Genomic DNA, 288,358 nt, shown 5'->3' on the forward strand with positions numbered 1-288,358 from the left:
ATTTTCTTTTCCATAGGTTTACATGGTTCTGTAAACTCAGGGAAAACTGCTGCGAATCTGCAGCGGCCAATCCGCTGTGGATTCGCTGCAAAATCCGCAGCGGGTGCACATACCCAAAGGCCATGTGCACACGTTGCGGATCCGCAGCGTTTTTTCCACGCAGAAACGCTGCAGATCCGCAAGCGATTTATAGTACAATGTAAATCAATGGCAAAAAAAAAATGCTGTGCTAATGGTGCGGAAAAATCCGCACAGAAAACGCTGCAGATTCAAAGAAGGAGCATGCCATTTGTTTTGGCGGATCTGCAGCGTTTCTGCACCTATTCCATAATAGAAATCTGCAGGGGTGAAAACGCATAAAATCCGCAGTAAATCCGTAACAAAAACACAGAATATTCGCAAAAAAAGAGCAGATTTTGACCTACGTTTTCTGGCAAGAGATGCAGAATCCGCACAGAAAATTCCAAATCCGCAACGTGTGCACATACCCAAAAATTGGTTTGCATGAATAAGTCTTGAAGATAAGTGCACATGGCGCTTTTTCCACCTGTAGACTGAAGCACTGAAAAATTGCTTAAAAAAAAAAGGCAAAATAAATAACATGCTCAGCGATATCAAAATGACTGGCTGTGCAGCGCGCATGTTCCGTCTTTTGTAACTTCTTTTAACAGCTTCAAAAGTTGCACAGAAGTGACCAGAGCATTTTGGCATCGTTTTCCTGAAGAGTCTTCTGCTTCAAAAACTAGGCAAAAACTAGCCATGCTCTATGGATTTCAAAAAACAGGGAAAACGCCATTTCAATAAAAAAAAAAAACTGTACAAAATAATCACTTGGGAAACTAAATGAAAAAAACGCAACTTTAAAATGCTCCGGGATTCCAAAACGCCAGAGAAAATGTTTCATGGGTCTACTATGTGAAATATGCATGTTTTTCGCTGCCGTAAATGTGAACATACCTTAAAGCCTTTTTAAAAACTGCTACAGAAAAACTCCTCAAAAAAGGGATATTTCCAGGAATGGTTTCCACTGGAAAGACCTCATCAATTTTGAATGCATCAACAAAGTCTGCGTGCATCATAGAAAAATTAGTTGGCGCACCACAATGATATCAAATAAATAAATATATATTGGGGGTGCAAAACAATGGCTAATACACAGAGCAGGTAATAAACAAGAAAAGAAAAGCCACTATAATGTATGCACACCACCAAAAGATATAATAAGTCACACAAGCTTTATTGGTAACAAAGTCTGCGTGAACATAACCTAAGAGTGTGTTCATACCGTGTCTTTTTTTAACATGGAAAACTGCAGAAAATTAAAAACAAAAATGTTTATAAAAGTGAAAATTTTAATTTTTTGTAAAAACAACTTACTTTTCATATTATATTATATGTTCAGGTTTTTGAGCTTCTTTTTAGTGCTTCAGTCTTTCAAAAGACATCAGGAATTTTAAAGAAGTATTGTATTTTTTTCTGATGTCTGTGAAGACACTTAATACGTATAATCTAAAGGTATCTTCACACATATCGATATCGTTAACGATATCTTTGCAACGTCACGCTTTTTGTGACGTAGCAACGATCCCGCTAACGATATCTTTATGTGTGACAGCGACCAACGATCAGGCCCCTGCTGGGAGATCGTTGGTTGCTGGAAATGATCAGGACCTTTTTTTGGTCGCTGATCACCCGCTGTCATTGCTGGATCGACGTGTGTGACGCCGATCCAGCGATGTGTTCACTTGTAACCAGGGTAAATATCGGGTTACTAAGCGCAGGGCCGCGCTTAGTAACCCGATATTTACCCTGGTTACCATTGTAAAAGTAAAAAACAAAAAACACTACATACTTACATTCCGATGTCTGTCACGTCCCCCACCGTCAGCTTCCCTGCACTGACTGTCAGCGCCGCCGGCCGTAAAGCAGAGCACAGCGGTGACGTCACCGCTGTGCTCTGGCTCTGCTTTACGGCCGGTGCCGCTGACAGTCAGTGCAGGGAAGCTGACGGTGGGGGACGTGACAGACATCGGAATGTAAGTATGTAGTGTTTTTTTTTTAACGTTTACAATGGTAACCAGGGTAAATATCGGGTTACTAAGCACGGCCCTGCACTTAGTAACCCGATGTTTACCCTGGTCACCCGGGGACGTCGGAATCGTTGAAGACAGTTTCAACGATGCCGAAGTCTTTCCCCTGATCGTTGGTCGCTGGAGAGCTGTCTGTGTGACAGCTCCCCAGCGACCACACAACGACTTACCAACGATCACGGCCAGGTCATATCGCTGCTCGTGATCGTTGGTAAGTCGTTTAGTGTAACGGTACCTTAAGTTAACCCCTTGGCTGGAATTGAGATCGTACGCCATGTCGCGTTTGGAGAGCCCCTGATGTGCCTAAACAGTAGAAACCCCCACAACTGACACCATTTTGGAATCTAGACCCCTTAAGGAACTTATCTAGATGTGTGGTGAGCACTTTAAATCCCCAGGTGCTTCACAGAAGTTTATAACATAGAGCCGTGAAAATAAAAAAAATTGCATTTTTTCTACAAAAATGATCTTTTTTCCCCAAAATTTTTATTTTCACAAGGGTAACAGGAGAAATTAGACCACGAAAGTTGTTGAGAAATTTGTCCTGAGTACGCTGATACCCAATATGTGGGGGTAAACCACTGTTAGGGCGCACCGCAGAGCTTGTAAGAGGAGTTCCGTTTGACTTTTTCAATGCAGAATTGGCTGGAATTGAGATCGGACACCATGTCGCATTTGGAGAGCCCCTGATGTGCCTAAACAGTGGAAACCCCCCACAAGTGACACCATTCTGGAAACTAGACCCCCTATGGAACTTATCTAGATGTGTGGTGAGCACTTTGAATCTCCAAGTGCTACACAGATTTTTATAATGTAGAGCCGTGAAAATAAAAAATCTTTTTTTTTCCTCAAAAATGATATTTTAGCCTGCAATTTTTTATTTTCTCAAGGGTAAAAGGAGAAATTAGATCCCCAAATTTGTTGACAAGTTTGTCCTGAGTATGCTGATACCCCATATGCGGGGGTAAACCACTGTTTGGGCACACATCGGGGCTCGGAAGGGAAGGAGCGCCGTTTGGAATGCAGACTTTGATGGGATGGTCTGCGGGCGTCATGGTGCATTTGCAGAGCTCCTTATGTACCTAAACAGTAGAAACCCCCCACAAGTGACCCCATTTTGGAAACTAGACTTCCCAAAGAGCTTATCTAGATGTGTGGTGAGCACTATGAACCCCCAACTGCTTCACAGAAGTTTATAATGTAGAGCCATGAAAATAAAAAAATCATATTTTTTCCACAAAAATGATCTTTTCACCCCTAAAATTTTACTTTCACAAAGGTAACAGGAGAAATTGGACCCCAAAATTTATTGTGCAATTTATCCTGAGTATGCTGGTACCCCATATGTGGGGGGGACCACTGTTTGGGCTCATGGCAGAGCTTGGAAGGGAAGAAGCGCCGTTTTGGAATGCAGACTTTGATGGAATGGTCTGCGGGGGTTATGTTGCGTTTGCAGAGCCGCTGATATACCTAAACAGTAGAAACCTCCCACAAGTGACCCCATTTTGGAAACTAGATCCCCAAAGGAACTTATCTAGATGTGTGGTGAGAACTTTGAATGCCCAAGTGCTTCACAGAAGTTTATAATGCAGAGTCTTGAAAATAAAAAAAAAATTTTTTCCACAAAAAGGATTTTTAGCCCCCAAGTTTTTATTTTCACAAGGGTAACAGGAGAAATTGTACCCCAAAAGTTATTGTCCAATTTGTCCTGAGTACATTGATACCCCATGTGTGGGGGGACCACTGTTTGGGCGCACGGCAGAGCTCGGAATGGAATGAGTACCGTTTTGGAATGCAGACTTTGATAGAATGGTCTGCGGGCGTTATGTTGCATTTGCAGAGCCCCTGATGTACCTAAACAGTAGAAACCCACACATGTGAGCCCATTTTGGAAACTAGACCCCCCCAAGGAACTTATCTAGATGTGTGGTGAGAACTGTGAATGCCCAAGTGCTTCACAGAAGTTTACAATATAGAGTAGTGAAAATAAAAAATATATTTTTTTCCACAAAAAAGATTTTTTAGCCCCCAAGTTTTTATTTTCATAAGGGTATCAGGAGAAATTGGACCCCAAAAGTTGTTGTCCAATTTGTCCGGAGTATGTTGATGACCCTTATGTAAACCACTATTTGGGCGCATGGCAGAGCTCAGAAGGGAGGGAGCACCATTTGACTTTTTGAGCACAAAATTGTCTGTCGCGTTTGGAGACCCTCTGATGTACTTAAACAGTGGAAACCCCCCAATTCTAACTCCAACTCTAACCCCAACACACCCCTAACCCTAATCCCAACCCGATCCATAATCCTAATCAAAACCCTAAGCCTAACACACCCCTAATCCTAATCTCAACCCTAACCTCAAGCCTAACCCTAATTCCAATACACTCCTAACCCTAATCCCAACCCTAACCTTAACCCTAATCCCAAACGTAACCCTAATGCAACCCTAACCCTAATACCAACCCTAATCCAAACCCTCGTCGTTAAGGGGTTAAAGGGAAAACTAAAAAAAAAAAAAGAAATTCTAGTGTATTTATTGTGTATTTTTACGGAAATCAAAACCTTGTCTGGATGACAGAGAGAAAACAATACACAGGAAAAAACAACCATAAGCTGCTAAAAAAGACGCTTCAGGTTTACAAAACTCCAGAAAAATAACGAGTGAAGCGTCTTCTGTAGGGTTGAGCGAAACGGGTCGGCCAGATTCAGAAGTCGCCGACTTTTGGCAAAGTCGGGTTTCATGAAACCCGACCCGACCCCTGTGTGGGGTCGGCCATGAGGTCGGCGATCTTCTGAATCTGGAATCGGAATTCCGATACCGATTCCCGATATGTTTAAGATATCGGGAATCGGTATCGGAATTCAGATTTAAGTGTAAAATAAAGAATAAAAATAAAAAATATTGCTATACTCACCCTCGGACGCGCCCTGGTTGTAACCGGGAGCCTTCCTTCCTAAGAATCAGCGCTTGAAGGACCTTTCGATGATGTCGCGGCTTGTGATTGGTCGCGTGACGCCCATGTGACCGCTCACGCGACCAATCACAAGCCGCGACGTCATCGAAAGGTCCTTCAAGCGCTGATTCTTAGGAAGGAAGGTTCCCGGTTACAACCAGGGCGCGTCCGAGGGTGAGTATATCAATATTTTTATTTTTATTCTTTATTTTACACAATAATATGGATCGCAGGGCCTGAAGGAGAGTTTCCTCTCCTTCAGACCCTGGGAACCATTAGAAACCCAATGCACTGCATTGGGTTTCATGTTTCGGTTGACCCCGACCCTGACTTTTCTATAGGATCGGCCGATTTCACTCGACCCAACTTTTGAAAAAGTCGGGATTCGTGAAATCCGACCCGATCCTATAAAAACAAAAGTCGCTCAACCCTAGTCTTCTGCTTGGAAGTCAGATATTTTTTTAATGGCAAAAAAAGCAGCAATGTGAGAACGGCCATAGGCTTCATTCATAAACCCCTTCATCACCGGAGGTATTTTCAGTTTTGCGTTTTTGTTTTTCGCTCCCCTCCTTCCCAGAGCCATAACTTTTTTATTTTTTCATCAACATGGCCATGTGAGGGCTTGTTTTTTGCGGGACAAGTTGTACTTTTGAATGACATCATTGGTTTTACCATGTCGTGTACTGGAAAATCGGAAAAAAATTCCAAGTGAGGTGAAATTGAAAAAAAAAGAGCAATCCACAGTTGTTTTTTGTTTTGCTTTTTTAATAGGTTCACTAAATGCTAAAACTGATTATGATTCTCCAGGTCATTACGAGTTCATAGACACCAAACATGTATAGGTTATTTTTCATCTAAGTGGTGAAAAAAAATTCCAAACTTTGTTAAAAAAAAAAAAATTGCGTCACTTTCCAATACCTGTGGCTTCTCCATTTTTCGTGATCTGGGGTTGGGTGAGGGCTTATTTTTAGCGTGCCGAGCTGGCGTTTTTAATCATACCATTTTGGTGCAGATACGATCTTTTTAATGCAATGTCGCGGAGACCAGAAAACGTAATTCTGGCGTTTTGACTTTTTTTCTCGCTATGCTCTTTAGCGATCAGTTTAATCCTTTTATTGTAGATAGATTGGACAATTCTGAACATAGCGATACCAAATATGTGTATATTTAATTTTTTTAAATTATTTTATTTTGAATAGGACGAAAGGAGGGTAATTTGAACTTCTATATATTTTTTACATTTTTAAAAACATTTTTTTTAACTTTTGGCATGCTTCAAAAAGAAGCTGCCATAACCTGATCAGCTCTGCTACATACAGGCGATGATCAGGTCGCCTGTATGTAGCAGAGTTCACTAGCTATGAGCGCCGGCCACCGGGTGGCGCTCATAGCAATCCGGCAGTGACAACCATGGAGGTCTCCAGGAGACCTCTGGTTGTCATGCCAACTCATCGGTGACCAGCGATCACATGATGGGGGTCACCGATGGCCAGGTTTCCTGCGAGATTGCCGGAAGTGCATGTTAAATGCCGCTGTCAGCATTTGACAGTGGCATTTAACGGGTTAATAGCTGTGAGTGGATCACGATTCCACCCACGGCTGTTCCAGCCATGTGTCAGCTGTTGAAAACATCAAAGAGAGGGTGTCCGACATCGGTGTACAATCACGTGCATGAAAAAATGGCACTAATGTCATCAATCTTTTGGATCAGTGTGTCATCAACTTATGGCCCATGTGTCCATTTCCACCATCAGTGTGTAATCCGTGTGTCCTTTTTTGCTGTCACTGTGTCGTCAGTGTTTGGATCAGTGAGTCACCCTTGTTTCCATTTTTACCATCCGTGTGTCATCAGTGTTTTAGATCAGTGTGTCATGCTTGTTTCCATTTTTATGGTCTGTGTGTAGACAGTGTTTGGATCAATGTGTCTTCCGTGTGTCCTTTTTACCATCAGTCTGTTAACAGTGTTTTGGATCAGTGTGTCATCTGTGTTTCCATTTTACCGTCCGTGTATCACCTGTGTTTTGGATCAGTGACTTATCCGTGTTTCCTTTTTTACTGTCAGTGTGTCATCCGTGTTTCCTTTTTAAGCGTCAATGCGTCATCAGTGTTTTGGATCAGTGTTTCCTTTTTTTTACCATCCTTGTGTCATCACTGTGTTGGATCAGTGTGTCACCCGTGTTTCCTTTTTTACCGTCAGTGTGTCATCAGTGTTTTGGATCAGTTTTTCCTTTTCTACTATCCGTGTCTGATCCATGTATCCTTTTTTACCGTCAGTGTGTAGTCAGTGTTTTAGATCAGTGTTTCCTTTTTTACCGTCCTTGTGTCATCAGTGTGCCGCCCCTGTGCCAACTGAGGACCACACGGACCGTGCAGGAGACAGCGGTGCTGAAGCCGGTATTCATCCCTTCTTCCCAGCAGCGTTTGCTGGAAAGAAGGAATGAATAATCTTTTTTTTTATTTATTTTTGTTTTTAAAATAAAGTTGCCGGTAATCTGCCCCCTCCCACCCCCATCATCCCCCCCCCTCCCCCCGCTGGCATTAAAATACTTACCCAGCTCCCTTGGTGCTTACATCCTCTCAGCGTCACTGCTTGTCCTGTATGAGCGGTCACGTGGTGCCGCTTATTACAGTAATGAATATGCGGCTCCACCCCTATGGGAGGTGGAGCCGCATATTCATCACTGTAATGGGGGGCACCATGTGACCGCTCATACAGGACAAGGAGTGACGCTGAAAGGATGCAAGCGCCGAGGGAGCTGGGTAAGTATTTTAATGCCAGCGGGGGGGGGGGGGGGGGCACAAAAAAAGACATTTGTCCATCCAGTTCAGCCTATATTCCATCATAATAAATCCCCAGATCTACGTCCTTCTACAGAACCTAATTGTATGATACAATATTGTTCTGCTCCAGGAAGACATCCAGGCCTCTCTTGAACCCCTCGACTGAGTTCGCCATCACCACCTCCTCAGGCAAGCAATTCCAGATTCTCACTGCCCTAACAGTAAAGAATCCTCTTCTATGTTGGTGGAAAAACCTTCTCTCCTCCAGACGCAAAGAATGCCCCCTTGTGCCCGTCACCTTCCTTGGTATAAACAGATCCTCAGCGAGATATTTGTATTGTCCCCTTATATACTTATACATGGTTATTAGATCGCCCTTCAGTCGTCTTTTTTCTAGACTAAATAATCCTAATTTCGCTAATCTATCTGGGTATTGTAGTTCTCCCATCCCCTTTATTAATTTTGTTGCCCTCCTTTGTACTCTCTCTAGTTCCATTATATCCTTCCTGAGCATCGGTGCCCAAAACTGGACACAGTACTCCATGTGCGGTCTAACTAGGGATTTGTACAGAGGCAGTATAATGCTCTCATCATGTGTATCCAGACCTCTTTTAATGCTCCCCATGATCCTGTTTGCCTTGGCAGCTGCTGCCTGGCACTGGCTGCTCCAGGTAAGTTTATCATTAACTAGGATCCCCAAGTCCTTCTCCCTGTCAGATTTACCCAGTGGTTTCCCGTTCAGTGTGTAATGGTGATATTGATTCCTTCTTCCCATGTGTATAACCTTACATTTATCATTGTTAAACCTCATCTGCCACCTTTCAGCCCAAGTTTCCAACTTATCCAGATCCATCTGTAGCAGAATACTATCTTCTCTTGTATTAACTGCTTTACATAGTTTTTCCTTTTTTACCGTCCTTGTGTCATCAGTGTTCTGGATCAGTGTGTCATCTGTGTTTCCTTTTTTACTGCCAGTGTGTCCTCAGTGTTTTGGATCAGTGTTTCCTATTTTACCATCCGTATGTCGTTCATGTTTCCTTCTTTCACCATCAGTGTGTCCTCAGTGTTTCGGATCAGTGAGTCATCCATGTTTCCTTTTTTACCGTCCTTGTGTCATCAGTGTTTTGGATCAGTGTGTCATCTGTGTTTCCTTTTTTGGCGGTCAGTGTGTCATCAGCTTTTTCATGGGTGGATAAATAAAGCTTCTTCTATCCTGTGCAATGTTCAGTACGAACAGGACACTGCTGCCATCCATGTGCTGTACGTATTTTTCACGGACCCATAGACTTATATTGGCCCTTTTTATACGTGACATTGGAGAAAACGAACATGTCTCCATCTGTGAAAAACAGGGATATGTGAACAGCGCTTTAGATTACAATGGGTACGTGTTCTATCTGTGAAAAAAAAATGGATGCAACACGGACGACAGAATGAGACCCTACGGTCATGACCAATGTCAACCTGATAAAGCAGCCAAAGCATAGCTGTAGAATAGTAATGCCCAAGTTGCACAAATGTTTTTGGTCATACCTAGCCTTAGCATGTCTTCACACAAAATGTGCATGTCCCTTTTAGTTCAGACTAAGGACTCATCTAGACGTACAAGTGCTATCTATGCTTTTCACGGATAGCTGTCGTACCTGTGATAGTCTATGTTGTCATTCACATGTCCGTGTTTTTCGATCTCTTGGTCCACGGAAAATCGTCGAGACAAGTCCGATTTTCATCCGAGGGTCGGAGCAAAATCGGCAATACAAATCTATGGGTCTGTGAAAAAATTGGACCAGATTGGTTGGAATCAGTTTTTACAATCCTTGTTTCATCCATCCTTCATATGTGAGGAAAAAAATCTTTGTTTCTCCTACTTAAACAGCAAAAAACAGACATCATGCGGTGAAATCTGTGCGCTAAGTGTTTTTTTTCCCCACGGGACCATTGACTTACATTGTTGAGTTTAATTCACAAAATGGAACAAAGGTTTTAGTTTTTTTTTTAATATTGTCTAATTTCATTTATTTCATTTTTTTAGGATGATTGGGCACATTCCTTGTAATGGGTCTGCAAAATTTCCTTAAAAATAATGGATAGCACGCGTGCCAAATAACCTCCTAATGTGTAAGGCCGGCGTCACACTAGCGAGTTTTATGGACGTATGAGCGCATAAAATACGTCCGTAAAACTCGCCTAACAAACGTCCCAATTATTCTCTATACCCCTGCTCCTATCTGCCGCATTTTACTAATCAGTATTATACGGCTTTCTACGGCCGTAGAAAATCGCAGCATGCTGCGTTTGTCACCGTATTGCGCAAAAAAAAGCCAATGAAAGTCTATGGAAGCCCCAAAAATACGGATTACACACGGACCAGCAGTGTGACTTGCGAGAAATACGCAGCGGTGTTAGAGAGAAAAGCCGGTAATTCAGTGCGGTGTACAGTAAAATCACACTGACAGCTTACAGTAGAATAAATGTGTACACATAGAATAGGTATATATATATATATATATATATATATATATATATATATATATATATATGTCATTGAGACACATATATGTATATATATTATTACTTCATACAGCGCTATACAGCTTTAAAGCCGGTAATTCAATTACCGGCTTTTGCTATCTCCTTCCTAAACCCGACATATATGAGACATGGTTTACATACAGTAAACCATCTCATATCCCCATTTTTTTTGCATATTCCACACTACTAATGTTAGTAGTGTGTATATGCAAAATTTGGCCGTTCTAGCTATTAAATTAAAGGGTTAAATGGCGGAAAAAATTGGCATGGGCTCCCGCGCAATTTTCTCCGCCAGAGTAGTAAAGCCAGTGACTGAGGGCAGATATTAATAGCCTGGAGAGGGTCCATGGTTATTGCCCCCCCCCCCTGGCTAAAAACATCTGCCCCCAGCCACCCCAGAAAAGTCACATCTGGAAGATGCGCCTATTCTGACACTTGGCCACTCTCTTCCCATTCCCATGTAGCGGTGGGATATGGGGTAATGAAGGGTTAATGTCACCTTGCTATTGTAAGGTGACATTAAGCCAGATTAATAATGGAGAGACGTCAGTTATGACACCTATCCATTATTAATCCAATACTAGTAAAGGGTTAAAAAAAACACACACACATTAATAAAAATTATTTTAATGAAATAAAAACAAAGGTTGTTGTAATAATTTATTCTACGCTCAATCCTTCTGAAGACCCTCGCTCTGTAACAAAGTAAAAATAATAAACCAACAATATACATACCTTCCGAAGATCTGTAACGTCCCACGATGTAAATCCATCTGAAGGGGTTAAAATATTTTGCAGCCAGGAGCTCTGCTAATGCAGCTGCTCCTGGCTGCAAAACCCCGGGGAATGAAGGTAATGTAGGTCAATGACCTATATTTACCTTCATTTGCGGTGAGGCGCCATCTGCTGGCTGTTCCTGGAGCGTGGGAACTTTCCTAGAAAGCTCCCAGGCTCGAGTTCATATGAGGACAACCAGCAGAGTGCGCTACGGACCACTATTTTGGGGACTTGTCAGCGTATTACGGCCGTAATATACGGACCGTATTGTCTTACGCTGAGTGTGACTCCAGCCTAAGGCTGTGTACACACGAAGCAGATTTTGTGCAGATCCGCAGCGTTTTTTTCCTTTCAGAAATGCTGCAGATCCACATAGTAATTTACAGTACAATGTAAATCAATAGGAAAAAAAAATGCTGTGCTAATGGTGCGGAAAATTCCGCATGAAAAACGCTGCGGATCAAAAGAAGTAGCATGTCACTTCTTTTGTGCGGATCTGCAGTGTTTCTGAATCATTTCATTATAGAAATCCACAGGGGTAAAAAAACGCATTAAATCCGCATCAAAAACGCACAAAATCTGCATAAAAAATGCGTCAAATCTGCACCTGCGTTTTCTGCCAGGAGATGCGGATTTTGTGCAGAAAATTCTGTACCCCAATCTGCAACGTGTGCACATAGCCTAAAACCGGTCTCGTATGGAGAAGGTTCCACGGTGCATTTAATTTTGGTAGTTTCAGTGTTACAGATTGTTTGGACGTCTATCATATGAAAATAATAGATGCAAAAAAAATATTTACTGAATGACCTCAAACATGTGGCTGGTAAATAGAAGCCGACCAAGAGGCGGAATATTTGACAACCATTTCCTGATATGTAAATGCTGGAAAGTTTAGGATTCTCTGCCGTCGTTTTGTAAGTGATAACCGTTTGCCGTACACCTCCTCTCTGCATTGGGAAGGACTACACCCCTCATTGGCGGTCATGCTAATTACATAAACTAGGCCGCTGTGATATGTCGAGTGAAGGGTCTAAAAGAGTAAAAACTCATTAATGATTTATAGAACAATAAACACTTATAGGGACAAAAGTCCAGTTTGTGCCATGTAGCAAGTATACATGTATTATAGATTTGGGCGTTTGTCATTTACAGTACTATGAAATAGTTTTGAGGAGGTATGGAGAAAAAAGTAAGTATGCTGCAAAGTAAGAAGTTTACACACATAGAAGTGTTCATAGTTTATTTTTCTCTATTAACAAAATCTGAAGGAATGAAAGAGAAATCTAAATCAAAGCAATAACTCAGCAGTTAGGTGGGTCCAAACATCTTGGAGAACTGGCCCCAGATCTTCTGTTGAAGTCGCTTGCACGAATCTCTCTGTCTCTTTATGTAATTACAGACAGGTCCGATCTTCAAGCAGAACAATGAGTCCTGGAAATCGTCATATGACTAGTGATGGACGAGCACTAACATGCTCGGGTGCTCGTTGCTCGGGTCGAGCAAATTGGAATACTCGGGTACTCGACACGAGCAACGAGCCCAATGCAAGTCTATGGGGAAACTTGAGCATTTTTGCTCCGGCCCCCCAGGCGGTTTGCAGAGGAACTAGAAATTGCAGAAATCGATGGGAACAGTGCTCAAATGACACGGGAACAGCATGGGGAAGACCCCTGGAAGCATTCTGACTCCTAGGTCACTGCTGTGAACAATGTTGTCAGAGTTATAGGCCACGTTTACAGACTCACAATAAAACATACAAAATCAAAATCAAAATGGATTTTGCTGGGAAATATGTTAAGGAACATCTTATCCAGGGTAATGACTTGTATATGAGGCAAAATTAAAAACCCAAAGCAAAAATGCTCCTCCACACCTTGGGCTATGTTCAGACGCAGCGTTTTTGATGCTTTGCTTTCAACCAAGATAAATGCATTCACTGGGAAATGTCATTTTAACATTTTACAACCTTATCTGGCCATGTGGTGTATTTTTATAGAGCCATCAGGCGGCCTTTACTATTCTTAAAGGGCCAGCAGTCAGCCCTCACTATTCTTAGAGAGCCATCAGCCGGCTATGCTTTGTTGTTCCCGTTATTAAACAGTTGGTCTCCTATACTGTTACTGCGTATGCAGTGAGTGGCAGGGCTGCCCAAAATTTGGACGCACCCCAATACCCCTTTGAACAGACGTACAGGAGGGCCTTCTGAAAACAATGCTCCAATTATTAGGAAGTGGGTCTCCCATACTGTTTGTCTATGCAGTGAATGCAAGGGCTGCCAAAAATTGTGGACTTACTCCAATGCCCCATTGGAAGAGACGTAGAGGAGGGTCTCATGAAAAAAATGTTCCTATTATTAGGAGGTGGGTCTCCCATAGTGTTTGCCTATGCAGTGAATGCAAGTGCTGCCAAAAATAATGTGTTTGGAGGGGGGCTGCATTATACTGTGTGTGGGAGAGATGCACTATACTGTGTGTGGGGGCTACAGTATACTCTGAGGGGGGCTGCAGTATACTGTGTGTATGTGGGGCCTCAGTATACTCTTAAGGGGGGCTGCATTATACTCCATCAAGGACTATGAAGAGTGCATTATACTGTATCGAGAATTATCTGTCCCAATCATTCTTCCTCAGCCAGTGTAAAGAAACTCTAACAACTTCAATGCCAACGATCACGCTTGTTTAACGGCCTGAACTCTGCACCTGTAAATACATCTGAAATGTTTGTGTGATGTGGAATATGTGAGCATTTGGGGCCCCACTTTAAACTTTTGCTCAGAGCCCCACTTTCTCTAATACCGACCCTGTGTATAGGCTGACAAACATTTAACCCCGGAGGGTATACATGAACATAGTGTATAACATTTTTTTACGGGAATCATAAACACCCTTTAAAAAAATTATGTGGGTGTTGCATCACAGAACACGGTCATCCTGGTGATATGGTGGTGGAGGATAAGGATGAGGAGAAGGAGGAGGACAGCTGCAAATAGCCAAAATCAAGAAGCGTATTTGTGGTGCGCTTTAGGGTCCAGTCGCCACAGAGGTACTGCACCTCAGCCAGAGGTGTGGTATCTAGACTGCTCCAGGCTAGGGGGGAGGGGCCCCAGCTCTGGTGAGAGGAGTGGTGTGAAAGTTGGAGGGAAAGTAGTTAGTAGAAGGAGTCAGGAAGATTCTGGAAGTGAGTGAGTGGGGAGGAGTTGATGAGAGCAGAGGTGGAGAGAGAAGCTCCAGAGAGAAGGAAGGAAGGGGTCCTAGAGGCCAGGGAAGTGAGGAATCCACCTGTTGTGCCTGAATCCAAGCCGGCCGTAGTCGGGTGGAAGGACCAGGTCACAGTGGGGGGACAGGCCCCCAGACTAGTGGAGGAACTATAAGACTCAGCTAGCAGGCCGGAGGCTGTGGTATCTGTATGTGCCACAGCCACATCAACAGACATTAGCTAAAAAGGCAGCCATATAGGATCAAGGGGACCAGGAGGATGTCGCCCAACGGGATCTGAGGCTGCTGGCTTGGGACAGTGTGTGAAGCGCAGGGCTGGAGGGCGAGAGCCAGCACAGAGAGACGGCCAGGGAAGGAACATAAGAAAGGGAGTCTCGGAAATTGCACCCAAATTACCTGAGAGCTGGCTGGACCATAAACCCGGAGGACACAGTGCCCGGCTGGTGATTGTACCAACAGACTATGAGTAAAACTGTGAAAACTGCACCCTGCTGTGTCCTCAGAATGATTACGGCATCACGTGCCCTGCACTGCAACATTCAACATCATTGACTTTAACACCTTACACCTGGGGCCTAGCTCTACCCGTGGAGAGCAATAACATTTCTGCTGCGTCACCAACTGCCCCGATGGACCTGAACAACAGCGTCGGCCATTTTCTTATTGCCGAACACCATGGGTGGTGTCACGAACTAATCCCCTATAAACTTTATTTCCCCCTTCATATCCATCTTATTGGCCGCCTAGGGCCACGAACTGGGTCACTGCTGCCGTGACAACCCCTGAAGAACCGACGGACCCAGCCCGAGTACCCCACGGCCCTAGCGGGCGCTCCATATACCCATGTGTGGGTGTGAACAGGTGCATGGGAATAGACCTCCCAAAAAAGACACTGGATTTGAGTTTGTTATTCTGCTATCATTTGGTGGTGTTAAGAAGTCTGGCCCAATCTAAACCTTGCTCATTTTTGCAAGAGTCAGCCTGTCAGCATTTTCTGTTGACAGGCGGATGGTCTTATCAGTTATAATTCCACCAGGGGCACTAAAAACCCACTCTGACAAAGCGCTAGCAGCAGGGCATGCCAGGACCTCAAAAGCGTAGAGAGCCAGTTCATGCCACGTGTCCAGCTTGGATACCCAATAATTATAAGACACAGAGGAATCACAGAGGATATTGGTACGGTCAGCATGGTACTATCTTAGCATCTTCCCAAACTTTGCACTTCTTGTGAGAGTACTCCGCGCCTCAGGGCCTGTGCGATGGGAGGGTCTGAGAAAACTCTCCCAGAACTTTGCCAGTGTTCCCCTGCCTCTGCTAAATTGGAGTTGTATCTCTCTCGCCTGTACTCCTTGGTTGTCCAACGACCAGTCACCTCTGGCGCCAGCGCTTTCAGAGGGAATTATTTTAATAATTCCACAAAAGGACCTTCTGGTACTGTTCCCTTTTAGTATACCTGTCCGCATTGTGAATAAGAGATAGAAAGTTCTCCTTGTAGCGTGGTCTAGAAGTGTCACCAACTAGTAATGACTGTCAGCCAAAATTTCGAGAACGCGATGGTCACGGGAAAGGCAGCGTAACATCAACTCAGCCATGCATGCCAGACTGCTAACAGGCAAGACTTCCGAGTCCTCACCAAGAGGACGACTGACCATGCTCTCCTCCTCCTCCTCCCTGTCCTCAGGCCATCCACGCTGAACAGACGGTATGACAGTTGTGCAGGTAGTACCATCTATAAAGCATGAAACTAGCTCCTGTTCTTCCTCTTCCTCCTCTTCCTCGTCACCCAATCCACATTGGGATGAGATGAGGCTGGACTGTGTGTAATCACCCTGTATAGTTCCTTGCTCCATCTCATCGTGCAAATTATATACACTGCACTGTACCACTTCTCCTGTCATCTGTGTATATATACAATTCTGGCAAAAATGAAGAGACCACTGGAAAATGTTCAGTTTGTCTGATTTTTCTCTTTATAGGTATATTTTTGAGTAAAATATAAATTGTAAAAATAAAGATTATTATTATTATTATATTATTAATTGTTCTTTTATTCTATAAACTTCTGACAACATGCAATAAATTTTTGTTTTTATTTTCTGACAAAGAAAAATGGTCAAAATAAATTTAAAAAAAACCCCAGTGCTTTCAGACCTCAAATAGTGCAAATAAAAAGAGTTCATAATCATTTAGAAACAAAAATACTAATGTTTTAACTCAGGAAGAGTTCAGAAATCAATATTTTGTGGAATAACCATGATTTTTAATCACAGTTTTCATGCGTCTTGGCAGCTTTCCACCAGTCTTTCACACTGCTTCTGGCGCAAACATTTAAGCAGTTCTTCTTTGTTTGATGGCTTGTGACGATCCATCATCCTCTTGATTACATTCCAGAGGTTTTCAGTGGGGTTCAGGTCTGGAGATTGGGCTGCCCATGACAAGGTTTTGATGTGGTGGTCTCTTAATTTTGGCCAGAGCTGTATATACTGCACAATACCACTTTTCCTGCCCTGTTCTGGCATTGGACTTTATAAAGCGCAAAGGCAGCATTGATGGGGTTTTGTTATTTTCAATGTCTACAATCCTATGGGCAAATAAAACTAAATCTTGAAACATCCGTTTAAATGGGTTATCCCAAGTTTGGAAGTTATCCCCTATAGTCTGGATATAGGATAACTTTTCTTTCATTGGGGATCCTACTGCTGGGACCATCCACGATCCAGAGAACTGGAGCTATGAGCACCGTGTAAATGGAGCTGTGGTTGATCATGCGCACCGCTGTGCCATGCACAATTGGCTCTTTAAATAACTCCTTGACCAAGTAAAGTAAAATTCACTAATTGTGGGTGTTATAGTATGTGGGCTAGGGAGAGTTTGTGAGCCAGAGATGATTTTTTCCCCAGTCCAGCCCCATTGATCTGTCTGGGATTAGAGGAGACACAAGAATTTGTACAAGTTTACATTTGCAGAGGATCTGTGGTTAGTTCTCCAAGATGTTTGGAACAACCTATACGCATGATTAGGTAAAAGTCGTTTACAACGTAATTACTCTTTTTTTTTTAAGAAACTTTCCTGAAAATTATTTATGGGGAGTGTGTATAAGGAAGGGAATATCCTGTCCTGTCTAAGGCCATTAATCTTCTATTTCCGGCATAATTATTACAAGCACTTAAGTGAAATCTTAAGATCCAGGTTTCGAGCACAACGTAGCTTCTTGTGTGTTTCGGGTGTTTCCCAAACACAACCACGAGATCAGCTTGGATAAATCCATTAAAACTTGGTTGAGGCGAGATAAAAGCACAGTGCACACATCGTGCCCGAGAGCCTGCCAGGTGTGACAGCACAATATAATAGCTACCCGAGCATACAGGCAGGGAGGTGCAATGGGTGTGGGGCCTTCTGTAATGATCGCCTCTGTTCTGTGGGAATATACTCTGTACAACCTGATTTGCTCATATGCACATATTATACAGTCATGGCCAAAAGTATTGACACCCCTGCAATTCTGTCAGATAATACTCACTTTCTTCCTGAAAATGATTGCAAACACAAATTCTTTGGTATTATTATCTTCATTTAATTTGTCTTAAATGAAAAAACACAAAAAGAATTGTCCTAAAGCCAAATTGGATATAATTCCACACCAAACATAAAAAAGGGGGTGGACAAAAGTATTGGCACTGTTCGAAAAATCATGTGATGCTTCTCTAATTTGTGTAATTAACAGCACCTGTAACTTACCTGTGGCATCTAACAGGTGTTGGCAATAACTAAATCACACTTGCAGCCAGTTGACATGGATTAAAGTTGACTCAACCTCTGTCCTGTGCCCTTGTGTGTACCACATTGAGCAAGGAGAAAAGAAAGAAGACCAAAGAACTGTCTGAGGACTTGAGAAACCAAATTGTGAGGAAGCATGAGCAATCTCAAGGCTACAAGTCCATCTCCAAAGACCTGAATGTTCCTGTGTCTACCGTGCACAGTGTCATCAAGAAGTTTAAAGCCCATGGCACTGTGGCTAACCTCCCTAGATGTGGACGGAAAAGAAAAATTGACAAGAGATTTCAAAGCAAGATTGTGTGGATGTTGGATAAAGAACCTCGACTAAGGCTGCTTTCACACATCAGGTTTTTGGTTTCAGGCACAATGCGGCAAATTTGCTAAAAAACGGATCCAGTGTAAATAGTGAAAAAACGTATGCAAACTGATGCACCGGATCCGTTTTTTAGCTGGATGGAGAGAGAGAGAGAGAGAGAGAGAGACCAGAATCAAAAACAATCTGGGCATGCTCAGTGTGTTAAAAACGGATTCGGTCGCCGGAAATGTTCTTTCACACATCAGTTCCATGCGTTTATTGCTGGAAACGTCCCTTCAGGCTTTTTCGCCGGACACAAAAAACGTTGCAGGAGACGTTTTTTGTATCCGGCAAAAAAGCCTGAAGGGACGGATCCGGCACAAAACGGATGAAACGCAAGTCCTTCAGGCAAAATCCGGCAGTAATACAACTCTATGGGGGAAAAAACGGATCAGGCATCAGAAAAAAACTGATCCAGATTGTGCCTGAAACTGCCGGATTGTGCCTGAAACCAAAAACCTGATGTGTGAAAGCAGCCTAACATCCAAACAAGTTCAAGCTGCCCTGCAGTCCGAGGGTACAACAGTGTCAACCCGTACTATCAGTCGGCGTCTGAATGAAAAGGGACTGTATGGTAGGAGACCCAGGAAGACCCCACTTCTTACCCCGAGACATAAAAAAGCCAGGCTGGAGTTTGCCAAAACTTACTCGAAAAAGCCTAAAATGTTTTGGAAGAATGTTCTCTGGTCAGATGAGACAAAAGTAGAGCTTTTTGGGCAAAGCATCAACATAGAGTTTACAGGAGAAAAAAAAGAGGCATTCAAAGAAAAGAACACGGTCCCTACAGTCAAACATGGCGGAGGTTCCCTGATGTTTTGGGGTTGCTTTGCTGCCTCTGGCACTGGACTGCTTGACCGTGTGCATGGCATTATCAAGTCTGAAGACTACCAACAAATTTTGCAGCATAATATAGGGCCCAGTGTGAGAAAGCTGGGTCTCCCTCAGAGGTCATGGGTCTTCTAGCAGGACAATGACCCAAAACACACTTTAAAAAGCACTAGAAAATGGTTTGAGAGAAAGCACTGGAGACTTCTAAGGTGGCCAGCAATGAGTCCAGACCTGAATCCCATAGAACACCTGTGGAGAAATCTAAAAATGGCAGTTTGGAGAAGGCAGCCTTCAAATATCAGGGACCTGGAGCAGTTTGCCAAAGAAGAATGGTCTAAAATTCCAACAGAGCATTGTAAGAAACTCATTGATGGTTACCGGAAGCGGTTGGTCGCAGTTATTTTGGCTAAGGCTATGAGCACACGTTCAGGATTTCTCACAGAAAATTCCTGAGAAAAAACGGACATTTTCTGCAAGAAATCCGCAAGAAATCTGCATGCGGTTTTGCCACGGTTTTGCCGCGGTTTTTCCGGACATTTCCCAATGCATTTTGTAGTGGGAAATCCGCAAAAAACCCGCAAAATTAATGAACATGCTGCGGTTTTTACCGCGATGCGTATTTTTTGCGGAAAAAAACGCATCATGTGCACAAAACATGCGGAATTCATTCTAAATGATGGGATGCTTATTGTATGCATTTTTTTGCGGTTTTATAGCGTTTTTATCAGGAAAAAACGTGAAAAAAACGCAACGTGTGCACACAGCCTAAGGCCTCTTTCACACGTCCAGATAATTCCGGTACCGGAGAAATCGGTACCGGAATTATCCGTGTTCTTGTGTCCGTGTGCTCACGTAGCACATCAGTGTGGCACACGTGCGGCAGCCGTGTGCCGCCCGTGTGCCGACTGAGGACCACACGGACCATGCAGGAGACAGCGCTACAGTTAAGCGCTGTCCCCTGCGTGTGGTGCTGAAGCCGGTATTCATCCCTCCTTCCCAGCAGCGTTCACTGGAAAGAAGGAATGAAAAATCTTTTTTTTTTCTTTTCCCTTAAAAATAAAGTTTGCGCTTCCCCTCCCACCTCCCATCCCCTGTGCGCTCCCCCGCTTGCCAGGAAATACTCACCGACACCCAGCTCCAGCGATGTCTCCTCTCAGCGACACCCACCTCGTACACACATGGCTTCGCTCCATCTCCATACACCTCATACACACACGGCTCCTGCCCAAACCCTTCATAAACACACGGCTCTACTCCGTACACCTCATACACACGGCTCCGCTCCGTACACCTCGTACACATTCGGCTCCGCTCCGTACACCTCGCACACGGCTCTGCTCCGTACACCTCATACACATTCAGCTCCGCTCCACACACCTCGTACACACACATGGCTCTGCTCCATACACCTTGTACACATTCAGCTCCGCTCCATACACCTCATACACACACAGCTCCCCTCCATACACCTCATACACACACGGCTCCGCTCCATACACCTCGTAGACACACAGCTCCGCTCCGTACACCTCGTACACACACGGCTCCGCTCCATACACCTCATACACATTCAGCTCCGCTCCATACACCTCGTACACACACGGCTCTGCTCCGTACACCTCGTACACACACGGCTCTGCTCCGTACACCTCGTACACATTCAGCTACGCTTCATACACCTCGTACAAACACGGCTCCGCTCCATACACCTCGTACACACACGGCTCCGCTCCATACACCTCGTACACACACGGCTCCGCTCCATACACCTCGTACACACGGCTCCGCTCCATCTCCATACACCTCATACACACACGGCTCCGCTCCATACACCTCATACACACACGGCTCCGCTCCATACACCTCATACACACATGGCTCCACTCCGTACACCTCATACACACACGGCTCCGCTCCATACACCTCATACACACATGGCTCCGCTCCATACACCTCATACACACATGGCTCCGCTCCATACACCTCATACACACATGGCTCCGCTCCGTACACCTCATACACATGGCTCCGCTCCGTACACCTCGTACACATTCAGCTCCGCTCCATACACCTCGCACACACGGCTCTGCTCCGTACACCTCGTACACATTCAGCTCCGCTCCACACCTCGTACACACACGGCTCCGCTCCGTACACCTCATACACATGGCTCCGTTCCGTACACCTCATACACATTCAGCTCCGCTCCATACACCTCGTACACACACGGCTCTGCTCCGTACACCTCGTACACATTCAGCTACGCTTCATACACCTCGTACAAACACGGCTCCGCTCCATACACCTCGTACACACACGGCTCCGCTCCATACACCTCGTACACACACGGCTCCGCTCCATACACCTCGTACACACGGCTCCGCTCCATCTCCATACACCTCATACACACACGGCTCCGCTCCATACACCTCATACACACACGGCTCCGCTCCATACACCTCATACACACATGGCTCCACTCCGTACACCTCATACACACATGGCTCCGCTCCATACACCTCATACACACATGGCTCCGCTCCGTACACCTCGTACACATTCAGCTCCGCTCCATACACCTCGCACACACGGCTCTGCTCCGTACACCTCGTACACATTCAGCTCCGCTCCACACCTCGTACACACACGGCTCCGCTCCGTACACCTCATACACATGGCTCCGTTCCGTACACCTCATACACATTCAGCTCTGCTCCACACACCTCGCACACACACACACTTACCATTACAACCAGCACAGCAGAGTCCTGCAATCCATGGAGGTCCCGATCACGTGACCCGTGACTCCTCCCATCCTGTGACCTCATCACAGGGCCTGTTTGCACAGAGCAGCCAATATGTGGTGTGCTGCTCTGCGGGTGCAGGGATGACAGGCTGATCTTGCACACCGTGGGATGTGAGCAGGGGCGCGTGCACCGCACTAGTGACAGCAAATGTCAGGGATTATGGAGAGTCAGCACCAGGTGCTCTGACTGCCTATCTGCCGCCCCCTGTCTTTCAGTGACGACTGCCGCCTGAAGCAAAGGGCTCAACTTGCCCCATGATAGCGGTGCTCTTGCATGGAGGCGATCAGTCTGTGGCACTGCTGAGGTGTTATTGAAGCCCAGGTTGCTTTGATAGCAGCCTTCAGCTCATCTGCATTGTTAGATCTGGTGTCTCTCATCTTCCTCTTGACAATACCCTATAGATTCTCTATGGGGTTATGGTCAGGCGAGTTTGCTGCCAATCAATCACAGTGATACTGTTGTTTGTAAACCAGGTATTGGTACTTTTGGCAGTGTGGACAGGTGCCAAGTCCTGCTGGAGAATGAAATTTCCATCTCCAAAAAGCTTGTTGGCAGAGGAGAGCATGAAGTGCTCTAAAATTTCATGGTAGATGGCTGCGCTCACTCTGGTCTTGATAAAACACAGTGGACCTACACCAGCAGATGACATGGCTCCCCAAACCATCACTGATTGTGGAAACTTCACACTAGACCTCCAGCAGCTTGGATTGTGGCCTCTCCATTCTTCCTCCACACTCTGGGACTTTGATTTCCAAATGAAAGGCAAAATTTACTTTGCTTGTGGAGTGTATCAATGACTGCCTTCTGGGCATCTGTCAAGTCAGCAGTCTTCCCCATGATTGTGGAGCTACTGAAACAGACTAAGGGACCTTTTTAAACACTAAGGAAGCCTTTGCAGGCGTGTTTTTGTTAATTTTTCTAATTTACTGAGATAAAGACTTTTGGGTTTTCATTGGCTGTAAGCCATAATCATCAACATTAATAGAAATAACCACTTAAAATAGATCACTCTGTTTGTAATGACTATATAATACAGTATATGAGTTTCACTTTTTGTATTGAACTGAAATAAATTAACTTTTTGATGATATTCTAATTTTGTGAGAAGCACCTGTACATGGATCGAAGCAAGAAAAAAATTGGACTTAAAGCTGGACAAGCAGCTTTTGTCATGTGATCCTCAGCTATAAGGCACCTTGGTAGGATGACCACTGTTTTGGGTTGTGTCTCACATTACCAGACCCCGCAGGCATTAGATACCAGTCTTGTCTTGAGTGATCTTGAAGGGGTTGTCTGCTTACCTCGGACATTTATAATAAAATTGCAAAGCGGAGGCAGAATTTTACATTTCCTGATTGTTGTTAATACTGTAAATAAATAAAAAAGATCAGATCCCTGAATCCCTCCAGGCTTCACTCACCGGAAATGTAACCAAGTGTCCTCAGAAAACACTTCATAAAATGTGTACATAAATGTAAAAACTAGTCCGTCCTTGTGATAAATTATTAACAACTGACATTTTCTTTCTAATTTAAACTGGATGGGGCAGATATTATTATGATGTACACCCGATGCTTTCTTTTATACATTAATACATACAATATATCTTATTTATATCAATTATGTGTTGTATCAGGATTTGTGATAGAAAGTGTCAAATGGCAATACTATATCCCCTCTCTACAATCTGCAGTTTTATTGAACCTATCCAATTTTACACTATAGTGATTTAAGTTCACTTCATTTTGACCTTGGGGAAATGAAAGCTTGTATCTGTGGAATCTCCTGACTATATAAAATTGCCATACTGTACATAGATATGAATATAACTACTAAAACACTACCATAAATGTAGGTGGGCATATTTACCATAATACTGGTCCTATGTACAAGAATAAAACTACCATAATACTGCCCCTATGTACAAGAAGATACATAACTACTATAATACTGCCCCTATATACAAGAATATAACTACTATAATACTGCTCCTATGTACAAGAATATAACTACTATAATACTGCCAATATGTACAAGAATATAACTACTATAATACTGCCCTATGTACAAGAATATAACTACTATAATACTGCTCCTATGTACAAGAATATAACTACTATAATACTGCTCCTATATACAAGAATATAACTGCTATAATACTGCTCCTATATACAAGAATATAACTACTATAATACTGCCCCTATATACAAGAATATAACTACTATAATACTGCTCCTATATACAAGAATATAACTGCTATAATACTGCTCCTATATACAAGAATATAACTACTATAATACTGCCCCTATGTACAAGATTATAACTACTATAATACTGCTCCTATGTACAAGAATATAACTACTATAATACTGCTCCTATGTACAAGAATATAACTACTATAATACTGCCCTTATGTACAAGAATATAACTACTATAATACTGCTCCTATGTAGAAGAATATAACTACTATAATACTGCCCTGATGTACAAGAGTATAACTACTCTAATACTGCTCCCTATGTACAAGAATATAACTGCTATAATACTGCTCCTATGTACAAGAATATAACTACTATAATACTGCTCCTATGTACAAGAATATAACTACTATAATACTGCTCCTATGTACAAGAATATAACTACTATAATACTGCTTGTATGTACAAGAATATAACTACTATAATACTGCCCCTATGTACAAGAATATAACTACTATAATACTGCTTGTATGTACAAGAATATAAATACTATAATACTGCCCCTATCTACAAGAATATAACTACTATAATACTGCCCCTATGTACAAGAATATAACTACTATAATACTGCTTGTATGTACAAGAATATAACTACTATAATACTGCCCCTATGTACAAGAATATAACTACTATAATACTGCCCCTGTGTTCAAGAATATAACTATTATAATACTGCCCCTATGTAGAAGAATATAACTACTATAATACTGCTCCTATGTACAAGAATATAACTACTATAATACTGCTCATATGCACAAGAATATAACTACTGTAATACTGATTCGATGTACAAGAATATAACTACTATAATACTGCTCATATGTACAAGAATATAACTACTATAATACTGCTCCCATGTACAAAAATATAACTACTATAATACTGCCTCCTATGTACAAGAATATAACTACTATAATACTGCCTCCTATGTACAAGAATATAACTACTATAATACTGCTCATATGCACAAGAATATAACTACTGTAATACTGATTCGATGTACAAGAATATAACTACTATAATACTGCTCCTATGTACAAGAATATAACTACTATAATACTGCTCCCATGTACAAAAATATAACTACTATAATACTGCCTCCTATGTACAAGAATATAACTACTATAATACTGCCTCCTATGTACAAGAATATAACTACTATAATACTGCTCCTATGTACAAGAATATAACTACTATAATACTGCCTCCTATGTACAAAATATAACTAACTGTAATTTAGCCTTTTGTACAGAAATGTTGTTAGTATTATAAGTCGCTCTGCCATGGCCGTGGGGTACTCGGTACCGGGTCCGATGGTTCACAGGGGGATGTCACGGTGGCGACCCGGTCCGTGACCCTGGGGGTTGCTCATGTGAAAAAGGGGGAAAGGTCTTTAAAGGGATAAAGTCTATTGTTCATGACGCCACCTGTGGTATTCGGTCAGGGTGACTGACGCTGCTTTAAGGGGTCCTCTGGGGTGATGTTATGGCAGCTAGATGGTATACCTTCCCACAGGTGAAGTAGATCCCCAGGGCTTCCCAGTGTGAAGATGGTAGAATGGTGAGAGGTGCAGCAAGGAATGAGGACACAGGTTTGCAGTCTCTTTACTTCGTTTACTGAAGACTTCAGCAGCCACAGTCCAGGGCACTGGATAACAGTGCAGGTAGGGTCTGGCTGGTTTGGAGGCAAGTCCAGAGTCCCCTTAGTCCCCAGAGGCTCTGAAGGGTGTCACCGTGCCTCCTGGGTGTTGGGTCGGACAGGGAGCTTGAAGTTCAGCTGTCCTGCCGATCTCTGATGTAAGGCGTGGAGGTCCTTACAACCTCGGTGTTCCGGCTACCGGATTTCTGCGCCTCAGAAGGAGGCAGCCAGCTCGGGGCTGGTCTCCCTCTGGTATCCTCTCCTGTGCTTCCTCTCCTGCATGCTCACTGCAATCAATTCTGCTTTCTAAATGTCTCTTTCCGGGAGCTGTAGCACTGTGGCCTACACAGCTCCGTAAACCCTCTGTCCTCCTCAGACTGCTGTCTGGAACTCACTAACTTTCCCTACAGACTACCAGTTATATATATATGGGGAGTCACCTAATAAGTAGGATCAAAAGCTCTCCCTGGTGGCCTGGAGTGTGAAATGTGTTGCATGTTTGTGGTACCTGGTTACAGTTATCCTTTCTTGCCGCCAAACGTAGCATCACTCTGGGGCGCCACAATTAAACACCTCCATTTTCTAAAATTCGCTTTGATATGGAGACCTGTGGATCTCGTTCTCAATCACTTTGGCAAGCACCTTCAGGGTAGGCATTGGAAAAAAACAGATAGGTTGATTCTCTGCAGACAGTATGAAGAAGAATGACAGATGCCAATCTAAATAATGTGGTGATACGCTACCTGAGTGTGTTGGGGGACACTCGCTTGACATAGGATTCAAGCACTCGGGCACTGTACCTCACACAAATCTGGTCAAATCTGGTTTATTAAACGTCATAAACCACATGACATACAGTCTATTTCATTATGTCCGTGAACTTATTAGGACCACCAGTCTGTTCATGCAGCAGATAAACTTCTCTGCCACATATTATAATCCCCTTGTCCAGGGTTACCTTTGAGGAGTTCCACTCCTCATGCTGACTTCATGCAGCCTCAACACAGACCGTCCAGGTCTACGGTCTCTAGGTGCTTGCAGGACGACTCCACTTCCAGAAGCCTCCAACACTGACCGTCCAGGTCTACGGTCTCTAGGTGCTTCCAGGACGACTCCACTCCCAGGAGCCTCCAACATTGACCATACAGGACCTACAGCACACAGGCCACTCTGCAGTGTCCAGCCAGGACACATGGAAGTGTGTCCACCCTGACAGACTCCCAAAACACTCACCCCATGTGCTACACACACCTCCTTTACATAGGTGTAACCACCCCCAGGTACCTGTCACATGGCCAGTCATGTGGGCGTGACATCACCACCGGTCCTTAAACACAAAACCATCTTAGGTGTTCAGACACGCCTCTTTGGGTGGGTTTGTAGGTGACTGGACCCACCCATCTCTAGAAATCACCTGGAAGCCTTCCCAATGTAAATAAAACCCTCAGCAGTAGCTATGCTGAGCAAAACATACCCAGGCTTCCATCACAGGGCCACCCACCTCTGCGATACATACCGGCCATTCACAACACTGCCAGTCACTGTTTCATCACAATTATGCTTCCAAGTGCATCTTGAAGTGCACAGACATCGCCCCCTGGCTATAACATTGGTCACTGCACCACAATAGTAAGTGGTTTATTCGTCAACACATCTCGGAGCATACAGCTCCTTCATCAGGACAACCACGTGGTTGATGAACCCATCTGTTTTGTACATTGCCTATGCTTTTTTTCCTAGTAGGTCTGCAAGAACTTCAAGCGCTTTAGAGGTTGTGTGAACACAAGCCAAACCAGGCGAGCACAATTGTGCTATTTCCCTCCATAACTATTTTCCCAGATAAGACCTTGTATGCAATTTGCCTCCATCTAGTCTCTCTCTGAGCACTTTCAGGGGGCACTTTGAGTAGCACTTTTTAACAAACACTGTTTTATTGCACTATGGCTGCTACTTTCAGAGTGTGTTCACACTGCTTGTTTTTGCTGACTTTTCGGAGCAAAAGTTCTCCAACTTGTCCAAGCTGATCGTTTTCGGAGAGTTTATGCTCTGACATGTCAGCAAAAACCCCTCCTTAACTGTTAGGTGGGGCACTGTCAGATGTTTTTCTGGGATCATCGTGACTGGAACCTTTATGGGGGTTCTGGTAGGAAGCCATTGGCCGTCACTTTGATTGTGCCTCTGACCACATCTGAGGTTTGTATGTGTGGCTATATAAAAGTTGTGACATCCCCGGTAGTGACGATAACTGCAAGGTTTTATTGGCTTTACGTGTGTATGATATTACAATGGTGGCATTAAGCGGCATCCACGTGCAGATAAGGCCATTCCCGGAGAATACGATAGTTATTTGGCCTTTTTTATAAACTCACAGACAAAGTAAATGGTCAGGTTACATTCTACGTCATTCCAGGCGCCGCAGCTTAGCATCTCCACACAGTCCTCATACCCTGAGCCATCATTGGGCTCCCCGGTTTTCCAGCTGCTGTAGTTCTGCACCGCCGTGCCATCCACATACATGAACTGCTTCTCTCTGTCAATGTCATTGATTCCAATGAAGACCCTTAATAATCCCAGGCTGGAGATGTAATCGGCAATCAACGCATTGGTGTTTTGGTCTTTGGGCATCGCCAGCGTGCCACCTCGGATCCGGCACTGCGTCAGTGCATCCCTATAACTGCTTTCTTCTTTCACAATGTAGTAGAACTTCTCTTCTGTCTCCCGGATGCCAGCAATGACTATTAGACACAGAGGAAAATCATTATCAACCTGCAGCCGTGTGTAAAACGCAACAAGCTATTACTTTGTGGCATAAGAAAAATACAACTCAATCCAATCCCAATGCATTAATTCTAAGATTCAGCACATGAAGAAGACGAGCAATTTTAAAGGACTATTTTTGCCAAGAGCATTTATGGAACATCCATAGTGAGTGCAATGAATATCATATAGCAGGGACCAGTATCAATCACGAGAGTAGGGCTGTGCTGTGCAGCCGCATAAGTGGGGAGGTGACTGTGAATGAGTAGCTCTCTTTGGACCACCATTACAATTGAACATGCGTGACCTCCTTTTTATTATGGACATGGGGAGACAAGGCCCCATTCTTAAAATACAAGTAGATTCAGGTCACACAGGTCCAACTTTACATACAAGGTCCTTCAAAACTGCAATCACAAGAGTCCAAAAGGTGCTCCCTTGTGAAATGTCTTGGGCGATCTGCTTAAAATGCTCTCCAGATTGATGGCTCTGGTGATCATCCAGGACTCTGGTAGAATTGTCACTCAAAAGCAGTGAGGAGGGGTTGAAGAACCATCAGAGTGGAGACTGCCCAAAACTTCACAAGATGGCACCGCCCACAGGACATCTGTGATCACAGCTCAAGTAGTATTACAATGTCTTTCCTTCATTTAACTATGACCATATCCAAAGGTATCAGCAGCTTCACCCTCACCTATCTAACACTGATTGTATTTTTAAAAGATGAAACCTCTGGTGGCTTCTCCCTGCCCACTGCTTGGGAGTGACAGGTCTCGTCCTGCTTGGGTGTATTGGGAGAAACATGTCAATCACAGCCAGTGTTCAGAGAGAAGCTGCGGGAGACCCCCTATCCTGAGAATCTGTTAGTGATCTGGTTCTCACAGAAGAGTTTGTAACTGATTTATCTGTCTTTTTCTGAGCTTCTTTTGCCAGATCACAAAGTAAAAGTTGTCGTCCACTACTTGGAAACCCATTTTTAATTTTTTTTTAATTGCTACATTTCCATTTGTAAAATAACAACAGCCTGTACTATCCTCTGGTGCTGACACCATACATGAGAGATCGCCTCTTGCTCTCCCAGGATTAACCTGACATCATTATGTGACGTGAGCCCTGCAGACAATCAGCGGCTGCTTCACTCTCTCTTGCTTGAGATGTAACTAACTTTTAAAAAGGTTTGAATTTGCGGGAAATCACAATTTAAGAAAGTCAACTCAAAAATTGATCTTCCACAGAACAATCCGCTCATCTCCAGTCTTAGAAATATTCCTATTTTTGGTATTACTCACCATTTTTCACAAATTGTAAAGAGGATTTCAGCTGAGTGACTTTTACATCCAGCTGCCCGACGGCTCTACGATAACGTCCACAGTCACAGAAGGTGCCTAGGAGAATTGACATGTAAAATACATGTGTCACAGGGTTTCTGCAACAGAGAGGAGCCAGAAGACGTCTGATTGCTCCTACTCCTGCACTGAGAAGAAGCACTTCTCCTTCATTTTAATGGTGTTTATTCCTTTTGGCGGAACAGGGGTTAATCGGCCATGTTGGAAAATCCTGAGCTCTCAGCTGAGCTCAGTTAGCCACTCCCGTTGCCTTTATAATTTGACTCCTGATTCGAATCTATTTCAGAGATAGCATTTGCTGCATGGCTTAGGAGGAGAGGAGTTCATAAGAGAAGGAGTTCTGGAGGAGTCATCTGTGACTGTTGAGTGGTTTGTAAGTGTGGTAATTCCCTTCCCTCCTCTACTTTGGTTTATTCCCCTTCCTCCACTCCCCAAGCGCATTCCTATGTTATATGTGAGTGAATATTTTGTATGCCTGGTGTTTTATGTTAAACTTCGCTTGTGTTGCCTTGTTTGTCGGGTTGGTGTACTGCGGTGCACGGTAGTGCCCCTCTTCCCTGGGTGGTGGAAGAGACCAGACGGAGGGCTAGCTCAGGAGATAAGGCAAAGGTGTCAGCCCCGGCATCTTTACCTTCAGAAGTAATAGGGCGAGCTTGGGCCCCCTGTGCAAGAAATGTGTCTGGGCCCCCCTCCTTTTATGGTAACAAAGCTACATATATATATATGGGCACAAACATGTATATATATATATAGTACATAGTCTCCTTTATTACATATAAAATATACCCTCTACACCACCCCAATCACTGCCCTCTCCATCATTGCCTTCTCCCCCCACCTGAATCATCGCCATCATTGCCCTATCCACCACCCCAATCATTGTTCTCCCCCACCACCCCATCAATGCCCTCTCCACCACCCCAATCATTGTTCTCCCCCACCACTCACATCATTGCCCTCTCCCCACCTCCATAATTACCATCTCCACAACCTCCATCATGACCTTCTCCACCACCTTCATCATTGCCCTCTCCCACCATCTCCATCTTTGCCCTCTCCCTCACCACCTCCATCATTGCCCTCCTCTACCACCTCCATCATTGTTCTCCCCCCTCCACCTCCATCATTGACTTTCTACCACCCCATCATTGCCCTCTCCCCACTTCCATAATTACCCTCTCCACCACCCCAATCATTGTTCTCTCCACCACCCCAATCATTGGGGTGGTGGAGAGAACACATGATGAGAGCATTATACTGCCTCTGTACAAATCCCTAGTTAGACCGCACATGGAGTACTGTGTCCAGTTTTGGGCACCGGTGCTCAGGAAGGATATAATCGAACTAGAGAGAGTACAAAGGAGGGCAACAAAATTAATAAAGGGGATGGGAGAACTACAATGCCCAGATAGATTAGCGAAATTAGGATTATTTAGTCTAGAAAAAAGACGACTGAGGGGCGATCTAATAACCATGTATAAGTATATAAGGGGACAATACAAATATCTCGCTGAGGATCTGTTTATACCAAGGAAGGTGACGGGCACAAGGGGGCATTCTTTGCGTCTGGAGGAGAGAAGGTTTTTCCACCAACATAGAAGAGGATTCTTTACTGTTAGGGCAGTGAGAATCTGGAATTGCTTGCCTGAGGAGGTGGTGATGGCGAACTCAGTCGAGGGGTTCAAGAGAGACCTGGATGTCTTCCTGGAGCAGAACAATATTGTATCATACAATTATTAGGTTCTGTAAAAGGACATAAATCTGGGGATTTATTATGATGGAATATAGGCTGAACTGGATGGACAAATGTCTTTTTTCGGCCTTACTAACTATGTATATTGCCATCCCCATCACCTCCATCATTGCCCTCTCCACCACCCCAATTATTGTTCTCCCCCACCACCTACATTATTTCCCTCACACACACCACCATTCACCTCTCCACACGTTCACACACACGTTCACACACACAAACACCACCATGTCCTATGAGGAAGGGTTACAGGATTTGGGAATGTTTAGCTTGCAAAAAAGAAGACTGAGAGGAGACTTAAAAGCTGTGTACAAATATCTCAAGGGCTGTCACATTGTAGAAGGATCATCTCTATTCTCATTTGCACAAGGAAAGGCTAGAAGCAATGGGATGAAACTGAATGGGAGGAGAAACAGATTAGTTATTGGAAAAAACTTTTTGACCGAGGGTGATCAATGAGTGGAACAGGCTGCCACGAGAGGTGGTGAGTTCTCCTTCCATGGAAGTTTTCAAACAGAGGCTGGACACACATCTGTCTGGGATGATTTAGTGAATCCTGCTCTGAGCAGGGAGCTGGATCAGATGACCCAGGAGGTCCTTTCCAACTCTACCATTCTATGATTCTAGGAAGCACGGGCAGGAAGTGGAGAACGGATTCCTGCAGCTCAGCTCCACTGCCATTTTCTCCTGTAGGTAGTGGAGCTGAAGGGATCGCTCCCTGCCCACCACACATGAGGACAATCTGGCCAGGGGCTCCCCAGAGCCTCAGAGACAGAGAAACAGGCCAGACTGCCCTCAGTGTTAGCCACCCTGCAGGGGCTCCCCTCCACCTCCGGGCCCCAGTGCAGCCGCACCGGCTGCACATGCGGTATGTCTGCCCGTGATGTGTACATATGTGAGATGCGCTCTGAGCCACATCTGTGATTCATCGTGACTTTTGTGGCTGTTTTTGTCTAGATTTGCGTCACTAGTGATGATCGAACGTGCTCAGATAAGGCATTATCTGAGCATGCTTGGGTGCTAACCAAGTGTTTTCGGCAAGTTAAGAAAATATGTTTGAGTTCCCGCGGCGTCATGTCTCGCTGCTGTTGGGCAGCTGCAACACATGCAGGAATTGTCTAACAGAAAATCCTTGCATGTGTTGCACCTGTCAAACAGCCACAAGACATGCATCTGTGGGGTCATGGGGTTACCGCGACAGTGTGAAGTGAGAAGACTGCAGCATCTGATTGCTGCTACTCCGGCACTGAGAAGAAGCACTTCTCCATCATATTTAATGCATTTATTTCTTCTGGCAGAACAGGGGTTAATTGGCCATGCTGGAAATCCCTGTGCTCACAGCTGAGCTCGGTTAGCCACTCCTTTTCCCTTTATAATCTGGGCTCTGTTACTAATCCTTGTCAGAGCTAGCTTTATTGCTGCATAGCTGACGGAGGGAAAGGAGTTGATATGAGAAAGAGACTTGGAGGAGTTATTAGTGACTGTTGCTTGGAAAAAACAATCAGTTGTAAAGTTGAAGCAAACAAATCCCTTTTAAAGCAGGTAAATTTGTGTGTTTTTTAATTCATTTATAAGTTGGATCTGTTTGTTTTTTGTTGCTTGTTTATTTTTAAGATGAAAGTGCAAACTTAACCCCTTAAGGACCAGGCCACTTTGCAGCTTAACGTCCAGGTCTTAGTTTTGAAATCTGACCACTGTCACTTTATGAGGTCATAACCCTGGAACGCTGTAACGGATCCCGCTGATTCTCAGATTGTTTTTTGAGACATATTGTAATTCATGTTAGTGGTAACATTTCTTCGATATAACTTGCGTTTATTTATGAAAAAAAATGGAAAGATGGCAAAAATTTCTAATATTTTGCAGTTTTCAAACTTTTAATTTTTATGCCCTTAAACCAGAGAGATATGTCACACAAAATAGTTAATAAATGACATTTCCCACATGTCTACTTTACATCAGCACAATTTTGGAAACAACCTTTTTTTTTGTTAGGAAGTTATAAGGGTTAAAAGTTGACCAGCGATTTCCAAGTGCTTCACAGAAGTTTATAACGCAGAAAATAAAAAAATCATATTTTTTTTCCACAAAAATGATCTTTTTGCCCCCAAATTTTTATTTCCCAAGGGTAACAGGAGAAATAGGACCCCAAAAGTTGTTGAGCAATTTGTCCTGAGTACGCCGATACCCCATATGTGGGGGGAAACCACTGTGACCATCTTACTGCAATCTTTGGGAGGCAGAATGAACAAATCCACAAAAGGTGAAGAATTGGTTTTATTTTTTACGCCGTTCCTCATGCGGTATTAGTGATTAGGAAACTTTATTCTTCGGGTCAGTGCAATTACAGCAATACCAGATTTATATAATTTTTTATGTTTAGCCTTTTTTTGTAAGAAGTTTTTGCATCGCCACATTTTGAAAGCTATAATTTTTCCATGTTTCGTCCGACAGTCATGTGACAGGTTATTTTTTGCGGGATGAGTTGACGTTTTTATTGGTACCATTTTCGGGCACATGATTTTTTGGATCGCTTTCTATTTGGATTTTTGTGGAGGCAGAATGAACAAAAAACAGCAATTCAGATTTTATTTTTCTCTGTTCCGCGTTTGGTAAAATTAATAAGGCAGTTTTATTCTTCGGGTCAGTACGATTACAGCGATACCTCATTTATATAATTTTTTTATGTTTTGGCGCTTTTACACAATAAAAACTTTTCTAGAAAAAAATAATTATTTTAGAATTGCTTTATTCTGAGAGCTATAACTTTTTTTTTTCCCACTGATGGAGCTGTATGGCGGCTTGTTTTTTGTGGGACAAGATGGCGCTTTCAGTGATACTATCTTTATTACCATTCTTTTTTTATTGTGTTTTATTCCACTTTTTCAAAGCAGTATGATGATACCGTTTGGAAAAAATATAATTTGCTACTTTTTTGTGTGTTCTTTTTTTTTTTTACGGCATTCACTGAAGAGGTTAACTAGTGTGACACTTTTATAGATGGGATTTTTATTGACGCGGCAATACCAAACATTTGCATTTTTTTTGTAAATTATTTTTTTTACATAAAAATGTGTATTTATTAGTGGATTTTTAAAATTATTATTATTTTTTTTACTTTTTTTTTTTTTTTTTTTTAAATGTTTCCTTTTTTACCTATTTCCTTTATGGGACTTTCGCTTTTTTCACTTTGGTTGCAGGAATAATGCATTGCAATGCACTAGCATTGCAGAGCATTATTTCTACGGTGAAAGCTTCTGAGACCATGCTGTGAGCATGGTCTCAGAGGCTTTCCGTAGCTTGATGACCTGGGGGTCGTAATGACGACTCCGGGTCATCATGGCAGAGATTGGGCCCCGCAATGACGTCGCTGGGACGCTGATCTGAAGGCAGAGGGAGTTCCCGTCCTTCTGTCTCCCCCCCTGAAGGCTGCGATCGCGCTCGATCGCAGTAATTAGGGGGTTAACAGTCAGGGGTGGCACGGATGCCACACCTGGCTGCTGGTGAAAAAGCTCGGCCACTGGCAGAGCTGAGCTCCTGCACTGATTGGGCAGGAAATGCTGAAATTTCAGCATCTACGTGATCATGCTGTGATTGGTCAGTCAGATTGACTGACCAATCACAGCGTTCTGGGTTCGGGGACTGACTGCATCGGTCCCTGCACCCATTGCCATGCCTCTCTCTCGGCACTGAACTACCACTGCGTGTTTACACAGACATAGACCGCCTTGATGCGGGAACTCACAGAAGGCCATGACGGACTGTGTCCGTCAATGGACGTTAAGGGGTTAAAGGCCTAACTTAAAGTTGAAAAAAAACTTCTACTTTTGTGGGTTTGTTGCGACGTATATTTCTCCTTACATTGTCATTCCAGAGCCGATATGTCACTCTCCGCAAAGGACAAACGTTACCCCCTTGACCTCAGTTCAGAGCCTCTCACCTAACCAAATCAGATCACACACTTTACACTGATGAGGGGCCACACCCTGAAACACTGCAAATTGAGTGTCACGGGTTTACTGCAACAGGGAGGAGCCAGAAGACCGCAGCGTCTGATTTCTCCTACTCCTGCACTGATTAGAAGCACTTCACCTTCATATTAAATAGTGTAAATTTCTTTTGGCAGAGCAGGGGTTAGTCTGCTCAGTTGAGAGCTCCTGGAAGCTTTCCTGCATTAAGGCTCTCAGCTGTGCACTGTGCACTCCCATCTCTTATATAATTTGGGCCCTGGCTAGCACTCAGTGTCAGAGTTAGCTTATGCTGCATGACTGGAGGTCGTTGTTGTTGGTGGTGGTTGTTGTAGGAGAAGGTGTTTGGTGGATTTATCTGTGACTGTTGCTAGGTTTTGAGACTGTGATATTTCCTTTTCTTCTCCTACTGTGGTTTAATCCCATCCTCCACTCCTTAGTGCATTCCTATGTTATATGTGTAACTATATTTGAATGTTTGTACCCCTGTTCGTATTACCTTGTTAGTTTGGTTGGTGTATTATGGAGCACTACTACTCCCCTCTTCCCTGGGTGTGGGAATTGTACAGACTAAGGGCAAATTCAGGAGCTAAGGCAAGGTACATGGCCCGGTGTCTTCACCATCAGAAGTAATCTGGGGAGCAGGATGAGCTAGGGCGCCCCTAGTGGTGGTGACATGAAAGGAGCCCCTTGTCTCGGGACACCCGACAAGAGTCAATAGTGACTTTTAGGATCGATGTTTCAAGCAGGTGGCGCCATAGAGTTATATTCCTCTTCCTGTCAGACGAGGCAATTTCCAAACGTGAAACTTTTGATTGAAAATCTCCCTCCCTCCATTGCCTATAATCCATACCAGGTAGCCTGAAGAAGGGCCTTGCAGACTGGCACTGTGCTCTAAATTCTGCTCCATCTGCACTGTATATAAAATATGGTTACCATACCTGGTTTCCCCTTTCCTCCCGGTAGTCCAGGTAAACCTTTATATCCCTTGTCACCTGAAATACAAAACATTATTAATTAATAGTTCATTTAATTATTAAAAAAGTGTAATAATATGGCGGACTAGGAGGTGACAATCGCTTGTGGGTGGTGGGAATTGGGGGTGATGAAATGAGCCGACTCTGTTCCTATTCTACTAAATGCTGTGGCCACGATTGACAGCGGCGCCTAATTGGCTAACTCGCCCCCTGCCCCCCAAAAACAAAAAAAAAATTAACGCTGGTCACTACGCACCTTCATATAAGAGGTCACTGAATAGAGACCATGTATTCCTCTGCCATCTAGTGGTACGTTTTTAAAATTACAATAATAGTATTTGGTTATTATATGTACAGGGGCCCCTTCACTCCACGGCCATTTTTTCTTTTCTTTTTTTTTGCTTTTTTTCCTTCTCTTTTTTTCTAAAGTCAATACTTTTTTTTTTATTTTTCAGTTGGCATAGGTTTAAGAGTTTGCTTTTTTCTTTGCCTGGCGAGCGGGCATTTTTATTGATGCCATTTTGGGATACACATGAAGTGTCGATGCATGCAGCAAGAGGGTCCATTCCATTAATGTCTGCTGCTGCCTATTACAGATATTGGCCGTATATACATAGCCCAGGAATCATTTGTTTTGCATCTCAGTCCTGATTATTATTCCAAAGCAATCCAGAGCACACTTTTTTTCCTCCATTTGCTTGTTGGCACTGCAGAATACAGCCAGATCCTTTCCATAACACAGTGTTAAAATACAGCTATTTTACACAGGGGTTTGGCCATCACGGCGATCACATCTGCCATTTTTGTGGTACTGTAAAAAAAATTTTTGGAGTGTCTTATACAAGTTCTTGACATCAGTTGGCTTTAAAAAAAAATCTTTACCTAAAGGGCAGATATTTTACACTGTGTTTTGTCCGCCACACAGATTGCCTATAATTGTGCTGAAAATTGTGCCATTTCAGGGCTCCATTGAATATTTCTTGCTGTGTCTTAGGCTACTTTCACACTGACGTTTTTTTGAATACGTCGCAATGCGTCGTTTAGGGGAAAAAACGCAAAGTTGTTTGCAGGATGCGTTTTTGCCCCATAGAGTAACATTACCGACGCATTGCGACGTATTGACACGCGTCACAACCGTCGTGCGACGGTTGCGCCGTGTTGTGGCGGACCGCCGGGAGCAAAAAACGTTAAATGTAATGTTTTTTGCTGCCGACGGACCGCTTTTTCCGACCGCGCATGCGCGGCCGGAACTCCGCCCCCACCTCCCCGCACCTCACAATGGGGCAGCGGATGCGCCAGAGAAATGCATCCGCTGCACCCATTGTGCGGCGCATCAAACGCTAGCGTCGGAATCTCGGCCCGACGCAATGCGACGGGCCGAATCTGACGCTACTGTTAAAGTAGCCTCAGCCTACTTATTGACACAATTTTGCTGTAAAAAAAAAAAATACAGGCCAGATAATTTAAAGTCTAGTATCTCCGTCACAGGCCTCACCTATCTGTGGGCTAAAAACTGGGGAATTTTTTGGGCTCAATTGAACTGCTTTTGCTGTGTCTTAGGCCGGGATCATACACAGCGATACGTCCGAGTCTCGCAGGTTAAATCCAAGCTCTGGCACCGGCACTCTGGAGTGGAGCGTGCGGCCGCATAGCAATACATGGAGCCGCACGCTCCACTCTGTAGTCCCGGTGCCAATCCTTGTTTTTAACCTGCGAGACTCGGACGTACCTCGCTGTAGTGTGACTCCGGCCTTTGTCTAGTTATTGACACCAGTTTGCTTACAAAAAAAGGTGCTACCTACAGGCCAGATATTGGTTTTCCCACACACGGATTGCATATAAGTTTGCTCCAAAGTCAGTCATTTTTAGTGAACGTGCAAAATATTGTAGTCCATTTAAAATTACCAAGGCGCGTGCCAAGGGACGGTGAAGTAGATGCGATGGTGATGGTGCATGCAGAGAGCGAGGCCGAGGGCAAACTGAAATTGGACCACAACAAACACCCACAACTTCTCGCTCGACCTTCCTGTCACAATCACTAGGGGACCGCAGCAGCACACCACTATTGATCCCAGAGCAGTGTCGAAAGGTTGTTGTTGGATAGCGGATAATGCTTCCAGTCACTTTGCCGCCACCACCATTAAGTCTCAGTAGCCATGAGTCTGGACCGCATATTCCCCACCCTGATTCTCCTTCCTCCCACCATGCATAGCGCCCGGAGACAACTGATCCCACACTTGGACACTCCGAAGAGCTGTTCACTTTTCCATTTAGAGATTCGGGCCTCTCTCCCGGTGCACTTGAAGCGGGGCAAGAGGATATCGCATGTAGCGATTTCCAAATATTTGAGCAGCCACGTTGACATGAAGGTGACATTGGGAATGTGTCACAATAGGTGGACGATGATGAGACACAATTGCCAGAAAGTCAGGATTAGCAGCAGGGTGCAGATGTGGAAGAGGAAGTGGTGGATGATATAGTAACTGACCCAACCTGGCAGGAGGACATGCATAGTGAGGGCAGTAGCACATAGGGTGAGGGAGGTGTAGCACCCCAACAGGCAGGAAGAAGCAATTTGCTGGCCACAGACAGAAGATGGGCAACCATTATCAGTAACACCAACATGATGGAAGTTGCCAGTACAAGTGTTAGGTCTTCCCAAGTCTGGTTGTTTTTTACAGACTCTGCCAATAACTCCAAACAGGCCATTTGCACCACCTGCCATGCCCGCATCAGCAGGGATAGCAAAACTATCAGCCTGACCACCACCAGCATGATCAGGCACATGGCAGCAAAGCATCCAACTTTGTGGGCCGAACCCCAGGCTCCATGAACACTGTCTGCGAGTGACACCACTGCTTCTTCTGCTGTTGTGCGTGGAAGCCAATCCCCTCTCCATGGTGACTGCGAAGATGCCTCCTGCCCTGCACCTGTTGTTGCACACACTCAAGTAGCACCATCAGCAAGCACGTCTACGTCCTTGTCCCAGCGCAGCATTCAGTTGTCCATACCCCAGTCTTTGGAACGCAAGCGGAAATATGCTGCCAACGCCCCACAAGCCACAGTACTAAATTCACACATTCCTTGTCTGCTTGCGCTCAAAATGTTGCCTTTTAGACTCGTGGAGACGGAAGCTTTCTGTAACCTGATGGCGGTGGCTGTCCCAAGGTACTCGGTCCTCAGCTGCCCTATTTTTCCCGGTGTGCTGTCCCCGCATTACACAAATACGTATCCCACAAAATTAGTCGTGCCCTCAACAACGCTGTTACTGTAAATGTCCACCTAACCCCAGACAGGTGGACAAGTGCTTGTGGGCAGGGACGCTACATCTTGCTGACGGCACACTGGGTAAACATAGTGGAAGTCGGGACCTGGTTGGACCTTGGGATGGAACACGTCCTCCTGACGCCGAGGATTGCAGGCCCTACATCAATCAAGGTTGGCCCCACAGTCTACAGCTCCTGCACCTCCTCCTCTCCTTCAGCCTCTATCTCCAAAATGACCACATCAGTCATAAGCTGGAAGCACTGCAGCACTGCCTCAGCCAAGCGGCAACAGGCTGTGCTGAAGCTAATCTGCATAGGTGACAAACCGCACAATGCTGAAGAGTTGTGGACAGCTCTGAAAAAGCAGGCAGATCTGTGGCTGACACCGCTGAACCTACAGCCAGGCATGGTCATGTGTGACTATGGTCAGAACCTGGTGGCGGCTCTGATGCGAGGAGAGCGCACCTTGCCTGTCCCATTTGCTTAACCTCGTTTTTCAACGGTTTCTCAAAAGATACCCGGAGCAGCCAGATCTGATTGTGAAAGTACGCCGACTGAGTGCCCATTTTAGAAAGTCAGCTACAGCTTCCACCACCCTTGCCGTGCTTCAGCAGCAGTTGCAGCTTCCGGCTCACCGACTGGTGTGTGATGTCCCCACACGTTGGAACTCTACACTGCAGAAGAGAGCAGTTGTTGACTACCAGCATCAACAAGGCCATCGGTATTCAGATCAGACTCCACACATAAGATCTCAGGAGTGGACATGGATGTCAGATGTATGTACCATCCTCAAAAACTTTGAGGAGTCCACCAAGATGATTCTATCATCTATATCAGCAGCAGCTGCCAAGGCAAACAGGATCATGGGGTGCATTAAAAGAGGTCTGGATACACATGATGAGAGCATTATACTGCCTCTGTACAAATCCCTAGTTAGACCGCACATGGAGTACTGTGTCCAGTTTTGGGCACCGGTGCTCAGGAAGGATATAATGGAACTAGAGAGAGTACAAAGGAGGGCAACAAAATTAATAAAGGGGATGGGAGAACTACAATACCCAGATAGATTAGCGAAATTAGGATTATTTAGTCTAGAAAAAAGACGACTGAGGGGCGATCTAATAACCATGTATAAGTATATAAGGGGACAATACAAATATCTCGCTGAGGATCTGTTTATACCAAGGAAGGTGACGGGCACAAGGGGGCATTCTTTGCGTCTGGAGGAGAAAAGGTTTTTCCACCAACATAGAAGAGGATTCTTTACTGTTAGGGCAGTGAGAATCTGGAATTGCTTGCCTGAGGAGGTGGTGATGGCGAACTCAGTCGAGGGGTTCAAGAGAGGCCTGGATGTCTTCCTGGAGCAGAACAATATTGTATCATACAATTATTAGGTTCTGTAGAAGGACGTAGATCTGGGTATTTATTATGATGGAATATAGGCTGAACTGGATGGACAAATGTCTTTTTTCGGCCTTACTAACTATGTTACTATGTTACTATGTTACAGTATTATCTATCATCTGCTGTTTCTATTATCTATCTATCTCATATCTGTTTATTATCTATGTATCATCTATCTACTGTATCTAGCATTCTCATATATACAGTATCTATCAATCATTAGGTTTACAGTTGGCCCCTGAGTGTGTGCAGTTATCTAGAAAACACATCCAGATGATCTTTTTACAATGCTCAGGTCCACTTTTGTTATTACATTTTCCAGGAAGGATCGGCCGTGTTGGTAAAATATGGAAAACAAAAACTCCTTTCATATCTCTGCACAGATTTAGGCAGGAGGAACACAGGCGCCACGTACTGGAGCCATGTAATATGTTATTAGTAATAACACTAGAAACCCAGTGGTGTATACTGGCTACAGGGATAGATAGATAGATAGATATAATTTAGATAGATGGTAGATAGATAGATGATAGATAGATAGATGATAGATAATTGTGCTGTTCAGTTTATTCTGATAGACTTTCAGTCATACATGGACATTTATGTAATGCTAATATACCTAGTTCTATCATTTGTTGTATTTGTTGTGCTTTGCTGCCATCTACTGGCCGTTGCTGTATAACACTGTAATATTGTGTTATGGTACTTCCCACAACACCTTTCTGTCTTTAGCTCCTCCTATCTTTTTCCTTCTCTTCCTGTTTTGTACTCCGTGCCATCTTGGAATACACATGTGCTGCAGAGCTGGAGAAAGGATTCTCTTGTTACCTCTAACCTGAAGCTTCTATTATCTCTATCTGGTGATTCTGTAACAGCTCTAACCTACAGTCCTCACTCTCACCAAGGTACTGTAAATAAAACCTGTTGAATGTATCACTGCATCATCCTTCCGGATCACCACGCGCGGCTGATAGAGACTGGTGGCACAGGTTGGCGAGTAACGCTGTCTGCCATTGTTTATATAGCGATTTGTGATCACATCCCTCAGACACATCTCATCCACATATATCGGTGGCAGAATAGTAACAAGAGACCTAAGTCTACAGTGTCTGCGTGCATATGCATTGTCTGCTAGCAAGTCTTAACCGTTCGCCATCTTAGCTAAAATATGTCCACAAAGGGCACCGTGGACCCATCTGCAAGTGAAGCACATCAGGTTCCCGACACCATAGATGCTGCAGGAGCAGAGTCCACACTTACTGCAGAGCAGGACGTACGACCCAAACGTGTAACCAAGCCGACACAAAAGGCCAGAGAGAACTTTGAGACTACTAGAGACGAGTTCCATGATAACCTAGAACATTTATGGGGCAGAGTTGATCACTATTTAGCAGCTCTTCCACGCTATCACAGTGACGCTGCAGGTTTAACCGCCACATTGAAGAGTTTATCTGCCGCTTATGATCGCTACCAGAGACTGTCTGCAAAGTACATCACATTTCTGAGTAACTGTGACATGGAAGATGCCCCAGCAGAAGTAACTGAAAGGGAAACTCATCTCCAAGAAAAGACCTCATTAGTACGAGATGCCCAGGATAAAGCAGAACTCCGCATCGCTCACCTCCAAGAGGTTAGGTCACATCGCACAACATCGACCAAAATCACAGCTCGGTCTTCCAGATCATCTCACTCCAGGAAGTCAACATTGTCCGACAAGCTACTGGAGATCCGTGCAGCTGCAGAGGAAGCTAGGGTAAAAAGCTCCTTTGCTAAAAGGGAGGCTGAAGTGGAAGTGGAAGCTCAAAGAAACAAAGTGGAAGCTCAAAGAAATGAGATGGAAGCTCAAAGGAAATTAAAAATACTCCAAGCAGAAAGGGAAGAAGCAACAGCCCTTGCTAAACTGAAGGTCCTTGAACAAGCATTGGGACAAGAAGACAACTCGGACTGTCTTATTCCAGAAGAAATGGAGGACTCAGCTGATCGCACCTCTGACTACGTGCTAAGACATCTAACATCTGCACCAGCACCACCTCCAGTTTCTAACACGGATGCGCCCGCAAGTCAAGAAATGTCGCCACCTACTGCCGACAAGGTAACTTCCAGCACTAACTCACAATTTAGGCCACAGCCAGCGGACCCTATAGAGACTAAACCGCAGTTTAACCCTTATGCCACATCATTTTGTCCTGATTTGTCGCAGTCATATAAGCCAGAGAACTTACATTCCCTACGGATACCACAAGTTCATCCTGCAACAATGACCGGGAGATCAGACATGTCTGACTTTGCCAGATACATGAGTCGCCGGGAGTTAATAAACATTAGTCTCTCAAAGTTTGATGATCGTGCTGAGAATTATAGAGCCTGGAAATCCGCCTTTCAAGCCGTGATCCAAGACCTTAATCTCACCGGCAAGGAACAACTGGATTTGCTTGTTAACTGGTTAGGCCCTGAATCAGCAGAGCGCATAAAGACAATAAGGGCAGTTCATGTGGACTATTCAGATGCAGGTCTTATTGCAGCCTGGGAGAGACTGGAACAAACCTAAGGCAGCTCAGAAGCTATAGAATGTGCCTTATTTAAAAGACTGCAAACCTTCCCAAAGATAACTAACAAGGACAATAGAAAACTTCAAGATCTGAGCGACCTGCTAAAGGAAATAGAATTGGCAAAATTAGACCCACGTCTCTCAGGACTGAGCTACCTAGATACTGCTCATGGCGTTAATCCAATAGTGTCCAAGTTGCCACACGGCATGCAGGATAAATGGGCAGACCATGGCTCACAGTATAAAAGGCAGCATGATGTGTCCTTTCCCCCCTTTTCATATTTTTCCAGGTTCATCAGTGACCAAGCTCGGAAGAAGAATGATCCCAGCTTCGACTTCACTGAGCCTACTCCACCAGCATCATCATCTACAAGGTATGATAACATTGCCAAACGTAGAGATTCAAGGAACACAGTATCTGTGAGAAAGACTGATGTTCCACTTACTACACCTGCCTTCACTAAGACAAATAATGTTGCTCCTAAAGTCATGGACAGTAACCGTATGTGCCCTATCCACAAAAGGCCTCACCCACTTAAAGAATGCCGTTGATTCAGAGCAAGGAATTTGCAGGAGCGTAAAGATACCCTCAAGGAGCTTGGGATATTGTTGTGATTTGGTAATTCAGTACCACAATGGACATAGAAGTCAGAGCACATACAGTGACCTGACAAAACCCAAAAACATAGAACGAGCTCTGAGACGTGGGAACTCTGCTGACCGCAATCCCTAATCCTCTCCAACCACACTAGAGGCAGCCGTGGATTGCGCCTAACGCTCCCTATGCAACTCGGCACAGCCTGAGAAACTAGCTAGCCTGAAGATAGAAAATAAGCCTACCTTGCCTCAGAGAAATACCCCAAAGGATAAGGCAGCCCCCACATATAATGACTGTGAGTTAAGATGAAAAGACAAACGTAGAGATGAAATAGATTTAGCAAAGTGAGGCCCGACTTTCTGAACAGAGCGAGGATAGAAAGGTAACTTTGCGGTCAACACAAAACCCTAGAAACAACCACGCAAAGGGGGCAAAAAGACCCTCCGTACCGACTAACGGCACGGAGGTACACCCTCTGCGTCCCAGAGCTTCCAGCAGGCAAGAAAAACCAAAAAAGCAAGCTGGACAGAAAAAACAGATAACAAAAAAAACACAAGCGAAACTTAGCTATGCAGAGCAGCAGGCCACAGGAACGATCCAGGAGGAAGCAAGTCCAATACTAGAACATTGACTGGAGGCCAGGATCAAAGCACTAGGTGGAGTTAAATAGAGCAGCACCTAACGACTTCACCACATCACCTGAGGAAGGAAACTCAGAAGCCGCAGTACCACTTTCCTCCACCAACGGAAGCTCATAGAGAGAATCAGCCGAAGTACCACTTGTGACCACAAGAGGGAGCTCTGCCACAGAATTCACAACAGGATATGTTATAAGTGTTGCACCTCCTCAGACCACCTCGCTAAGGACTGTAAGGCCGCCATTAAGTGCACTGAATGCAGCAGTGATAAACACGTCACAGCCATGCATCCCACGCCAGCTCCACACAACTCACAACCTTCGGCAGCATCTAATCCTGCTCAAAAGCATGGCGGGGAGCCACAGGTCCCCGACCCAACTGCAACCGCTGTTTCCTCCTCATGTACTGAGGTATGTGGAGAAGGGACTGATCCTAAATGCTGTGCCAAGGTATGTCTGATTAAGGTCTATCCAGAAGGACAACCCGACAAGGCCTCCAAAATGTATGCCATAATGGATGAGCAAAGTAACCGATCTCTAGCAAGGCCCAAATTCTTTGAGATCTTCAACATAAAGGGACAAACGACTCCATACACCCTTAACACCTGCTCTGGTCGTATTGAGACTTCTGGCAGGAGAGCCTCTGGGTACATAGTCTCTTCAATCAAGGGAAACGTGCATATACCCTTGCCAACCCTAATTGAATGTGACCAGATACCTGATAACAGGGAGGAGATTCCCACTCCAGAAGCCGCACTTCATCATCGCCACTTGAGGCACCTGACTAATGAAATTCCTCCTCTGGACATGAATGCTGATATTCTAATCCTACTCGGAAGGGAGATTCTGAAGGTCCACAAGGTACGCCAACAATGCAACGGCTCAGATGATGCTCCATACGCCCAAAGACTCGACCTAGGCTGGGTAATCGTGGGCGATGTATGTCTGGATAGGAGTCACAAGGCATCCGAAGTCAACGCCTGTAAAACGTATGTGCTCCAAAATGGTCGCGCAACTCACTTTAAGCCATGCCTTCATCACTACAAAGTGAAAGAGAGGTTCTCTGATTGCATCCAGGAGCCTGACATCATTCCCACTCCCTACGGTGATGACTTAGGGAGAACAGTGTTTCACACAACAAAAGATGACAACAAAGTCGCCTTATCCATAGAAGACAAGGAGTTTCTTAAAATTATGGACAGTGGATTCTTCAAAAATGAATCGGACCGCTGGGTTGCTCCCTTACCCTTCAAGGCTTCAAGGACCAGGCTTCCTAACAACAGAGAACAGGCCTTATCTAGATTCATCTCACTGCAGAGAACATTAAGGAACAAGCCTGACATGAAGGAACATTTCATAGCCTTTATGGACAAGATATTTCGCAATGACCATGCAGAGCCAGCTCCACCATTGCAAGCTGACGAAGAATGCTGGTATCTCCCTGCCTTTGGAGTGTATCATCCAAGAAAGCCGAAACAAATCAGAGTGGTGTTCGATTCAAGCGCTAAACATGACGGCGTATCTCTGAATGACGTTCTCCTCACTGGTCCGAACCTGACTAACAACCTGGTGGGAGTGCTCATGAGATTCAGAAAGGAACCGGTCGCCATTACCGCCGACATCGAACAAATGTTCCATTGTTTCATCGTGCAACAAGATCACAGAAATTATCTCCGTTTTCTATGGCACCGAGACAACGACACCAACAAGGAAATGATCGAGTACCGCATGAAGGTGCACGTTTTCGGAAACAGTCCTTCTCCTGCAGTCGCTACATACGGCCTACGTAGGACCGCCTCCGATGGTGCTGCGGAGTTCGGGAAGGATGCCCAACAGTTCGTTGAAAAGGACTTCTACGTGGACGACGGTCTTAAATCCCTTCCTATAGTGGAGGAAGCCATAGATCTGTTCCAACGGACACAAGGTATGCTTTCTAAAGCTCATTTAACCCCTTAGCGACCGCCGATACGCCTTTTAACGGCGGCCGCTAAGGGTACTTAAACCACAGCGCCGTTAATTAACGGCACTGTGGAAAAAGTGAATAGCGCCCCCCAGAGTCGGATTTTCTCCGGGGTCTCGGCTGCCGGGGGTAGCCGAGACCCCAGAGAACATGATTCGGGGTGGTTTTTACCCACCCCGCATTTGCGATCGCCGGTAATTAACCGTTTACCGGCGATCGCAAAAAAAAAAAAAAAAAAAGCGATCTTTTTTAATTTCTCTGTCCTCCGATGTGATCGCACATCGGAGGACAGAGAAAAGGGGTCCCAGGTGGCCCCCCAATACTCACCTGTCTCCCCCGATGCTCCTCGTGGCTCCCGGTGGGCGCCGCCATCTTCAAAATGGCAGGTGCATGCGCAGTGCGCCCGCCGGCCGGCCCCGCGAGAATCTTTGGGGTCTCGGCTGCCGGGGGTAGCCGAGACCCCAAAGAGCATGATCGGGGTCGGTTTTACCAACCCCCGTTTTGCGATCGCCGGTAATTAACTGTTTACCGGCGATCGCAAAAAAAAAAAGTAAAGTGTAATTCTCTGTCCTCTGATGTGATCGCACATCAGAGGACAGAGAAATAGGGGGATTCGGGGACCCTATCATACTCACCTGTGTCCCTGGATCCTCCTGCTGCTCCTCCTGGCCGCCGGCAAAAGAAAATGGCGGGCGCATGCGCAGTGCGCCCGCCATCTGTCTCCATCTGCTGGCCGGCAGGAGAACAGCAGTTGGGGCTAAAATTAGGGTTAGGGGTAGGGGTAGGGTTAGGGCTAGGGTTAGGGCTAGGGTTAGGGCTAGGGTTAGGGTTGGGGCTAAATTTAGGGTTAGGGTTGGGGCTAAATTTAGGGTTAGGCTTCTTTCACACTTACGTCGGTACGGGGCCGTCGCAATGCGTCGGCCCGACATACCGACGCACGTTATGAAAATTGTGCACAACGTGAGCAGCGGCTGTAGTTTTTCAACGCATCCGCTGCCCAATCTATGTCCTGGGGAGGAGGGGGCGGAGTTACGGCCACGCATACGCGGTCAGAAATGGCGGATGCGACGTACAAAAAAACGTTTCATTGAACGTTTTTTTGTGCCGACGGTCCGCCAAAACACAACTGATCCAGTGCACGACGGACGCGACGTGTGGCCATCCGTCACGATCCGTCGGCAATACAAGTCTATGGGCAAAAAACGCATCCTGCGGGCACATTTGGAGAATCCGTTTTTTGTCCAAAACAACGGATTGCGACGGATGCCAAACGATGCAAGTGTGAAAGTAGCCTTAGGGTTGGGGCTGAAGTTGGGGCTAGGGTTGGGGCTAAAGTTAGGGTTAGAGTTGGGATTAGGGTTAGGGTTTGGATTAGGGTTGGTATTAGGGTTAGGGTTGGCATTAGGGTTAAGCTTGGGATTAGGGTTAGGTTTGGGATTAGGGTTAAGGTTAGGGTTGGGGCTGAAGTTGGGGCTAGGGTTGGGGCTAAAGTTAGGGTTAGAGTTGGGATTAGGGTTAGGGTTTGGATTAGGGTTGGTATTAGGGTTAGGGTTGGCATTAGGGTTAAGCTTGGGATTAGGGTTAGGTTTGGGATTAGGGTTAAGGTTAGGGTTGTGATTAGGGGTGTATTGGGATTAGGGTTAGGTTTGAGGTTAGGGTTGAGATTAGGATTAGGGGTGTGTTGGATTTAGGGTTTTGATTAGGGTTATGGTTAGGGTTGACATTAGGGTTGTTTTGGGGTAAGGGTTGTGATTATGGTTAGGGTTAGTGATTAGGATTATGGATCAGGTTGGGATTAGGGTTAGGGGTGTGTTGGGGTTAGGGTTGGAGCTAGAATTGGGGGGTTTCCACTGTTTAGGTACATCAGGGGGTCTCCAAACACGACAGCCAATTTTGTGCTCAAAAAGTCAAATGGTGCTCCCTCCCTTCTGAGCTCTGCCGTGCGCCCAAACAGTGGGTTACTCCCACATATGGGGCATCAGCGTACTCGGGATAAATTGGACAACAACTTCTGGTGTCCAATTTCTCTTGTTACCTTTGTGAAAATAAAAACTTGGGGGCTACAAAATCTTTTTTGTGGAAAAATATATATATTTTTTTTATGACTCTGCATTATAAACTTCTGTGAAGCACTTGGGCATTCAAAGTTCTCACCACACATCTATATAAGTTCCTTGGGGGTCTAGTTTCCAAAATGGGGTCACTTGTGGGGGGTTACTACTGTTTAGGTACATCAGGGGCTCTGCAATCGCAACATAATGCCCACAGACCATTCTATCAAAGTCTGCATTCCAAAACGGCGCTCCTTCCCTTCCGAGCTCTGCTGTGCGCCCAAACAGTGGTTTACCCCCACATATGGGGTACCAGCATACTCAGGACAAATTGGACAACAACTTTTGGGGTCCAATTTCTCTTGTTACCCTTGTGAAAATACAAACTTAGGGGCTAAAAAATCATTTTTGTGGAAAAAAAAATGTTTTATTTTCACGACTCTGCATTATAAACTTCTGTGAAGCACTTGGGCATTCAAAGTTCTCACCACACATCTAGATAAGTTCCTTGGGGGGTCTAGTTTCCAAAATGGGGTCACTTGTGGGGGGTTTCAATGTTTAGGCACATCAGGGGCTCTCCAAACGCGACATGGCGTCCGATCTCAATTCCAGCCAATTCTACATTGAAAAAGTAAAACGGCACTCCTTCTCTTCCAAGCTCTGCGGTGCGCCCTAACAGTGGTTTACCCCCACATATTGGGTATCAGCGTACTCAGGAGAAATTGCACAACAACTTTTGTGGTCTAATTTCTCCTGTTACCCTTGTGAAAATAAAAATTTGTGGGCAAAAAGATCATTTTTGTGTAAACAAAAGCGATTTTTTTATTTTGACGGCTCTACTTTATAAACTTGTGTGAAGCACTTGGGGGTTCAAAATGCTCACCACACATCTAGATAAATTCCTTAAGGGGTCTAGTTTCCAAAATGGTGTCACTTTTGGGGGGTTTCCACTGTTTAGATACATCAGGGGCTCTCTAAACGTGACATGGCGTCCGATCTCAATTCCAGCCAATTCTGCATTGAAAAAGTCGAACGGCGCTCCTTCACTTCTAAGTTCTGCGGTGCGCCCAAAAAGTGGTTTACCCCCGCATATGGGGTATTGGCGTATTCAGGAGAAATTGCATAACAAAATTTATGGTTACATTTCTGTTTTTACACTTGTGAAAATAAAAAAAATGGTTCTGAATTAAGATGTTTGCAAAAAAAAGTTAAATGTTCATTTTTTCCTTCCACATTGTTTCAGTTCCTGTGAAGCCCGTAAAGGGTTAATAAACTTCTTGAATGTGGTTTTGAGCACCTTGAGGGGTGCAGTTTTTAGAATGGTGTCACACTTCATTATTTTCTATCATACAGACCCCTCAAAATGACTTCAAATGTAATGTGGTCCCTAAAAAAAAAAATGGTGTTGTAAAAATGAGAAATTGCTGGTCAACTTTTAACCCTTATAACTCCCTAACAAAAAAAATTTTGTTTCCAAAATTGTGCTGATGTAAAGTAGACATGTGGGAAATGTTATTTATTAACTATTTTTCGGGACATATCTCTCTGATTTAAGGGCATAAAAATACAAAGTTTGAAAATTGCAAAATTTTAAAAATTTTCGCCATACTTCCGTTTTTTTTTCATAAATAACTGCAAGTAATATCGAAGAAATGTTACCACTAACATGAAGTACAATATGTCACGAAAAAACAATCTCAGAATCAGCGGGATCCGTTGAAGCGTTCCAGAGTTATAACCTCATAAAGTGACAGTGGTCAGAAATGCAAAAATTGGCTCTGTCATTAAGTACCAAATTGGCTCTGTCACTAAGGGGTTAAGATTGCATAAAATTGCCTCCAATAGTGCTGTTGTCATGAAGGCCTTTCACCCTAATGATCATGCCGCAGAATTTAGGGACTTGAACCTAGGCTCAGACAATCCACCAGTACAGAGAAGTCTAGCCCTGAGGTGGAACTTGCTAAATGACTCCTTCAGCTTTCAGGTTAGTGGTGCAGAAAAACCATTTACTAAGCGTGGGGTTCTGTCAGTGGTGAAGAGTCTATATGATCCACTTGGGTTTGTCGCACCCCTGACTATACAAGGCAAGCTCCTGCTGAGACAACTCTCAGAGTACATTAAGGACGGCAATATACCACTCCCTGCAGACAAACAACTAAAGTGGAAGTCATGGAGAGAATCTCTTTGCGCCTTGGATAAGATCCACATACCACGTTGTTACACTCCGGCATCCCTAACTACAAGTCAAAGGAAGCGGATTCATGTATTCGCTGATGCCTCCACTGAAGCTATTGCCGCTGTCGCTTACTTGAAGGTTGTAGACTCTAATAATGAAGCCCATGTTGGATTTCTGTTTGGAAAGGCTAAACTGGCTCCTAAACCCGAGCACACCATACCCAGACTCGAGCTCTGTGGGGCAATACTAGCCATAGAGATTGCAGACTTCATATAGAGCGAACTAGCTATTCACGTGGATGACACAAAATTCTACACAGACAGTAAGGTAGTTCTGGGCTACATATACAACCAGACGAAACGCTTCTATGTCTACGTCAGTAACCGAGTGGAAAGGATCAGGAAATCCTCCAAACCCCAGCAATGGCAGCACGTCCCATCCCATCTTAACCCTGCGGACCTTGCTACTAGACCAGTGTCTATTGGTGCCTTCGCAAGCTCTTCTTGGTTGACAGGACCGGAGTTCCTTCACGAACAGTGCAAAGAGACTGCCGTTGAAGACAGCTTCAGCCTTGAGGATCCAGATGTCGACCCAGAGATCCGTCCTGATGTCAGCACCTTCATCACCAAATTCAAGGAGAAGGTTGGCTTAGACTGTCAGCGTTTTGATCGCTTCTCAAGATGGACGAGGCTGGTTCGTGCCATTGCAAGGTTAGTACACATTGTACAATGCTATCGCAATAAGGACAGTAACACTGATTGTCACGGTTGGCATATCTGCCATAAGCCTCTCTCTGCAGAAGACATTGCTCTGAGTGAACTCATTGTGATATGCAATGTGCAGCAGAATGTTTTTCACAAGGAACTGGAATCTATGCTGATGGACTCAAATCTTTCAAGACTCACTCACGAGACCTTGACCACTTTCTTAGCAGAAGTCTCTGCTATAGTAAACTCAAGACCACTTGTACCCATATCTACGGATCCAGAATCTCCTACAATTCTCACTCCGGCAACTCTCCTCACCCAGAAACTTGGAACTGTTCCTAACCCGCCTGAACACTCTGTGTCCAGTAACAAATATCAGAGACGGTGGAAATATGTGCAACATCTGGCTAATTGTTTCTGGAATAGATGGAAGAGGGAGTACCTGACACTTCTCCAAAAACGAAGAAAATGGCAACAAGTAAAGCCAAATTTACAAGTAGGAGATATTATCCTCATGAAAGACCAGAAGGAGGAAAGAAGCACATGGCCTATGGGACTTATATCTAAAACCTTTCCAAGTAACGATGGCAAGGTACGCAAGGTAGAAGTGACAGTTACTAAGCAAGGTGACCCCAAATCTTTCATTAGGCCTATATCAGAGATTATTTTACTCATACCGGTTGAGGATTGATTATCCATCCAATCAGTAGGAACTCTTTCAAGGAACTTCAACCTTTGGATTACAAATGGGTTGGAGACAGTTTGGCCTAGCGCGGCTTCTCCAATCCGAAGATGGGTTATCCGTTGGATTACTTCAGGAACTCGTTCTAGACATTCGTCTATCTTGTTATTCAATATGTTATTGTTGCATTGCATGCATTGTTTTTATCTTACAGGTTGAGGTATCCCTCCATGTATTTCCGGTAAACACTTCCAATTCGAGACTTATGGTATAGTGAAATCCAAGGATTTCAGACGGGGAGTGTGCTGTTCAGTTTATTCTTATAGACTTTCAGTCATACATGGACATTTATGTAATGCTAGTATACCTAGTTCTATCATTTATTGTATTTGTTATACTTTGCTGCCATCTACTGGCCGTTGCTATATCACACTGTAATATTTGTTATGGCATTTTCCCACAACACCTTTCTGTCTTTAGCTCCTCCTATCTTTTTCCTTCTTTTCCTGTTTGTACTCCGTGCCATCTTGGAATGCACATGTGCTGGAGAAAGGATTCTCTTGTTATCTCTAACCTGAAGCTTCTATTATCTCTATCTGGTGATTCTGTAACAGCTCTAACCTACAGTCCTCACTCTCACCAAGGTACTGTAAATAAAACCTGTTGAATGTATCACTGCATCATCCTTCCGGATCACCATGCGCGGCTGATAGAGACTGGTGGCACGGGTTGGCGAGTAACGCTACCTGCCATTGTTTATATAGCGATTTGTGATCACATCCCTCAGACACATCTCATCCACGTATATCGGTGGCAGAATAATAATAGATAGATAATAGATAGATAGATGATAGATGGATAATAGATAGATGATAGATAATAGATACAGTTATATGAAAAAGTTTGGGCACCCCTATTAATCTTAAGCTTAATGTTTTATAAAAATTGCTTTTTTTTGCAACAGCTATCTCAGTTTCATATATCTAATAACTGTTGGACACAGTAATGTTTCTGCCTTGAAATGAGGTTTATTGTACTAACAGAAAATGTGCAATCTGCATTCAACCAAAATTTGACAGGTGCATAAGCATGGGCACCCCACCAGAAAAGTGACATTAATATTTAGTAGATCCTCCTTTTGCAAAAATAACAGCCTCTAGTCGCTTCCTGTAGCTTTTAATGAGTTCCTGGATCCTGGATGAAGGTATTTTTGACCATTCCTCTTTACAAAACAATTCCAGTTAAGTTTGATGGTCGCCGAGCATGGACAGCCCTCTTCAAATGATCCCACAGATGTTCAATGATATTCAGGTCTGGGGACTGGGATGGCCATTCCAGAACAGTGTAATTGTTCCTCTGCATGAATGCCTGAGCAGATTTGGAGTGGTGTTTTGGATCATTGTCTTGCTGAAAGATCCATCCCCTGCGTAACTTCAACTTTGTAACTGATTCATGAACATTATTGTCAAGAAACTGCTGATACTGAGAGGAATCCATGCGTCCCTCAACTTTAACAAGATTCCCGGTGCCGGCATTGGCCACACAGCCCCAAAGCATGATGGAACCTCCAGCAAATTTTACTGTGGGTAGCATTCTTGGAATGCTGTGTTTTTTGGCCGCCATGCATAACGCCTTTTTGTATGACCAAACAACTCAATCTTGGTTTCATCACTCCACAGATTCTTCCAAAAAGAAATTGGCTTCTCCAAATGTGCTTTTGCATACCTCAGCCGACTCTGTTTGTGGCGTGCTTGCAGAAACGGCTTCTTTCGCATCACTCTCCCATACAGCTTCTCCTTGTGCAAAGTGCGTTGTATAGTTGATCGATGCACAGTGACACCATCTGCAGCAAGTTGATGCTGCAGCTCTCCGGAGGTGGTCTGAGGATTGTCCTTGACTGATCTCACCATTCTTCTTCTCTGCCTTTCTGATGTTTTTCTTGGCCTGCCACTTCTGGCCTTAACAAGAACTGTACCTGTGTTCTTCCATTTCCTTACTATGTTCCTCACAGTGGAAATTGACAGGTTAAATCTCTGAGACCGCTATTTGTATCCTTCCTCTGAACAACTATGTTGAATAATGTTTGTTTTCAGATCATTAGACAGTTGTTTTGAGGAGCCCATGATGCCACTCTTCAGAGGAGATTCAAACAGGAGAACAACTTGCAAGTGGCCACTTTATGTAGCTTTTCTCATGATTGCATACACCTGGCTATGAAGTTCAAAGCCCAATGAGGTTAGAAAACCAAAAAAAAGTGCTTTAGTAAGTCAGTAAAAAGTAGGTAGGAGTATTTAAAACAAGAAAATGATAAGGGTGCCCATACTTATGCACCTGTCAAATTTTGTTTGAATGCAGATTGCACATTTTCTGTTAGTACAATAAACCTCATTTCAAGGCAGAAACATTACTGTGTCCAACAGTTATTAGATATATGAAACTGAAATAGCTGTTGCCAAAAAAACAATTTTTTTTATCAACATTAAGCTTAAGATTAGTAGGGGTGCCCAAACTTTTTCATATAACTGTAGATGATCGGTAATAAATGATAAATAATAGATAGATGATAGATAGATACTAGATGATAGATAGATGATAGATATATGATAGATAGATAGATAGATAATAGACAGATAAGAGATAGATAATAGATAGATAGAGATATAATAGATGATAGATATATATAGATAATAGATAGATAGATGATAGATAATAGATAATAGACAGATAAGAGATAGATAATAGATAGATAGAGATATAATAGATGATAGATATATATAGATAATAGATAGATAATAGATATATAGATATATAATAGATAGATAGGTGGATAATAAATAGATAGACAGATTGACGTTCCTGAAAACATGAGAAATGCCATGAATAGCCACTAGGTGGAGCCACAGAACCAATATTAGGATTACAAGTTTATTACAATTTGTTGTTCTCGGTCTTTGTATTTTTGGAGAATTTATGTAAAATGTGGAGGATATCTGGCTCCGCTTACTTCCACATCAGAATGAGAGGTTCCATATCACCTGTGCAGTGATCAGCGGGTGTCCTGCTCATGTCTCACCAGTTGAGTCTTGGGTTTGTACAATGATGAGGAGCAGCAGAGTAGAATATGGTTAGGTTCACACTGGCAATTTGGAGTATTGATAAAGGAAATCCAAAGAGGAACTCTGCAAGAAACACATCCATCCCAATGATGCCCAACTATACACTATATATTGACTATACTTTCGCAGGCTACAATTGTTTTCTTGCTGTTTCTAGTGGCGGTGCAGCTCTGGGACTGCAGTCATTATCAGATGATAACCATGAGCGCCGTCACTAGGACAGGAGGGTTCATATATTCACATTTCAATCATTTTCTGTTATCATCTGGTTTACTATTAGTTTTAGAGAAAACAGTCACCGACATACCGTACCTTTGCTTCCAATCGGACCAATTTTACCGATAAAGCCGTGATCACCCTCATTCCCGATTATTCCCTTACCACCTGAAAGGAAAGCAAACAAGATGAATCCGCACGATTACATGAACAGTCTCGCGGAGGAGCATTTATGCTGCAGTGTCCCTGTGAACGACAGTAATGAGGGAAGGATTCTTTACAGTTCAGCTTTGTAACTATGGAGTGTAGTAAAATTCCGCCAAGCGCTTGGTCGGCCCTCTGAGTCTTCGTAGGTAAGCTGAGTAATGTCCCTGCCCCAGCGCCACGGCCGTCCTGTCGTATCTAGTGTGAGTGATTAACAGCAGATCTTTAAATCCTGCAAATTGATAAGTGCGGGCTCCATGGATGGGAATTATTTTCCTGAGGACACTGCAAAAATGAATTCTTTGGGTGCTGTCGCTCAGTGCTCCCTGGGCATGACCTGATCCCCTACATGTTTTCCAGTTATCTCTCTCCCCTTTTAATTGATTGACAGCCCTGGCTGCAAACGAGGCAGTGTGCTTGTTCGAATGTCACCATATTGGCTAATGTGTTAATCTGTCTTCCTCCTGGTGATAACCTATTTCCTGTTTTCTGCACAGCGCTAGAACTCTGATGATCAGCACATGTGAAAAATGTCAGCAGAATCATTGCTGCCTCCTGTGAAGTCAGTGCTGTCAATCAATAAAGAGGAGGCATGGAAATAGCTGAAATTCAGTTGTTTTTTTTAGCAAGGTGCATGCCAAATGCTTTGCCACACCCAGGGAGCACTGAGCACCTTGTTAGCATATTTGGATATAGAAATATTTCTTGAAACTAAACTAATGGATTGTAACCGTAAAGGTAAGATTATTCTTAGCACACAAGCCCGCACAATATATTGTCCTTACATAGTTTGAACTCTGGTTATGCAGTGACAGGCCACCTTTAAACACATGAAGAAATTGTTTTCTCCTGCGGGCACCACTAGAGGGAGCTCCTTACATATGGAACTTAAAAGCAGTTGTAGGAATCTGAAAAAAATAAGCTCCCCCTAGTGGTGGTGAGGTGGTGATTCAGGCACACGGGCAGCACACTGAGAGGCTGAACTGGATCTGAACTGGAAACACTGGTCTCTGTTCCAACCATCAGCCGCATAAATCTCATGAAGGTTGGAATATAATCTCTAATATGAATTAAATAGCTTCAGTGTACTGGGGACTCTTTCCAACCATTTACATAAGTCTGGAGGATGAATGAATTGCTTCATTCATAAAGTAGGGATCAAACACAGGATTCAGTCCAACAGAATCCTAAAATGATTTTCCAGAGAGGAAATGTTTTTGTCTACTTTATGATGGCGAGTACGTGCCTCGTTTCACCATCTATGTGCTTGACACATGCATTCCTAACTAATTCATACTAACATATGAATTTTGGTCACTGTCTCCTAAAAAAATCAACACAATCCTCCCCTGCTGCTGACATAATTGAACTCTCACAATATCTTGTGATAATGTCCCTGTGACATGTATCCAATGTCTACATTAAAAATGAACAAGAATAGACAAGTCTCTGCCTCCCACAAAATCAGTACACTCATCTTATGCTGCTGCCATTATTTCCATTATCTGATAAGCTACTGGGTATTCTGTCCCTCTTACTTCATGACATTGCCCTTTTTTTCAGACAGTTATATACGGAATTTATAGTCTACAACTTTATACTGGAATAGACATGTCACTGCCTTCCTCAAGACCAGAACACTCCTCCCCTGCTGCTAACACACTTCTACCATTCCTTAAGTCTATATTGTGGTTTACCAGTCTCTCCCACATGACAATATTCTTATGATATGTAATCACTCTCTACATTAATAAATATACAAATATAGGTCACTGGATCCAACATGGCCAGAACACTCCTCCCTCGCTGCTATTACAATCAAACATACTTGCCTGGCTATATCGTTTTCTATCACCATTTTCCGATGAGACGATATCCTTGTCACATGTAACCAATATCTATATTAACATATTTGCAAAAATAAGTCACTGCCTATCACAAGACCAGCACACTTCTCTCCTGCTGCTGAAATAATTATACCTATCCTTTAGTCTATATGGTAGTCTCAGTCTCTCCCATGGGATAACATTCTTGTGACATGTAATCCCTCTCTACAGTAACAAATTTACAAATATAGGTCACTGTCTCGAACAAGGTATGTACACTCATCCTCTGCTGCTTCTCTAATCAAATGTACCAGCCATTTTCTATCACCATTTTCTTATGTGACAATATCCTTGTCATATGTTACCAATATCTTTCAGAACAAATTTACAAAAATAGGTCACTGGCTCCCAGAAAATCAACACTCTCCTCCCCTGCTGCTGACATAGTTGAATTCTCTCTGCTACATTACATGGTATTCTATAGTTATATCACATGTTACAACCTTCTTGTTAAAGATAATCGATGTCTATATTAACAAATTGACAAGACCAGAAAGGTCACTGCCTTCCACAAGTTCAGTACACTCCTATGCTGCTGTCATCATTCGTATTATCTATTTAGCTACTTGATGTCTTATAATTCACTCTCTTTTGACACATGCTCTCCTAATATGTCAATTAACATAATCACAGGAATGGACAGATACTTTTGTAGATGGTTGTCCGAACTGATCAACTATGGTCTCATGAGATTTACACATGCGAATTTATGTGATTGCACATGTGCACTACTTTTGACAGTCACGGACAGCTGTGTTGTGTATGACAAAGTTCTAAGGCAATAGCGAGAGAATTAAGAGTAGCGATCGCTATACATAACAGACAAATAAAGAAGCACTCTGTAGGGCTATAGCATGAAAACATGAAGTATTTGAAATATGAATTGCATTATTGTTCTAGAAAATAGGAAGAAACGATAATACTTTGCCCATAAATTGGCCAATTGATGTGTACCCAGCAGCCTCAATAAGGCGATTCTCTTTGCTGGGAACCTGCCAAATGTGAATCCTCTCCTTGGCTGAAGCCAGCATTTATAGGTAGGTAGGATCCTGCTATGATTAAACCTGTGTCATACCGGCCTCCTCTGACGCTGCGGCCGCTTCTCCTATCAGTCCCGCTCTCTCCATTTCTCCTCGCCGCTCTCAGTGTCACGCCGGTTCCCCGTGTCCTCTTCCTGCTGCTCGGGGATTTCGGCGTGGGGTGCGCGCCCCTCTTCCCTCCCGTCCTGTACCTGCTCCACACATGCGCCTTAGGACGCAGGTGTGCACTTCTTCCTCCAGTTAACCATTTCTGACCCTCCCTGCTCCTGTCTCCTCCAATCAGGTACCTCTTTGGGCTATATCAGGCCTCGCCTCCATAATGGAGGTGCCTGATTGTTGTGTGCAGTTTGTACCTTCGTTTGGCCCTGTCTGGTTCAGATCCTTTTCTGCTCCAGTCTGGTCCGTTTTCTCAGGCTCATTCTCCTCCTGTCTTCCCTCCGTTTTCCCAGCCTGTCTCCCTTGGTTCGTCCCTTCCTCCCCTCTCCCTTTTACTTTCATTCCCAGGATTTCTCCTCTACTTCCGTCCTTCCCTTCTGTCCTTTCCAGAGCCGTCCCTCTTGGTGCCAGCTGTTGCGGTATTGTTCCCCTCGGGCCTGCTCCCCAACTATCCCTGTATAGGGGTTGTCATCGCGGGTTCGCTCGCCCCTGGGTGTATCAGTACCGTGACCCAGAGGGTCCACTCTCTGTCCGGTTCTTCCGTCCTCACGGTCACTATTGGACTGCGCTCAGATTTCATCTGAGTGCAGTCAGATTGTCACAGTCTTCCGTCCTCACGGTCACTATAGGACTGCGCTCAGATTTCATCAGAGTGCGGTCAGATTGTCTCAGTCTTCCGTTCTCACGGTCACTATTGGACTGCGCTTAGATTACATCAGAGTGCAGTCAGATCGTCACAACCTGCCAGAGAATGAAGGGTGGTTTGCTCGGTCAGAGAGCCTATATATAAAGATCAAACACTGACCATCACTTCCAAACAGAAACAGGTGTGTACAGGTGCAAACTAAGAGTAGCCATCTCTCTGCACAACCAATCAATAAAGTTGCTCTCTGTAGTTCTGCAGTATGATAACCTGATATATATGATATATGCATTGCGTTACTGCTCTAGAAACTAGGGAGAAAGAAGAATACTTAGCGCATACATTTGACAATTGATGTATGCCCAGCAGCCATGATAAGGCGTTTCTCTCTGCTGGGAACCTTTATGTTTTCCTTTTTTCCGTTTGGTCAGTGTTTTGTTATTTGTCTACATAGGCTCTCTGACTGAGCACTCAACCCCTCAACCTCTGGGGGTTTTAATCACAGCAGGATCCTATCTACCGATACAAATGTAGGCTTCAGCCCAGGAGAGGAATTACATTAGGTTAGGTTCTCAGCAAAGAGAATCACCTTATCATGGCTGTTGGGCACACAAGAATTGGCGAATTGATGAGCTAAGTATTCTCATTTCTTCCTATTTTCTAGAGTATTAATGCAATTCAAATGTCATATATTTCATGTTCTCCTGTTATAGCGCTAAAGAGTGCAGCTTTATTTGTTTGTTAAATAAGGAAATCTTGACCTTCAAGAATATGCTTGGCAAGGAGGAACATTGACATTTCTTGTTACTTTTGTTATATCTGGACCATGGGAGGGAGGTGCATGAGGAGGCAGGATTTTTTGGGATATGCACTTGGGAGCTATGCAGGTAGGTTTCCAGTCCTTCCTCAATGATTCTAGGATGAACAATAAAGAAATGATAGGGTAGATAAGGTATACCAGAGAAAATAGGTCACTGCCTTTCTCAAAACCAACACTCTTGTCCTCTGTTAATGTATCAGTCACTTTCTCTGATCAATCAGCACAAATATTTATTGTAGGAATAAGACAACAAAATAGTTACCAGAAATATATAAAATTTATACAATAGAATAAACCAGCTACTTACCCTTCAAACCCTTGGGACCTTCCTTTCCTAGTTTTCCAGTTACACCTGTGTCACCTTTTTGACCAATGTCACCTGTAATATGGAGAGACAAGTTGTAAAGTTTTTATTTTGGGACCCAAGATCTTTAAAATCTTTGTACACCTTTTGCGCAGACTCTTTTTTCAATTCTTTGTTTCCTAAATGGAAAGCTACAGGGTGTCTGTCACAAAAAAACTCCATTTACACCATTCTTAGCCCGCCCTTATAACAATCATTTACTAATTTAGTTTAGGTAAAAACCCATTTTATTAGATACATAAATAACTGATCTTTCATGCACTTTTGTCTTAGCCAATGACTTTTTTTTAATTTTTACAATTTGGTTTCATTAAAACCTATTGCACTCTTCAGCTTCTACTCTCTTTTTGCCCTGCACATTCCACGTTGATGTTTTTTGCACCCATAAATCAGCTTAGAAGGAGCTCGGGAAAACAAAAAATAAAAACAGATAAAATAGTTAAAAACTCTCCCATTGGACTATCAGAGTAAACTCACTGACAGATTCTCAGTGAACCCATTTTTGCAGCCAGCAACAGAAAATGCAACACAGAGGTTATAGAAAGCAAACAGTGCAAAATTTTTAAAGGGAATCTGTCAGCGGGTTCGTTCTACCCCTTTTGAGAGCAGCATGATATAGGGATACATACACTTATTTCAGTGATGTATCACTGATTTTACTGGGTGATGAAGGCTAGCGATGAAACGCGCGTCGGGGCTGGAGCCATCCCAGCAGGAGGATCATATGGGTGAATATCATTAGTTTATTCTCTTTTTATGCTGCTCTTTTACTAATCTTGCCTAGCTATATTCCATTACAACTTGGGCTGGCATGTGACCCTCTTAGTAAAATTCTTTTTCCACTATGTATTCATTCATGTTCGTTGGATATATGAGCCCTTGTAGCATTCCAGATTCTGTAAAGACACATTGTGTTCACCCTCTCATGTAACAATGTCCCACATCCGGTAATAATGTCCCCAATCCTGGCTCCTTCCTGTAATATTAATGTCCTCCATCCAGGCCCTTTCCTGTTCTAATTTCCTCCATCCTGCGCCCCTTTCAGGTATAATGTCCTCCATCCTGTGCCCCTCCCTGATATAATGTCTCTCTTTTCTGGTATAATGTCCTTCAATCTGGGACCTTTCCTGGTATAATGTCTCCTTTTCTTGGTATAATGTTCTCCATGCTAGTCCCCTCCTGGTATCATGTCTCCTTTTTCTGCTATAATGTCCTTCAATCTGGGTCCCTTCCTGGAATAATGTTTCATTTTCCTGGTATAATGTCTTCCATCCTAGGCCCCTTCCTGGTATAATGTCCTCCATGATAGGCCCATTTCTGGTATCATCTCTCCCTTTTCTGGTATAATGTCCTTCAACCAGGGTCCCTTCCTGATATAATTTCTACCTTTCCTGGTATAATGTCTTCCATCCTAGGCCCCTTCCTGGTATAATGTCCTCCCATTACGGGATACTTCCTGGTATAATCCTCCCCATCCTGGGCTTCTTCTGGTAATAATGTCCTTGTTCTGCTGCTCTTGTCCAACAAATGTAAAAAAATTAGACAATTTTACTCACCTTCCTCTGCTCCCAAAACATGCAGGGTCCTATTTTAAAGCTGGTGCAGAAGTGACTTGAACGCTAATGTGCCAGCGACTTGACCGCCGAAGTATACTGCCAGGCTATGATTGGCCAGCATCATGTATTGCTGTGCGGGTGAAAGAGGATGATCCGGACTTTGGATGCCTCTTTGGCACCAATGCCGGAACTATCAGGACTGTTACCATTGTTGCACGGGGGAATGCTTTCTAGACCGGACCGACCTTTGCACTTGTCAGGGGGCAGGTCAGGTATAAAAGGGGCTGCGAGAGGGACAGAGTCAGTAATTTCGGCGGGAAGACTGAGTGCACAGCAGGGTGAGGTGCAGGCCTGGAGAGCGCAGTATCTCGTGAGCAAATGCCCACCTACAGACTTCCCAGGAATCACGTCCTCTGTACCCAGATGACAGACTACTACCTGCCAGACGTTCCCCGTGCCGGGAAGTGAATCATACGTGAGACCCGTTACTGCTGCGTGTGCGCGCCTTAGTTCAGCACCGGTGACTGAGTCAGATCTTACCGACCCCTTACCCAACTTGTGCAACACAGACGCTCTGCCCTCATTGAAGAACTGGACCCCCATCTACCCAGGACCACTCCGAGACATCACGTGCCGCTGTTGTCGGTGCCAACGTTGGAGACCGAGGAGCTGCAATCAAGAAGCCAACAGACCGATAGATCTGAAAACACAGTAGTTTGCCAATAAATGGCTTCACCCAATCACTAACCACGAGTGGAAAAAAATTTGGGTGTTATCGTTCATATTCTCTGAAAAAAGGCAAAGAAAGCAAAAATTCTGCCGGGGTATGTAAACTTTTGAGCGCAACTGTATGTCTATGCAAGGGATGTGGAGCTATAAAGATGACTGCCATAAAGATATGTTCAGAAATACAACATTGTAAAGCTGTTTAGATAAAAGGGTGCGCATTGCCTTTAAGGCTGGAGTAGCACCTTGTGCCTTTAGATGTCCAACGCTGGAATCTCTGACGGTCCGTAGGCTAGACACAATGCTACACTGTGAATCATCGCGTTCTCCTTTGTGACATAAACACTGACTTCTATAAGAGATGTTGTTATTTTAGAAGGAAAGCACCTGAAATGTTCTATTTTTACGATAGGCTCATGGGTGAAGTAATCTAAACATTTGGGGATTTTTTTTTTTTACGAACTCTTTATTCACAAGATAGAACACAATGGTTTTCCTGATTATGGAAAAAAAAAAAAAAAACAAATATAAAAGAAAAAAGTTTAAGTAAATTTGATAGAAATTTGAAGAACGTGTTTCTGGTAAATATGTTATTCCAGGAGGTAATTTCTTGTATTGTGCATCCACCATATCCTGAGAAGACGGAATGATTCATCATAAATACCACAAAGCCGAATTCTGGAAAGCAAGGGCAATGGTAATCTGCACAGGCACTAGATAATGGCCCTGGCCGAGTTAGTGTAAGGGGGTACGGAGGCTAGTTCATGCCTCACACTCCTTGATTATGTCCCTAAGAAGCTGGTATATTTAATATGTCTTATAATGTTGTCATGTTGGGTCATGTATTGTATAAATATATATATTCTTGCATTAAACAGACATAGGGAAAGTGCAGGATTTAGATTTAGCCCACTAGGGGAGGGCATAATAAAGTAAGATAGGAGTAGGTTAGACCAATAGGATTTAATGAGTTAGGAGGGGCCAACTGGGATAGTTGGGGGGCTTCCTGGAGTTAGTCAGTAAGGGCTGGGAGCCAGGACAGGAGAGTTGTGTCCCGTAACGTTTAAGCAGGGGAGCCCAGCCATCCAGGGCCTGGGGCTTAAGGCCCCTTCACATTTAGCGACGCTGCAGCGATACCGACAACGATGTCGATCGCTGCAGCGTCGCTGTTTGGTCGCTGGAGAGCTGTCACACAGACCGCTCTCCAGCGACCAACGATGCCGGTAACCAGGGTAAACATCGGGTAACTAAGCGCAGGGCCGCGCTTAGTAACCCGATGTTTACCCTGGTTACCTTCCTAAAAGTAAAAAAAACAAACAGTACATACTTACCTAACGCTGTCTGTCCTCCAGCGCTGCGCTCTGCACTCCTCCTGTACTGGCTGTGTGAGCACAGCGGCCGGAAAGCAGAGCGGTGACGTCACCGCTCTGCTTTCCGGCTGACCGACGCTCACACAGCCAGTACAGGAGGAGTGCAGAGCGCAGCGCTGGAGGACAGACAGCGGTAGGTAAGTATGTAGTGTTTGTTTTTTTTTACTTTTAGGAAGGTAACCAGGGTAAACATCGGGTTACTAAGCGCGGCCCTGCGCTTAGTTACCCGATGTTTACCCTGGTTACCAGTGAAGACATCGCTGGATCGGTGTCACACACGCCGATCCAGCGATGTCCACGGGAGATCCAGCGACGAAATAAAGTTCTGGACTTTCTTCAGCGACCAACGATCTCCCAGCAGGGGCCTGATCGTTGGTCGCTGTCACACAACGATTTTATTAACGATATCGTTGCTACGTCACAAAAAGCAACGATATCGTTAACAATATCGTTATGTGTGAAGGTACCTTTACAGTCACACAGCAGTGGAGGAATACAGGGCAGCATCAAGATGGTAGCAGCTATTTTTGTGGGAACAACCCTAAATGTCCAGGGTCCACAACCTAGCAAGGAATGGAGGAGCCATACTTCTACTTCACCTCTATAGAGGGGAGCTGGCGGGGGACCCCTGAAGCTGGTTAGTCTGACCAGTCAGGAAGCTGCGGTACTGAAGGCGACAGTACGGCCCTGCAAAATTCCTGGAGGAGTAAGGGACAGCACAGAGAACGGAATGGTGATATTCTGCGACGAATCTTGTGCCAGTTCTAAAACTAAACTGGACGAGCTGAGTAAAATTGTTTTGCTGAAGATGAATTTTGACTCTGACTGTCATTGCGTGGTATTAAAGGAAAAGGACTCCCGGCAGTGGGAAATGGACCCTGACTTGCAAGTGAGTGAATTACCAAGTGTTAATAGAGCGGAGGGCCAGTGTGTGCCAGCGCTGCCACTCTCAACCACGACTACCCCCCCCTGGCCTCCGCTTCATTGGTATGACTGATGCTGTAATTACAACTCCAATTCCCCCCAAAAAGTTGAGATGCTGTACATAATGGAAAGAAAACAAGAATGCAATGACCTGGAAATCTCCATATTTTATTCACAGCAGAACACAGAGCACAGATCAGAAGGTGAACGTTGGCCATTTTTCTATTTTCCTTGTCAATGTGAAAAAAAAATTAACTTGATAGCAGCAACACATCTCAAAAAAGTTGTGGTTCAGGAGAGTTCATTGAAACATCAACAGTGTCAGAGTTATTACAACCAGACTTGGAAGAGGATCCCTGAAAAGATCTTACTGTGTCAGAAAGGTCTCTTTGCAGGTGGTTATGAGACATGGCCAAGGCCCTATGTTCCACAGACAGATCCTGCCTCATTTGTGTCAAACTAGCTATTTGACCACCAAGGTATGGAGCGGATCCATAGAAAGCAGAGAAAAAAAAACCTGTCTGTTTTTGGTCAGTTATAATGTCATGCTGCTGCAATGCAGGTAGGTGCAGGCTTGACTAGATGGCAGTAGAGAGGAAGCAGGACTGCACCTAAACAGAGCTGATCTGCAGTGCAGCAGTGAGGCTACCACAGGTGGCAGCAGAATAGTCAAACAAACCGGGTCAAATACTAGACTGTAGCGCAGTACCAAAGGAATAAGCAAACTCACGGTCAGAGACAAGCCAGTGGGTCCGTAACGGTCAGGTGAAGATAAGCCAAAAGACAAAGGACAGAAACAGGTCAGAATACAAGCCAAGTCAAAACCAGGAGGTCTGCACACTAAAGGGAAACACTGAATCAAGATAGGAACAGGGGAAAACAGAGGCATGAATTCAGGCAGCAAACGCAGCAGGATCAATCAGAGCAATCAGAGTCAGCTACAGCAGGACTAGGCAAAAACTATAACTGAAAAGATCTGCCGAACACAATGGGGATAAATAGCAAACCTGAGACCAGACTGAGACTGAGAAAAGTTAACCCCTGACATGATCAGACCGGGATAAGTGATCATGTCAAAACCCGGTCTGAATCATTACAGCGATTGTTTTTTTTTAAGTTTTTGAGCTTTCGTTTTTACCTCTCCTTCCAAGAGCCACAATTTTTTTTAGCTTTTGTGTCGACATAGCAGTATGAAGTCTTATTTTCTGTGGAATGAGTTGCAGTAAAGAATGACACCATTCACCTTCCCATTCAATGGAATGAAAAATGATAAAACAATTCCAAGTGAGGTAAAATATAGAGATGAACAGATCTTATGAAATTCAAATTTTCCAACTTTGTCGTATTTCCCCAAAAATTCAATTTATGGCAAAAAAAAATTGTACAAATCACAATACATCACTAATCATAAGAGCTTACACTGTACAGGAGAGAGAGGACCGCACTGACCATTAGAGCTTACACTCTACAGGAGAGAGGACACCATTGCCCATAAGAGCTTACACTCTACAGGAGAGGGAGGAACCCACTGACCATAAGAGCTTACACTCTACAGGAGAGAGAGGACCCCACTGACCATAAGAGCTTACACTCTACAGGATAGAGAGGACCCTGCTGACCATAAGAGCTTACACTCTACAGGAGAGAGAGGACCCCACTGACCATAAGAGCTTACACTCTACAGGAGAGAGAGAGAGGACCCCGCTGACCATAAGAGCTTACACTCTACAGGAGAGAGAGGACCCCGCTGACCATAAGAGCTTACACTCTACAGGATAGAGAGGACCCCACTGACCATAAGAGCTTACACTCTACAGGAGAGGGAGGATCCCACTGACCATAAGAGCTTACACTCTACAGGAGAGAGAGAGAGGACCCCATTGACCATAAGAGCTTGCACTCTACAGGAGAGAGAGGACCCCACTGACCATAAGAGCTTACAATCTACAGGAGAGAGAGGACCCCACTGACCATAAGAGCTTACACTGTACAGGAGAGAGAGGACCCCACTGACCATAAGAGCTTACACTCTACAGGAAAGAGAGAGGACCCCGCTGACCATAAGAGCTTACACTCTACAGGAGAGAGAGGATCCCGCTGACCATAAGAGCTTACAATCTACAGGAGAGAGAGGACCCCACTGACCATAAGAGCTTATACTCTACAGTAGAGAGAGGACCCCACTGACCATAAGAGCTTACAATCTACAGGAGAGAGAGGACCCCACTGACCATAAGAGCTTATACTCTACAGTAGAGAGATGACCCCACTGACCATAAGAGCTTACAATCTACAGGAGAGAGAGGACCCCACTGACCATAAGAGCCTACATTGTACAGGAGAGAGAGAGGACCCCACTGACCATAAGAGCTTACACTGTACAGGAGAGAGAGGACCCTGCTGACCATAAGAGCTTACACTCTACAGTAGAGAGAGAGGACCCTGCTGACCATAAGAGCTTATACTCTACAGTAGAGAGAGGACCCCACTGACCATAAGAGCTTACACTCTACAGGAGAGAGAGTGGACCCCGCTGACCATAAGAGCTTACACTCTACAGGAGAGAGAGGACCCCATTGACCATAAGAGCTTACACTCTACAGGAGAGAGAGAGGACCCCACTGACTATAAGAGCTTACACTATACAGGAGAGAGAGGACCTCGCTGACCATAATAGTTTACACTCTACAGGAGAGAGAGGACCCCGCTGACCATAAGAGCTTACACTCTACAGGAGAGCGAGGACCCTGCTGACCATAAGAGCTTACACTCTACAGGAGAGAGAGGACCCCATTGACCATAAGAGCTTACACTCTACAGGAGAGAGAGGACCCCACTGACCATAAAAGTTTACACTCTACAGGAGAGAGAGGACCCCGCTGACCATAAGAGCTTACACTCTACAGGAGAGCGAGGACCCTGCTGACCATAAGAGCTTACACTCTACAGGAGAGAGAGGACCCCATTGACCATAAGAGCTTACACTCTACAGGAGAGAGAGGACCCCACTGACCATAAAAGTTTACACTCTACAGGAGAGAGAGGACCCCACTGACCATAAAAGTTTACACTCTACAGGAGAGAGAGGACCCCGCTGACCATAAGAGCTTACACTCTACAGGAGAGCGAGGACCCTGCTGACCATAAGAGCTTACACTCTACAGGAGAGAGAGGACCCCATTGACCATAAGAGCTTACACTCTACAGGAGAGAGAGGACCCCACTGACCATAAAAGTTTACACTCTACAGGAGAGAGAGGACCCCATTGACCATAAGAGCTCATATTCTACAGGAGAGAGAGGACCCCACTGACAATAAGAGCTTACACTCTACAGGAGAGAGAGGACCCTGCTGACCATAAAAGCTTACACTCTACAGGAGAGACTTACCCAGTGACAATGGAGATGGAAAATGACTCTGGCATACAAACTGTGCTCCACTGGCAACTGCTGAGCTGTGATGGCCCAGGTACTGACTACCACTGTTCGAGGTGTGATAATCCGCTAAATGTCATAGCTGCAGGGCATTATGGGAAAGCCTGCGAGGCTATGAAAAATGACATTAGCCCATTTTATGACTCTTAAGCAGTTTGGGTAATGGTTCTGGTCGAGTTATCAATTTTTGGGGGGGTAATCGCAAATCAAATCTCAAAATGTACTTACTAGCTACGCTCGCTGCTGTTAAAGGCAGGTGCTGGTACCTGCCCTGTATGGAGCTAGCTCCAATCAGTGCTGTTTATCCCTTTAGATTCTGCTACCTTTATTTAGGCTGTTAGATGGGGATGGTCACCCATCGATCCTTTCCCAAATCCCAATGGTGAGGACATGGCAGCTTTAGACCTACTGTAGGGTCCCAACATGCCACAATGAAATCATGAATTTTATATTATACTGCTAAACTAATATTGCAAGTTGAAGTTCCCCAAAAAGGAAAAAAGATAAATGTAAACAGTATATATATATATATATATATATATATATATATATATATATATATATATATATATATATATATATATAATATAGTGTGTGTGTATATATACAGGTCCTTCTCAAAAAATTAGCATATAGTGTTAAATTTCATTATTTACCATAATGTAATGATTACAATTAAACTTTCATATATTATAGATTCATTATCCACCAACTGAAATTTGTCAGGTCTTTTATTGTTTTAATACTGATGATTTTGGCATACAACTCCTGATAACCCAAAAAACCTGTCTCAATAAATTAGCATATCAAGAAAAGGTTCTCTAAACGACCTATTACCCTAATCTTCTGAATCAACTAATTAACTCTAAACACATGCAAAAGATACCTGAGGCTTTTATAAACTCCCTGCCTGGTTCATTACTCAAAACCCCCATCATGGGTAAGACTAGCGACCTGACAGATGTCAAGAAGGCCATCATTGACACCCTCAAGCAAGAGGGTAAGACCCAGAAAGAAATTTCTCAACAAATAGGCTGTTCCCAGAGTGCTGTATCAAGGCACCTCAATGGTAAGTCTGTTGGAAGGAAACAATGTGGCAGAAAACGCTGTACAACAAGAAGAGGAGACCGGACCCTGAGGAAGATTGTGGAGAAGGACCGATTCCAGACCTTGGGGAACCTGAGGAAGCAGTGGACTGAGTCTGGTGTGGAAACATCCAGAGCCACCGTGCACAGGCGTGTGCAGGAAATGGGCTACAGGTGCCGCATTCCCCAGGTAAAGCCACTTTTGAACCATAAACAGCGGCAGAGGCGCCTGACCTGGGCTACAGAGAAGCAGCACTGGACTGTTGCTAAGTGGTCCCAAGTACTTTTTTCTGATGAAAGCAAATTTTGCATGTCATTCGGAAATCAAGGTGCCAGAGTCTGGAGGAAGACTGGGGAGAAGGAAATGCCAAAATGCCTGAAGTCCAGTGTCAAGTACCGACAGTCAGTGATGGTGTGGGGTGCCATGTCAGCTGCTGGTGTTGGTCCACTGTGTTTCATCAAGGGCAGGGTCAATGCAGCTAGCTATCAGGAGATTTTGGAGCACTTCATGCTTCCATCGGCTGAAATGCTTTATGGAGATGAAGATTTCATTTTTCAGCACGACCTGGCACCTGCTCACAGTGCCAAAACCACTGGTAAATGGTTTACTAACCATGGTATTACTGTGCTCAATTGGCCTGCCAACTCTCCTGACCTGAACCCCATAGAGAATCTGTGGGATATTGTGAAGAGAAAGTTGAGAGACGCAAGACCCAACACTCTGGATGAGCTTAAGGCCGCTATTGAAGCATCCTGGGCCTCCATAACATCTCAGCAGTGTCACAGGCTGATTGCCTCTATGCCACGCCGCATTGAAGCAGTCATTTCTGCCAAAGGATTCCCGACCAAGTATTGAGTGCATAACTGAACATTATTATTTGTTGGTTTTTTTGTTTGTTATTAAAAAACACTTTTATTTGATTGGATGGGTGAAATATGCTAATTTATTGAGACAGGTTTTTTGGGTTACCAGGAGTTGTATGCCAAAATCATCAGTATTAAAACAATAAAAGACGTGACAAATTTCAGTTGGTGGATAATGAATCTATAATATATGAAAGTTTAATTGTAATCATTACATTATGGTAAATAATGAAATTTAACACTATATGCTAATTTTTTGAGAAGGACCTGTATATATACATATATATATATATATATATATATATAATCCAAAATTTTAAATCTTTCCACTTTTCCAATTTGATAGAAAGAAAAAAGAAATAAGAAACAAAACATATTTGGCATCCCCATGTGTTGGGTGTCGAGTTCCTGCTGCTGCACAGGGGGAATCTCGAACCATCTCCGCTGCGGTCTCCTATTCTCCTCCAGCCGCAGTGGAGCCTGCTCAGCAGAGACATGGGTCCCAGCGTCTGGCTCAAGCTGATACTGTGCGCTTGGCTACTGCTGCCTTTCCAGGCTCTGTCTTTGTAGCCAGCACTGATAAGCAGTGAGCAGGCATTTCAAGGACTAAGTCCTGCTTTTCCCATACTGAGCATGCCCACGGGACGACCTCCCATTGGAGGTCGGGGGTTACATGCTCAAGTCCTGTTGCGGCTGCTATTGGACCATCAGGAAGGTCCCAGAGCGCTACCACTATAAAAGGTTTGCATGGCCGCTCGGCCATGCGATAGTGTAAACTTGTGTGTGTGGATGAATGCCTGTCGATGGATGAAAGCTCCTAATCATTCCCGTCCCTAGAGTTGTTGTCTGCTCGCGAATGATATAGCTACCTAGCGCCTGATAGTGCCATCCTGCACATTAGCACAAGATACTTAATCTAGTTAGCAGCGACTGCCAGAGCGGCATCGTGCGCAGATAGTGCGCTTTCCTGGCCCTAGTTAGGGTGGTTAGTGGCGTCCGCCAGAGCGGCGCTGCACGCACTCTTGTGTGGTAAATGTTTAGTTTAGTTGATTCCCTGGCACCGCAGTAGCGGTGTCGAGCGCAGGAGATCTAGAGGGACTCTTACCCTGAGTCTAATGGGCAGAGTTCTGTGTCGCCTTGCTTGCGCTCTCTGTGCGGTAACAGGGTTCGTTTCCTTCATACCGGGTGAAGCTAACCCGTGTGTGTTCTCATTATACCGCCATATAGTTTACCATTACCAAGCAGCAGGTGTCTTAGCCGCACGGTGGACCCCAGACTACGAATGCACCTTATATCATCTCTAATTATTATTTGGTGCGTTCCGCCAGTCCTTACACCTTGTTCATGAAGGTCTAATCTTTCAGAATGTACAATTATTTAACCCATGTGATAAACTGATTAAGAAAAATTCCTCTCAATAAAAATTGGAAAAATGCGATCAAAAAGTCATAAGCCCTTTAAATAATAATAATTACAGCTCGTACCACCAAAATTCAAATTCAAAATCCTACAGTTCCATGAACCGAAATGATTAAAAAAAAATGCGGGTCTCACTAAATGGCAATACAGACCAACTTACGATATTCTATTTCCCTCGGTACATCCATGACTCTAACTTTGCTTAACTGCAGCATTTGTTATACTTTTTCACGCAACTAAAAATATGCGTGACGTCAGATAACCACTGACCAACTTTAAACATTTTTTTTTTTAAATTGCAATTTTTGTGATAATCTGTCAGGAGATATTTCTGTTATATGTGTCTTTAGGTGATGTGAATTGCAGTCTGTCAAAGGTTTTGCTAACAGGCCACAATAATGTGTTGTATCGTGACAGTCACATCGTATCTGATCTCTGATATCGGACACAACTGTAATGATCTGTAGAACCACTGTGTGTGGTTGACTAATTGCTCTAACAGCTCCTAGGAATACGACTCCATCAGAGCCCCAAGACTTGACTCCATAACTGACGGAACCATAAACCCAATGATTCTCGCATCACTAATTTATCAGCTCCAAGGACCCCTTTAATTCCATTGTCACCAAAACATAATTACAGCAAAAAAAAGGTGTGCCACCTCCGGTCACTAGAAAATGCAGTTGCTATAACGAAAGAAAGAGGTTGAAGGCTTCTCCTAACTTCCTTTCTTACCAATAATGGATAGGTTCTCACCCTTTTTTTACCATTCACACTGATCTTTTCCAACCTACAATACTGCCTCCCATGCTACAGTCATCACACTTCATCTTACCAACTCCAGTCATGAGGGCATACCGACTTTTTAGTTTATTCTGGCCCTTTATTTTAAATAGTCAAAGGGGTTGTCCCAACTGGGCCACCTCGGTCCATATTCCTAATTATCTCATGTCAGTCATAGAGAAAAATTAGAATTCATACAGATATCTCCAGGGAAGGGACATGTTCCCCTCACATTTAACACAAACAGAGAAACTAATTAAAACAAGGGAAATGCGAGTGAGAGATTACATGTCTATCTCCATAGAAGTAGGGGCCCCGGGACCAGGTAACTCCCCCAAGGAAATTTGCTGGGAAAGTGACACAAAGTGTAAGATTTGTATATTCTAGAGCAGTGGTCCCCAACCTTTCTGACCTTGAGAGCCACATTCAGCTTAGAGAGAGGGTCGCGAGCCACATTCAGCACTGAGAGAGGGTTGCGAGCCACATCCAGCTCCCACCCCCTTCAAAAGTAGTGTCAACCAAAGCCCCCATTACAGGTATAATGATAACCAAAGCTTTTCCACAGAAATCACTCCAGAGCCATACACTGAGATCCAGGGGTTCCCACAATACCTCCATTCAGTATTCTCCCAACACACTGTCACATCCAGCTTTGAGCACCTCCTCTAACAGGTAGTACAAACCTCCAGCGTACCATACCTAAAACATCTCAAAACCCCTAAGACCAGTAAATGTGCATCCATATCCATATGTGGTCTTCATACCTATTTGCTAGACCTGGACCTAATGCATCAAGCTGGCAGACAGTCGCGAGCCACATTTCATGGGACCGCGAGCCACAGGTGGCTCTCGAGCTACTGGTTGGGGAGCCCTGTTCTAGAGGCAAAAATAAAGTAAAATAAATCTTTATCTGTTAAAAGAAAAACTGGACGATTGTGGTTAGACAGTCTGTCTCAGGTGTCCAGATATGAATATTGGAGTTTTGGGCATTGATCCGATATTTATGGGCGGTATATATTATAAAGCATTTACTCACACCACTGTAAGGCCATTCTAACCCCTCCAACTTAATAACAGTCCGATGGATGATGCTATGCAGGACAAGATACATCTCCAAACAAAGATAAAATTGCGATAATAAACATGATGACAATATCAATTGACTGAGATCTCCAGGGGCAACAATATCCTGTCACTTAGGGATCAAATAAAATTCTGAAAGATCTAATACATCCCACAATCAGCCTACACATCATCAAGGGGAGGTATGTGGGCGTAGCACTGAGCTAAAAATGAAATTTTGGGTCTCTGTTTCTGCTCATTCTGAAAGACATAGTTCGCTGTGAGTTTGGCCCATTTTCCCGGAGTGGAATCGCTGACAAACTGGTGATAGCGTTGGGATCTACATGATCTCTCTGGTCTCATCTGTGACAAAGTGGTAGCAATAGTGGTATCCGCGTGACCCCCCAACTGTTATCATCGACATGGCCTATGGATGTCACCTAGATGGGTCAATGTCTGCATCCGATTCTAGTAAAATCACTTAAAGGGCGAAGGGGGTGAAGGGCCGTATAATTATTTAAAGGGAAAATGCCATTAATAATTGTATTATAACTTATTAATGTCTTTTAATGTACCTTACACTCACCATTTGCAAGACCTCCGTTGTCATTGCAGGCAGGTGAAATATTTGGCTGATCTGCTGTTAGTACTGATTTTAGGATTGCCTTTAATTTTCCAGATTAATACATACATATTTTTTTAAGGATTTTAAAATGCACAAGAAACAGAGCTGAGTTTGTTGTTTGGCAAGAAGTTAGAAGTATGATTGGAAATAGACATATGTCTGTCCATCAATTGCAAGCAGAAAGGGGAAGGAAAGGGCGTAAAATTATCGCATCATTATTCTATGTATTCCGAAATCGTTACTTTATTTTTATAGTCTTTTTTTCTATTGTGGATGGTGTAATCTCCAACCATTATATCTCCAACATTACTGTCCCAAAAACTGATATCAAAAGGTTTACTGAAAATATTACAAAGTAAGACAAGCGAGGAGTTAATTGGCGGACACGTTGATTCTGGACATTCAAAAAACAAAATTCAATAAATTATAGGTTTTCCTCAGATGAAAGAATAAAAGAGGACACAGAACAGGAAGGTTGGCTGACAATTCTGCGGGATGTGGGAATCAGAATCACATATTGTCCAGGAAGTGTGGGCTCGCTGGCACGTTCCGCCTCTCACAGTATGGGATGTTGGCACACTGCGTCCTGGCGGCTGAGGAGTGATAATGTGGTGTTTAAAGAAGAACAGGACATGATTCCAGGCAGGGTGGACCAATGTTCCTCACGCCTGGTCAAAATAGAACCGCTCCCATTCTCAAATAAATTTCAAACATAAAGTTATTGACTGATTTATCAATTATGTAATTGACGAAGACGACTGAAAAACATTGGCTTCAATGTAGGTAGAAGAACGAGACATGGGTCTTTGATGCAATATCTTTACTCTTCTTCTGAACACAAGCCATATTGTCCTATTTATGGTACTGATACCAACCTATGTGGTACAAGCACTGGTATAACTCCAAACCTAGCACTAATCATAAGCCTAACCCTAGTCATAACCCTAACCCAATCCCTAGTCATAACCCTAACCCGATCCCTAGTCATAACCCTAGCCCTAGCCCTAGTCATAACCCTAACCCTAGCCCTAGTCATAACCCTAGCCCTAGCCCTAGTCATAACCCTAACCCGATCCCTAGTCATAACCCTAACCCGATCCCTAGTCATAACCCTAACCCTAGCCCTAGTCATAACCCTAACCCGATCCCTAGTCATAACCCTAACCCTAGCCCTAGTCATAACCCTAGCCCTAGCCCTAGTCATAACCCTAACCCTAGCCCTAGTCATAACCCTAACCCTAGCCCTAGTCATAACCCTAACCCTAGCCCTAGTCATAACCCTAACCCTAGCCCTAGTCATAACCCTAGCCCTAGTCATAACCCTAACCCGATCCCTAGTCATAACCCTAACCCTAGCCCTAGTCATAACCCTAGCCCTAGTCATAACCCTAACCCTAGCCCTAGTCATAACCCTAACCCTAGCCCTAGTCATAACCCTAACCCTAGCCCTAGTCATAACCCTAGCCCTAGTCATAACCCTAACCCGATCCCTAGTCATAACCCTAACCCTAGCCCTAGTCATAACCCTAACCCTAGCAATAGTCATAACCCTAGCCCTAGTCATAACCCTAGCCCTAGACATAACCATAACCCTATCCCCAGTCATAACCCTAGCCCTAGTAATAACCCTAACCTTAGCCCTAGTTAGTGCTAAAAAAGTATGCAAATACTTAAAGGAAATGTGTCACCATGGAGAATGCTATTGTAGATATTGGGCTAATCAGCAGGTAAATAACATTAGAATGCTGCCTTATTGAAAGCATGGCTAATGTGAGAAAATTAACTCATTTTGTCCTGTGAGCCAAACATTTTCAATCCTGGGGTTTGCACAGAGCATTTACCTGTTCTGTCTGGCGCCAATCTCTGTAGGCACATAGCAGTTATAAACCATTGATGGCTGCAATTCTTTTGCTTCCGTTGATGTTGCATAGATAGAGCGGCTTTTTTTCTTCTGCTCTCCTCTGTCGACAGATGACAGATGTCACTCATGACAGATTGACAACTGTTACCCTATTGTCTAACTGCAGGAAGCTGGCTCTCAATCAGTGGTAATATTAGTAATATTTTTATAGTGTTATTGTTCAGAACAGTATGTACTTATTATCTAGTCCTGGTATAGCAGCAACTGTGTTGTATAATAAAATAAAATTATATACTGTGTATATATTATATGTATAATGTGAGATAGCGCTTACTGACTGTATTGGGGGACACTCACTTGGCTGCGAGATTTAAGGCACACAGGGACACTTTCCACTTTAAACAGTCTATTTGGTTTATTTTCCACTCATAAACTACCTGAGGCCATGTTATATATCACAGGCTTATCACATACTCCACAGCACTTTATAGTATGCGGCATTAACTCACGGTTCAGACACTACACCCGCCAGTCCTCCCCTGAGTAGTTCCCAGTGTTGTCCGTGCGCTGTATTAATGTCTCTATTCACACAGCATTAGATGACATGAGATTGCAGTTGATTAATGTCCATGGAACACAACAGGCACCAACACACAACATTAGGTTGCAGGCACTACACATGCTGGACCTTACTCCCTCCAATTACCATGGGTGACCACACAGTTCATTAACTGACCCCCTGTCAGTGCACACGGTTCCCCATACTCTGGGTTACCTTCCAGGAGCTCCTGCTCCACATGCTGACTCCTGTCAGTACTCTCTCTACCAGGGAAGCTGCCAAACTGGGATCACCTTCCCCGAACAATGCCTTGCTCACCAGGCCACCTGACAGTCCAGATCCTCAGACGGGCTGTAGCTTCCCCAATGCAGTGCCATCACAGACTCTGCATTCAAGCCTTCCCATGTGCTCTTCCAGATAGTCCTACTCCCAGGACTTCCAACACAGGCCTTCAGATCCAAGTAATCTCAGTGCACGATTCAGGGATCTGATCTTACTCCCAGGATCTCCCAACACACAAGCCTTCAGGACCTTCACACTCTCTCCATCATGTGACCACCATGGTCACATTATATATCTGCAACACTTCCCTTGGGTGGGAGGTGTGTGTGGTTAGTCAGACCAGCCCAGCTCTGCAACGAACCCTGCAAGCCTCCCTTTACAAACTACACAAATACTTGTGGGACTAGAGGTCTCAGAACAACAACATCACTGGCTTACAGCGCAGACTCCCTCTGCGACACATACTGGCCATTTAGAATCATGCCGGACATGATCACCATTACAGTTACGCCTCCATGCATATCCTGAGGAGCACATACAGCGCCCCCTAGCTGTAACATGGGTCTCTGCATCACAATATCTATCTATCTAAAACCTGTTACCTCCAGAAATGCAGGGAGCAGTTACAGTGAGCGTAGCTGTAATCACTCCCCAACACTTTGAATGACATCTTGCTTTGCACACACGCTGTATACACTCTGCAGAGCAGACTGTCAATCAAAGTTCAAGGGAGTGATAACAGCATCGCTAACTGTGTAGTAAGTGGTGACTATAACCACTTCCTGCACCACCATGATACTGGAAGCGAGCAGCTGCAGGGACGATATAACTTAATTTTCACACTGTAGCTGCTGCTCCAGTAAGCCAGCTACACAAGATATAAATGCTATTTACCTGCACATTATCACTTTTCATGCAGGTAAATAGTGTTTCAGGGGTTGACAGGTGCCCTCTAAGTGGCGAGAGGAGGTATAGGAAGACATCCCTTGGGCTTGGGATTTCTCAGCAACAACACATCTGATATGAGACACACAGGGAGGACTTTTATCTACATTCTATAACGTGTTGGTCCATATTAATAGTTTAGTTAGGTCAAATGTGGTGACAGATTCCCTTTAAGTTCACATAAATCATCAAAAAACTCTGTCTGAAAATGTTATCAATAATTTTGCACATTTTTTGTGTTACCCAATGGTCAGTCCAAGACAGATTCAACAATTATTATATCTGCATTATCAATAGCACCATGTTTATACTTGTCAACATTGTGTTAAAGTCCTGCCTAGGAATGTCCCATTTTACCATATACCCATTTTTAGGCTAAATGATAAATCAGCTTTGATCCATCCGTATGTCTTTGACATCCACCAAATTCTGATAATCTTCACATGGAGGAACATGTTACCAGACCTGCTTCTCGGCCTCCTCCAATTGAAAAACACTGAAAATAGGTAAGTTATTATTCTGTTGGAGGAGGCTGAAGGACAGGTCTGATTAATAATTTTGAGAAGGAGAAGGAGAACTAGTGATGAGTAAGGATTGGTGGACCAGTGTATTTTCGGGTTCTGGTCTATGACCCAAACTTTTTAGAAAGTTTGGTTTGGGTAGCAGAACAGTAGAAAAGTAAACAAAATTGTCTCTATCACTGTCATACCGGCCTCCTCTGACGCTGCGGCCGCTTCTCCTATCAGTCCCGCTCTCTCCATTTCTCCTCGCCGCTCTCAGTGTCGCGCCGGTTCCCCGTTTCCTCTTCCTGCTGCTCGGGGATTTCGGCGTGGGGTGCGCGCCCCTCTTCCCTCCCGTCCTGTACCTGCTCCACACATGCGCCTTAGGACGCGGGCGTGCACTTCTTCCTCCAGTTAACCATTTCGAACCCTCCCTGCTTTTGTCTCCTCCAATCAGGTACTTCTTTGGGCTATATCAGGCCTCGCCTCCATAATGGAGGTGCCTGATTGTTGTGTGCAGTTTGTACCTTCGTTTGGCCCTGTCTGGTTCAGATCCTTTTCTGCTCCAGTCTGGTCCGTTTTCTCAGGCTCATTCTCCTCCTGTCTTCCCTCCGTTTTCCCAGCCTGTCTCCCTTGGTTCATCCCTTCCTCCCCTCTCCCTGTTACTTTCATTCCCAGGATTTCTCCTCCACTTCTGTCCTTCCCTTCTGTCCTTTCCAGAGCCGTCCCTCTTGGTGCCAGCTGTTGCGGTATTGTTCCCCTCGGGCCTGCTCCCCAACTATCCCTGTATAGGGGTTGTCATCTCTGGTTCGCTCGCCCCTGGGTGTATCAGTACCGTGACCCAGAGGGTCCACTCTCTGTCCGGTTCTTCCGTCCTCACGGTCACTATAGGACTGCGCTCAGATTTCATCAGAGTGCAGTCAGATTGTCTCAGTCTTCCGTCCTCACGGTCACTATAGGACTGCGCTCAGATTACATCAGAGTGCAGTCAGATTGTCACAGTACAATCAGGCCATGGACCCCGCTGGTGCCTCCGCAGCAACCCAGAAGGAGTTGTTGTTCTTACGGGAGAATCAGACCCGTATTATGTCTGTTATGAAGTCTATGGACTCTCGTTTAACCGCCCTACAGACTTCGGATCCTGGTGACGCCCCTCTGCTGGTGGGACTCCAGCAGGAGCTCGCACAGCAGCGAGATACCCAGTCCCATATTCTTACTTACATGGCATCGGTCGACGACCGCCTTCACTCTCTTCAGTCTGCCGCCACTGCTTCTGCCTCTCATCGAGATCCTCCTCCTCGTTTGGGAAAACCCCCTCGATACAGCGGCGATCCCAAATTGTGTCGGGGTTTTTTGAACCAGTGCCGTCTACACTTCGAGCTCCTACCTCAGCAATATCCCTCTGATCGTGCTAAGGTGGCCTTTATTGTGTCCCATCTCGAGGGAGAGGCTCTGTCCTGGGTTAAGCCCTTATGGGAGCGGGATGACCCGGTAGTTGCCAGTATACAGATTTTTCTGGACACATTTCGTAAGGTCTTTGATGAGCCAGGTCGGGTGGCATCTACCACTGAATCCCTCTTTAATCTTCAACAGGGGAACCTTACTGTTGGACAACACGCCATCCGCTTCCGGACACTTTCTCCTGAGCTTGGGTGGAATAACGAGGCACTGGTAGGGATTTTTTGGAGAGGGCTCTCGTCCAAGATTAAGGATGAGCTCGCAGGTCAGGATACCCCTACTATCCTGGAGGACCTTATATCCCTGGCCACACATATTGATTTACGTTTCCAGGAGCGCTCTCGAGAATTAGTCAGGGAGAGGAGATCCTTTAGGACTAATTGGGTGCCTGGTTCCTCCTCGGTCAAGTCCTCTGCTTCTTCCGCTCCTGAACCTATGCAGGTGGATCAAGTTAGGTTGTCGGAGCAGCGTCGCAGGGAGAGGTTGGCGCAGGGCTTGTGTCTTTATTGCGGAGGGGTAAATCATTTCCTGCGTTCCTGTCCAGAGAGGCCGGGAAACTCCTCCACCTAGGCCAGGTAAGAGAGGCCTTCCTAGGTGATTCAAATTCCTCTCTACCCCTAACTATTTCAGCTTTGATTTCTGTAGGTCTTGAGCGTAGGTCTGTGGAGGCGTATGTGGACTCGGGTGCCGCTGGTAATTTCATTCGGCAGGAGGAGGTGAACAAATTTTGGATACCTGTGGTTACTCTTAAGACTCCGCGTTTTATTTCTGCAGTGGATGGCAGACCCCTATCTGTTTCCATCAAGATGGTCACTCTCGAGTTGGACATGCAGATTGGAGCTCTACACCAGGAGAGGATAGCATTTTATGTTCTGCCTAATCTTTCTCACGCTCTGCTCTTGGGTCTACCCTGGCTCAGGTCGCACAAGCCAGTTCTTGATTGGCGCTCTGGAGAGATACTCCGCTGGGGTCATGGTTGTCATGAACGTTGTCTGCTGTCCGTCTCCCGTCCAGGTCTTCCCCAAGCACCCGTCAATCTTCCTAGTCTTCCCTCTGCCTATCTCTCGTTTGCCGATGTCTTTGATAAAAAGGAGGCGGAGTCTCTTCCTCCACACCGAGCCTATGACTGCCCTATCAAGTTAATTCCTGGATCTACCCTTCCCAAGGGAAGAACCTATCCGTTATCTCCGGCAGAGACCTTAGCCATGTCAGAATACATCCGAGAGAATTTAGCCAAGGGTTTCATCCGGAAGTCCTCTTCTCCAGCTGGAGCCGGTTTTTTCTTCGTTCGGAAGAAAGATGGATCCCTTCGGCCATGTATAGACTACCGAGGTCTGAATGCCATCACAGTCAAGAATAGGTATCCCCTACCGCTGATTCCTGAACTCTTCGACCGACTGAGAGGAGCCCGAATTTTCTCCAAACTAGATTTACACGGAGCCTATAATTTGATCCGAATTCGCGCTGGAGACGAGTGGAAGACTGCCTTCAACACCCGGGATGGCCACTATGAATACCTGGTCATGCCCTTTGGTCTCTGTAACGCTCCAGCGGTCTTCCAGGAATTTGTGAATGAGATCTTCCGTGATCTACTGTATTCTTGTGTGGTGGTGTATCTTGACGACATCCTTATTTTTTCACCCGACTTGTCCTCTCACAGAAGTGTTCGTCTGGTTCTACAGCGTCTTCGGGAGAATCGCCTCTACGCAAAGATCGAGAAGTGTTTGTTTGAACAGACTTCTTTGCCTTTCTCGGGATATATTATTTCTGACATGGGGTTGGAGATAGATCCTGAGAAACTATCTGCTGTACTTAAGTGGCCTCGTCCTATTGGAGTGAAGGCCATCCAACGATTTTTGGGCTTCGCTAACTACTATAGACAATTCATTCCGCATTTCTCTTCTGTGACCAAGCCTCTCGCCGCTCTTACCCGGAAAGGAGCGGTTCACAATGTTTGGCCTCCGGAGGCAGAAGACGCCTTTCTCTCCCTAAAAAGGGCCTTCACATCTGCTCCTGTTCTTCATCGGCCTGTGGCCAGCAGGCCTTTCATCCTTGAAGTAACATAGTAACATAGTAACATAGTTAGTAAGGCCGAAAAAAGACATTTGTCCATCCAGTTCAGCCTATATTCCATCATAATAAATCCCCAGATCTACGTCTTTCTACAGAACCTAATAATTGTATGATACAATATTGTTCTGCTCCAGGAAGACATCCAGGCCTCTCTTGAACCCCTCAACTGAGTTCGCCATCACCACCTCCTCAGGCAAGCAATTCCAGATTCTCACTGCCCTAACAGTAAAGAATCCTCTTCTATGTTGGTGGAAAAACCTTCTCTCCTCCAGACGCAAAGAATGCCCCCTTGTGCCCGTCACCTTCCTTGGTATAAACAGATCCTCAGCGAGATATTTGTATTGTCCCCTTATATACTTATACATGGTTATTAGATCGCCCCTCAGTCGTCTTTTTTCTAGACTAAATAATCCTAATTTCGCTAATCTATCTGGGTATTGTAGTTCTCCCATCCCCTTTATTAATTTTGTTGCCCTCCTTTGTACTCTCTCTAGTTCCATTATATCCTTCCTGAGCACCGGTGCCCAAAACTGGACACAGTACTCCATGTGCGGTCTAACTAGGGATTTGTACAGAGGCAGTATAATGCTCTCATCATGTGTATCCAGAACTCTTTTAATGCACCCCATGATCCTGTTTGCCTTGGCAGCTGCTGCCTGGCACTGGCTGCTCCAGGTAAGTTTATCATTAACTAGGATCCCCAAGTCCTTCTCCCTGTCAGATTTACCCAGTGGTTTCCCATTCAGTGTGTAATGGTGATATTGATTCCTTCTTCCCATGTGTATAACCTTACATTTATCATTGTTAAACCTCATCTGCCACCTTTCAGCCCAAGTTTCCAACTTATCCAGATCCATCTGTAGCAGAATACTATCTTCTCTTGTATTAACTGCTTTACATAGTTTTGTATCATCTGCAAATATCGATATTTTACTGTGTAAACCTTCTACCAGATCATTAATGAATATGTTGAAGAGAACAGGTCCCAATACTGACCCCTGCGGTACCCCACTGGTCACAGCGACCCAGTTAGAGACTATACCATTTATAACCACCCTCTGCTTTCTATCACTAAGCCAGTTACTAACCCATTTACACACAATTTCCCCCAGACCAAGCATTCTCATTTTGTGTACCAACCTCTTGTGCGGCACGGTATCAAACGCTTTGGAAAAATCGAGATATACCACGTCCAATGACTCACCGTGGTCCAGTCTATAGCTTACCTCTTCATAAAAACTGATTAAATTGGTTTGACAGGAGCGATTTCTCATAAACCCATGCTGATATGGAGTTAAACAGTTATTCTCATTGAGATAATCCAGAATAACATCCTTCAGAAACCCTTCAAATATTTTACCAACAATAGAGGTTAGACTTACTGGCCTATAATTTCCAGGTTCACTTTTAGAGCCCTTTTTGAATATTGGCACCACATTTGCTATGCGCCAGTCCTGCGGAACAGACCCTGTCGCTATAGAGTCCCTAAAAATAAGAAATAATGGTTTATCTATTACATTACTTAGTTCTCGTGGGTGTATGCCATCCGGACCCGGAGATTTATCTATTTTAATCTTATTTAGCCGGTTTCGCACCTCTTCTTGGGTTAGATTGGTGACCCTTAATATAGGGTTTTCATTGTTTCTTGGGATGTCACCAAGCATTTCATTTTCCACCGTGAATACCGTGGAGAAGAAGGTGTTTAATATGTTTGCTTTTTCCTCGTCATCTACAACCATTCTTTCCTCACTATTTTTTAAGGGGCCTACATTTTCAGTTTTTATTCTTTTACTATTGATATAGTTGAAGAACAGTTTGGGATTAGTTTTACTCTCCTTAGCAATGTGCTTCTCTGTTTCCTTTTTGGCAGCTTTAATTAGTTTTTTAGATAAAGTATTTTTCTCCCTATAGTTTTTTAGAGCTTCAATGGTGCCATCCTGCTTTAGTAGTGCAAATGCTTTCTTTTTACTGTTAGTTGCCTGTCTTACTTCTTTGTTTAGCCACCTTGGGTTTTTCCTATTTCTAGTCCTTTTATTCCCACAAGGTATAAACCGCTTACACTGCCTATTTAGGATGTTCTTAAACATTTCGCATTTATTCTCTGTATTCTTATTTCTGAGGATATTGTCCCAGTCTACCAGATTAAGGGCATCTCTAAGCTGGTCAAACTTTGCCTTCCTAAAGTTCAGTGTTTTTGTGACTCCCTGACAAGTCCCCCTAGTGAAAGACAGGTGAAACTGTACAATATTGTGGTCGCTATTTCCTAGATGCCCAACCACCTGCAGATTTGTTATTCTGTCAGGTCTATTAGATAGTATTAGGTCTAAAAGTGCTGCTCCTCTGGTTGGATTCTGCACCAATTGTGAAAGATAATTTTTCTTGGTTATTAGCAGAAACCTGTTGCCTTTATGGGTTTCACAGGTTTCTGTTTCCCAGTTAATATCCGGGTAGTTAAAGTCCCCCATAACCAGGACCTTATTATGGTTTGCAGCTTCATCTATCTGCTTTAGAAGTAGACTTTCCATGGTTTCTGTTATATTTGGGGGTTTGTAACAGACCCCAATGAGAATTTTGTTACCATTTTTCCCTCCATGAATTTCGACCCATATGGACTCGACATCCTCATTTCCTTCGCTAATATCCTCCCTTAAAGTGGACTTTAGACAAGACTTTACATAGAGACAAACCCCTCCTCCTCTCCGATTTTTACGACCCTTTCTAAACAGACTGTAACCCTGTAAGTTAACTGCCCAGTCATAGCTTTCATCTAACCATGTCTCGGTTATTCCCACTATGTCAAAGTTACCTGTAGATATTTCTGCTTCTAGTTCTTCCATCTTGTTTGTCAGGCTTCTGGCGTTTGCGAGCATGCAGTTTAGAGGATTTTGTTTTGTTCCAATCTCCTCGCTGTGGATTGTTTTAGAAATGTTCTTACCTCCCTTCTGAGTATGTTTTCCTGTGTCTTCTTTGTTCAAGTCTAATGTTTTTCTTCCCGTCCCCTCTTCTTCTAGTTTAACGCCCTCCTGATGAGTGTAGCGAGTCTTCTGGCGAATGTGTGTTTCCCAGGTTTGTTGAGGTGTAGTCCGTCTCTGGCGAGGAGTCCATCGTACCAGTAATTCACACCGTGGTCCAGGAATCCGAATCCTTGTTGTCTGCACCATCGTCTTAGCCAGTTGTTTGCATCAAGGATCCTGTTCCATCTCCTGGTGCCATGCCCGTCTACTGGAAGGATAGAAGAAAAAACTACCTGTGCATCCAGTTCCTTTACTTTCTTCCCCAACTCTTCAAAGTCTTTGCAGATTGTCGGTAGGTCCTTCCTTGCCGTGTCATTGGTGCCAACATGTATCAGAAGAAATGGGTGGACGTCCTTGGAGCTGAAGAGCTTTGGTATCCTATCGGTCACATCCTTGATCATCGCACCTGGAAGGCAGCATACTTCTCTTGCAGTTATGTCCGGTCTGCAGATGGCTGCTTCTGTGCCTCTCAGTAGTGAGTCTCCCACCACCACCACTCTTCGTTGCTTCTTGGCTGTACTTTTTGCTGTCACTTGTTGCTGTGTGCCCTTTTCTTTTTTGCTTGCTGGTATTGTTTCATCCTTAGGTGTGCCATCTTCATCCTCTACAAAGATTTGATATCGGTTCTTCAGTTGTGTGGTTGGTGATTTCTCCATCCATCATCCAAGTGGATGCCTCCTCTTCGGGTGCTGGGGCAACTCTCTCCCAAAGATCTCTCTCCGGTCGTCTGGTTCCTTGTGGGTTCTTCTCGAAGTCATTTTCGCCCGCGGAATGCAATTATTCAATTGGAGATCGAGAATTACTAGCTATAAAGATGGCTCTACAGGAGTGGCGTTATCTCTTGGAAAGGGGCCATTCATCCCTTTAAAATTTTCACAGACCACAAAAACTTGGCTTACATTCAATCCGCCCAAAGACTTAATTCCAGACAGGCCAGATGGTCTTTGTTCTTTTCTCGTTTTGATTTTAAGCTTCATTTTCGACCCCGGAGATAAGAATTCTAAAGGGAATGCACTTTCCCGATCCTTGCAATCTCCCGAGACAGAAGAAGGTCCTTCACATATTATTGATCCTGCCAAAATCATCATGGTGGCTCCCTCTAACCTCCTCTCTGTTCCCCCTGGCAGAACTTTTGTCCCGTGTGACAAGAGAACAGAGGTATTGCATTGGGGACATTCTTCCAAAGTTGCTGGACATGTTGGCACCAAGAAGACTCTCGCTCTTCTCTCCCGGTACTATTGGTGGCCGTCTCTCCGACAAGATACTTCGGATTTTGTGGCCTCCTGCACGACTTGTGCTAAAAACAAAGTACCTAGAGAGCTACCTTATGGTCTCCTGCATCCGTTACCCATCCCCGAGGCCCCTTGGCAACAAATAGCTATGGATTTCGTTACAGATTTGCCTCGTTCCTCTGGATGCACAACCATCCTGGTGGTGGTGGATCGGTTCTCCAAGATGGCCCATTTCGTAACATTGCCTGGATTACCCTCGGCTCCAGAATTGGCAAGAATTTTCATCCATCAGATCTTCAGATTACATGGACTTCCTCAGCGAATTGTGTCGGATCGAGGGGTCCAATTTACCTCCAAGTTCTGGAGAGCACTTTGTAAGCTCTTGGGCATTTCGCTGGATTTCTCCTCCGCCTATTATCCTCAGACCAACGGGCAAGTGGAACGGATAAATCAAATCTTGACCTCCTACCTCCGCAATTTTACCAACGCTCATCATGATGACTGGGTAACTCTTCTTCCTTGGGCTGAGTTTGCCCATAATAATCATCCTAGTGGGGCAACTTCTAAATCTCCATTCTTTGTGGTTTCTGGTCTGAACCCGGGAATACCTCTTCCTATGTCTTCCCCTTCTGGAGTGCCTGCAGCAGACGCTTTTTCTTCTGAATTTTCCCAAATTTGGAGAGAGACCAAGGAGGCTCTCGTTCGGACTGCAGCCCAGATGAAGAGACACGCCGACAAAAGGAGGAGGGATCTTCCACCGTATCATCCTGGTGACAAGGTCTGGCTTTCAACTAAACACATTCGCTTGAAGATTCCTTCCTACAAGTTGGGTCCTCGATACATCGGTCCCTTCGAGATTTTGGGACGTATTAACAACGTGGCCTATAGATTGAGATTGCCGGCTTCTCTCCGAGTCCCTAACGTCTTCCATGTCTCGCTCTTGAAACCTCTCATTCTTAATCGATTCTCTCCTGCACCCATGGACTCCCCTCAGCCCTTTAGCATTGACAATGATTTTGAAGTAAAGGATATTCTGGCCATGAAGAGGGTTAGAGGAAGGGTCTTCTATCTTATTGATTGGAAGGGGTTTGGTCCTGAGAGGTCGTGGGAGCCTAGGGAGAACGTTAATGCTCCACGGATTCTGAGAAGATTCACAGCCAGTCTCGGAGGGGGGAGTCTTAGGAGGGGGGGTACTGTCATACCGGCCTCCTCTGACGCTGCGGCCGCTTCTCCTATCAGTCCCGCTCTCTCCATTTCTCCTCGCCGCTCTCAGTGTCACGCCGGTTCCCCGCGTCCTCTTCCTGCTGCTCGGGGATTTCGGCGTGGGGTGCGCGCCCCTCTTCCCTCCCGTCCTGTACCTGCTCCACACATGCGCCTTAGGACGCGGGCGTGCACTTCTTCCTCCAGTTAACCATTTCGGACCCTCCCTGCTCCTGTCTCCTCCAATCAGGTACTTCTTTGGGCTATATCAGGCCTCGCCTCCATAATGGAGGTGCCTGATTGTTGTGTGCAGTTTGTACCTTCGTTTGGCCCTGTCTGGTTCAGATCCTTTTCTGCTCCAGTCTAGTCCGTTTTCTCAGGCTCATTCTCCTCCTGTCTTCCCTACGTTTTCCCAGCCTGTCTCCCTTGGTTCGTCCCTTCCTCCCCTCTCCCTGTTACTTTCATTCCCAGGATTTCTCTTCCACTTCCATCCTTCCCTTCTGTCCTTTCCAGAGCCGTCCCTCTTGGTGCCAGCTGTTGCGGTATTGTTCCCCTCGGGCCTACTCCCCAACTATCCCTGTATAGGGGTTGTCATCTCTGGTTCGCTCGCCCCTGGGTGTATCAGTACCGTGACCCAGAGGGTCCACTCTCTGTCCGGTTCTTCCGTCCTCACGGTCACTATAGGACTGCGCTCAGATTTCATCAGAGTGCAGTCAGATTGTCACAGTCTTCCGTCCTCACGGTCACTATAGGACTGCGCTCAGATTTCATCAGAGTGCAGTCAGATTGTCTCAGTCTTCCGTCCTCACGGTCACTATAGGACTGCGCTCAGATTACATCAGAGTGCAGTCAGATTGTCACAATCACTCTCTCTATCATGCTCTCCTTCTTTACCCAGAACACTGCACCGGACTTCAGCAGAAAGTCTGTGTTTGGTGTTCAAAACCGAACACTGACTGTCCGGTCTGAATACAATTGGCCAGGAAATTTGATTTGCATTGCACCAAATGTACATTATTCTTCTCTCAGGTCTGGTCACTGATGAAATCTTCACTGTGCCATCTTTGAGATCTTCTGTGAGCCAGCATTTTTTATGTTTCCAGATGAGAGAGTGTTCTCATCACTACTCGTTACTCGCTCGAGCATCAGTGTACCCGGGATGCTCGTTATTCGGCAAGTATTTTTTGAATGTTCGAGCATAAACATGAGTCCCCGCCTCACATGTTTGACAGCCAATGAACATGTGGGGATTGTCTGTTAAAATCCTTTCTATATTCTACAATAATACTGCTTTTATCTGAAATTCGTGTAGGGTGAGATGTGGCAGTAGTTTGTTGTGAATTCTGCTTTTGGGCTCCCTCCGGTGGTTGTAGGTGGTAATGCAGTTGTCCCTGGGCTGCAGTCCTGGACAGGTGTATCTGCTGATTGCAATTCTGACTGGGGTATTTAGGTTTGCAGGACTCATTAGTCCTTGCCAGTTGTCAATGTTTCTTGGGAAGTGTTGGATCTCTGTCTGGCTTCTCCTGCTTAGCTGCCAATTCAGCAAATATAAGTGTCTGTTTCTTTTTCTATGGCACACAGCGCTTGTTTTTGATTGTATTCCTGCTCTGAGTGTAGGAGTCTCTGGAGTTGCAGATATACGTTCCACGTCTTTAGTTAGATGGAGGAATTTTTTGTATAATCTGCTGTGGATATTTTTGGAAGGGTTTTAATACTGACCGCACAGTACTCTGTCCTATCCTTTCCTATTTTAGCTAAAGTGGCCTCTTGTGCTAAATCCTGTTTTCTGCCTGTGTGTGTGTCCTTCCTCTCCTACTCACAGCCAATATTTGTGGGGGGCTGCCTATCCTTTGGGGTTCTGCTCTGAGGCAAGGTAGAATTACTATTTCCATCTATAGGGGTATTTAGTCCTCCGGCTGTGTCGAGGTGTCTAGGTTTTGTTAGGCACACCCCACGGCTACTTCTAGTTGCGATGTTAAGATCAAGATTTGCGGTCAGTATAGTTACCACCTACTCCAGTGAAAGTTTTCATGCTGCTCCAAGGTCACCGGATCATAACAGTAGGTATCCACTACATAATTGTCTAAGGGTCACTTCCGTCTGTCTGTCTTTCTGTCTGTCTTTCTGTCACAGATATTCATTGGTCACGGCCTCTGTCTGTCATGGAAATCCAAGTCGCTTATTGGTCGTGGCAAAACACCCACGACCATTGCCACGACCAATCAGCCACGGGCGCAGTCCGGCGGCAACATTCTCTCACCCTCACATATTCTCACCCTCCGACGTGTCGTCCTGTGCTCGGCAGTGCAAGCGGCAGGTTCCAGTGCTAAGGATGCTATGCGAGAAGAACCTGCCATGACGTCACTGTCATGTGACCGCGATGTCATCACAGGTCCTGTGCTCATACCAAACCTGGGACCGGAAGCTGCTGCGTGCACCGCACACAGACGACAGGACTACAAGGGCTCTTCAGAAGGTGAGTATGTTTATTTTTTAACCTGTTACATATGTGGCTGGGCAATATACTACGTGACTGGCCAATATACTATGTGTCTGTGCTGTATACTACGTGGCTCTGTGCTGTATACTACGTGGCTCTGTGCTGTATACTACATGGCTGGGCAATATACTACGTGGCTGGGCAATATACTACATCACTGGGCAATATACTATGTGACTGGGCAATATACTATGTGACTGGGCAATATACTATGTGACTGGGCAATATACTACGTGGCTGGGCAATATATTATGTGGCTCTGTGCTGTATACTACGTAGCTGGGCAATATACTACGTGGCTGGGCAATATACTACGTGACTGGGCAATATACTACGTGGCTGGGTAATATACTACGTGGCTGGGCAATATACTACGTCACTGGCCAATATACTATGTCACTGGCCAATGTACTACGTAGCTGGGCAATATACTACGTGGCTGGGCAATATACTACGTGGCTGGGCAATATACTACGTGACTGGGCAATATACTACGTGGCTGGGTAATATACTATGTGGCTGGGCAATATACTACGTCACTGGCCAATATACTACGTAGCTGGGCAATATACTACGTGGCTGGGCAATATACTACGTGACTGGGCAATATACTACGTGGCTGGGTAATATACTATGTGGCTGGGCAATATACTACGTCACTGGCCAATATACTACGTATCTGGGCAATATACTACGTGGCTGGGCAATATACTACGTGGCTGGGCAATATACTATGTGGCTGGGCAATATACTACTTCACTGGCCAATATACTACGTAGCTGGGCAATATACTACGTGGCTGGGCAATATATTACGTGACTGGGCAATATACTACATGGCTGGGTAATATACTATGTGGCTGGGCAATATACTACATCACTGGCCAATATACTACGTAGCTGGGCAATATACTACGTGGCTGGGCAATATACTACGTGGCTGGGCAATATACTGCGTGGACATGCATATTCTAGAATACCCGATGCGTTAGAATCGGGCCACCATCTAGTAGTGTATAATAGGCATCTAGTCAGGGATTATTTTCTTATAAATTCTAAGCCTTGTTGCTGGTTCTTTCCATGTGCTCATTGACTGATTCATGCCGATTTTTACTGTGATCTGCACTTAGAAATTCATCAAAGCTGGCAGTGTTACTTTTGTTACTACAGAGTTTGTTGATGCCAAGTACAAAAAAAAAAATTTCAGGGCCGATTCATATCCCTTCTATATTTCACAATAATACCGCTTTTATCTGCAATTCATCTATGGTAAGATGTGGCAGAAGGAATAGCGTATGACAGGCATCTAAGCCTTGCTGCTGTTTCTTTCCATGCGCTCATTGACTGGTTCATGTTTTTTACGGTGTTCTCTACACAGAAATTCATCAAAGTAGGTAAAATTAACTGATTTAATGTGTCCTTTCACAGCTTCTCTCTAGTATCTGTATGCAAGAGGTAGTCGGAGACTTTACGCTACTGCAGCTGGAATGATCACTTTTGAACTCTCCAGTGCTTTTTTCCATCTACTTCTGGGTGGTTCTTGAAGTGTGAGTGGGATCATTGTCCTGCTGGAACACCCATGATCTATGATGCAAACCCAGCTTTCTGACCCCAGGAACTGCATTGCGACCCAAAATCGTTTGGGAATCTTCACATTTCTTGATGCCTTGCACACAGCCAAGGCACCCAGGGCCATAGGCAGCAAGACAACCTCAAAGTATCTTTGAACCTCCACCATATTTGACTGTAACTACTGTGTTCTTTTATTTGTAGGCCTCATTCCATTTACAGTAAATAGTAGAATTATGTGCTTTACCAAAAAACTGTATCTTGGTTTCATCTGTCCACAAGACACCTGTTGGCCCTCTAGCAATAGAAAGGGCCACCTGGTGGCCCTCTACAAATAGTGATGGCCCTGAAAAAAAAATGTGAGATTCAATGTGTCTGATCATGTCTCACACACCGCATACCCAGATAAGGTATTAAAATGATACAATTACATTCACTGTTGAACATTTTTTTTCATCATTGAAAGAAATGCAATGTGCAAAAACGCAGCAAAAACACAGCGTGTGAGCATAGCCCAAGGTATGGAGGAGCATTTTTTTTCTTTTATTTATTTTGCCTTATATGCAAGTCATTATCCTGGCAAAATGTTTATTTATTTATTTTCCACTCAAATCCATTTTTAGTGTGGTTTTGTAGGTTTAAATGTCAGTCCATAAAAGTGGCGTAATTCTTTTACAACATCGTTCTCAGCACCAACCTGGGATTCAGAGATGCTTCCAGGGATCTTCACCGTGCTGTTACCATGCCATTTCAGTGCTGTTTCCATATTTTTCAGCAATTTTTAGACCCCCCCCCCTCCAGACCTCCAGGAGGAGGGGGGCACCTGAAAAATGGTTGAGTTTCCCATTGACTTCCATTAAACTCATCTCGAGCACCCAAGCAGTCCGATTTGCTCAACTTGAGCAACGAGCACCCAAATATTTTAGTGCTCGCTTATCACCAATCTCCAGTGTAGACTAGAACAGCACATCATTTAGTTACAAGATGACCGATGTTACATGGTGTATGCCAAGCTACTTTATGACATTAATTCCTAGTCACTGCAGGATATGTCTTAGATGCTAGGCACCAGAAGATGATAAGATGGTCGGTGAAGACTCCATCGGTGATTAGAACAAAGAAGTCAACCGGTACGAAACTGGGCAGCGCAAAGGGGCACGTTTGGGCTGGGGATGTATATTGTTTTACTCCCTCCCTAGATCTTTATAATCCAGTAAAATGTCCACTGACATTCAGAAGTGGATAAAAAAATATGCTCTGACAAGAATGATTTTTTTGTGTAAAATCTGGAGCAAATTTGATTTGCTTTGAACTGAATCATCTGGGTTTAATACTTATATATTGCTAAGAACATCAAAATCATTTTCTCATCACATCTGTTAAAGATAAAAAGTTCAACCCCCTTTAATTTTAATATATGTTTTCTTTTAAGAATCTATAAGGCCACTATTATAAATGTTACAGAGGATTTCTAGAGAGAGAAACTATTGATGTGGGGCATTAATTACTACAAGAATAGGGTTATCTTCAAGAAAAGTAACTTGGGAACATCATTACATCTTGTTTTGGAAAACTAATTTTCGTATTACCTTATTGTTTGTCTATGGAGATGTTTTAAAGAGCCACCCATGAGAACCATGGGTGGCTCTCTAGAACATGAGAAACATTAAGATGCATTTCAGTTTTACTATTGATCACCGCACAACCAAAAGTCACCATGGAGGCCAAGGTGAAATGGTGATTTTTTTTAAGTTCAGTACATTTTAGTGTTATTTTACTGTAAACTTCTATTTTTACTACCATTTTGTTTTTCGTAAAGTTGGAAACATTATATAAGGTCAGGGGATATATTGGTCTGGACTCCCATTATGAAAATACGGGATAAGTTCTGAGGTATTGTTCTTCCTCGGAAATTAAATACTGAGTGCCAGTCCAACCACTTACAAAACAACATGGGAAACCTAAAACCTAAAATAACAAAGCAATGCCCTCATTATAAAACTAAGAAAACAATCCAGACACCCAGGGAACCTGCCTTTCTCGATATGCAATTGGTCCTGAGGAAGTCCTGTAGGGCATTGACTCGTATGTGAGTGGGAGCAAATGGCACTAGTATATTCACAGTTATGTGCTGGGTCCATTTGTTTAAAAAACATGTCATTTATTTCCATAAATCTCTTCACAACTTTATTTCCCAGCGTAAAAGTATTGGTGGCTCAATGTATTATGGTCTCCACAGGGGATGTCATCATTCCAGAGGCAAGGAATGCATTGTAGCTGTCTTGCAGAACAAAAGAAAACTTGTAAGTGCCACCTAGTAGAGGTACATACCCCTTAAGCCAATTTCTAACCGTTTGACAAGTTTTGCAACCTGACCAGAGATATTAGCCAAGCCAAGAACTCAACTACAGACATCGGTTTCTGTTGTGAATTCTGTGGCAGAGCTCCCTCCTGTGGTCACAAGTGGTACTTCGGCTGATTCTCTCTATGAGCTTCCGTTGGTGGAGGAGAGTGGTACTGCGGCTTCTGAGTTTCCTTCCTCAGGTTTTGAGGTTAAGTCGTTAGGTGCTGCTCTATTTAACTCCACCTAGTGCTTTGATCCTGGCCTCCAGTCAATGTTCTAGTATTGGACTTGCTTCCTCCTGGATCGTTCCTGTGGCCTGCTGCTCTGCATAGCTAAGTTGCTCTTGTGTTATTTTTGTTTGCTGTTTTTTCTGTCCAGCTTGCTTATTTGGTTTTTCTTGCTTGCTGGAAGCTCTGGGACGCAGAGGGTGTACCTCCGTGCCGTTAGTCGGTACGGAGGGTCTTTTTGCCCCCTTTGCGTGGTTGTTTGTAGGGTTTTGTGTTGACCGCAAAGTTACCTTTCCTATCCTCGCTCTGTTCAGAAAGTCGGGCCTCACTTTGCTAAATCTATTTCATCTCTACGTTTGTCTTTTCATCATAACTCACAGTCATTATATGTGGGGGGCTGCCTTTTCCTTTGGGGTATTTCTCTGAGGCAAGGTAGGCTTATTTTCTATCTTCAGGCTAGCTAGTTTCTCAGGCTGTGTCGAGTTGCATAGGGAGCGTTAGGCGCAATCCACGGCTGCCTCTAGTGTGGTTGGAGAGGATTAGGGATTGCGGTCAGCAGAGTTCCCACGTCTCAGAGCTCGTTCTATGTTTTTGGGTTATTGTCAGGTCACTGTATGTGCTCTGACTTCTATGTCCATTGTGGTACTGAATTACCTAATCATAACAGTACTGGAGGCCAAAAGTACTAATGATTCTCAATAGAGGGAAAAAAGAAGTTCTGAGACCATTTTTTTTCTTTGCACTGTGTTTTGCCTTTTTTTTCCCCTAGACATTTGGGTGGTTCAGGACACAGGTGTAGCGATGGACATTAAAGGTCTGTCTTCATGTGTGGATCAGCTCACGGCAAGAGTACAAAATATTCAAGACTTTGTGGTTCAGAATTCTATGTTAGAACCAAGAATTCCTATTCCTGATTTGTTTTTTGGAGATAGAACTAAATTTCTGAGTTTCAAAAATAATTGTAAACTATTTCTGACTTTGAAACCTCGCTTCTCTGGTGACCCAGTTCAACAAGTTAGGATCATTATTTCTTTTTTACGTGGCGACCCTCAGGATTGGGCATTTTCTCTTGCGCCAGGAGATCCTGCATTATGTAATATTGATGCGTTTTTCCAGGCGCTCGGATTGCTGTACGATGAACCTAATTCGGTGGATCAGGCAGAGAAAAATTTGCTGGCTCTGTGTCAGGGTCAGGATGAGATAGAGGTATATTGTCAGAAATTTAGAAAGTAGTCCGTACTCACTCAGTGGAATGAAAGTGCGCTCGCAGCTATTTTCAGAAAGGGTCTCTCTGAAGCCCTTAAGGATGTCATGGTGGGATTTCCTATGCCTGCTGGTCTGAATGAGTCTGTCTTTGGCCATTCAGATCGGTCGACGCTTGCGTGAGCGTAAATCTGTGCACCATTTGGCGGTATTATCTGAGCATAAACCTGAGCCTATGCAGTGCGATAGGACTTTGACCAGAGTTGAACGGCAAGAACACAGACGTCAGAATGGGCTGTGTTTCTACTGTGGTGATTCCACTCATGCTATCTCTGATTGTCCTAAGCGCACTAAGTGGTTCGCTAGGTCTGCCACCATTGGTACGGTACAGTCAAAATTTCTTTTGTCCGTTACCTTGATCTGCTCTTTGTCTTCTTATTCTGTCATGGCATTTGTGGATTCAGGCACTGCCCTGAATTTGATGGACTTGGAGTATGCTAGGTGTTGTGGGTTTTTCTTGGAGCCCTTGCAGTGTCCTATTCCATTGAGAGGAATTGATGCTACGCCTTTGGCCAAGAATAAGCCTCAGTACTGGACCCAGCTGACCATGTGCATGGCTCCTGCACATCAGGAGGTTATTCGCTTTCTGGTGTTGCATAATCTGCATGATGTGGTCGTGTTGGGGTTGCCATGGCTACAAGTCCATAATCCAGTATTAGATTGGAAATCCATGTCTGTGTCCAGCTGGGGTTGTCAGGGGGTACATGGTGATGTCCCATTTCTGTCTATTTCGTCATCCACCCCTTCTGAGGTCCCAGAGTTCTTGTCTGATTACCGGGATGTATTTGATGAGCCCAAGTCCGATACCCTACCTCCGCATAGGGATTGTGATTGTGCTATCGATTTGATTCCTGGTAGTAAATTCCCAAAAGGTCGACTGTTTAATTTATCTGTGCCTGAGCACGCCGCTATGCGGAGTTACGTGAAGGAGTCCTTGGAGAAGGGGCATATTCGCCCGTCATCGTCGCCATTGGGAGCGGGGTTCTTTTTTGTGGCCAAGAAGGATGGTTCGCTGAGACCTTGTATAGATTACCGCCTTCTAAATAAGATCACGGCTAAATTTCAGTACCCCTTGCCGCTATTATCTGATTTGTTTGCTCGGATTAAGGGGGCTAGTTGGTTCACCAAGATAGATCTTCGTGGTGCGTATAATCTTGTGCGTATTAAGCGAGGCGATGAATGGAAAACTGCATTTAATATGCCCGAGGGCCATTTTGAGTACCTAGTAATGCCATTCGGACTTGCCAATGCTCCATCAGTGTTTCAGTCCTTTATGCATGACATCTTCCGAGAGTACCTGGATAAATTCCTGATTGTATACTTGGATGATATTTTGGTCTTCTCGGATGATTGGGAGTCTCATGTGAAGCAGGTCAGAACTGTGTTTCAGGTCCTGCGTGCTAATTCTTTGTTTGTGAAGGGATCAAAGTGTCTCTTTGGTGTTCAGAAGGTTTCATTTTTGGGGTTCATTTTTTCCCCTTCTACTATCGAGATGGACCCTGTTAAGGTCCAGGCCATCCATGATTGGACTCAGCCGACATCTCTGAAAAGTCTGCAAAAGTTCCTGGGCTTTGCTAATTTTTATCGTCGCTTCATCTGCAATTTTTCTAGTATTGCTAAACCATTGACCGATTTGACCAAGAAGGGTGCTGATGTGGTCAATTGGTCTTCTGCTGCTGTGGAAGCTTTTCAAGAGTTGAAGCGTCGTTTTTCTTCTGCCCCTGTGTTGTGTCAACCAGATGTTTCGCTTCCGTTCCAGGTCGAGGTTGATGCTTCTGAAATTGGAGCGGGGGCTGTTTTGTCGCAGAGAAGTTCTGATTGCTCGGTGATGAAACCATGCGCCTTCTTTTCCAGGAAGTTTTCGCCTGCTGAGCGAAATTATGATGTTGGCAATCGAGAGTTGCTGGCTATGAAGTGGGCATTCGAGGAGTGGCGTCATTGGCTTGAAGGATCTAAGCATCGCGTGGTGGTCTTGACTGATCATAAGAACTTGACTTATCTCGAGTCTGCCAAGCGGTTGAATCCTAGACAGGCTCGTTGGTCGCTGTTTTTCGCCCGTTTTGACTTTGTGGTTTCGTACCTTTCGGGCTCTAAAAATGTGAAGGCGGATGCCCTGTCTAGGAGTTTTGTGCCCGACTCTCCGGGTTTATCTGAGCCGGCGGGTATTCTCAAAGAGGGAGTAATTGTGTCTGCCATCTCCCCTGATTTGCGGCGGGTGCTGCAAAAATTTCAGGCTAATAAACCTGATTGTTGCCCAGCGGAGAAACTGTTTGTCCCTGATAGGTGGACCAATAAAGTTATCTCTGAGGTTCATTGTTCGGTGTTGGCTGGTCATCCTGGAATCTTTGGTACCAGAGAGTTAGTGGTTAGATCCTTTTGGTGGCCATCTTTGTCGCGGGATGTGCGTTCTTTTGTGCAGTCCTGTGGGATTTGTGCTCGTGCTAAGCCCTGCTGTTCTCGTGCCAGTGGGTTGCTTTTGCCCTTGCCGGTCCCGAAGAGGCCTTGGACACATATCTCTATATATTTTATTTCAGATCTTCCCGTCTCTCAAAAAATGTCAGTCATTTGGGTGGTTTGTGATCGCTTCTCTAAGATGGTCCATTTGGTACCCTTGTCTAAATTACCTTCCTCCTCTGATTTGGTGCCATTGTTCTTCCAGCATGTGGTTCGTTTACATGGCATTCCAGAGAAAATCGTTTCTGACAGAGGTTCCCAGTTTGTTTCAAGGTTTTGGCGAGCTTTTTGTGCTAGGATGGGCATTGACTTGTCTTTTTCTTCGGCTTTCCATCCTCAGACTAATGGCCAGACCGAACGAACCAATCAGACCTTGGAAACATATCTGAGATGCTTTGTTTCTGCTGATCAGGATGACTGGGTGTCCTTTTTGCCTTTGGCTGAGTTCGCCCTTAATAATCGGGCCAGCTCGGCTACCTTGGTTTCGCCGTTTTTCTGCAACTCTGGGTTCCATCCTCGTTTCTCTTCAGGGCAGGTTGAGTCTTCGGACTGTCCTGGTGTGGATACTGTGGTGGACAGGTTGCAGCAGATTTGGACTCATGTAGTGGACAATTTGACCTTGTCCCAGGAGAAGGCTCAACGTTTCGCTAATCGCAGACGCTGTGTGAGTCCCCGACTTCGTGTTGGGGATTTGGTTTGGTTGTCTTCTTGTCATATTCCTATGAAGCTTTCCTCTCCTAAGTTTAAACCTCGTTCCATTGGTCCGTATAGTATTTCTGAGGTTCTTAATCCTGTGTCTTTTCGTCTGACCCTTCCAGACTCTTTCTCCATCCATAATGTATTCCATAGGTCATTGTTGCGGAGATACGTGGCACCTATGGTTCCATCTGCTGATCCTCCTGCCCCGGTTTTGGTGAAGGGGGAGTTGGAGTTTATTGTGGAGAAGATTTTGGATTCTCGTGTTTCGAGACGGAAACTCCAGTATCTGGTTAAGTGGAAGGGTTATGCTCAGGAAGATAATTCCTGGGTCTTTGCCTCTGATGTCCATGCTACCGATCTTGTTCGTGCCTTTCATATGGCTCATCCTGGTCGTCCTGGGGGCTCTGGTGAGGGTTCGGTGACCCCTCCTCAAGGGGGGGGTACTGTTGTGAATTCTGTGGCAGAGCTCCCTCCTGTGGTCACAAGTGGTACTTCGGCTGATTCTCTCTATGAGCTTCCGTTGGTGTAGGAGAGTGGTACTGCGGCTTCTGAGTTTCCTTCCTCAGGTGTTGATGTTAAGTCGTTAGGTGCTGCTCTATTTAACTCCACCTAGTGCTTTGATCCTGGCCTCCAGTTAATGTTCTAGTATTGGACTTGCTTCCTACTGGATCATTCCTGTGGCCTGCTGCTCTGCATAGCTAAGTTGCTCTTGTGTTATTTTTGTTTGCTGTTTTTTCTGTCCAGCTTGCTTATTTGGTTTTTCTTGCTTGCTGGAAGCTCTGAGACGCAGAGGGTGTACCTCCGTGCCGTTAGTCGGTACGGAGGGTCTTTTTGCCCCCTTTGCGTGGTTGTTTGTAGGGTTTTGTGTTGACCGCAAAGTTACCTTTCCTATCCTCGCTCTGTTCAGAAAGTCGGGCCTCACTTTGCTAAATCTATTTCATCTCTACGTTTTTCTTTTCATCTTAACTCACAGTCATTATATGTGGGGGGCTGCCTTTTCCTTTGGGGTATTTCTCTGAGGCAAGGTAGGCTTATTTTCTATCTTCAGGCTAGTTAGTTTCTCAGGCTGTGCCAAGTTGCATAGGGAGCGTTAGGCGCAATCCACGGCTGCCTCTAGTGTGGTTGGAGAGGATTAGGGATTGTGGTCAGCAGAGTTCCCACGTCTCAGAGCTCGTTCTATGTTTTTGGGTTATTGTCAGGTCACTGTATGTGCTCTGACTTCTATGTTCATTGTGGTACTGAATTACCTAATCATAACAGGTTTCATTCTGGTTGCCCCTCATCAATGCAGAGCAGTTTTTAGTTGACTGATTGAGGCACCCTTTTTTAACAGCTGATAGCCAATTCAGACCATCATCCACAGACACCTGTTTGGGGGAACTTACCCCTCATCAGTGAAGAGCAGAATTTGTCTGTCTGAGTGGCAATGCTCAATGGGACAAAAGTATGCAAAATTAAAGAAAAACTAAAACCTTGTAAATGACACATAGTGAAGGTAGCTGCTTAAAAAAAATGTCCAACCCATCAAAAACCTTTAGAACATGACTAGGGATAGCTAATAGCCAATGAAGACATCTGTCTACAGACAACTGTTTGGGGGGTTTTGCCCCTCATCAATGTAGAGCAGAATATGGCTGTCTAAATGGGATAACATTTAGAAAAAAAACTAAAGAAGAGAAAACCTTTTAAGTGCCACAAAGTAGAAGTAGCTACCCCGTAAATCAAAGTCTGTCCCATTAAGAATACTTTGAACTTTACCAAGGATAGGTGATAGCCAAGCCAGAGAGCCAATTACAGATAGCTGTTTCAGGGTACATGCCCCTCATCAGGGTTTGACTGTCTAATTGGCATTGCTATGTTGAATAAATGAATGCAGAAAGAAAGAAAAGTGCCACCTAGTAGCGATAGCTACACTATAAGTCAATGCCCAAGCCCATCCACAAGCAACTGTTTCAGAGTGATTGCTTTTAGCAGTGTAAAGCAGAGTTTGGCTAGCTGAGGGAAATGCCCTTAATAGAGATAAAGAATAAAAAAGACTTTCTGGAGACTCAGCTCTCGAAACTCCAGATTCTGTAGTTAAAGAGACATGTCATGAAGATGTGTCCAAAAAATGGCTTCAGCGAGGACAGGTAGTCATGAGCTGCGATCAGAGTCATAGCTCAGTTCTTCTACCCCAGGGCATAGACCCAATCTTGAATCTTATCCCTATATCAATCATGTGATTACACCAAATGACAAACTCAGATCTATTGTATACAAGGTATGCTAGGAGTATAAAAAGAATACAATAAAGTATTTTATACATATTCTATATATCATCAATTTTGAGTATGGGCAGCACGGTACTCCGAATTCCTCCCAGATTCCAAAAACATACCGATAGGGAATTTAGATTGTGAGCCCCAACGATGATAATGTGTGTAAACTGTAAAGCGCTGCGGAATATGTTAGCGCTATATAAAAATAAAGATTATTATTATTAATTTCCATAAGACAAGATGATCTGGTAACCCTGGCCTTAGGTACAGTGCAACTTTCCTTATAAAGGAAATCTCTCAGCTACCTGACAGTATAAATAGTTTGGGTTGTGAAATCAATGCAACGGATCACATATACAGTACGCATCAGTCAAACATAAAAGTCATTATCTCACCTTTGGGTCCAGGCAGAATTGTGTGCGTTGAACAAACATCTGAAGCTGATCGGTTCTCGGACTCAGAAGGGCAGATGTCCTCCAGGAGGAACGCAAGCAATGTAACAACGCATAGAGTCACTCGACACAACATGTTTGAGACACTTCTGAGTTGTGGACTTTTGGAATGGCTGTTTGTAAGGAAGACAAGTAATTAGTGTAACCAATTATGGCTGACACATTATCTTCTAGCAGTCTGCTCAATGTCAAGAGGCATTATCTCAGCCTGACAAATGTTTATATTCATTCATCTCTGTACATGATGGAGCATTCCATGCTAAGGACACAAAGATGTGGGAAAGTTTGCTAATTACCATTCTCTGAAAGTCTTTCTTTTATTAAAAAAATTATAAATATAAATAGTAATTTGGACATGAAGTAATATGTTTTAGCCTTGGGCAGAATTAGATAAATAAATCGTTTGTGTTTCGAAGAGACTACAGTTGTTTAATGGAAGCTAACCAAAACCAACATAAAATGTCAAATCGACTGTAAACTATAAGCTGTGTGTAGGAGACGAGCTCTGCCCCACAGGTTTAGTGATAAATTCTATATTGATGTGGTATATACAAATTGCCTCCTCTGAGAAAAAGAGGACTTAAACTCTATAGTGCCACCTGTTGGAAGTAGTGATCCTACAAGTCACAATCAACCCTTTAACGAGTCGTGCAATATGACTTAGGATAAAAGCCAAATCAATATCTCATCAATATATTGATGTGGGACACCATTGATCATCAGAACGATCGCTTCTCAATTCAATTTCCATTGGAGAGGAGTCGTACTAAGCTTTCTCCCCATAGGGAATGAATAGAGCGTTGGTCGAGCACGTGCAAAAAACGAAGCAGTACTCCTGCGCATCTAGCAAGTGACCGCTGCAGTCAATGTCTTCAGCAGTCACTGTACTGCTGACATTTTAGCTCCCATTTTTGGAAGTAGTCAGTTTCTAAGTATATAAGATTGCAAAATTCTGGTGCGGTGCATGAAAAAAGCGTAGAGACGTATCCTGAATATGAAGTTGATAGGAAAGGTTTCCAGCATCAAAATCTTTAAAATCGACTCCATTAAAATCGATATAACAGATAAAATTTGTACAGAAACACATGGCCAATGATCACACTACCAAAGGGTTCGAATCACTCCTGCACCAGCCACAGACAACAAACATTCTAAAATGTGCCTGCAAGGTAAAGCACCTGCACATGATGGTGCAGCTGCAGGAATGGGAGCCGACAGTCAGACACAGCCAGACTCCACCTGCAGAGCCACGTGTTCTGACAGGACCGGTGTGATGTCACAATCATGTGGTCAGTCATGTGATATAGAAGTAACATGGTCTGGCGCTTAAGTACTTGGCTTCCAAAGGCTGCAGTGTTCAGCGTGTGCCTGGAGAGGAAGCACTCCAGGAAAGTGTATGCTAAAACCTGAGCCGTGTGTGTTCTGCTAGCCCTGAGCGGGAGGAACGCTGCTCCTAGAAGGACTGTGTTTTCTGCCACCATTTTGTTTTGTTTTCCTGTTTTGCTCAGAGGGCTGTATTTGCTTTGCTACACCTTGGTTTATGCTGCCTATAAAAAAACAAAAGAAGTTCTTAAAGCCGAAGTGTAGCCGTGACTACCTCCGCATGCAGCCAAGTGAGCCAATCTACCACAGGTGGTGGAGAATGCGGGCAGCATTCCCAGCAAATACGTGGGATGGCTACAAGCCAGCTTATATGTCAAGCAATATGGATGACCTGCTTAAACATCTGTTACAAGCACAGCAGCAGCAGCAACTACAACACCAGCAGCAATTACAGCAGCAACAGACGGGGCAACAAGAGACCAGTAATCCGCTTATACAACAAATGCAGCAACAGCAACACCAGCAGCAGATTAAGTTGTTGGCAGAGGCAGTTTGTGGAAGGTTGGCAGCCCCTCCCCCAAGTCCAGGTGACAACACATACATCTGGAATCCGGTAAGATGTGCTATGCAAAAAATGAACCTGGTGATGATGTGGAGGCATTTTTGACTGTGTTTGAGTGGGTGGCGGAGCATGAGAAGCTACCACGAGAGCAGTGGGCAGAGGTGCTGGTCCCCTATTTGGCTGGTGAGACCCTAAAGCCTCTTATGATTTGGCATAACAGGATGTGCAGGAGTAACCCAAGGTAAAACCTGAAATTTTGTCACGTGCAGGAGTGACTACGTCAGCGAGAGAACAAAGGGTTCACCACTGGGCATATTATGAGGATAAACCGCCTCAGTTCCAAATGCTTGATATGCTGCATCTTGGGCAAAAGTGGTTGCAACTGGAATCCTCCACTCCAGCTCAGATGGTTGACCGGGTTGTCATGGCCAGATTAGTGCACTCCCTTCCTAGGCTGGTGCAAACCTGGGTTGCTTGGGGAGATCCCTGAAATTGGTCGGCCTAGTAGAACGGTACTAGGTGACGAAACTGCGGGGGCAGTGAAACGCGCGTCGAGGCGCGCTACGGGACCACCATCCAGGGTTATATCATGGCCACAGGTAACCTATGAGCTGCGTATTATGTGTGCCACTACTATACTATCTTACCTTTGTATGTGCACTACGGAGCTCTGGTACGTGATCATCTATGGGGATATAATCTGAATCAGGCACCCTACAGGGATACTAGCATTTTTGTGGTTAGCCTCACTTTGTATGTTTCACATCTATACTTGATGGTACATGGCTTTTATCTTTGGGTAAATGGCTTACTATATTTAACAACCACATGCAACTGACTGTCTGTACCATGATAGTATTTGATCATGTATAGTCCTATATGGGCCTTATGGCACACTGTTTATAATAAGGTGTAATCCTGGATATAGCGGTATATACCCTAAGGATTGTGGTCCCCCTTTCTTTGGTTTTTTCGCTAATTTATAGCCTGCCTTACTCTCCCCCTATCTTTTAGGGTATTGTCACATAATTGTATGTATATTCTTATACCTTTTGCCATTTAGTGCTGGTATAGACTGTAATATGTATGTTTAATAAATTTATACCTTTTTACATATTGGCACCTTCCTTATTCTCTATTGGGTCTATGTTGGTAGTGGAAGGGATCACTTGGTGATCATATGTTTGGCTGTGTCGCCGTAGTGGTTAGAGTTTATTATAAACCCAAAGAAGTGTGCCCTTGGGAAAGAAGAGGCAAAGCACTTGGGCTACATCGTTGGAAGAGGCAAGATAAAACCGCAAATAGACAAAGTGGAGGCAATCCAAAAGTGGCTGCAGCCGGGCTCCAAAAAGCAGGTTAGAGCGTTTCTGGGAATTGTGGGATATTATCGGCGATTTATCCCGAATTTTGCCATGATAGCCACATCCCTGATGGATCTGCTCAAGGGCACAAGGATGTCGATGGTCAAGTGGTCCTCTGAAGCAGAGATGGCATTCCAGGAGATGACGCTCACCCTGTGCAGACAGTTTGTGCTCCAGACGGACACCTCTGACGTCGCGGTGGGAGCCGTGTTGTCCTAGGTGATAGATGTGGAGCACAGGCCAGGGAAGCTGCATAGAAAAGCAGAAGCCCTTTCCAGAGTCCCCTGCTTAGCCAGTGAAGGTGCCAAAACCCCTGGCTTTGGGCAGGGGGGGTAAATATGTGACAATGTCACTGGTAACATATGGGAGGGGAGATATACTATGTGTTACGGAACTGCAACACAGAACTAGAGTAGAAAGGGAAAACTGATCCTGCACTATGCCTAGGCTGATACCCTACGATGGAGCGGGCAACCCATTCCTTGCGAATAGACCCACCGACGATCCTAGGATAATCTCAAGCGAAGACCTATAGATAGGGGGAAGGGGGTCCCTAAAAGATCTAAAGACTGGGAACGAAAACGGGTAACCTCCTAATAGAAAACACATAGAAGGCTGTAGAAACCAACTGAAAACGGAAACTAAGACTAGCAGAGCCAGTTGTCACAATACTGCACAAATTACATACACAGAAGACAAAGCAAAGCACCAAGCCAGAACTAAAGCTGATTAACACTGTTGTCCAGCAAGGACTGGGAGGCAGGTGCTGGTTAATAAAGAGTGATACAATCACATGACCCAAGACAAACTCAGCACCAGAGGCAAAAGACCAGCAGCCATAACACCACAAGAAAATGGCGGATGGTCACAAGCTAAACAGATTCTAACAGTACCTCCCCCTTTACCGAGGATCCCCCAGATCTTCTAGGCCGGGCCTTATTCGGAAAACTCCTGTGAAAAGCCTTAATTAACCTTGAGGCTGAGACATCCACAGATTTCACCCAGGAATTGTCCTCGGGACCGAAACCCTTCCAGGACACAAGATACTGTAACCCTCATCTGTGCCACCTGGAATCAAGACTGCGTGAAATCTCAAACTCGCAGTCCTCATCAATTGGAGGAGCAGACGGCATAGTCACCTTATCTGGCGTGTCAATTTTCTTCAGCAAAGATACATGAAAAACTGAATTAATTTTCCAGGACGAAGGGATGTCTAATCTCACCGCTGCAGAGTTGACAATCTGAACCACTTTGAAGGGTCCTACTAACTTAGGCCCCAACGTTTTAGAAGGGATCTTCAAACGCAGATTTCTAGAAGACAACCATGTCCCCAACAACAAACCTCGCCTCCCTTCTTCTCTTGTCAAAATATTTCTTAGACCTCCTATTAGCCTGTTTCAGATTATAGTGCACACTGGTCCAAACCTTTTCCAAATTTCCAGAAAAACCTCAGGCACCGCCGCCCCAATCCTAGAAAAAGGACAGAAAGATAGATGCTTCCCAGCACAACAAAAGAAAGGAGAACACCTAGCCAAAGAAGACGTATGATTATTGAGAGCAAACTCAGCTAATGGTAGATATTCCGACCACATCTCAAAACCTGCTCAACGTTCTGGTTCTTCCTCTCGGTCTGTCCAAATGATAACCCGACGAAAATGACAAATGAACTTTAATTCTGTCACAAAAGCATGCCAAAAGCGAGCCACAAACTGTGGTCCCCTATCAGAGACAATGTCCGTGGGAACACCATGGGGCCTGACAACCTCTTTCACAAATGTGCAGGGTAATTTATTGAACGGGACCAGATGACACATCTTACTAAATCAGTCCACAACAACCCAGATGACAGAAAAACCCTCAGAGACCGACAGGTCAGTGAATAAATCCATTGCAAGATGCGTCCATGGAGAACTAGGAACCTCTAATGGGCAAAGCAACCCTACCACCGGAGCATGAGAAGCCTTAGACCTAGCGCACACGGTACACTGACGCACCCACTTCACAATTTCTCTTAGCCACCCCGGCCCCCAGAAACTCCGACCAATCGAATTTCTTGTTTCGGCAATCCCTGGATGACCTGCCAAACGAGACTCATGACATTCCATAAACAAAGCTCTTCTCAGGGCTTTAGGCACAAGTAATTTCCCATACGGAGTGTTAGTTGGTGCCGCATCCTGGGCTTAAAGAATGCTATTTTCCAACTCAGAACCTTATGCTGCCACCACCACCCCTCTCTGCAGAATAGATTCCTCCTTTTCAGTATTAAACGCTGGGGAGAGACTACGACACAAAGCATCAGCTTTAACATTCTTTGTCCCAGAGATATATGTCACAAAGAAATGGAACTGGGCAAAAAACAATGCCCACCTAGCTTGACGGGCATTCAAATGTTTAGCAGCATCCGGGTAGATCATATTCTTATGATGAGTAAAGACTTGTATAGGATGTCTGGCGCCCTCCAAAAAATGTCACCAATGCTCGAACGCAAGCTTAATAGTCAGCAATTCTCGGTTCCCAACATCGTAGTTGAGCTCCGCGTCCGAAAATTTCTTAGAAAAGAAAGCACAGGGATGCACCCCATCCTCTCTTTCCTGTGACAGAACAGCCCCCACTCTTTCTGATGAGGCATCCACCTCTACCAGAAAGTGCTTAGTCTCATCTGTCTGGATCAAAACAGGAGCAGAGCTAAACCTCTCCTTGAGATGCTCAAAAGCCTTGACAGCCTCAGGGGACCATTTAGTCCGGTTCACTATGTATTGATTTAGGCCTTCGCCGGATTTTTTTGGAGAGTCTGAAAACTATACATTTTTGGAAAGGTTATAGTATAAGCAATACGAAAAACAATGTTTCCATTTGCCCCGAGTCCCACGTGACCGCCATATTGGATTTGACAAAATGGCTGACGTAAAACCAATTTTCGTTAATATCTCAGCTTATAAATAACATAAAAATAAAATTTGACAGCTAAACATACATTTTAGGGCTAAGAAATGCAATATTACTAGTTGCAGATGTGTTTTAGATATTTACTACAGCAGTTTTTTATAATTAATTAGTATTGACATAATAATACATAATGACAGGAATCACATGTTTTTTTTTTCTTTTATTACAGGAGTTGAACATGACAGACAAACCACAAGCTACTGAAGTCACTTGTGAAGGTGAGGCACCTATCAACTGGAAGCTATGTATGCTCTGTCAGTCTTCCAATGGCAATGAGAAGTTGGTGCAAAATCCTCGGATACAGTCTTACCAGCGCGTTTTGGACATAGTAGCAGAGAGGGCAAGTTTACAAGATGGCAACTATGTTGATATCCATCGACGGATTAGCAACAGGAAAGACACAATCGCTACACATCAGGCAGTCTACCATCGAAGTTGTTACACAAATGCAATTAACAACGACCAAATACAACGAGCCCGGGACCGTTATGCACATGCATTAGCTACTGGTAGCCACATTACCAAGAAACGAGGATTAAAAAGAGGACGTGCTGAAATGGACGAATCAGGTTCATTAACATCTGACTCTTCATCACCATTCACGAGGTCACATACATGGCCACTGGATAAGGAAAAATGTTTCTTTTGTCAGAACGATGAGAATGAGAAGCTTTATAATGTGAGGACAGTCAACGCAGGGAAATCGTTGAAACAAGCTATTGAAACATCAGATAATTTAACACTGAAAACAAGACTGAACACATGCATTGCACCAGGGGATGCACATTCTATTGACGTCCGGTACCACAAAAGCTGTTGGACAAAGCATGTTTTTCATGGACAACGAGAACGTAGTACCAACAGAACAGACCACAAAGAACCCTTATTACAACGTGCAAGTCTGCTAGAGTTGATAAACCTAGTGGATATTCAAACACAGAACCAATCATATCTATCTATACAAGATATCGAAACCACTTATTTGAATATGCTTGGTATAGAAGGCGTGGAAAATCACAAACCTACATTCACTAGAAAGTGGCTCAAAGAAATTATAATGAATGCCTTGCCACATCTGAAATCCTGTCTTTCAAAAAACAGAAGGGAATCAGCAGTTCTTTATTCACCAGAAGCCTGTGAGGAAATCATGGTTAATTCTGCAATGGAATGTCGTAGTGATGATGCAGACAACATGCAGACAATCTACAAAGCAGCACAGTTAATTAGGAAAAGCATTGCTAATTTTACAACGGAAGTCAATGATAAAAACACCATAACGGTCACTAGTGACATAAACGACGTTCCAGCAGAATTATATTCCGCTATCCGTTGGATCATAACAGGGCCGATTGACAGCCTTGAAACTCAAAGAAGGACCAAAATTGTTGACCGAGCAGCACTCACTATGAGTCAGAACATCATGTATGAATTCAAATCAAAACGCCAGGTCAACTACAAGCCAAAAACCAAATCATCAGTATTCAGACAACCCAACGCACGAGAAAACCCACAGGTCCTGGGGCTAGCTCTGACTGTTCATCACACAACTCGCGATAAGAAATTAATGAATCTTCTTAGTTCACATGGGTTTTGTGTTCCCTATGGCCGTACCCTACGAATGGAAACTGCTTTGGCTAATGCTGTTGTAGAAAACACCCGAGAGTTAAAAGGTCTTTACGTGCCACCATTCTTGAAGAAGGGTACCTTTGTGTTCTTTGCAGTTGATAACACAGACTTTGCAGAGGATACCCCTGATGGGAAAGGAACCACACATGGAACTATTACTGCTGTATATCAGCAAGTAGATGCTGTTGGAGAACCAGTTGCACCACCCTTGAAGATAACAGATGCCCACACTTTATCTGTCACTCCATACCATGTACATATGTTGCACTGTGACAAGCCAAAAGTACAACATACCCAAAGATCAGAACACTTTGTCACAAACAAGGAAATATCAGGTTCTTCCCAACTTTCACAATTTGGATGGATTGTTGCTACTGCTGTATCCAGAATGCAGCAACTAGAGAAAGCATCGAGCAAAATTCCTGGATGGTCAGGATACAACTCACTGTTGTCCGAAAGCAAGCGATTTACCAACGTTGGAGCCTTACCACTGCTACCAGAGCTAGCACACGAGTGGTCAACCTTGCTGACTGTGATCATGCAAGCAAGTGAACTGAGGAAGTTGACTGTTGGTGAAGATCATCCCACTGTTATTTCATTTGATATGGCTCTGTATGAGAAGGTTGTCCAACTTCTAGATGCAAGACCTGATCTGAAACGCACCGTTGTTCCACGACTGGGAGAGCTACATGTTGTAATGGCTGCCCTGCGCGCTCTGGGTACCTCTACGGAGAACTCGGGTATTGATGATGCATGGATAGAAGGTGATGTGTATGGGTCTGCAACAACAAGGCAAATACTGAAATGTACCCATTACAAGCGTGCTCTTCGTGCTCACACATATACATATGTTGCTCTGTATGAACTGTTGCTGGACGAGTTCTTCATTGATAATCCAGAACTAAAACAGGTGTGTTTGATGGCAACAGAGGGAATTGAAGCTGCCTGTTCTGAGGAAAACAAGAACACAAAAAGTAAGTCAGTGAAACAAGCAAGCACTACCCTACTAGAGGCCTTGACCACTGCTGACATAATCACAGTCTTTCAAACATGGGTGAAACAGAGATCCAAAAATGCAATGTTCAAGTCAATGATGAACTACCTACAGCGAGTGGAAACAATCCTTTTATTTGTTGCTGCAACCAGGAATGCAGACCTTGAGCTTCATCTTCAAGCCGGAGAGCAGCTCAGCAAGCTCTTCTTTGCATTTGACCGGATGAAATACAAGCGATTGTGGCCAAGGTATATCACGGACATGCATGACCTTAAAATAAATCACCCTCAAACATGGGAAGAAATGAAAGCGGGTAACATTTCAGTCACGAAAAGTGCTATCCCATTTGTATCCATTGGGGCGGACCATGCATGCGAGCATCTGAACAAGCTGATGAAAATCCATGCTGGCATAGTCGGCATCTCGAACAATGCCAATGCTCGTCAGAGATTCTTCATGGCCACACCTGAACTCTCCCGAGTTGTCAAAGAATATACCAGACAGTTTGATTTAGAACGTGACAAAACCAGAGAGCATCACGATCTTGGGCCAAGTGCAGTCAAGAAGTGTCATCATGTTATTGACAAGATTAAGGAAGCAATTTTGAAACATGGCAACCCATTTGCTCTTGTAGGTGACAAGTTGCACAATGTAATCACCCATGCCTACATCCCTGATGAGTATGTAAAAATGATCCTGAATGCAGATGAGACAGGTCAAAAGCTGTATGAAGACTATGTGTTGGCGCGAATCAATGGGGATGTTAGCCTATGGGCACCAGTAAAGAAGGAGAACAACAGGATGTTCATGTCGGCAAACAAGAAAACCACAGTAAAACTCCGAGACAAGACTGTTGATCTTAAGGAGACCAAGGACTTGTATGGAAGAATGATGGTTTTGGCAAGGTCCAACAGAGACATAAACCAAAAAGTGGCCATTGGGAACTACGAATTCACTCTGACCCCAAGAGCCTTTTTTGCTCCAGATGGTACAATGTTACCATGCCATGACAAATCGAAACTGATCAGTCTCCTTAACAAGTTGGTTATAGTAGAAACTCCACAGAAAGATCTGCAGCCAGAAGATAGGATGGACACAAGATCAGATGATCCAAGTCGCAAGATAGCCCTGGTAGATGGAATGGTTCTTCTGCAAAAGATGGCCAAGAAACCGGCAACACTAGTGACAGTCAAAGATCTCAGTTACTGCTTCAATGACAGGCTTATGTCTCTCACAGAAAATTACGATGAAATAATCCTTGTGTTTGATACGTATAGGGAAAATTCTCTCAAGGATGCTACCAGGGATAAAAGAAGAAAAGGAAAGGCACCAATTCAGTACCAGGTCAGAGATGAAACAAACATTAATCATATTCCAATGAACAGGTTCCTTTCACATGACAAGACAAAGGCTGACCTGACCAACTATCTTGCTGCAAAGACTCTAGAGTTCAACAGTTCATCACAAAAACTGGTCATCACTTGTTCTTCAGGGTGTACCAGGAGCAACAAAAACTTAGTTTTCGACGACAACAATCACGAAGAAGCAGACACACTGTTGATCTACCAAGCTGTCTTGGCAACACAACGAAACCCACCGGATGCAAGGATGGTTTTCTTCTCCCCTGATACCGATGTACTGGTGTTGGTCATAGCTAACTATGACCTCATGCTGAAGAATACATCGATTTCAATGGTCTCTGGGATGATCGAGATAGAGCCAATAAGGAGAGTCATAGGGGCAGACAGAGCAAAGGCTTTGACAGCCTTCCATGCATTCACTGGTGCTGACACAACTGGAAGGTTCTCTCGAATTGGCAAAGCAATCTGGCTGCAAGCTTACATGAACGCAACACCAGATGTAATCAGTTCTCTGCAGATGCTTTCGACTGAAAAAGAAGTGAGCAAAACTATGTTGTCAACTCTTGCTACCTTCGTATGTTTTGCTTACTCTCCAAAAGGCATTTTTATTAAGAATATTCCCGAACTGCGATGGCATCTATTTTGCAAGCATATGGCAGAAAGTGACAGGTTACCTCCTACACTCGGAGCTCTAAAACAACATGTCCTCAGAGTCCATATCCAAGCCAGAGTGTGGGGACAAGCTAACATTGCTTTGCAGGATTCTCAGCTGGATCCCGAGAAGAATGGCTATCACAAAGGGTTGGATGGACAGTTGAAACCAACCATGACAGATGTTCTTCCAGCTCCAAAAGCAATAATCGAGATGATTAGTTGTCAATGCAAACATGACTGTTCTTCTTCAAGGTGTTCGTGCCGAAAAAATAACTTATCCTGTACCGATCTTTGTCAGTGTGACAGCGAGTGTATGAATGACGAGGACACTCAGACCAAATATGAAACTGATGATGACAGTGATGGTGGCGATATGTAAAGACACTCTGGTTGTTCAAAAGTTAAAAACATTAACTCTCTGCTTTTCGAGTTCGAAAATTTGTTCAAATATAAACCGATACAATTTGTAGTCGTATATAGAGTATTTATTTGGATACCACTGCATTTCTTAGTACTCAAAATGTATGTTTAGCTGTCAAAATTTAAGTTTTACGTTACTTACAAGCTGAGATATTAACAAAAATCGATGTAAATCAGCCATTTTGTAAAATCCAAGATGGCGGCCACTTAGGACTCGGGGCAAATGGAAACATTGTTTTTCTTATTGCTTATACCATAGCCTTTCCAAAAATGTACATATTTGAAACTCTCCAGAAAATTCCGGCGAAATTACATAGTGAACCGGGCTAATTGGACAGTATTGGAACCCTTCTTAGTCGAATCAGAAAGAGGTTTTGCAATAACACAAAAATTCTTTATGAATTTTCTATAATAATTTAAAACCCCAAGAATCTCTGAATCGACTTCAAGCATTCAGGTCTAGGCCACTCCAATACCGCCAGAACCTTCATCGGGGTCCATCTCAAAACCATCACTGGATATAAAGTACCCCAAAAAACAAATTTTCTGTACCGCAAACTCGCATTTAGCAAAGAATGTGTTTTCTCTCAGAATCTGCAGAACCTTGCGGACTGTTTGCCAATGCGACTCCAGATCGGGTGAGTAGATTAAAATATCATCCAAATAAACAATAACACTCCTACCAATCAACGGCCTCAGAATGTCGTTAATTAATTTTTGAAAGAACGCTGGAGCATTTGTAAGGCCAAAAGGCATTACTAGACACTTAAAATGACCTTCCGGGGTATTAAAGGCTGTCTTCCATTCATCGCCTTCTTTTACCCACAGCAAATTATATGCCCCACAGAGATTGATCTTAGAGAACCACCTGGCTCCAACTAATTGGTTAAACAAATCCGGAATTAGCGGCAAGGGGTAAGGATTGCGTACAGTGATCTTATTAATCTCTCTTAAATCCAGACATGGCCTAAGAGCCCCAACTTTTTTTTTATTACAAAAAAGAATCCCACAGCCACAGGGGATTTAGAGGGTCTTATATGACCTGCAGCAAGACTAGTCTGCAGGTATTCCTTTAAGGCCTCCCTCTTGGGAATTGTCAGATTACATAAAAGACTCTTAAGGCCCCGTCACACATAGCGATACTTGAGCGATTCCGACAACGATACGACCTGTCAGGGATCGTTGCTGCGTCGCTATGTGGTCGCTGGTGAGATGTCAAACAGTGAGATCTCACCAACGACGCAGCAGCGATGCGGCGACCTGTAGTGACCTGTACAACGATCCTATTTCATGACGATTCAATGGGACGTCCTGTCAGCGAGGTCGTTGGTAAGGTGTCAAACACAGCGATGTGTGCTACCCAGCGGGACCTCAACGATCAAAAAATGGCCCAGGCCATTCCGACACGACCAGCGATCTCACAGCAGGGGCCTGGTCGCTGCTACGTGTCACACATAGCAAGATCGCTACTGAGATCGCTGTTGCATCACAAAACTTGTGACTCAGCAGCGATCTCGCTAGCGATCTCGCTGTGTGTGACGGGGGCTTTAGGGAGAGTAGCACCTGAGACGGACTCAAGAGCGCAATCGTAATCTCTATGAGGTGGTAGAGCTGGTGACTCCACCTCTGAAAATGCTTTCCACAATTCCTGAATGGCTTCAGGTAGATCACTTTTCACAACAGCAGCAATGTGTATATCACAATATTTCCCATAACACTCCTGACCCCAGGATCTTATCAAACCTGATGACCAGTCCAGTACAGAATTGTGCATCTTTAACCAGGGTAACCCCAGAACAAATGGAAAAGGCAATTTATCAAGTACAAACAAATCTAAAGATTCTTGGTGTTCCATATTCACAGTGAGTGGAAACCCGGTGACCTTTCGAGAAACGCACCCATGCTCTAGAGGAGTGTTGTCAATCGCCACTACAGGAAAAGGGCATGTTAAAGGTTCAGAATCAATCTTATACTTGTCTAGAAATTGTTGATGAATCAAATTAAGTGCAAAACCACAGTCCACCATCACTTGAAAATCAATTGAATGACCACGACAGGTAGAACTGCCAGAAAAAGAAACTCCTGCGGACCGTAAAAATGCAATGCGAATGGGAGGGATACTCTGACCTTTTTTTCTCTCTTTTCCTTCCTTATGCGTCCTTCACATTGGTTAATAAAATTGTCCGCCTTACCACAATAAAAGCATAGTCATTCAGAGAACCTTCTCTAACTTTCCTGGGAATGAGAGAACATTGCCCCAAATTGCATCATTTCCCCACAGTCAACGGGGCTCTCCTGAGAGACTGGATCCAGCAAAATTGAAACCTTCTCCTCATTCTGTCTATCTCTCAATCTTCTATCCACCCGGGTAGCTAACTGCATAGCAGCCTAAAGCGTAGCAGGTGCAGGATACGCAATGAGTAAATCTTTAACCTTGTCATTCAAACCTGCTAAAAACTGACTCCTGAGTGCTGGATCATCCCCGCTGACTTCTGCAGACCATCATCTGAACTGGGTACACTATCTCTCAGCGTCGCCAGAACCCTCTTTCAGCCGTCTGAGTTCTGCCTCGGCTGTAGTGACTCAATCAGGATCATCATATAATACCCCCATAACAAAAAACTTCTACTGACATCAAACAAGGGTAATCCGGACGTAACGAAAATGCCCAAACTTGCAGCTCACCTCGCAATAACGACATAATAATCCCCACATGCTGCAATTCAGCCCCTGAAGACCTGGGTCTAAGCCAAAAATAAAGTAAACATGCATTTTTAAACGAAAAAAATTTCTGCCGTATGCCAGAAAAACATTCAGGCGAACCCACCTTAGATTCTTCAGAGCGGATTCCAGGGCAGTTACTCACGTGCTGTTGTAAGGTGGCAACTTTCAACGCTAACCCTTGCAGACGCTGAGCAAGATCTTGAACGCTGTTTATATTGCAGAAATCTGGGAGGGTTTTTTTTTAAACTTTTTTTCTGGCTCGACAAACTGATATGGAGTTTGTGCTCCAGACGGACACCTCTGACGTCGCGGTGGGAGCCGTGTTGTCCTAGGTGATAGATGTGGAGCACAGGCCAGAGAAGCTGCATAGAAAAGCAGAAGCCCTTTCCAGAGTCCCCTGCTTAGCCAGTGAAGGTGCCAAAACCCCTGGCTTTGGGCAGGGGGGGGGTAAATATGTGAAAATGTCACTGGTAACGTATGGGAGGGGAGATATACTATGTGTTACAGAACTGCAACACAAAACTAGAGTAGAAAGGGAAAACTGACCCTGCACTATGCCTAGGCAGATACCCTACGATGGATTGGGTGACCCATTCAAAAGCTATAGATAGGGGGAATGGGGTCCCCAAGATATCTAAGGACTGGGTATAAAAACGGGTCACCTCCTAATAGAAAACACAGAGTAGGCTGCAGAAACCAACTGAAAACGGAAACTAAGACTAGCAGATCCAGTGGTCACAGTACTGCACAAATTACACACACAGAAGACAAAGCAAAGCACCAAGCCAGTGTAACGCTCGCACCGAGACTGGTTGGCGCGGGCGCCTGGGGGTGTGGCCCCACTGGACCACAGACCGAACTTCCCTGGAAGGGGCGTAACTAAGTAGCTTCCTAGGTGTTCGCTGGAGCCTCTGATGGTGAGGTCAGACTTGTGCAATAGGAAGCTACCAGGTACCACTCCAGGGTGGAGTCGGACTGTGGATGCTGATCCCACCGGGGACAAGACACGGGCAGGCAGGCACGGCTGTGACACTGGCTGACAGACGGGTATGGCAGAGGCCCTGACGGGCGGACTGGCTTGACGGAGATACAGGCAGGCAGACGGGCGCGGCTGGCACTCAGGCAGACAGGCGGGCACGGCTGGCACTGGCAGACAGGACTGATACTCTGGTAGGAACTGGGATTCAGATGGATGTGTGGAAACAGGTAAGAACCTGTTCAGACTGGAGAATATGAAGCAACAGGTAGAGACCTGTATGGAAAGTTGCAGAATAAAGATAGAGCAAGAGTGGAAGCAAAGCTGAATCGCAGGAGGCTGAGTACGAGTAGAAGGCGGAGCTAAGAGAAGAGTAGGAGAAGGCAGAGCTATGAGCAGAGAAGGAGAAGGCAGAGTAGAGAAGGAGAAGGCAGAGCAGAGAGTAGAGAAGGAGAAGGCAGAGCCAAGGACGGAGCTGCAGGAGGCGGAGCCAAGAGCAGAGACGCTGGAGGCAGAGCCAAGAGCGGAGACGCTGGAGGCAGAGCCAAGAGCGGAGACGCTGGAGGCGGAGCCAAGAGCGGAGACGCTGGAGGCGGAGCCAAGAGCGGAGACGCTGGAGGCGGAGCCAAAAGCGGAGACGTTGGAGGCGGAGCCAAGAGCGGAGATGCTGGAGGCGGAGCCAAGAGCGGAGACGCTGGAGGCGGAGCCAAGAGCGGAACCGCAGGAGGTAACCCCAAGAGCTAAAGACGTAGAACCGCAAGCAGTGGTGCCAGGTGGAACCGCAAGGAGCGGAGCCGCAGAGCAAAGCCACAGAGTGCGGAGCAAGGTCAGAGAGCAGAGCTGAGAGAAAAGCTGAGAGACACAGAACCACAGGTTGTGGTAGAACTGAGCAGAGAGAAGAGCCACAGACAGTGGCGAACAGAGCAGAAAGATAAGGCAGAGGTACACACAGCAGAGTGGGAAATGACTAATGACAAAGAAGGAGCAGGGACGGACATAGACCAGAGTACAGACAGGAACGGACACGGATACACAAACAGAACACAGATGAAGGCCTGCAATAGTGCAGCCCTCTGAGACAGGAAACACACGACCTGGCAGCTCAGTAGCAAATGCTAACTGAGGGGAATGGTTTGCTCAGGCATCCTCCAATGGGTGAGGATGCCTTAAGTATCAGAGGCCTCAAGGCTATTGGCCAGAAGCACCTTAGGGAGGTGCACACAGTCTCAATAAGAATCCGGAGTGGCTGGCGCCGCCCCCCTATGCACACAGCCAGGAATTGTATACAGAGCAGGCCGCCATGAAGCACATGGCATGGAACCAGCAGCAGACAGATCTCACAGCATGGCACTGGGTGTGTGAGTAGATGTAACAGGCAGGTGGGGAATGGAAGGCCATGCAGTGATGCCGGCAGGGTTGTTACAGCCAGAACTAAAGATGATTAACACTGTTGTCCAGCAAGGACTGGGAGGCAGGTGCTGGTTAATAAAGAGTGATACAATCACCTGTCCCAAGACAAACCCAGCAGCAGAGGGAAAAGACCAGCAGCAACAACACCACAAGAAAATGGCGGATGGTTACAAACTAAACAGATTCTAACAGTACGCTCAATGACGTTAGTGATTTAAAGCCAGAGTATTTTCCTCTAGCACACTAAAGTGTCCACCTTATCAGAGCCAGCCACCGTGTCCTGACAGGACAGGTGTGATGTCACAATCATGTGATCAGTCACATGATGAAGGAGTCACATGATCTGGGGCTTAAGTTCATGGCTTCCAAAGGCCACAGTGTTTAGTGTGTGCCTGGTGAGGAAGCACTCCAGGAAAGTGTTCATGCGTGTTTTGGTTGCTAAAACCTGAACCTTGTTTGTTCTGCTTGCGGTGAAAGGGAGGAACTCTGCTCTCAGAAGGACTGATTTTTCTGCCACCATTGTTTCGTTTTCCTGTTTTTGCCCAGAGGGCTGTATTTGCTTTACTGCACCTTGACTTATTCTGTCTATCATAAGCCAAAGGAAGCTCTTAAAGCTGCAGTGTACCCTTGTCTACCTTTGTGTGCAGCCAAGTGAGCTGGTAGACCACAATATATATACCGTATATACTCGAGTATAAGCCGAGATTTTCAGCCCATTTTTTTGGGCTGAAAGTCCCCCTCTCGGCTTATACTCGAGTCATATACCCGGGTGTCAGCAGGGGAGGGGGAGCGGGGGCTGTGTAATCATACTTACCTGCTGCGGCGCGGTCCCTGCAGTCCCTGGCTTCTCCGGCGCTGCAGATTCTTCCTGCACTGAGCGGTCACATGGCACCGCTCATTACAGAAATGAATAGGCAGCTCCACCCCCATAGGGGAGGAGCCGCATATTCATTGCTGTAAATGATCGGTGCCATGTGACCGCTCAATTACAGGAAGAAGCTGCAGCGCCGGAGAAGCCAGGGACTGCAGGGACCGCGACGCAGCAGGTAAGGGGAGCGCAGCGCTATAATTACCTGCTCCTCGCTCCGGCTCCGTCTGCAGCGTCCTCTAGCAATGACGCTCAGGTTAGAGGGCGCTGTGACGTAGTCAGTGCGCGCCCTCTGCTGAGCGTCAGTGCTGGAGACGGAGCCGCAGAGGAGCAGGTAATTATTGAAAGTGCCGGCGTCCTGAGAAGAGAGGTGAGTATGTGATTTTTTTTTTTTTTTATGGCAGCACCAGCAGCATTCTAAGGAGCACCTATGGGCCATAAAGGTGCAGAGCATATATGGGGCACAGCATTATAAGGAGCACCTATGGGGCCATAAAGGTGCAGAGCATATATGGGGCACAGCATTATAAGGAGCACCTATGGGGCCATAAAGGTGCAGAGCATATATGGGGCACAGCATTATAAGGAGCACCTATGGGGCCATAAAGGTGAGAGCATATATGGGGCACAGCATTATAAGGAGCACCTATGGGGCCATAAAGGTGCAGAGCATAAATGGGGCACAGCATTATAAGGAGCACCTATGGGGCCATAATCAAAGGTGCAGAGCATATATGGGGCACAGCATTATAAGGAGCACCTATGGGGCCATAATCAAAGGTGCAGAGCATATATGGGGCACAGCATTATAAGGAGCATCTATGGGGCCATAATCAACGGTGCAGAGCATCTATTTTTATTTTTGAAATTCACCGGTAAATGCTGCATTTTCTACCCTAGGCTTATACTCGAGTCAATAAGTTTTCCCAGTTTTTTGTGGCAAAATTAGGGGGGTCGGCTTATACTCGGGTCGGCTTATACTCGAGTATATACGGTATATATATATATATATATATATATATATTTATGTATCATAACTTGCACTGATTACGGGCAATACCACGAAACACTGCATCTGTCAATTGAGATTCTGGTTTGGATTTTATACTAAGTCATATAGCAAGGCTCGTTAAAGAATCAATAGTGACTTTTAGGATAGCTAAGTCCAATAGATGGTGCTAGAGTTCTAATCCTCTTTCTCATTGAGATAATGCAGAATAACATCCCTCAGAAACCCTTCAAATATTTTGCCAACAACAGAGGTTAGACTTACTGGCCTATAATTTCCAGGTTCACTTTTAGAGCCCTTTTTGAATATTGATACCCCATGTTTATATAGGGTTTTATTTATCTCTTGGCATTTCACCTAGCATTTTATTTTCCACCGTGAATACCGTGAAGAAGGAAGTGTTTAACCCCTTCATGACCGGGGGATTTTTCGTTTTTCCGTGTTCGTTTTTCGCTCCCCTCCTTCCCAGAGCCATAACTTTTTTATTTTTCCGTCAATTTGGCCATGTGAGGGCTTATTTTTTGCGGGACGAGTTGTACTTTTGAACAACATCATTGGTTTTAGCATGTCGCGTACTAGGAAACGGGAAAAAAATTCCAAGTGCGGTGAAATTGCAAAAAAAGTGCAATCCCACATTGGTTTTTTGTTTGGCTTTTTTGCTAGGTTAACTAAATGCTAAAAATGACCTGCCATTATGATTCTCCAGGTCATTACGAGTTCATAGACACCAAACATGACTAGGTTATTTTTTATCTAAGTGGTGAAAAAAAATTCCAAACTTTGCTAAAAAAAAAAAAAAAAAAAAAGTTGCGCCATTTTCCGATACTCGTAGCGTCTCAATTTTTCATCATCTGGGGTCGGTTGAGGGCTTATTTTTTGCGTGCCGAGATGACGTTTTTAATTATAGCATTTCGGTGCAGATACGTTCTTTTGATCGCCCGTTATTGCATTTTAATGCAATGTCGCGGCGACCAAAAAAACGTAATTCTGGCGTTTCGAATTATTTTCCCGCTACGCTGTTTAGCGATCAGGTTAATACTTTTTTTAATTGATAGATCGGGCGATTCTGAGCACGGCGATACCAAATATGCGTAGATTTGATATTTTGTTTATTGATTTATTTTGATTGGGGCGAAAGGGGGGTGATTTAAACTTTTATGTTTTTTTTATTTTTTTCACATTTTTTTAAACTTTTTTTTTAAACTTTTGCCATGCTTCAATAGCCTCCATGAGAGGCTAGAAGCAGGCATAGCACGATCGGCTCTGCTACATAGCAGCGATCTGCTGATCGCTGCTATGTAGCAGAATTGCAGGTGTGCTGTGAGCGCCGACCACAGGGTGGCGCTCACAGCGACGGGCAATCAGTAACCATAGAGGTCTCAAGGACCTCTATGGTTACCATTCACAAGCATTGCCGACCCCCGATCATGTGACGGGGGTCGGCGATGACGTCATTTCCGGCCGCCCGGCCGGAAGCGGTAGTTAAATGCCGCTGTCTGCGTTTGACAGCGGCATTTAACTAGTTAATAGGTGCGGGCAGATCGCGATTCTGCCCTCGCCTATTACGGGCACATGTCAGCTGTTCAAAACAGCTGACATGTCCCGGCTTTGGTGCGAGCTCACCGCGGAGCCCTGCATCAAAGCAGGGGAGCCGGCATCGGACGGTATAGTACGTCCGATGCCGGTAAGGGGTTAATATACAGCTCTGGCAAAAGTTGAGAGACCACCACATCAAAACCCTGTCATGGGCAGCCCAATCTCCAGACCTGAACCCCATTGAAAACCTCTGGAATGTAATCAAGAGGATGATGGTCACAAGCCATCAAAGAACTGCTTAAATTTTTGTGCCAGAAGCAGTGTGGAAGACTGGTGGAAAGCATGCCAAGACGCATGAAAGCTGTGATTAACAATCATGGTTATTCCACAAAATATTGATTTCTGAACTCTTCCTGACATAAAACATTAGTATTGTTCTTTCTAAATGATTATGAACTTGTTTCCTCTGCATTATTTGAGGTCTGAAAGCAGTGGTTTCTTTTAATTTTGACCATTTCTCCTTTTCAGAAAAAAAATATAAAATTTATTGCTTGTAAATTTGGAGACATGTTGTCGGAAGTTTATAGAATAAAAGAACAATTTACATTTTACTCAAAAATATACCTATAAAGAGAAAAATCAGACAAACTGAACATTTTGCAGCAGTCTCTTAATTTTTGCCAGAGCTGTATTAGCTTTTTCCTCGTCATCTACAACCATTCTTTCCTCACTATTTTTTAAGGTTCTACACTTTCACTTATGATTCTTTTACTATTGATATAGTTGAAGAACAGTTTGGGATTAGTTTTACTCTCCTTAGCAATGTGCTTCTCTGTTTCCTTTTTGGCAGCTTTAATTAGTTTTTTAGATAAAGTATTTTTCTCCCTATAGTTTTTTAGAGCTTCAATGGTGCCATCCTGCTTTAGTAGTGCAAATGCTTTCTTTTTACTGTTAATTGCCTGTCTTACTTCTTTGTTTAGCCACATTGGGTTTTTCCTATTTCTAGTCCTTTTATTCCCACAAGGTATAAACCGCTTACACTGCCTATTTAGGATGTTCTTAAACATTTCCCATTTATTATCTGTATTCTCATTTCTGAGGATATTGTCCCAGTCTACCAGATTAAGGGCATCTCTAAGCTGGTCAAACTTTGCCTTCCTAAAGTTCAATGTTTTTGTGACTCCCTGACAAGTCCCCCTAGTGAAAGACAGGTGAAACTGCACAATATTGTGGTCGCTATTTCCTAAATGCCCGACCACCTGCAGATTTGTTATTCTGTCAGGTCTATTAGATAGTATTAGGTCTAAAAGTGCTGCTCCTCTGGTTGGATTCTGCACCAATTGTGAAAGATAATTTTTCTTGGTTATTAGTAGAAACCTGTTGCCTTTATGGGTTTCACAGGTTTCTGTTTCCCAGTTAATATCCGGGTAGTTAAAGTCCCCCATAACCAGGACCTCATTATGGGTTGCAGCTTCATCTATCTGCTTTAGAAGTAGACTTTCCATGGTTTCTGTTATATTTGAGGGTTTGTAACTGAAGTTTGTTATTGTTATTGTAAGTTGTTCAATAAAAGGAAGTTTTAGGCTGTGTGCACACGTTCAGGATTTTTTGTGTTTTTTTCGCTATAAAAACGCGATAAAAGCGCTAAAAAAACGCTTACATTAAGCATCCTCATATTAGAATGTATTCCGCCTGTTTTGTGCACATGCTGCGTTTTTTTCCGCGGCGGAATCACATTCCGGAAAAAAACAAAGCATGTTCATTCTTTGTGCGGAATCGCGGGGATTTACGTTTGTGCAATCCTTCCACAAATTACTACTTTTATCTATGGCTTCTGCTGTATTTATTGTCTTGTAAGTACCAACAAGTCCTTTATCTTAATCACATCCAGAATGCACTATGGAGTTTCAGTTGCCATGTTGCAAATATTCACGGTAGTCAAGCTATGAAACAATGGCAGAAGTGAAAGTTCCAGCTCCTATAGTGCTGGCTGAATACTGATAAAGAGGAAGTGGATGACAAGCTCCTGAGCATGAGAATCCAGGCTGTTCTTGGACAAGTATGTGCTGTTTTAACTAATTGTGGTAATTGAGAGACATAAAATAACGCATTAACAATAGGTTAATAAGTTTGTTTGTCATCTTTTGAGTATGGAACACGATTCTCGGACCGAGGGAGCATCTTCTGATCCAAAATCAACAGCCTTATATTCATATATAAGGCTGTAAAGTTCAGGCTAGGAAAATTCATGGTCGGTCATACAAGCAAAATTAAATATGGCCTTACTCTGGGTTTTTTTGTGAAAAGACAGGTACCCTTTCGGTTACATTCATACATCTATTTTTCTCGTTCATGTGCTGCTGACCAATGAAGTTTAAGGGAATCATACAACATCTGTTTTTTGTTGTTTTTTTTAATGGATCCATGTGTCCATTTTGTCAAACAACAAGGTGCAAGTCCTATTGTCATCCGTATGTCCAGATCAGAGATGACAATAGGAAAAAAATGATACATTACTTAGTGTAAATGGAAATGCAAAAAATTCAAGACACTTTACAGAAGAGAAAAGAATGGATGTAAAAGGAATGCAAGTGGGAAAAATGTGATCCATGATAAACAGCTAAATATAAAATAGTATGATAAAAAATTGTGGCCAAAAATATTTTTAGATGCATTTTTTTAACATCTATCCAAAGTTGACACCCATGACTTGTTTTCATATCCTTCAATGCATTTGATATAAAATATCCTGCAATTCGCACATTAGCTTTTCAGTTTGTACAGTAAGAACTCCGGTCGCTCAGCACAGATCCGGCACATGTTTTCATTTCAGAACACGAATACATTCCTTTGCCGTGGCTGTTTACATTACTTATCTCAGAAATGTTGTTGTTTGTTTTCCTCTTCTTGTGAAGGCTTAAATTATTCCATAATAATGAATAATCCCAACTAGCGGTTTCACAATAAAAAGTAATTAAAAAATGTTCTTGCAATACTTTAAAGAAGTACATGTCCAAGAAACAACACTTTGCTTAGTTAATCCCAGAGCAGATGGAAACAGAAACCAAAATTAAAATTAACAAATTATAAATATAGATTTGCAGATACGTGTTTCGGAGTGTTGCCCCTTCTCAGTGTAACTAAGGAGAAAGGCGTGCACTCTGGAGGTGTAAAGCTGGTGCAGGCTGAACCTGGACTTGATCCAGGAGGCTCATGTATAGGAAGAAACAACCGCACTCAGAGGATGAATTTAGATTGCGTCATATACGTGAAATTTTATTGATGAACACCACAGTGACTAGTAACAGTGTTGAGGTAATGTTTCGACCCCTTGATGGGTCTTTATCAAACCTCACTTGAAGATGAAAGTAATAGGGGAAGAGGAGGATGCCGTCCTGAAGACGGACACAAGTATTCCACAGAATGATAGAGTGCGAGGGTCCGGAATGGCACGGACAGGGAGCAAAATTCCAAAAGCGACTGTGGGTCCGGAGATGGGGAGGTCTGTGGTGGTGTGTCTGTGGAATACTTGTGTCCATCTCCAGGACGGCGTCCTCCTCTTCCCCTATTACTTTCATCTTCAAGTGAGGTTTGATAAAGACCCATCAAGGGGTCGAAACGTTACCTCAACACTGTTACTAGTCACTGTGGTGTTCATCAATAAAATTTCACGTATATGACGCAGTCTAAATTCATTCTCTGAGTGCGGTTGTTTCTACCTTCTCAGTGTAAAGCAGGACATCTCATTCCAGTATGGCACTATGCACAAGGAGAAATGTTCCCCCTTAGACCTCCAGTCCGAGGCCTCTCACTTTGTCAGCTCTCCTTCTTTGCACTGATGAGAGGCAAACACCCCAAAACACATGTATGCAAATGGAGTTTCTGGTTTGGCTTCTTACCTTAACTCAGATGTCTAGGCTCGTTAAAGCGAACTTGTCAGCAGGATTTTGCTAAGTAAACTACATACACTGCCAGGTTGCCGCTGTTATTCTGATTAAAATGATACTTGGGGTGAAGAAATCAGTCTTGTGGTTCTTGTGTAATCAGTGTTAGAAGTTTTCAGCTAATGATATGCCCGTGCTCCGGAGAAGGACTGTAGGCAGAGTCTAATCTTGGTGTTCTGAGCCAGAGAAACCAAGGAAAGACTTATCCACACATCGCCCCGAAACACAAACATGTTCCTCACCATAGAAACAGACTGTTTGTGCTTTGGGGCGGTCTGTAGGCAGATCGTCCCTTGGTTTTTCTGGCTTAGAGCAGGAAGATAATACTCTGCCTACAGTTCCGACCCAGAGCACGGGCATATCATTAACTGAAAACTTCTAATAGCGGCAACCTGACAATACCTGTAGATTACTTAGCAAAATCCTGCTGACAAGTTCACTTTAAAGGGTCTATAATGACTTTTCGGCTTCTTTGCAGGTAACCTAGATGATCCTGCAGCCAATCCTAGAAATTACTGTTCTGCTCCATTTCACTCTTAGCTATAGGTCGTAGGTTCGAAATAAACATATGGATGAATGACCTCAGGGAGATCAAAACATCCAACACCGCGAAGACACCATCACGTATTTCTCAACGCAGTGATTCAGAACACGTGATCACGGCTTTTCTACGTGCATTTGCATATTTCCCATAAGGGATGGGGGCAGTGTTCTGGATCACTGCATTGAGAAACACGTGATGGTGTCCCTGCAGTGTTGGATGTTTTGATCTCCCCGAGGTCATTCATCCTTATGTTTATAGTCCTTTTACTAGGCACTGCTCCTAATAGCCAGTTTCCTACTCCACACTGATGAGGGGCAAATACCCCGAAACAGCTGTCTGTGGATGGATACCATGTTTTGGCATAGATGGTTTTCCTTTTTGGATGCTGCCCTTCCCATGGTTGTTCCTTCCCGGTGAAAGACCTGGCTATTTATTGCTTGCGTTGAGAAACACGTGATGGTGTCTCCGCGGCTTTTCTACATGTAGGTCCGAAATAAAGCATGAATCAAGCAAAAGCCTGATACTAATACTTATTTGAGCTGTGTTGGTGACGCCAATGTACTGTGCCATTCAACATCAAAAGAACAAATAAGACATTGTGGCTGCTTGTCTTAGATAAAGGAAACTGTGCTCCGAAGCACCCTTTGTTCAGAGCACACGAAGAGATGGGAGATTCAATTTGCAGGACTCCGGTCCATCTGCCAGGACAGTAATCTGTGACTGTCCAGCAGAGTAGAAGGAACAGCGCTCCAAACGGGTGTTTATCCAAAAGAAGCAAACTTTATTTCAGCCATGGTAGAATAGCGAAATGGCTGAAATAAAGTTTGTTTCTTTTGGATAAACACCCTTTTGGAGCGCTGTTCCTTCTACTCTGCTGGACTTGTACTTTTCCGGGTGGGTTCCCTGGACTTGGAGCGTGCGCCCTTGGTAGTGAGTGCTGCTGGTCATCTGCAAATTGGACAAGTAATCTGTGACTGCTGAATAGGAGGCCTGCAAATATGCATATCTCTTGGCATTCTAGGCTCCTCTTTTAATTAGCCGAGTTGGCGCTACATCATGTCATGTTGCAGTGATGACTTCACGCCAACCTAGCTAATCAAAAGAAGAGCTGGGAATGTTTAGTGTTAAGGAACCAGGCCCCAAATGCAAAATCAACAACAACAGGGCTCCCAACTATCACTGACCTTTATTAGTTTTGGTCTTCCCTTACAAGCTAAATGGACTCTTTGAAGACTAAATAATTATTTAAAAAAAGTTTGGTTCAGGTGCCAGGACAGTACTTGAACTCGAACCCAAAACCAGACCTCATTCAAATGAAAGGGAGGCCCGAGCATTCGGTGTTTCCCATGCTGTCATCTCTGTGACAGCGTGAGAAACACCCGCTCTGATCGGCGATAGCCTATCAAGTTACCGCTGGTCACAGTGCTGCAATTCCCACACTGTCATACATATGACAGCATGTGAGCCAGCAGCTGTGACTGGTGGAAAGAAGATTACTGTCAGTCACAGGTGTCGGCTGATGAGAGTACTACTCACATCATCAGACGCCTGGTCTTACTGGGCAATAAATATATTTAAAAAAAATAGCATGTGAACCCATCAGCTTATTCTGGCTGTGTCTTTATTACAATAAGACTATGAGGTTAGTAATGGGGGTGTCTTAAAGACACCTCTCCATTACTAACATGTGAGCTTGATGTCAGCTGACATTACAAAGCTTACATCAACCCAACAAATATTACCCCTCTTGCCACCACACAAAGGAAAGTAAGAAGAGTGGAGGCTAAGCGCCAGAATTGGTGCATCTTATGGATGTGCCATTTCTAGGGCGGCTTAGAGCTCATGATCTTAGGCTGGTTTCACATTTGCGTTTTTTTTTTTTTTGCGTTTTTGCGCAAAAAAAACATGCGTTTTTTTCCCTATACTTAACATTAAAAACGCATGCGTTTTTTTTCCCTATACTTAACATTAAAAATGCATGCGTTTTTTTGCATGCGTTTTGACGCGTTTTGACAACGCATGCGTTTTTTCTCTGCATGCGTTGCGTTGCAGAATTGCAACATGTAGTAATTTTAGCGGCTTTTTTTGGGTTAGGGTTAGAGTTTGCGTTTTAGGGTTAGGGTTAGAGTTTGTGTTAGGGTTAGAGGTAGAGTTTGTGAGTTTGTGTTAGAGTTTGTGTTAGGGTTAGGGTTAGAGTTTGGGTTAGGTTTAGGGTTAGAGTTTGTGTTAGAGTTTGTGTTAGAGTTTATGTTGGGGTTAGGGTTTGGGTTAGGGTCCCTAGGGTTAGGGTTAGGATCCCTTGGGTTAGAGTTAGGGTTAGAGTTTGTGTTAGGGTTAGGGTTAGAGTTTGGGTTAGAGTTTGTGTTAGGGTTAGAGTTAGGGTTAGGGTTTGGGCTAGGGTTTGGGTTAGGGTCCCTAGGGTTAGGGTTAGCGTTAGGATCCCTAGGGTTAGGGTTAGGGTTAGAGTTTGTGTTTTAGGGTTAGGGTTAGAGTTTATGTTAGGGTTAGGGTTAGGGATAGAGATTGGGTTAGGGTTAGAGTTTGGGTTAGGGTTAGGGTTAGAGTTTGTGTTTTAGGGTTAGGGTTAGAATTTGTGTTTTAGGGTTAGGGTTAGGATCCCTAGGGTTACTAGGGATCCTAACCCTAACCCTAACCCTAGGTATTTCTGTTTGTAGTGGGTTTTCTAGTTGATTTTGATGATTGGCAGCTGTCAGACACTTCTCATCATGCGTTTCAAAAACGCAAACGCAGGAAAAAACGCATGTAAACACGTCAAAACGCCGCGTTTGTGTTAAAACATGCAAAAACGCATGCACCTAAAAAACGCAGCGTTTAAACGCGTTGAAACGCGTTTTTTCACCAAATGTGTTTGCATTTAAAACGCTGCGTTTTTAAACGCAAATGTGAAACCAGCCTTAGTCTGGGAGGGGGTCAATATCCATGGACCTTTCTTAGGTTATTAACCCCTTTCTGACCATGGATGGGATAGTACGTCCGAGGTCAGAACCCCTGCTTTGATGCAGTGCTCCGGTGGTGAGCCCGCATCAAAGCCAGGACATGTCAGCTGTTTTGAACAGCTGACATGTGCCCGCAATAGCAGACACAAATTTAGATACTGATTTGGCTTTTATCCTAAGTCATATTGCACGACTCGTTTAAAGAGTTGATTGTGACTTGTAGGATCGCTACTTCCAATCGGTGGCGCTATAGAGTTTAAGTCCTCTTTTTCTCAGAAGAGGCAATTTGCATATTATATTTCCCAGAGGAGCATTGCACGGCGACTAAGCCTCCTTACCTTGACAAGCCAGAGATGGTATGTCACTCTCCATAAGGAGAAACGATACCGCTATATCCTTACTGGGAACCACAATGGTTCCTTTGTTAGCAACACTGTGAGCAGAGCACTGCAGGTGTGCAAGTTACCTGCTAGTGAGTGTCCAGCCTAGGGAAAATTTGTCAAAGACCCCAAATGTGATCCTGAGAAAGTTCGAAGTTGTAACACAATTGGTTTAGCCAGAGGTATAACATAGAGAGTGGGACCCAATTTATCATGGGTCTTTAATAGTTTTGGTCTTATCAATTAAATTACAGAACCCTTTTGGACTTAGTTTCCAGGACCCCGCTTAACTGCAAACTCTATACCTAATAGGCAGGAGAGCAAAGCCCGATGATGACTCTACAGAGTGGAAGTCTAGCAGGTGGGAAAGATAGGCTCCTCACTTGGTGCCTGAGGAGGCTAAGCTGAGTACTGATGAAGTCCCTTTGGTTAGATCCCCATCAATTTTAGAGCCAACTAAAGTCTTGTGAAATAATGGCCTTACAAGTGTTTGCTATATAAGGTCTTAGTCACTTGTTAGCATGACGTGAAGCATGTCCTGAATAATTTAACAGATCCTAAATAACTTTCACTTTACGCCTTTCCAGTCTCTCAAACTAGAAAGCATTTAATTCACAAGAAACAAGATCAAAGTCTTGGTAACTCCCACTCATTGCGTGATCTTCATCCAAGTCCATCATGACTCACGCTCCAACATCTAAATACGGAGTTCTCTGCAGACACCGAGAGCCATATGATTTATGTTAGTGAGCGTATGGTGCATCAAACAGGTAGCGAGGATCGTTTTAAGAAGTTGATGATTCACAGTAGTTCCCAAAATTCTATTTATTCAAGAAAAGTCTTGTTTTATGTTCTCTATGAAAATCAAAATAAAAGCTCCTCATAAGAAGACAACCGCGATGTGTCCACAGATCCACTGCTAATATATACTTCTCTAACAATTAGCTATAAATGTTCGGTTAGTCATCTTTACGTAACTGCCAGGATGTATGTGGGTTGGAACACAAAATATATGTGAGTCTAGGGTTAAAATAAATGATCACCGCGAAGAGAAAACTATTGGGTGGTATTGTGGTGAGAAGAGGGCCCTAACAAAATATTAATTGCCCAGTTCTGTAAGGGTAAAATTGTTTTAGAAGTAAGAGGTGATTTTTATATACTTTCGGTTGCTGAACTCAGTAAAAATATTGAAAAAATTCCATCGCGCACATATTTTTTCACAAACACTGACTCTGTGGTGGTGTATATAGTAACCAATCAGAGCACAGCTTCATCAGCCGTGTAAGACCTGAATGCTGATTGACAATGATTATATACATTAGATAGGACTGCTCTATTATGGGTATACCTTGGCGATTGGTGGAGCAGCTTAACATACTTTTTTTTTTGCAAAAAAAACTTATTAACTAAATACCCTGTATTTTTTCATTTTTTGACTTGCCCTTGCTTATTTACTGTGACTTTTTTACAACAGAGTATTTTTTTACCTCTCTGTGCGCTTTTGTGTTTTCAATATGTCTTGGCTACCTGAAGCTATGAAAATAGGCCAGATATGTCATACGAAGGACCACAACATTGCATGATGGACCCTAGTGCTATTTTCAAAGCTATTTCTATGTGTTTCTGTCACTGTTTTTGCTATGGTTGCTTTTGTTGCTTTCAAATGTGATGGAACCTCCAACAGTGGTGTGAACATTGCCTAATAGAAATGAAATCCAATTGGTTAGCAGTCAAAATCTTGTCTATTGCTACAGCAAACAACCTAAAATTGTACCTTTGCGTATCATTGTAATACCCCTGTAAGATATTTGATTCTCTTTTTTTCTTGTTAGAAAAGTGCAACCATAGAATCAGGATTATTGGGGCCCGCGGATATTTGGATTCTGTTATTCCACACCTGACCTTCTTATGGAAAGCGATTCCTTGTATGTTCCCTTTTTAAATTAATTAAATTAATACATTACATTAACAAAAGTATTGGAATCCATGTCTTAATTATTGAATTCAGGTTTTTCTTTCAGCTCCATTGCCCCCCATGTATAACATCCGTGCTACTTACCTCCGGTATATAACATTCGACCTCTTTCCCTGTGGGTATAACATCCGGCCCCACGCCCCAAATGTATAACACACAACACCATCGCCATACTGTCTGCCCTTAGTAATGTGTGACAGAACGGCTGGTTGTGCAAAGCTCATTGATACCAGCACAGTCCTGTAATAGAAGTTACCAGTGTAACAAGTCCATAACAAGCCCACTGTAACAAACCCATGACATTCTTCCTCGTAAATCTTCCCCTATTACCTGAGAGTGATATTATTGAGAATTGAAAAAAATAGCAGCAATTCAGGTATGAAGTGGAGACCCTGTAATGTTACAGAGCGGGTCATCGAGGGCTGAGGAGCAGAAGGCAAAAGTCATCATCGCGACGCTCTGTTAACTCCATAACTGCAGAGTCCAGACCTCCACTGGTATTAACATCAACACAAACCCTGCACCCCCGCCAGGAGCTTCATGGCCAAGCAGCTGCATGCAGACTTACATCACCGAGCATAATGCTGAGCGTCAGCTGGAGTGGTGTAAAACCGCCACCACTGGACTCTGTAGGAAACGTGTTCTGTGCACTGACAGGTCACACTTCTCTATCCGCACCTGATGGATGAGTCTGGGTTTGGTGAATGCCAGGAGAGCGTTTCCTGCCTTACTGCATTGTGCCCTCGATACGGTTTGGTGGAGGAGGATAATAATATGGGCTTGTTTTTCAGGGGTCGGCCTAGGCCCCTTAGTTCTAATGAAAATAAATCTTAATTGTTGAGCACCAGACATTGTGGACAATTGTGGCAACAGTTTGAGGAAGATCTATTTCTGTTCCCCAAGCCTGTTTTCAGTGCAAAAAGTCAGTAAAAACTTGATTGGGGGAATTTGGTAGAGGAACATGACTGACCACACAGATCCAGGACCTTAACCCCATCCAACACCAAACAAAAGATTATAATGGAGATTGTAAGCTTTCTTCCAAAATCAGTGCCTGATCTTATAATTGACCTTCTGGACAAATGGGCAAAAATGTACACAGACACCTCTAAAATCTTGTATAAAAGAGGTCGTTGCTCTTGCTGCAAAATGGCTTCCAACTCCATATTATTACCAAAAATCTAGAATGAGATGTCCTAAAATCTATAAAATCTTTTGTAGGTGTAATGTGTAGGTGTCCCTATACTTTTCTCCATATAGTGTGTTGACCATATAAATCCGCACCTGTTTTGCACTGTGCAAACATTTGCCTTTCATGAACCAGGACCCCTACGTGAGCCTCTGAAGGTGGATTTCTCACAAATCGACGCTGCGGTTTGGTGACTAAATACTGTAGCTGTAGTTTCATTATTACAGACACGAAAGCCTTCACCTCAGTAGGAAAAAGATGATGTGATGCACAATAAGAAATAGAAGTGTTTTTCATGTGGGCACATGCAGAAAAGAAGTCTTTGTACTTTTTATAAAGTCGTTCGTTTAATGCTTAGTTAAAGTTGGATGCTTTCTTTTAGTTACAAGCTTTTGTAATAATTCTGGCTTGTGAGTCTTGGCTGCGTGACACCAAAACAATTTGCTGGTGACCACCGGAGGGAACTCCCTGCAGGCCTTACTAAATAAAGATGAAAGTGCAGGGTGTTCACTCAAGTGTTTACCATTCCCAGACTTTAAGCACAATTCTTACCATGTGGGAAATATATCCAAAACCAAGTATTTGTTTCCTAGCAGCTGCAATCGCTCAAAACGACTAAGGAGAATTATGGGGAATGTATGATAAATTCTTTGTAAATTTTTCCCTGAAGTATCGGCCCTATAATGACTGCCTTCATTAATAGATACAGGAAAGATATATATCTTGGTACCATGTTAGCCAGTGGATAGAAAAATATTTAGAATTGAGAGTCCTCAGTGGTTGATACCTTTTAATGGCTAACTGAAAAGATGGTAACAAATTGCAAGCTTTCGAGACTACTTGGGTCTATGCCTAATGATTAAGAGACCACTGAGGACTCTCAATTCTAAATATTTTTCATTAATAGAAATATCATTGTGGCCCCATTAATGGCGCCATCAGTAACAACTCTGAAAGTGCACTCCATAAAGTTAGAAAGCATTGTCCTCATAACCAGTGCCAGAGAAGTGCCCCCATATATATTGAAAATAGACTACACCTAGTTAATAACAGTGCCATAAAGTCCCGCCAAAAACAGAAATATCAAAGCGCGTCCCATAAAAAGTCCCAGTAGAGTGCCTTTCGTCAACTGATTATCCCCAATTGAATGCAGTGCCATGAGAGTTATTATGGCACATAAAAAATGTCAGAAGAGAAGAAGAGGGTCCCCCATGTAAAGTGCTCTCCAAATTAATCCATAGATAGTGCCAGAGGAGCATCCCTCATAAACATGGCCAGCAGATTACATGTAGCAGTGGTATCGGAAAGGCCTAATGAGTTATTTGAGCGAACTACACAAAAGTGTTCACCTATAACAGTGCTCGAGTGATGATCAGGCACAGTTGTTAATAGATCGAGTATCGCTGGTGCTCACATGCCATACTCGAGTCCCACCCCACATGTTGGGCACCTGTTAGATAGCCAATGAACATGTGGAAATTGCTCGCCATGCGCGGTAATGCCGTAGCCATGCTGGTTACTAGCATTACTGTGATTTTCTGACCGCAGCGCGTCATGGGGTCGTCTAGAAGACCCGGTAATACTATGCTCAGCACGCTGCCCTTTGCAAGCAGTTCAGGAAGAGTTGTTATTGGAGGCAGAGCACAGTTTAGAGCAAGTACCGTATATAGATAGGGTTTAATAATATTGCTATAGGAGTACTTGTATATAGCTCCTTCAGCATGAAAACAACAGTCATTTTCAGGGCTAAATATTTTCTTTCTGTAGTAAAACTGCTATTAGCTGCATTCAGTGGATGGAAAGTTTAGGATTAGAGGCATCTAGGCAGGGTTTAATATTAATATTGCAGTACTTGTATACTACCGCTTCTGCACCGTTGATACATTAGGGCTTGTCAAGGCTAAATATTTATTTTTCCCTCTTAACCCCTACATGACCTTAGCGTTTTTCGGTTTTGCGTTTTCGTTTTTCGCTCCCCTCTTTCCCAGAGCCATAATTTTTCTATTTTTTCGTCAATATGGCCATGTGAGAGCTTATTTTTTGGAGGACAAGTTATACTTTTCAACGATATCATTGGTTTTAGCATGTCGTGTACTAGAAAACGGGAAAAAAATTCCAAGTGCGGTGAAATTGCAAAAAAAGTGCAGTCCCACACTTGTTTTTTTTTTTGGCTTTGAAAACTAAACCTGTGCCTACTGAGGAAGCACAACAAACACGCTCATCCACGAGGCCTAGCTAATCTTGAAGCCAGAACAGTGCAAGCAGGTGGTTGCTTGGATGTCAGATAATAATTAGTGATGAGCGAGTGTACTCGTTGTTTGGCTTTTCCCGAGCACGCTCGGGTGGTCTCCGAGTATTTGTGACTGCATGGAGATTTAGTTTTCATCGACACAGCTGAATAATTTACAGCTACTAGGCAGCTTGATTACATGTGGGGATTCCCTAGCAACCAGGCAACCCCCACATGTACTCAGCCTGGCTAGTAGCTGTAAATCATTCAGCTGGGGTGATGAAAACTAAATCGCTGAGCAGTTACAAATACTCGGAGACCACCCGAGCGTGCTTGGGAAAACCCAAGCAACGAGTACACTCACTCATCACTAATAATAATGCTTCCATCATTTTCTCAACACCACCCTGTTTTCCACACAGTCCAGTGACACTAACCAAGAGTCTGAACCACATAAGACTCACCCTGAGTCTCTACGGCGAGTCCCAGGAGCCAAGTGATTCCGCACTGACACTCTGGAAAATTCTTTACATTTCTATTGATTGATTCTTGCCTCTTGCCTTGCACATTTCAAGAGGAACAAGGGGATCTCATGTGTAGTGATGTTCAAATATTTGAGGAGCCATGGCCAGTTGAAGATGAGAGTGGGGAATGGCAATTAGCGTCTCAACTTACATTGCTGCTGCTGCTAATGTTTTTGCGTTGAGGACTCGATGTTCCAGGGGTTGGAAGTCTATAACTGCGATGCACACTGTGTGCCTCACTGCTGTCTTGGGTAGAACCACTCTTAAGGTTGCCTACAAGCATGTTTTGATACACCACCATGCGTGCATTCCTTTCCAGGGGGGAAGCATCTGGCAAAATTTACTCTTGTGCCGTGGATGTAATAGAGTGGCAACCTGTAGTCAGCACTATTTCTAACCCTAAGAATATGGGCATCATGTTGCCGATAGTGTAGCAAGAATGTTGCTTATGTGTCGGGCGCTTCCATGAGGTCCAAGTCCATGGTGTGTTGGTAGCTGGGTTACACTCAAGCTTCCATCCTCCTTCTCCTCCTACCAACCATGGGCAACAGAGAGGGGATAATTATCCTCTTCATCTCCTGATTACTACACACCCATCACCTGAACCTTCATTAACAATTTATCTGGTATCATGAGCCCCCCTTGATCTCTGTAATCCACCCTCCCGTGGCACCTGCCTGTGCAGCGATAGTCCGAAACTTAGAGTGATTGTTATCCTTTCCGCATCCTCCTCTGCTTCCCCCCTTTCCTCTGGGACTACCATCTTCTCCCACAGACAATTCAAAGTGTGCTTCAGCATATAGCTAACCAGAATAGTGATGCTGATGATGGCATTGTCAATGCTAACCATCTTAGTTGCCATTTCAAAACTATGGAGAAGGGTTCAGAGGTCCTTCATCTGTGCCCACTCTACAAGCAGGATTTGCACCACATCCATACTGCGTCGGCCCAGGCTATGCAAAAGGACATACTGCAAAAGATCTCACCGTTTCTTGACAGTCGCTGCAACATGTGCAAAGTGTAATTCCACCATTTCGGCACATCGCCTGTCAAATGGTTAACCGTTAGGCAGAAAGACCTCTGTAGCAAGTCGATAACCTGTGGGGTGAGAACAGTGGATGCAAGCACTCAGCGACCGTGCTTTGTGCAGCAGCGCATCCAGGCCGGGATAATGGTAGAGAAATTGTTATGCCACCAGGTTGAAAATGTGAGCCAGGCCTTCCATGACTCCAGGTTCAGTAAAGACAGCCATTGCTCAAACTTGACCTGGATAGCTGTCTACAACTGTTGAGCTGAGTAACTATGATCGCCAAGGCACATTAATTTAAACACTGCCTGATTGCGGTGAGCTCTGGCTGTACAGTGTGGAGGTGAGGGGATTGTCTCTGCACTGCTGGAATGCGTGTCTCATTAAGGGAGAGGTTGAGGTCGTAGGTGGAGGCCTGCCCACCTGCCCGCAAAGCCACTAGAGTCATCCAGTGCCCAGTGAGCGAGATGTAATGCCTTTGCCCTTGTTTGCTCGTCCAAGTGTCAGTGGTGAAATGCATCCTGGCATTCAATGATTTTTTCGGGGAACAGGTGGTGTTGTCTGTGACATGCTGGTCTAGCGTTGGCACATCTGTGAGGGGCAGAGCCAGGACCGTAGTTGTGGCTGAGTATATCTGGTTAAACATGCCCTAGCCTCCCGACACATATAAACAATGTCCCTTTTCTTGCATACCTTCTGCTGCACCCTCTGCACCATCATGGTCCCATCGGGGCTGCTGAAGCTCGGCTGCTGATGTTGAAGAGCACTAAGAGACAGAGTCCATTTCAAACTTTAAACGAGGAACTTTACTTTCCAAAGTTTCCAAACGCAGCACATCCACATTATTTACAGCATCAACACAGAGTACGACTTCGTTCCCATCCTTTCTTGTGTCTTCACTTATTCCTCCCAGGGGTTTCCCTGGGATGTACCGACCCATTCGGTACTGCAGCGTCCTCCTTGCTCAGCATGACTTCTCTTAGGATTCCCTTGTCTGTTTCACAACAGACAGAAGAGTTTCTGCCCACATAGAAAGCTGCCACATTTTGGAGCGACCTGCATCTTTATCCTGCTGCAGTTCCTAGGCTGTAACTCTCTGACCCGCTGGCACAGGACAGCAGGACCCTTTCAAATGTTGCGGTGCTGCTGCACTGTCCTGGGCTCTTAAGCCCTTTGGGGTGTCTGGGCTCCCTGGCTCCTCTGAGCTGTACCAGCTCCCAATCTTCACTAAACTAGAATCAGGAAATGTTCCTGTCTTACCCACAGCTAGCTCCTCCTATAGCTAACTATGTACACTATAATGCCCCTTCTAGTGTCCCATCTGAGGTACTGCACTTTCCCTATAATACAGTAGTATGCATTGTAAGCAGCACACAAAATGGCGTAGTAAATCTGGCAACATAGCAGCAAAAAGGTACACAACAATTATAATCATATATAGCATCCCTATTCTACAATGAGAACCAGGTCGGTTCTTAAAGGGGTAGGGGCGAGTACCGGTCTTTAGAGCCCCTTACACAGCTTTTTTTGACAAGTGATGGCAACTGGTACTGGGGATTGCAACGACCATCAGCTTTGGGAGAACGTGTCTAACAGGCGGAAAAGGCAGCATTTCCGTGGCCAACAGATTGAAGATGGTGGAGATCAAGCTCTTAGCTTTGGCATGTGTAGGAAGAAACATTCTTTTACATGACAACAACTGCAGGATCGAGGGCTGGCTGCTGTGCTGAGAGAGGGTGAAGTAGGCAGAACATGACAAACTGCTGGACTTCAGCTAACGGGCTCTCACTCACCCCGACTGTAAGGGGTAAAGAAGAGGAGGTTCTGCGGCCAGAAACCTTTGAGAACACTTGCCATGGTGACAGAGAAGGAAGAATCAGCAGATGCAGTTGATGGGACGGCCAGTGGTTAACAAGGCCAGTGGTTGGCAAGGCCCGTTAGTCTGCATTTTAGCGCAGTAAGGTTCCCAGACTAAGGCTTGTTGATCATGCATGTGCCAGTTCATGCATGTAGTAGTCAAATGATTGCAATTTTTGCCTCTACTTTGCAAAGTTGGCAGATAATTTTAGTTGAGTCATCCTTTGCAGTCTCAAAAAAGACACAGGCGAGGAAACCCTTGTAGCCCCTGTGAACTGCAGACTTGAGACCGCTGCTGACCACAGCCAGAGTTATGGCTGTGGATGCAGTTCTTGTAGTGGTTACACCACTCCATGTCTGTGTGGCAAGCCGAAACATAACCTCCTTGTCTTCCTCCTTCTCCACCTCCTCTATTGAGCTACTCAGCTGTGTGCCTCTGGCTTCACACCAAATGGAATCTACAACCTCATCATCATCCTCTCTGCTATCCCACTCCTAGTGCCTGTTACACAGCCAATAAAGGAGGTGAACCTGGCTGGGGGTACCTGTACCGAGCCGGGTCCGGAACTGTTGAGACTGTCTCCCATGTTGCCTGGGGGAAGAGATGAGAGACCGGAATAACCTCATGACCCGGGTAGGAGGGGTGTTCTGACCTGGTGGTTAGGACAATAATGGACCTGATGATCAAGAGCACCCGGAAAGATCTGATAGCTACAAAAACACGGGACAAGCTCTGGGAAGTGGAAACTCTGCTGACCGCAATCCCTAATCCTATCACACACACTAGAAATAGCCGTGGATTGTTCCTAACGCTTCCTATGCAACTCGTCACAGCCTCAGAACTAGCTAGCCCTAAGAAAGGAAAAATAAAGCCTACCTTGCCTCAGAGAAATTCCCCAAAGGAAAAGGCAGCCCCCCACATATAATGACTGTGAGTTAAGATGAAATCACAAACATAGAGATGAAATAGATTTAGCAAAGAGAGGCCCGACTTACTGGACAGACAGAGGATAGAAAAGGTCACTTTGCGGTCAGCACAAAAACCTACAAAAAGCCACGCAGAGAGTGCAGGGACAAAAACCTTCCGCACCGACTCACGGTGCGGAGGCGCCCCTCTGCGTCCCAGAGCTTCCAGCAAGCAAGGCAATATTCACAATAGCAAGCTGGACAGAAAAAATAGCAAACAGGAAAATAGCAAAGAGGAACTTAGCTTCTGCTGGAGTAAACAGGTAACAGAACGATCCAGGAGTGAACTAGACCAATAGTACAACATTGACAGCTGGCATGGGGCAAAGATCTAAGTGGAGTTAAATAGAGCAGCCCACTAACGACTTAGCCTCGTCACCTGTGGAAGGAAACTCAGAAACACCCACAGCCACCAGAGAAAGTCCATGGACAGGACCAGCCGAAGTACCATTCACGACCACAGGAGGGAGCCCGACAACAGAATTCACAACAGTATCCCCCCTTGAGGAGGGGTCACCAAACCCTCACTAGAGCCCCCAGGCCGACCAGGATGAGCCAAATGAACGGCACGAACTAGATCGGCAGCATGAACATCAGAGGCAAAAACCCAGGAATTATCTTCCTGACCATAACCCTTCCACTTGACCAGGTACTGGATACGCAATAACGACCTATGGAACACATTATGGATGGCAAAAGAAGCTGGAAGGGCCAAACGAAATGAGATAGGATTGATAACCTCAGAAATCTTATACGGACCAATGAAACGAGGCTTAAACTTAGGAGAGGAAACCTTCATAGGAACATAACGAGACGACAACCAAACCAAATCCCCAACACGAAGTCGGGGACCCACACAGCGCCGGCGGTTAGCGAAACGTTGAGCCTTCTCCTGGGACAATGTCAAATTGTCCACCACATGAGTCCAAATCTGCTGCAACCTATCCACCACAGTATCTACACCAGGACAGTCCGAAGACTCAACCTGCCCTGAAGAGAAACGAGGATGGAAACCAAAATTGCAGAAAAACGGTGAAACCAAAGTAGCCGAGCTGGCCCGATTATTAAGGGCGAACTCAGCCAATGGCAAAAAGGACACCCAATCATCCTGATCAGCAGAAACAAAGCATCTCAGATATGTTTCCAAAGTCTGATTAGTGCGTTCGGTTTGGCCATTTGTCTGAGGATGGAAAGCCGAGGAAAAAGACAAATCAATGCCCATCCTAGCACAAAAGGATCGCCAAAACCTCGAAACAAACTGGGAACCTCTGTCCGAAACGATGTTCTCCGGGATACCATGTAAACGAACCACATGCTGGAAAAACAATGGCACCAAATCAGAGGAGGAAGGCAATTTAGACAAGGGTACCAAATGGACCATCTTAGAAAAGCGATCACAAACCACCCAAATGACCGACATCTTTTGAGAGACGGGGAGATCCGAAATAAAATCCATAGAAATATGCGTCCAGGGCCTCTTCGGGACCGGCAAGGGCAAAAGCAACCCACTGGCACGAGAACAGCAGGGCTTAGCCCGAGCACAAGTCCCACAGGACTGCACAAAAGAACGCACATCCCGTGACAAAGACGGCCACCAAAAGGATCTAGCCACCAAATCTCTGGTACCAAAGATTCCAGGATGCCCAGCCAACACTGAACAATGAATCTCAGAGATAACTCTACTAGTCCATCTATCAGGGACAAACAGTCTCTCCGCTGGGCAACGGTCAGGTCTATCAGCCTGAAATTTTTGCAGCACCCGCCGCAAATCAGGGGAGATGGCAGACAAAATTACCCCCTCTTTGAGAATACCCGCCGGCTCAGGAAAACCCGGAGAGTCAGGCACAAAACTCCTTGACAGGGCATCAGCCTTCACATTCTTAGAGCCCGGAAGGTACGAAACCACAAAATCAAAACGGGAGAAAAATAACGACCATCGAGCCTGTCTCGGATTCAACCGTTTGGCAGACTCAAGATAAGTCAAATTCTTGTGATCTGTCAAGACCACCACGCGATGCTTGGCTCCTTCAAGCCAATGACGCCACTCCTCGAATGCCCACTTCATGGCCAACAACTCTCGATTACCAACATCATAATTGCGCTCAGCAGGCGAAAACTTTCTAGAAAAGAAAGCACATGGCTTCATCACCGAGCCATCAGAACTTCTTTGCGACAAAACAGCCCCTGCTCCAATCTCAGAAGCATCAACCTCAACCTGAAACGGGAGCGAAACATCTGGCTGGCACAACACAGGGGCAGAAGAAAAACGACACTTCAACTCCTGAAAAGCCTCTACAGCTGCAGAAGACCAATTGACCACATCAGCACCCTTCTTGGTCAAATCAGTCAACTGTTTAGCAACACTAGAAAAATTAGCGATGAAGCGCCGATAAAAATTAGCAAAGCCCAGGAACTTTTGCAGGCTCTTCACAGATGTCGGCTGAGTCCAATCGTAAATGGCCTGGACTTTAACAGGGTCCATCTCGATAGTAGAAGGGGAAAAATGAACCCCAAAAATGAAACCTTCTGAACTCCAAAGAGACACTTTGACCCCTTCACAAACAAGGAATTCGCACGAAGGACCTGGAACACCATTCTGACCTGCTTCACATGAGACTCCCAATCATCCGAAAAGACCAAAATATCATCCAAATACACAATCAGGAATTTATCCAGGTACTCTCGGAAGATGTCATGCATAAAGGACTGAAATACTGATGGAGCATTGGAAAACCCGAATGGCATAACCAGGTACTCAAAATGGCCCTCGGGCGTATTAAATGCTGTTTTCCATTCATCGCCTTGTTTAATACGCACAAGATTATACGCCCCTCGAAGATCTATCTTGGTGAACCAACTAGCCCCTTTAATACGAGCAAACAAATCAGACAGCAACGGCAAAGGATACTGAAATTTGACTGTAATTTTATTAAGAAGGCGGTGATCAATACAAGGTCTCAAAGAACCATCCTTCTTGGCCACAAAAAAGAAACCTGCTCCTAACGGTGATGACGACGGGCGAATATGGCCTTTCTCCAAGGATTCCTTTATATAACTCCGCATAGCGGCGTGTTCTGGCACAGATAAATTGAACAATCGGCCCTTAGGAAACTTACTACCAGGAATCAAATTAATTGCACAATCGCAATCCCTATGAGGAGGTAGGGCACTGGCTTTGGGCTCATCAAATACATCCCGATAATCCGACAAAAACTCTGGAACTTCAGAAGGAGTGAAAGACGAAATTGACAAAAATGGAACATCACCATGTACCCCCTGGCAACCCCAGCTGGACACAGACATAGATTTCCAGTCCAATACTGGATTATGAACCTGTAGCCATGGCAACCCCAAAACGACCACATCATGCAGATTATGCAACACCAAAAAGCGGATATCCTCCTGATGTGCAGGAGCCATGCACATGGTCAATAGGGTCCAGTACTGAGGCTTATTCTTGGCCAAAGGCGTAGCATCAATTCCTCTCAATGGAATAGGATACTGCAAGGGCTCCAAGAAAAAACCACAGCGCCTAGCATACTCCAAGTCCATCAAATTCAGTGCAGCGCCTGAATCCACAAATGCCATAACAGAATAGGATGACAAAGAGCAAATCAGAGTAACGGACAATAGAAATTTAGACTGTACCGTACCAATGGTGGCAGACCTAGCGAATTGCTTATTGCGCTTAGGACAATCAGAGATAGCATGAGTGGAATCACCACAGTAAAAACATAGCCCATTCGAACGTCTGTGTTCTTGCCGTTCAGCTCTGGTCAAAGTTCTATCACATTGCATAGGCTCAGGCCCATGCTCAGATAGTACCGCCAAATGGTGCACAGCTTTACGCTCACGCAAGCGTCGATCGATCTGAATGGCCAAAGACATAGACTCATTCAGACCAGCAGGCATGGGAAATCCCACCATGACATCCTTAAGGGCTTCAGAGAGACCCTTTCTGAAGATTGCTGCCAGGGCACATTCATTCCACTGAGTGAGCACAGACCACTTTCTAAACTTCTGACAATATATCTCCGCTTCATCCTGACCCTGACACAGAGCCAGCAAGATTTTCTCTGCCTGATCCACTGAATTAGGTTCGTCATAAAGCAATCCAAGCGCCAGGAAAAACGCATCAACATCACGCAATGCCGGATCTCCAGGCGCAAGGGAAAATGCCCAGTCTTGAGGGTCACCATGCAACAAAGAAATAATGATCTTTACTTGTTGAACAGGGTCACCTGAGGAGCGAGGTTTCAAGGCAAGAAACAATTTACAATTATTTTTGAAATTCAAGAACTTAGATCTATCACCAAAAAACAAATCAGGAATAGGAATCCTAGGCTCTGACATCGGATTCTGAACCACAAAATCTTGAATGTTTTGTACCCTTGTAGTGAGATTATCCATCCAAGAGGACAGACCTTGAATGTCCATGTTTACACCTGTGTCCTGAACCACCCAGAGGTAAAGGGGAAAAGAGAGACAAAACACACTGCAAAGAAAAAAAAATGGTCTCAGAACTTCTCTTATCCCTCTATTGAGATGCATTAATACTTTTGGCCAGCTGTACTGTTATGACCTGGTGGTTAGGACAATAATGGACCTGATGATCAAGAGCACCCGGAAAGATCTGATAGCTACAAAAACACGGGACAAGCTCTGAGACGTGGGAACTCTGCTGACCGCAATCCCTAATCCTATCACACACACTAGAAATAGCCGTGGATTGCTCCTAACGCTCCCTATGCAACTCGTCATAGCCTCAGAACTAGCTAGCCCTAAGAAAGGAAAAATAAAGCCTACCTTGCCTCAGAGAAATTCCCCAAAGGAAAAGGCAGCCCCCCACATATAATGACTGTGAGTTAAGATGAAATCACAAACATAGAGATGAAATAGATTTAGCAAAGAGAGGCCCGACTTACTGGACAGACAGAGGATAGAAAAGGTCACTTTGCGGTCAGCACAAAAACCTACAAAAAGCCACGCAGAGAGTGCAGGGAAAAAAACCTTCCACACCGACTCACGGTGCGGAGGCGCCCCTCTGTGTCCCAGAGCTTCCAGCAAGCAAGGCAATATTCACAATAGCAAGCTGGACAGAAAAAATAGCAAACAGGAAAATAGCAAAGAGGAACTTAGCTTCTGCTGGAGTAAACAGGTAACAGAACGATCCAGGAGCGAACTAGACCAATAGTACAACATTGACAGCTGGCATGGGGCAAAGATCTAAGTGGAGTTAAATAGAGCAGCCCACTAACGACTTAGCCTCGTCACCTGTGGAAGGAAACTCAGAAACACCCACAGCCACCAGAGGAAGTCCATGGACAGAACCAGCCGAAGTACCATTCACGACCACAGGAGGGAGCCCGACAACAGAATTCACAACAGAGGCGCCAGATAAAAGCAAATGCACGCATGGCTGCTGTGAGCTTGGCGCGATCTAGCAGCGTGTCGCAGGGTAGAAGTGTGCTCCGTCCTCTGAGCAATGGCGCTGCAACCAGTCTTGCCTGCTGGCTCCTGCCGTCTTTAGCAGGGTCATTGGCGAGAGAGGCTCCGTGACCGAGACTACCGCGCATGTGTGGAAGGGAGAAAGCCGTGTGCCAGTCAAGCACCCGCGGGCCTGCCTCGCCAGTTGCTGTACTTCAGCCCACGATTGTGCCTGGAAGGACTGCAGCCCTCTTTACTTTGGTCGCACAAGTTTATGGACTGGGGGCTCAGCGGAAGGGGCTGAAGACAGACCACTGCCGCCAGAAGACGGACCGTCGTTTAAATGACCCCATCTGTGGACAAGTCCACGGCCGTTGCCGGCGCTACAACCCCTGCGGCCTCAGCTGAGGAGGATTCTCAAGAGCACGATAAGTTTTGACAATTGGACTGCACCCGCCGGGTGTCGTCTTGTACGCCGGGTCCAGACCAATGTGTATATGGTGGGTGGGGGGGAGTGGTTCCGATGACGAAGAGGGGGCATCTCACAGGAAAGTGTGAGTGGAGTATCACCCTATTACCTCATTGTAGCTGCAGCGTGGGGTCTCTGTGCTAGGGAGCGGCGGCGGCTGCTCTTCTTTGTGCTGCCATAACAGTTTGGATCAGATTTATCCGAGTTCTACGCTGAGCACTTACTCTGGAGTTTCCGCCTAAATCTTCTAGTAGTGACATGACAGATGAAATCCACGATGGATCCATTCACTATAATGAGGCAGCAGAGTTACTCTGGACTCCATCTGGCCTCTGTTCAGCGGTGTCCTTTTCAGAAGTGCAAAAAACTGTGGTTGACCGCACTTTTATGCACTCCTAAAAAGACGCCACCATATCACAGGCCAGATGGCATCAATAGTGACTCCATCTGCCTCAGTATAGGGAATCTGGGGTTCCATCTTAATCATGTATTTCATAGATTTACACGGAAACTCCAGTGTAAGCGCTCAGCGCAGAGCACAGGATAAATGTGAGTCGAGCAGGCGAAGAATTGGTTTTATTTATTTTTTACGCCGTTCCATGTGCCCTATAATTGATTAGACAATAGCTTTTTGTGTTTGGCTGCTGTCACACACTAAAAGGCACTTTTTACTGTGTATCACCATATTTTGAGAGGTTGAATTTTCCTAAATTTTTGCTGACACATCATGTTAGGACTTGTTTTTTTGCAGGACAAATTGATGTTTTTATTGGTACCATTCTTGGGCACATAACTTTTTTTGATCATGTGTGGTAAAATTGATAAAGCAGCTTTATTCTTCAGGTCAGTACGATTATAGTGATTCCACATTTATATCAGTTTTTTATATTTTGGCGCTTTTACAAAATAAAAGCTATTTTGTATAAAAAGTCATTATTTTTGCATCTCTTTATTCTGAAAGCTATAACTGTATTTTTCCACTGACAGCTGTATGGCAGCTTGTTTTTTTTTGTAGGACAAGATGGCGTTTTCAGCTATACCATTTGTATTTATTTATTTTTTTTTATTCTGTTTTATTCTACTTTTTGTTCACGCCGTATGATGAAAAAGCATGCTCTTTTTCCAGGTTTTTAATTATTTTTTTTCTTACATTGTTCACTAAAGGGATTAACTAGTGTGACAGATTTATGGGGCGGTTCATTCCAGAGGCTGCTATACCAAATATGTGTACTCTTTTTGTTCATTTATTCTTTACATAAAACACAAATTTATGGGTATAATATATTTTTATTTTTTATATATTTTCTGATTTTTTTTTTTTAAATATTTGTACAATTTTTTTTCTTACTTAGTGCCTCTGTGGGACTTTGACTTTTACCAGAATGCGCGAGCATTGAAATGCTTTAAAACTGTCAGTTGTGTACTGACATACAAGCTTATAAGACCATGCTCTGAGCATGGTCTAGCAAGCTTGCTAGCCTGGTGAACAGGGGGTCGTCATGATGGGGGCGCCTCTTCCTGCCTTCTTAATGCAGCGATCAATATCGATTGCAGCTTTTAGGGGGCTAAACTGTTGGAAGCGGTGCAGGCATCATTCCTGGCAGTGAGATCCAGGTGTCAGCTCACACAGCTTCTGCTCTGTGCATGCAAAATCGCCATGTCGTACAAGTAGGTCCAAGGTCGGGAAGGGGTTAAAGGAAATAGAGTTGACACCTTCAAGGCAATTTTTTTTCCCTTACTGCGTGTGAGTCGCCCGCCTGGGCAGTGAGTACTCGGTACCGGGTCCGGTGCTTAAAGGGGATGTCACGGTGGCTGCGACCCGGTCTGTGGCCCTGGGCGCCCAATTAAAGGGGAAAGGTCTTTAAGGGGATTTGTGAATAAAGTCTATTGTTCGTGACACCACCTGTGGTGTTCAGTCAGTGGGGACCGATGCTGCTTAAAGGGGTCCTCTGGGGTGATGTTGTTGCAGCAAGATGGAGACGCTTCCCACAGGTGAAGCGGGGTCCCCATGGCTTCCCAAGTGTAGAGCACCGATGGTGTGGTGGATGGTATAGCAAAGAACGAGGACACAGGTTTACCGTCTTTACCTGGTTTACTGATGGTAGTAGTAGTCCTCAGTCGAGGGTACCAAGTGCAATGATAGCTGTGGTCTGGCCGGCTTGGAAGCAATAGAGGATCCCTCTGCCAGGTGAGGTCCGTAAGCCTTTCCTACTTGCACTATTTAGTTGATTAGGTCCCTGCCGCTTGAAGCTTATTGCAAGTCCCCTCTCTCCTATCCTAAGACATATGTCTGTACGACAGACAGTTCGAGCCTGTTTATAGGATCTCTTTCATGACCCGGGCTCTAAGGTCACTGCTTCACCTCAGACTTGATGCAGGCAATTGACATACAGTCCTACACCCTCCGGTTCTGTCGTGCGTCCTGGAGAACAACATGACCTCGGGCTCCCGGTACCCTGACTCTGCGCTCTGACTCCAAGAGTGTCCTTGCGCTGTTCCCCTCCTGAGCCCCTTCCTCCTCTGTGCTTCTTCCCTCTAAGCTCCTCCACTATTCAACTCTCCTTCAGATTCTCGCTCTTTCCAGGGGTAGCAGCTCCCTCGTGGCTGCTCGGCCCCTACATCTGCTCCAGACATCTTTCTCCTCTCCTCACTCTTCTACAACTCTCCAAGACTGACTGGCTCCTCCTCCAGACCAGGATACATAAAGTCTAAGAAAGCTCCCCTCTATCTGGGTCCTGAGCTCCCCCTCCTGGCCTAGATTCAGATGAGTTGAATGTGAGTGCCTTACAGAGAATCTCCCTTGCCTCCAAGCATGACATCACCCTCCCCGACAACACCGGTTACCTGGGGTGTTGCACGTATATATTTGGCTAGAGATCATTTTGGAATTTGGTTTCATTAAAAAAAATTGCACCATTGACATTTTTTTTGCATCTCTGTTGCTCTGCCTATTGCTGGCAGTTAACTGAAAATCTATCAGTGAGTTCTTTTTGATGGGAGAGTTTAACTTTTTGCAAGAGGAGCTCAGATACAAATGACATATTAGCAATTAGCTAATTATTCACTTTTTTTTTTTAAAGGGAATTTTCCTACCACATCTGTGCCGCTGCTCCCAGTGTCTGTAATTGTCTGTAAAGCTGAAGTTACGTTAACAGCGCAGCGCAGTTGCAGCCAATAACTGAGCTAATCTGCTGTGCCTGAGCAAACATTACAAGCAGCTGAGTTTACTGACTGGCTGCAGCGCTGTCAGTGTGAGGCCGGAGTCGCACTCAACTTTTTAAAAAATCGGTCCGATACTCTCGGCCGATAATCGCACCAATGTTCTCTGTATGGTCATCCGTATGTAATCCGTATGCAATGGTGGTGCCAGCTTGGGGTTGGGGGGTCGGATGACTACCTTCTCACATAGGTGGATTATCTGATGGATAAAGGAGCTTTTACAATTCCTACAATTCTCACCTAAAATAATATATTTACTATCCCCTCCCTCCTGACAGCCTGCAATCTCAGTTGGGTTTTATTCTGCAATTTTCTATTATTATTATTATTATTATTTTTGAGGGGCAGGGCCGGACTGGCCATTGGGCAATTCTGGCAAATGCCAGAAGGGCCTGTCTGGTCATGGGCTGCCTTGTCTGCTACGTTGTTAGCAGAATCAGTGTTCTCAAGACTCCCGTACTGTTAACAGTTGTGATGGAGCACAAAGTCACTGACTCCGTCATTTACCCCAGCAGGCCACGGGTATCATTATAAATATTGGTCTTGTAGTAAATCTTGCTTTCCTCCATCCACGGTAATGTTAATAATATATCCCCATCTGTTGCTTGGAAATGGGACAACATGGGCCTGTGTGATTGCAAATGCCAGGGCTGAATTTTAGTCCCAGTCCGTATCTGTTGAGGGGTATTTATAGCATCTGAGTCTTTGGCATACAGCAGCTCCTATATATCACAGGTGATACAATACTTACATATATCCTGCAACAATCCGAAAGTGGGAGAAGTTCTGCAAGACTTACATTAAGACGTGCGCTGTCAGCTCCGGCAGTGAAGTTCAGCCTGTTACTCCCTGCAATGTTGACATCTTTCTCCTTTGCCAGACGTCGGAGAAGAGCTCCTTTCATTTCTCGGAACAGTCATTTGTTAAACAAACAGAAATTGTCTGGCAGCGATGTATTCTGCTTGGGGAAAAAAAATGTTTAGCCATTTTACTCAAATTTTAGCACCTTTATGTGTAAGGCTTTATTTCCAAGAAATAGCAAAGCAGACATTTATATATTAAGGGAGACGGTCATCAGATTCATGCCGCACGAAGCACGTGTAGCATGAGCAAGTCTCAGGCGGCTGTCCGAACCATAGGCAGCATGAGTCAGACGCTACCAGAGTTAGTTCAACCATATGTGCTTTAACTCTGAAGAACAGCAGCATCTCAGAGAAAACAAGCTTTATTAAGCCGGCAAGGGGTTAGTTGTCTTGTATGACTAGTCCGAAGCAGGACCCCCATGCTGCTTACACCTGCCCCAATCCCTAGAGTAACAGATCTATCTCATATACATACATAAGGAGAGACTTGTCAATCTAAAAGAGCGGAGCTTTGAAAAGATGGGCCCCAGACTAGTCATACAAGACACATGATGAGGGGCCATTGATCAAAACCATTCTCTTGCCGGTCTAGATTACAAGGGGGGGGGGGGGGGGTCAGAGCAAATGCTCCTGATTCATAATTCATTTTTTTAAGCTATTGAAGCCTGAAACTTTTAAGAGAAGCTAGGAAAGATTTTTGGCATTTTTTTGTGCTTTTTTACTCTCTTACAATCTTTAACGATCTTACATGAGGCACCACGCTTGATGGTTTCAACAATCTTCCAGAAGGCAAAGAGCATAATTATCGCACAATAATACATGAGGCATCAAGCGTTATGGTTTATACAGTCTTACAAAAGACAGTGAGCTTCATGGTTATTAATATTCTAATTTATTTTTAGAGCACCATTGATTCCTTGGTGCCGTACATGTGAAAAGGGTTTGCAGACAAAATACAAGTGTAAATTGCAATTAACAAAATAAGACCGAAGAGGAGAGTGCCCTGCCCTACAGTCTACAGTGTAATGGAGAAGGAGAAAGTAGTTTAGGAGTGGTTACAAAGTCTTAGATGAGGCATCAAGCTTGATGGTTTCAATAGTCTTACAGAAGGCAGTGAGCTTGATGGTTACACAATCTCACCTCAGGAACGACATACCTGCATCATTTTTTAAGTAGAACACACCGGCGGTGTTTTACCTGGAGAATCTTTTCTGATGTTTTTTTCGGACATCTTTTGCCACCATTTGTTCATAACATAGTGACAGCTTCTAGGCAAAACCCACAAGAAGAATGAACCAGTCACAGCAGTCTTTCGACCACTTTACGGTTTTCGAAACCTGATTTGGTTAAAAGAAGATACAGGGGATCAAATGTGATAGCAAATCATTCTTTTTTTTTTTTTTACATCTTTTTTACTCTCTCTTGATTAAACAATTATTTATGTGGATGTAAAAAAGGCACCTACAAAAATTACACCTCTTATTATTAAAAAGAAGACCTTAAATAGCTACATCTAAATGCAAATAAGTCATGGCTATGCAGTATTTACATGATGGCATATTATTATTATTATTATTATTATTATTATTATTATTGTTGTTGCAAAATGACAGGGAAATAAAATTATATTATGTTTAATTAAAAAGCGCAGACAATTTTTTTTAAATTTTTTACAACATTCAATGCCAAATTATTTCAATGCAATGCCCACAATATTGCTTTTCAATGCTCAAATAATGCTGCCATTTAGTGCCGAAACATTACAATTTCCAATATAGTGCATGAACATTGCTATAATTACATACCCAAATATAAGAATGGCATCCTAAATAGTGAACTAAATTGTAGTGCCAAGGGCTAAAGGGGTGTCTTTATGATACAGAAAATCATCAATATAAGATCAGTGGGAGTCCGACACCTGATTTCCCCACCAATCGGCTGATAACACCTGTGGATGGCGGTCAGATGTAATACAGTGTGGAAAACCACAGCGCCACTCACTGTTTAGTGGCTACTGCTGGGTACTGCAACTCAGCATCTACTGAATAGATATCATATGAACATGATAGCACAAAAAATACTCAAATAGTAACTAGAAAAATACACAACAAAGTAGTAGTAGAAGTATTTTATAAAAATAGCAATCAAGATCTTGACAAGTCAAGGAGACTTATTAAGGAACAATGATGATAGATCACTTTTACCATTAACAAAGAGTGATTTAGTGGCAGAAAAGAGGAAAATAAGATCCGAGAGGTATTAGTCATTCCTATATGCTTTCTAGTAAGGAATTTAGTGGTCAAGCTTGAAACCGTCTCATGATATAAGTCATGCTGTAATTTGTTACACATACTTTTCGTGAAAGAACAATATGAAAAAAATAAATTCCAATGTGACGGATGTTTTGGCCGGAAAGAAATTTGGACCCTAGAAAAATATCAGCACCATAATGGATTTACGAGGCATCATAATCCACACAATTTGTTTCTATCAAGCAAAATACACGCAATTTGTTTTTATCAACCTATTTGGCAGGCTTTGTAATTGATTTTCTTCCTATTCAAGTGACGAAATAAGTAACCTCAATTTATTTATTTTTTTAAATTACCTAAAAAGCAATTTAGCAAGGAAATTTCTCAAGGTTTTCTAAAATATTTATAAAGAGATTCTATTTTAAAGGGGAATTTCGGACCTTCAGGTGTAAGAAGATTTGCAAACATAGTAACATAGTTAGTAAGGCCGAAAAAAGACATTTGTCCATCCAGTTCAGCCTATATTCCATTATAATAAATACCCAGATCTACGTCCTTCTACAGAACCTAATAATTGTATGATACAATATTGTTCTGCTCCAGGAAGACATCCAGGCCTCTCTTGAACCCCTCGACTGAGTTCGCCATCACCACCTCCTCAGGCAAGCAATTCCAGATTCTCACTGCCCTAACAGTAAAGAATCCTCTTCTATGTTGGTGGAAAAACCTTCTCTCCTCCAGACGCAAAGAATGCCCCCTTGTGCCCGTCACCTTCCTTGGTATAAACAGATCCTCAGCGAGATATTTGTATTGTCCCCTTATATACTTATACATGGTTATTAGATCGCCCCTCAGTCGTCTTTTTTCTAGACTAAATAATCCTAATTTCGCTAATCTATCTGGGTATTGTAGTTCTCCCATCCCCTTTATTAATTTTGTTGCCCTCCTTTGTACTCTCTCTAGTTCCATTATATCCTTCCTGAGCACCGGTGCCCAAAACTGGACACAGTACTCCATGTGCGGTCTAACTAGGGATTTGTACAGAGGCAGTATAATGCTCTCATCATGTGTATCCAGACCTCTTTTAATGCACCCCATGATCCTGTTTGCCTTGGCAGCTGCTGCCTGGCACTGGCTGCTCCAGGTAAGTTTATCATTAACTAGGATCCCCAAGTCCTTCTCCCTGTCAGATTTACCCAGTGGTTTCCCGTTCAGTGTGTAATGGTGATATTGATTCCCTCTTCCCATGTGTATAACCTTACATTTATCATTGTTAAACCTCTTGGGCTGTCATCTGTTTTCCATCTCTTCTCTTCAAAGAGGGTGGTCACATCTCACTTTCACTCAAGTAAGAGTGTTGAACTGTACTATAGCCTTCCTACCCCTGAAAACACCAATCACATCAATATTATGTAATGTGAATAGTGTCACTCATCTCTATGCATGTAGTGTGTAATGTGAGATAGTGTACAGTATAAGGATAGGACATAAGATAAGGACAATAGGCTTAGTATAGGATAGTAGCTGTAGTTAGCTGAAGGTACAGGGTAAAAAACAGTTAATGTTTGGGATGAGCCTACAGAGGGAGGGGATAGTGCTAGTGAAAAGCAGGCACTTCTTGCCTAGTGACTCAGATAGGCAAGTACAGCAACAAGGTTAGGATCAAGTGCAGTGGGCTGCTAGGGCCAGCATGTTCCTATCATTCAAAGCAGTAGGAGGCCATCCTAGAATCCCATGTGGACATTCCGGCAACGTCAGGAGCTCAAGGCCCAGCATAGGGGCTAAGGGTACCTCATGTCCACAGGGAAAGAGGGATGTAGAACCATCTGAAGAGAAGATAATGGATCCCGGGTGCACTGTGGAACTGGTAGGAAATCCCTGGGGTTGATGGGGCCAGTGGGCATAGTGATAGTCCGAGAGGAATGGATCGCAGGAATGGAGATCTGTTGTGTTAAGGAAAAGAGGTATTGTGCCCTATCCTACATGTTACAGTCTGATTAAATTTAACTGTCCAGTAAACTTCCGCTTGTTGAAATGAACTTGGTTTCCCCCGAGTTATGTGCGGCTGCTTACAAGTGAGTGTGAAGCACCCCACTCGTGATAGCACATTGGGACATGGACACGATTTTCCTGCAAAGTGCTGGGTGATGTAAAGCAACAGATCGGTCATGGCCACCTCCTGCGGTCACTTTACATTAACATCATGGGAACATGGGTAAATGTAACTGTACAGTACTGTGCAAAATATAGACTCAGTCTAAAAGTGGCTCACCTTTACCTCCTGCGTAGTAGTCAGTCCATGAGATCAACACAATTTCTATTACGATAAACACTGAGGTTCTGTCTAATTAGCAACATTTAAAAAAAATTGAGCCAATTTTTCAAATGTAATTGAAACTAAACAAACCCCAATGACCAGTAAATATTTTGCAAATGCATCCCATATTGTAAAATCCATGGACCACTATTTGCCATTGGAGTAATGTTTATACATGAAGTCCAACTAACGTTCTACATGAGGTCTATTCATGATCATTTGTCTGTTTGGCACACAGATGCAGTCTTTTTGAACCCCTTAATGACCGTCGATACACCTTTTAACGGCGGTAGTTAAGGGTACTTAAACCACAGCGCCCTTAATTAACAGCAATGTGTAAAAAGTGTTTAGCACCCCCTAGAGTCAGATTTTCTCTGGGGTTTCAGCTGCCGGGGGTAGCCGAAAGCCCAGAGAACATGATTCGTTTTTTTACCAACCCCAGGGTTGCGATCGTCGGTATTAATCGTTTACCGGTGACTGCAAAAAAAGGCCAAAGTGCCATTTCATTTCTCTCTTCTCAGCCCTCCTGCTTCCTCCCATGGGCACCGCCATCTTCTCCAGGGAAGAAAATGGCGGGCGCATGCGCAGTGCGCCCACCGAGATCTGCCGGTCGGCACCGGGCAAGTCTCAGGGTCTCGGCTGCCAGGGGTAGCCGAGACCCCAGAGAAAATGATTCGGTCGCTTTCTACCAACCCCCAGGTTGCAATCGCCGGTATTAACCATTTACCGGCGACAGCAAAAGAAAAAATGCCAGCCAGCACCCGGCAACAATAGGAGGATTTTTCCTATTGGTTCATTTTGGTCACTGTGATAGACCCTATCACAGTGATCAAAATAAAAAAATAGTAAATAAACCCCCCTTTATCACCCCGTTAGTTAGGGAAAAATAATAAAATAAAGAAAATGTATTTCCATTTTCCCATTATGGTTAGAGTTGGGCTAAAGTTAGGGTTAGGGTTAAAATTAGGGTTATGGTTAGGGTTGGGATTAGGGTTAGGGTTGGGATTAGGGTTAGGTTTGGGAGTAGGGTGGAGTTTGGGATTAGTGTTATGGTTAGGGTTGGGATTAGGGGTGTGCTGGAATTAGGGTTCGGATTAGGGTTAGGCTTGTGGTTATGGTTTGAGATATGGGTGTGTTGGGGTTAGGGTTGGGATTAGGGTTGGGATTAGGGGTTTGTTGGGGTCAGGGTTGTGATTAGGGTTATGGTTGGGATTAGGGGTGTTTTGGGGTTAGGGTTGTGATTAGGGTTATGGTTGAGATTAGGGTTAGGGGTGTGTTGGGGTTAAGGTTGGAGTTAGAATTGGGGGGGTTTCCACTGATTAGGTACATCATGGGGTCTCCAAATGTGACATGGCTCCACTAGGGTTGAGCGAAACGGGTCGAACATTTTCAAAAGTCGCCGACTTTTGGCTAAGTCGGGGTTTCATGAAACCCGATCCGACCCCTGTGCGGGGTCGGCCATGCGGTACGCGACTTTCGCGCCAAAGTCGCGTTTCAATGACGCGAAAAGCGCCATTTCTCAGCCAATGAAGGTAAACGCAGAGTGTGGGCAGCGTGATGACATAGGTCCTGGTCCCCACCATCTTTGAGAAGGGCATTGCAGTGATTGGCTTGCTGTCTGCGACGTCACAGGGGCTATAAAGAGGCGTTCCCGCCGACCGCCATCTTACTGCTGCTGATCTGAGCTTAGGGAGAGGTTGCTGCCGCTTTGTCAGAAGCAGGGATAGCGTTAGGCAGGGTCCATTAACCACAAAACCGCTTGTGCTGCAGCGATTTGCACTGTCCAACACCACCCTCGGTGTGCAGGGACAGTGGAAGTTTTTTTTTTTTTTTTCCCCCTCAGCGCTGTAGCTCATTGGGCTGCCCTAGAAGGCTCCCTGATAGCTGCATTGCTGTGTGTACGCCGCTGTGCAAACCAACTGCTTTTTTCAAAGCACAAATCCTCTTGTTCCTTCCTTTCTGCACAGCTATCTTTTTTGTTTGTCCACACTTTTTATTTGATTTGTGCATCAGTCCACTCCTTATTGCTGCCTGCCATACCTGGCTGAGATTACTGCAGGCAGGGAGATAGTAATTGTAGGACATTCCCTGTTTTTTTTTTTTTTTGGTGGGAGATTAAGATTGGCAATTTGGCATTTCTGCTAGAGTGCCATCCCTGTGTGTGCCATCTCTCTCACATAGTGGGCCATAGAAAGCCTTTTAATTTTTCTGTATTTTTTTTTGTGGGGTGTATAAATTCTCCCTGATAAAAATACAGTGGGAGATTAATATTAGCCTTTGGGCTTGTGTGCCAGTCCTGAGTGTGCCATCTCTCTCACAAATAGTGGGCCATAGAAAGCCTATTTTATTTTTTTTTGGGTTTTATAAATTCTCCCTGAAAAAAAGGGAGATTAATATTGGCCTCTGGGCTTGTGTGCCAGTCCTGAGCGTGCCATCTGTGCCAGCCCTGAGCGTGCCATCTCTCTCACAAATAGTGGGCCATAGAAAGCCTATTTAATTTTTTTTTTGGTTTTATAAATTCTCCCTGAAAAAAAGGGAGATTAATATTGGCCTCTGGGCTTGTGTGCCAGTTGTGAGCGTGCCATCTGTGCCAGTCCTGAGCGTGCCATCTCTCTCACAAATAGTGGGCCATAGAAAGCCTATTTAATTTTTTTTTTGGTTTTATAAATTTTCCCTGAAAAAAGGGAGATTAATATTGGCCTCTGGGCTTGTGTGCCAGTTGTGAGCGTGCCATCTGTGCCAGTCCTGAGCGTGCCATCTCTCTCACAAATAGTGGGCCATAGAAAGCCTATTTAATTTTTTTTTTGGTTTTATAAATTCTCCCTGAAAAAAAGGGAGATTAATATTGGCCTCTGGGCTTGTGTGCCAGTTGTGAGCGTGCCATCTGTGCCAGTCCTGAGCGTGCCATCTCTCTCACAAATAGTGGGCCATAGAAAGCCTATTTAAATATTTTTTTGGTTTTATAAATTCTCCCAGAAAAAAAGGGAGATTAATATTGGCCTCTGGGCTTCTGTGCCAGTCCTGAGCGTGCCATCTGTGCCAGTCCTGAGCGTCCCATCTCTCTCACAAATAGTGGGCCATAGAAAGCCTATTTTTTTTTTTTTTGGGGTTTTAGAAATTCTCCCTGAAAAAAAAAGGGAGATTAATATTGCCCTTTGGGCTTGTGTGCCAGTACTAAGCGTGCCATCTCTCTCTCTCTCTCTCTCAGTCAGTGGGCCATAGAACGCCTATTTTTGGTTTTATTTGTTTTCTAAATTCTCCCTGAAAAAATCATTTTATTTTATTTGGTTTCTAAATTCTTCCTGATAAAATCATATTTTTTTTATTATTTTTTTTTCTAAAGTCTCCCTGAAAAAAACAAAACAAAAAAACAAACAAACAAAAAAAACAGTGGGGGATTAATATTGGCCTTTCTGCTTGTGTGCCAGTCTTGACTCCTGTGTGCGTCATCTCTCACTCAGTGGGCCATAGAACGCCTATTTTTTGTTTTATTAGTTTTATAAATTCTCCCTGAAAAAATCATTTTATTTTATTTGGTTTCTAAATTCTTCCTGATAAAATCATATTTTTTTTATTATTTTTTTTTCTAAAGTCTCCCTGAAAAAAAAAAAAAAAAAAACAGTGGGAGATTAATATTGGCCTTTCTGCTTGTGTGCCAGTCTTGACTCCTGTGTGCGTCATCTCTCAGTCAGTGGGCCATAGAACGCCTATTTTTGGTTTTATTTGTTTTATAAATTCTTCCTGAAAAAATCATTTTATTTTATTTGGTTTCTAAATTCTTCCTGATAAAATCATATTTTTTTTATTATTTTTTTTTCTAAAGTCTCCCTGAAAAAAAAAACAACCAAAAAAAACAGTGGGAGATTAATATTGGCCTTTCTGCTTGTGTGCCAGTCTTGACTCCTGGGTGTGCCATCTCTCTCTCTCTCTCTCTCTCTCTCCAATTGTGGTCCATAGAAAGCCTATATTTTTTTTCCTTGATTTGGGTTCCAAAATCTACCAGAGAAAATAACTACATCAATCATTGGTAGAAAAATATTGGCCTCTGGGCTTGTGTGCCACTCCTGACTCCTGTGTGCGTCATCTCTCAGTCAGTGGGCCATAGAACGCCTATTTTTGTTTTTATTTGTTTTATAAATTCTCCCTGAAAAAATCATTTTATTTTATTTGGTTTCTAAATTCTTCCTGATAAAATCATATTTTTTTTATTATTATTTTTTCTAAAGTCTCCCTGAAAAAAAACAAAAAAAAAAAAACAAACCCCCCCAAAAAATGGGAGATTAATATTGGCCTTTCTGCTTGTGTGCCAGTCTTGACTCCTGGGTGTGCCATCTCTCTCTCTCTCTCTCTCTCTCTCTCTCTCTCTCTCTCTCCAATTGTGGTCCATAGAAAGCCTATATTTTTTTTCCTTGATTTGGGTTCCAAAATCTACCAGAGAAAATAACTCCATCAATCATTGGTAGAAAAATATTGGCCTCTGGGCTTGTGTGCCACTCCTGATTCCTGTGTGCGTCATCTCTCACTCAGTGGCCCATAGAAAGCATATAGTTTGTTACATTTGTTTTCTAAATTCTCCCTGCAAAAATCTATTTTTTTTTTTTTTGGGGGTTTCTAAAGTGTTCCTGAAAAAAATAAAAATAAAAAAAAAATAATAGTGTGACATTAATATTAACATTTGTGCTTCAGTGACAGTCCTGCGTGTGGGGCATCTCTCTAATTTGCAGCCACCAAAAACAGAGTGTGTAACATTGGGCCTGATTTTCGCTGTGGTCTCACCAACCTGTAAAGGGGTAGCTAAATCATACTGAAGTTATAGCTCACCGTGTAAGTTGTGTGACTGCAACAAATAACGTTAGTTTGGTTACGTTTTTAAAACAATGAGGAAGTCTAGTGGAAGAGATCGTGGCCGGGGGCGTTCATTGTCAGCTGGTAATGAGGGTAGTGGTAGTGGTGGAGCATCAGGTGGTCGTGGGGAAAAAAATATTGCACCTAAGTCTGGAGCTGTGGAGCCAGGTTCGTCGTCCGGCTACACAAGGCCTCGAACGCTCCCTTTTCTGGGATTAGGAAAACCGCTTTTAAAGCCGGAGCAGCAAGAGCAAGTTTTGGCTTATCTTGCTGACTCAGCCTCTAGCTCTTTTGCCTCCTCTCGTGAAACTGGTAAAAGTAAAAGCAGCGCGTCGTTAGTGGATGTTCACGGTCAGGGACAAGTCACTTCCTTGTCCTCTTCAGCAAAAACAACAACAGAGAAGAATGCAGCAGGCGACACAACGGGTTACTCCATGGAGCTCTTTACACATACCGTCCCTGGCTTAGAAAGTGAAGCAGTTAACAGTCCATGCCCATTACAAGTTGAATCTGACATGGAGTGCACTGACGCACAGCCACAGCCAGACTACTATGCTGGTCCTTTGACTCAGACCACAACATTGCCCTCGCAGGGTGCTGATCAAGAATCAGACCCTGATGAGACTATGTTGCCCCATCACGAACGCTATACCACCAAACGACACGGTGACACAGACGAAGTTGCGCAGGAGGTACAAGAAGAGTTATTAGATGACCCAGTTCTTGACCCCGATTGGCAGCCATTGGGGGAACAGGGTGCAGGCGGCAGCAGTTCTGAAGCAGAGGAGGAGGAGGGGCCGCAGCAGGCATCAACATCGCCACAGGTTCCATCTGCCGGGCCCGTATCTTGCCCAAAACGCGTGGCAAAGCCAAAACCTGGTGGAGGACAGCGTGGCCATCCGGTTAAAGCTCAGTCTGCAATGCCTGAAAAGGTATCCGATGCTAGAAAGAGTGCAGTCTGGCATTTTTTTAAACAACATCCAATTGATCAGCGCAAAGTCATCTGTCAAAAATGTTCTACTTCCTTAAGCAGAGGTCAGAATCTGAAAAGTCTCAATACTAGTTGCATGCATAGACATTTAACCACCATGCATTTGAAAGCTTGGACTAACTACCAAACGTCCCTTAAGGTTGTTGCACCCTCGGCCAATGAAGCTAGTCATCAACGCAACATCCCTTCCGGCAGTGTAGGACCACCATTTAGCGCACCACCTGCTGTATCTGTGCAGGTATCTTTGCCAGGCCAAAGCAGTCAGGGTCAGGGAATCACCAGTTTCGTAGTAGGAAACACTGCATCTAGGGCACCGGCGGCAACAATACCATCTCCCACCGTCTCTCAGTCTGCCATGTCCACCGGCACCCCCGCTAGTTCCACGATCTCCAGCTCTCCAGTCCAGCTCACCCTACATGAGACTATGGTTAGAAAAAGGAAATACTTAGCCTCGCATCCGCGTACACAGGGTTTGAACGCCCACATAGCTAGACTAATCTCGTTAGAGATGATGCCCTACCGGTTAGTTGAAAGCGAAGCTTTCAAAGACCTGATGGACTACGCTGTACCACGCTACGAGCTACCCAGTCGACACTTTTTTTCCAGAAAAGCCATCCCAGCCCTCCACCAGCATGTTAAAGAGCGCATCGTCCATGCACTCAGGCAATCTGTGAGCACAAAGGTGCACCTGACAACAGATGCATGGACCAGTAGGCATGGCCAGGGACGTTACGTGTCCATCACGGCACACTGGGTAAATGTGGTGGATTCAGGGTCCACAGGGGACAGCAAGTTTGGGACAGTTCTGCCTAGCCCACGGTCTAGTAAACAGTTGTCTGTAGCCGTTCGCACCCCCTCCTCCTCCTCCTCCTCCTCGTCCTCCTGCAGAAGCAAGAGCTCGTCCACAGACCGCAGTCGCACAAACACTCCATCCGCACCTGCCACTGTTGCACACCAGGTCTCCCATTATGGGGCAGCTACTGGCAAACGTCAGCAGGCTGTATTGGCTATGAAGTGTTTGGGCGACAATAGACACACCGCGGAAGTTCTGTCCGAGTTCTTGCAGCAAGAAACGCAGTCGTGGCTGGGCACTGTAGATCTTGAGGCAGGCAAGGTAGTGAGTGATAACGGAAGGAATTTCATGGCTGCCATCTCCCTTTCCCAACTGAAACACATTCCTTGCCTGGCTCACACCTTAAACCTGGTGGTGCAGTGCTTCCTGAAAAGTTATCCGGGGTTATCCGACCTGCTCCTCAAAGTGCGTGGACTTTGCGCACATATCCGCCGTTCGCCTGTACACTCCAGCCGTATGCAGACCTATCAGCGTTCTTTGAACCTTCCCCAGCATCGCCTAATCATAGACGTTGCAACAAGGTGGAACTCAACACTGCACATGCTTCAGAGACTGTGCGAACAGAGGCGGGCTGTTATGTTTTTGTGGGAGGATACACATACACGGGCAGGCAGTAGGATGGCAGACATGGAGTTGTCAGGTGCGCAGTGGTCGAAGATTCAAGACATGTGTCAAGTCCTTCAGTGTTTTGAGGAATGCACACGGCTGGTTAGTGCAGACAACGCCATAATAAGCATGAGCATCCCCCTAATGCGTCTGCTGATGCAAAGTTTGACGCACATAAAGGATCAGGCGTCTGCACCAGAGGAAGAGGAAAGCCTTGATGACAGTCAGCGATTGTCTGGTCAGGGCAGTGTACATGACGAGGTACCGGGCGAAGAGGAGGTGGAGGATGATGGGGATGAGTATATTTTTAATGAGGAAGCTTTCCCGGGGGCACGGGAAATTGGTGGCGTGGCAAGGCCGGGTTCTGGTTTTTTGAGGGACACAAGTGACGTAGATTTGCCTGCAACTGCCCCTCAACCAAGCACAACCGCAGATTTGACAACGGGAACTTTGGCCCACATGGCGGATTATGCCTTGCGTATCCTCAAAAGGGACACACGCATTACAAAAATGATGAACGATGACGATTACTGGTTGGCCTGCCTCCTTGATCCTCGCTATAAAGGCAAATTGCAAAATATTATGCCACATGAGAACTTGGAACTAATATTAGCAACAAAACAATCAACTCTTGTTGACCGTTTGCTTCTGGCATTCCCTGCACACAGCGCCCGTGATCGTTCTCACACGAGCTCCAGGGGCCAGCAGACCAGAGGTGTTAGAGGGGCAGAAATCAGAAGTGGCGTTGGCCAGAGGGGTTTTCTGACCAGGTTGTGGAGTGATTTTTCTATGACCGCAGACAGGACAGGTACTGCAGCATCAATTCAAAGTGACAGGAGACAACATTTGTCCAGTATGGTTACAAACTATTTTTCATCCCTTATCGACGTTCTCCCTCAACCGTCATTCCCATTTGATTACTGGGCATCCAAATTAGACACCTGGCCAGAATTGGCAGAATATGCATTGCAGGAGCTTGCTTGCCCGGCAGCTAGTGTCCTATCAGAAAGAGTATTCAGTGCTGCAGGTTCAATACTAACAGAAAAAAGGACTCGTCTGGCTACCCAAAATGTAGATGATCTAACCTTCATTAAAATGAACCACAACTGGATTTCAAAATCTTTTGCCCCACCCTGCCCGGCTGACACCTAGCTTTCCTATGAAAAGGTCTTGCCTGTGGACTATTCTGAATGACTTTTCCAATCTCGTAATTTTCTTCACCTGATTGTCCAGCATACGACATGTTTCCACCTCACGAAATGGCCAAACTCCCCACACGGGGCCGTGCTATCGCCACTTTGCGCTTGGACCCTTGAGAGTGCTGTTTGTCTGAAGAGGTGGGTGTGGCCGCTTTTGGTCGACGGCACTGCCACTGGGTCCCTCATAGTACAATAAAGTGTCTCTGGCGGTGGTGGTGCGCACCCAACGTCAGACACACCGTTGTAATATGAGGGGCCCTGTGCCTGTACCGCCGGCCACAAGACAGTTCCCCCCCCCAGCTCAAACAGTGCTCTACCACTAGCAAAATTATCTCTCACAGCTTCACCAATGTGTAGTCTAGGCGCTGACATCCTTCAATGCCTGGCACTGACAATACCATTGTTTTGACATTTTTGTTATGTTAGGCCTTCGAAGCCTGTCTGCGGTCCCTTCTTTCTACAACTACTACACTGACCAGGCCACTGCTGGCCGTGTTACCCTGGAACCAATTTAAAAGTGCCTACAGTCAGCCCAATTTTGTTATGTTAGGCCTTCGAAGACTGTCTGCCGTCACTCCTTCCACTAGACTTCCACTGACCATACACTGCTGCCCATGTACCCCTGGAACCAATTTAAAAGTGCCTACAGCCAGCCCAATTTTGTTATGTTAGGCCTTCGAAGCCTGTCTGCGGTCACTCCTTCCACTAGACTTCCACTGACCAGACCACTGCTGCCCGTGTACCCCTGCAACCAATTTAAAAGTGCCTACAGCCAGCCCAAGTTTGTTATGTTAGGCCTTCGAAACCTGTCTGCGGTCACTCCTTCCACTAGACTTCCACTGACCAGACCACTGCTGCCCGTGTACCCCTGGAACCAATTTAAAAGTGCCTACAGCCAGCCCAAGTTTGTTATGTTAGGCCTTGGAAGCCTGTCTGCGGTCACTCCTTCCACTAGACTTCCACAGACCAGACCACTGCTGCCCGTGTACCCCTGGAACCAATTTAAAAGTGCCTACAGCCAGCCCAAGTTTGTTATGTTAGGCCTTGGAAGCCTGTCTGCAGTCACTCCTTCCACTAAACTTCCACTGACCAGACCACTGCTGCCCGTGTACCCCTGGAACCAATTTAAAAGTGCCTACAGCCAGCCCAAGTTTGTTATGTTAGGCCTTCGAAGCCTGTCTGCGGTCACTCCTTCCACTAGACTTCCACAGACCAGACCACTGCTGCCCGTGTACCCCTGGAACCAATTTAAAAGTGCCTACAGCCAGCCCAAGTTTGTTATGTTAGGCCTTGGAAGCCTGTCTGCGGTCACTCCTTCCACTAGACTTCCACTGACCAGACCACTGCTGCCCGTGTACCCCTGGAACCAATTTAAAAGTGCCTACAGCCAGCCCAAGTTTGTTATGTTAGGCCTTGGAAGCCTGTCTGCGGTCACTCCTTCCACTAGACTTCCACTGACCAGACCACTGCTGCCCGTGTACCCCTGGAACCAATTTAAAAGTGCCTACAGCCAGCCCAAGTTTGTTATGTTAGGCCTTCGAAGCCTGTCTGCGGTCACTCCTTCCACTAGACTTCCACAGACCAGACCACTGCTGCCCGTGTACCCCTGGAACCAATTTAAAAGTGCCTACAGCCAACCCAAGTTTGTTATGTTAGGCCTTGGAAGCCTGTCTGCGGTCACTCCTTCCACTAGACTTCCACTGACCAGACCACTGCTGCCCGTGTACCCCTGGAACCAATTTAAAAGTGCCTACAGCCAGCCCAAGTTTGTTATGTTAGGCCTTGGAAGCCTGTCTGCGGTCACTCCTTCCACTAGACTTCCACTGACCATACACTGCTGCCCATGTACCCCTGGAACAAATTTAAAAGTGCCTACAGCCAGCCCAAGTTTGTTATGTTAGGCCTTCGAAGCCTGTCTGCGTCCCGTTCTTTCAACTACAACTACACTGACCAGGCCACTGATGGCCGTGTTCCCCTGGAACCAATTTTAACTTGCCTACAGCCAGCCCTATGTTATTATGTTAGGCCTTCGAAGCCTGTCTGCGTCCCGTTCTTTCAACTACAACTACACTGACCAGGCCACTGATGGCCGTGTTCCCCTGGAACCAATTTTAACTTGCCTACAGCCAGCCCAATGTTAGGCCTTTGATGCCTGTCTGCCGTCACTCCTTCCACTAGGCCTCCACTGACCTGTCTATTGCTGCCCGTGTACCCCTTGAACCAACATCATTAAATATAAAAAAAATTAATTTGATTATAAAAAATAAGATCGTGTTGAGATCTCAAATGCAGACATTTTAACAATCAAAACAAACACACAACAAATATCTGGAACTGTACTACAAAGGTCCAACAGCTACAATTTCTTTCTCCTGCAAGAAGTTAACTGAAAGTTTTTTGGAGTTGTTAACACAGATATGGCATCCACCGAGTGTTGTCCTGTCGCGTCTCCTTTAAATTATTTCCAATAAGATGTTAAACTATTAATTTAATAAAATCAATAATTAAAAAAATAATTGAGTAAGTCAAAAGCACATTGCAAATAAACATTAATTACAAATCAAGAAGCATGGCGCGTCCGAGGGTGAGTAGATACCGAATAAGAATATAATCACCCTCGGACGCGCAATGCTTATTTACAACAGCCTTCCTTCCTAAGAATCAGCCCTTTCGTGGTGTAGAGAGAGGTTGTGTTACACTCCAAGGTGTTCCCCGGGTTGCCTTTCATGAGCTTCGATCTTCCGGCTCTCGTTTAGTAGTTGGTGGAAACTACGCTGCATTAGGCCTACAAATTTGGTATGGGGTGTAGAGACAGGTTGTGTTACACTCCAAGGTTTTCACCAGGTTGCCTTTCCTGAGCTTCTATCTTCAGGCTCTCATTAAATTGTGGTTAAATGGAACAACTGCATTTGGCGTACTAGTTGGTTTGGGGCCTACTATCGGTGTCTGCCGCTCCTTGCTGTTCTCCTGGTTTCCTGTCCTGAAATTCCATTTTCAGCCTCTCGTTAAGTAGTTGTTAATGTTAAACTGCATTTGGCCTACTAGTTGGGTTGGGGCCTACTATCGGTGTCTGCCACTCCTTGCTGTTCTCCTCCACTGAACAAAGCTGTGCCGCCTGTTTACTACGGTTGCCAATTTTGAACTGCATTTCGACTACTTACTGATTTGGCCCTACTCTCTGTGTCAGCCTCTCATTCCAGTTGTCCTCCACTGCAATGCCCCCTGGTTATTCCTGTGTTACCAATTTTGAACTGCATTTAGCCCACTTTCTTCTTTGGGCCTATATCTGTGTTTCCACTTCATCGTGCCCATTGCCCAGCCAGTGATAGATGAGTCTGCTGGTACATTGACCCATAACGCAACATTCCCCGTGCACGCTACACAACAACATTGTGACCCTGCTGAAAGTCAGGTTGCTCTTCCCGCATACCATACCACCTTACACGGGGACAAAGAGGAAGGTGCAGATGAAAGTGCAGGTTCCTTCATCAGGTGGGGGGAGGAATACTAGTTGGCGACGTCACTGGCACAGGGCCTCTCATAGTACGCAAAAGTGTTGCTGCCGGTGGGAGGCGCCCCCGCCGTGCAAACACACCGCTGTGTGTGGGAAGAAAAACATTAGACTCGAACAAAGACGACCCAGGAAAACATACTCAGACGGGAGGTAAGAACATTTCTAAAACAATCCACAGTGAGGAGATTGGAACAAAACAAAATCCTCTAAACTGCATGCTCGCAAACGCCAGAAGCCTGACAAACAAGATGGAAGAACTAGAAGCAGAAATATCTACAGGTAACTTTGACATAGTGGGAATAACCGAGACATGGTTAGATGAAAGCTATGACTGGGCAGTTAACTTACAGGGTTACAGTCTGTTTAGAAAGGATCGTAAAAATCGGAGAGGAGGAGGGGTTTGTCTCTATGTAAAGTCTTGTCTAAAGTCCACTTTAAGGGAGGATATTAGCGAAGGGAATGAGGATTTCGAGTCCATATGGGTTGAAATTCATGGAGGGAAAAATGGTAACAAAATTCTCATTGGGGTCTGTTACAAACCCCCAAATATAACAGAAAGCATGGAAAGTCTACTTCTAAAGCAGATAGATGAAGCTGCAACCCATAATGAGGTCCTGGTTATGGGGGACTTTAACTACCCGGATATTAACTGGGAAACAGAAACCTGTGAAACCCATAAAGGCAACAGGTTTCTGCTAATAACCAAGAAAAATTATCTTTCACAATTGGTGCAGAATCCAACCAGAGGAGCAGCACTTTTAGACCTAATACTATCTAATAGACCTGACAGAATAACAAATCTGCAGGTGGTTGGGCATTTAGGAAATAGCGACCACAATATTGTGCAGTTTCACCTGTCTTTCACTAGGGGGACTTGTCAGGGAGTCACAAAAACATTGAACTTTAGGAAGGCAAAGTTTGACCAGCTTAGAGATGCCCTTAATCTGGTAGACTGGGACAATATCCTCAGAAATAAGAATACAGGTAATAAATGGGAAATGTTTAAGAACATCCTAAATAGGCAGTGTAAGCGGTTTATACCTTGTGGGAATAAAAGGACTAGAAATAGGAAAAACCCAATGTGGCTAAACAAAGAAGTAAGACAGGCAATTAACAGTAAAAAGAAAGCATTTGCACTACTAAAGCAGGATGGCACCATTGAAGCTCTAAAAAACTATAGGGAGAAAAATACTTTATCTAAAAAACTAATTAAAGCTGCCAAAAAGGAAACAGAGAAGCACATTGCTAAGGAGAGTAAAACTAATCCCAAACTGTTCTTCAACTATATCAATAGTAAAAGAATAAAAACTGAAAATGTAGGCCCCTTAAAAAATAGTGAGGAAAGAATGGTTGTAGATGACGAGGAAAAAGCTAACATATTAAACACCTTCTTCTCCACGGTATTCACGGTGGAAAATGAAATGCTAGGTGAAATCCCAAGAAACAATGAAAACCCTATATTAAGGGTCACCAATCTAACCCAAGAAGAGGTGCGAAACCGGCTAAATAAGATTAAAATAGATAAATCTCCGGGTCCGGATGGCATACACCCACGAGTATTAAGAGAACTAAGTAATGTAATAGATAAACCATTATTTCTTATTTTTAGTGACTCTATAGCGACAGGGTCTGTTCCGCAGGACTGGCGCATAGCAAATGTGGTGCCAATATTCAAAAAGGGCTCTAAAAGTGAACCTGGAAATTATAGGCCAGTAAGTCTAACCTCTATTGTTGGTAAAATATTTGAAGGGTTTCTGAGGGATGTTATTCTGGATTATCTCAATGAGAATAACTGTTTAACTCCATATCAGCATGGGTTTATGAGAAATCGCTCCTGTCAAACCAATCTAATCAGTTTTTATGAAGAGGTAAGCTATAGACTGGACCACGGTGAGTCATTGGACGTGGTATATCTCGATTTTTCCAAAGCGTTTGATACCGTGCCGCACAAGAGGTTGGTACACAAAATGAGAATGCTTGGTCTGGGGGAAAATGTGTGTAAATGGGTTAGTAACTGGCTTAGTGATAGAAAGCAGAGGGTGGTTATAAATGGTATAGTCTCTAACTGGGTCGCTGTGACCAGTGGGGTACCGCAGGGGTCAGTATTGGGACCTGTTCTCTTCAACATATTCATTAATGATCTGGTAGAAGGTTTACACAGTAAAATATCGATATTTGCAGATGATACAAAACTATGTAAAGCAGTTAATACAAGAGAAGATAGTATTCTGCTACAGATGGATCTGGATAAGTTGGAAACTTGGGCTGAAAGGTGGCAGATGAGGTTTAACAATGATAAATGTAAGGTTATACACATGGGAAGAGGGAATCAATATCACCATTACACACTGAACGGGAAACCACTGGGTAAATCTGACAGGGAGAAGGACTTGGGGATCCTAGTTAATGATAAACTTACCTGGAGCAGCCAGTGCCAGGCAGCAGCTGCCAAGGCAAACAGGATTATGGGGTGCATTAAAAGAGGTCTGGATACACATGATGAGAGCATTATACTGCCTCTGTACAAATCCCTAGTTAGACCGCACATGGAGTACTGTGTCCAGTTTTGGGCACCGGTGCTCAGGAAGGATATAATGGAACTAGAGAGAGTACAAAGGAGGGCAACAAAATTAATAAAGGGGATGGGAGAACTACAATACCCAGATAGATTAGCGAAATTAGGATTATTTAGTCTAGAAAAAAGACGACTGAGGGGCGATCTAATAACCATGTATAAGTATATAAGGGGACAATACAAATATCTCGCTGAGGATCTGTTTATACCAAGGAAGGTGACGGGCACAAGGGGGCATTCTTTGCGTCTGGAGGAGAGAAGGTTTTTCCACCAACATAGAAGAGGATTCTTTACTGTTAGGGCAGTGAGAATCTGGAATTGCTTGCCTGAGGAGGTGGTGATGGCGAACTCAGTCGAGGGGTTCAAGAGAGGCCTGGATGTCTTCCTGGAGCAGAACAATATTGTATCATACAATTATTAGGTTCTGTAGAAGGACGTAGATCTGGGTATTTATTATGATGGAATATAGGCTGAACTGGATGGACAAATGTCTTTTTTCGGCCTTACTAACTATGTTACTATGTTATGTTACTTTGAGGGGCCCTGTGCCAGTGCCAATGCCAACGAGTGGGCCCCCCCTGCTTGCTCAGGTTCACAGCACTTGCAAAGTTGAAATACTTACCTCTCCCTGCTCCACTGCCGTGACGTGGTCCAGATTTCCTGGGCCCACTAATTACTTGAACCAGCCCTACCCCCCACAACTTTAGCCAAATGACCCCCAATTTCAAATGCCTTCCAATTATTATAAGGTAAATTACGCTTGACAAGCTTCATTAAGAAGAATGGATGGTTTTGACATTAAAATGGGCACTCTAGGTGTTTTCCTGGCCCCCACTCACTGCCGACTATGCTGCCCCATTGACTTGCATTGGGTTTCGTGTTTCGGTCGATCCCGACTTTACGTCATAATCGGCCGATTTCACTCGACCCGACTTTGGACATAGTCGGGTTTCGCAAAACCCGGCTCTACTCTAAAAAGGTCAAGGTCGCTCAACTCTAGGCTCCACCATTGATTCCAGCCAATGTTGCGTTGAAAAAGTCAAATGGTGCTCCCTCCCTTCTGAGCTCTGCCGTGCACTCAAACAGTGGTTAACCCCCACATATGGGGCTTCAGCATACTCAGAACAAATTGGACAAAAACTTTTGGGGTCCAGTTTCTCCTGAGACTCTTCTGAAAATAAAAAAAATTGGGGGCTAAAAAATAATTTTTGTGGAAAAAAAGTTTCTTTTTATTTTCACGGCTCTGTGTTATAAACTTCTGTGAAGTGCTCAACACACATCTAGACAAGCTCCTTGGGGGGTCTAGTTTCTAAAATGGGGTCACTCGTGGGGGGGGTTTCTACTGTTTAGGCACATCAGGAGCTCTGCAAAAGCAACATGACGCCTGCAGACCAATCCATCAAACTCTGCATTCCAAAGCATCACTACTTCCCTTCCAAGCCCCGAAGTGTGCCAAAACAGTGGTCCAATTTCTCCTGTTACTCTTGTGAAAGTAAAAATTTGGGGGTGAATTGATAATTTTTGTGGAAAAAATATGATTTTTTATTTTCATGGCTCTACGTTATAAACTTCTGTAAAGCACTTGGGGTTCATAGTGCTCACCACACATCTAGATAAGCTCCTTGGGGGGTCTAGTTTCTAAAATGGGGTCACTTGTGGGAGGTTTCTACTGTTTAGGCACATCAGGGGCTCTGCAAACGCAACATGATGCCCGCAGACCATTCCATCAAAGTCTGCATTTTAAAATACACTACTCTTCTGAGCTCTACCATGCGCCCAAACAGTGGTCCCCCCCACATATGGGGTATCGGCGTACTCAAGAAAAACTGTACAACAATTTTTGGGGTCAAATTTCTCCTGTTACCCTTGGGAAAATAAAAAATTGCGGGCTGAAAAATCATTTTTGAGAAAAATAAGATTTTTTTATTTTCACGGCTCTGCGTTAATAAACTTTTGTGAAGCACTTGATGGTTCAAAGTGCTCCCCACACATCTAGATAAGTTTCTTAAGGGGTCCAGTTTCCAAAATGGTGTCACTTGTGGGGGGGATTCCACTGTTTAGGCACATCAGGGGCTCTCCAAACGCGACATGGCGTCCGATCTCAATTCCAGCCAATTCTGCATTGAAAAAGTCAAACGTCACTCCTTCCCTTCCGAGCTCTGCCGTGCATCCAAACAGTGGTTTACCCTCACATATGGGATATCGGCGTACTCACAACAAATTGCACAATATCTTTGGTGGTCTAATTTCTCCTTTTACCATTGTAAAAGTAAAAACTTGGGGGCGAAAAGATCATTTTTGTGGAAAAAATATTTTTATTTTCACAGCTCTACGTTATAAACTTCTGTGAAGCACTTGGGGGTTCAAAGTGCTCACCACACATCTAGAGAAGTTCCTTTAGGGGTCTAGTTTCCAAAATGGTGTCTCTTGTGGGGAGTTTCCACTGTTTAGGCACATCAGGGGCTCTCCAAATGCAACATGGCATCCGATCTCAATTCCAGCCAATTCTGCTTTGAAAACGTCAAACGGAGCTCCTTCTCTTTCAAGCTCTTCCGTGCGCCCAAACAGTGGTTTACCCCTAAATATGGGGTATCGGCGTATTCAGTAGAAATTGCACAACACATTTTGTGGTTCATTTTCTCTTTTTACACTTGTGAAAATAACAAAAAATGGTTCTGAAGTAAAATGTTTGTAAAAAAAACCTTAAATGTTAATTTTTTCCTTCCACATTGCTTCAGTTCATGTGAAGCAGGTAAAGGGTTAATAAACTTCTTGAAAGTGGTTTGCCCACCTTGAGGGTTGTAGTTTTTAGAATGGTGTCACTTTTGGGTATTTTCTATCATATAGATCCCTCAAAGTAACTTTAAATGTGAGGTGGTCCCTAAAAAAATGGTTTTGTAAATTGTGTTGTAAAAATGAGAAATCACTGGTCAACTTTTAACCCTTATAACGTCCTAACAAAAAAAAAATTATTTCCAAAATTGTGCTGATGTAAAGTAGACATGTGGGAAATGTTATTTATTAACTATTTTGTGTGAAACATCTCTCTGATTTAAAAGTTAACAAATTAAAAGTTTGAAAATTGCAAAATTTAAAAAATGTTCGCCATATTTTCGCTTTTTTTTCATAAATAAACGCATGCAATATCGAAGAAATTTTACAACTAACATGAAGTACAATATGTCATGAAAAAACTATCTCAGAATCAGCGGGATCCGTTAAAGCGTTCCAGAGTTATAACCTCATAAAGGGACAGTGGTCGGAATTGTAACGGGTTAATATGAGCTCTGCAGAGATGATGGGTAATGTGTGTGTGTACAAATGGCTCAAACACACGACTGTGTATCCATTACTTAGACAGAATAGAAGTTGCTATGTGTCTGCATTACCTGTCCATGAACTCTGTGTGTTGCCATAAGCTGCCTCTATGAAGCACCACATTTCCCCCCAAAACTGTTATGATTCCTAACACCTATGTGAGCATGAGCCATTTCATAATGTCCAGGTACTATAATATATAAATGAAGATGGCAGTGGTGCATTAGATGTTGATATGCCCTCTAACTGTCAGGTTTAAGCAACAAGGTTGGTGCCCCGACAGTAAGTCACAAGACAGGGAACTCAGTTTTGACTAGAACAATTGCGGCAGGAGGTATGATCTTCAAATGTTACAGCACCTTATGCAACTTGTTAGCAATATGTTTTACTCTTCACTGTCTCTTTTTCACACTTTCAGTTGTGCTTGCGCTGGATTCATCCATTGTTCTTACTTGTAGTCTAAGGCTTTTACTTGTACCTTGCCAGGCCTCCCTGAATTCACTCCAATATCTCCTGCAAAGGTGGTATTTCACCCACCAAGTACATCCCATTGTACCCGCATTTCTATGGCTCTGTCCACAACCGGGCAATCGCATCTTTCCAGCCTCAAGAGTTCCTTCCACACCTGACTTCATGATTTTGGCACATCTCTTTGACTGCAGTTAACACAGTGGTCTTTTCTCGTAGCGTCTTCTCTTCCGTTAGTCTTCCACACCTGAGAAACTTAAAATGGCAGCCATACGTCCAGTGATGTATCCCGAAGGAGGTCATTGTTACAGCTTACGTGCCAGCCCTTCATTTACAACTTGGAAGATGTTTCGATTTGTGTGTCACCCACCTGCTGCTCAAGACTTCCATGACTGATAAGTGGTAGGAAACAAAACAATTTATCCAATACGTCATGCTGGAAGCATTCTGATGTTGCCTACGAGCCAAACCCTCCTGTCCGAGTCAGGTGCTTCAATCCACTTGACATGTTTTTGCACCATTTGGACGTCACACATGCAGCACCGAACAACAATCATGTGCACTACTTTGGTTGGCCCGTGCACCAACCTAGGTATACTGTCCAGAGCCAGATCGCCATGTGCCATCTAACTTGTCAACCAATCCATTTCTACAGTGTAGGGTACCCAAAAGAGCACATATATTATCAGTGCTATTCCACGATGATATGCCTAACAGACACAACCCAGTAGAATATGAAGAAAAAACATTTGTGGGACCACCTGGCCAAGCAAATATGATAGAACAGTCTCTTGAAAGAAGGGTGAAGAGCAGAAATGTCTAACCTTCCTCCAAAGATCATTTGTAAATCCAACCACCACAGTCTTTTCAGCGAAAAATAACAATATTTTTTGATTATGCATGTTTTTGCTGTTCACTTTTATACCATAAGGTGGCATTAAAATCTCAGATTGTAATTGTTGTTATAATGAAAGTGGGTCTCATACATGAAGAGGGAGAGAAGTGCTGCCATGGTCAAGAGTGTACATAAAAATCATGGGGCCCCGTATCAAAAGTCCTAATGGAGTCCCACCTAAAAAAAAAAAAAAAATTAGCAGAGTGGGCGTGATCACGACACATAGGTGCATCCACAGAAGGGCAAACCTTCAAACTTTTAAACGCAGAGAGGGACACGCATTGCTCTGGTACATATGCGGGAATTTAGGCCCTATTGAAACGTTTTAGTGTTCTCACACACAAGGATACCCCTTTCATCACCCTCATCAAGTATGATGTCTCTAAAAAAGAATTCAATACACTGCATGATACCTTCTTGAGGAAATCTCCCACAATACCCCCTACACAGAGCACATGATGACCCCCCTACAGAGACCCAGCAAAGTATGACGGCTCCACCGCCCCCCCTCCACAAAGTATGATGTTCCCATATTTCCCCCACACACAGTATAAGGCTCCAAAGTTCCCTCACACATATTATGAGGCCCTAAGCAACCCTTGATATAGCATGATGTCCCTCATAGTGACTCCTGACAGCATAATGCCCCCACACAGTATGATGTTCCTACAACCCTTCACAAAGTATAATGACCCTCATAAAGTATGATAACGAATCCACAGCTACTCATACACAGCATGATGATCTAATCGCCGTGCTCAGACTTAGATCACAGGCTAAATGTTCAAACAGGGAGCTGACGGCTCCCTCTTTGACCAATGTATTCAACTGTATCTTCATCCCAAGTACATAATCTGGAAATTATACAACACAGGGGGAATGTGGTGCCATTTGGCATCAGCCTCCCGACTCATAGGACCCATAGCAGCTACATCGCTTGCGGCGATTACCAGCACACCACTGGCCATGATATGTTTCAGTATCAAGAAATTATTCTAAAAAGCCAATGTGTACATACACTACATGGCCAAAAGTATATCTTTACCCAAACTCCATGGGCAGGAGTGTAGGTATAAATAGGTGGAGGTATTAGTTATTCCAGATTTGGGACTGTAATACATGGTAACATACTACAGATGTGTAACAGCCATCATCAGATAGCGGACCATACATGTACCACAGTACTGATGAGACACAGGCAACTTCACAAATAAACATTTATGTCCAGGCACCTTACAGGTGACCTCTCTAATTGGAGTAATTCGCTTTTTTTCTTCTCCATCTTGTCCAGACACCATGATGACTTTGGACATCCATAACTCCTTTCTGCAGACAAACATTTTCTCTGGCATATTGCAGCACAATCCAAAATGTGCCTTAAAAATAACAGTGTCATTATAATGCTCCGGAATAAAAAAATATCTGCCCATGCTGTGTTATGCCCTCACTCTGTCCCTCTCACTCTGCCCCACCCACACTATCCAGTCATTATACTGTGCTCTCTTATTGCGTCCACTTACACTACACAACTTTGTCTCCTTACACTCCCCATTATACTTTTTTTCATTGCCTCACACTTTCCTCCATTCTGGCACCTCAGACTCTCACCTATACTGTACTATCCCTTCACAGTATCTCTCCCATACAGTACCATCCCATTTTCCCTCACACTGTCCCCACAGTTTTTCACTTTTTCTACCCATATTGTCCCCTCGCATATTTCCCCATAATGTCTCCTCCCACTTTTCCCCATACTGTCCCGACACACTCCCTTCCATACTGTTCCCTCATAGTTTCTGACTCAAAAACTGTCCATTCACACTTTTCTCCGCCCATAGTCTCATACTCTCCCCTTACATTCACCTTATGCTTTTCTCTCTTCATACTGTCTCCTTACACTACCCAACACACTGTCCCCTCACTCCCCTCAATAAGGTAACCTCTCAATTTTCTGCCACCATATTGTCTCCTCCCACTATTCTTTTCTATCCTTTCTCTTCACACTTGACCTCATATTCTCCTCACAATTTTCCTCTCCATATTGTCTCCTCACACATTTCCCATTCATATTGTTCCCTCACATTTTCTCTCTATCACACATCCTTATTACACTCCACCTCATAACTTCTCCAGGTACTGTTCCCGCATGCTTTTGCCCCTTCACAAGATCCCTCCAATAAAACCTCAGTATCTTTGGCTCCATTGGAGCACTTCCCTTATCATCGACCAGGAAAAAAAAAGAACTTTCAAAGTTATGAGATAATATTTATTTATTCAGTGTAAACTGCTGGCAGTCAAATTCAGCATAAGGCTGGGGTCGCACTAGCATATTGCATCTGATGCGGGAACTCCTCAGCTCCTGCTCTGCTGCGAGCGGGAGCCGAGTGTCATGCATCTGTGCTCCGAGCCTCTCGCAAATTTTTTTTTTACCCATTTTCCAGTACACTATGTGGTCAAAAGAAAAAAATACAACTCGTCCTGTAAAAAAACAAAGCCATCATATGTATATCTGGACAGAAATATAAGAATATGGTTCTGGAAGAAGGGGAGGAAAAAACGAAAACGCAAAAAATGGAAAAATGGCTTTGATGGGAAGGGGTTAAATTTCCTATCATTCTAAATGTCAATGCAAAAAACATTTATTAAATTGGATAATATAATTGGAAAACTCATTAATAAGTGTAGCACTTATCGTGGGAAACTACAATTCACGGTAACAAAAAAAGTTAAAAAATTCTCTTTTTGGGAGAGAATGGAATTTAAAAAAAAATGTTATTACTTGGACTTAAAGGGATTTTCCATTTTGAGGTTTAACATGTCATACCAGAGGGACCATATTGGGACATTAATATCGGTCCGGCTTTGGGACTTCTCTTGTCCATTGAAACATCTGAATGAATAAAATTCTAAATGTTTAAAAATCCCTTTACTCACAACCTAATTTTCTTGGTATCCGAAGGTTTCATAAGCAGGAAAAAAATTAGATTGGTGCAGAATTAATAAAGTGCATCACTTGTGTAGCAAGTAGGAAAATGTAATGTCTGTGGTGTTACGAGGAAAATGTCTATTGGTCTGTGTGGTGCGAAATGACTTATTAAAGGTGTTGCCCCCCCCCCCACGCAGACCACTGCAGCAGCCAGTGCTGGATCCATGGGGGAGAGTGTTGTGAATTCCGTGGCAGAGCTCCCTCCTGTGGTCACAAGTGGTACTTCGGCTGATTCTGTCTATGAGCTTCCGTTGGTGGATGTGAGTGGTACTGCGGCTTCTGAGTTTCCTTCCTCAGGTGATGTGGTGAAGTCGTTAGGTGCTGCTCTATTTAACTCCACCTAGTGCTTTGCTCCTGGCCTCCAGTCAATGTTCTAGTATTGGTCTTGCTTCCTCCTGCATCGTTCCTGTGGCCTGTCTGCTCTGCATAAGCTAAGTTTTGCTTGTGTTATTTTTGTTTGCTATTTTTTCTGTCCAGCTTGCTTTATTGGTTTTTCTTGCTTGCTGGAAGCTCTGGGACGCAGAGGGAGCACCTCCGTACCGTTAGTCGGTGCGGAGGGTCTTTTTGCCCCCTCTGCGTGGTTGTTTGTAGGGTTTTGTGTTGACCGCAAAGCAATCTTTCCTATCCTCGGTCTGTTCAGTTAGTCAGGCCTCACTTTGCTAAATCTATTTAATCTCTGCGTTTGTATTTTCATCTCAACTCACAGTCATTATATGTGGGGGGCTGCCTTTTCCTTTGGGGTATCTCTCTGAGGCAAGGTAGGCTTATTTTTCTATCTTCAGGGCTAGCTAGTTTCTCAGGCTGTGCTCGAGGCGCATAGGTCTGGTCAGGAGCGCTCCACGGCTACCTCTAGTGTGGTTGGATAGGATTAGGGATTGCGGTCAGCAGAGTTCCCACGTCTCAGAGCTCGTCCTATGTTTTTTGGTAATTGTCAGGTCACTTGTGTGCTCTGAACTTCAATGTCCATTGTGGCTCTGAATTACCTGTTCATAACAGTACTGGAGGCCCAAAGTACTAATGCTTCTCAACAGAGGGAAAAAAGAAGTTCTGAGACCATTTTTTTTTTCTTTGCATTGTGTTTTGCCTTTTTTTTCCCCTAGACATTTGGGTGGTTCAGGACACAGGTGTAGTGATGGACATTAAAGGTCTGTCTTCATGTGTGGATCAGCTCACTGCAAGAGTACAAAATATTCAAGACTTTGTGGTTCAGAATTCTATGTTAGAACCAAGAATTCCTATTCCTGATTTGTTTTCTGGAGATAGAGCTAAATTTCTGAGTTTCAAAAATAATTGTAAACTGTTTCTGGCTTTGAAACCTCGATCCTCTGGTAACCCAGTTCAACAAGTTAGGATTATTATTTTTTTATTACGTGGCGACCCTCAAGACTGGGCATTTTCCCTTGCGCCAGGAGATCCTGCATTATGTAATATTGATGCGTTTTTCCTGGCGCTCGGATTGCTGTACGATGAACCTAATTCGGTGGATCAGGCAGAGAAAAATTTGCTGGCTCTGTGTCAGGGTCAGGATGAGAGAGATTTATTGTCAGAAGTTTAGAAAGTGGTCCGTGCTCACTCAATGGAATGAAGTTGCGCTGGCAGCTATTTTCAGAAAAGGTCTCTCTGAAGCCCTTAAGGATGTCATGGTGGGATTTCCTATGCCTGCTGGTCTGAATGAGTCTATGTCTTTGCCATTCAGATCGGTCGACGCTTGCGTGAGCGTAAATCTGTGCACCATTTGGCGGTATTATCCGAGCATAAACCTGAGCCTATGCAGTGCGATAGGACTTTGACCAGAGTTGAACGGCAAGAACACAGACGTCAGAATGGGCTGTGTTTCTACTGTGGTGATTCCACTCATGCTATCTCCGATTGTCCTAAGCGCACTAAGCGGTTCGCTAGGTCTGCCACCATTGGTACGGTACAGTCAAAATTTCTTTTGTCCGTTACTTTGATCTGCTCTTTGTCATCTTATTCTGTCATGGCATTTGTGGATTCAGGCGCTGCTCTGAATTTGATGGACTTGGAGTATGCTAGGCGTTGTGGGTTTTTCTTGGAGCCCTTGCAGTGTCCTATTCCCTTGAGAGGAATTGATGCTACGCCTTTGGCCAAGAATAAGCCTCAGTACTGGACCCAGCTGACCATGTGCATGGCTCCTGCACATCAGGAGGATATTCGCTTTCTGGTGTTGCATAATTTGCATGATGTGGTCGTGTTGGGGTTGCCATGGCTACAAGTCCATAACCCAGTATTAGATTGGAAATCAATGTCTGTGTCCAGCTGGGGTTGTCAGGGGGTACATGGTGATGTCCCATTTCTGTCTATTTCGTCATCCACCCCCTCTGAGGTCCCAGAGTTCTTGTCTGATTACCGGGATGTATTTGATGAGCCCAAGTCCAATGCCCTACCTCCGCATAGGGATTGTGATTGTGCTATCGATTTGATTTCTGGTAGTAAGTTTCCTAAAGGTCGACTGTTTAATTTATCTGTGCCTGAGCACGCCGCTATGCGGAGTTACGTGAAGGAGTCCTTGGAGAAGGGTCATATTCGCCCGTCATCGTCGCCATTGGGAGCGGGGTTCTTTTTTGTGGCCAAGAAGGATGGTTCGCTGAGACCTTGTATAGATTACCGCCTTCTAAATAAAATCACGGTCAAATTTCAGTACCCCTTGCCGCTGCTATCTGATTTGTTTGCTTGGATCAAGGGGGCTAGTTGGTTCACCAAGATAGATCTTCGTGGTGCGTATAATCTTGTGCGTATTAAGCGGGGCGATGAATGGAAAACTGCATTTAATACGCCCGAGGGCCATTTTGAGTACCTAGTTATGCCATTCGGACTTGCCAATGCTCCATCGGTGTTTCAGTCCTTTATGCATGATATCTTCCGAGAGTACCTGGATAAATTCCTGATTGTATACTTGGATGATATTTTGGTCTTCTCTGATGATTGGGAGTCTCATGTGAAGCAGGTCAGAATGGTGTTCCAGGTCCTGCGTGCTAATTCTTTGTTTGTGAAGGGGTCAAAGTGTCTCTTTGGTGTTCAGAAGGTTTCATTTTTGGGGTTCATTTTTTCCCCTTCTACTATCGAGATGGACCCTGTTAAGGTCCAGGCCATCTATGATTGGACTCAGCCGACATCTCTGAAGAGTCTGCAAAAGTTCCTGGGCTTTGCTACTTTTTATCGTCGCTTCATCTGTAATTTTTCTAGTATTGCTAAACCATTGACCGATTTGACCAAGAAAGGTGCTGATGTGGTCAATTGGTCTTCTGCTGCTGTGGAAGCTTTTCAAGAGTTAAAGCTTCGTTTTTCTTCTGCCCCTGTGTTGTGTCAACCAGATGTTTCGCTTCCGTTCCAGGTCGAGGTTGATGCTTCTGAAATTGGAGCGGGGGCTGTTTTGTCGCAAAAAGGGTCTGATTGCTCGGTGATGAAGCCATGCGCCTTCTTTTCCAGGAAGTTTTCGCCTGCTGAACGAAATTATGATGTTGGCAATCGAGAGTTGCTGGCCATGAAGTGGGCATTCGAGGAGTGGCGTCATTGGCTTGAAGGAGCTAAGCATCGCGTGGTGGTCTTGACTGATCACAAGAACTTGACTTATCTCGAGTCTGCCAAACGGTTGAATCCTAGACAGGCTCGTTGGTCGCTGTTTTTCTCCCGTTTTGACTTTGTGGTTTCGTACCTTCCGGGCTCTAAAAATGTGAAGGCGGATGCCCTGTCTAGGAGTTTTGTGCCCGACTCTCCGGGTTTGTCTGAGCCGGCGGGTATTCTCAAGGAGGGAGTAATTTTGTCTGCCATCTCCCCTGATTTGCGGCGGGTGCTGCAAAAATTTCAGGCTAATAAACCTGATCGTTGCCCAGCGGAGAAACTGTTTGTCCCTGATAGGTGGACGAATAAAGTTACCTCTGAGGTTCATTGTTCGGTGTTGGCTGGTCATCCTGGAATCTTTGGTACCAGAGATTTAGTGGCTAGATCCTTTTGGTGGCCGTCTCTGTCGCGGGATGTGCGTTCTTTTGTGCAGTCCTGTGGGATTTGTGCTCGGGGTAAGCCCTGCTGTTCTCGTGCCAGTGGGTTGCTTTTGCCCTTGCCGGTCCCGAAGAGGCCTTGGACACATATCTCTATGGATTTTATTTCGGATCTCCCCGTCTCTCAAAAAATGTCGGTCATTTGGGTGGTTTGTGATCGCTTCTCTAAGATGATCCATTTGGTACCCTTGTCTAAATTACCTTCCTCCTCTGATTTGGTGCCATTGTTCTTCCAGCATGTGGTTCGTTTACATGGCATTCCAGAGAACATAGTTTCTGACAGAGGTTCCCAGTTTGTTTCGAGGTTTTGGCGAGCCTTTTGTGCTAGGATGGGCATTGATTTGTCTTTTTCCTCGGCTTTCCATCCTCAGACAAATGGCCAGACCGAACGAACCAATCAGACCTTGGAAACATATCTGAGATGCTTTGTTTCTGCTGATCAGGATGATTGGGTCTCCTTCTTGCCTTTGGCTGAGTTCGCCCTTAATAATCGGGCCAGCTCGGCTACCTTGGTTTCGCCGTTTTTCTGCAATTCTGGGTTCCATCCTCGTTTCTCTTCAGGGCAGGTTGAGTCTTCGGACTGTCCTTGTGTGGATACTGTGGTGGACAGGTTACAGCAGATTTGGACTCATGTAGTGGACAATTTGACCTTGTCCCAGGAGAAGGCTCAACGTTTCGCTAATCGCAGACGCTGTGTGGGTCCCCGACTTCGTGTTGGGGATTTGATTTGGTTGTCATCTTGTCATATTCCTATGAAGGTTTCCTCTCCTAAGTTTAAGCCTCGTTTCATTGGTCCATATAGGATTTCTGAGGTTCTTAATCCTGTGTCTTTTTGTTTGACCCTTCCAGATTCTTTTTCCATCCATAACGTATTCCATAGGTCATTGTTGCGGAGATACATGGCACCTATGGTTCCATCTGTTGATCCTCCTGCCCCGGTTTTGGTGGAGGGGGAGTTGGAGTATATTGTGGAGAAGATTTTGGATTCTCGTGTTTCGAGACGGAAACTCCAGTATCTGGTTAAGTGGAAGGGTTATGGTCAGGAAGATAATTCCTGGGTCTTTGCCTCTGATGTCCATGCTGCCGATCTTGTTCGTGCCTTTCATATGGCTCATCCTGGTCGGCCTGGGGGCTCTGGTGAGGGTTCGGTGACCCCTCCTCAAGGGGGGGGTACTGTTGTGAATTCCGTGGCAGAGCTCCCTCCTGTGGTCACAAGTGGTACTTCGGCTGATTCTGTCTATGAGCTTCCGTTGGTGGATGTGAGTGGTACTGCGGCTTCTGAGTTTCCTTCCTCAGGTGATGTGGTGAAGTCGTTAGGTGCTGCTCTATTTAACTCCACCTAGTGCTTTGCTCCTGGCCTCCAGTCAATGTTCTAGTATTGGTCTTGCTTCCTCCTGGATCGTTCCTGTGGCCTGTCTGCTCTGCATAAGCTAAGTTTTGCTTGTGTTATTTTTGTTTGCTATTTTTTCTGTCCAGCTTGCTTTATTGGTTTTTCTTGCTTGCTGGAAGCTCTGGGATGCAGAGGGAGCACCTCCGTACCGTTAGTCGGTGCGGAGGGTCTTTTTGCCCCCTCTGCGTGGTTGTTTGTAGGGTTTTGTGTTGACCGCAAAGCAATCTTTCCTATCCTCGGTCTGTTCAATTAGTCGGGCCTCATTTTGCTAAATCTATTTCATCTCTGCGTTTGTATTTTCATCTCAACTCACAGTCATTATATGTGGGGGGCTGCCTTTTCCTTTGGGGTATCTCTCTGAGGCAAGGTAGGCTTATTTTTCTATCTTCAGGGCTAGCTAGTTTCTCAGGCTGTGCTCGAGGCGCATAGGTCTGGTCAGGAGCGCTCCACGGCTACCTCTAGTGTGGTTGGATAGGATTAGGGATTGCGGTCAGCAGAGTTCCCACGTCTCAGAGCTCGTCCTATGTTTTTTGGTAATTGTCAGGTCACTTTGTGTGCTCTGAACTTCAAGGTCCATTGTGGCTCTGAATTACCTGTTCATAACAGGAGAGCAGCTGACTATTTCTTATTTTCCTAAATATTTCCTCACGTTAACAGTTTTTTTTAGAAGCCATATAACCCCGTTAATGATAATATCCTAGATAGTATTGGGTAATGAACAGCTGAACGGTAATGTTCTTGGTGGGCAACTGAGGTTCATAGGATAACATAAATAAAAATGGTGGCCTTGGGAGGTAATTAGTTGACTATGTAATATGTGAATGACCATGTTCTCCAGTGAGAAAGTCAACAATATTATATTGGAAATCACCAAACTCCTTTTTTCTAATAATTTAAGAAGAACTTTAAGGATTATTCCCTCTCCCAAAAAAGTTATCTGCCATCATTAGGATAGGGGATAACTTACTGATTCCGAGCGTTGGGACCCCAACAATGCCAAGATCCGGGCTTTAGAACTTCGAGAACGCATCTCAGCACTCGGTTTTCCCTAACAGTCCCATAGACAATGGATAGAGCGGATACTCGGCACTAGGGACGAGCGGACCCGTGGAAGTTTGGGTTCTGGTACCCGACCAGAACTTTATTCCAAAGTTCTGTTCAAGTACCAAAACTCTACCCAAAATTGAACCACAACATGAATCCCATTGAAAATATTGGGTACCAGAACTTTGATCTGAAAAATATTCTCTCTCTCCTCCCGGACCCCCGAACATTGCAACGGACTTCCAGGAGAAGTCTGTGTTCGGTGATTAAGTTTGGGTTCGCTGATCACTACTTGGCACCATTTCGAATGGGGCTGTTGGGGACTCTAAAGTCCCAGATCTTGGAATTGCTGGTGGTCCCTGTGGTCGGACCCACTTGGATCAGTAAGTATTATCATATCCTATAGATAATTTTTTGGAAGAGGAATAACCCCTTAAAGGAAGTGTCCAAAGTCCTTTTCATAAACAGATCGCTGTTAGAGAAGACAGGGTATCATCTGTTATGTCTTCCACCTCTAGACAGAAAACAATCGCAGGGATCGTCTCTCTTGCGGTCTTGTGTTACGCAGGCAACCCATTGAGTTGAATGTACGTGATATAATGCTTTACTTCTACAGTGGTGGTTCTGCAAGAAAATGTAACACTTGATGCCAAGTATTGCTGTAGATTAGAGCTGATCGCTGGGGGGTCTGAGCATGGGGTACACTTCGTGATCCATCTTTTGTCAAAGGATCCTTTTAGCACTTAGATATTGTCCAAGACGGAGAGCACCTTTAATAACGTTGTTGCATACCTGCCTGCACCTTATCTCTATGAGACAGATAATTACCCTACCGTTCTGGCTGTAGATCTGTTATTCTAGGTGGTTTTGTAGTGTACATCTACAGTATGTCATTTGTGGAGAAATTACTTTGGGATTTTCCAAATATGAATCATTGCATCCACCTGTAGACTGACCATTCAGTGCGATACACAATTTATAGACGGTCCTCGAGGTGACTCAATAGGACGTCTTCTACTTTTAGTTATGAATTAAAACAGTGTTATTTCTCATTCCAAGAACCCTGTGGTTTAGACTGTTGTTTGATGGGTGCAGAGTACGGGAAACCATACTTGTCGGGCTCTAAACTACTAGTAAAATGACTGCAGTATGTTTCCAGTTACATAGGGCAGAAATCGCTCTGTCACCTTATTTTGCTGATCACCCTAGTCTGCGATATGTTAAAATATCAGGGCTGGCGAAGTGATGTGAGGCGGTTTATGATTGTTCAAACTGCAGAAACTGCTGTGTAGCTAAATAAGTAATGTACAAGAAACGATGAGTTAATTTTTTCTGTTCTGGTTGTAAATTGTATTGACTGGTTGTTTTTTTATGCAGTATTTCATTGAATTGTCTTATGCATTATTATTTTATTATTGTATTTTACGCAGCATATAATTTTTGTATTAGCATTATTTATTATTGTGTCTTCTGCTTTATTTTTATATGCATTATTACTTATGAACAAATGTGATTATTTCATTTATAGGCTCTATTCACCTTTGCAACTTAGTTTTTATTTTATTGTTCCATTGCATCTAAAATATCTTTTTTTGTTTTGCGTCTACGACCTCCATTCAGACCATTATGTCATTATAGTGAAATAAAGACTTGGGACAAAGTCACTGGCAAAGTGCTGGAGGGAAGATACGTTTCACTGAGGCCATTAGCTTCAGTGAATTGAAACCCTGAAGTTTGCTCACAGAGCCAAGTAGAAAGTGAAACTTGTGTAGTTCTGTAGTCTTTTTCATTGAGTGTGGAGGCACACAAAATTATGGCAGCCATAGATATGAACAGATCATTAAAACTAAAGTTTGTCAATTCTGACAAATTTTCCCCAATAGTTACATTTTCAGCAAATAAATTTGCGCAAATTTCAAAGCTGGAAATCTTGTAGCTGTGCAGAAAATGCATGTGGGGGAGAGGAGAGAGAGAAAGAGATTGAGGACCTCGTTTACCTTAAGAGCTTACACTCTACAGTAGAGAGAGGACCCCGCTGCCCATAGGAGCTTGCACTCTACAGTACAGAGAGGACCCCGCCGACCATAAGAGCTTACACTCTACAGGAGAGAGAGAGGACCCCACTGACCATAAGAGCTTACACTCTACAGGAGAGAGAGAGGACCCCGCTGACCATAAGAGCTTACACTCTACAGGAGAGAGAGGACCCCGCTGACCATAAGAGCTTACACTCTACAGGAGAGAGAGAGGACCCCACTGACCATAAGAGCTTACACTCTACAGGAGAGAGAGAGGACCCCGCTGACCATAAGAGCTTACACTCTTCAGGAGAGAGAGGACCCCGCTGACCATAAGAGCTTACACTCTACAGGAGAGAGGACCCAGCTGACCATAAGAGCTTACACTCTTCAGGAGAGAGAGGACCCCGCTGACCATAAGAGCTTACACTCTACAGGAGAGAGACGACCCCACTGACCATAAGAGCTTACACTCTACAGGAGAGAGAGGAACCCACTGACCATAAGAGCTTACACTCTACAGGAGAGAGACGACCCCACTGACCATAAGAGCTTACACTCTACAAGAGAGAGAGAGGACCCCACTGACCATATGAGCTTACACTCTACAGGAGAGAGAGGACCTCACTGACCATAAGAGCTTACACTCTACAAGAGAGAGAGAGAGGACACCATTGACCATAAGAGCTTACACTCTACAGAATATAGAGAGGACCCTGCTGACCATAAGAGCTTACACTCTACAGGAGAGAGATGACCCCACTGACCATAAGAGCTTATACTCTACAGGAGAGAAAGGATCCCGCTGACCATAAGAGCTAATACTCTACAGAAGAGAGAGGACCCCGCTGACCATAAGAGCTTACACTCTACAGGAGAGAGAGGACCCCACTGACCATAAGAGCTTACACTCTACAGGAGAGAGAGGACCCCACTGACCATAAGAGCTTACACTCTACAGGAGAGAGAGGACCCCACTGACCATAAGAGCTTACACTCTACAGGAGAGAGAGGACCCCGCTGATCATAAAAGTTTACACTCTACAGGAGAGAAAGGATCCCGCTGACCATAAGAGCTAATACTCTACAGGAGAGAGAGGATCCCGCTGACCATAAGAGCTTATACTCTACAGGAGAGAGAGGATCCCGCTGACCATAAGAGCTAATATTCTACAGGAGAGAGAGAGGATCCCGCTGACCATAAGAGCTTATACTCTATAGGAGAGAGAGGACTCCGCTGACAATAAGAGCTTACACTCTACAGGAGAGAGAGGATCCCGCTGACCATAAGAGCTTATACTCTACAGGAGAGAGAGGATCCCGCTGACCATAAGAGCTAGTATTCTACAGGAGAGAGAGAGGATCCCGCTGACCATAAGAGCTTATACTCTACAGGAGAGAGAGGACTCCGCTGACCATAAGAGCTTACACTCTACAGGAGAGAGAGGACCCCACTGACCATAAGAGCTTATACTGTACAGGACAGAGAGGATCCCACTGACTATAAGAGCTTATACTCTACAGGAGAGAGAGGATCCCGCTGACCATAAGAGCTTATACTCTACAGGAGAGAGAGGATCCCGCTGACCATAAGAGCTTATACTCTACAGGAGAGAGAGGATCCCACTGACCATAAGAGCTTATACTCTACAGGAGAGAGAGGACCCTGCTGACCATAAGAGTTTACACTCTACAGAAGAGAGGAAAGACACTGCTAACCATAAGAGCTTACACTCTACAGGAGAGAGAGAGAAAGGACCCGGCTGACCACAAGAGCTTACACTCCACAGGAGACACAGGACCTGGCTGACCATAAGAGCTTACACTCTACAGGAGAGAGAGAAGACCCCACTGACCATAAGAGCTTACACTCTACAGGAGAGAGAGGACCGCACTGACCATAAGAGCTTACACTCTACAGAATTGAGAGACAGGACCCCACTGACCATAAGAGCTTACACTGTGCAGGAGAGAGAGAGGATCCTACTGACCATAAGAGCTTACACTCTACAGGAGAGAGAGAGGACCCCACTGACCATAAGAGCTTGCACTCTACAGTTGAGAGAGGACCCAGCTGCTCATAAGAGCTTACATTCTACAGGAGAGAGAGAGGACCCTGCTGACCATAAAAGCGAGAACCCCACTGACCATAAGAGTTTACACGCTACAGAAGAGAGGGAAGACACTGCTAACCATAAGAGCTTACACTCTACAGGAGAGAGAGAGAAAGGGCCCGGCTGACCACAAGAGCTTACACTCCACAGGAGTCACAGGACCTGGCTGACCATAAGATCTTACACTCTACAGGAGAGAGAGGACCCCACTGACCATAAGAGCTTACACTCTACAGGAGAGAGAGGACCCCACTGATCATAAGAGCTTACACTCTACAGGAGAGAGAGGACCCCACTGATCATAAGAGCTTACACTCTACAGGAGAGAGAGGACCCCACTGATCATAAGAGCTTACACTCTACAGGAGAGAGGACCCCGCTGATCATAAGAGCTTACACTCTGCAGGAGAGAAAGGAACCCATTGATCATAAGAGCTTACACTCTAAAGGAGAGAGAGGACCCCACTGTCCATAAGAGCTTACACTCTACAGGAGAGAGAGGACCCCACTGACCATAAGAGCTTACACTCTACAGGAGAGAGAGGACCCCACTGACCATAAGAGCTTACACTCTACAGGAGAGAGAGGACCCCACTGACCATAAGAGCTTACACTCTACAGGAGAGATAGGACCCCACTGACCATAAGAGCTTACACTCTACAGGAGAGAGAGGACCCCACTGACCATAAGAGCTTACACTCTACAGAAGAGAGAGGACCCCACTGACCATAAGAGCTTACACTCTACAGGAGAGAGAGGACCCCGCTGATCATAAGAGCTTACACTCTACAGGAGAGAAAGGAACCCATTGATCATAAGAGCTTACACTCTACAGGAGAGAGAGGACCCCACTGACCATAAGAGCTTATACTCTACAGCAGAGAAAGGAACCCGTTGATCATAAGAGCTTACACTCTACAGGAGAGAGAGGGCCCCGCTGACCATAAGAGCTTACACTCTACAGGAGAGAGAGGACCCCACTGACCATAAGAGCTTACACTCTACAGAAAAGAGAGGACCTCACTGACCATAAGAGCTTACACTCTACAGGAGAGAGAGGATCCTACTGACCATAAGATCTTACACTCTACAGGAGAGAGAGGACCCCGCTGATCATAAGAGCTTACACTCTACAGGAGAGAAAGGAACCCATTGATCATAAGAGCTTACACTCTACAGGAGAAAGAGGACCCCACTGACCATAAGAGCTTATACTCTACAGGAGAGAAAGGAACCCGTTGACCATAAGAGCTTACACTCTACAGGAGAGAGAGGGCCCCACTGACCATAAGAGCTTACACTCTACAGGAAAGAGAGGACCTCACTGACCATAAGAGCTTACACTCTACAGGAGAGAGAGGATCCTACTGACCATAAGATCTTACACTCTACAGGAGAAAGAGAGGACACCACTGAGCATAAGAGCTTACACTCTACAGGAGAGATAGGACCCTGCTGACCATAAGAGCTTACACTCTACAGGAGAGAGAGGACCCCGCTGACCATAAGAGCTTACAATCTACAGGAAAGAGAGGATACCGCTGACCATAAGAACTTAGGTTGTGCTGTGTTGTGTCTTATTCAGAATTGATACATTTACTATTAATTGCAAGTGATTTTCTATTAGGGTTGCAAAAAGAATCCAGGTGGATACCAGCAACAGATCAAGGAGATTTTTCTCACTCGGAGGCAATGATGGTTACAGAGTTCCTTTAAGATGCAACAAGCTTGAACAAAGGTAGACGGACTGTTTACAAATGATGGCAATTTGAGTGAATATTAATTTCTAATGTAAGTAATTATATTATCCTATCATTGTGTATGAAGTGAATATCTGCAAATTTCAATTCAAATCATAAAATATAAAAAAAAATAAAAACAGACAGGGGCCTCTTATTAATATCCTCATTACTCAGTTCTTCTTTTGTCAGGTTAGCTTCTAATTATGTTTTTACGTCTTCTCTAATGTGGTTTTCCCTGTTAATTACAGAATTATATGCCCATCATCGGCTATTTTTAACATTTCTCCCTGGTCGCAGTATTCATTTCCTACCTGCTATTTCAGACAGTTTGGTACAAAGTTGAACCCATAACAGATTCCGGTAATGAGTAAAACATCTGAGACTGAAAAAGGCAAAGCGCAGAAGTGCCAAATATTCTAACGCAGAAGCTCCAGTAGGAGGATTTACGTAATGTTTGATTTTAAGCTTTTTATTTTGGCTAAATAATTTGGCTTTGTGTCTTTGTGCCATATACTTCAATTACAGGTTCCCATCATGGAAGAATGACTTTGCTGTGTAATGTGGGAAGATTTAGGGTGCAGCCGGAAAGTGAGTCAAAGTCATCAAATCTATTTCTCCGTATTTCTCTTTCTAATCCATGACAAAGGAAGATTCAAAAAACAACCGAATAGTTTGGAAGGAACGTTGCACAATAGTTACAGATAATTCTCTTTTGGTTCTTTTAATGTTTCATGCCAAAAATGTAAAATAGACTTGTGGGTTCTTTCAGGATTGTAGCTTCATCCAAGTCAAAGATTCAGTTTATTGAAGCCCTAACTCTAAACGCTCTCGCCAAGATAAAGTGACTTGTTGGTGCTATTTTGGCATTTAGCATTGTTGCCAGTTTAGAAAATATGGCGGGATCATTTTTGATCTCCATACGTTACATGCTGGGTTTCCGGTGTTTGGCGCAAGAATCGACTCCAATCCCTGTTGTTTAACCAATTAAATGATGTAGTAAATCTCTGAAAAAAGGTATTTAAATGCACTGATTATTGTCACATGAATGCACTGGTGCCCATCGCCCCACCAAAATGCAGTCATGGGGTGCTGAAGAGCCCCTTCGCTGTAATCCTTGTCTGAAACCCAGCCACATAAGAGCACCAAAATGCAGTCATGGGGTGCTGAAGACCCCCATCGCTGTAATCCTTGCTTGAAACCCAGCTACATAGGAGCACCAAAATGCAGTCATGGGTTGTTGAAGACCCCCAATTGCTGTAATCCTTGTTTCAAACCCAGCTTCATAGGAGCACCAAAATACAGTCATGGGTTGTTGAAGACCCCCATTGCTGTAATCCTTGTTTCAAACCCAGCTTCATAGGAGCACCAAAATACAGTCATGGGTTGTTAAAGAGCCCCATCACTGTAATTCTTGTTTGAAACTGAGCCACATAAGAGGACCAAAATGCAGTCATGGGGTGTTGAAGACCCCCATTGCTGTAATCCTTGTTTCAAACCCAGCTACATAGGAGCACCAAAATGCAGTCATACGTTGTTGAAGACCCCCATCGCTGTAATCCTTGTTTGAAACCCAGCTAAATAGGATCACCAAAATGCAGTCGAGGGGTGCTTTAGAACCCCATCACTGTAATCCTTGTTTGAAACCCAGCTACATGGGAGAATATCAATTTCTCTATGTACTGCAATATTAAGTAAAAATATATACAAAAAAAAGGAAAAAAGTTTAAATCACAAAATTGACAAGCTCAATAACAGATAAAAAAAATATAATAATGTAAGAAAATGGTATTGCTATTTTTGTAAAATAAAGGCTTACCAAAATATATCATTATTTAAATAGTGCATTAAACTTCAAAAAGGAAAAAAAGCTGAAATTTCAGAATTAGTCACCGCACTTCTTCCCCCCCCCAAAAAAAAAATATATATAAAAACAATCAAAACTTTGCATGCATAATAAATGGTATTAATAATGATGTCGGCTCTGTGCGTAAATAAAACAAAACAATCTTTCACACAGCTCCATTCAAGGTTGAATAAAATAGTTATATGTTTCAGAAAAGTATTTTTTTTACAATAAAAATATATATATTTTTTTTACGTTTGGTATCTCCATAATTATACTGAAGTATATTACCATGTTATCTTTACCATGCAATGAACAAAGTCAAAAACACAGGATTTATTTTTTCATTTTTTTCTCTTTTATATGGTAAAACAAATGGTCCAATTCAAAGCTACAACTCGTCCTGCAAAAAAAATAAAGTTTTGGGAGAAGGGGGAGGGGGGACATTAAGGCTTAAAAATAGAAAATTACCCTGTCATTATGTGTAATTCGAGTTTGTCAGGTCAAAGAACAAATCTACTTGATTGCTTTATTAGTGATAAGGGGGTTGTCCACTTTAGCCAATATTTTGTTTGGAAGATCTTCCAATGATTGAAGGGTATCCTGCTCCTATGGCCGGGGTCACACTAGACCGTAATACGGACGAGTGCAATGCGATAAAAAATCGCATAGCACTCGTCCCAATGTTAATCTATGGGGCAGCTCCCATCATCCGATATTTTCTCGGCCGTATTCAGGATCCGAGTGAAATCGCAGCATGCTGCGATTGTCAGCGTTTCTCGGCCGAGAATCGCCAATGAAAGTCTATGGGGGTGAGAAAAAATAGCACAGCACACGGACCATCAGTGTGACTTGCGAGAAATTCTCAGGCATTGGGCAGGTGACAGGAAAGGCTCAGCCATTATTTGCTCATTTTGCAAGTGTGTGAGAAAATCTCACCACACGGATGCCATACGGATGTCACACGGATGTCACACGGATCATTTGATGCAAGAAAATCGCATCCTCGCACTGCACACGGATCACTGTTTTGGTAACATTTGTGCGATTCTCGTCCGTGAAAAACGGACTGTTTTTTTATACGTTGTGTGTGTCCCCGGCCTATGGATGAAACTACCAGCAACTCTTTAACTTCCACACATGAAAAAAAGGGATCGGGGTGCTGAAAAGCCCCCGCTAATGGAACAATGGCCAATCATGCCCACTGCCGCTCCATTATGGAAGTGCAGAAGACCAGCCGAGTGCATCCTTCGACAATCTAAGGCGCTCCCATCAAGAAGGAATGAAGCGGCAGTGGGCATGATTGACCTCCACTCCATTCAGTTCTGACCCTTAAGGTACCGTCACACATAGCGACGCTGCAGCGATACCGACAACGATCCGGATCGCTGCAGCGTCGCTGTTTGGTCGCTGGAGAGCTGTCACACAGACAGCTCTCCAGCGACCAACGATCCCGAGGTCCCCGGTAACCAGGGTAAACATCGGGTAACTAAGCGCAGGGCCGCGCTTAGTAACCCGATGTTTACCCTGGTTACCATCCTAAAAAGTAAAAAAAACAAACGCTACATACTTACCTTCTGCTGTCTGTCCTCGGCGTGACGTCACCGCTCTGCTTTCCGGCTGACCGACGCTCACAGCCAGAGCAGGAGGAGAGCAGAGCACAGCGCTGGAGGACAGACAGCGGTTAGGTAAGTATGTAGTGTTTGTTTTTTTACTTTTAGGATGGTAACCAGGGTAAACATCGGGTTACTAAGCGCGGCCCTGCGCTTAGTAACCCGATGTTTACCCTGGTTACCAGCAAAGACATCGCTGAATCGGTGTCACACACGCCGATTCAGCGATGTCAGCGGGAGATCCAGCGACGAAATAAAGTTCTGGACTTTCTTCCCCGACCAGCGACAGCACAGCAGGGGCCTGATCGCTGCTGCCTGTCACACTGGACGATATCGCTAGCGAGGACGCTGCAACGTCACGGATCGCTAGCGATATCGTCTAGTGTGACAGTACGTTTAGGCTACTTTCACACTAGCGTCGGATTCGGCCCATCGCAGTGCGTCGGGCTGAGATTCCGACGCTAGCGTTTGATGCGCCACACAACGGGTGCAGCGGATGCATTTCTCCGGCGTATCCGCTGCCCCATTGTGGAGGTGCGGGGAGGTGGGGGCGGAGTTCCGGCCGCGCATGTGTGGTTGGAAAAAGTGGTCCGTCGGCAGCAAAAAACGTTACATTTAACGTTTTTTGCTCCCGGCGGTCCGCCACAACACGGCGCAACCGTCGCACGACGGTTGCGACGTGTGTCAATACGTCGCAATGCGTCGGTAATGTTACTCTATGGGGCAAAAACACATCCTGCAGACAACTTTGCAGGATGCGTTTTTTCCCCTAAACGACTCATTGCGACGTATTCAAAACAACGCCAGTATGGTATTGATAGGGAATGTTGATAGGGGCCCCTTTAACAGCTTGGAAAAGAATGGCAGTCGCACACGCATGATCACAGCTCCATTTGATGGGCTTGGCACCCCATTCTACTCCCTATCCCTTTCCTGTGGATAATCCTTTTAATATTATAGGGGTTGACCACCTTTTTTTTTCTCCTTTCTTAAATGCATCTGGGGCTAAAACTAATTTTTTGTACCTAGGTTGAATTAAAACTACCCGGCTTACCTCTGATAGCCTCTTTGTTGGCTGCAGAATGAGTTAACGAAGGATCTGTCAGCGAGCTTGCTCTGATGGTCTGATGGAGAGTGATTTATGCTGATAGCATAAAGCTGATTTATGAACACAGACCACATCAAAGTTGAATGAGCAGAAAAACAAAGAGCCTGAAACCAACTTTTTTTCCTGAAACTGAATTTGCAAAAATTATTTATAGACTTAAACATACGCATTTAAGGTTTTTTTTTCAGTTTTCTTTAATGTTCTATTCTAACCCGTTAATGATATCTCGTTATCTGCTTCTTTGCAACCAAACTATTAAATCAAAAGCAAAACTGATTTTGTAAAAATGAAAACACATGTTTAAAAAATGCATAATGCATAAAACGTGATTTTTTTCCCAGTCATTTCCTATCTAATTCATGACATCAGATTATTGTTATAAGACTAAATCCTGACCAGATCTTGTCCCGTGTCGTAATACAATGGCAGGAAACAGTCATCTGGTTTCCCCTTAAGTCGATGTCGTAATCCTGTTCTGCTTAAACATTTTGCACAACATTGCTGCGTAGATCTACAAAAATTCAGACCCGAAATAATCGGAAGAAGTAACCAGAAATTTCCCTTCAAAGTCCAAAGTTCAGCTGTTTGGGATCTCAATATTCCCTTCTTCCTATTTGACTAGGGCTGCGTTCACACATCCGTTGGACACATCCATGTTCTGTGCGTTTGTTTTTTTTTCGCCGACACCGCACCCTTTAAGAAAAAAGTACCCTACAATTTAAAGGCAATCACTCAACAGGTTTTTTTTTTAATATTAAAGCAAAACGATTTAGTTGAAGAGAACCTGATTCCAGGGATGTGTCATTACTGGGCTGTTTCAATACAATCAGTGTTTTATCAGCAGGAGATTATCACTAGAGGACTAGGTGTTTTGTGCCTCTTAGTCCAGCCACACCTCCACCATTGATTAGCAGCTTGCTGTCACTATACAGAAAGCTGAACAGGATTTTTTTTCTTAAAGGGGAGGTTTAATAAAATGGCAACAAAGCAAGGAATAAGATAAAATAACCACTACCTAATTCCTGAGAGACATCTCTGCCATAGCTTTGGCGGTCACACCGGTCTCTAGCAGTGCTGGAGTGGTGGGCTTGGGGGATTTGCCAGGTAAATATTAGTTATTTTGTTATTTGATCTCACTCTCAGCTTTGTGGACTTTTTTTTTTTTTTTTTTTAATCCTGGATAATATTTTTTTATTTTATATTAGAAATGTGAATTTACACATTGATGCGTTTAATTGTGGTTTTACTAAAAAATGGACATGGGTTTTGGCAGACGATTGAAGAACTGTGTAGTCCAGCCAGTCTTGTGGCAGATCGACGGGTTAGGGTTGTTTTTCATGGTTTGGGCTTTGAACCTTACCTATTAATCACGGTCATTTTTATTACAAAAGGCTTGCGGAGAATTTTATGTTTCCAACTTTGTGGCGACAGTTAAGGAAAAGACTTGATGCGTAAAAAAACATGTTCGTTAAGTTCGTGGTGAATTTTTGGACTTACAGTTCCAGAACATCTTTTTCATTTTTGCTCCGTTTACTTTTTAATGTTATCATTTTCGAAGACAAAATAGTTAGTATTTAGTTTCATACTGATTTTAACCCCTTCGCGCCATGCGCCGTACTAGTACTGCGCTGCCGGCACTGCATTTGTGCCAGCAGCAGTACTAGTACGGCGCACCGATCACCGCGGTCTCGCGCTGAGCGCCGCGGTGATCGGGTGCGGGTGTCAGCTGTATACGACAGCTGACACCCCGCAGCAATGCCCACGATCGGCGCTATCGCCGATCACGGGCATTTAACCCCTCTGATGCCGCTGTCAGTAGTGACAGCGGCATAGAGGGGGATCGCGCAGGGACGGGGGCTCCCTGCACTCTCCCACCGGAGCAACGCAATGAGATCGCGTTGCTCCGGTGACCCGGAAGGAGTCCCCGGATCCAAGATAGCCGCCGGACTCCTTCCGGGTCATGAAGTGACCTGGCTAGCCGGCGCCTGCTGAGAGCAGGCGCTGGAAGCCAGCTAAGCTGCCTGTCAGATCGTTGATCTGACAGTGTGCTATGCACAGTGTCAGATCAACGATCTGATCTAATACAGAGAAGTCCCACCCTGGGACAATGTTAGAAAGTAAAAAAAAAAAAAAATAGAATGTGTAAAAAAAAATAAATCCCCAAATAAAAAAAAAAAAACATTTCCCAATAAATCCATTTATTTATGTAAAAAAAAAAACCAATAAATGTACACATATTTGGTATCGCCGCGTCCGTAACGACCCGCTCTATAAAACTATCCCACTAGTTAACCCCTTCAGTGAACACCGCAAAAAAAAAAAAAAAACAACGCTTTATTATCATACAGGCGAACAAAAAGTGGAATAACACGCGATCAAAACGACGGATATAAATAACCATGGTACCGCTGAAAACGTCATCTTGTCCCGCAAAAAAAAAGCCGCCATACAGCATCATCAGCAGAAAAATAAAAAAGTTATAGCTCTCAGAATAATGCGATGCAAAAACAATTATTTTTTTATATAAAATAGTTTTTATTGTGTAAAAGCGCCAAAACATAAAAAAAATTACATAAATGAGGTATCGCTGTAATCGTACTGACCCGAAGAATAAAACTGCTTTATCCATTTTACCACACGTGGAACAGTATAAACGCCCCCCCTAAAAGAAATTCAGGAATTGCTGGTTTTTGTTCATTCCGCCTCCCAAAAATCGGAATAAAAAGCGATCAAAAAATGTCATCTGCCCGAAAATGTTACCAATAAAAACGTCAACTCGTCCCGCAAAAAACAAGACCTCATATGACTCTGTGGGCCAAAATATGGATAAATTATAGCTCTCAAAATGTGGTGATGCAAAAACTATTTTTTGCAATAAAAAGCGTCTTTTAGTGTGTGACAGCTGCCAATCATAAAAATCCACCAAAAAAACGCTATAAAAGTAAATCAAACCCCCCTTCATCACCCCCTTAGTTAGGGAAAAATAATAAAATGTAAAAAAATGTATTTATTTCCATTTTCCCATTAGTGCTAGGGTTAGGGCTAGGGCTAGGGTTAGGGCTAGGGTTAGGGCTAGGGCTAGGGCTAGGGTTAGGGTTAGGGCTAGGGTTAGGGTTGGGGTTAGGGTTTCAGTTATAATTGGGGGTTTCCACTGTTTAGGCACATCAGGGGCTCTCCAAACGCGACATGGCGTCCAATCTCAATTCCAGCCAATTCTGCTTTGAAAAAGTAAAACAGGGCTCCTTCCCTTCCGAGTTCTCCTGTGTGCCCAAACAGTGGTTCCCCCCAACATATGGGGTATCAGCGTTCTCAGGACAAGTTGGACAACAACTTTTGAGGTCCAATTTGTCCTGTTACCCTTGGGAAAATAAAAACATAGGGGATAAAATATCATTTTCGTGGAAAAAAAAATATTTTTTATTTTCACGGCTCTGCGTTATAAACTGCAGTGAAACACTTGTTGGTTCAAAGCTCTCACAACACATCTAGATAAGTTCCTTTGGGGGTCTAGTTTCCAATATGGGGTCACTTGTGGGGGGTTTCTACTGTTTAGGTACATCAGGGGCTCTGCAAATGCAACATGACGCCTGCAGACCAATCCATCTAAGTCTGCATTTCAAATGGCGCTCCTTCCCTTTCGAGCTCTGCCGTGCACCCAAACAGTGGTTCCCCCCAACATATGGGGTATCAGCGTTCTCAGGACAAGTTGGACAACAACTTTTGGGGTCCAATTTGTCCTGTTACCCTTGGGAAAATAAAAACATAGGGAATAAAATATCATTTTCGTGGAAAAAAAAATATTTTTTATTTTCACGGCTCTGCGTTATAAACTGTAGTGAAACACTTGTTGGTTCAAAGCTCTCACAACACATCTAGATAAGTTCCTTGGGGGGTCTAGTTTCCAATATGGGGTCACTTGTGGGGGGTTTCTACTGTTTAGGTACATCAGGGGCTCTGCAAATGCAACATGACACTTGCAGTCCATTCCATCTAAGTCTGCATTTCAAACGGTGCTCCTTCCCTTCCAAGCTCTGCCATGCACTCAAACGGTGGTTCCCCCCTACATGTGGGGTATCAGCGTACTCAGGACAAATTGGACAATAACATTTGTGGTCCAATTTCTCCTGTTACCCTTGGGAAAAAAAAATTGCGGGCTAAAACATCATTTTGTGGAAAGAAAAAATGATTTTTTAATTTTCACAATGCTACATTCTAAACTTTAGTGAAACAATTGGGGGTTAAAAGTGCTCACCACACATCTAGATAAGTTCCTTAGGGGTCTTCTTTCCAAAATGGGGTCACTTGTGGGGGGTTTCCACTGTTAAGGCACGTCAGGGGATCTCCAAATGCGACATGGCGTCCGATCTCAATTCCAGCCAATTTTGCATTGAAAAGTCAAATGGCACTCCTTCCCTTCCGAGCTCTGCCATGCGCTCAAACAGTGGTTTATCCCCATATATGAAGTATCGACGTACTCAGGACAAATTGCACAACAACTTTTGGGGTCCAATTTATCCTTTTACCCTTGGGAAAATAAAAAATTTGGGGGAAAAAGATCATTTTTTGTGAAAATTAATAAAAAAAATTTTTTTACGGCTCTACATTATAAACTTCTGTGAAGCACTTGGAGGTTCAAAGTGCTCACCACACATCTAGATTAGTTCCTTAGGGGGTCTACTTTCCAAAATGGTGTCACTTGTGGGGGTTTCCACTGTTTAGGCACATCAGGGGCTCTCCAATTGTGACATGGGCTCCGATCTCAATTCCAGCAAATCTTGCATTGAAAAGTCAAATGGCGCTCCTTCCCTTCCGAGCTCTGCCATGTGCCCAAACAGTGGTTTACCCCCACATATGGGGTATCGGCGTACTCAGGACAAATTGTACAACGACTTTTGTGGTCCAATTTCTCCTGTTACCCTTGGTAAAATTAAACAAATTGGACCTGAAGTAAAAATTTTGTGAAAAAAAAGTTAAATGTTCAATTTTTTTAAACATTCAAAAAATTCCTGTGAAGCACCTGAAGGGTTAATAAACTTTTTGAATGTGGTTTTGAGTACCTTGAGGGGTGCAGTTTTTAGAATGGTGTCACTTTTGGGCATTTTCTGTCATATAGACCCCTCAAACTCACTTCAAGTGTGAGGTGGTCCGTAAAAAAATGGTTTTGCAAATTTTGTTGCAAAAATGAGAAATCGCTGGTCAACTTTTAACCCTTATAACGTCCTAACAAAAAAAAATTATGTTTCCAAAATTGTGCTGATGTAAAGCAGACATGTGGGAAATGTTGTTTATTAACTATATTATGTGATATAACTCTCTAATTTAAGGGCATAAAAACTAAGAGTTTGAAAATTGCTAAATTTTCATAATTTCCGACAAATTTTTGTTTTTTTCACAAATAAATGCAAGTCATATCGAAGAAGTTTTACAACTATCATGAAGTACAATATGTCACGAGAAAACAGTGTCAGAATCACCAGGATCCGTTGAAGCGTTTCAGAGTTATGACCTCATAAAGTGACAGTGGTCAGAATTGTAAAAATTGGCCCTGTCACTTAGGTGAAAACAGGCTTTGGGGTGAAGGGGTTAATTACTAGGAAAATTTAGTGAAAAACAACAATTTTGTCAACTTTTTTTCCACATTCTTCAATAATCAAACATCATTTTGAACTAAAAGTATCTAACAATGTTGCTTTCCCAGATATGGAAAGTTCACAGAGGCGCACATAGAAGAGAAGGAGGTCCTTTGGCCCAAAAATCTAAATGGGCATCCCATCGAAATGGGATTTCTGTGTCTTTGACTCTTGGGTGAGTTTCTAGAAAATATCTTCCATCCAGAAGCTAAATAGATTGGCTCAACCAAGGTAGTGCCACCTCTCTCCAAGGAGCAGTATGACCTACAGTTGTGGTTTGTACACCCTTAGGGATGAGTTACAAAATTTCTATTGCGTACGCAGCTATTTATTTCTTTAAATGCCTTCTGCTCGATCTCGAACCATAGCAACTTGATGGATGAACGCTCTACAGGAAGATCAATCTTGTCCAAGCCTAGATAGGTCCACCAGGATCTTCTCCCCAATTAGTATTACTCCATCGAGTTGCTGGTCTTGTGCCTTCCATTCTTCTGACCATGATGTCCTCCTCCAGGGATTGCTCTCTTTGTATGATGTGTCCAAAGAAGGCAAGTCATAGCTTGGTGATCCCTGCTTCGAGAGACATGTCTGGCTTGATTTATTCCAAGATTGCTTTGTTTGTTCTCCTTGCCATCAATGGTATTGATAACATCCTTCTCCAGTGCCACATTTCAAAGGCATCAATTCTTCTACTGTCTTGTTTCTTTATCATCCAGGTTTTGCATCCGTATGTTACTACAGAAAAGACCAAATTACCTTATTTATTGGATTATATGACCTACTTTACCCCCCCAAATTTGGGAGGAAAATAATCTGAAAGTAATTTACCACGGAAGGCTGCTACAGTGGAGTGGGGTCACAGGAGGTAGGGTCGCCGCTGTAGGAAGCTGGCGGCAGGAGTGGGGCGATGCTGAAGGCCCTGGGTCCTCATAAGTTGTCGGTGCCAGTGAGCAGAATCCCGTTTGCTATTGATTTCCCTGTTGTAGGCTTTAGGAGCATGGCCGCAGAAGGCAATGCATGCGCAGATGGAGATCTTGGGACATGAGATCCCAATTAATTTCCCTGCTGTGGGCTTCAGGAAAATTGATGCCTCTGCCAATGCATGCGCAGATTGAGGCTCTGGTGCCCATTTTCCCAAGGCCCACCACCGGAAATCAAATGGGAAAGGGGACTCCGCTCACTGGCACCGACATCTTATAAGAGCCCAGAGCCTGCAGCCTTGCACCGCCTGGACACCCCCTGATCCAAGCCCAGGGCCTGCAGAATTGCCCCACTCCTGCTGCTGCTGGCCTCCTGAAGCAGCGACCCTGCCTCCTGTGACCATGCTCCACCACCGCTGCCCCCGGTAGGCTGCCATTAATACAGATTATAAGATATACCACTATTTTATTTAAAAAAATGTTTTTCCTATTTTCCACCCCAATATTTGGGGTGCGTCTTATGGTCTGGGGAGTCTTATAGTCCGCAAAGTATGGTATGTACAAATCTTGTCTTTGTCGCCAGTGAAATGTTCCTCGTTGATTTGACCATAGATCTTCTTCTATTGACTTCTGGAGTCGTCGCTGCTTCTTGAGAGCTCATTGATCCAAGAAGGCTGAAGTCCTCTACAACTTCCAGTTCATCCCCTTCGACCTCAAACGTGTCCTTCTCGTCCCTAGCAGTAGTCAATATCTTTGTCTTCTAAGCAGAGGTGTATCTAGGGTTTTGGTTCAGGGGGGTGAAGCTTCTGAGTGGGCCCCTAACCAGGTAACCTTGATTACAACTCGGTGACGCGCCCTAATAGTGGAGGAGAACCTCAGCAGATGACCGCGCTGTTACTGAAGATAATCTCTATATAACGACCAACATGGATATTACCGCCATATGGTCAGGGGTAGATACCAGCCCTACAGAACATAGATCACAGCACATTTACAGATAATGTCTTACCGCTGACGTTCTTTATGATGGAGTCATCACTTTTCCCATCTTTTCCATCTGGCCCAGACCGACATGACAACTTCTTTGAGCAATGACTCGGCTGCAGAGAATACAACAAAGACACATTTCAATTCTCACATTTCAGCCATCACCATCTATTCACAAACTGGAACAAACTCCTCATCATGCTGCTGATACCCCAAATACTGAGCCGCTACTGCCGTATGTGACCCTATTACTGCACCTGATACCCCAATACTGAGCCGCTGCTGCTGTATGTGTCCCTATTACTGCCCTTGATACCCCAATACTAAGCCGCTGCCACCGTATGTGTCCCTATTACTGCCCCTGATACCCCAATACTGAGCCGCTGCTGCCGTATGTGTCCCTATTACTGCACCTCATACCCCAATACTGAGCCGCTGCTGCCGTCTGTGACCCTATTACTGCACCTGATACCCCAATACTGAGCTGCTACTGCCGTCTGTGACCCTATTACTGCACCTGATACCCCAATACTGAGCTGCTGCTGCCGTATGTGTCCCTATTACTGCACCTGATACCCCAATACTGAGCGGCTGCTGCCGTATGTGTCCCTATTACTGCACCTGATACCCCAATACTGAGCCGCTGCTGCCGTATGTGACCCTATTACTGCACCTGATACCCCAATACTGAGCTGCTGCTGCCGTATGTGTCCCTATTACTGCACCTGATACCCCAATACTGAGCCGCTGCTGCCGTATGTGTCCCTATTACTGCACCTGATACCCCAATACTGAGCCGCTACTGCCGTCTGTGACCCTATTACTGCACCTGATACCCCAATACTGAGCTGCTGCTGCCGTATGTGTCCCTATTACTGCCCCTGATACCCCAATACTGAGCGGCTGCTGCCGTCTGTGACCCTATTACTGCACCTGATACCCCAATACTGAGCCGCTGCTGCCGTATGTGTCCCTATTACTGCACCTCATACCCCAATACTAAGCTGCTGCTGCCGTATGTGTCCCGACTCCCTATTATTGCCCCTGCTGTGTGGTTCTCTGTGCCCTCTAAATTCTAAGGCTCCCCTCTATAATATAGCAATGCCAGGTGCAAGTGTCCTAGAAAACAGCGCCCATATTTTGCTCCCTAGAAAGTAATATTGCCCTGTGTGCCCCTTTGATAGTCACAGTAACCTGAGTTCCCCTATAACAATAAGTGCCCACTTTACATTACATAATGTCTCCCCCTGTACAGCTCTCCTATACACAGTATGATGCTCTCTTATACACAGTATACTGACCCCTTAGTAGCCTCCAAACTGCTTGATGGCTCCAACACTGTAATCCCCACACTGTATGATGCCCCTCTAGATGGCCTCCATATAGTATAATGCACCAGATCGTCCTCAATATAGTATAATGCACCAGATAGTCCTAAATATAGTATAATGTACCAGATAGTCCTCAATATAGTATAATGCACTCCCCATAGGCCTACTCTATATTGTATAATGCACACCCCATAGGCAGACTCTATAGCACAAGGTAGCACCTCACAGGCAGACCCTGTAGTATAAAGCATCACCCATCCCTATAGGCAGACCCTGTAGTATAAGACAGCACCCCTATAGGCAAACTGTAGTATAAGGTAGCGGCCCTATAGGCAGACCCTGTACTATAAGGCAGCACCCCCATAGGCTGACCCTGTAGTATTAGGCAGAACCCCCATAGGCAGACCCTGTAGTATTAGGCAGACCCCCCATAGGCAGGCCCTGTAGTATTAGACAGACCCCCCATAGGCAGACCATGTAGTATAAGACAGCACCCCCCAAAGGCAGACCCCCCACAGGCAGACCCTGTAGTATTAGGCAGACCCCTCATAGGCAGACCCTGTAGTATTAGGCAGACCCCCCATAGGCAGACCCTGTAGTATTAGGCAGACCCCCCATAGGCAGACCCTGTAGTATTAGGCAGACCCCTCATAGGCAGACCCTGTAGTATAAGACAGCACCCCCCAAAGGCAGATCCCCCACAGGCAGACCCTGTAGTATTAGGCAGACCCCCCATAGGCAGACCCTGTAGTATTAGGCAGACCCCCCATAGGCAGACCCTGTAGTATTAGGCAGACCCCCCATAGGCAGACCCTGTAGTATAAAACAGCAGCCCCACATAGGCAGACCCTGTAGTATAAAGCAGCAGACACTGTAATATTAGGCAGACCCTGAAGTATAAGGCATACCCCCCACAAGCAGACCCTGTACTATTAGGCAGACCCCCCATAGGTATACCCTGTAGTATTAGGCAGACCCTGTAGTATTAGGCAGACCCACCATAGGCAGACCCTGTAGTATTAGGCAGACCCCCCATAGGCAGACCCTGTAGTATAAGACAGCACCCCCCAAAGGCAGACCCCCCACAGGCAGACCCTGTAGTATTAGGCAGACCCCCCATAGGCAGACCCTGTAGTATTAGGCACACCCCCCCATAGGCAGACCCCCCACAGGCAGACCCTGTAGTATTAGGCAGACCCCCATAGGCAGACCCTGTAGTATTAGGCAGACCCCCATAGGCAGACCCTGTAGTATTAGGCAGACTCCTCCCATAGGCAGACCCTGTAGTATTAGTCAGACCCTGTAGTATAAGGCAGACCCCCCATAGGCAGACCCTGTAGTATAAGGCAGACCCCCCATAGGCAGACCCTGTAGTATTAGTCAGATCTTTTAGTATAAGGCAGACCCCCCACAGGCAGACCCCCCACAGGCAGACCCCCCACAGGCAGACCCTGTAGTATTAGGCAGACCCCCATAGGCAGACCCTGTAGTATTAGGCAGACCCCCATAGGCAGACCCTGTAGTATTAGGCAGACTCCTCCCATAGGCAGACCCTGTAGTATTAGTCAGACCCTGTAGTATAAGGCAGACCCCCCATAGGCAGACCCTGTAGTATAAGGCAGACCCCCCATAGGCAGACCCTGTAGTATTAGTCAGATCTTTTAGTATAAGGCAGACCCCCCACAGGCAGACCCCCCACAGGCAGACCCTGTAGTATTAGGCAGACCCCCATAGGCAGACCCTGTAGTATTAGGCAGACCCCCATAGGCAGACCCTGTAGTATTAGGCAGACTCCTCCCATAGGCAGACCCTGTAGTATTAGTCAGACCCTGTAGTATAAGGCAGACCCCCCATAGGCAGACCCTGTAGTATAAGGCAGACCCCCCATAGGCAGACCCTGTAGTATTAGTCAGATCTTTTAGTATAAGGCAGACCCCCCACAGGCAGACCCTGTAGTATTATGCAGACCCCCCACAGGCAAATCCTGTAGTATAAGGCAGACCCCCCCATAGGCAGACCCTGTAGTATTAGTCAGATCTTTTAGTATAAGGCAGACCCCCCACAGGCAGACCCCCCACAGGCAGACCCTGTAGTATTAGGCAGACCCCCATAGGCAGACCCTGTAGTATTAGGCAGACCCCCATAGGCAGACCCTGTAGTATTAGGCAGACTCCTCCCATAGGCAGACCCTGTAGTATTAGTCAGACCCTGTAGTATAAGGCAGACCCCCCCATAGGCAGACCCTGTAGTATAAGGCAGACCCCCCATAGGCAGACCCTGTAGTATTAGTCAGATCTTTTAGTATAAGGCAGACGCCCCACAGGCAGACCCTGTAGTATTATGCAGACCCCCCACAGGCAAATCCTGTAGTATTAGGCAGACCCCCATAGGCAGACTATGTAGTATTAGGCAGACCCCCCATAGGCAGACCCTGTAGTATTAGGCAGACCCCCATAGGCAGACCCTGTAGTATAAGACAGCACCCCATTGGTAGATTCTGTAGTATAAGGAAGCACCCCTTAAAAAAATAATTAAATACTCACCTCTGTTCTTCTTGGTTCCTGCGCTGCTCTGAGCTCCCACTCGTCTCCTGACAGCGGGCGCCGGGCAGTAACTCATCGCGCCCGCTGTCAGCATCTCTGACGTCAGACGCTGACAGGGGGATGATGGGGGAAGGAGCGCAGCGCTCCTTCCCTCATCATTTCTGTCACGATTCACACACCATGACCGTCACCCCTATGTCACGGATCGGGGTGACTTTAGGCCAACAGACGGCTATCACATGTGCAGGGGGGCTTATCTTAGTTATCCCTCCACTCCACAATGTGATGAAAAAACACACACAAGGCTATTGACCTCTTAGTTTACAGCAGGGGCTTATTCTAGGTATCCCACTGCTCTTCAATATACCACGAACTGCAGGGATTTATGTATATCCCGCTTACAGTTCCACTTAAAACTTGCAGCTCTCTGGCGCCCCCCTTTCTCTAAGGTCAGATTAGGTACTGCATCTAGGGGAAATTAGTCGCCAGAAAGGCTGCCTGCTATGTACTGGCTATTGGGCACGCTACAGCGACGCGATTAACTACTCCCACTCAGGCAGGAACAATAATTATCAATGCCGCAGTCGCTACAACGACACCCAAAAGCCTGCACAAACGTATGCTGCCACTAGCTTTGGTTAAACGGGTCCGAAGCTAACCCAAAAACAGTAGCGTAAGTCCCTTCAGGAGACTTAGAGTACATTTTAGAACAGGAAGAACGAACTAGTAATTTATATATTTTACTCCATTAAAATTAGGCAGTGTTTATAAAAGATGTTACAATATGAGACAATTGAAAAAATATGTACAAGGTAATTATAAAAGAAACGGGTTAAATGAGAGATAACACTTACATGTGTTCAGATCAGTTCAGGCAACCAGGCTAGTGGGGCTTCCATCTGTCCCAGTGCATTAGGAACAGCTCTTCAGGTCAGACTCACATGGCTTCCAGCAGACAGAGACTCACTGCTGGCGTCTGGCATAACACTTATAGCTCAGCCTGGTGTCATCACTAAAAGGGGTTGGTTTACTCCATCCCTCCTACCTCTTCAGCTTAACTAAATTTAACCTAAATTTGTCTAATGCCTGTAACTTCTTTTTCGGCAAGTCTAGCCTTTTTGAAAATAGCTTATGGATATAAAAGGAAGAGAAGTGGTGACCGGATGATGCCTTGTCTGATTCCTCGCTCTACTTTGAACCACGCCGTGTCACCGTGTTCCGTTTGGGTTGCTGCTTCTTGGCCGATGTATACGCAGTACTGGCACCTACTGTAATTTTGGGGTATACTACGAATGGTTTCTGGATCGTTTTTGATGCTTTTCAACACTACTTCATCTTATGACCACTTATTTGTCCACTTATTTTTATTTTTATCGACTCATTAAATTATTATTAACCATTTTTGTTACTTTTATGTCTTTAAATGATGTTGTTTTTTGGGAATTTTCCTTGCAAGTCAGTTAAGGTGTGTTCACTTTGGTGAATAAGGAGGAGTAATAGGGAAAACAGATGTACAGTATAAGCTTAGGCATACATTGGTACAATCTGGCACGGATCGTCACACTGGAATTTCCAGCTGATGTGTTTTAATAACATTAACGACCACACAGGAAAAAGGAAAGCGAAAAATTCACAAGAAATTCAAGGGAGTTTAGGGTTAAGTGGGAAGCTAGGAAAAATATATACTGTATATAAAAAAAAAACAGCAATTCTAGTTTAAAGATTTGTGCTTTCTTTGATCGTTATTTATATATGTTTTCAGGGTTTATATAAAGGTTAAAGGATATTATAGTGACTGGACCCATTATGAAAACCTCACATAAAAAGTAGCAACGCGACAGAATACAAAGTCACTGAAAATACAAAGTGACCTGAAAAAAATAACTACAAGCATAAAAGTTTGGTTTCTTTACTTTTTTACTTTCTTGACCATTTATTTTAGCAGCATTGAAAGGTAATGAGATCACAGTATTCAAGAGATCTAGCCCCTCGGTCCTTCCTTTTCTGATGGCCTCTCTGCTTGGACTACCTGTACTGTTCCCTACCAGCACTACATGTGCTGTACTGTTACCTATCTATGGTACAGATATCATACTGATCCCTACCTGCATCATATGTACCGTACTACTACTAACCAGCACTGCATGTACTTTCCTGCTTCTTACCTGCATTACATGTACTGTACTGCTCCTTACCGGTACTACATGTACTATACTGTCCCCCATATATATTACTTCCCTATTGTTGGTAAAATATTTGAAGGGTTTCTGAGGGATGTTATTCTGGATTATCTCAATGAGAATAACTGTTTAACTCCATATCAGCATGGGTTTATGAGAAATCGCTCCTGTCAAACCAATCTAATCAGTTTTTATGAAGAGGTAAGCTATAGGCTGGACCACGGTGAGTCATTGGACGTGGTATATCTCGATTTTTCCAAAGCGTTTGATACCGTGCCGCACAAGAGGTTGGTACACAAAATGAGAATGCTTGGTCTGGGGGAAAATGTGTGTAAATGGGTTAGTAACTGGCTTAGTGATAGAAAGCAGAGGGTGGTTATAAATGGTATAGTCTCTAACTGGGTCGCTGTGACCAGTGGGGTACCGCAGGGGTCAGTATTGGGACCTGTTCTCTTCAACATATTCATTAATGATCTGGTAGAAGGTTTACACAGTAAAATATCGATATTTGCAGATGATACAAAACTATGTAAAGCAGTTAATACAAGAGAAGATAGTATTCTGCTACAGATGGATCTGGATAAGTTGGAAACTTGGGCTGAAAGGTGGCAGATGAGGTTTAACAATGATAAATGTAAGGTTATACACATGGGAAGAAGGAATCAATATCACCATTACACACTGAATGGGAAACCACTGGGTAAATCTGACAGGGAGAAGGACTTGGGGATCCTAGTTAATGATAAACTTACCTGGAGCAGCCAGTGCCAGGCAGCAGCTGCCAAGGCAAACAGGATCATGGGGTGCATTAAAAGAGGTCTGGATACACATGATGAGAGCATTATACTGTCTCTGTACAAATCCCTAGTTAGACCGCACATGGAGTACTGTGTCCAGTTTTGGGCACCGGTGCTCAGGAAGGATATAATGGAACTAGAGAGAGTACAAAGGAGGGCAACAAAATTAATAAAGGGGATGGGAGAACTACAATACCCAGATAGATTAGCGAAATTTGGATTATTTAGTCTAGAAAAAAGACGACTGAGGGGCGATCTAATAACCATGTATAAGTATATAAGGGGACAATACAAATATCTCGCTGAGGATCTGTTTATACCAAGGAAGGTGACGGGCACAAGGGGGCATTCTTTGCGTCTGGAGGAGAGAAGGTTTTTCCACCAACATAGAAGAGGATTCTTTACTGTTAGGGCAGTGAGAATCTGGAATTGCTTGCCTGAGGAGGTGGTGATGGCGAACTCAGTCGAGGGGTTCAAGAGAGGCCTGGATGTCTTCCTGGAGCAGAACAATATTGTATCATACAATTAGGTTCTGTAGAAGGACGTAGATCTGGGGATTTATTATGATGGAATATAGGCTGAACTGGATGGACAAATGTCTTTTTTCGGCCTTACTATGTTACTATGTTACTATGTTACCTGTGCTACAAGTGCTGTACTGTTATCTATTTGTACCACATGTACCGCACTGATCCCTACCTGCACCACATGTGCCGTATTATTCCTTGCTTATTGTAGTACATATACTTTACTGCTCCCTACCTACCTACATGTACTGTACTGCCCCTATCTATAGTAGATGTGCTGCACTGTTATCTATCTGTAATACAGGTAACATACTGATCCCTACTTGCACTACATGTACCGTATTAATCCTTACGTATACTACATATACTTTACTACTCCTTACCTGTATTACATGGACTGTACACCCCCTAACTGTACTGCATGTACTGTACTGTTATCTGCATCACCGATGCCTCTACCTTGTGCCAGTCATTACACTGGTTACCCATCCACTCAAGAATCCAGTACAAAACTACTACCCTCATCCACAAAGCACTCCATGGCTCAGCACCACCCTACATCTCCTCTCTGGTCTCAGTCTACCACCCTACCCGTGCCCTCCGCTCCGCTGATGACCTCAGGTTAGCATCCTCAATAATCAGAACCTCCCACTCCCGTCTCCAAGACTTTACACGTGCTGCGCCGATTCTTTGGAATGCACTACCTAGGATAATACGATTAATCCCCAATCCCCACAGTTTTAAGCGTGCCCTAAAAACTCATTTGTTCAGACTGGCCTACTGCCTCAATGCATTAACCTAACGATCCCTGTGTGGCCTATATTAAAAAAAAAAAAAATTAATTAACTGGTTCATGCAGCTTTACATGAACACCCAAGCCTTACACTATGGCTGGTCCGAATAACTATAGCAATTGTTACCATCCACCTCTCGTGTCTCCCCTTTTCCTCATAGTTTGTAAGCTTACGAGCAGGGCCCTCACTCCTCTTGGTATCTGTTTTGAACTGTATTTCTGTTATGCTGTAATGTCTATTGTATGTACAAGTCCCCTCTATAATTTGTAAAGCGCTGCGGAATATGTTGGCGCTATATAAATAAAAATTATTATTATATTATTATTATTATTATTTGTACGGCAGGTTCTGTACTGATCCCTACCTGCACCACATGTACCGTATTATTCCTTGCTTATTGTAGTACATATAGTAACATAGTAACATAGTTAGTAAGGCCGAAAAAAGACATTTGTCCATCCAGTTCAGCCTATATTCCATCATAATAAATCCCCAGATCTACGTCCTTCTACAGAACCTAATAATTGTATGATACAATATTGTTCTGCTCCAGGAAGACATCCAGGCCTCTCTTGAACCCCTCGACTGAGTTCGCCATCACCACCTCCTCAGGCAAGCAATTCCAGATTCTCACTGCCCTAACAGTAAAGAATCCTCTTCTATGTTGGTGGAAAAACCTTCTCTCCTCCAGACGCAAAGAATGCCCCCTTGTGCCCGTCACCTTCCTTGGTATAAACAGATCCTCAGCGAGATATTTGTATTGTCCCCTTATATACTTATACATGGTTATTAGATCGCCCCTCAGTAGTCTTTTTTCTAGACTAAATAATCCTAATTTCGCTAATCTATCTGGGTATTGTAGTTCTCCTATCCCCTTTATTAATTTTGTTGCCCTCCTTTGTACTCTCTCTAGTTCCATTATATCCTTCCTGAGCACCGGTGCCCAAAACTGGACACAGTACTCCATGTGCGGTCTAACTAGGGATTTGTACAGAGGCAGTATAATGCTCTCATCATGTGTATCCAGACCTCTTTTACTGCTCTTTACCTGTCCAACATGAACTATGCTGCCACCTATTTATACTACATGTAAAGTACTGCACGCTACCTGTGCTAGATATGCACTCATCGCTGCCGGTGCTTCATATACTGTACTGCTCCCTACCTGTACTACTTGTACTGTAATCCATTTGTACTACAGATATTGTGTGATTCTGTTCTGAACACATTTATTGCACTACTACTTAACTGTGTTATATGTACTATACTCATTGCTGCCTGCACTACATGTACTGTACTGCTCCATACCTGTATCACATACAGCACAGACCAAAAGTTTGGACACACCTTATCATTTAAAGATTTTTCTGTATTTTCATGACTATGAAAATTGTACATTTACACTGAAGGCATCAAAACTATGAATTATCACATGTGGAATTATATGCTTAACAAAAAAGTCTGAAACAACTGAAAATATGTCTTATATTCTAGGTTCTTCAAAGTTGCCACCTTTTGCTTTGATGACTGCTTTGCAAACTCTTGGCATTCTCTTGATGAGCTTCAAGAGGTAGTCACCGGGAATGGTTTTCACTTCACAGGTGTGCCCTGTCAGGTTTAATAAGTGGGATTTCTTGCCTTATAAATGGGGTTGGGACCATCAGTTGTGTTGTGCAGAAGTCTGGTGGATACACAGCTGATAGCCCTACTGAATAGACTGTTAGAATTTGTATTATGGCAAGAAAAAAGCAGCTAAGTAAAGAAAAAAGAGTGGCCATCATTACTTTAAGAAATGAAGGTCAGTCAGTCCGAAAAATTGGGAAAACTTTGAAAGTGTCCCCAAGTGCAGTGGCAAAAAACATCAAGCGCTACAAAGACACTGGCTCACATGAGGTCCGCCCCAGGAAAGGAAGACCAAGAGTCACCTCTGCTTCTGAGGATAAGTTTATCCGAGTCACCAGCCTCAGAAATCGCAGGTTAACAGCAGCCCAGATTAGAGACCAGGTCAATGCCACATAGAGTTCTAGCAGCAGACACATCTCTACAACAACCGTTAAGAGGAGACTTTGTGCAGCAGGCCTTCATGGTAAAATAGCTGCTAGGAAACCACTGCTAAGGACAGGCAACAAGCAGAAGAGACTCGTTTGGGCTAAAGAACACAAGGAATGGACATTAGACCAGTGGAAATCTGTGCTTTGGTCTGATGACTCCAAATTTGAGATCTTTGGTTCCAACCACCGTGTCTTTGTACGACGCAGAAAAGGTGAACGGATGGACTCTACATGCCTGGTTCCCACCGTGAAGCATGGAGGAGGTGTGATGGTGTGGGGGAGCTTTGCTGGTGACACTGTTGGGGATTTATTCAAAATTGAAGGCATACTGATCCAGCATGGCTACTACAGCATCTTGCAGCGGCATGCTATTCCATCCGGTTTGTGTTTAGTTGGACCATCATTTATTTTTCAACAGGACAAGGACCCCAAACACACCTCCAGGCTGTGTAAGGGCTATTTGACCAAGAAGGAGAGTGATGGGGTGCTGCGCCAGATGACCTGGCCTCCACAGTCACCAGACCTGAACCCAATCGAGATGGTTTGGGGTGAGCTGGACCGCAGAGTGAAGGCAAAAGGGCCGACAAGTGCTAAGCATCTCTGGGAACTCCTTCAAGACTGTTGGAAGACCATTCCCGGTGACTACCTCTTGAAGCTCATCAAGAGAATGCCAAGAGTGTGCAAAGCAGTCATCAAAGCACAATGTGGCTACTTTGAAGAACCTAGAATATAAGACATATTTTCAGTTGTTTCACACGTTTTTGTTAAGTATATAATTCCACATGTGTTAATTCATAGTTTTGATGCCTTCAGTGTGAATGTACAATTTTCATAGTCATGAAAATACAGAAAAATCTTTAAATGAGAAGGTGTGTCCAAACTTTTGGTCTGTACTGTATACTGTACTATTATTAATTGTGTTACATGTACTATACTCATTGCTACCTGCACTACATGTTCTGCACTGCTCCCTACCTGTACCCCATGTACTGTACTATTATTTAACTCTCCTACATTTATTATACTCATTGCTACCTGCACTACATGTTCTGTTCCAATCCAATTAAGGGGTTGCACATCTCTATCACACTAATAAATCGAAATATTAACCCCTGCATTCTCTGGCACATGCGCTATCCAACTGCTATATGACCAAACCAATTAAAATTGCGTTGAAAATTGTAATACGACCATTGTCTAATACCTCAAAGAAAGGTGGTAAAAGAATGTGCATCTTTAAGCTGTTATGACTCCATGCACAGGAATGTTTTTAGCCAAATCTTATAAATAATTATTCATATTGCGCTTATTACTCAATAACCATAATGTACGGTAATTAATAATTTCCTCATTGGCGACCAATTGTCCAGTATTATGCAATAATAAAACATGTTGAAATTCTGCAGAAAACAAGAGGGTTAGACCGCAGCTGATCGCCTGATGTCACTTTCGGAGCTTCTGACTTCATCATGTGACGGCAGCAATTTTCTGTAAACGTCCTTGATGCTTCAACTTCACAGTACTTGTACTTTCCATGCACTTTCCATTAGTGCATATCTAGAAAAATTTTTGCTGTTTTCCTAAGGATAAAAATAAAAAGTGAACTTTATACAGATAGCATTAACCCCTGAGTGGTGCTCAGCAAAAATGCGTAAAGAATGCTAAAATTTCAGCAGACTTTATTCAAAACACATGAAAGTAGCGCATTATGGCATGTGAAATACTTTAGACAACAGCCGTTTCGTTCCTGACAAATGCTGGTCTTTGGAATAAAGTCTGCTGAAATTTGAGGCTACCCATCAGTTGCGCAATTCATTCTACATTTATCCAATTTTTTTTCAAGCAAATACTTACGAAAAAGGCTAAAAAAATATATTTTTTCCATTCATTTATATTTGGAAGGAGAATTTGATTATGTGCAATTCTCTGTACATAAGGCTGCACAACCAAGTGCCACAGAAGGGGACAAATACTACCGCACCATGACCAAACACCATATTACCACCACATATTGACCTATAGTACAACATACATGAAACAAATACCGCCAGACTATGTCTAGACCACATATTACCACCACAGTGACCGAATAATATCACATAAAAGGGACAAACACCACCGCACCATGTCCAGACCACATATTACCACCACATGATGACCAATAATACCACATTCAAGGAACAAACACCACCACATCATGACCAGACCTCATATTAAAACCACACAGTGACCAAATAATAGTACATATAAGTAACAAATACCGCCACACCATGGTCGGACAACATATTATCACCACATAGTGACTGAATACTAAAATACTGATCAGTAATAAAAAAACACAATACTAATATCACCATAAGTGTCATTATACACAGGAGATCTGTACTTAGTATGCAGTGTCTGTGTAAAGGTAATACAGTGATCACTGGTGACATTATACACAGGAGCTCTGTATATAGTATACAGTGTACAGTGTCAGTGTACAGGTAACACACTGACTCACCAGTGACGTCTCCAGGTGAAGTCCTACATCTTTGCTTTTCATCTTCATCCAGAACAGACTGCTGTCACTTCTTCCAGCCAGGGCTTGTCTCTGTAGGAAATAACACAGTTATCTAGAGCCCCGCTTGCAGAACACATAATTTTTTTTTACCCAAATTCTAAACTACACCAGAAGAAGAAAAAAGGCAACAGTGTTGCTCTGCACAGTAACAGGACCACCTCCCCCATTTAACCCCTTCATGACCCAGCCTATTTTGACCTTAAAGACCTTGCCGTTTTTTGCAATTCTGACCAGTGTCCCTTTATGAGGTAATAACTCAGGAACGCTTCAATGGATCCTGGCGGTTCTGAGATTGTTTTTTCGTAACATATTGGGCTTCATGTTAGTGGTAAAATTAGGTCAATAAATTCTGTGTTTATTTGTGATAAAAACGGAAATTTGGCGAAAATTTTGAAAATTTCGCAATTTTCACATTTTGAATTTTTATTCTGTTAAACCAGAGAGTTATGTGACACAAAATAGTTAATAAATAACATTTCCCACACGTCTACTTTACATCAGCACAATTTTGGAAACAAAATTTTTTTTTGCTAGGAAGTTATAAGGGTTCAAATTTGACCAGCGATTTCTCATTTTTACAACGAAATTTACAAAACCATTTTTTTTAGGGACCACCTCACATTTGAAGTCAGTTTGAGGGGTCTATATGGCTGAAAATACCCAAAAGTGACACCATTCTAAAAACTGCACCCCTCAAGGTACTCAAAACCACATTCAAGAAGTTTATTAACCCTTCAGGTGCTTCACAGCAGCAGAAGCAACATGGAAGGAAAAAATGAACATTTAACTTTTTAGTCACAAAAATGATTTTTCAGCAACAATTTTTGTATTTTCCCAATGGTGAAAGGAGAAACTGAACCACGAAAGTTGTTGTCCAATTTGTCCTGAGTACGCTGATACCTCATATGTGGGGGTAAACCACTGTTTGGGCGCACGGCAGGGCTTGGAAGGGAAGGAGCGCCATTTGACTTTTTGAATGAAAAATTGGCTGCACTCTTTAGCGGACACCATGTCAAGTTTGGAGAGCCCTCGTGTGCCTAAAAATTGGAGCTCCCCCACAAGTGACCCCATTTTGGAAACTAGACGCCCCAAGGAACTTATCTAGATGTATAGTGAGCCCTTTAAACCCCCAGCTGCTTCACAAATTGATCCGTAAAAATGAAAAAGTACTATTTTTTCACAAAAAAAATTCTTTTAGCCTCAATTTTTTCATTTTTACATGGACAACAGGATAAAATGGATCCTAAAATTTGTTTGGCAATTTCTCCTGAGCACACCGATACCTCACATGTGGGGGTAAACCACTGTTTGGGCACATGGTAAGGCTCGGAAGGGAAGGAGCGCCATTTGACTTTTTGAATGAAAAATTATCTCCATCGTTAGCGGACACCATGTCGCGTTTGGAGAGACCCTGTGTGCTTAAACATTGGAGCTCCCCAACAAGTGACCCCATTTTGGAAACTGGACCCCCCAAGGAACTTATCTAGATGCCTAGTGAGCACTTTAAACCCTCAGGTGCTTCACAAATTGATCCGTAAAAATGAAAAAGTACTTTTTTTTCACAAAAAATTTCTTTTCGCCTCAATTTTTTCATTTTCACATGGGCAATAGGATAAAATGGATCCTAAAATTTGTTGAGCAATTTCTCCCGAGTACGCTGATACCTCATATGTGGGGGTAAACCACTGTTTGAGCACATGGCAGGGCTCAGAAGGGAAGGCGCGCCTTTTGACTTTTTGAATGGAAAATTAGCTCCATTTGTTAGCGGACACCATGTCGCATCTGGAGAGCCCCTGTGTGCCTATGCAATGGAGCTCCCCCACAAGTGACCCCATTTTGGAAACTAGACCCCCCAAGGAACTTATCTAGATGCATACTGAGCACTTTAAACCCCCAGGTGCTTCACAGAAGTTTATAATGCAGGGCCATGAAAATAAAAAAATAATTTTTCTTTTCTCAAAAATGATTTTTTAGCCTGGAATTTCCTATTTTGCCAATGGTAATAGGAGAAATTGGACCACAAATGTTGTTGTCCAGTTTGTCCTGAGTACGCAGATACCCCATATGTGGGGGTAAACCACTGTTTGGGCGCACGGCAGGGCTCAGAAGGGAAGGCACGCCATTTGGCTTTTTAAATGGAAAATTAGCTCCAATCATTAGCGGACACCATGTCGCGTTTGGAGAGCCCCTGTGTGCCTAAACATTAGAGATCCCCCACAAATGACCCCATTTTGGAAACTAGACCCCCAAAGGAACTAATCTAGATGTGTGGTGAGGACTTTGAACCCTCAAGTGCTTCACAGAAGTTTATAACGCAGAGCCATGAAAATAAAAAAAAAAAATTCTTTTCTCAAAAATGATTTTTTAGCCTGCAATTTTTTATTTTCCCAAGGGTAACAGGAGAAATTTGACCCCAAAAGTTGTTGTCCAGTTTCTCCTGAGTACGCTGATACCCAATATGTGGGGGTAAACCACTGTTTAGGCACATGCTGGGGCTCGGAAGTGAAGTAGTGACGTTTTGAAAAGCAGACTTTGATGGAATGCTCTGCGGGCGTCACGTTGCGTTTGCAGAGCCCCTGATGTGGCTAAACAGTAGAAACCCACCACAAGTGACCCCATTTTGGAAACTAGACCCCGAAAGGAACTTATCTAGATGTGAGGTGAGCACTTTGAACCCCCAAGTGCTTCACAGAAGTTCATAACACAGAGCAGTGAAAATAATAACTACATAGTAACATAGTAACATAGTTAGTAAGGCCGAAAAAAGACATTTGTCCATCCAGTTCAGCCTATATTCCATCATAATAAATCCCCAGATCTACGTCCTTCTACAGAACCTAATAATTGTATGATACAATATTGGAAACAGGAACACATGGGCTACCTGCACAGAGAACAAGTCTGTAAGAACATGTTCACACACCACCAAGAAACCTGAAGACACAAAAGAGAATGGTAAAACCAAAAACACTCAGTTTTGCAAAAAACGTATCAACCAAATACCCTGTTATTTACATCTTTTACTAGCACTTGCGGATTACTGCAAACATTTTTTCAAACTGAGTGTTTTTGGTTTTACCATTCTCTTTTGTGTCTTATGATACAATATTGTTCTGCTCCAGGAAGACATCCAGGCCTCTCTTGAACCCCTCGACTGAGTTCGCCATCACCACCTCCTCAGGCAAGCAATTCCAGATTCTCACTGCCCTAACAGTAAAGAATCCTCTTCTATGTTGGTGGAAAAACCTTCTCTCCTCCAGACGCAAAGAATGCCCCCTTGTGCCCGTCACCTTCCTTGGTATAAACAGATCCTCAGCGAGATATTTGTATTGTCCCCTTATATACTTATACATGGTTATTAGATCGCCCCTCAGTCGTCTTTTTTCTAGACTAAATAATCCTAATTTCGCTAATCTATCTGGGTATTGTAGTTCTCCCATCCCCTTTATTAATTTTGTTGCCCTCCTTTGTACTCTCTCTAGTTCCATTATATCCTTCCTGAGCACCGGTGCCCAAAACTGGACACAGTACTCCATGTGCGGTCTAACCAGGGATTTGTACAGAGGCAGTATAATGCTCTCATCATGTGTATCCAGACCTCTTTTAATCCACCCCATGATCCTGTTTGCCTTGGCAGCTGCTGCCTGGCACTGGCTGCTCCAGGTAAGTTTATCATTAACTAGGATCCCCAAGTCCTTCTCCCTGTCAGATTTACCCAGTGGTTTCCCGTTCAGTGTGTAATGGTGATATTGATTCCTTCTTCCCATGTGTATAACCTTACATTTATCATTGTTAAACCTCATCTGCCACCTTTCAGCCCAAGTTTCCAACTTATCCAGATCCATCTGTAGCAGAATACTATCTTCTCTTGTATTAACTGCTTTACATAGTTTTGTATCATCTGCAAATATCGATATTTTACTGTGTAAACCTTCTACCAGATCATTAATGAATATGTTGAAGAGAACAGGTCCCAATACCGACCCCTGCGGTACCCCACTAGTCACAGCGACCCAGTTAGAGACTATACCATTTATAACCACCCTCTGCTTTCTATCACTAAGCCAGTTACTAACCCATTTACACACAATTTCCCCCAGACCAAGCATTCTCATTTTGTGCACCAACCTCTTGTGCGGCACGGTATCAAACGCTTTGGAAAAATCGAGATATACCACGTCCAATGACTCACCGTGGTCCAGCCTATAGCTTACCTCTTCATAAAAACTGATTAGATTGGTTTGACAGGAGCGATTTCTCATAAACCCATGCTGATATGGAGTTAAACAGTTATTCTCATTGAGATAATCCAGAATAACATCCCTCAGAAACCCTTCATATATTTTACCAACAATAGAGGTTACACTTACTGGCCTATAATTTCCAGGTTCACTTTTAGAGCCCTTTTTGAATATTGGCACCACATTTGCTATGCGCCAGTCCTGCGGAACAGACCCTGTCACTATAGAGTCCCTAAAAATAAGAAATAATGGTTTATCTATTACATTACTTAGTTCTCTTAGTACTCGTGGGTGTATGCCATCCGGACCCGGAGATTTATCTATTTTAATCTTATTTAGCCGGTTTCGCACCTCTTCTTGGGTTAGATTGGTGACCCTTAATATAGGGTTTTCATTGTTTCTTGGGATTACACCTAGCATTTCATTTTCCACCGTGAATACCGTGGAGAAGAAGGTGTTTAATATGTTAGCTTTTTCCTCGTCATCTACAACCATTCTTTCCTCACTATTTTTTAAGGGGCCTACATTTTCAGTTTTTATTCTTTTACTATTGATATAGTTGAAGAACAGTTTGGGATTAGTTTTACTCTCCTTAGCAATGTGCTTCTCTGTTTCCTTTTTGGCAGCTTTAATTAGTTTTTTAGATAAAGTATTTTTCTCCCTATAGTTTTTTAGAGCTTCAATGGTGCCATCCTGCTTTAGTAGTGCAAATGCTTTCTTTTTACTGTTAATTGCCTGTCTTACTTCTTTGTTTAGCCACATTGGGTTTTTCCTATTTCTAGTCCTTTTATTCCCACAAGGTATAAGCCGCTTACAGTGCCTATTTAGGATGTTCTTAAACATTTCCCATTTATTATCTGTATTCTTATTTCTGAGGATATTGTCCCAGTCTACCAGATTAAGGGCATCTCTAAGGCTGGTTTCACACTAGCGTTTTTGAACGCATGCGTTTTTCTAAAAAAAAACGCATGCGTTTTTTTCCCTATATTTAACATTAAAAACGCGTGCGTTTTTTGATGTCCGCGTTTGTCCGCGTTTTTGAACGCATGCGTTTTTTAACTGCATGCGTTCACTTTCTAAAATGCAACATGTAGTATTTTGCAAAGCGTTTTTTTTTTCCAAAAAAACGCATGCGTTCACATGCGTTTTTTTTTTGGAAAAAAATTGCATTGGAGTCAATGGAGACGCATGCGTTTTTTTGGACATGCGTTTGCATGCGTTTTTTTGACGCATGCGTTTTTTTGAAGCATGCGTTTTTTTTGGCACCATAGTTAAGATAAGGTTGTCTAGACACTGATAAGGCTCCCCCATAGCTGAAGGGTTATAAAAGGAAGGCTGGGGGAAGTTTCTGGTCACTTCTCATCAGACTCCAAGGAAGACAGCACCCTGCCCGGACGCATTGTTGGACAAGACACAGAGCAATGTGAGTATATCCTTGCCAATGCATTATTCTTCAATTTTTTGGATCTACATGTCCTAATTTTTTCAATGTTTTTCTTTCAACACGCATCAGAATGTCTTCGTCGGTTTCTTCGTCTGATGATGAATTCCAGCCACGACAATCAGAAGTGGATCACGTGAGCGAGGTAATTTTTTGTTCCGTCAGCTTGGTAAGTATTGACTGTCACATCGACACGAGGCAATTATATTTTTTTTATTCTATAGAGCACTTCAACTGAGGGACAGAGAGGTACGGAGCAGCGGAGTCAAGGTCCAGGTGGAAGACGGCAGCGGGTATGTATACCAGGCAGACTGTCCTTATTTAAGTTGTCTTTCATATTTCTGCCCTTTCTCATTTTTTTTTTTTTTTTTTTAAATGTGGTTGAGCAAACTTAATTTTTTTTAATTAAATTTTAGGTTTCACAACGGGACGATGACCACATCGATAATGACCTGCTAATCACTCTGGTACAGGAGCGAGTCCCGTTGTGGGACAGCCGGGATCAACAGCACTCCGTCAATAGTGTTATCCGTCGTTTGTGGAGTGAGGTGGCCCAAGCGTTGTGGGATGGCTGGGAGAATTCAACTCCAACTGTGCCGTCACTGTCCGAAGTAAACACCATTCCTACCTCTGCTGCATACCACTGCACAGCCACCTCTATTCCCTCAACAGGTGTTCTCCAGTACAGCGCCAACACGATGACGAGTGCTGTTGGACATCCCACCGCCACCACCGTGACGACCGCTGCTCCGGCTTGGACCTCCTCCGCTGACACCTCTATGACGCAGGACCCTGGCGTGGCTTATCGGCCCGGCAACCTCCCGATGCAGCAGGACCAATCCATGCAATATCGGACCGGCCCACCCCCGATGCAGCAGGACCCATCCATGCAATATCGGACCGGCCCACCCCCGATGCAGCAGGACAGAGGCCTGGCATATCTGACCGGACCCACCCCGATGCAGGAGGACCGAGGCCTGGCATATCGGACCGGACCAACCCCGATGCAGCAGGACCGAGGCGTTGCTTTCCGGGCAGGAAACCCCCCGATGCAGCAGGACACATCCATGGCGTATCGCACCGGGCACCCCATGATGCATGACCAAGCCATACGTTTCCGGGCAGGACCCACCCCGATGCACCAAGAACCATCCATGGCTTTATGTTCCCCCCCACCAGCAATGCAGCAGGACGCTGGTATGGGATTTGTTTCCCCCACCCCAACGATGCCCCAGGACCCTGGGAGGGTGTTAATTTCCCCCCCCCCCCCAACGAGGCACCAGGATCCTGGGAGGGTTTTTGTTTCCCCCCCCCCAACGAGGCACCAGGACCCAGGCGGGACTTTATCTTTCCCCCCATTGGACTCAGAGATTGCCGAGCGCTCCACAATGGAGACTGACTGTGAAATTGTGGAGCCGGGTCCTGATGTGTCTCCCACCCAATGTTTACACCCTAGCCCCAAAAGACTTCCCCCAACCCGGAAAACACAGAAAACTGGCAAAACCCATAAGAAACAGAAAACTTTGTTTATTCCTCCCCCATCACCTTCCGATGTGTCTCAACCGTGCAGTTTGTCTCAAGCCCCTCATGTTTTAAGCCCCATCCCCGAACTTCCAGACCCTTCAAGTTTTGTTGCCCATTCTCCTGCAACCTCTGCCTCCTCCACGGTGAGCCAGGCTTCAGTTCTAAATACCCCCCAGTTACGGCACTCAACCCCAAGCCGGCGTGGTTCAACCCGGCGCGGTAAAAAAAAATAAATTTGTGTTTTTCCCCAATAAAAAAAAGTTTATTTTCAACAATTATGTTTGGTTTATTGTGTCTTTCACCGCTCTAAATACACACCAATAAACTGCGTTTACACACTTTTATTCTTTTGGCCTACACATATCTCCAGTAGTATAAAATACCAGACAACATCTATATGTGTTTCTTTAGTATACAGATATGAGTTGGCCAAAAAAATAGTAGTTATTTCCATACTCTTATTTTTAATTTTTAACTGGTGTAGTGTCACTGTACAAAGAGAAAATGGTGTAAATCAAGTTCAGAACTCAACTGAACCGGTCAGATGTCAAAATAGACACCTGACCTGTTTAGTTGATTACTGACTTGTATATTCACCGTATTCTATATAGCACATTATGTGACAATGTTTGTCAAACTGATGGGACAATGGTTGGCACACGCTAACTATCTATCCTCACCTTGGCAGGTGTAAGAAATTTTGAATTCATGATCATGTTTATGTTCATCATGAATTCATTATTTCTTACACTTGACTTGACGAGAATAGAGAGCGTGCCAGTCGTGACGCAATGACGTCAAGAAGATTACCAATAAAGAAATTTAAATCTGGTTACATTATAAGTATGCGTGTTTATATCATTGTTTGTAAACCAAAATAGGGAGTGCAACAGAGGTCAATTATGATTAAAAAAATCAAATTATTACCTCATCAACTATCACCCACTCCTTGTTTTGGATTACAAATTATGATATACTACTACTGCCCATCTTTGTTCAACCTTTAGAGAGGAAAAAGACAGGAGACCTGGTGAACACAAAAAAGTTTATTAATTTGAAAAATTGGTATCAGTATTTAATATTTGGTAAACATTAACATACAACAGGACATTTAAACAACATTGTCCTGCCATGAAACCCGTCCAATATCGGACACAAAATAGGCCGCAAATTGGTCACGCATAAGACCAACGGCTGCAGTTGACCTCATCGGGTGATGATGAAAATCGGGCAATGGGTGTGAAATTGGTTCATCAAGTTCAATGTGGGGTCGCTCCTTAGCCATTATATAATTGTGTAGAACCACACAGGCTTTGACCACCTCGTCCACTGTTTCCACTTTTAGATTGATGGCTGTTGCGAGAATGCGCCATTTTGCAACCAGAATGCCAAAGCTGCACTCTACGGTTCTTCTTGCCCTTGTCAGTCTGTAGTTGAATATTCTGCGAGTATGGTCCAAGTCCCTACTAGAATATGGCTTCAGGAGATTTTCACACATCTGGAAGGCCTCATCCCCAACCATAACAAATGGCAGCGGTGACCCTTGAGTGTTGGGGAGAGGCTGTGGAGGTGGGAAATTAAAATTGTTGCCATACACACGGCGGCCCATATCAGAGCTCTTGAAGGTCTGGGAATCATTGCCACGGCCAAAAGCTCCAACGTCCACGGCGATGAAGCGACACTCCGCATCCGCTATTGCCATGAGCACTATCGAAAAATATTTTTTATAATTAAAAAACTCAGATCCGGTTCTTGCAGGTTTAACAATGCGGATGTGCTTCCCATCCACCGCCCCTAAACAGTTTGGAAAATCACACACGTTCAAAAATGTTTTGGATATTTCCCGCCACATGTCCACGGTGGGTACGGGTATAAACTCCTCACGGAGTACATTCCATAACGCACGACAGGTGTCCACAACAATTCCGGACAGGGTTGAGATTCCAAGGCGGTATTGGAAGTGCAGGGAAGATAAACTCTCTCCTGTGGCCAGAAATCTAGAAGGAAAAGAAACCAAAAAAAACATTATAAAACGGCTCTTATTTTATGTTGTTTTTCAATAAGAAAAATTTTAAAAAAACAACCCAAAATACATGTCATAACCCCAAAATTTGACTATCATTGGTTTATTTTTGAAACGTACCGTAATGTCACCAACAGACGTTCCTCGGGTGGAATTGCTCTACGGAGCCGTGTGTCCTGTCGCCGTATGGAACCTTCGACACGAGACAGTAATTCACGGAAAGAATCTTGCGACATTCTGGTGTAATCCTGGAATTTCTCCGGGTTGGCATTCAGCTCCGCATACAGGGTGTGATATGCTCCGCGGGTCTCACGCACTTCAATGATGGGGTGCCTCCAAAAACGCCGACGCTGTCTCCTTCTCCATCTTTGGCGGTTTCGGTCTTGCTCCCAAGCAAAAACACAGGCAAGGAAAATCTTGAAGCTGAACTCCAGTTGGAAATTAAAGTTCGCTATTGAAAGATCCATCGTGACACCGGAAACAGTAGCAAGCTCTGAAACTTTATGTACCCCTAGGGTCTATATATTGAGTCCCAATCATGTACGCCCTCTCTAGCCCACTCTATTCTCATTGGTTGGTTATTGTAACCTTTTTTTTTTTTTCTTTTTTCCCAAAAATGCACAAAAAACGCAAACGCATGCAAAAACGCATGTAAACGCGTGTAAACGCTGCGTTTTTTTGACGCACGCGTTTAACGCGTGCGTCAAAAAAACGCAGCGTTTACATGCGTTTACATGCGTTTTTGTACCATGCGTTTTTTAAAAAAAACGCATGCGTTCAAAAACGCTAGTGTGAAACCAGCCTAAGCTGGTCAAACTTTGCCTTCCTAAAGTTCAGTGTTTTTGTGACTCCCTGACAAGTCCCCCTAGTGAAAGACAGGTGAAACTGCACAATATTGTGGTCGCTATTTCCTAGATGCCCGACCACCTGCAGATTTGTTATTCTGTCAGGTCTATTAGATAGTATTAGGTCTAAAAGTGCTGCTCCTCTGGTTGGATTCTGCACCAATTGTGAAAGATAATTTTTCTTGGTTATTAGCAGAAACCTGTTGCCTTTATGGGTTTCACAGGTTTCTGTTTCCCAGTTAATATCCGGGTAGTTAAAGTCCCCCATAACCAGGACCTCATTATGGGTTGCAGCTTCATCTATCTGCTTTAGGCCAGCTTCACACTTGCGAGTTTTACGGACGTAAGAGCGCAGAAACTACGTCCGTAAAACTCGCAAAAAATACGGCACAATTATTCTCTATGCCCCTGCTCCTATCTGCCGTATTTTACTGATCAGTATTATACGGCTTTCTACGGCCGTACAAAATCGCAGCATGCTGCGTTTGTCACCGTACTGCGCAAGAAATACGCCAATGAAAGTCTATGGAAGCGTGAAAAATACGGATTTCACACGGACAAGCAGTGTGACTTGCGAGAAATACGCAGCGCTGTTAGAGAGAAAAGCCGGTAATTCAGTGCGGTGTACAGTAAAATCACACTGACAGCTTACAGTAGAATAGGTAGAATAAATGTGTACACATAGAATAGGTATATATATATATATATGTCAGTGAGACACATATATGTATATATATTAATATTTTTTCCAGCGCTATACAGCTTGAAAGCCGGTAATTCAATTACCGGCTTTTTCTTTCTCCTTCCTAAAACCCGACATGATTTGAGACATGGTTTACATACAGTAAACCATGTCTTCTCTCCATTTTTTTTGCAGATTCCACACTACTAATGTCAGTAGTGTGTATCTGCAAAATTTGGCCGTTCTAGCTCTTAAAATAAAGGGTTAAATGGCGGAAAAAATTGGCGTGGGCTCCCGCGCAATTTTCTCCGCCAGAGTAGTAAAGCCAGTGACTGAGGGCAGATATTAATAGCCTGGAGAGGGTCCATGGTTATTGGCCCCCCCCTGGCTAAAAATATCTGCCCCCAGCCACCCCAGAACAGGCACATCTGGAAGATGCGCCTATTCTGGCACTTGGCCACTCTCTTCCCATTCCCGTGTAGCGGTGGGATATGGGGTAATGAAGGGTTAATGCCACCTTGCTATTGTAAGGTGACATTAAGCCTAATTAATAATGGAGAGGCGTCAGTTATGACACCTATCCATTATTAATCCAATTGAATGAAAGGGTTAAATAAAACACAAACACATTATTTAAAATTATTTTAATGAAATAAAAACAATGGTTGTTGGAGTATTTTATTCTACGCCCAATCCAGTCACTGAAGACCCTCGTTCTGTGAAAGAAAAAACATAATAAACCAACAATATACTTACCCTCCGCAGATCTGTAACGTCCAACGATGTAAATCCTTCTGAAGGGGTTAAAACATTTTGCAGCAAGGAGCTTTGCTAATGCAGGCTGCTCCTCGCTGCAAAACCCCAGGGAATGAGTCTAAATATAGATCAATGAGCTATATTTAGCTTCATTTGCGGTGAGGCGCCCTCTGCTGGCTGTTCATAGATCGTGGGAAATTTCCTAGAAAGCTCCCAGGCTTTCTAGGCAAGTTCCCACGATCTATAAACAGCCAGCAGAGGGCGCCTCACCGCAAATGAAGCTAAATATAGCTCATTGATCTATATTTAGACTCATTCCCTGGGGTTTTGCAGCGAGGAGCAGCCTGCATTAGCAAAGCTCCTTGCTGCAAAATGTTTTAACCCCTTCAGAAGGATTTACATCGTTGGACGTTACAGATCTGCGGAGGGTAAGTATATTGTTGGTTTATTATGTTTTTTCTTTCACAGAACGAGGGTCTTCAGTGACTGGATTGGGCGTAGAATAAAATACTCCAACAACCATTGTTTTTATTTCATTAAAATAATTTTAAATAATGTGTTTGTGTTTTATTTAACCCTTTCATTCAATTGGATTAATAATGGATAGGTGTCATAACTGACGCCTCTCCATTATTAATTAGGCTTAATGTCACCTTACAATAGCAAGGTGGCATTAACCCTTCATTACCCCATATCCCACCGCTACACGGGAATGGGAAGAGAGTGGCCAAGTGCCAGAATAGGCGCATCTTCCAGATGTGCCTGTTCTGGGGTGGCTGGGGGCAGATATTTTTAGCCAGGGGGGGGCCAATAACCATGGACCCTCTCCAGGCTATTAATATCTGCCCTCAGTCACTGGCTTTACTACTCTGGCGGAGAAAATTGCGCGGGAGCCCACGCCAATTTTTTCCGCCATTTAACCCTTTATTTTAAGAGCTAGAACGGCCAAATTTTGCAGATACACACTACTGACATTAGTAGTGTGGAATCTGCAAAAAAAATGGAGAGAAGACATGGTTTACTGTATGTAAACCATGTCTCAAATCATGTCGGGTTTTAGGAAGGAGAAAGAAAAAGCCGGTAATTGAATTACCGGCTTTCAAGCTGTATAGCGCTGGAAAAAATATTAATATATATACATATATGTGTCTAATGACATATATATATATATATATATATATATATATATATATATACAGTATATATATATATATATATAGACAGTATATATATATATTTTTTTCTTTTTGGGACACATGGATCATTTCTATAGCGGTATGTTGGTTTTGCAAGCCTGCGAGAAAACCACGCAGTACGGATGCCATACGGATTACATACGGAAGATGCCATGCGCAAAAAACGCTGACACACCCTGCCTACGGAGGAGCTACGGACCACTATTTTCGGGACATTTCAGCGTATTACGGCCGTAATATACGGACCGTATTTTCATACGCTGAGTGTGAAGCCGGCCTTAGAAGTAGACTTTCCATGGTTTCTGCTATATTTGGGGGTTTGTAACAGACCCCAATGAGAATTTTGTTACCATTTTTCCCTCCATGAATTTCTACCCATATGGACTCCACATCCTCATTTCCTTCGCTAATATCCTCCCTTAAAGTGGACTTTAGACAAGACTTTACATAGAGACAAACCCCTCCTCCTCTCCGATTTTTACGATCCTTTCTAAACAGACTGTAACCCTGTAAGTTAACTGCCCAGTCATAGCTTTCATCTAACCATGTCTCGGTTATTCCCACTATGTCAAAGTTACCTGTAGATATTTCTGCTTCTAGTTCTTCCATCTTGTTTGTCAGGCTTCTGGCGTTTGCGAGCATGCAGTTTAGAGGATTTTGTTTTGTTCCAATCTCCTCGCTGTGGATTGTTTTAGAAATGTTCTTACCTCCCATCTGAGTATGTTTTCCTGGGTCTTCTTTGTTCAAGTCTAATGTTTTTCTTCCCGTCCCCTCTTCTTCTAGCTTAACGCCCTCCTGATGAGTGTAGCGAGTCTTCTGGAGAATGTGTGTTTCCCAGGTTTGTTGAGGTGTAGTCCGTCTCTGGCGAGGAGTCCATCGTACCAGTAATTCACACCGTGGTCCAGGAATCCGAATCCTTGTTGTCTGCACCATCGTTTTAGCCAGTTGTTCGCATCAAGGATCCTGTTCCATCTCCTGGTGCCATGCCCGTCTACTGGAAGGATAGAAGAAAAAACTACCTGTGCATCCAGTTCCTTTACTTTCTTCCCCAACTCTTCAAAGTCCTTGCAGATTGTCGGTAGGTCCTTCCTTGCCGTGTCATTGGTGCCAACATGTATCAGAAGAAATGGGTGGACGTCCTTGGAGCTGAAGAGCTTTGGTATCCTATCGGTCACATCCTTGATCATCGCACCTGGAAGGCAGCATACTTCTCTTGCAGTTATGTCCGGTCTGCAGATGGCTGCTTCTGTGCCTCTCAGTAGTGAGTCTCCTACCACCACCACTCTTCGTTGCTTCTTGGCTGTACTTTTTGCTGTCACATGTTGCTGTGTGCCCTTTTCTTTTTTGCTTGCTGGTATTGCTTCATCCTTAGGTGTGCCATCTTCATCCTCTACAAAGATTTGATATCGGTTCTTCAGTTGTGTGGTTGGTGATTTCTCCATGGTCTTCTTGCTTCTTTTGGTCACATGTTTCCACTCATCTGCTTTTGGAGGTTCTCTGACACTTTTTTCACCTTCTGTGACCAGTAGAGATGCTTCTGTTCTGTCTAGAAAGTCTTCATTCTTTTTGATGAGTTTCAAAGTTGCTATTCTTTCTTCCAGACCCCGCACCTTTTCTTCTAAAAGGGCCACTAGTCTACACTTCTGACAGGTGAAATTTGATTCTTCTTCTGGTCGATCTGTGAACATGTAGCACATGCTGCAGCTCACCATGTAGGTTGTCACATCTGCCATGTTGCTCCTAGATCCTGCTGACTTGCTGTGTGCTTTCCTTCTTGTGTAATCTACTCAGCCAAGCTCTCTTGCAATAATGTCCTACAGGCAAAAATTCGTAAGGCGCGCGGTTTGGTGATGCTTTCCAAGCAGCTGGTCCCGGCTGTACCCAACGATCTTCTAGCTTAGGGAGACATCGCTTTTCCCAGAAGGCACCTGGAATATGCAAATTAGCCTCCTCAAGCTTGAATCCCTGGTTTGGTGATGCTTTCCAAGCAGCTGGTCCCGGCTGTACCCAACGATCTTCTAGCTTAGGGAGACTTCGCTTTTCCCAGAAGGCACCTGGAATATGCAAATTAGCCTCCTCAAGCTTGAATCCCTGGTTTGGTGATGCTTTCCAAGCAGCTGGTCCCGGCTGTACCCAACGATCTTCTAGCTTAGGGAGACTTCGCTTTTCCCAGAAGGCACCTGGAATATGCAAATTAGCCTCCTCAAGCTTGAATCCCTGGTTTGGTGATGCTTTCCAAGCAGCTGGTCCCGGCTGTACCCAAAATACGTTTTCTTTCCTCAAAAATAATTTTTTAGCCCAGAATTTTTTACTTTCCCAAGGGTTACAGGAGAAATTGGACCCCAAAAGTTGTTGTCCAGTTTCTCCTGAGTACGCTGATACCCCATGTGTGGGGGTAAACCACTGTTTGGGCACACGTCGGGGCTCAGAAGGGAAGTAGTGACTTTTGAAATGCAGACTTTGATGGAATGGTCTGCGGACGTCATGTTGCGTTTGCAGAGCCCCTGGTGTGCCTAAACAGTAGAAACCCCCCACAAGTGACCCCATTTTGGAAACTAGACCCCCCCAAGGAACTTATCTAGATATGTGGTGAGCACTTTGAACCCCAAAGTGCTTCACAGACGTTTACAACGCAGAGCCGTGAAAATAAAAAATCATTTTTCTTTCCTCAAAAATGATGTTTTAGCAAGCAATTTTTTATTTTCTCAAGGGTAACAGGAGAAATTGGACTCCAGTAATTGTTGCGCAGTTTGTCCTGAGTATGCTGGTACCCCATATGTGGGGGTAAACCACTGTTTGGGCACACATCGGGGCTCGGAAGTGAGGGAGCACCATTTGACTTTTTGAATACAAGATTGGCTGGAATCAATGGTGGCGCCATGTTGCGTTTGGAGACCCCATGATGTGCCTAAACAGTGGAAACCCCTCAATTCTAACTCCAACACTAACCCCAACACACCCCTAACTCTAATCCCAACTGTAGCCATAACCCTAATCACAACCCTAACCCCAACACACCCGTAACCCCAACACACCCCTAACCCTAACCACAACCCTAATTCCAACCCAACCCTAGCCCTAAGGCTATGTGCCCACGTTGCGGATTCGTATGAGATTTTTCAGGATCATTTTTGAAAAATCCACGGGTAAAAGGCACTGCGTTTTACCTGCGGATTTACCGCGGATTTCCAGTGTTTTTTGTCCGGATTTAACCTGCGGATTCCTATTGAAGAAAAGGTGTAAAACGCTGCGGAATCCGCACAAAGAATTGACATGCTGCGGAAAATACAACGCAGCGTTCCCGCGCGGTATTTTCCGCACCATGGGCACAGCGGATTTGGCTTTCCATATGTTTACATGGTACTGTAAACCTGATGGAACACTGCTGCGGATCCGCAGCGGCCAATCCGCACCGTGTGCACATAGCCTAATTCTAAAGGTATGTGCACACACTGCGGAAAACGCTGCGGATCCGCAGCAGTTTCCCATGAGTTTACAGTTCAATGCAAACCTATGGGAAACAAAAATCGCTGTACACATGCTGCAGAAAAACTGCACGGAAACGCAGCGGTTTACATTCCGCAGCATGTCACTTCTTTCTGCGGATTCCGCAGCGGTTTTACAACTGCTCAAATAGAAAATCGCTGTTGTAAAACCGCATTGAAATGCGCAGAAAAAATGCGGTAAATCCGCCATAAATCCGCAGCGGTTTAGCACTGCGGATTTATCAAATCCGCAGCGGAAAAATCCGCAGAGGACCAGAATACGTGTGCACATACCGAAACCCTAACCCTAACCCTACCCCTAACCCTACCCCTAACCCTACCCCTAACCCTAACCCTACCCCTAACCCTACCCCTAACCCTACCCCTAACCCTACCCCTAACCCTAACCCTACCCCTAACCCTAACCCTAGTTCTTACCCCAACCTTAGTGGAAAAAAAATATATATATTTTTTTTATTGTCCCTACCTATGGGGGTGACAAAGGGGGGGGGTCATTTACTTTTTTTTATTTTGATCACTGAGATAGATTATATCTCAGTGATCAAAATTCACTCTGGAACGAATCTGCCGACCGGCAGATTCGGCGGGCGCACTGCACATGCGCCCGCCATTTTGGAAGATGGCGGCGCCCAGGAAAGAAGACGGACGGTCCCCGGGAGGCCAGGTAAGTATAAGGGGGGGGAGATCAGGGCACGGGGGGGGGGGGCGTCGGAGCACGGGGGAGTGGATCGGAACACGGGGGGGTGGATTGGAGCACGGAGTGGGGGATCGCTGTGCGGGCGGGTGGATCGGAGCATGGGGGGGGATCGCTGTGCGGGGGGGATCGCTGTGCGGGGGGTGATCGGAGTGCGGGGGGGTTTTATTGGAGCACGGGGGGTGTGATTGGAGCACGGGGGGAGCGGGCAGGAGGACGGGGGAGCGGAGCACAGGACCGAGGGCAGCGGACCACAGATCGGGGGGCTCGGGGGGCTATCGGAGGGGTGGGGTGGGTGCACATTAGTGTGTCCAGCCATGGCCGATGATATTGCAACATCGGCCATGGCTGGATTGTAATATTTCACCATTTTTTTAGGTGAAATATTACAAATCGCTCTGATTGGCAGTTTCACTTTCAACAGCCAATCAGAGCGATCGTAGCCACGAGGGGGTGAAGCCACCCCCCCTGGGCTAAACTACCACTCCCCCTGTCCCTGCAGATCGGGTGAAATGGGAGTTAACCCTTTCACCCGATCTGCAGGGACGCGATCTTTCCATGACGCATATGCTGCGTCATGGGTCGGAATGGCACCGACTTTCATGACGCAGCGTATGCGTCAAAGGTCGGGAAGGGGTTAAAACAGTGTCCTCAAAAAATAAAATAAATACATGACTGCAGTAATAATATCCCCCATCCTGGCCCACGATCTCATTCCTGGCCCCAGCCATATGTTCTCCCATCCTTGCTCCGTGTGATGTCCCATCCTGCCCATCTGCCCCATGATCCTGCGCCATCTGTGCCATGATCCTGCCCCATCTGTCCCATGTGATACTAATAGAAAGAACCTGGCACTCAACTTAATGCTGTGAAAGGTTTATTGTAGTACCAAAAACGTTTCGGTCCTCATTCAGGACCTTCATCAGTTACTACCAGGTGAAAATAATAATAATAAATCATACTGCAAGTATATGCAAAATTTAAACAAAACACAAAATAAAATAAACAAAGTATGTACAGGAGAGGTATCTATACGAGACATAATGGTCATAAGTGAATCAACAATATCATTATGCAGATAAGAGCACAAGGATGCAAAGGCACAGATAGGTGATTTGTGTGGGAGAGAGTTGAAAAATCGTACCGTACTGGCAGGTGAGTATGTTTCATCATGTGTCCAAAGGACACTTATTGTACACCGCGTCTAAAAAAGAGGGCATTGTTGTCACCATTAGTGCCAATACACGGTGGGATTTTATAAGAAGTAGCTTATTGGTACCTACCAATCAATGGCGGTGGGTGGCAGTGTGTAAGTGGCTAGATGAGGCTGAAAAAGATATGGATATGGATGTTTCTTCCAAATCCTTAACATCTTGGGGGTTAGGATTACATAAGAAGAGTCACTTTAGGTCGCCACAAGGCTCACATGCTATCGAGACCTTCATTGATTTTGTGCAGGATTCTTTTCAAACACTACGTAAAGACATTGATAAGGGTAGACTGTTCTATCCACCTAACCCAACTGTCACTGAGCGTCAGGCCCTCCGAAGTCTCCAGGAGGATGAAAGCCTCATTATCAAATCAGCAGACAAAGGCAGGGCAATTGTTGTCATCAACAAGTCAGACTATCTGACAACTCAATGATACTACCATTTACCGTAGGTTGAAAAATGACCCCACCACTTCCATACGTAATAAAATAATGGACATTCTCCATAGATATTCGAGCCTGGGCGTCCTGGATACTAAGACCTGTGACTTCTTAACTAACTCAACTCCAGTTATCCATTGGCTCTGCAACGTACAGGCAATGATCAGTTCGCCTATATGTAGCTGAATTACTCACTAGCTATGAGCGCCGAACACTGTGTGGCACTCATAACAAGCTGGCAGTGACAACCACAGAGGTCTCCAGGAGAGCTCTGGTTGTCATGCCAACCCACGGGTGACCCGTGATCATGTGACGGGGGTCACCGGTGTGCGTATTTCCAGTGCGATTGCCAGAAGCGCATGTTAAATGCCACTGTCAGCATTTGACATTTCACGGGTTAATAGCTGGGGGTGGATCGTAATTCCACCCGCTGCTGTTCCAGGCACATGTCAGCTGTTCAAAACAGCTGCCATGTGTCGGGAAAGATGTGGGCTTAGTGCCAGAGCCCACATCAAAGGGAGGGAGTCTGACATCAGCATACTATTACGCCGATGTCGGAAAGGGATTAAGGTATAGCCCAAACTGAATAAAATTATAGCAAGCTATAGCAGCACAGACAGAAGAGGCCCCTATGTAAGAAAAATATATGGGTCCTTTGCAGTCCAATAGTCCATTATAATGCACAATTCTACCTGTCTTGGGGGTGGCAGTGGCCCTCTTACCCCTTGGGCCTTTGTGCAGCTGTGCAGGTTGCACCAATGGTATGTCTGCCCCTGAATTATATCTCACCAAGCTTCGGTGAGCAGCATTTACTGATCCCTGATCCTTTGTTGCAGAATTATCATGTTAATGTAAAGTTGTCAAGAGAGGTAGTCATAATGAAGCTGCTGTTCAATTTTGCTCTGGCACTTTACAGGAAAACAGTGTCCCATTCCCTATGTGCTGTCAGGTGTGGGGTGCATCACACTCACTTGTAGGCCGCAGGCCTCTGCTGTCTCCAAGCCTCCATCTTCCGCAGCCGCCGCACACAACTCAGAGGATGCCAAGTGTGGCACCCCAGAAGTCCGGTTGCCACAGTGGCATTGCCTTCCTCAGGGGGGTTGATGCCATGACTGGAAGCAAGAGGAGTCCCTTTTCCAGGTAATTTAAGCACACAACACCTTTCCTGACTCCAGACCAGAAGGGAGATCTCTAATACTTGTTTTAGGGGACCTTCCCTATAAATTCTGGCCTGGAGGCGGGGTTAGTCAGTTCAGTGTCAGAGAGCAGACAGTGAAGGAGGAAGAGGCAAGAAGTGAGGAGAATCTGGGGGATAGGAGCTGCTACTGAGCTCACCCCAGGACTAAGCGCCGAAGCCTGGGCACCGTAGTCCATGTTTGTATGGGAACATCAGGACCCTGAAATCAAATCCAGAGGACAGGAGATTGCAGGTCTCCTGGCCCCTGCTGACACCCGAAGGCACGGCAGCATATGAGAGCCCTGAGTCCCCACAAGGGAGTGACACCTGAAAAAGGCTTGAGCTACCTGAAATGCGGGTAGTTTCACTTTAGTGGACAGACAGAGAGGGACTTGAGGAGAACTAAAAGCACCAGAGAACAGCGCAGTAGGAAGGCCTCCAACCCCACCTGGCTAGGTGGACTGAATTGCTTCCAGGCTGCCTGGATCTCCATCACCAGCTGTGACTGGTGCCCCGGACTGCACCTTCAACCTGAGATTAAAGGTAAAGAAACTACAGTCCTTGTGTTCTCTAGTTATTCCTGCACCCTTAGTCCTGCACCCATAATCCACAAGTCCCTTATCAAAACTGTACCGGTAGCCCTGGGGCCCTGCTCCACCTGAGGAGAACAATCCCAGCTGCATCACCATCATCCCCAGCGGTCCCTTTAAGCCAGGGGTGTCAAACTGCATTCCTCGAGGGCTGCAAACAGGTCATGTTTTCAGGATTTCCTTGTACTGCTCAGGTGATAATTTAATCACCTACACAAATAATGAGTTGGTGATTAAATTATCACCTGTGCAGTACAAGGAAATCCTGAAAACAGGACCTGTTTGCAGCCCTCGAGGAATGCAGTTTGACACCCCTGCTTTAAGCAGTGTTGGCCACCCCTGGCCGAGCACCACAGGTGGCATCACGAATGATCCCTTTTTTCTATATAAACTTTATTTCATTCCATCATCCATCCCTTTTAATTGCGTGCCCAGGGCCATGGACCGGGTCACTGCTGCCATGACCACCCCTCTGAGAGCAGTGCGAATCGGTTCTGAGTACCACACGGTCCTAGCGGGTGTTGCACAAAGTTCATTATAACAAGCAAACATTTACTGGTCAGCTCAAGTTCATCAGGGTGTAGCATGGGGGATAGGGCACAATGCTTCATACTTCTTACTACCACTCATTCATCCTGGACTATCCCTAAGCCCACTGACTCCGTCAGCCTCAGGGATTTCCTGTCCACTTCAGCAGTGCACCCGGATCCACGATGTGCCCGCCAGACCTTGGTCTTTGGATGTGACAGGAGTGCCCACTTAGGATTCCAGGAGGGGTTCCCACTGCTCCAGACGACTGGTACATGCTGGCCCTAGCAGCCCACTGTTCTCGAATTTGACATTATCATTGTACTTCCCAATCTGAGTCACTATCAGGAAGTGTCTGCTTTCCACTAACACTAGTTCCCTCCCACTGGGCTAGTTCTATACATTAATATATCCTATCCTATAGACTAAACCTCTTGTCCTTATCTTATGTGCTATTCCATTGCTAAGCCACTTACTATATGAATAGTACTTATACGCTCCAAAGTTTAACCCTGTGCTTACCCTGCACTATGCACTGATCACATTGTACATTAACACTTTACATTATCATCACATAATATAAGCGATACACATCGCTATTCCAATTACATGTAAAACCGCAGGACACTGCGCACATGGTGCAATTGTTGTGTTCAGGGGCAGGAACACAGCAGAAAATTCCATCGCTCTTACAGAATCACGAGGAAAGGTTTATTGTGGTCCCTTTTCCGTTTGTTATTGGGTGCCATAGACTAAATCCTTGTACTCAGATGGAGAGCACAAGATCAGGCTCCTTAAAAAAAAACGCAATTGAATATTCTCATTCACAGAAATAAATACATGTCTTGGGTACAGCCAGGAATAAAACATGATCTTAAATTACAGATCAAAATCATACGATTGTATTTTCAGTTCATGTCCTGTCCGTGAAAAAAGTGACCTTACAAGGACAGCACCAAGACAACTGGTAATTAATTAGGCTGTTATGAGAGGTTTTTTTATGTGCACACTAGTTTCTTCCATGTGTCGGATGTGGCTCACCTATTCATGTCTATGGGTGAGCAAATGAAATATTGGATCATATATAATTGCATCTGATTTTTACGGATACATTACAATTCGTCACCATTGGAAATTGTATTTTGTCTTGTAAATTTTAAATTTAAATTATTTATAGCAGGGATGCACAACATTTTTTGGTCCAAGGGCCACATTATCATATTGAACCAGTCCGAAGGGCCACAAAAAATTTAAAGGGGTATTTACATGAAAATATCAGCAGAACCACTGTCAATATATTAATACATCATCATAACCAAGTTTTGAGCATTTGAGAAGGATTTGGAGAGTTTCTGCTACACTGAGTTTTTGAAGCAGAAACGCGACCAAATCCTCCTTATAATCTCAAACTATGTTTTGAGGATTTTTCAGTTTTTATATGAAGCATGTTATGGATTGTTACATGATCAGCACATGAAAGCACCATCAGTACATGAAAGAAGTGCAGGAACCATCGTCAGTACATGAAAGCAGTGCCAGAACCACCATCAGCACATGAAAGCAGTGCCAGAGCGACCATCAGTACATGAAAGCAGAGCCAGAACCATCGTCCGTACATGAAAGCAGTGTCAGAACCACCATCAGTACATGAAAGCAGTGCCAGAACCACCGTCAGCACATGAAAGCAGTGCCAGAGCGACCATCAGTACATGAAAGCAGTGTCAGAACCACCAATCAGTACATGAAAGCAGTGCCAGAACCACCGTCAGCACATGAAAGCAGTGTCAGAACCACCATCAGTACATATACACCAATAGAGGACAATAGAAGGTACACATATGTTATTAATATATAAATTTATTAGATATCCTTTATACACATATAATTTCAACAGTGTAAAACACCTATAACATACAAACATACAGACATAACAATACCCTAAACCTAGGGGAGGGAGTAGGACCGGCTATGTACAGTGGAAAAACCGATGAGACCACGTAACCACCCAGCACAATAAACCACGTCTGAGGGTAGAGTAAAAAATATATAGCATATAGGTATAATAATGCCCACCAGGAGTTGTATATAATTAAGCAATGAGAATAGATGGCACATCAACCTAATATATCGGGGCTGACTCACAATGTAGCATATATATAGATAGCAATGTCTCCACAAGACACATATAAATAACTACAGCCCGTAATCCTATACCATCCACATCAGATATAACCTAAAAGGCAACTGCCTGGAAGAAACTCACCCTACGGTATATAGAGAGCTATTATCAAGTGCTAGAATACTAATGGTGCCTCCAGATAGTAACAAAACATAATAGGAGAGGATACCATAATATGCTCAATATATACCTGCAGCCATGGTGAAGTGTGGGTGATGATAGTGGTCCCGTAGCGCACCTCGACGCGCGTTTCACTGCCCCCGCAGTTTCGTCAGGAGGTTAACGGGTAGCGTGTCTGTCCCCTCTTAAATACCCCATCATTAGTAGCACGTTTGAATAGCAGCTGAGTGCGGCGCGCCGCCGCCATGTTGCATCGCGGGGAGGAGGGCGGCGCTCAAGGAGCGCGTCACACGGTCACATGACCGGACCCGTAACCATGCCGACGCCACGCCATATAGAGCTTCCGCCCTCCACACCGAGAGGCAGCGCATGAGCGGTGCGCGCTCCAACCGCAAACTCTGATGACACAGTACGTAACCAAATCATTAATCAAAGAAATAGAGTTTGATCATGACAAATCTGCCAAAATATAGCAGAAATCATAGCTATAAAGCGGCCTACCTTGATATTAACCTTAGATACATAGAGTCGCCTTGGATGATAAACCTCATATAAAATACAAAAATATCCCACAATATACAAAACAAATATAATTAACCACACATGATATTGATAAATTGGCGAAATATACAATAACCTACATATTACATATACTGTTAACCCCAAAATTTGCATAACAAAATTCGCCGCCACTTACAAAAATCACACATGATATTCCTGAATTAACGAAATATACAAGAACCCACATATTACATATATTTTTAACCCCAATATTTGCATAACAAAAATCGCCGCCACTTGCAGTAATCCATATGGCAGGGGGTCCAAGTTCGCAGCCACCATAAGTATGTTGTCTTGATGTGAAGCTGTTCAGTCTGTCGCGACAGGGAATGTAGGGCAACCTTGTCATTATATCCTGTGTATCCTCACTTGGACTACATTGTATCGGAATACAATCAGTACATGAAAGCAGTGCCAGAGCCACCGTTAGTACAGGAAAGCAGTGCCAGAACCACCGTCAGCACATGAAAGCAGTGTCAGAACCACCATCAGTACATGAAAGCAGTGCCAAAACCACCTTTAGTTTCATGAAAGCAGTGCCAGAACCACCATCAGTACATGAAAGCAGTGCCAGAACCACCATCAGTACATGAATGCAGTGTCAGAAACATCATCAGCACATGAAAACAGTGCCTGAACTACCATCAGCACATGAAAGCAGCACCAGAACCACCATCAGTACATGAAAGCAGAGCCAGAACCACCGTTAGTACAGGAAAGCAGTGCCAGAACCATCATCAGCACATGAAAGCAGCGCCAGAACCACCATCAGTACATAAAAGCAGTGCCAGAACCACTGTCAGTACAGGAATACATCACCAAGCTTTGGACTGTACAGTGACCATTTGTAGTTTCAGGATAGCTTAAATTTGATAAATTTTATATGTTAGTGTGACCTTGTATAGCTATATCACTATAAGGATTAATATACACACATATATACCTGGAAAATCCCATAAAGGTGTTAATCAATAACAAAGTCACATTCCAAATAAAGTCGCTCTGGTGGTTTATACACTGTCGGTCGCCATTCACAATGATGCGTCATTATGAGCCGTGGGACGTAACAGCTCTTGACCTCAGCGAGGAGCTTAGTGTACAGAAATTGTTTGTTTTCGATCAAAAGAAAAGGGGGAAAAAAAACAGTAACTTCCTGTTTTATGTCGGTCGGCGATATAAAGCTATAAAACATAGAGGTGGATCCTTCTAGCAGTCAGAGGAGAGCTGCGCTCCCAGAAGCTGAGGTTTGGACACAGACCACAATGTACAAGTTCATTAGCTGCACGCTCCTGGTGGTGAGTACACACAGTCACATCCACACGGCTCTGCGGCTGACGGGGGGGATTTACTCAAACGCCGCTTCGGAGAAAAGGCACAAACTGCAAATTTCGTATAATGATACAATCGCCGATCGTGAAGCCTGAAAAGAGGACAGAGAGAGGGCAGAGGATGGCGATCAATGGGGAATGCAGGCGGAGTAGCAGAGCTTTCCTTAGAGGTAGCAGAGCTGAGTTTGTTAGAGGGGGGGATTACGGTTTTAACAAATGTGGTTCATTCTTTGTAGATTTAGATGTTGCACAATTTTCCTATACAATTTCAATTTCTCATGGCATTGTTACAGTAGGGATCAGAGCCGAGCACCGTGACCAAGACAGACTTTTATTTTCCAATGAATAATCCTATTGAATGACAGCGAGCGGGGTTCTTGGAAAGTGTTTAGAAAGTTGTAGAACTCCATAATCCATTTATTTCCTACGACCGGAATAACCCCTTTTATCTTCCCCTTCTTCCAAGAACTATACATTTTTTTTTATTTTTCCGTTTTGTTTTTCAAAGGACGAGTTGTTCTTTCGAACGACATGGTTCATTTTATCACATGATGCATTGCAAAACGGAAAAAAATTCCAAGTGCAGTGAAATTGCAAAAAAAAAAAAAATGCAATTCCACAATTGTTTTTTTGGGGGTTTTATATTCACAATGTTTACTGTATGATAAAACTGACCTGACGTTATGATTCTCCAGGTCGTTACGAGTGCGCAGATACCAAACATGTCTAGTTTTTTATTTTATTTTAGCGTTTTTCATTTTTCGGGATCTGGGGCTGGGTGATGGTTTATTTTTTGCACCCTGAGCTGAAGTTTTTACTGATATTATTTTGTGGTTAGGTATGGATGTTTTTGTACCTTTTATTGCAATGTTGTGGCATCCAAAAATTGTAATTCTGGTGTTTAGATTTTTTACCGACCAGATTAATTTATTTATATTTTGATATAGCGACACCACATATGTATATTTTTTTAATTATTTAATTTTTAATTGGGTAAAAGGGGGGGGGGGTGATTTAAAGTTTTGTGTGTTTTTTTTTATTTAATTTTTTTTCAGATTTTTGTAAAACATTTTTATTTCACTTTTACCTGTAGTTGTTAGACCCCTTAGGGGGACTTGAAGCTTTGATCACTTGTACGTGTATCAGCACCGCTACGTATAGTGAAAATCACGGTCTCCTATGAATGCTGCCCACGGGCTGTCTTTCCCAGGAGAATCGTCATGGCAAGCATGCAGACCCCCAGATGTCTTTGGCGGACCCCCAGATGTCATTGCAAGTTTGCAACCCATTGGCACCCCGTGATCACATTACCGATGTGTGTGTGTGGAATGATGTGGCCCCCCTGTCGGCGCATGTTAAATGCTGCTTTGAGAGATTTACTGTGGCATTTAACAGGTTAACACTCGTAAGGAAACATTGCCTGGCCTTTAAGTCTCTTCACACTAGGAGAACCATTATTCCGTAGATGAGAATGATAATGACTTTCACAAATATTAGTGTTGTCAACATGCAGATTAGCATTTCTCTACTCATAGTATAAATTAATTTTATTCAACAGTTGAACTCCCAGTGATCAACAAGGTGTCCCTTATCATTACTTGATTTTTTGGGGAACAGCACGATGTAGAGGCAGAGACCCTGATTCCAGCAATATATCACTTAGTTTAGTGGGTGCAGCAGTTGTGATACAATCACTGTTTTCTCTGCTGCAGACCTTTGAATGCTGAGCTGTGTATAATTCCGCCCACACCACTGATTGGCTGCTTTCTATGTAAAATGTAAAGTGACAGAAATCTGCCAATCAATGGGGGAAGAGTTGGACTAGGAGGCACAAGTCACCTAGTCCTGTAGTGATAATCTCCTGCTGATAAAACACAGATTTTATTGAAACAGCAACACACAGCCTATTAAGTTACACATCAGGGTCTCTGCCCCATACATCATGCTGTTCTCAATTTCAGAGCATAAACCTGCTGCCAGGTTCCCTTTAAGACCCCAGTGTAAAGAAAGTTTTTAGTTCCCCATAGAGATATACCTTATGATCATATAAATGCAAAAATAGGGAATCATTTCACTTGGTTATCAAAGTCCATGCAAGAGAAAAATCAATTTGACTTCTAAATTATGTCAAATTAATTCTGAATGTGTCCTCATGGCCAAACTGAAGTCAATAAATAGGGTCTGCAATTTCAGTTACAGTTCAAGAACAAAAGTGGAGCAGTTCCTTAAAAAGAATAAGCACACCCTCATGTAAACTTTGCACAAAAAGCTGCATCTCCCACCTCTCCCCTCTACCGTCTTCTTTTCAGGTTTTTTGATAACTTAAAGAAGTACTAAACTTTAGGTTTTTTTAAAAAAATATTTTTGTCCAGAAGGAAAACTTATTAAACTTTGCAAATCAATTTATTATGATTGTCTTTATTACTATAATGAGCTTATTCGCTAAGTGCTATAGCTTGCCGAATAAGCCCTGACATCTCTAATCATGATGTAGGGGCACAGACCCTGATTCCAGCAGTTTCACTTACTGGACTCATTGGTGCAGTTTTGGTAAAATCCTTGTTTTCTCTGCTGTAGATGTAGCAAAGCTTGGAATGTTGAGCAGTGTATAACCCCGCCCACACCACTGATTGGCAGCTTCCTGTGGACATTGTCAGCAAGCTGCCAATCAGTGTTGGGGGCGGGGTTACACAGATTAGCCTGCAACACTTAGCCCTATAGTGATAATGTAATGCTGATAAAACACTGATTGAATTAAAACTGCAGCAAGGTGCTGAGCAAATGACACATCCCTGAAATCTGTATCTTTGCCACTACATTATTCTAGTGTCAGTGTCCCATTTGTTTGTAAATATATAATGCAATATGGCTCCTCCTTAATTTTTCCATGTATATTGGCAAGGACATTTAGGTGATGTACATTTACCAAAATGGAAATGAGTTGCAGATGTCTGCCCAGCACTTGGACAGAAGTGTTTTTTTTTCAATGTAAACCCCAGGGATGGCTTGGCCAGTGAAAGAAGCATCATACATTATACACCTGATATATACCCTTTTAATGGTATTAAACACAGATTCGATAGAATAAGGTAACATGCAATTGATACCAAAGAGTCCTCTGGGAAAGTAAATAGTTGTGATTCTCCATGAAGCAGGCAGGCATAGGGACAGATAAAGCAGAGAAGCCCCCACTGTTCTAACTGATACATGGTAGGGAGAGGAACCTGCTGCAGATGTTACATTGGGACCTACAGTAGGAGTAGGAGCTTCTACAAGTTACGGCTCTACCTATCATAATGGATGTCCTGGTGAGTGTAATGAGGATCTGGACTTATACATTCTAGTGATCAGTTGGGTTCCAGATGTTGGACCTTCACTAATCTATCAGCTATAGCTCAATAGCTAAGCCAGCCCCCTTCCATGACTATGAGTCAGTTAGCCCTCTTCACTCACTGCTCTAGTCACGTGAGATACTGAAAATGTTGTCTTATGTCAAGCACTGGACCGGAAAAAAAGACAGCCGTGACCTTAGATTGAGTGACTACCATAGGATTGGGGCACCCGTCCTAACAGAACTATATTTGGAAGTAGAGTTGGTGCAAATCAATTCACGCGTCCTGTTCCATCAACCACGACAGTGGTCTGTAGCCACTGGACAGGAGAAAGAGTACTGCCTCTCACCTGATAATGTCCATTACTCTTCTTTTTTAATCAGCTTGCCTTGTGAGAAACCATCATTTCGGCATGACATCTATGTGACGTCACACCAGGCCGGGTAATCAAAAGAGGAGTCATGGATGCCGTCGGGTAAAAGGTGGTACTCTTTCTCCTGTTCAGCATCTTATGGGCCAAAGTCCATGACTCTTCATTTTTTTAATAAACTGGCCTGGCGCGACACATATGTGACGTTGCCCCCGACCGGTTTATCAAAAGAGGAGGCACCAACGCCAGCGGGTAAGAGGCGATACTGCTTCTCCCGTCCAGCAGCCATAGACCACTATCGAAGCCCGTAGAATACGACTAACCAAGTTATATAACTTATGATTTACAGCTGATATAGGTATATTGGTTCCCCCCAAAACCCCCTTTAATCTTGAAATAAAAGGCCACGATGGGCATGTAAACAGTATCTAAATGGAAGACCTTACGCCCTGGGCTCCACAACTTGAGGAACCGTCTCTGCCCACAAACGTCTGTAACGTCCTAATTTATGCACCAGGCTCAGACAAGAATCTTTCTGAAAAGTATAAGATCAGACTGTTCCTTGTGTATTTCTGTTTGATGTCTGTGGTCCAGAAAGATCTACACTGAGAACTTATTAGAGACAGGGCAGACGGTCTAAATTAACCGGCAATGAAAACCATGGAGTGGAAAGGCTGGGTGACGGATCAGAGGAGCTTTTTCTAGGTTCTGCGGAGTCAGTGGAAGGGAGGAAACAATCTCGGGCTTGTTGTTGCCGTCTTATTTCAAATTCTTTTTACTCACAGTTTCTGTTTGATGTGAAATCGCTCATGGCAAAATTAAGAGTAAAAGCAAGCTGAATATATGCCAACAGCTTAAAGGGGGTGAGAGTAATCACCCTTAGTGGCCAGGTTAACACAAACAGCTTTCATGGTCAATGCCTGGACTGACCAAAGGGCCTCCCGACCCAAACTAACAGCCTCATATACACATACAGTGGGGCAAAAAAGTATTTAGTCAGTCAGCAATAGTGCAAGTTCCACCACTTAAAAAGATGAGAGGCGTCTGTAATTTACATCATAGGTAGACCTCAAGTATGGGAGACAAACTGAGAAAAAAAAATCCAGAAAATCACATTGTCTGTTTTTTTATCATTTTTTTTGCATATTATGGTGGAAAATAAGTATTTGGTCAGAAACAAACAATCAAGATTTCTGGCTCTCACAGACCTGTAACTTCTTCTTTAAGAGTCTCCTCTTTCCTCCACTCATTACCTGTAGTAATGGCACCTGTTTAAACTTGTTATCAGTATAAAAAGACACCTGTGCACACCCTCAAACAGTCTGACTCCAAACTCCACTATGGTGAAGACCAAAGAGCTGTCAAAGGACACCAGAAACAAAATTGTAGCCCTGCACCAGGCTGGGAAGACTGAATCTGCAATAGCCAACCAGCTTGGAGTGAAGAAATCAACAGTGGGAGCAATAATTAGAAAATGGAAGACATACAAGACCACTGATAATCTCCCTCGATCTGGGGCTCCACGCAAAATCCCACCCCGTGGGGTCAGAATGATCACAAGAACGGTGAGCAAAAATCCCAGAACCACGCGGGGGGACCTAGTGAATGAACTGCAGAGAGCTGGGACCAATGTAACAAGGCCTACCATAAGTAACACACTACGCCACCATGGACTCAGATCCTGCAGTGCCAGACGTGTCCCACTGCTTAAGCCAGTACATGTCCGGGCCCGTCTGAAGTTTGCTAGAGAGCATTTGGATGATCCAGAGGAGTTTTGGGAGAATGTCCTATGGTCTGATGAAACCAAACTGGAACTGTTTGGTAGAAACACAACTTGTCGTGTTTGGAGGAAAAAGAATACTGAGTTGCATCCATCAAACACCATACCTACTGTAAAGCATGGTGGTGGAAACATCATGCTTTGGGGCTGTTTCTCTGCAAAGGGGCCAGGATGACTGATCCGGGTACATGAAAGAATGAATGGGGCCATGTATCGTGAGATTTTGAGTGCAAACCTCCTTCCATCAGCAAGGGCATTGAAGATGAAACGTGGCTGGGTCTTTCAACATGACAATGATCCAAAGCACACCGCCAGGGCAACGAAGGAGTGGCTTCGTAAGAAGCATTTCAAGGTCCTGGAGTGGCCTAGCCAGTCTCCAGATCTCAACCCTATAGAAAACCTTTGGAGGGAGTTGAAAGTCCGTGATGCCAAGCGAAAAGCCAAAAACATCACTGCTCTAGAGGAGATCTGCATGGAGGAATGGGCCAACATACCAACAACAGTGTGTGGCAACCTTGTGAAGACTTACAGAAAACGTTTTACCTCTGTCATTGCCAACAAAGGATATATTACAAAGTATTGAGATGAAATTTTGTTTCTGACCAAATACTTATTTTCCACCATAATATGCAAATAAAATGTTAAAAAAACAGACAATGTGATTTTCTGGATTTTTTTTTCTCAGTTTGTCTCCCATATTTGAGGTCTACCTATGATGTAAATTACAGACGCCTCTCATCTTTTTAAGTGGTGGAACTTGCACTATTGCTGACTGACTAAATACTTTTTTGCCCCACTGTATGAGGCTGTAACCTTGGATCGGGAGACCATGAAACATGCTCGTATGAACCCGGCCTAAGGTTCTGTCTACAAGAGGCCAACATGAGAGGAGTTGTATCAGAGAGGTACTCTACATTGGTCCTCTACTGGGTATCCAAATGCCTCTGATGTCCTCCAGATAACCCTCTGAGAGACCTCTGATCACGGATGTTTCCTTACGTAAATGCTGGGGACAGCACTTATCACATTTTGGCGGACCGTCGGCCCAAAAAAGTTACAAGTAACGTTTTTTTTGTGCGTCGAGTCTGCCATTTCCAACCGCGCATGCGCGGACGGAACTCCGCTCCGTCCTCCCCGGACCTTACAATGGGGCAGCGGATGCGTTGAAAAACTGCATCCGCTGCCCCCGTTGTTCATTTTTTTTCGCAGTTTGCGTCGGTACGTCGGGCCGACGCTAGTGTGAAAGTAGCCTAAGCCTATCGCCTAACATTATGGCAAGTGTTATCATGACCTTGGACATACTATAATATTGTTATTAATAATGACGTCTCATAAAAGGAAAGAGAATGGAAAACATTGAAAAATAAAAAACCATAACATTTCTAGGTTGGACATTTATCTAAACTGTCTAAAACAACAAAAAATGGACTTGCTGCTCAGGGCAACCAATCACAACACAGCTTTCATTTGACCAAATCAGTTTAGAAAATGAAAGCTGAAATCTCATTGGTTACTATGGGCAACAAAGCCAGGTTTTCTTGGACACTACTTTGATAAATATATAACTGATAACTGGGGCCCATGTTTTTAATTCATTAGATAATTAGACGTAATCGTTGCGCTAAGTAATAAAACTGCATATTTAAAGAGAACCAGTCACGTGCTATAAATATGTATTTTTTTTTGTCTGGTGCAAAATAGTTTAATAACATGTACAATACATTTCCCTAATTAGTGCCACTGTATTAACTGAGATTCCACCATAAATTCTGTAATTTTAATCACACTGAGCTAATTTTATACCTGTTGGAATAAGTGCTATGTGTAGCTGCACATTCACAATGTGGCTATTAGCAAACAACACATAGAATAAAAACTATGAGCAAATATCCTGCAGTACGTAAAAAAAATAATAGTAGCGGGCTTTCATGCTCTTAAATAAAAAATAAAATAAAATAAAAAATAGTGTCAACTAAGTACTCCATGTTATTTACATGTACTACTACTACTATACTTGCTGTAGTTCCTTGTACTTTCAACATACGGGGGTGAAGGGGGTACAGGGCCGGCTGTGGGTCAGAATTGAGTTCTCTTTGCCCTGAAGCCCCTCTTCTACACAGGAGTCTGACTGGTGTGTGTTGGGCTGTGGAGTTTGTTCTTTACTTACTTTTCGTTCGGAAGTCCTTGCTACCTTCCCATCCATGGGACTGGATCCAGCTACAGATAATACAAGAGACCTTGGGTCGGGGTTAACAGGTTCATTCATCTTTACGATGCAATTCGGTTACACACGGGTGCAGCATACACATTGAGATGGAGTCCCTTTTTGGTGATGTTCCCTTTGACCTCGACTCCATTCTGCCCGACCTGCCCACTCCTCAACCTTCACTGTTGGTACCAGGGACCTTCTATCAGGCAGTATAGCTTCCCTGAGGCCTGCCATCCTTCCTTAGCACAGCAACCTAGCTGACATCTTCCTTTTAAGGTAGACAGAGACATGACACTCAATGCCTCTTCTGGGCCCTAGGCCCAAGACTGCCCCAGGGCCTTCAGATGTGTCCTCATACAGTATGGAGACTCGGCACTGACAAACTATTTTCGGACTCTACTGCATCCACTGACTTAGAACCTGTTAACACTGTGGTGTATTGCCTTCCTCTGAACTCCACTTACACACCTGACTGTGAACTTGACTAGACTCCAAACTCTACTCTCATTAACTCTCATTAAATCAAGCAGTAAGTGCTTTCCCTATTAACTGATCTAACCCTACCCATCTAGTGGGCTATTCATTTATGTTAACTGTGTGCTACCCGATGTGATGTAACCCACATCCCTATGCTGGTAATGGTCCACCTAGAAGACCGGCCTCACCCCGCTCCCAAGGATGGCCTTGAGGCAGAGCCTCCAGGAGAGTCAAAAGACGTGAGCACAGCTACTAGGGTGCACGGGTAGGTTCCCAAACCATATGCATATAGATATAAAGAACCCGGTACTCAACTTGAATTAAACTTGAGGATACCGCGTCAGAACCCGGCCACTCTCAGCTCATAGCTGCGCTATATCTATTTAAGCGGACCACCATTAAGTGATAACCCACGGATCTATCACACATACTGAGGTTATTCTCAGTCATCCTTCAGTACGTAACTGACGAAGGCCACACTAGGCCGAAACGTTTTTTCGTACTACGGAATAAAAAACCTCAAGTTTAAGTCAAGTTGAGTGCCGGGTTCTTTATATCTAGAGCCTCCAAGAGAACACCAACTGGCCATAAGGAAAAAATGCAACATTCTTTATCAAATTTACGATATAACACATTATCGTAAAATCTGTGTCAGAAGAAATTGTCGTGGAGATCCTCCACGCTGCTGAATTGTTGAAAGACGTCAGTCGGAGATAGAGGTTAATAAATATTTTGTGGTTTTATTCTACGCGTTTCGAAGTTACAAGCATTTCTTCAGGAAAAGATAGACCACATGTCATGACGTGTATGGCTGGCAAATCACTACAATCGATGGTTGTGTTGTATGTAATGATTTCCTATGGTATCACATTGAGGTTTACCGGGACTGCAACACAAAATTGCAAATGTTTACAGATACGATTGATTTTCTCTCGTTGGTCACAAGTTGCATGAGACTCACTTGCCACTGACATCAATGTAAATCACAAGGGATTGCGACTTGCATTCAACTTGTCTGTCATTTTTTTTTATTATTTCTTTGATCCCCAAATTGCAGCTCTAAAATAGTCATGCAAGGAAAATCACAGACAAGTTCCACAATGTTTTTGGTCTCACGATTTCTCATAAAATTGCTGTAATGCAACACAGATCCAGCCTTAAAAGGGTTAACAATAACTAGTAAAAGACTCACCGCCAGAACTAAAAAACAATCTGGATGACAGCTGAGCTCACAGCCTATAAAACTTAATTAAGAAATGCGGGATTCATATTATAAAGACCAAAAGGGCATGTGTATATAGAGCGGCAGGACTTCCTCTTCACATAAATTACTGAATGGGGTCGTTATATTAATACATTACATGTATTATATCAGAAAGGCTGCCGTCACACTAGCAGTATTTGGTCAGTATTTTACATCAGAATTTGTATGGCAAAACCAGGAGTGGGAGATAAATGCAGAAGTGGTGCATATGTTTCTATTAGGCCGGTTTCACACGTCAGTGGCTCCGGTACGTGTGGTGACAGTTTCCTCACGTACCGGAGACACTGACTCACGTAGACACATTAAAATAAATGTGTCTCTGCACATGTCAGCGTGTTTTCACGGACCGTGTGTCCATTTGGAAAACGCGGAGACATGTCAGTGTTCGTGGGAGCGCACGTATTACACGGACCCATTAAAGTCAATGGGTCCGTGTAAACACGTACCGCACACGGATGCTGTCCGTGTGCCATCCGTGTGCCGCCTGAGGACCACACGGAACAGCGCTACAATGAGTGCTGCCCCCTGTGTGTGGTGCTGAAGCCGCCATTCATCCCTTCTGTCCTGCTCGGCTGGAAGCAGCTCTCGCAGGAGAGAAGGTATGAAAGATCACGTTTTTTTGGGGGGGGTTTTGTTTAAATTAAAGTTTGGGGTCACCTCCCGCCTCTCACCCACCATGCGCCCGCCCGCTTGCAGAGAAATACTCACCCAGCTCCTGTGATGCCTCCTCTCAGTGCCGGCAGCTCGTCCTGTGTGAGCGGTCACGTGGTACCGCTCATTACAGTGATGAATATGCAGCTCCACCCCCCAAGCGGGCGGGCGCACGAGGGGTGAGAGGCGGGAGGTGACCCCAAACTTTATTTTTAACAAACCTTGATTTTTCATCCCTTCTTTTCTGCAAGCGCTGCTTTCAGCCGAGCAGGACAGAAGGGATGAATGCCGACTTCAGCACCACACGCAAGGGACAGCGCAGTCTCTCCTGCACAGTCCGTGTGGTCCTCAGGCGGCACGCGGGCAGCACATGGCTGTCACACGTCTGCCACACTGATGTGCCACGTGAGCACACGGACACGGATAACTCCGGTACCAATTTCTCCGGTACCGGAATGATCTGGACGTGTGAGACTGGCCTTATACTTTTCCTGTATTTGTTCCACTCCTGGTTTTGGCTTATAGATACTGATGTAAAATACTGTCCAAATACTGACTGTGTGATGGCAGCCTAAGAGATTCTTCATCAAACAAAGATGTGCCAACTCCACATACAAGTGGAGAAAAGAGATTATTAAGCTGAAATCCATCTTTAGTGATTTACCGTATTTTTTGCTTGGTAAGACGCACTTTATTTCCCCCAAATTTGGGGGGAAATTGGGGGGCATCTTACAAAGTGCATACACCGCTTACCGGTACCGTTGCAGGCTGGGATGAGGGGGTGTCCGCCGCCACTACCCAGGGTGTCTGCCGCTGCTCAGAGTGATGCTTGCATCTCCGGTTCTGCGGGGGGCTCTACCGACATTTTGTGAAAGACCAAAGCCCCCCGGCAGTTCGTCCATGCTTTCCTGTGCCACGGACTTCGGGAAAATGGCCGCCGGGAGGAGGTGCATGCGCAGATAGAGTTCTCGGCACCAAGATCTCGGGAGATGAGATTTCAGTGCTGAGATCTCATCTCTCGAGATCTTGGTCCCGAGAACTCTATCTGTGCATGCGCCGCCTCCCGGCAGCCATTTTCCCGAAGTCCGTCGCACAGGAAAGCATGGACGAACTGCCGGGGCGCTCTCGCCTTTTTCAAAATGTCGGCAGAGCCCCCCCAGCACGGGAGACGCAAGCATCACCGGAGACACCCCCAAACACAGGAGCCCCCCTGCAGCACAGGAGACCCCCGCAGCACAGGAGACCCCCGCAGTACAGGACACCTGCACACCCCTCATCCCAGCCTGCAGCAACGCTCCACTCCTGCCTCCTCCAGCAGCGACCCTGGGACCCCCCTTCACCGCAGCCACCACCCCCTGGTAAGCAATAAGACGCATAGATTATAAAAAGCACCACCAATTTATTAAAATAAGTTTTTTTCCTATTTTTTTCCTCAAAATTTGGGGTGCGTCTTATAATCCGGAGCGTCTTACAAAGCGAAAAATACGGTAACTTCTACTGGCCGTATTCTGATCACATGAACAGCAAAGTGGTTTTTCAATAGAAATGAATAGGAAGAGTTTTTTCAGACTTTTTTGTGTAATTTTTCAGCCGCTTGTTGAAGTGAAACCAGCTACAAAAATCTTCTTAAAAAACTCTCCGTATTAATACCCTTACTGGTGATGGACTCTACAACATGGCCTCCAACTTACAAGCTCTTCTCATATGGGTCAAAGGGACTTTTTAGGCAATTCTAGGCTCCAGGGTGAGGCTGAAACCACAAATTCTATGTAAGTCGTTGACTGAGCCTTGACTCAGCCACTGACTATAATGAGGCAAACAAAGTCACTTTGTACTCTGTCTGGCTCCCATTCAGGCAGAGTTCATCTTTTCAGGAGGGCAAAAAAAACAAGAGTTTACCATTTTTTGAGCCCTTAAAAATAGCTGGACACTGCCAAAGTGGGGTCCATTTGAAATGCAAAAAGACTGTCTGCCTCATTATAGTGAATGGTTCATTGAATATAATAAGTGGTTGTGTCCAAATTACAGTTTTCAGGCTTCAGATGTAAGCCCTAGTTCAGCCACAAACATTGGGTCAAAATATAACGTGATCAAAGCCTAAAGGCTCCCATACACTAATGTCGGATGAACCCACCAATATCGATGATCTAATGTGTATTGAGGCGACGGACGACCGATGGTCAGGAGAGATGTCGATCGCGAATGTCCGATTTTGGACTGCTGCTGATCACATTGTTCTCCATGATGTGTCAGTAAGCGGCTTCTCATAGAGAACAGAGGAACGCTCGGCCAAGCATGCCCTCCTGCGTATGGGAGAGTCAGCTGAGATGAATGCCAGATGAACAACCATCTGAAGCATTATTCTCCCGACAGATATCTAACGCATATGTCCACCTAACCATGCTGAATGTCTAACAATTCCACACCTGTTTGGTCCCATTGATGTTGAATTAAAGGACTGTCAATGGACTTCCCTAATAATTTATAATGGGGAAGATTTACAACTGGAACTGGAACTCAACTTTTCTTTTACTTAAAGCACTGTTTCCTCTTTGTTTAAAGCTGGGGAGTAATTTTGCTTGAAGGGGGGTAAAATTCTATAGAACCCAATGGTTACGCTGCAGCTATGCAGGATGATACTAGCTCCACTAGATGGCAATAAAGTGTTGGGAGGAGAGCAAGTCTGCCAGAACAGACCTGTAGCACTGCAGCGAGGCTACCACTTGGTGGCAGCAGTATAATCAAACAAGCCAGGTCAAAACCTAGAGAGTAACACAGTACAAAGGGAAAACGTCAAATACAGATTCAACGGGGAGATAGGGGGTCAATACCAGTCAGAAGCCGAAGTACCAGAAAAAAGAGACAAAGTCAGGTCAAACACTGGGAAATCCAAATACTAAGGGAAACGCTAAGACAGGACGGGAAGAGAGGAGGGAACAGGCACGAGCAAAGTCAGCTAAAGCAGCAGGACAAATCAGGGTAATACCAGCGTCAGATACTCACACCATAGGCAGACACTGCCTGCAGGATGTGGTGGAGATAAATAGCAAACCTGAACCCTGAATGATGCAGAGCAAAGTTACACCCTGACATGACCAGGTCGGGAAAGAGGTAGACAGGACTCAAAACCTGGTCTGGATCATGACACCAACCTTTTCTTACCTTGACTCTGCAAAAACTCTTACTGTAGCTCTTATTCATTCTTGTCTCGACTATTTCAAGTCTTTACTAATCGGTCCCTCTCTTACAAAAACTCTCCCCTCTCAAAACTATTCTTTATTCAGCATCCAAGATTATATTTCTGTCCAGCTGCTACACTGATGCCTCCACCCTGTGCCAGTCATTACACTGGTTGCATATCCGCTACAGTGTCTAATATAAACTTATCAGTCTCACCCACAAAACTCTCCATAGTTCTGCACCACCCTACATCTCCTCCCTCATTTCTATCACCCTACCCTTGCCCTTCGTTTCGCTTTGGCTAACATCCTCAATCATCTGACCTTCCACTCCCATCTCCAAGAGTTCTCGCGGGCTGCGCCAATTCTCTGGAATGCACTTCCCAGGACAATTCGATTAATTTCCAATACCCACAGTTTTAAAAATGACATTTCTTTAGACTGGCCTATTGCCCCACCTCACTTATCTAACTATCCCCTTTTTGCCCTTACTAAATTTTCTTCCAAATAAGGACCCCCGTAGCATCTGTTCACACACCCTCTATGCACTTAGTAGTATTCTATGTCTGTGCTGTATGTAGGGAGATAGACAGGACCGCAGGTACCTGCATGCTGGGTCTGGAACTGAAAGGGCTGTATCTTCGGTTCCCAGGGGGGAAGCCTGAGGGAAGTGTACCTTACCCTGCTGCAGGAGGGAAGGAGGGGAGAGACAGAGCTTCCTGCTCACCCAGGAAAGCGCACACAGCAGCTGACAGATAAAAGGGAAAAGCGTGCCAAAAGAGTCAGTCTGGCGCCGGCACAGAGCAGTGCAGAGGGCAGCGCAGGAAGCAGCGTGCAGAGCAGTGAGCGGCACACTCTGCATCCCCCACCTGAGAGGACTGACTTGGCGACGGGCCATATAGAAGTAGCCCCCATTGCCAGCAGAGAGAGGCTTGCGGAGCCAAGCCGTGCAGAACAGAGCCTTGTGGAGCCAAGCCGTGCAGAGCAGAGCCTTGAGTAGCCAAGCCATGCAGAACAGAGCCTTGTGGAGCCAAGCCGTGCAGAGCAGAGCCTTGTGGAGCCAAGCCGTGCAGAGCAGAGCCTTGAGTAGCCAAGCCATGCAGAACAGAGCCTTGTGGAGCCAAGCCATGCAGAACAGAGCCTTGTGGAGCCAAGCCGTGCAGAGCAGAGCCTTGAGTAGCCAAGCCATGCAGAACAGAGCCTTGTGGAGCCAAGCCGTGCAGAACAGAGCCTTGTGGAGCCAAGCCGTGCAGAACAGAGCCTTGTGGAGCCAAGCCGTGCAGAACAGAGCCTTGTGGAGCCAAGCCGTGTGGAGCAGAGCTGGGGTTGCAGCAGAGTAGTGCTCTGGCTGAGAACACCAGCGCTAAACAGACCAACATCACCCGCCACCAACAGCGGGGACCAGGGAGAGCGGGACGAGTGGTGTGTGTTTCAGTGACAGCCAAAGAATATCAGGTGCCGTACACGATGTGAGTACCGCACACGTGCTGCCCAAGTGAGACCACATATAAGAACAACACCTGCACCCTGACGTGGATACACTATAGTTGTTCTGACCCTTGTGACCTTACTGCATCAGTAAAGACAGTTTTTCGGAGCCACGTTGGGCTCATACAGGTCTATTGCCTGTCCCTTTAATAGCCACATCTGTATATGGACAAGGGACAGTGGAAGGTACCGGAGATCGACCACTGTCGCCAGAAGACGGACGATCGGTCCACAGTGTTTTTCCTGGAAAGGACATCGCACCAGCTGTTGCCGGCGTTGAGTTTGCGGCAGGAGCTGCAGTTTAAGGACTTCCTGACATATCCTCTGACTTAATGTACTGTTTGTCTCCCCTGTATAACCCTTAGTCTCCCGACATCCTTTTCCCTTTATGCTGTCTAACCCTTTACCTCCCTGCGTGGAGTAACGCTGTTAAATTAAATCCCTCTATTAACCCTTGCTCTGCTTCCCGTCCATCACTGCATCCCGTGTTCCTGCTAGCTTCTTACAAGTACACACACTGGCTGGTGACCAGTTTAGGCAGCGTTATGTGAATAACCTATATATTATATTGATGTCTGGACCGTACAATAGAGCCATTTTTTACCATTCACCTTTCGCATCCTCCACTATTTCTTCATACATTGCTAGCATGCGAGCAGCAGGGCCCTCACTGCTTTTTGTATCTGAGTCATGTGTTATTCAGTAATGTCTTTATTGACTGCACAAGTCTCCTCTAAAATGTAAAGTGCTGCGGAATATGCTGGCGCTATAGAAATAAAAACTATTATTATTATTATAGTTTTGCACTAATGTGCACAATAAGATATGCCAAGGTGTACCAAAATTTTGCCAAAAAAGCATAGGTTGAAGGTAAGCCAACTAAGAGGAGGTGTAAGCAAATAATCCATAGGAGTTAGAAATTAAATCAAGGTGGGCACTCTAGGTTCACTCACTCAGAGATAACACTATAAAAAATGGGCTCTGGGGAACAAGAAAGATAGGATTTCCCTACCAGACTTTCTAGAAAGTTTTTCTTGCACATTCAGACTTATAGTACCAAGACATTACATGAATATAAAGTAGCAAACCAGAAGAGAGAAGGTGTAGGCCATATAGGAAGGATCACCATACAATAATTCTTATGACATCAAATTTATATTAGGTACAAAGACATAGGCACACTGGGAGACTGCCAGAACTTTGTTGAGATGTTGAATGCCAACCCTTTGGATATACGACTCACGGCACAATTCTCTGATACGATGGTGGAATTTCTGGATCTTAGGTTAACTCTCAGCAATTCTCGGATCTCCACCACCCTGTATCGCAAACCTACGGCCACCAACAGTTTCCTACAGTTCAAATGATTTCATCCAGTACATTTGAAAGCCGGTATCCCCAAGGGACAATTATTTCGTCTAAAGAGAAATTGTAGCACCCATGATGAGTTCTTGGCACAAGCTAGAGACTTGACCCAACGCTTCAAGAATAGGGGCTACCCTAATAAGGTAATCTCACAGGCCTTTATGGCGGCCAGAGAGGCTGATAGGACACAACTTTTACAATCCCGTGGGTTAAAACCTGCTAAACCACTGGGTGTTGTTACAACTTATAACAACCGATGGAGTGATGTTTATGGTATTCTATCAAGACATTGGGGTATCTTGCTTAGTGAGCCCAGACTTAGGCCTCACATTGCTGTTCAACCTGGTTTGGTGGCCAGGAGAGCCAGAAGTCTGAAAGATAGCCTAAGCCATAGTCATTTCAAGCGACCCACCACAAGATTAAATAGGGGCATACGTCTCCAGGGTACATACCCATATGGTGGATGTAATATTCGTCCATTTACTATAGCCTGTAATATCTTGACCCTCCCAAATTTTCCATTTCAGATTTTCTCTAAATCCTACTTCAACTGTAAATCTCGGAAATTGGTTTACGGTCTTGTCTGTCCATGTCCAAAGATTTATATTGGACAAACAACACAGGAATTGAGAAGGAGGATACAGCAACACTTCTCTAATATATCTACGGCAAAAAAGGAGAAAGATAAAGGCAAAACTCTTTCATCTGTCGCCATGCATTTCCTGTCAATACACAATTGTCGCTTTGAAGGAACAAGGATTTTGGGACTTGAACTTGTGCATCTGGACATCAGGGGGGGAAATATTGCTCTTGAGTTACTGAGGCGCGAGTCCAAATGGATTTTCAATCTTAATAGTGTAACTCCATCTGGATTAAATGAAGATTTATTGTTTACTGGGTAAACATGATCTGCGTGTTTTTGATGATAGTATTTTTGCCCTTTAAACAGCATACCATCTGTTTTTCATAAGTATCCTTTTATACCGGTTTTCAAGCGTTCTTCACAGCGTTTGGATCTGGTATGTTTTGTACTAAAATATCCAATGTGAGTCCATCTATGATAGTCTTTTGCTCCAAATATTTCTCTTTGTTGGGGTAGATTTATACATATATTTGTAAATATTGATTCATCTGATCGTTTATCTGCGTCCGGTGGTGTTATATGGGCATGCTTATACTTTGAAAAAGCCATATTAATTGGCATATTAAATCCCTATGCGTTTTTTCTATGTGGCACCTTTTTCTCCTTTGTGATTTTTTAAACAACTGCTTTGCGCATGCGCATTATATATGGTGGACGCTATGGATAATATGGCGCTCTGTAATCCAATTTTTATGTGTGTATATCCAGGCGATATCTACCATTTTGTGGCTGTTCTGTGGCCTTTTTTTTTATGTGATAACGGGGGGGGGGGGGGGGGATATAGCATTATTATTGCACAAAATCATATATAAGGGTTGGGGGTCACTTGGGAAATAGCGATCACAAAATAATAAGTTTTCATGTATCCTTTAAAAAGATGTGTAGTAGAGGGGTTACAAGGACACTAAACTTCAGGAGGGCAAATTTCCAACGTATGAGAGAGGATCTTGGTGCAATTAACTGGGACGATATCCTGAGACAGAAAAATACACACAGAAAATGGGAGACGTCTATTAGCATCCTGGATAGGACCTGTGCACAGTATATACCGTATGGGAATAAACATACTAGAAATAGGAGGAAACCAATATGGCTAAATAGAGCTGTAAGGGGCGCAATAAGTGACAAAAAGAAAGCATTTAGAGAATTAAAGGAAGTAGGTAGTGAGGAGGCATTAAATAAATACAGAAAATTAAATAAATTCTGTAAAAAGCAAATCAAGGCAGCAAAGATTGAGACAGAGAGACTCATTGCCAGAGAGAGTAAAAATAATCCTAAAATATTCTTTAACTACATAAATAGTAAGAAACTAAAAAATGATAGTGTTGGCCCCCTTAAAAATAGTCTGGGTGAGATGGTGGATGAGGATGAGGAAAAAGCCAATATGCTAAATGACTTTTTTTCATCAGTATTTACACAAGAAAATCCCATGGCAGACATAATGTCTAGTGATAAAAATTCCCAATTAAATGTCACCTCATTAACCCAGCAAGAGGAGCGGCGGCGGCTACAAATCACTAAAATTGACAAATCTCCGGGCCCGGATGGGATACACCCTCGAGTACTGCAGGAATTAAGTACAGTCATTGATAGACCATTATTTTTAATCTTTAAAGACTCCATAATAACAGGGTCTGTGCCACAGGACTGGCGTATAGCAAATGTGGTGCCAATATTCAAAAAGGGAACAAAAACTGAACTCGGAAATTATAGGCCAGTAAGCTTAACCTCTACTGTGGGTAAAATCCTGGAGGGCATTCTAAGGGATGCTATACTGGAGTATCTGAAGAGGAATAACCTCATGACCCAGTGTCAGCACGGGTTTACTAGGGACCGTTCATGTCAGACTAATTTGATCAGTTTCTATGAAGAGGTAAGTTCCGGATTGGACCAAGGGAACCCAGTAGATGTAGTGTATATGGACTTTTCAAAAGCTTTTGATACGGTGCCACACAAAAGGTTGATACATAAAATGAGAATAATGGGGATAGGGGAAAATATGTGCAAGTGGGTTGAGAGCTGGCTCAGGGATAGGAAACAAAGGGTGGTTATTAATGGAACACACTCGGACTGGGTAGCGGTTAGCAGTGGGGTACCACAGGGGTCAGTATTGGGCCCTCTTCTTTTTAACATATTAATTAATGACCTTGTAGGGGGCATTCAGAGTAGAATTTCAATATTTGCAGATGACACTAAACTCTGCAGGGTAATCAATACAGAGGAGGACAATTTTATATTACAGGATGATTTATGTAAACTAGAAGCTTGGGCTGATAAATGGCAAATGAGCTTTAATGGGGATAAATGTAAGGTCATGCACTTGGGTAGAAGTAATAAGATGTATAATTATGTGCTTAATTCTAAAACTCTGGGCAAAACCGTCAATGAAAAAGACCTGGGAGTATGGGTGGATGACAAACTCATATTCAGTGGCCAGTGTCAGGTAGCTGCTACAAAGGCAAATAAAATAATGGGATGCATTAAAAGAGGCATTGATGCTCATGAGGAGAATATAATTTTACCTCTATACAAGTCACTAGTTCGACCACACTTAGAATACTGTGCACAGTTCTGGTCTCCGGTGTTTAAGAAAGACATAGCTGAACTGGAGCGGGTGCAGAGAAGAGCGACCAAGGATATTAGAGGACTGGGGGGTCTGCAATACCAAGATAGGTTATTACACTTGGGGCTATTTAGTTTGGAAAAACGAAGACTAAGGGGTGATCTTATTTTAATGTATAAATATATGAGGGGACAGTACAAAGACCTTTCTGATGATCTTTTTAATCATAGACCTGAAACAGGGACAAGGGGGCATCCTCTGCGTTTGGAGGAAAAAAGGTTTAAGCATAATAACAGACGTGGATTCTTTACTGTAAGAGCAGTGAGAGTATGGAACTCTCTGCCGTATGATGTTGTAATGAGTGATTCATTACTTAAATTTAAGAGGGGACTGGATACCTTTCTGGAAAAGTATAATGTTACAGGGTATATACACTAGATTCCTTGATAGGGCGTTGATCCAGGGAACTAGTCTGATTGCCGTATGTGGAGTCGGGAAGGAATTTTTTTCCCCAATGTGGAGCTTACTCTTTGCCACATGGGTTTTTTTTTGCCTTCCTCTGGATCAACATGTTAGGGCATGTTAGGTTAGGCTATGGGTTGAACTAGATGGACATATAGTCTTCCTTCAACCTTAATAACTATGCAACTATATCTCCTGTATACAGTTAGGGCCAGAAATATTTGGACAGTGACACAATTTTCGCGAGTTGGGCTCTGAATGCCACCACATTGGATTTGAAATGAAACCTCTACAACAGAATTCAAGTGCAGATTGCAACGTTTAATTTGAAGGGTTGAACAAAAATATCTGATAGAAAATGTAGGAATTGTACACATTTCTTTACAAACACTCCACATTTTAGGAGGTCAAAAGTAATTGGACAAATAAACATAACCCAAACAAAATATTTTTATTTTCAATATTTTGTTGCAAATCCTTTGGAGGCAATCACTGCCTTAAGTCTGGAACCCATGGACATCACCAAACGCTGGGTTTCCTCCTTCTTAATGCTTTGCCAGGCCTTTACAGCCGCAGCCTTCAGGTCTTGCTTGTTTGTGGGTCTTTCCGTCTTAAGTCTGGATTTGAGCAAGTGAAATGCATGCTCAATTGGGTTTAGATCTGGAGATTGACTTGGCCATTGCAGAATGTTCCACTTTTTGGCACTCATGAACTCCTGGGTAGCTTTGGCTGTATGCTTGGGGTCATTGTCCATCTGTACTATGAAGCGCCGTCCAATCAACTTTGCAGCATTTGGCTGAATCTGGGCTGAAAGTATATCCCGGTACACTTCAGAATTCATCCGGCTACTCTTGTCTGCTCTTATGTCATCAATAAACACAAGTGACCCAGTGCCATTGAAAGCCATGCATGCCCATGCCATCACGTTGCCTCCACCATGTTTTACAGAGGATCTGGTGTGCCTTGGATCATGTGCCGTTCCCTTTCTTCTCCAAACTTTTTTCTTCCCATCATTCTGGTACAGGTTGATCTTTGTCTCATCTGTCCATAGAATACTTTTCCAGAACTGAGCTGGCTTCTTGAGGTGTTTTTCTGCAAATTTAACTCTGGCCTGTCTATTTTTGGTATTGATGAATGGTTTGCATCTAGATGTGAACCCTTTGTATTTACTGTCATGGAGTCTTCTCTTTACTGTTGACTTAGAGACAGATACACCTACTTCACTGAGAGTGTTCTGGACTTCAGTTGATGTTGTGAACGGGTTCTTCTTCACCAAATTAAGTATGCGGCGATCATCCACCACTGTTGTCATCCGTGGACGCCCAGGCTTTTTTGAGTTCCCAAGCTCACCAGTCAATTCCTTTTTTCTCAGAATGTACCCAACTCTTGATTTTGCTACTCCAAGCATGTCTGCTATCTCTCTGATGGATATTTTCTTTTTTTTCAGCCTCAGGATGTTCTGCTTCACCTCAATTGAGAGTTCCTTTGACCGCATGTTGTCTGCTCACAGCAACAGCTTCCAAATGCAAAACCACACACCTGGAATCCACCCCTGACCTTTTAACTACTTCATTGATTACAGGTTAACGAGGGAGACGCCTTCAGAGTTAATTGCAGCCCTTAGAGTCCATTGTCCAATTACTTTTGGTCCCTTGAAAAAGAGGATGCTATGCATTACAGAGCTATGATTCCTAAACCCTTTCTCCGATTTGGATGTGGAAACTATCATATTGCAGCTGGGAGTGTGCACTTTCAGCCCATATTACATATATAATTTTATTTCTGAACATGTTTTTGTAAACAGCTAAAATAACAAAACTTGTGTCACTGTCCAAATATTTCTGGCCCTAACTGTATGCCGCCTTTGACTTCTTTTGGATATTGTGGAGCATTGCTAATACGCTTTAATGGAAACTTAAGTCTTAAAACTGTGTCCCTATGATTGCTGGTGTAGCATGATTTGGCACACCAACATTGGGTAAAACAGAGGTGGGCGGCTATTTTGGCCTCTGCCGATACTGCGCATGCGCTTGAATATTCTGTTTATGCACTCCCATAGCATTTCACATAGCGTGCGAGGTTCCTCCGGACTGGGGGTCTTAATGCTTCTGTGGTAAGACAGCACAAATTTTTCTATATTTTCTATATATTCCGCCTTTGAATTCTAGGTTACTGTGACAAACAGTTTATATGCCGGTATGGGCATTCATGCCTTAATCATGCTCCTACCATCTCTGGTGGAGTGAGATCACATACACCGATGTCAGGTAATGTCAGGTAATGCCGAGATTGCGCAGGCGCCGGAATGGTTTTCTGGTGCACGGCTCTTAGCAACACAGTGTGCATATTAATGCGTGGTACTTCCGGTCTGACGTCCTCATTGTTTCCCAGGTAAGGCCTCTTTCAAACTTGCGTCATTTGGCCTCCTTCACAATGTGTCGTCCTGTGCAAAAAACGTATCCTGCAAAATTGCCCGCAGGATGCGTTTCTTGCGCATAGACTTGTATTGCCGACGGATCGCGACGTATGGCCATACGTTGCGTCCGTCGTGCACTGGATGCGTCATGTTTTGGCGGACCGTCGTATCGAAAAAACGTTCAAGGGAACGTTTTTTCATATGTTGAATCTTGCATTTCCTACCGCGCATGCGCAGCTGGAACTCCGCCACCTCTTCCCTGGGACTTTAGAATGGGCAGCGGATGCGTTGAAAAACTGCATCCGCTGCCCACGTTGTGCTTAATTTTCACAACATCCGTCGGTACGTCGCACTGACGCTTTGTGACGGCCCTGTACGGACGGAAGTGTGAAAGAGGCCTAAGGCAGCACAGCTGCAACAAATTATTACTTAAGAGTATAAACAGGTGGTACACGACGCTCTACATGGCAACCCCTGACGAAGCCTCCTTGAGCAGGCGACACGCGTCGGGTGCTTTTCCTTGCTCTTACCTATAACATGTGTGCTCTGTTGGCTGCCTCTTGCTAACTTTCGCTGATCACGGCTGGTTACTAGTTCAGTGGGTGATATAGTTGTGTACGGATCTTCAGCTCACTGGTGCAACCTGGTCTTTTACCTAATATCTTTATTAAGGCTATCTCCATGGCTGGGTAAATATGCTAATAAGATTGTTTATTTTGCACATTGTAGGTAAAGCCGTGACTGTTATTTATTCTATTCTATGACTAGCTTTCTAGTCAGGTGGCCATTCACATCTGCTCCCCCCTTCCTTTTTTTTGTACTTTTAGGGGTTCTTGCTATATGTATTTTTGATGGTATGCTGTTTATTTAAATTTTGTCATATTTACATTTGGGCACACATGTGTAACGGGTTTTCATGGGCACAGCTTTATTATAAGCTGGCTTGATTCATGGGTATGTCACATGGGTGTCATTTTTTAAATGTTTTTAATGGTTTTTGTGTGTCTTTGTACCTAATAAAAATTTGATGTCATATGAATTATTGTATGGTGATCCTTCCTGTATGGCCTACACCTTCTCTCTTCGGGTTTGCTATTCATTTTTTGTTGGCTTGGTTGGATCCCATTACATTTCATTTGGTGGTGCCCCCTCAATAATTATATTAGTATGAATATAAAGTACACATAATAGCACAATATGGTGCTCAAATAATATGCAAGAAAAAAAATGTTTCCTTGAACGAAGGCAAACGTACATACATAGAATTCTATAGACTGGTTTAATGGTTTAAAGTCCACCAGTCAAAAGCGAATTATTTCTATTTGTGTTTTATCGGTGTAGTAATGCATTCATTTTATCATTTTTGTTCTTACTTTTTAGGTGTTCCAAGTCAGTATCACAGTAGGGAATTCTCCAAAATACACCCATTATGACCCTTACACACATCTGGAGTTGCAATGTGACCAGTGCCCACCGGGGACTTGTGTTAGACAGGACTGCACCGCTGAGAAGAGGACGGAGTGCGCACCTTGTCCTTCCAAATATTTTACCAACGAATGGAACTCCTTCAAGGACTGTCAGTACTGCAGTACCATCTGTAAGGAGCTGCAGACCGCCACACAAGAGTGCAGTAGCACCGGCAACAGGATATGTGAGTGCATTGATGGCTATTTTTTGGATGTAGAGTTCTGCTCACCTCACAAGGAGTGCCCACCTGGTTACGGTGTAGTTCAGCAAGGTGTGTATTCATTTTTTTTTTAATCATTACTTGGTAAAAAGTCAACTCCAGTTGAGTTTGAGAGTTTTAGGATGGGTTAAAGTGATAAAAGAAGCAATGCTCCCCTCGCAGATCTCCTGACATTTTTTCTCCTGATGCTGCCTCGTCCATTGACGATCTGCACCTCCTGCTACAGTGACGACGTCCCTTCTCATGTGGCTGCTGCAACCAATCACAGGCTGCAGTGGTGATCAGCTACATAAAAATGGAAAAATTGTAATCTAGAACCAAGGGATATTAAAAGTTCCAAATTTATTAAAGAAAATCCATTAAAAAGTACATGCGATAAAAAAACGGTGATCCAAAACATCCTGAATCGTTATGCATTTTGGACTACTGTATAAGAAGTCCTTACTCATAGGACATAAGACTATGAGTAAGGACTAGTCCGAAACGCATAAGGTCTCAAGATGTTTTGGATCCCCTTTTTATCACATGTACTTTTTAATGTATTTTCGTGAATCAATTTGGAACTTTTAATATATCCCTTGGTGACGGTTTTCAAGTTTTTCATTTTTCTATTACCTTACTTGAGGATACTGGCCACAAAGAATCTTAGTGCCTGCAATCCGCAATTGACCAGCATTTCTTTCAATGCAGTGGTGAGCTGATGTCCTTTTCTTTCTATGGTGACCGGTCATCGGTAGGAGGAAGTAGATATCCCGGAGGGTGGACCAGACAACAGCAATACATGAAATGTGGGGATCGGTGAGATAAAAATTGCTTCTTTTATCACTCTTTAACTCTTCTATTACTTTTAACCCATTATGAGCATTTTGAGAAATATTTCCCACCAGCCACTCATTTACTGTAAGGTTCATTGACGATGTTTACCTCCTGCTACAGTGATGACGTCCCAATGTGGAATGGCTCAAATAAAGAACTCCTTTTTATTTTTGAGTAATAAATGAAGGTTAAATTTGAAGTACCGTATTTTCTGGTGTATAAGACGACAAGGCGTATAAGACGACCCCTGTTGTGAGTTCTGTTTTTGGGCTCCCTCTGGTGGTTACTGATGGTACTGGGTGACTTGTCTTTCCTGGGTTTCTGGGTTCCACCTGTTCCATCAGCATATGGGAGTTTCCTATTTAACCTGGCTTTGCTGGCATTTCCTCGCCGGTTTTCAATGTATCCAGTGTGTCTTGTTACCTCTGCTCCCTGCTCCTAGAACCTTCTGGACAAGCTAAGTTTGGATTTTCCTGTTTTGTGTTTTGCTTAATTTGGTTTTTAGTCCAGCCTGCAGATATGTGATTCTCTGCTGCTGGTTGCTCTAGTGGGCTGAAATTGCTTTTCATGTACCATGAGTTGGCACATGAGTTCAAGTAATTTCAGGATGGTTTTTTTAAGGGTTTTTCGCTGACCGCGCAGTTCACTTTTGTATCCTCTGCTATCTAGCTTTAGCGGGCCTCATTTTGCTGAAACTGTTTTCATACTACGTATGTGCTTTCCTCTCATTTCACCGTCATTATATGTGGGGGGCTGCTATTTGCTGTGGGGTATTTCTCTGGAGGCAAGAGAGGTCTGTGTTTCTTCTGATAGGGGAAGTTAGATCTTCGGCTGGAGCGAGACGTCTAGGATCATCGTAGGCACGTTCCCCGGCTACTTTTATTTGTGTGTTAGGTTCAGGGTCGCGGTCAGCTCAGGTTCCATCGCCCTAGAGCTTGTTTGTATCTGTGCTTGTCCTTTTTGTGATCCCCTGCCATTGGGATCATGACAGACCCCCAACTTTTCCATATAAAATATGGAATTTGGGATATACCCGCCGTATAAGACGGGGGTCATCTTATACGCCCAGTCATTTTATACGGCGTGTGCGGTGCGTATGGTTCCCAGGGTCTGGAGGAGAGGAGACTCTCCTTCAGGCCCTGGGATCCATATTCATGTAAAAAATAAAAATAAAAAATATGGATATACTCACCCTCTGACGGCCCCTGGCTCTCAGCGTTGCAAACGGCAGCCTCCGTTCCTAAGAATGCATTGAGCGTAGGACCTGCGATGACGTTGCGGTTGCGTGACCGGTTGCGTGACCGCAACATCATTGCAGGTCCTACGCTCAATGCATTCTTAGGAACGGAGGCTGCTGTTTGCAACGCTGAGAGCCAGGGGCCGTCAGAGGGTGAGTATATCCATATTTTTTATTTTTATTCTTTATTTTTTACATGAATATGGATCCCAGGGCCTGAAGGAGAGTCTCCTCTCCTCCAGACCCTGGTAACCATCCAGGATCGCTCCCTGCACACGCCGTACCCAGGGTATAAGACGACCCCTGACTTTTGAGACGATTTTCAGGGGTTAAAAAGTCGTCTTATACGTCGGAAAATACGGTAATAGTAAAATAAAAAGGCAGGATGTGCCGAATCTGTGGCATGCCATCTTCACCAATGCCACGGTGGGATACCATAGCTTGGCACAAACCACTGAGATGTGAAGCTAACAGGGTGGTTGCTTAAAAGTGGTTACATATTTAATCAGCCAAACCAGAAACAAAATGCCCCATATTTATACAGACGCAGAATTCAACATTTAACAGTATCTCCTTTGCTGCGATGAAATGTGTTTTCTATTTGCCGTGTAGTTTGGAGGTTTGGGTTGAATATAATTATACACTGTGAACCTGGGTATAATAGAGGGAAATGTTTCAGCACTTACAGAACATTGGAGAACATTTACCAGGAAAACAGATGAGTGCAGAGACTACATTATAACATTCAAGTTATAAACTAGACCACCAGATCTACTGTTAAAGACGTTGCCTCATCATTAAAGTCAATGCCTGACCATGAACGTCAGGACGAGACAAGTTGTCACAAACCTGGACAAGATGATGGAAAGCACAGGAACTGAGCCAGAAGAACTAGGCCACAAGTCATGCTGGGAGATGGTGACATGAACAGAACAGGGTCACAGGTCTAGAAAGTGGACACGGGTTGGACAATGACCACTTGACAAGCATAAACATGGCCAGAGGACTGCATTATGGTCACAAAGCAGACTAGTGTGTAGAGACAGGATCGTGGTCACAAGGCATACCAGAGTGTGGGGCAAGAACTTGAGGATGGTCAGAGGACTGAAATGTAGTCACAAAGTAAACTGGATTGAAGACTGGAGAGAAATCTGGAACATGGTTGGAGGACTGGGACATGGTTACAGTGCAGAATACATAATGGAGACTTAATTGTAGCATGGCCAGAGACTGGAATATGTTCACAGGGCAAACTAAAGCATAGAGGCAGGACTGGAGCATGGTTAAAGAAGTCTCTTGGTAGGATAGTACTGGAACATGATCAAAAAGCAGACTACAGCTTGGAAACAGGACTGGAACATGGTCAAAGGACAGAATAGAGTGTGGAGACTTGACTGTAGAGACTGGACCATGCTCACATAGTAGACTAGAGCATGAACACAGAAGGTAGCATTGTCAGAAGATTTGAACATGGTCAAAGGGTAGATTAGAGCATGGACACATGATGGAGCATGGTCAGAGGACTGGAAAATGGTCATAGGGTAGTCTAGAGCACGGAGATTGAATTGACATATGGTCATAGGACTGGAGCATGATCTAATGATAGACTAAAGCATGGAGACATATTTGAAATATGGTCATAGGACTAGAATGAGGTCATGGAGCAGTAACCATTGTTCCATGACTGGAACTTTTAGCTATGCTGGGATGTGGTCACAGGACTGAAACAGAACAAACTGGAATATGGTGACAGTAAAGGTTTCAATATGGTCAGGATCACAGGACTGGAGCATAATCAGTAGAACAGAAAGAAAAAATAACTCATTGTAGCTGTGCAACCAGGAACATGGAGGCCAGGTCAGGAGTTTACAGGTAACTCATGGCTTAAGGCAGAGACAAGAGAGGAACTGGAATGAAAGCAAAATTAAATTAACTGTAATGAAACTGAGGGACCGTGGACACAAAGACCAGGGAATAATCCAGGATCAAGGCAGCTTAAAGAGGGCCTCTGACCACGTCAAAAAATGGCTACTCAGAGAATGCCATTTAAAAAAAATAATTTTTACTTAATGTTATATTTTTGGTCTTTACCAAGGAGATGTAGCTCATAGGATTCTCTAGGGGTCATGTCTTTAGCTGTTTCTCTAGGGGTCATGTCTTTAGCTGTTTCTCTAGGGGTCATGTCTTTAGCTGTTCTGCATTATTATCATGTGAGCCATGTCCCCTTGGAAAAGGCTATAAAAATCAGCACTAAATAAAAAGGCACCCTATCTATAAAATTCTATGGTGATCCTACAAAAAAAAGTCGATTACTCCAAGGAGCAGTAGAAATGAAATAAGAGCAAAAGCTGGTTACTTTTGACATAGTGACAGGTCTTCTTTAAAAGGAGCTATCCAGACTGGGGGTTTAAGTCTGCAGTCACTCCATGTGATTGCAAACTTGTGATTCTCTTTTGCCGCGTGCAAACTGTCATGGAATTTGCACACTTCCGGCAACATTCCGAATAGACGTGTCCGTTCTCTTGTATTGAGAGAGGCTGCACGTCTAGTCGGCACATGACCGCTCGTATGAAAATCGCATAGTTTTGGTCAAATGCTCACCAACGGCAGTCACTGGAGAATCCTGAGAGTGTGCATTGTGCTGGCTATGAGGTTTAAGAAATTTGCAGAAACATGGAGTGACTGCAGACTTGAACCTCAACCCGTCTAAGGCAGGAACCACTTTCTGCAAAGTCGGACTGTCCCTGTTAAAATATTCAGATGTTTGCAAGTATGTATTATGTCGTAAATTCTCCCACAGGAACGGTCTACGGTGATTGCTCTTCTAAGTGATCAAACGCTGTACACAATTTTTGGACACTTTTTTTTAACATTCTTACACACTTAGCACTGCCTCATTTCATTAAAGATTTTTAATTGTAGTTTCCAATTACATTTCTGTGTTTTCAGGGACTCCTGACAGTGACACCATTTGTTCTGAATGTCCAAAGGGGATGTTTTCAAACGTAACTTCATCCACAGCTCCATGTCAGACACGAACCAACTGCAGAAAGCTGGGCCGCAAAGTGCTGCACAAAGGAAGCTCTACACATGACGCTGTGTGTAAAGAAGAATCTGCCTTTTCATGTGAAATAGGTAAAATAGAAGTAAATTCCTGCACTGATATATATATTTGTGTCGCTAGAGCAAACCTTTTTTCTGCCGTGGACCATTGGGATATTTAGACCATCACTGGTTTGGCCGTACAAAATTAGAAATTGCCCTGCTATATTTGGTCAAACATTTAATTAATTCCCCCTAATGTGACGTCTGGAACTGCTTTTCTTTGGTGTTGCTGTGATGTTAGGTGGTTTGGATAATGTTGCTACTGGTACCTGCTTTTCCAAATTTGCGTCAATCTGAAGAGCAGTCGACTCTTTTCATTGATGAGTTTTGTAAAGAATGCACAGCAATAAGTTTAGGCAGATGTATATTACACTCATGGTCTCCTCGCAGCGCGAAATTCATCACTGCTCACATTTATAGAACTCAAGCAGTGGGAGGTTATATGCATCACATAGGTGACACTGGGACTCTGCTGTATACACATCACATAGGATACAACGAGACTGCTGTATACATCACAAAGGAGGCACCATGACTGCTGTATATATGTAATAGAAGACATGGGGCTGAGATATATAAATAACAGGAGAAATGGGGCTGCAGTATATACATCAAAAGAGACATGGGGCTGTGGCAAATACATCACAGGAGACACTTTGGGGCTGCAGTATAGACATCAGGAGGAGATGCTGACACTGAGGTCTCCAGGAATCTAACCTGGTGCCGGAGAAAAAGTCATTGAGGATCGTAAACTGCCTTCAGGCTCCTGCTCTACTGTATAGTATTATAATAGTTGCATTCCTATACATAGGAACAGTATTATAGTAGATATATTCTTGTACATAGGAACAGTATTATAGTAGTTGTATTCTTGTACATAGGAACAGTATTATAGTAGTTATATTCTTGTACATAGGAACAGTATTATATTAGTTATATTCTTGTACATAGGAGCAGTATTATAGTAGCTATATTCTTATACATAGGAGCAGCATTATAGTAGTTATATTCTTGTACATAGGGGGCAGTATTACAGTAGTTATATTCTTGTACATAGGGGCAGTATTATAGTAGTTATATTCTTGCTCATAGGTGGCAGTATTATGTAGTAATCTTACCCGTAGGTGGCAGTATTATAGTAGCAATTATAGCAATTGTTACCATTCACCTCTCGTGTCTCCCCTATTCCTCATAGTTTGTAATCTTGCGAGCAGGGCCCTCACTCCTCCTGGTATCTGTTTTGAACTGTATTTCTGTTATGCTGTAATGTCTATTGTCTGTACAAGTCCCCTCTATAATTTGTAAAGTGCTGCGGAATATGTTGGCGCTATATAAATAAAAATTATTATTATTATTAGTTATTTTTTTGTACCTAGGGATAGTATTACAGTAATTATTTTCTTGTACATAGGAGCAGTATTATAGTTATATTCTGTGACATTATATCAGTTATTCTTGTACTAAAAAGGGTAGCAGTGTGGTAGCTATATTCGTGTACATAGGCGCAGTATTATAGTAGTAATATTATCGTACATATGGGTCAGTATTATAGTAGTTATATTCTTGTACATAGGAGCAGTATTATTGTTGTTATATTCTTGTACATAGGAGCAGTATTATAGCAGTTAAAATTCTTGTACATAGGAGCAGTATTATAGTAATTATATTCTTGTACATAGGGGGCAGTATTATAGTAGTTATATTCTTGTACATAGGGGGCAGTATTATAGTAGTTATATTCTTGTATATAGGAGCAGTATTATAGCAGTTATATTCTTGTATATAGGAGCAGTATTATAGTAGTTATATCCTTATATTCTTGTACATAAGGGCAGTATTATAGTAGTTATATTCTTGTACATAGGGGGCAGTATTATAGTAGTTATATTCTTGTATATAGGAGCAGTATTATAGCAGTTATATTCTTGTATATAGGAGCAGTATTATAGTAGTTATATCCTTATATTCTTGTACATAAGGGCAGTATTATAGTAGATATATTCTTGTACATAGGAGCAGTATTATAGTAGTTATATTTTTGTACATAGGGGCAGTATTATAGTAGTTATATTCTTGTACATAGGAGCAGTATTATTGTTGTTATATTCTTGTACATAGGAGCAGTATTATAGCAGTTAAAATTCTTGTACATAGGAGCAGTATTATAGTAGTTATATTCTTGTACATAGGGGGCAGTATTATAGTAGTTATATTCTTGTATATAGGAGCAGTATTATAGCAGTTATATTCTTGTATATAGGAGCAGTATTATAGTAGTTATATCCTTGTACATAGGAGCAGTATTATAGTAGTTATATTCTTGTACATAGGGGGCAGTATTATAGTAGTTATATCCTTGTACATAGGAGCAGTATTATAGTAGTTATATCCTTGTACATAGGAGCAGTATTATAGTAGATATATTCTTGTACATAAGGGCAGTATTATAGTAGATATATTCTTGTACATAGGAGCAGTATTATAGTAGTTATATTTTTGTACATAGGGGTAGTATTATAGTAATTATATTCCTGTACATAGGATCAGTATTATAGTAGTTATATTCTTGTATATAGGGGTCAGTATTATGTATAGTAGTTATATTCTTGTACAGAGGGGCAGTATTATAGTAGATATAATCTTAATCATAATGTTGTCATTATAGCTATTCTCTTGTACATAGTTCAGGATATAAGACTTATATTCTTAGTCAGAGGAAACGGTATAATCTAGCACATAGTAGGCAATATTAAAGTGGAAATTCATGGAGGGGAGGTTTTCTTGTTATGGGGGGATGTGTTTGGTGTATTTACATTTATTAAAAAATGGGGACAGTATTATCACTTGTACTCTAATGCATGTTTATGTATGTAATGCTATCCTTTCTGCTTTCTTCAATAAAAGTATTTGATTTAAAAAAAGAAAAAAAAAGTAGAAATTCATGTTTATTTATTATTTGGAATATCACCTTTCTTGCAATGCTCTCTCTAGATGTCACACTTTGTGAAGAGGCCTTATTTCGGTTTCCAACACCTCCAGAGAACTGGATAATGACTCTCATTCAGAGATTTTCTACCACAGCGATGATATCACAGCAAATAAATAAAATACGGGAAATTCATAACCCAAAGGAACAGCCTTTCTACTTATATAAATTATACAAGAGTCACAGCCAAGCAGATGACTCCTTCAGCAATGTCATCAAAGGTAATACCATTTACGATTAAAAAAAGAAACATGTTTTTAGTAACTCAAAATATTTCACAGACTCGGAACATCATCATCACCTACAAATATGTATATGATTGTCCATGTCAACAACCATTATCCTTTTTCATATGCTTTAAATTACAGATGATGAATTGTAGATGATGAATTGTAGATGGGCTATGGACCAATAGATATTATTTTGGGGGCTTATCTACTCTAATTTAAAAGGAACCAGAAACACATGGGCTACTTGCACATTGAACAAGTCTGTAGGAACCTGTTCACACCACCAAAAAACTTGACTGGGGAGTCCATCACTCCTCTGTGGGTCATTTGCATTTAAGCTGTTCCATCCTGCATGTCCACATGGATATTCCTTCTCTGAACCCTGATTGTACAGGTACTATACAGATGATCAGGTTTTTAAATACATCAGATAGGGATTATTTACATTAGATAGGACTGCTCTATAAGGGTACACCTTGACGCTTAGTATACATTTTTTTGCAAAAAAAAGAATCAACTAAATACCCTGTCTTTTGACAAGCACTTGCTTATTACTGTGATTTTTTTTTACAACAGAGTATTTTTGACCTCACTGTGCTCTTTTTGTGTCTCTAATTTAAAAGGAGCTGGCATCAGAAATCTCTTTCTGGCAAGCTTGAAAAAGAAACTTTCACGATGTAGTAAAATCAGGAATGGAGGCCTAAATGATTCTTTTGGCCTCGTTATACTGAATGGATTTGTTGGCTTTCTCTCTGGCTATGTTCAGGATGCCCATAGATGACAATCATCCAGGAGGTCCTCGTTCTAATCTGCAGTCATTTTCTAAAATATCACTGTATATAGTACATGCAATCGTGTAGCTGCAGGAACGAGGAGCTGGATGTCAGACACAGCTGAGCTCCCCATAGAGAAGGCAGAGATGGTTGACTACCATCTCTGTCTTCTCGATCACTGTATACAAAGCAATGAAGAAGCTCTAACGAATAATCGAGATCTGGTGTCGTCAGCCTGTGTATACATGGTCCATGCAACATCCCCAACAGATAGCAGAAAATAGTACCCATACTAATAGACCTAAAACATATTTTCTTCTTCCTTTTCTTCCAGATTTAAAAGAGTGCGAAAAGGGAGTATTTAACCTTCTAGGATCCCTAAATCTGACAAGCAAAAACATCTTGACCTTAATGCGGAGTTTACCTGGAAAGAGAGTAAAGCAAGAAGATATTGAAAAAACCTTAAAGACATGTGAGCGGCCAAAACATCTAATAAAACTTTTGAGTCTTTGGAGGAATAAAAACAAAGGGAACACAATTGAGGGTTTCAAAGAGCTAAAAATGGCCCAACTCCCCAGAGTGTTACGCAAGAGGATGAAGAAACTGGGACAATTTCTGATGGGAGATTCCATGTACAGTCTGTATCAGAAAATGATTCTGGAGATTAATGGAAACCAAACACAAGCTGTAAAGCTGGAGACATTGCTATGAGCGGTGAAGAAGTGACTTTGTACCGCCTCATCCCCTCTTGCACAACACCTCAGACTGGAGTCCTATGCTGGTACCTGCTGTATAAGCTTTATTTATGGAAGTATTTTTATTACACTTTATTTTGTCAGGAAATATTGATGGATACATGAGCGGTATAGAAGACGACCAAGATGCCGTGTTCTTTCCTTATCATCTGGTCTATAGGTGTTTTTATATGTATTTAATATGTCTCTTTGTTGTAGTTATCAAGATGCTGTAAATGGTAGAAATATTCTATTTATGCTAATTTAATCCTAAAATTTTCTATATTTTTTTTTAGAGAGATGTGTAATATATTTTCTACTTTAAAAAAAAAATCTTGGAACATGTTATAGATATGTAATTTTATACCTTGTGTAAATTCTGCTGTTCTCTTGAATCTGGTGATGTTTTTCTTTTGCTCCTGCTGCCCTCTATTTCTGAGATATGGCCCCTTCTTCCCGGTATGTAAATATAGCCTTGTTAGTCAAGTGTGAGTGTGGTCTTCAATAAGACACATACAAAGAAACCTCTCCATCTTGGCTAATATGACTAGATTTACATAAAAGTAAAAAGGGCGCAAATGTCAGGAATTTTTTACATCGAAAAACTGGAGCAAGTTCAAAGAAGAGCTACCAGGATGGTGAGCGGACTGCAAACTATGTCCTAAAAGGAACAGTTAAAAGATCTGGGAATGTTTAGCTTGCAAAAAAGAAGGTTTAGAGGAGACTTAATAGCTGCCTACAAACAGGGGAGGATTATAAGAGGGTCAATCTGGGCGGTAGCCCAGGGCCCATTGGTGTGGGGGGGGCCCTGGGCTACGACCATCAATGGTCGTAGAAAATCAGGTATACCTGTGCTACGTAGAGTCGACAGTAGCGTAGCTAATAGAGAGTGCACTACACCAGTGGTAGCAAGCATAATGAATCTGGTCAGATCACTCTCAATACCTGTGCTGTGTGCCTTAGGGTACCGTAGTACCAGAGGTCAGTTAAAAAGAACTGTAGTTGTTAGAGTTCCTTTCATTGGGACGAAGCTTCCTGCTGGCGTAGGCAATCACTCTCTCCCTGCCTTTCTGCACTTGGGACAGCACTGCTTCTAATCCCATGTTGCTGGCATCTGTGTAGAGTACAAACGGTTGGTCATAGTCAGGATAAGCCAGGACTTCATCTCCTGTGAGAGCCAACTTCAACCGAGTGAAGGATCGTTCTAGCCTGTTGCTCCACACAAACAGAGGATTCTTGTTATTGGCCTTCTTGGATTGGCCCACAGATCTTGCAGGGGTGCGGCTATCTTGGTGAAGTCCTTGATGAATCTTCAGTAGTAGCCTACCAACCTGAGGAACTGCCATACTTCATGAATGATGCTGTGTTTTGGCCAGTCCCTGATAATGGTGACTTTGTCAGGGTTTGGTGCCACACCTTCGGAGCTTACCACGTGGCCTAAGTACTGCACTTTGGGCTTCAACAGGTGACACTTGGACGGCTTCACTTTCAGGCCAAAGTTGGACAGGGCTTCGAACACCTCGGCCAGTTGCTTCAAGTAATCTTCATAGGTCTTGAAGAAGACGATGACGTCATCTAGGTACAACTGGATGATTTCAAAGTTCTTGTGTCCCCGAGGCAACACGCCATCATCCTCTGGAATGTCCCCGGTGCATTGCAAAGTCTGAATGGCATGTAGTTGAACTCACTTAATCCCATGGGTGTCGTGAAGGCGGTCTTCTCTTTATCCACCTCTCCCACGGGAACCTGCCAATACCCACTAGTGAGATCTAAGGTGGAGAAATAGTTAGCGGATTTCAGGGCATCTAATGATGCCTCAATTCTGGGTAACGGGTAGGCATCCTTATGTGTAATGCAGTTAAGGTACCGTCACACATAGCGATGCTGCAGCGATACCGACAACGATCCGGATCGCTGCAGCGTCGCTGTTTGGTCGCTGGAGAGCTGTCACACAGACAGCTCTCCAGCGACCAACGATCCCGAGGTCCCCGGTAACCAGGGTAAACATCGGGTAACTAAGCGCAGGGCCGCGCTTAGTAACCCAATGTTTACCCTGGTTACCATCCTAAAAAGTAAAAAAACAAACGCTACATACTTACCTTCCGCTGTCTGTCCTCGGCGCTCTGCTTCTCTGGTCTGGCTGTGAGCTCCGGGCAGCCAGAAAGCAGAGTGATGACGTCACCGCTCTGCTTTCCGGCTGACCGACGCTCACAGCCAGAGCAGGAGGAGAGCAGAGCACAGCGCTGGAGGACAGACAGCGGTAGGTAAGTATGTAGTGCTTGTTTTTTTACTTTTAGGATGGTAACCAGGGTAAACATCGGGTTACTAAGCGCGGCCCTGCGCTTAGTTACCCGATGTTTACCCTGGTTACCAGCGAAGACATCGCTGAATCGGTGTCACACACGCCGATTCAGCGATGTCTACGGGGAGTCCAGCGACGAAATAAAGTTCTGGACTTTCTTTCCCGACCAGCGATCTCCCAGCAGGGGCCTGATCGCTGCTGCCTGTCACACTGGACGATATCGCTAGCGAGGACGCTGCAACGTCACGGATCGCTAGCGATATCGTCTAGTGTGACAGTACCTTTAGTCTGCCTGTAGTCAACACACATCCCCATTGTACCATCCCTCTTCTAACAAGGACTATCAGACCTGCTCAGGGGCTACAACTGTCTCTGATCACCCCAGCCTCCTTAATCTCCCGTAACATACCCTTGGCAAATTGATAGTGAGCTGGAGGTACAGGCCGGTACCTCTCTTTAATGGGCGGATGATCTCCAGTGGGGATATGATGTTGGACCCCTTTTACCTGCCCAAAGTCTAGTGGGTGTTTGCTGAATACCTGCTCATATTCTTGGACCACCCGATAAGCCCCATGCTTTTGGTGCAAAGGGCTGAAGTCAATGCCTACATGTAACTTCTGACACCAATCCTCCAACTGTCCTGCAGAGCCATTGTCCTCCGCCTGGTCAGACGGGACCAAGGGTTCTGTTGTTTGTATCACATTGTTACTGACAGTAAACAGTTTATCAAGAGTGGCATATCTGGGTAAGTGGACCTCTTTTTCCCCACAATTCAGAATGCATATTGGTACCCTCCCCTTGCGGACATCAAGTACTCCTCTGGCTGTCAGGATGGTGGGCCTACTATCAGAATATATGGGTTCTACCAGTTCCTGGTAGTCTTGACCCCTAAGGATATTGCTGCTCGACACCAGATTAACATTTCACTCCTGGGGGGTATTGCAATGGGTATTGGATTACTCACTCTGACACTGCCGACTTCTCCACCAGACAGTTCTATCTGTTGTCTCTGCATCAGGGCTTTGATCTCTTTTTGCAGGACACGCTGCTCACTGGAACCAGCAGTTTCGGCTACCTGTTGCAAAACAATAACCTCGCCAAGACAGTTTTCTGTCACGTTAGTAACTAAGGTCATCATTGGGTTACATTCTCATCAATCAATATCTACAATTATCAGACCTTGGGCTTTCAATTCTACTCGCCCCACCTTAATGGTCACCTCCTTATACCCCACTTGTGGCAAAGGCTGACCATTGCTGGCAACTATTGTCAGATCATTATCTGGGCCGGGGTAATGTCAGAGGCAGCCCAGTACCGTTTGTAAAGAATAAATGGCATAGTCATCACCTGGAAGCCGGTGTCCAGTAAAGCGTTCATTGGGATGTCATCAATCACAACTTGGAGGACCGGTCGTCCTTTGACGTACTTGGCTCGCCAGCTTTGTGGGCCTGATCATCTTACTCCTGGGGGTTGGTCCTCTGCCCCAGAGGTTGCTCGTTTAAATTGCAGAATCTTATGATGTGCCCCACCTTGCTGCAGTGGCGACAAATGGGTCGTCCGTCCTGGTCGTAGCGATCGTTGTCTGTCCCTCTGGTCGGTGGGATCCTCTTCTGCCATCTCCACGGGACATCATCTGGACTGGAGGCCAGCTGGATCTTCTTCTTTGGGGACAATTGCATGGACCGCACGGTTTTGGTTATTGCAGTCAGACTTTTCATCAGCTCCTGGACCTGGAGACGCAGTCCTGCAGCAGGGTCATTATCTAGGGTCTGCGCGTCAGCCTCAATTGGGGCCTGAGAAAAAGATGCCATCTCCTGGTGGTATGTAATTGCTGGGCGCCTAGGGGCGCTGTGCGACTGCAATTAGGGCCATCCGGGTGCTGCATGAACCAATCTTTAAAGTGTGCAAAGTTCAGGTCAGGTTTTGTAGGGCCAAGATGCGCAGCTGTGTCCTGTGGGTGCTGGACAGGAGTCCCCCAATAAATTGCTCCTTTAACAATCTGTCCACATCTTTCGCACTGTCACAGCCAACCTGCTTATTGGCCTGCAGTGCCACCTGGAGATTAAGGGCATAGTCCCGTATACTGTCCTGCACCCTTTGCTTACACCAAAAGAATCTCATTTTTATCTCTGCTGCAGTGCGGGTGTCAAAGGTGTCCTTCAGCCTGGCCAAGATTTGTTTAAGGGTACCGTCACACTGAAACGACGCTGCAGCGATACGACAACGATGTCGATCGCTGCAGCGTCGCTGTTTGGTCGCTGGAGAGCTGTCACACAGACCGCTCTCCAGCGACCAACGATCCCGAGGTCCCCGGTAACCAGGGTAAACATCGGGTTACTAAGTGCAGGGCCGCGCTTAGTAACCCGATGTTTACCCTGGTTACCAGCGTAAATGTAAAAAAAACAAACATTACATACTTACATTCCGTGTCTGTCCTCCGGCGCTGTGCTTTCCTCTGCACTGTCAGCGCTGGTCAGCCGTAAAGCAGAGCGGTGACGTCACCACTGTGCTTTCTGGCTGGCCGGCGCTGACACAGGATGCAGGAGGAGTGCAGAGAAGCAGAGCGCCGGGGACAGACAGCTGAAGGTAAGTATGCATTGTTTTTTTTTTTTACGTTTACGCTTGTAAGCAGGGCAAACATCGGGTTACTTAGCGCGGCCCTGCGCTTAGTAACCCGATGTTTACCCTGGTTACCAGTGAAGACATCGCTGAATCAGCGTCACACACGCCGATCCAGCGATGTCAGCGGGAGATCCAGCGACGAAATAAAGTTTCAGACAATCTGCTACGACGTACGATTCTCAGCGGGGTCCCTGATCGCAGTAGCGTGTCAGACACAGCGAGATCGTAACGATATCGCTGGAACGTCACAGAGCGTGCCGTCCTAGCGATCAAAGTGCCACTGTGTGACGGCACCCATACAGTTCTTTGTTAACTGGCCAGTGAGGATGCTGACCTTTTGATTTTCAGACAGGGGGAACACTTCAAACAAACTGCAGAGTCTCTCCTTAAAATCGCTCAGGGTGTGTGACTCCCCTGAGTACTGCGATAACAAGGCTGCTCCCGGTATGTATGGCATTGATAACGGAATTATGGAAGCTGCGGCTGCCACTGGATCCGTCCGGATTATGTGGGCTGCGGCCGCCGCTGGATCTGGCTGCACCAAGGGGGCTGTGGCTGTGGCCGCCGCTGAATCTCCATCTGGATTGGACATGTTCCTCCCCCCTCTAGTTAACCTCAGCCAGGCCTGGGGTTCTATTACTGGAGTCTGCAGCTGTTCCACCGGCGGTCTGGACGGTGCTCCTTCCGGTCCTCAAATCCGGGGCCTCCTGCTTTTTCATCCGTGCACAGCAGAGCACGGAGCACAGCTTCCCTTTGCGCTCTATTCTTTGCTCTGCCCACGAAGACACACCTCCTTTTCCAGTCACACGCCACGCGGTACAGCAATGGCGGTTTTCACACAGCTTAATAAAGTTTATTGCACACAGGACCCGGTGGTACTGGGCTGCGGATCCTGTTTGTGACGCCAAGTTAGAGCGCCCGCCAGGGCCGTGGGGATACTCAATACCGGGCCTGACACAGTTCTTAAAGGGGAAGGTCACGGCAGCAGTGACCCGGTCTGTGACCCTGGGCATCCAATTAAAGGGGAAATTTTAAAGGGGATGTTTTGTAGAAAAGTGGAAAAGGGGAATTGTTCGTGACGCCACCTGTGGTTCTCGGCCAGGGGTGGCCGACGATGCTTAAAGGGATCACTGGGGCTGATGGTGTCGCAGCAGAGTTGGTATGGCTCACCACAGGTGGAGCTTAGCCCCATGACTACCGATGCAATTGGTGAAGGTTGATAGACGGTGGGGTGCAGGATGTAAGATACAGGACATAATTGGAGGACACAGGGGTTGCAGTTTCCTTTACCTTTTACTGGTGAATTACAGGTGCAGTCCGGGGTACAGGTTACAGGTGTTGATGGGGTCCGGGCAGCCTGGGTGTAACTTGGGATCCATTTAGCCTTCCTTTTATGCTGTATTCCCTGACCCTTGCTGCCTGAAGCTTCACACAAGGTACCCTCAGTGTCTGTTACTCCTAACCCGTATGGTTAACAGCATGAGCCTTTCATGAGCACTGTCTTCTCACTGGCAGCCCCAGACTCCTGACTTGCTGTAGTGCCTCCAGGTGTTAGATGGGACAGGAGACTTGCAATCTCCTGTCCTCCGGTTCTAGTTGCTGGGTCTTTTAGTACCCATGCAACCATGGACTCAGGTGTCCGGGTTCTCTTGCGTTTAATACTGGGAAGAGCTCAATCGCAGCTCCACTCCAGGTCCCTTTCCTCACATGCTTCCTCACCCTTTGCTGTCTCACACTGAACTAAATAACCCCGCCTCTAGACCAGAATTTGTAGGGAAGTTTCCCTGAAACCGGGTTGAGAGCTCCCCCTTCTGGTCCGGAGTCAGGAAGGTGTTGTATGTTTGTGTTACCTGCCAAGTGGACTCCTCTTTACCTCCAAGCATAACATCACCCTCCCGAGAGGAAGGCAATGCCATTGTGGCATCTGGACTCCTGGGGTGCCACAGCCTCATTAAACTTCCCGCAGTCCCACCACCTTCTGTTGGAAAAACTCCACTTCTGCACAACATCCTCACCAATCACACATTAGCCGTTTCCATCGAACACCAGATCACACACATAGCCATGAGCTTTTGTTTTGGCCAAATCTCTATGCCCCTTGATTTCTATGTCCGCCCCTGCCCCTCGGACAGAAGCGTGTCATTCATCCTGCCCACCGAAGCCCCTGTCACTTGATCACAGGGCGCCCATGGGTTGTCATGACAGCCAGGGGTCTGCTGATGATCCCCGTACCTAGGATTTCAAGCCTCCTGTAAATGCCGGCCCACGGCCAGCGTTCATAGGAGATCGTGATTTCTGCTACACATAGCATGGCATACGCATAGCATGCACATAGTGCATGTTCATGATTAAGGGTGCTTAGTCACCAGAAACGCGTTGACCTTGGTTTTAACTTTTTTGTATGCTGATGTTTTGTCCTTTCACCATATTTTGAAGTGAAATAAAACTATGGATTTTTCACTACATCGTTGAGCTGGATTTCCTTCTCTTCACTGCTGTGTATAGCACAGGCGATCGGATGATTGCAGCATCAAGTCTCCTAAGGAGATTATAGAAGACAGTAATAAGTTAAAAAAAAAGTTTTAAAAAATATGAAGAAAAAAACATTCAAAATCCTCCCCCTTTTGACCCATTGAAAATAAAACAAATTAAAATACACACATCGCTGCATTCAGAAATGCCCTATCTATGAAAATATAAAATAAATGCATCCAATTGGTAAACAGCCTAGTTGCCTCGTATTATAAATGCACAAAGATGAGGCTTGTATACAGGGCACCAGTCACACAGGTACGTGTGATGCACAGCGTCCGGCTGACAGACTACTAGTGACATCCATACTATTAGATCAAGCGAGCTGCCCAGCACTATGTAAGTACACCTCACAAGGACAGACATCCCAATTTACACAGCCAACAATAAAGGGCTTGGCTGCTTTCTGGGTATCAGTGGAAAAATGTGCACTAAAAAGATGAAAAAAATTGTAAAAAACACATCAGATATCTATTTTAGATTTTGGGCACCATTCGCAAGCTCACCACCCATGTCAACGGTCCACAATGTCTTGCGAGTCCTTACACTAAACTCAAAAGTAGCTCACTGGAAAGGACATAAAATTCAAAAAACGTTACAGAAAAAGGCAGCCTTGCTTAAAAATACCAGGTCACAATACCAATGTAGTACAGAATGCAGCAACTCCCCACTATACATTTGGGAGCAGCATAATGATGGAACAACCACTCCCACACTACCATTCATGGAAGGGTGGTTGCTGCCAACAATAAGGCTATGTGCACACGCAGAATGATCCTCTGCGGATTTTTCCACAGTGGATTTGATAAATCTGCAGGGCAAAAACGCTGCGTTTTTGCTGCAGATTTACCACGGATTTACAGCGGTTTTTGCGCGGATTTCATTGCGGTTTTACACCTGCGGTTTTCTATTGGAGCAGGAGTAAAACCGCTGCGGAATCTGCAGAAAGAAGTGACATGCTGCAGAATGTAAACCGCTAACTTTCCGCGCGTTTTTTTTCCGCAGCACGTGCACAGCGTTTTCTGTTTCCCATAGGTTTACATTGTAAAGTAAACTCATGGGAAACTGCTGTGGACCCGCAGCTGCGGAAATGCTGCAGATCTGCAGCAAAATCCGCATCGTGTGCACATAGCCAAAGAATCCTGACAGCGTGTGGTGCACACATTGCAAGGATTTAGAAGTCTGCGGTCAAAAACTGACTGCAGACTTTTATCAGAAGACCAGACAACCTCTTTAATTGTATTGCTCTGTATGTCATCACCATCTTGTGTATGTGAAAGTGGCTCATAACATAAAAAAGTTTGTGGACTTTTGATGAAAAGACAAGAGCAGAATAGATCTATGAAAAACAGAAGATGCAGAAGGTGAGAGTAGGATGCTCGTCTGAGTCTGCAGTTCAGTAACTACCGCCTTACTTCTCAAAGAAGTTTCCTTGCTGCAACAATACCACTATTGTCAATTTTTCAAATATATTTAAACATTTTGTTCTGTTTCCACACTGACAATCACTAGGTTCCCTTGATATACAGTGGGTACGGAAAGTATTCAGACTCCTTTAAAATTTTCACTCTTTGTTTCATTGCAGCCATTTGGTAAATTAAAAAAAGTTAATTTTTTTCATATTAATGTAAACTCTGCACCCCATCTTGACTAGAAAATACAGAAATGTAGAATTTTTTGCAAATTTATTAAAAAAGGAAAACTGAAATATCACATGGTCATAAGTATTCAGACCCTTTGCTCAGTATTGAGTAGAACCCTTTTTAGCTAGTACAGCCATGAGTCTTCTTGGGAATGATGCAACAAGTTTTTCACACCTGGATTTAGGGATCCTCTGCCATTCTTCCTTGCAGACCCTCTCCAGTTCCGTCAGGTTTGATGGCGAACGTTGTTGGACAGCCATTTTCAGGCCTCTCCAGAGATGCTGGGCTGGCTGGGCCAGTCAAGAATGGTCACAGAGATGTTCTGAAGCCACTCCTTTGTTATTTTAGCTGTGTGCTTAGGGTCTTTGTCTTGTTGGAAGGTGAACATTCAGCCATGTGAGAGGTCCAGAGCACTCTGGAATAGGTTTTCATCCAGGATATCTCTGTACTTCGCCGCATTCATGTTTCCTTCAATGACAACCAGTCGCCCTGTCCCTGCAGCTGAAAAACACCCCCATAGAATGATGCTGCTGTAAAAGGGTGGTGCTTTTATGGACAGTAAAAAACACGCTGTCACTTTAAGAGGCTGCACCCCCTTATCTGGCGTGATGGAATGTTCTGCTTCTCCCCTGCAATGATTGGTGTAATGAACTACTCTGAGCAGAGGGCAGGTGTGGAGCTGGAGCAGCGGTGAGCTGAGGCTGCAGCAGAGAGGACTTTTTGTGCTGATACCTGAAAGAGAGAAGAACTATGTCCTGACATAGCTGCAAGAGAGCCACGAAGATACAGAGAAAGTGGTTTACAGTTACCAGGAGCATCCCTAGGATCTAGAAGCAAGGAGAAGACCACGCTTCACAGAGCTAACAGAAAGCTGTGCGCACCACCATATTAGACTGCTGGGGGCCCCCCTGGGACTGGAGCTGATTCTCCAACATCACCGTGAGTCTGTTCCTGTTTGGTGCACCTATTAGGGCCTAGTGTAGGCTTTAATAGTCAGTACACGGGACACGGGAGCTGTGTGGCCTGTTTAGTAAAGGCCAGGGAGGTTATATGTAGAGTAGAATCATCACTTGTTTATTGTTTACATTTGCTGGTTAGACATATTTTGAGTCTGTAATAGTTGGAGCACCATGCTATTTTACGGGAAAGATAACGTTTATAACTCTTGTAAATTGTCTTTTACCATTGTATACCCCTGTTTGCATCTTTCTCATTCACTTCGTTCCTTGCCTTCCAATAAATCTACCCTTTGTTGTTTGCACCTCATCTTGTGTACAGTAGTCTTCCTGCACCGTGGTGGTCCCCCGGCCATCGCTTCAAGTGGCGCTGCGAGCAGGGTACTGTCACCAAGATGGAGGCAGCAGACAGCAATGGCGGGAATGCTAATGTTAATGGAGATGCCGTGGGCATTGGTGGAACCCATGCAAGAACACTCCCTATGGGCACCATATTTAGTGTACTACCAAAGTTTGACGGCAAGAATATGCCACTGTCCGACTGGGTGTCCCCTCTGCAAAGCACCCTGAAGATTTATAACATCAGCCCAGACCTCGAAGTGGACATTGCGTTAACTGCCCTAGAGGGAGAAGCCCGTAGAAACGTCTGCCTACAACCAGAACTCACCCGAAGTATCCTGAAGGAGCCAGTGAAGTTCCTGGAAGAGATCTACAGCGAGACTGCTAGCGCCGGACACCTTCGCGCCAAATTTTTCTCTAGGCTGCAGCGGGAAGAAGAAGGAATTTCTCAGTATACAACAGCACTGCAAGAAGTGTTAGCAGAGGTGCAGAGAAAGGAGGCGGTTGGATTTGGCGGCATGGGCTCTAAAGACCGGATACTTCGGGAGCAATTCATTCTGGGACTGCACACCACATTCTTGAGGCGAGCACTGTCAAAACGGGTCTCGGCAGATCCGGCTCTTACGTTTCGTCAAATCCTGGCGGAAACAGTGGCCCGAAGTAAAGAAGAGAGCTATGCGTCTGGGGTGATGCGTGTCCAGGGCGCCAATACCAGAGGGGACCCAAACCATCAGGAGGTGCTGGTCCAGGTGGTGCAGGACTTGCAGCGGTCCCTTGTCAACATGCAAGAGAAACTGACCCAGATGGAGCGAAGAGTTGGGGAACTACAACAGTCTGACCCACCGTACTCATGGAACTATTCTTCAGCCCGACCGATAAGGGATCAGTGGGAGCAAGCCCCCTCCCATCAGGCATCGGAGGCACGAGGACAGGCTCGAGGTACCCCTCGGCGAGGAGGAGGCATCCAATGCTGGGAATGTGGAGGACGGGGGCACCTTGTCAGAGACTGTCGGAACTATACTCAAGGTCAGCGGAAGCCGCCTTAAACTACCAACCCCCTCAGTAGTGCGGCACTTTGCGGGGGAGGCGAGAAGAGATGCAGCTCCTTATCATAACGAACACTTGATTGCTGGGAGCCCCATCCTACGTGCTGAATTCGAAAGAGTTCTAGTGGATTGCCTGATAGATACCGGGTCACAAGTGACAACGATGCCGGAAGCGTATTTCAAGCAGCATTTCCAGGACCTGGCCAAGCCAGAAAAAGAGACATTGATCCGGTTGTTTGCTGCCAACCAACAACCGATCCCGGTCACAGGGGTCGTGTGGATGAATATTCGAATCTGTGGGCAAGAAGTTGGAAGAAAAGGGATCCTGCTAGTCCCTGAGCCTATCAAGGAAGATGTGCTTGTAGTACTGGGAATGAATATCCTACGTGAACTCGATCAGATTATGTTTAAAAAACGGGGACCTGGATATTGGAAGAAGGTTACTACACATAAGCCCACTCAAGAAGCCCTTCAACGACTGATCCGCGTCTGTGCAACGCAGAAGAGTGTGTAATCTTATCCGACGGTAGGGGTCATCAGGGCCCCTGGCAAAGAACCTGTAATCCTACCTCCCGAACGAGAAACTATAGTATACCTTCCAGTGGGGACTCACCGCAATCTTGACGGGTTGGAAGTGGTTGTTCAGCCTGTGGTAGGTGGAGGGGTGGACCAAGAAGTCCTGATAGCTCGTACGATAGCTGTTGTCCTGCGAGGACATGTTACCATAAGAGCTTTGAATGTGGGCCCCGGGGAGATCATCTTGGCTCGAGGGACAGATCTGGCCCTGGTGTACCTACATAAGGGTGAAGTGGTGAGTCTGAAGGAAATGTCTTTACCACCGAAAGAAGGTGCGGGGTGGACCCTAGCAGTTGCTGCAGGGGACGAAGAGACGCCATCCCCGGAGGGGAGTGGACGGGTCATCCTTGATCAAGTGGAAGTGGTTGTGAAGGCTCTGGGCCCTGAGCGTGTGAAAGCTATAGAAACTATGCTGTGGGAAAATCAGGCCGCATTCGCCCGTCACGCCAAAGATTTCGGCTGTACTGAAGCCATCACGCATGAGATACCGACTGGGGAAGCTCGTCCAATTTGAGAACAATACCGGCAGATCCCGCCCAAGATGTATCAAGAGGTGAAAACATTACTGAGGCAGATGCTGGATTAAGGAGTGGTGCAGAGTAGTCAGAGCCCTTGGGCAGCCCCGGTGGTGCTCGTCAAGAAAAAGGATGGGACCATCAGGTTCTGTGTAGATTTCAGGAAACTCAATGCCTGCACTGTTCGAGACTCGTATCCATTGCCCCGCATCGAGGAATCCTTGACAGCGTTGGGGAAAGCCAAGTACTGTCGAGTATGTGACCTCATTAAGAGTACCGAACAGAGGGCACCCATCCAAACCATACAAACTAAGGAACTGATAGAAGTCTTGATGATCGACTATCTCCTCGTGGGACACTCGGCCTGGGGGCTGCAATACTGTTTGGTGATGACCGATCATTTCTCTATGTTCGCAGTAGTCAATCCGACTAGAGATCAGACTGCGGAATTGGCGGCGCGAGCCATCTGTCAAGACTTCATCCGGGTGTATGGGTGCCCAAAGTGCATCCACTCCGACCAAGGCGCATGTTTAGAAGGCAAGGTGATGGAAGAATTGTATCGTATGTATGGCATCGAGCGGTCCCGGATCCCCCCTTACCACCCTCAAGGCAACGGAGATTGTGAACGCTTCAACCGAACCTTATTTCAAATGCTGAGAATGTTGGAGGAGGATAAGATGGCGTGTTGGCCAGACTATCTGCCAGAATTGATCTGGACCTACAACAATCGGGTCTACTCCACCACGGGTTATACCCCCTATCTACTGTTGTTTGGAAGAGCTGGACGAGAGATCATTGAGCTGAATTTGGAACAGCCAGAGGAGCTGATGGAGCGAACTGTCACCTCATGGGTGAAAGAACATCAGCAATGATTGCAAACGATACGGCGGTTGGCGGGTCAGCAGCTGCAAGAAAAAGAACATACGTGCCGCAAACCGACTCAAGAGTTACCCCTCCAACCTGGAGACCGAGTATTAGTCAGAGAGAAACGCCCCAAGGGAAAACTAAGTGAGAGATGGGAAGTACAGGCGTTCAAAGTTATCGAGCGAGTGTATGCTAACTGTTTACAAGGTACAGACTGAGACTGGGGAATCCGCCCCTAGAGTACTTCACAGAAATATGCTGCGGCCTTGCTGGTCTGAGGTCTGTTCGACGTCATTGTCGCCTGAAGGCGCTACTCCAATTCCTGAATCTGTCATGCCTGATGGTGAAATCGATGATGAGTGGTGGACCGTCCCTGACACTGGAGGGGGTCCTCAGCCGCACAGAGACAGTAATCCCATGGAAGTACCAGTACCACCATGTGAGGATGAGACCAGACAAGAGCTCACAATGTCTCCTGCAACAAGTGTTCCTCTGGAAGATAGTCAAGCCTTGCCTGACAGCCAAGAGCTTCGGAGATCCCAGAGATCTAATGCAGGGGTTCGCCAGTCCGATATGTAGAACAGTGTGCTCTGTCTGTTTTTGCAACTTTATTGCCTCCTCTATAGGTGCTGTTTCCGCATTGAACGTTCCTCCATTACACTTTGACCCTGATGCAGTGATGGCCGAGGATGACCATCATTAAGAAGGGAGGCATGTAAGAAGTTGGTGCTGTTATGGACAGTAAGGAACACGCTGTCACTTTAAGAGGCTGCACCCCCTTGTCTGGCGTGATGGAATGTTCTGCTTCTCCCCTGCAATAGTCGGTGTGATGAACTAGTCTGGCAGAGTGCAGGTGTGGAGCTGTAGCAGCGTGTGTGAACTGAGGCTGCTGCAGACAGGACTTTTTGTGCTGATAGCTGAAAGAGAGAAGAACTATGTCCTGACATAGCTGCAAGAGAGCCACGAAGATACAGAGAAAGGGATTTACAGTTACCAGGAGCATCCCTAGGATCCAGAAGCAAGGAGAAGACCAAGTTTCACAGAGCTGACAGAAAGCCGTGCGCACCACCATATTAGACTGCTGGGGGCCCCCTGGGACTGGAGCTGATTCTCCAACATCACCATGAGTCTGTTCCTGTTTGGTGCACCTGTTAGGGCCTAGTGTAGGCTTCAATAATCAGTACGCGGGAGCCGTGTGGCCTGCTTAGTAAAGACCAGGGAGGTTATACGTAGAGTAGCATCATCACTTGTTTACTGTTTACATTTGCTGGTTAGACATATTTTGAGTCTGTAATAGTTGAAGCACCATGCTATTTTGCGGGAAAGATAACGTTTATAACTCTTGTAAATTGTCTTTTACCATTGTATACCCCTGTTTGCATCTTCCTCATTCACTTCGTTCCTTGCCTTCCAATAAATCTACCCTTTGTTGTTTGCACCTCATCTTGTGTACAGTAGTCTTCCTGCACCGTGGTGGTCCCCCGGCCATCGCTTCACTGCCACCACCATATTTCACTGTTGGGATTGTATTGGGCAGGTGATGAGCAGTGGCTGATTTTCTCATAGTCTCGGAGTCCTTCATGTGTTTTTTAGCAAACCCTATGTCTGCTTTCATATGTCTTGCACTGAGGAGAAGCTTTTGTTGGACCACTCTGCCATAAAGGCCCGACTGGTGGAGGGCTGAAGTGATAGTTGACTTTCTGGAACTTTCTCCCATCTCCCTACTGCATCTCTGGAGCTCAGCCACAGTGATCTTGGGGTTCTTCTTTACCTCTCTCACCAAGGCTCTTCTCCCACGATTGCTCAGTTTGTCTTGTCGGCCAGGTCTAGGAAGACTTCTGGTGGTCCAAAACTTCTTCCATTTAAGGATTATGGAGGCCACTGTGCTCTTATGAACCTTGAGTACTGCAGAAATTCTTTTGTAACCTTGGCCAGATCTGTGCCTTGCCACAATCCTGTCTCTGAGCTCCTTGGCCAGTTCCTTTGACTTCATGATTCTCATTTGGTCTGGCATGCACTGTGAGGTTATTATAATCTATGTTTGTGAGTGAGTTATTAATAAAACATATTTTTGATAAATATACTTGCCTCACCATAGTTATTGAGAGCATTTTTGCTTCATTTTTCTTTGTAGGGTTTTAGTAGTGGTATTGTTGCAGCAAGGAAACTTCTTTGAGAAGTAAGGCGGTAGTTACTGAACTGCAAACTCAGACAAGCATCCTACACTCACCTTGTACGTCTTCTGTTTTTTATAGATCTATTCTGCTCTTTTGTTTTGATCATAAGTCCACAAACTTTTTTAGGTCATGAGCCACTTTCACATACGCAAGATGGTGGTAACACACAGAGTAATAAAATTAAAGAGGTTGTCTGGTCTTCTGATAAAAGTCTGCAGTCAGTTTTTTTACTGCAGACTTCTAAATCCTTGCAATGTGTGCACCACACGCTGTCAGGATTCTCATTGTTGACGGCAACCACCTTTCCATGAATGGTAGTGTGTGAGTGGTTGTTCCTTCAGTATTTTGCACCTATGCTGCTCCCAACATTATTGTGGGGAGTTGCTGCATTCTGTACTACATTGGTATTGTGACCTGGTATTTTTAAGCAAGGCTGCCTTTTTCTGTTTTTTTTTCAATTTTATGTCCTTTCCAGTGACCTACTTTTGAGTTTAGTGTAGGGACTCCCAAGACATTGTGGACCGTTGACATGGGTGGCAAGTTTGCGAATGCTTCCCAAAATCTAGAATAGATACCTGATG

At 44.2% G+C, this 288,358-nt stretch overlaps 2 protein-coding genes across 2 annotated transcripts; one reads left to right on the top strand and one right to left on the bottom strand.

The window, feature by feature from the left end:
* Nucleotides 1-28,247: 28,247 nt before the first annotated feature.
* On the bottom strand, nt 28,248-149,420 carry COLEC10 (collectin subfamily member 10). The gene is made up of 7 exons (XM_069731827.1): nt 149,302-149,420; nt 101,968-102,137; nt 61,230-61,301; nt 56,270-56,341; nt 36,777-36,830; nt 30,058-30,153; nt 28,248-28,746 (listed from the first exon to the last, which is right to left on the bottom strand). The coding sequence occupies exons 2-7, from the start codon at nt 102,098-102,100 to the stop codon at nt 28,355-28,357; spliced, it is 819 nt and encodes a 272-aa protein (XP_069587928.1). The 5' UTR covers nt 102,101-102,137; nt 149,302-149,420; the 3' UTR covers nt 28,248-28,354.
* Nucleotides 149,421-238,324: 88,904 nt separating this feature from the next.
* Nucleotides 238,325-272,600, top strand: TNFRSF11B (TNF receptor superfamily member 11b). The gene is made up of 5 exons (XM_069728990.1): nt 238,325-238,405; nt 262,018-262,375; nt 267,327-267,512; nt 270,474-270,689; nt 271,806-272,600. The coding sequence occupies exons 1-5, from the start codon at nt 238,373-238,375 to the stop codon at nt 272,180-272,182; spliced, it is 1,170 nt and encodes a 389-aa protein (XP_069585091.1). The 5' UTR covers nt 238,325-238,372; the 3' UTR covers nt 272,183-272,600.
* Nucleotides 272,601-288,358: the final 15,758 nt, after the last annotated feature.

Source organism: Ranitomeya imitator, chromosome 6 (assembly GCF_032444005.1).
Source record: "Ranitomeya imitator isolate aRanImi1 chromosome 6, aRanImi1.pri, whole genome shotgun sequence".
NCBI classification, from domain to species: domain Eukaryota; kingdom Metazoa; phylum Chordata; class Amphibia; order Anura; family Dendrobatidae; genus Ranitomeya; species Ranitomeya imitator.

Bases quoted from the DNA above. Each gene is read 5' to 3' on its own strand.
- COLEC10 (XM_069731827.1), bottom strand. From the start codon at position 102,100: ATGTTGTGTCGAGTGACTCTATGCGTTGTTACATTGCTTGCGTTCCTC. The intron at 61,302-101,967 runs GTGAGATAATGA...TCCATATTACAG, and splicing joins AATTCTGCCTGGACCCAAAG to GTGACATTGGTCAAAAAGGT. The intron at 30,154-36,776 runs GTATGGTAACCA...CAATTCTCCTAG, and splicing joins GGGAGGAAAGGGGAAACCAG to GCACCTTCTGTGACTGTGGA.
- TNFRSF11B (XM_069728990.1), top strand. From the start codon at position 238,373: ATGTACAAGTTCATTAGCTGCACGCTCCTGGTG. The intron at 238,406-262,017 runs GTGAGTACACAC...CTTACTTTTTAG, and splicing joins TTAGCTGCACGCTCCTGGTG to GTGTTCCAAGTCAGTATCAC. The intron at 270,690-271,805 runs GTAATACCATTT...CTTTTCTTCCAG, and splicing joins CTTCAGCAATGTCATCAAAG to ATTTAAAAGAGTGCGAAAAG.